This window comes from Rhinolophus hipposideros, assembly GCF_964194185.1.
Source record: "Rhinolophus hipposideros genome assembly, chromosome: 6".
NCBI lineage: Eukaryota > Metazoa > Chordata > Mammalia > Chiroptera > Rhinolophidae > Rhinolophus > Rhinolophus hipposideros.
In genome coordinates, this window is record NC_138052.1 from 85,286,625 (window position 1) to 85,564,739 (window position 278,115).

General features: G+C 52.3%; 11 protein-coding genes across 42 annotated transcripts; 9 read left to right on the forward strand and 2 right to left on the reverse strand.

Moving 5' to 3' along the window:
- The first annotated feature begins 10,528 nt into the window (after positions 1–10,528).
- On the forward strand, positions 10,529–18,183 carry DES (desmin). The gene is made up of 9 exons (XM_081051804.1): positions 10,529–11,596; positions 12,578–12,638; positions 12,757–12,852; positions 13,004–13,165; positions 13,315–13,440; positions 13,849–14,069; positions 15,626–15,669; positions 17,101–17,183; positions 17,377–18,183. Exons 1-9 carry the CDS (start codon positions 10,887–10,889, stop codon positions 17,416–17,418), a joined length of 1,545 nt encoding a protein of 514 aa, XP_080907930.1. The 5' UTR covers positions 10,529–10,886; the 3' UTR covers positions 17,419–18,183.
- A 5,982-nt stretch (positions 18,184–24,165) lies between these two features.
- SPEG (striated muscle enriched protein kinase) lies at positions 24,166–81,040 on the forward strand (the record flags this gene model as incomplete). Of its 8 annotated transcripts, none has more annotated exons than XM_081052600.1 (43): positions 24,305–24,683; positions 31,993–32,035; positions 32,956–32,990; positions 33,571–33,660; positions 33,743–34,079; positions 36,810–38,113; positions 39,914–40,057; positions 40,472–40,654; positions 51,544–51,719; positions 51,967–52,055; positions 52,946–53,121; positions 55,586–55,846; positions 56,950–57,108; positions 57,214–57,403; positions 57,510–57,733; positions 60,040–60,159; positions 60,389–60,493; positions 61,082–61,288; positions 61,684–61,807; positions 61,895–62,070; positions 64,415–64,527; positions 64,950–65,118; positions 65,340–65,436; positions 65,555–65,755; positions 66,855–66,912; positions 67,509–67,586; positions 67,692–67,870; positions 68,372–68,398; positions 69,062–69,214; positions 69,404–69,446; positions 70,218–70,286; positions 70,553–72,524; positions 72,857–72,988; positions 75,588–75,704; positions 75,830–75,997; positions 76,110–76,232; positions 76,413–76,580; positions 76,712–77,321; positions 77,800–78,039; positions 78,130–78,353; positions 79,210–79,285; positions 79,483–79,632; positions 79,984–81,040. In XM_081052600.1, the coding sequence occupies 43 exons, from the start codon at positions 24,305–24,307 to the stop codon at positions 80,174–80,176; spliced, it is 9,882 nt and encodes a 3,293-aa protein (XP_080908726.1). In that variant the 3' UTR covers positions 80,177–81,040. The 8 variants fall into 8 exon arrangements, with proteins under 8 accessions (XP_080908719.1, XP_080908725.1, XP_080908726.1 ...); XM_081052595.1 differs by lacking the exon at positions 24,305–24,683 and adding an exon at positions 30,892–30,981 and having other exon boundaries at positions 32,961–32,990; XM_081052593.1 differs by lacking the exons at positions 31,993–32,035; positions 32,956–32,990 and having other exon boundaries at positions 24,166–24,683.
- Positions 81,041–82,866: 1,826 nt separating this feature from the next.
- Positions 82,867–85,369, forward strand: SPEGNB (SPEG neighbor). The gene is made up of 5 exons (XM_081052601.1): positions 82,867–83,324; positions 83,454–83,581; positions 83,921–84,228; positions 84,809–84,950; positions 85,130–85,369. The coding sequence occupies exons 2-5, from the start codon at positions 83,454–83,456 to the stop codon at positions 85,266–85,268; spliced, it is 717 nt and encodes a 238-aa protein (XP_080908727.1). The 5' UTR covers positions 82,867–83,324; the 3' UTR covers positions 85,269–85,369.
- A 563-nt stretch (positions 85,370–85,932) lies between these two features.
- On the forward strand, positions 85,933–92,900 carry GMPPA (GDP-mannose pyrophosphorylase A). 10 transcript variants are annotated; one of them, XM_081051862.1, is made up of 13 exons: positions 85,933–86,126; positions 86,859–86,918; positions 87,023–87,120; positions 88,040–88,143; positions 88,415–88,601; positions 88,949–89,008; positions 90,072–90,202; positions 91,191–91,325; positions 91,438–91,535; positions 91,704–91,750; positions 91,960–92,052; positions 92,180–92,348; positions 92,629–92,900. In XM_081051862.1, the coding sequence occupies exons 2-13, from the start codon at positions 86,879–86,881 to the stop codon at positions 92,727–92,729; spliced, it is 1,263 nt and encodes a 420-aa protein (XP_080907988.1). In that variant the 5' UTR covers positions 85,933–86,126; positions 86,859–86,878; the 3' UTR covers positions 92,730–92,900. The 10 variants fall into 10 exon arrangements, with proteins under 10 accessions (XP_080907988.1, XP_080907989.1, XP_080907986.1 ...); XM_081051863.1 differs by having other exon boundaries at positions 85,933–85,999; positions 92,629–92,899; XM_081051860.1 differs by having other exon boundaries at positions 85,934–85,999; positions 91,173–91,325; positions 92,629–92,899.
- Positions 92,901–100,317: 7,417 nt separating this feature from the next.
- Positions 100,318–122,464, forward strand: ASIC4 (acid sensing ion channel subunit family member 4). Of its 2 annotated transcripts, none has more exons than XM_081051853.1 (10): positions 100,318–101,127; positions 116,350–116,494; positions 116,592–116,719; positions 116,907–117,069; positions 117,538–117,594; positions 119,589–119,742; positions 120,827–120,918; positions 120,994–121,073; positions 121,345–121,449; positions 121,633–122,464. In XM_081051853.1, the coding sequence occupies exons 1-10, from the start codon at positions 100,546–100,548 to the stop codon at positions 121,744–121,746; spliced, it is 1,620 nt and encodes a 539-aa protein (XP_080907979.1). In that variant the 5' UTR covers positions 100,318–100,545; the 3' UTR covers positions 121,747–122,464. The 2 variants fall into 2 exon arrangements, with proteins under 2 accessions (XP_080907979.1, XP_080907980.1); XM_081051854.1 differs by having other exon boundaries at positions 100,406–101,127; positions 116,925–117,069.
- A 169-nt stretch (positions 122,465–122,633) lies between these two features.
- Positions 122,634–127,636, reverse strand: CHPF (chondroitin polymerizing factor). Its single transcript, XM_081051852.1, has 4 exons — positions 126,957–127,636; positions 125,337–125,910; positions 124,653–124,832; positions 122,634–124,335 (listed from the first exon to the last, which is right to left on the reverse strand). The coding sequence occupies exons 1-4, from the start codon at positions 127,268–127,270 to the stop codon at positions 123,076–123,078; spliced, it is 2,328 nt and encodes a 775-aa protein (XP_080907978.1). The 5' UTR covers positions 127,271–127,636; the 3' UTR covers positions 122,634–123,075.
- Positions 127,637–127,761: 125 nt separating this feature from the next.
- On the forward strand, positions 127,762–134,230 carry TMEM198 (transmembrane protein 198). 2 transcript variants are annotated; one of them, XM_081051867.1, is made up of 5 exons: positions 127,762–128,101; positions 128,418–128,622; positions 131,162–131,737; positions 132,755–132,957; positions 133,322–134,230. In XM_081051867.1, the coding sequence occupies exons 2-5, from the start codon at positions 128,457–128,459 to the stop codon at positions 133,457–133,459; spliced, it is 1,083 nt and encodes a 360-aa protein (XP_080907993.1). In that variant the 5' UTR covers positions 127,762–128,101; positions 128,418–128,456; the 3' UTR covers positions 133,460–134,230. The 2 variants fall into 2 exon arrangements, with proteins under 2 accessions (XP_080907993.1, XP_080907992.1); XM_081051866.1 differs by having other exon boundaries at positions 127,762–128,622.
- An 11-nt stretch (positions 134,231–134,241) lies between these two features.
- OBSL1 (obscurin like cytoskeletal adaptor 1) lies at positions 134,242–153,779 on the reverse strand (the record flags this gene model as incomplete). 5 transcript variants are annotated; one of them, XM_081051847.1, is made up of 21 exons in its annotated part: positions 152,481–153,629; positions 150,719–150,988; positions 150,389–150,640; positions 149,921–150,223; positions 149,456–149,752; positions 148,056–148,328; positions 146,594–146,866; positions 145,676–145,948; positions 142,653–142,925; positions 141,606–141,881; positions 141,244–141,531; positions 140,813–141,088; positions 139,944–140,213; positions 139,511–139,783; positions 138,233–138,499; positions 137,200–137,312; positions 136,488–136,644; positions 136,167–136,328; positions 135,767–135,871; positions 135,208–135,477; positions 134,242–134,492 (listed from the first exon to the last, which is right to left on the reverse strand). In XM_081051847.1, exons 1-21 carry the CDS (start codon positions 153,490–153,492, stop codon positions 134,242–134,244), a joined length of 5,934 nt encoding a protein of 1,977 aa, XP_080907973.1. In that variant the 5' UTR covers positions 153,493–153,629. The 5 variants fall into 5 exon arrangements, with proteins under 5 accessions (XP_080907973.1, XP_080907974.1, XP_080907975.1 ...); XM_081051848.1 differs by having other exon boundaries at positions 134,356–134,496; XM_081051849.1 differs by lacking the exon at positions 140,813–141,088 and having other exon boundaries at positions 134,356–134,496.
- A 109-nt stretch (positions 153,780–153,888) lies between these two features.
- Positions 153,889–157,544, forward strand: INHA (inhibin subunit alpha). The gene is made up of 2 exons (XM_081051865.1): positions 153,889–154,837; positions 156,175–157,544. The coding sequence occupies exons 1-2, from the start codon at positions 154,570–154,572 to the stop codon at positions 157,005–157,007; spliced, it is 1,101 nt and encodes a 366-aa protein (XP_080907991.1). The 5' UTR covers positions 153,889–154,569; the 3' UTR covers positions 157,008–157,544.
- Positions 157,545–173,204: 15,660 nt separating this feature from the next.
- STK11IP (serine/threonine kinase 11 interacting protein) lies at positions 173,205–188,845 on the forward strand. 6 transcript variants are annotated; one of them, XM_081051086.1, is made up of 25 exons: positions 173,205–173,263; positions 173,417–173,502; positions 175,794–175,999; positions 176,202–176,276; positions 176,501–176,596; positions 176,970–177,077; positions 177,191–177,262; positions 178,324–178,450; positions 178,705–178,808; positions 178,938–179,033; positions 179,285–179,326; positions 179,534–179,668; positions 179,843–179,927; positions 181,394–181,702; positions 181,862–182,067; positions 182,722–182,838; positions 182,936–183,113; positions 184,717–184,953; positions 185,052–185,155; positions 186,022–186,119; positions 186,219–186,397; positions 186,615–186,696; positions 186,918–186,988; positions 187,517–187,764; positions 188,456–188,845. In XM_081051086.1, the coding sequence occupies exons 2-25, from the start codon at positions 173,442–173,444 to the stop codon at positions 188,603–188,605; spliced, it is 3,186 nt and encodes a 1,061-aa protein (XP_080907212.1). In that variant the 5' UTR covers positions 173,205–173,263; positions 173,417–173,441; the 3' UTR covers positions 188,606–188,845. The 6 variants fall into 6 exon arrangements, with proteins under 6 accessions (XP_080907212.1, XP_080907211.1, XP_080907209.1 ...); XM_081051085.1 differs by having other exon boundaries at positions 173,206–173,263; positions 176,459–176,596; XM_081051083.1 differs by lacking the exons at positions 173,205–173,263; positions 173,417–173,502 and having other exon boundaries at positions 175,562–175,999; positions 176,459–176,596.
- A 9,365-nt stretch (positions 188,846–198,210) lies between these two features.
- SLC4A3 (solute carrier family 4 member 3) lies at positions 198,211–212,402 on the forward strand. Of its 5 annotated transcripts, XM_081052676.1 has the most exons (23): positions 198,211–198,415; positions 198,577–198,720; positions 199,023–199,188; positions 199,782–200,065; positions 200,213–200,328; positions 200,745–200,944; positions 202,531–202,679; positions 202,815–202,995; positions 203,461–203,596; positions 203,882–204,065; positions 204,526–204,625; positions 205,086–205,270; positions 205,893–206,118; positions 206,306–206,524; positions 206,901–207,049; positions 207,238–207,432; positions 207,943–208,161; positions 208,491–208,580; positions 209,113–209,279; positions 209,743–209,996; positions 210,341–210,510; positions 210,677–210,850; positions 212,078–212,402. In XM_081052676.1, the coding sequence occupies exons 2-23, from the start codon at positions 198,670–198,672 to the stop codon at positions 212,153–212,155; spliced, it is 3,693 nt and encodes a 1,230-aa protein (XP_080908802.1). In that variant the 5' UTR covers positions 198,211–198,415; positions 198,577–198,669; the 3' UTR covers positions 212,156–212,402. The 5 variants fall into 5 exon arrangements, with proteins under 5 accessions (XP_080908802.1, XP_080908803.1, XP_080908805.1 ...); XM_081052677.1 differs by lacking the exon at positions 200,745–200,944 and having other exon boundaries at positions 198,225–198,415; positions 199,023–199,100; XM_081052679.1 differs by lacking the exons at positions 199,023–199,188; positions 200,745–200,944 and having other exon boundaries at positions 198,225–198,415.
- Positions 212,403–278,115: the final 65,713 nt, after the last annotated feature.

The following is a 278,115-nucleotide window of genomic DNA, read 5'->3' on the forward strand; positions in this document are numbered from 1 at the left end:
CGCTCCATGTCTGTAAAAGGAGCTTGGGGCAGGAGGGGGTTGGAGCCGGGCTGTGGGGCCTCCCTGGAAAAGGCGCTAGGTCAGGGCTGTGGGGGTGATAAGGACCAGGAGTAGGGCTTTATGAGAACTGGGGTGGGGGTGCCAGTGAAGGAAGGGGCCTAGCAAAGTGTCTGGGGTCAGGTGGAAAAAGTTGGGAGAGGGAGGCCTGAATGTCTTCAATTAACGAGATGTGAGGCTGGCAGATGAGAGGAGATGGATTGCTGGCTGAGCCCCCAGGGAAGGAGGGAGGGGTGCAGTGCAGCATGGAGAGATGAGTTTCATGGAGAATCCTGACACTGCCTTCAGGCTGGGCCCCCCAACTCAACCTCCCCCGTGGTGATATCAGGAAGAAACAATTGCCTCTGGACATTCCTTCCCTTTTACAGTCACTCCTGCTCCTCAGCAGCCTGTGGAGGTTAAGCAGCCTTACAGCTGAGGGAAGGTGGATGGAGGGGGGCGAGGCTCTGGGAGCACTCAGGCAGGGAGGCATCAGGGAGCAAGGGCATAGCTGGGGACCACTCACTGTCCCCCCTGGGCCCAGAGACTCAGGATGTCAGCAGTTGAGGGGACCTCAGAGATGACCTAGCCTGATCCCCTTTCACACTTGGGCATGACAGAATCAGAGAGGAAACCGGACTTGCCCAGGGGGCACAGATGGTTAGTTGGTGAACCCCCAGGATAAACACCATGTCTTAGTCTCTGGCCGACCCACCCATCCCCACATCCACAGGCTTGGGCCTCCCATCTCCCCACCAAGTGCTAAAGCTGAGACAAGGACCAGGCTGCCCGAGTTCATACCTGCCACACTGTCCCCAAGACTCTCATGGCCCAATCAAGCTTGGGATGGAATCATGAGGTCCTCTGCTAGGAAACAGAAAGAGGAGGAGGAGAAGGAAAAGGAGAAGTTCTGGAGAAAGGGGCAAAGGACAACCCTGGAGGTCGGTGTCAGTTGGTGGATGGAAGCTTCAGTGCTATTTCACACCAAGGATACTGGCGTGGATCTAGAGTAGGTGAGGTGCTCCGAGACAGGGCAAGGGGGAAGAGTGCTTCAGATTGTCTCCTTTTGGACCTCTTTCCGTTTTTCTCAGTCCAAAAGCTCTGTGCTGGCCAGGTTAGTGCCCTCACCCCAGCCATCTGCCCACGCCAGCCACCTTCCCACTATCCATGCCATCCACGGGATCTGGGAGATCCCATGGGTTGGAAGGACCTTTGTCTTCCAAGGAGCCCTCTGTGGGGTTCAGCTATCTGGCCACACATCCGTAAACCCTCTAGATACTGAGTGTAAGGGAAGGCAGGGAACAGCAAGTGCAAAGGCCTGGAGGCTGGAAAGAACTTGGCAGTGTCACAGAAAAGAGGACAGTGTGGCTGAAGTGAGATGAGCCCAAAGGAGAGGTGAGTGAGCTGAGATGGGCAAGGTAGACAGGGTCAGTCCTGTGGGGTCTTCGGGGCCACCATGAGTTTGGGTTTTCTGCTTCAGTACTTCAGGGAAAGGAGAGAAAATGGCAATGGTGAGACAGGCAAAATTTCCAAAATGTATGAGCACTCCCCCAAAATAAGTGAGAAGCAGCTCTGTGAAGGGCGGGGGGAGATTCTTGCTCTATTTGGCTCCCAGGTTAGAATAAATGGCACAGCAGAGACACATCACCTGAGTTTAAATATAAGGAAACATTTTCTAGCAGAACTGTCCGCTGTCCCATGATGGGGATGTGTTAGGTACCCAATGACTATGGAATGGAATGGGCATTCTGGAGATGCCGAGTTCCCAGGCAGTGGAGGGATTTAAGTTGGAACAGTACTTGCTGGAGTCACAGTACAGAAGATTTAAGCCTTAACGGAGGAGTGGGGGTGCGGGACTGGTCAACCTCATGACTTATGAAGTTACCTCCAACCTTAAGTTTCTACAACTCTCCAAGATCAAAGTAATCTGAGAAGATCTCAGGCAAACTTCAGGATGGACTTTCTTTTTCAACTGATTCAATAAAATGTATAGATAACACCCACTGTACAAGGTACCATATCACATACACAAATTTATAAATTGTCCTCTTTTTCTGACAAATGCTGAATGAAATGGTCTGCCTTAGTGGACCTTCCCATTTTCAATATCAATTAGCTCAAGTAAGAGGTTGTGACCATAAAATAATATGACTGCTAAATTTATATATTCAAACGTGTGTCCTGAGAATGTTTGTAGCAGCATTGTTTATAACAGCAAAAGGTCGGAAACAATATAATTGTCTATCAATAAAAAATTGGCCAAATAAGCTGGTCAAATCCATACAGTGAAATGCAAATGAGGATATTAAGAAGAATGACTCAAAACCTCCCATCAAAGATGAGAGCTGGACCAGATGGCTTCACTGGTGAATCTTACCAAACATTTCAGAATTAATACTAATCCTTCTTAAACTTCCAATAATTTGAAGAGGAGGGAATTCTTCCTAACTTATTCTGTGAGGCCAGCATTATCCTGATAATAAAGCCAGACAAACATACACAAGCAAATGAAACTACAGACCTACATACCTTGTGAATATTGATGTAAAAATTCTCAACAAAATGCTAGCAAACCAAATTCAGAAGCATATTAAAAGGATTATATACCATGACCAAGTGGGATTTATTCCTGGAATGCAAGGATGTTTCAAGATGTGAAAAATCAATCAGTATAATACACCACAATAACAGAATGCAGGGGAAACCCTAGATGATCAATTTAACTTACAATAGCATCAAAAAGGATTTCCGGTCAAGGTAGTGGAGTAAGTAAACACTGTACTTTCCTCCTTTTATGACCACATCAAAATTACAACTAAACTACAGAACAACCATCATTGAGAATCACCTGAAGTTTAGGTAAGCCAAAGTCCTACCTCTAAGGACATATAAAAGAATCCACCATAAGACTGGTAGGAGGGGCAGAGACACAAAATGGGCTGGTCTCACACACTTGCATGTGACCCGTAAAAATTAGAAAAGGTATTTCAGCTCCCCCCCCACCAGAGGAGTGAGTGGTCCCAACCCCACACCAGGCATTCCAGCCCAGGTTCCAGTGTGGGGGAGAGGAGTCCCCATAACTTCTGGCTGTGAAAACCAGCAGAGATTGTGGCTGAGTAAGGTGGAGGGTGGCTAGAGTCCCAGGCACTCCTCCTAAAGGGCCCACACACAGACTTACTGATGACAGACTCACTCACTCTGAGCTCCAGCACAGGAGCAGCATCTTGAAATGCCCCAGGGGCATATAGAGAGGAACTGAATTGTCTGGCTTCAGAGCAAGGACTGGAGGGGTGAGCTTTCTGGCAACCAGTGTGCAGATGGAGGTGGGCAGCATATCTGAGTCTCCATCAACCCAGCTAACATTATTCATTCGCCCCACTCTGGTGATTCCCTGAGACCTCGCCCCACCCAACTTTTGGGCACACCCAAGTCATTTCCAGTGGCTTTTCCATATAACCAGCCTGTCTTGGCTCATGCTGCAGACTTTCCTAAATCTATCAAAGATTCACAAAACCCAAACAAGCAACATCGGACTTCAGCATGTCCCATACCTCTTGTGGAGCAGCCCGAAGCCCAGCACTAACAACAGCCAGCCTCAGTTCACGGCTTCGCCTCTCGAGCCACCTCCAAGCCCAGTGTGGGTGGCAGCTATCTACGGATTGTTTTGTGGCTCATGCCAAGTGGCCCCAGGCAGAGCACAGGCTGCTACTGAACTTGGCCTGCCGTGGGTCCCTTCCCAGGAGGTCCCAGGGCTGACACGCTTTTTGGCCAGCTTCAGACAGAGCTGCCTCCAAGGATGATGCACCCAAAGGATGGACTGGGCAAACACTAGAACTCTGCTAAAGCAAATCCATAGGGTCAGCTGCTGCACAACAGCTCCTCCACTGTAGTCATGGCCAGTCCTCACAACCAATCAGCCTGAGGGTCAATCTCTCCTACTGACATGCAAACAACAACCAAGGCTCAGCTACAACAGGAAAGCACACACAACTCACACAGGGACACACCTGGAGCACCTGGCTCAGGTGACAAGGGCCCCACAGGACACCTACTATATAAAGCCACTCTACTAAGAGTGGGAGACATAGCAGCCCTGCCTAATACATAGAAACAAACACCGGGAGACAGCCAAAATGGGGAGTTAAAGAAACATATCCCAAATGAAAGAACAGAACAAAGCTCTACAGAAAGAACTAAACAAAATGGAGACAAGCAATCTACCAGATGCAAAGTTCAAAACACTGGTTATAAGGATGCTCAGTGATCTCAGGGAGAACTTCAACAAAGAGATAAACAACATAAAAATGGAGATAGAAAACATAAAAAAGGGGGTAGCCAGGTAGCTCAGCTGGTTAGAGCACGGTGCTGATAACACCAAGGTTGCCAGTTGGATCCCTGTATGGGCCACTGTGAGCTGTGCCCTCCTTAAAAAAAAAAAAAAAAAAAAAAATGAAAAAAAATTAAAATTAAAAAGAGCCAGTCAGAAATGAGTACAATAACTGAAATGAAGAATACATTAGAGGAAATCAACAGTAGATTAGATGAAACAGAGGATCAAGTCAGAAATTTAGAAGATAAGATATCAGAAAACACCCAATCAGAACAGCAAAAGGAATCCAAAAAAAAAAAAAAAATGAGGATACTTTAAGGGCCTCTGAGACAACATCAAGTGTACCAACATTCACATCACAGAGGTACCAGAGGAGAAGAGAGACAGCAAGGAATTAAAAACCTATTTAATGAAATAATGATGGAAAACTTCCCTAATCTGGCAAAAGAAATAGACATACAAACCCAGGGCAGAGTCCCAAAGAAGATGAGCCCAAAAACCCACAGTAAGACACATAATTAAATATGCTAATGGTTAAAGCCAAAAAAAAAAAAGAATCTTAAAAGCAGCAAGAGAAAAGCAGTTAGTTGCCTATAAGGGCGCTCCCACAAGACTGTCAGTTGATTGCTCAACAGAAACTTTGCAGGCTAGAGGGATTTGCACAAAATATTCAAAGTAATGAAAATCAAGGACCTACAGCCAAGATTACTCTACCCAGCAAACCTATCATTTGGAATCAAAGGACAGCTAAAGAGCTTCCCAGACAAGAAAGAGCTAAAGGAGTTCATCACCATCAAACTAGTATTACAAGGAATCTTAGAGGGACTTCTTTAAAATGAAAAAAAAGAAGCAAAAATATGAATCATAAAATGGCAATAACTATATACCAACAATTACTTTAAATGTAAATGGATTAAATGCTCCAATGACAAGAGAGGTGGCTGAATGGAGAAGAAAACAAGTCTCTTACATACCCTGCCTATAAGAGACTCACTTCAGATTGAAAGACACACACAGACTGAAACTAAAGGGATGGAAAAAACATTTCATGAAAATGGAAATGAAAAAGAAACAAAGCTTGGGTAGCAATACTTATACCAGACAAAATAGACTTTAATAAAACTAGAGGCTGTAACAAGAGACAAAGAAGGACCCAATAATCCTACTTATGGGTATTTATCTAAAGAAACCCAAAATGCTACCTCAAGGGGATGTGTGCATCTATATATTCATTGCAACATTGTTTACAATGGCCAAGACATGGAGGCAGCCTGGGTGTCCCTCAATGGATGAATGGATAAAGAGGAGGTGGTGCATATTCAACACAATGGAATATTGCTCGGCCATGGAAGGGAATGGGTTCTTGCCATCTGTGGTGGCATGGATGGACCTGGAGGACATTGTGCTGAATGGAGTATGACAGATAGAGAAAGACAGATGCAATGTGATTTCACTTATTTATGGAATCTAAAGAACAAAATAAACAAACAAAACAGAAACAGACTCATAGATACGGAGAACATTTTGATGTTTGCCACATGGGAGGGGGGTGAAAAAGGGGAAGGGATTAAGTACAAATTGGCTGTTTACAAAGTAGTCATGGAGATGTAGGGTATAACATAAGGAATAGAGTCAATAATATTGTAATAACTATGTATGGTGTCAGATGGGTACTAGATTTATCGGGGTGATAGATGGGAGGGAGGTTGAAGGACAGAGTGAAACAGTGAAGGCTTAATAATCACAAATTAGTAGTTATGAAATAGTCATGGGGATATAAAGTAAAGCATAGGGAATATAGTCAATAATATGGTTATAACTATGTATAGTACCAGGTGAATACTAGACTAGTCAGGGGGATCACTTCTTAAATTATATTAATGTCTAAATACTATGCTGTATACCTGAAATCAATATAAAATAATATTGAATGTCACTGTAATTGAAAAGTAAAAAAAGCAGGGGGAGGGGGCAATAAGAGGTTCAAATTTCCAGGTGTAAAACAAAGAAGTCCCGGGGATGTCATGCACAGCGTGGGGAATATAGTCAATAACATTGTGAGAGCAGGGTATGGTGTTAGATGGTGGCTGGACTTATCACAGTGATCACTACTTAAGGTGTATAAATGTTGAATAACTATGGTGTACTCCTGAAACTAATATAATAAAGCTGTATTTTAGCTGTTATGTTAGCTGTATTTTAAGAAAAATCTTTGACAAAATAAAATACTTTGAAATAAACATAACCAAGGAGGCATTAAGACTTGTACACTGGGGCCGGCCCAACCCCATGGTAGCAAATCCTCAAGGGTGAAACTGAATTTTGGAAACAGCTCCGGAGCTCCAACTCCACGGAGCAGTTGGAGCTCTGTGCTCCTAACTCCGAAGGCTGCCAGTTCGATTCCCACATGGGCCAGTGGGCTCTCAACCACAAGGTTGCCGGTTCAACTCTTTGAGTCCCGCAAGAGATGGTGGGCTGCACCCCCTGCAACTAGCAACGGCAACTGGACCTGGAGCTGAGCTGCGCCCTCCACAACTAAGACTGAAAGGACAACAACTTGAAGCTGAACAGCATCCTCCACAACTAAGATTGAAAAGACAACAACTTGACTTGGAAAAAAGTCCTGGAAGTACACATCTGTTCCCCAATAAAGTCCTGTTCCCCTTCCCCAATAAAATCTTAAAAAAAAAAAAAAGACTTGTACATTGAAAACTACAAAATATCGCTGAAATAAATTAGACAGAAATAAATGGAAAGATATCCCGTGTTCATTGATGGGGAGATTTAATTTTGTTAAGCTGTCAATACTACCCAAAGTGATCTATAGATTCAATACAACCCCTGTTAAAATCCCACCCATTTTTTTGTTTGTTTGTTTGTTTTAAGGAGGGCACAGCTCACAGTGGCCCATGAGGGGATCCAACCGGCAACCTTGGTGTTATCAGCACCACGCTGTAAGCAGCTGAGCTAACCGGCCACCCCCCCACACCAGTGTTTTTGAAGAAACAGAAAATTCCATCCAAAAATTCATATGAAATTTCAAGTGACCCTGAATAGCCAAAACATCTTGAAAAAGAAAAAGTTGGAGAATTCATTCAACTTCTTGATTTCAAAACTCATTAGAAAGCAACAGTAATCAAAACAGTGTGGTACAGGCATAAGGACAGACAGATATAGGCCAATGGTATTAGAATAGAGAGCCCCGAAATAAATCCTCATGCACATGGCTTAATTGTTTTCCACAGGGGTGCCAAGACATTCAACAGGGAAAGGACAGTCTTCAACAAATGGTGCTGGGAAAATTGAATGTTCACATGCAAAAGAATGAAGTTGGATACTTACCTTTACACCACATACAAAAATTAACTCAAAATGGATCAAAGACATAAAACTGTAAACCTCTTGGAAGAAAACAAAAGGGTAAAGTTCATGACATTGGATTTTGCAATGGTTTCTTGGATATGACAACAAAAGCACAGGCAATAAAAGACAAAATAGATAAATTGGACTTCATCAAAATTAAAAACTTTTCTTCATCAAAGGCTACTACCAACAGCATGAAAAGGCAACCGACCGAATGGGAATTCTTGAATTTTGTGCTGAATACGTTACCCATCCAGGTACATTATTATTATTTTTAGTGTGTCCAGTTCTAACTGGCCCCCTGAGAACGCTAAACACTTACTCCAGCGGTGCTGCTGCTGAAACAGAACATGTCTTGGAGTGCCCTTCTTTCACCTGCCTTCCAAGCCTCAGAGTGTTGTTTTGCTGCCCTCCATGGTAGCAAATCCTCAGGGGTGAAACTGAATTTTGGAAACAGCCCCAAGTGGTTCAGAGCCAAGTCTGGTAGTTGTTGATTTTGACTAGAGAATAGATGGCTTTATTTATTTATTTATTTATTTATTTATTTATTTATTTATTTATTTATTTTCTGCCTCATTTCACCAAGAAACTGAGGTCTCGGGCTGGTCCAAAGGACAATTTCCTTATGTGGTCTGGAGGCTGTTTACAGAGAGGAGTCCCCAAAATGTTCTGTCCTCTCCAGCATCGTGGAAATGGGTGCATAGTCTCCGACAGTAGATTATTCAAAACATTGTTTTCACTGCAAGTGACAGAGTCAACACCAAGTGCCTTAAGTGAAAAAAAGGAAAGATTTTTCAGCCCCAAAGCCAGGAAGGACATGGACGGAGCGCACAAAATTGAGGAAAGAGCACAGAACCAGGGCCCCAAGGGCTGGGATTTAGGTTGCCCGCCTGGCATTCTCCTCCTCTCCAAGTGTCTCTGTCTCTCCTTGCTTGTGGACCTCTCTTTCCTCCTATTCCAGAAAGACCTCCCCAGAGGGCAAGAAACATGGTTGCCACAGCCTCCAGTTTAGTAATCCCAGTTCCATCTATAAATTCCAGGGAAGTTCTCTAATTGGCCTTGCTCAGGTCCAGGCCCACCCTTTGAGCCAATCACTGCAGTGAGAGGAATGCAGTTCTAAGACTGGCTGGGAACTAAGTCACCTGTCTAATACTCCTGGTGTGTGTCTGTGTCTGTGTCTGTGTCTGTGTAACATTTGTTACCAAAATAAGGGGAAGGGAAAGAAAGCTTTCAGGCTACTTTGAACCTACAACAAGGACAGTGCCACCTGGGGTGTGCTAAGAATCCACATGGTCTCCAGAATTCTTCAGGAAACTAGAATCTAGTTTGGGAGACAAGACACAAAAATAACCAGAATGCAACAGCTTGCAGTGACTCAAAGACTGGCTAAGAATATCTGGAACTCCCTACCCACCTCATACGCTTGTCTTTTGGGTGAAAATTAGACAATGTGAAAAGGCTTTGAAAACACAGCAGCAACAAAGTCCTTTACAGGTCACCTGGCACATTCACACCCACCCTGGGGGCAAAGCATGGGCTCTGGTGTCAGACTGCCTCAGCTTCCTGAGCTACAAAATGGGAATGGTACTAGTTCTCACCTCATAGCGTTGTTGGAGAATTAGGGATCATGGGTGTGGAGTACTCAGCAGAGTGGTATACAGTAGGTGTTCAATGCATGTAAGGTAGGATTTTTGCATATTGTTACCTGCGCCTCTTTAAACACCTATAGGATAGACATGGCAAGGCTAACATTCCCAGTTGATAAGGAGGACACAGAAATAAAGGACTTGTCTGCTAGTTATTAGTCCTGCTAGTGAGGGCAGAGCTAGGGGAAGACCAGTACTGTGCTCCCAAGGTTCGCATTCCAAAAGGGTCAGGCCTAAGAGAGGCCTGTAGAGTGCCAGGTGGAGGTGTAGAGAGATAGCCAGTGTTCAGGGAGAAGCAGGGATGTCCTTTGGGGTCAGCCAGTACCTTGTACGAAGCAGGGTAGGCTGTGGAGAGCTGTGCAAGCCCTCTGCCGGACTCCATTTATGCTGGGGGCTTGGAGCATTATGGGGGTAGGAAGTGTGTGGGGCTTATCACCCCAAGCCTTCCTCAGCCGTCTGACACCCGTGCCTCCTCAGGTACCCGGTCCCCAACCCCCAGAGCTCCTTTCCCGTGCGCATGTTTCCCGGACCCATGCATTCTCCTCTATAAATACCAGCTCTGGTATTTTGGGTTGGCAGCTGTTGCTGCCAGAGAGATGGCTGGGTTGACATGCGGCTCCTGACAAAACACAAACTCCTGGTGTGTGTGGTTGCGGGTGGTGGTGTGAGTGGGGGGATGAATCAGAGACGGGTGGGCGGGTACAAGGGGGCAGAAGCCAGGAGAAGTTGGTGGTGCGGGGGTGAGTGGACATGGTGATTGGAAATTGAAAGTGGAACAGACCCTTTCTGGAAATCACCCTGTTGCTTATAAACTTGAGGCCCCATCTTCACCAGTAGGGGTGGGGGTGGGGGTGAAGAAAAGGGCCTATATGAGTCCAGAGGGGAACTGAAGCTCAGAGCTAGAACCCAGGTTCCAGTGGACATACCTGAGCAGGCCAGCTCTGGCCAGGATTGCTCTCTGCCCCCAGGGCCCCCTCCCAGCCTTGGGCCTGCCTAGAGACTCCCCACCTCTAGGCCTGACTGATGGTCTCCTGGTCTTCACCTGAGCCCTCCCAAACTTCTGCCACTTCTAGAGAATCTTTAGAAGAAAGGTGACTTGGAGACTTTCTTGGGAACAGGCCTTGTCTCTTCAGTAAATGACACAAAGTCTCATGTTGGAGTAAAAAGGAGACCCTCAAACTAAGTGGGAGCTTCTCCCGGACTATCTCCCCTGACCAACCCCAGGAGGAGGCAGGCACCCAAGGGCTGAAAGGGGCCTGCCTGGGTCTTCCAAACATGCTCGCAGCCCGGGTGAAGCCGCAGCCCTGGTAAAGCCGTTGACAGGCCGGCCTGTTCTCTGCCCAACTAGGTCCACCAGCCACTCCTACACCCCTCAAGGGCCCCCCACCCGCCGGCTGGGGGCACAGGCCTCCTGCGGGGTAGCTGGCCTCCCCACCCCCACGCCAGCGGCCGCCCTTTCCTGGCAGGACAGCGGGATCCTGCAGCTGTCAGGGGAGGGGCGGCGGGGGCTGATGTCAGGAGGGATACAAATAGTGCGGACGGCTGGGGGCCCCGTCTCCCCTCTCCGCATCCACTCTCCGGCCGGCCGCCCGCCCGCCGCCTCCTCCGCGCCGCCCGCCCGCCGCCTCCTCCGCGCCGCCACCATGAGCCAGGCCTACTCGTCCAGCCAGCGCGTGTCCTCCTACCGCCGCACCTTCGGCGGGGCCCCGGCCTTCCCGCTCAGCTCCCCGCTGAGCTCGCCGGTGTTCTCGCGCGCGGGCTTCGGCACCAAGGGCTCCTCGAGCTCGATGTCGTCCCGCGTGTACCAGGTGTCGCGCACGTCGGGCGGGGCAGGGGGCCTGGGGTCGCTGCGGGCCAGCCGGCTGGGGACAGCCCGCGTGCCCTCCTCCTACGGCGCGGGCGAGCTGCTGGACTTCTCGCTGGCAGACGCGGTGAACCAGGAGTTCCTGACGACGCGCACCAACGAGAAGGTGGAGCTGCAGGAGCTCAACGACCGCTTCGCCAACTACATCGAGAAGGTGCGCTTCCTGGAGCAGCAAAACGCGGTGCTCGCCGCCGAGGTGAACCGGCTCAAGGCCCGCGAGCCGACTCGGGTCGCTGAGATCTACGAGGAGGAGCTGCGCGAGCTGCGGCGCCAGGTGGAGGTGCTCACCAACCAGCGCGCCCGCGTGGACGTCGAGCGCGACAACCTGCTGGACGACCTGCAGCGGCTCAAGGCCAAGTGAGCACCCGGCGCTCCCAGAACCCCTTTTCCACGCTGGGCTCCAGGGACCCTTTCCTGCCCCTAAGAAGGTCGTCTACTTGTGTCCCCCGAGGGGAGATAGGCTCCGGGTCTCTCCCTTGTGATCCTGTTCGACGAAGCAGTTGTTTGGGGGGACATTATGGGGGTGGAAATGGGAGACCTTGTGGTCCCATGTCCCCTGTGGACCCTGTGGACAGCGCCCTGAAAAAGCATCTTAAGATGCTGGGGTGATGTTGATGGTGGTCAGGCAGGCAGAGGGGTAGAGGAAAGAGGCCCAAGTGCAGTCAGAGGGGAAAGGGGAGGTTGACAGGAGACCAGGAAATCTGGGGCCAGCTGGGGAGGGCAAGGGGCGCGGAATCCAAGCAGTAGCTCTCGGCTCATCTGTGATGAGGCTTTGGGGAGGGGGTTAGAGAAGGGAATGTGCCCCTGGGCCGGGCTGAGGCTGTTCCATTTCACAAGGGAATGGGTCAGCTAAGAGGAAATGGGAGAGTGGGTGGAGGACTGCAGCCCTCAGAAAACTTGGAGATGGGGCCTCACCAGGCTCCCAGTATGAAAGGGCAGCAAGTATAGAGCACGTATTCATGGGTCCTGCTTCTGAGAGCCCAAGTGAGCAGAGTCACCACCCTGCCGCCCAGGTCACAAACATCATCTGAGCACGTACACAGGCCCGGCTGTAGCTCTGAACCGGGAACACAGAAGTGGATAAAATAGACTCTGTTCCTAATCCCAGGGAGGTCACAGTCTGGTGGGGACATAGACTTCCAGGGTGTGGCTCTAGTGCAGAGATTGGGCCACTTCCTGTCCACTCTCTGGGTGGGCGGGGCCTCTTGTCTCCACCCAGCAGCCAGCTTTCCTTTCTGTCCGGAGCCCATCCCTGGGCAGCCCAAGGCCAGTCATCTCCAGGGCCAGTTTTAGTATCCCCACCAACTGTCTGTTTGTCCATCTGTCTGTTCCTACCAGGCTGCAAGAGGAGATTCAGCTGAAAGAAGAAGCAGAGAACAACTTGGCTGCCTTCCGAGCGGTGAGCCTCTGTGGACCCCCAGCAGCCTTACCCCTCTTTCCCCCTGTGTGGCCCGTGGTCTCCCTCTGCCCTTCCTGGGTGATAGGTGACCCTGTCCCTCTTGTTGGACCTCTCCCAGGATGTGGATGCTGCCACTCTAGCCCGCATTGACCTGGAGCGCAGGATCGAATCTCTCAACGAGGAAATTGCATTCCTTAAGAAAGTGCATGAAGAGGTATGCCCTGGGCCCTCCTCCTGAGACACTGGTGAAAGTAGGTGGTGTGGGGGTGGGGGACAGTGGTAGTGCCTGGCTCTGGGAATGGAGGTGTCAGGGTGCTGGGGGGGGGGTCCCAGGTAGGGGACTGAAGCCCAGCTGCACCGTGCAGGAGATCCGAGAGCTGCAGGCCCAGCTTCAGGAACAGCAGGTCCAGGTGGAGATGGACATGTCCAAGCCAGACCTCACCGCCGCGCTCAGGGACATCCGGGCGCAGTACGAGACCATCGCGGCTAAGAACATCTCAGAAGCTGAGGAATGGTACAAGTCAAAGGTAGGCGGCCTGGCCCCTCCCTCCCCCTCACTCCCAGCTTTGGAGTTGCTTTCTGTGGCTCCATCCACGGGGAGGAGGGTGAGCCAGGGTCTCCATGCTCCCTTGCCCACGTCTGCCTGCATCATCTCAGGGCCCCTCTCTGTCTTTAGGTGTCTGACCTGACCCAGGCAGCCAACAAGAATAATGACGCACTGCGCCAGGCCAAGCAGGAGATGATGGAGTACCGACACCAGATCCAGTCCTACACGTGTGAGATCGACGCCCTCAAGGGCACTGTGAGTCCCTGCCCACCTCACCCAGCTCAGCCTTTCCTGCCCGTAGCTCACACCCTGGTCTGACGATGGACCCATCACATACCCGCTCTGGGCCTCTGTCTCCTCATATCTGCCACAGGGGTAAAAACAGGTGGATTGCCAGTTGGGCTCTCAGGAAATCATGGGGCTCCTATGTGGGTGCAGGAAAGGCTGAACATTTATCAGTTCTATTCTCTGAGTTTCCACATAACACTTCATTTGAGTTCAGGGTTCCCTGGCTGCGATGGGTTTGACAATTCCTGGACCTGACTCTCTGGGGTTGCCTCCCAGCCCCGGATGCTTGTGTCGCCGTCCATCTTGGGACCCTAGTGTTCCCCACCCACCCACCCCCAAGAACCTGACCTTGACCTAGTCGCCCCTCCCCTGCAGAATGATTCCCTGATGAGGCAGATGCGGGAGCTGGAGGACCGCTTTGCTAGTGAGGCCAACGGTTACCAGGACAACATTGCTCGCCTAGAGGAGGAGATCCGGCACCTCAAGGATGAGATGGCCCGCCACCTGCGGGAGTATCAGGACCTGCTCAATGTCAAGATGGCCCTGGACGTAGAGATTGCCACCTACCGGAAGCTGCTGGAGGGCGAGGAGAGCCGGTGAGGGGCAAGGAGGGGGCTGGCAGTGGGATTCTGAGGGGTGCTGGGGACCCATTCCTGCCCCGGGGGACGGGGCTCAGGATCACCTCAAACAAGATCTGGAAATAATTTTATACAAGAGTCCACCACTCCACTAATTGCAGAGAATTAACCGAGGCCACCTGGGGAAAAAGTGATTTAATTAATAGCTTTTATAAAAAGAGAAATGTAAGTATTCCCTCATCTACCTTCAGAATTAGGAACCAGCAGCATAAAACCGTGTTCAGCAACTGGTAATAAAATAAAGTATTACTGCCAGTCAAGGGAGAGATGAGAGCAAAATGAGGAATGATGAGGAAAGAAAGCGAGGGGCCAGATGGAGACAGAGGGAGATAGAGGGACAGACAGAGAGGCTTGAATGCAGGCTAAGAGAGAGGGTACAGAGGCTTGTGCACTGAAGGTGCATGGGCGCGGGCATGCACACACAAGTGCACACACGCACGCACGCACACATGCTCATCGGAAAAGAACCAGTAGGACATACTCAGACTTGTCCACTCACCTCTAAACACAGAAAACAACATACAACTGAAAGGGACACGAGGGAACCTGCTGGGGGAAAGGAAAGGTTCTATATCTTGATTGAGACTCGTAGTTATATGGATTTAGACATTGTTCAAAACCCACTGGATGGCCCAGTAAAGACCTGTGTGTTTCACTGAATGTAAACGTAACCTCAGTTTAAAACAGGTCATCAGCTCAAAAAAATGATGCCCATTGATACTCATAAAAATGATAACATCTGAAGTTTCAAAAAAACAGCCGACTTATTTATTTATTTATAATTGAAGTTTATTGAGGTGACAATTGTTAGTAAGGTTACATAGATTGTACATAGGCGTACAATTCTGTATCACATCATCTATAAATCCCATTGTGTGTTCACCACCCAGAGTCAGTTCTCCTTCCGTCACCATATGTTTGATCCCTTTTACCCTCATCTACCCTGTCCCCTTACCCTCTGGTAACCACTAAACTATTGAGCAGACATTTAGATATAGACTTACACGAAGAGAGATTTCAGATTTCGAATAACACGTACATATAATGGCTTTTTGAGGTAGCTAAAGTCACATTGCATTTTCCTGGCACTAGGCCAGGAAAGCTCCTGGAACTTGGCCTCACGTGGGTGGGTCAGAAGTTCCCAGCCTGGCTGGAGGGTGGGCACACACAATGGATGTCACCCAGCCTTGCTATGGATGCACCCTGCAGTGTCAGGAGTGAGAAGGAAATCCTGGTAAACGGGAGAGGGCAGTGGGGTAGGGGGTCTGGTGTCATGTCAGCAGGTTAGAGAAGGAATAGATGGCATGAGTGATCCTTCCAGAAAGGATAGTTCCTGGCACAGCTGGAGTTGGCTTTTGACCCCATACCTTGAGCAGTGTGATAGTGGGAGTGCTGGGCTTCATGGGACCGGGACAGCTGAGGATGGTGTTTAGAGAGAGGACCCGGGCAAGCTTTAACGGGTGGAAGAGATGGAGGGTCCTAATTCTATGGGGATTTGGTCTCTCCCCTTTCAGGATCAACCTTCCTATCCAGACCTTCTCCACCCTCAACTTCCGAGGTGAGTGCTTGTTGGCAGTTGGAGGCTGGGGTGGCAAGGAGTAGGAGTCCAGCATGGGCACTGCCCAAGGCCACCCAGGAGCGGAGGACGGAACCGTGGGGACAGGTCTGGGGTCTGGAGACGAGAAACGGGGCTGCTGCGGGGGCAAGGGAGGAAGTTTAGGTAGAGGCATTTTTTTGACAGTCCTTGATTATTTCATTTCATTTTGATTTTTATGTATTTTAATCTCATGGTATTGTATAATCCCCTCCGCCTTGTGAGATTATTGAGCATCAGCAAGCAGCTTCTGTTTCTTGATGTACCCAAACTGTGAAGGAACCAGGAGTGTCCTTGGGGGATTGCAGCGGGAGCGTCTAGAACCATTCACACTGGGCTACAAGGCACCCACCACCTATTGTCTGTATGGCAAGTTGCCAAGTGCCACCCACCCCCACAGGCACCCCTCCCAACTGCTTGTTGAACACCTCCAGTTTGCTGGAGCAAGATGTTGGATACACGTTTAAAACAATGAAGCCAACCCTTAGCGAAGCCAAACAATTAGAAGAAGGAGCTCCCAGGGCATTCTGCCATTCTGCCATTAGTGATATGCAGATTGCATGGCTCTCCAACCCGGTGAGCAGAAAAACACACTATAAATGATACATTAGGAAAGGAAGTCAGAGTTCTTGGCACCTTCGCCTTTCCTAGACCAAACCATTTATATCTTCGATGTTCATTTCCATCAGGAAAAAACACATACTGTGCTCTGCCAAGTTACAATGTTCATCGCAGACAGCACGTGTGAGCCTTGCATTTAAAACTGCTTAATACGTTTTGAAATTAATAGTCCTGTGGCCGCGATAGGGCAAGTATTATTGTTACCATTTCACAATGAGGAAACTGAGGCACAGAGGGGCAAGTCACTGGCTGCCAACACAGTGAATCAGTGACTGACTCCTGTCCGTCTCTCTGTCATTAGGATATCAAGTTATTCATCCGGAATCTTAAAGGGGCCTGAGTACCATGAGGTCCTCCAAAAGCGTATCTCAAGACTGGGCTTTGGGGTGCTAACTGTCAGAGTACAAATTCATGCAGGGCTCTCCTGCAGCCCAGGGACAGAGAGGGAGCAAGGAGATGTGTGGGGGATGGGAATGCTGAGGGGCCTGAGTCTCAGGAGTCCCGCCCTCCTGAACCAGCCCACACCTGGAGCACATCTGTTGGCTTCTGATCCCATCTCAAGCCATGGGACTGGCCCTGGGGTCTGCAATGCCACTTGCTGGGTGTTGGGCTCAAAGACACGTGATCAAAGTCTTGCTGAGAAAGTACCAGGCCTATCTTGAGTGGGTGGGAGTCTTCTGTGCTCTGCCCCATGGACCAGGGATGGACTCCCAGCCCCTGCGGCTGCCTGGGCCTGGACTTGGTCAGGCTGAGCAGGGGGTGGATCTGTTACAGAAACAAGCCCTGAACAGAGGGGTTCCGAGGTCCATACCAAGAAGACAGTGATGATCAAGACGATTGAGACCCGAGATGGGGAGGTGAGCGGTCTGCCTTGGTGGGGGCCGTGGGGTACATCTGGGGGCTGTCAGCTGGGTGCTTTCCACGAGCTGTGCGTGTTCGAGCCCCTGTCTGGGGGGAGTAGGGGGCCTGCCATGCTTGCGTGGGGGCGGGCGGCTGTGGCTCTGTAATCCGGCCAGCACTGGATTGGACTGCGTTTCCCTTTTTTCCCAGGTCGTGAGTGAGGCCACACAGCAGCAACATGAGGTGCTCTAAAGCCAGAGCCCCCTTTGCCACCAGAGACCGCCCTTGCCCCTGTCCTCACTGCCTCCTGAAGCCGGCCTCCTTCCATCCCAGGGCACCACACCCAGCCACAGTGCTCCCTCACAGCCTCTGACCCCTGATCACCAACCTCCCCTTACAGTCCCCACAGGGGACATGGCCAATCCCTGCCAAGCACAGGCAGCCCCCAGCAGTGTAAGGAATTGAGTGAGCCTGGGTCTTAGCCACCCTTGGGGTGTGCTGGGTAGGGCCGAGGTGGAGCCAAGGCAGAGTAGTGACCCTGCCATTCCCACCTCTGTAACCTCAGGCTCTAGCCTCTGGTTTGGAAAGGGCCCACCCCCATTCATGTAGGGTGTTGGGACCCACGTGATCAGGATGGAGCCCTATGGACCTCCCTACTCCCCAGCCTGGGTCAGAGAGACAAAGGGCTTCCTCCACAGTAAGCTGGGCAGGTAACTGGGGGACTAGCCCCTGTGGAGACTGCTTGGGGGCACTAAACTGACCCCATGGTCTCTTACGTCCCCAGGGTGGGCTTAGCAAGCAGGGGCTATAAGAAGGAACCCCCGAAGGTGCCAGATGTGGGAGCAGGAGATTCAGAAGGAGAGAGGGTAGGTGAGATGCTGAGAGGAAAGGAGAGGAGAGAGGCAGAGAGCGGTCTCAGGCAGGTGGCAGGGATGCCCACCTCCCCGTGCCTGCCCCTCCCCCACTGCAGGGGCTCTGGACAGAAACAATAAAAAGATAAGCACAAGTCTAGCGTGTTTCCTGCTGTCTTGACTGCTCAGTCTTCTCTACGGACACCCAGGGCCCTATCGAACTGCCCTCCTGCCCAGCCAGAATATCCCCCAAGGCCTGTCACCCCTTCTGTTCCCAGAGCCTCCCAGCCTTGTTGTATGTGTGTAGCATATGGGGAAGGAGACCAGACGGGGCTTTTGTAGGGGAACTACAAACACCTATTAGGTCCCAAGTCTGGGACTCTCCCCCTTGACCTCCTACTCCCCTTTGGGTCATCAGGGCCTGGGATACCACCTGCTGCTCTTTCTGACGGTCACCCCTGCTCTCTGTAGACTGGCTCTGAAGTAGGGCTCCCCCAGTTCCTTCCCCAAAGAAGCTTACAGCCTCTTTCCATTAAACCTGCTTGAGCACCTTTCATACAGGAGAGCCAATTCAGGAAAAATAACAATGTTAAGGAAAGTGGAAAGCTCTTATCTTGCTCTTGGAGAAGACCCAATCCTCTAAAGATGTCCATTCATCCTCCATTAAGCTACAATTTCAATGCAAGGCTATCTCAATTAAAATACCAAAGGGAAAATTTGGGAGAATTGGAAAGATGGGAGGAGAACATAGGACATATGAAAAGAAAATTAGGAAATTGTGGAACAAAACATTCACACGTATGTTAAAGGTTTCTGTGGGGAAACCTTAATTACTCAACATAGGGCTTGGAGGCAATTGGGTAGCCATGGGGTGGGGGCAGGAGGGAAGGCTGTCTGTCTCTCTTTTTACTCCTTCCAAAAAATAAATTCCAGGTAGATGAATGATTTCGGAAGCTTGATGGATCCCTGCAGGTCTCAGGCTTCCTGTCACTCCTCACAGATTTAAAGGTTCTCCTGTAGAGACAGGAAGAGACAAACACGATAAATTCACCGTCTGTAGGTGAAATAAACCTTATGGGGTTTTAGTCTTCAGGTCTCTAGTCTGATGTTCCCAACTGGTTTTCTTCCAGAAACTTTCTCTCCTCCTTGGACACGGCCCTGCTCACAAGTTGCCCCTTCCCTTCTGGGCTGTGTAGTCCCTCCAAGAAGGCCCCCTTCTCTGTGGTTTTCTTTGCCCTAAAAGTGGCTGGGGCTACACCCCAGGTCCTCTCCCCAGGCCACTGGTGACTCACAATCACTGCTTCTCCCAGGTGCTCCTGTGGGGGGAACCCTTCAGGCCCCAGAACTCCCCGCAATCAACCTGTAGTGGAGCTCCAAGTGAAATCAGAAATGGCATTTCCAGTGTCTTCACTCTGGGATGGAGGAAGAGGGAAGGGTGAGGGGCTCGTCCTTGAGCCTGCTAAAGGCCCTGGATTAGTCTCTCTGTGAGAGAAATACCTGCCGGAGGTTAGGCCCAGGTGGATAAGAGGTGGTGTGTACACCTGTAATTTCTGGAGCCTCGCGGCTCATTCTCACTCCTGAGTGAGTTATGTGCACCCCACAAAAGACAAAGAGACACATATATCAGGGAAGGTCTGAGAGGCAGCCCCACCATCCAAAGAAAAGCTTCAGTGCAGACTAGTCCCCGAAGTGGAGGGAGTGTAGGAATCTTAGACACAGCCAGACCTCGAAGGCAATGACCCCCACCATGCAGCAATTCCTTCACCAGCCTTCATGAGCAGTCATCAAGCTGTGCTTGAATGTTTCCAGTGTCAGAGAACTCACCCCCTCCATGGTGGCCCCCTTCTAGCTGGGGACAGCTCTGAAAGTCAGAAAGCCCATCCTTCTCAGCACACATCTGTGTCCTGTGTCGACTACCCACCTGTCCTCAGAGAAGAGAGGAGGCCCAAACTCACCTTGTGTCCCCAGTGGGGAAGCATTCTCTGAGCACAGCCTTCTTGGGACTAGAAATTCTGGTCCTAAGTCCTCGACTTTGTCTCTTTCCTTGGGAAGTGGACTGTGACCCAGAGAAGCTAGTTTAGGGAGATGGAGGTGGTGCTCCCAGAGAATGGATGAAAATAAACCAAAAAAGATCTGGGTCTTATGTGTCATACACACATTCCCCATCACCTCCACGGCAAAACCTCTCCGTTTCTGGGGATACTTGGTATCTTCTCCTTCAACACTCTGTACATTAAGAAATAAGAGCGCTCACAGAAGACTGACGGGTTTCCTGCTAGACTCATGGGACCAATTCCTGACCAACTCAGACCCCACCTGAGGGGGTGGAGTAGGAAGGACTTGTGGAGGCGAATATGTCCCTAAGCCAGGAACTGAGGACTCAGCGGGCACTTTCCTAGCCTGTCTGTCCACTCTGGCTGCCCCTTGGGACAGTGCATTCTGCCCATTCGCCACTTCCTCGTCCTCTTCTTACCACAAGCTTGCTCAAGACACATGAAAATACATCAACGACCTTTGATTCAACACCTAGAATGTCAGCTAACCAAGGGCAAGTTTTTTTTATTGGTTTTATTCCCTATCGTGTCCCTGGTGCCCAGAAGAGTGCTTGGTTCATAGGAGGTGTTCATTAAAAATTTCCTTGTTGAATGAATACTCACTGGGCACTTTTATTTGCTTTTCTCTAAATTATTTGTCAGAAAGGCTGATGGCCCCCACTTCATTCACTGTTTCAACCAATATTCACTGAGCTTTTACCATGTGCCAGGCACATGGTCCATCATGACTCGGAGGAAGCTCCCCACGGCCCAGAGAGGTGGGGTGAACTGCCAAGGTCACACAGCATATCTGTGGCAGAGGAGACCAGGCCCCAGGCTCCTTGGCTTCCAGAGCCCAGATCTCTTTCCATGACACCATAGACTTGTGATTGCTAGGCAGGACAGACTGGCAGCACACACCTAGCCCAGCGCCAGGCCGCGGGGCACTGTGGGACCCATTCTGAGGGACAGATGAGCGCCTTGCAGACAGCTGCCCTGGGTGACGGGCCTGGCCAGAGCCTGATGGCTTCCTGCTGTCACAGCTAGTGCGGGCTCCTCCAGGAGAGGGCGCCAGCGACTCCACCGGGCCTCTGCCCTCCCTACCCAGGCCCACGTATCCCTTTGCGCACATCAACGAATGCCCCTATTGCAAATACTCGGACAGGAGACACAAGCCCTGTTCCAGGCTCTGTGCCAGGCCCTTTTAAATAGTTAATATTCATTTTAATATTTTATATAATAATTTAAAGCCATCACAACAACCTAAATCAGATCATGTAATTCCTCAGCTTAAAATCCTCTGAGATGACTTCCCAGTTCACCAGGAATAAAAATGCCATGGACTACAAGATATAGGCTATCTGGCCCCTGCTACCTGTCTGACCTCATGTCCCTCCACTGTCCCCCTTCACTCCTTCCAGCCTGGCCCTTTCCTGAGCCCACCTCTGCCTGGAGCAGTCCTACTCAGATATCTGCACCATTTGCTTCCTCATTTACCGTGTTTCCCCGAAAATAAGACCGGGTCTTATGTTAATTTTTGCTCTAAAAGATGCATTAGGGCTTATGTTCAGGGGATATCATCCTGAAAAATCATGCTGGGGCTTATTTTCCAGTTAGGTCTTATTTTCGGGGAAACATGGTAGCAAGGCTCTACCCTATTTGAAAATGCAAGCCCCCAGCACATTCCCATCTCCATTACCCTGCTCCATTTTTTCCACAGTGCTTATCTCCTCACGATCTTTATTATTTCTTATTTCTTTATATTTGTTTGTCTTCTTCCTAGAATATAAGCAACACAGGGACAGGAATCCTTGTCTGTTTTATCTGTTAATCCTTGTCTGTTAATCCTTTATCAGTTAATCCTTATCTGTTTTATCCACTGCTATATCGTTCTAGTGCCTAGAACAGTGTCAGGTATATAGTAGGAACTCAAAAATATTTGTTGAATGAATGACTAAGCCCTGAGTTGGGTTACTCCCATTTTACAGATGAGGAAACTGAGGTTTAGAGATGTTAAATAACTTGCTCAACATCACACAGTTTATTTAATTCAACCAACCAATCAACCAACCAGCCAAAATTTACAGACCACCTGCTGCATTCCCTGCAAATTGTTGAGGCACAGTGCTAGGTGGTTTTGGACAGTCTCTAGTCCTTCGTACTTGATGTTCCATCTACTTGCAATATGTTGCCGCTACATTTTTACCTTTTAGATTTCAATTTATGTTTAAGAATCAATTAATCATCCATCAGTGGTTGCCAGGGGCTGGGAGAGGGGGTGTGGTTGACTACAAAGGGGATGACCAAGCAAATATTTAGGGTGATCAGACTGTTCTGTATGGTCCTGGAGTAGCGAATTCATGATTCTTTGCATTTGTCAAAACCCGGAGAACTGCACAGTACGAAGAGTAAGCTTTAATGTGTGCAAACAACAAAATAATTGCATTCCTCAAGGCTCTCAGTCCCTATGGGCATAATTCAGTGTTTAAATTGTTTCTTCTCTACCCCGTCCATGGACACACACACAAGCACACTTTGGCTTCTGTCTCCCAGAATGAAGGTGGGGGATAAGGAGGAAACAGCAATAGTAGCTTTTCCCATCTCGGAATGACTCAGGATTCCTCTTGCGGCTGCTCTCGGCCTTCCCAGGCTTCATCCCTCAGGGCTCAAGGTCAGGCGTGTGCCTCTCACCTAGACTGTTTTTAAAAAGCTTTTATTTTGAAATAATTGTAGATTCACATGTGGTTATAAGAAACAATGCAGAGAGGGATGTCCTGTATACCTGGTTTCCCCTGGGGTAACATCTTAACATGCATAACTATGATCCAATATCACAACCAGGAAATTGCCATTGACATAGTTCATCCACCTTCTTCAGATTTTACCAGTTTTATATGCACTCATTTGTGAGTGTGCGCGCGCGCGTGCACACATGAATGCATTTATTTCTATGCAATTCTATCACATGTGTAGATTCATGTGACCACCACCGCAGTCAAGTTACAGAACTATACCATCACAAAAGCTTCACCTGGACTTTTAGAAGTGGTTATGTCCTGTCTTGATGTTTTCCAAAGTGCAACCTTTAGATACATCAGAGTTACCTGGGCCACTTGTTAAATGTGGATTCCTGGACCCTCCCAGCACCCCCTACTGAACCTGTGTCTCTGAGGGTGGGGCCTGGGTACCTGTACTTTTAACGGGCACCTACTTTGCGAATCATAGCTCTCACTGACCCCCAACTCTCCCATGTCCAATCCACTCTCCACACTGTGGCTGCCAGAGGGATTCTTCTAACACACAGCTCTCACCATGTTATCCTGCCGCTTTAACACCCTGCAGTGGCACCCAACTGCCATCAGGATACAGACTTAGCAAGCAAAGCTCCCTGAGTCAGGCCCCTCTCCCACCTCCACTCACCCCTCCCCACTGCAGTCCAATCCTTCCAAACTCTTCTGATTCTCAGAACACATCGTGTACTGTCATCATGCTCTGAATTGGCCATGCTGTTTCCTCTGCCTGGAATGTCCTCCCCATTCTTCTCCTCCTATTGCAACCCTACTCAACGACCCATTTTTACAGTTTAGGATTTGCAGGTTGAGAGAGACTTGATGTCATCCAGCAGGTAAAGGCAAGACCAGCTGAGAACCCGAATCCATGACTCCCTGCTCCTGGTCTTACTGTTCACCAGGCTGTCATGGAGGCTGCCGGAGCCACGGGTCCCTGCTCTCTGGCTGTCTACTCACTTCCATTGGGCCTTCTTCCTATCTGCCTCTCAGACAAATCACCCAAGACCTCCTGTCCCTCTTTTTAGTCCAGTGGGCCTGGGACCCAGGGACCTGAGAATAGGGAAGAAGGGAAATGGGACTGAGCCCAGAGGTAACCTGACTCTGGGAGTGGGCTTGGGTGCAGACCCACCATGGGGGAAAGGGTTAGGACCTGTTTAAACTTGAGGGGACAATGGGGGCCCCTGGAGGGGAAGGAAGGAGCCGAGTGGAGTCCAAGTCCCCTCCTCTGCTACCCCCTCCCTCCACAGCTCCCTCGAAACCCGAGCCGGGGGGCCTAAAAATAGCCCCCGAGGCGCAATTGCCGGCTGGCCGCCCTGGTGACCTTCTGGGTAGCACAGGCCGAAGGCGGGCGGGCAGCAGGAAGGCAGGGCGCCGGCCCCCCAGGACTCGTCTTCCAGGGCACCATCCTCCTGGTGCCCCTGTGACCATCAGCTCCAGCGTCCCCACAGCCCAGCTCTAAGAAGTCATGCAGAAAGCCCGGGGCACGCGAGGCGAGGAGGCGGGCACGAGGGCACCCCCGAGCCCCGGGGTGCCCCCGAAGAGGGCCAAGGTGGGGGCCGGCGGAGGTGCCGTGATGGGGGCACCAGTGTTCTTGCGGCCCCTGAAGGACGCGGCTGTGTTTGTGGGCAGTGACTTGCGGCTGCGGGTGGTGGTGAGCGGGACGCCCCAGCCCAGCCTCAGCTGGTTCCGTGATGGGCAACTCCTGCCCCCACCAGCCCCTGAGCCCAGCTGCCTGCGGCTGCGGAGCTGCAGGGCGCAGGACGCCGGCGTTTACAGCTGCAGGGCCCAGAACGAGCGGGGCCAGGCCTGCTGTGAGGCTGTTGTCACAGTGCTTGAGGTCCCAGGTAATGGGGAGGTGGCGGCTGGGTGGGTGATCAGAGATAGAGAAGAGCTTCCCCAGGCCACGTGGGTTCATCCAGACTTCTTCTCAGGTGTTCTGGCTTCTCAGCTGCGCTGACCCAGAAGTGCCCACCAAGAGGAAAGTGCAGGGAAAGGGGTGTCGAGGTAGAGAAGCTCCCCACAGGAAGGTCAGAGGTCAAGGGTCAGCACTGGGTAAGCAAAGCCTGAGCCCCACTCAGGCCTCTCTGGGAATTTCATAGTGGACACCCTCCTAGTTTCCCTGTAGCAAAAGGCCACCTGTGGAAAATCGTCTTCATCAGCTCCAGTAACTTAGACTGAAGAATCCTGATCAGCCCAACAGGTCTAAGGGACGGAGCCAGCCCTTCTGATCCCCCTGAAATATTGAGAGGATGGGTCAGAGCTCCTGGCAGTCTGTTGCTGGGGCAGGTTGCTGTGCTCGGCAACAGGCTGGTTGGAAGAGGCCAGTGGGTGGAAAAGGATGAATAAATAGGGTTCAGGGCATCAGGAGGTAGAGCTAGGGCTAAGGGCTCCCAAGCGTGTGTGGAGGTGGATGCCTGAGAATCCACATGTCTGCATGTGCATGTGCTTGTGGGGCTGTGGAGGGGTCTGGTGGTATAAGCAGGGGAGGGATGGGGTTTGTGGAGTTGGTGTGGAAAGCCTACGGGCCGTATATAGCTGAAGTTTGGAGGGCATGGAAGGGGTGCTCAGGCAGGTCCCTGGGACCCTGCCCCTGTGGGCAGAGAGTGCCAGGCTCCTGTGTGAAGGGACTGACGGTAGTCCAAGGCAGGAGTAGAGGGGATTGAGGCTGGACCTGGTGTTCAGGGTCCTGCTGGGGCTGGTGTGGGTGCCTGGCCAAGGCCAATTCTCCTTGGGTCCATGTTTGCTCTTCCTTTTTGACCTCCTCAGCCCCTAAGCCAGCCAATTTTTCTCTAGGCTGAAGGCAGAGCCTCAGGCTGACTGAACCTTGAGAAACAGAATTCTGAGGAAATAGAGTGCTGTTAGGGGAGAAGGCAAAGAGTTTGGGGGTCACTGAGTATGTCCTGGGCAATTTTCAAGAGGGAATTCTCAATCCAGCTGGGTGGTATTGTGTAGGGTACATCCTTGGGGACCGAGGAGGAGGCATAGGGATGAAGCTGGAGGGGAAAGAAGACTCTAAGGTGCAGCCAAGTCAGGAGATGGAGCAGGGGCTCAGACTCCCTCACCAGCATCTCCTCTCTCCCTAGCCCCACCATGACCCCCGCCCCAACAATCTTCAACGACTGGTCCAAGGCTGGCTTCTCTTGGTTGACTTTGTAATTGGCCAGATAAAGGCTTTCCTGGCTGGTGTTGGAGGATGAGGCCCATTCTGGCAGACCTCTTAGCTGGGGAAGGATCGGACTTCTTAGGAATCTTAGCTCTGGTCCCGTAAGGGGGCTGAAAACAGAACATAAATCGAAGGGCATGATAGACAGATTGATGAGAATACAGTGCAGTGGAGTGAGATATTAGAGAAGGAAAAGGAAGTGCTGAGGAAGGAGCGTGGCGGTCACAAGGTTTGTTTAGAGTTAGAAAGGACCACAGAGAACTGCAGTTCTAGACGCTTCCTTTTACAGGTGAGTTCACTGAGGTCCAGAGCACAGGGAGATCTGCCCAAAGGCACACAGCTAGTTATGGCCGCCCCAGAATTAAGAACACAGTCCTCCTGGCTTTGACTCTGGAAGCTCTTTACTACTCAAGGAATTCTGGAGGAAGGAGAGAGAAAGAGAAGGTGAGCTGTCCATTGTGTGGAACATATCCCAGGACTGGCCTATCTGAACACAAGAGCCTCCTAGCCTGCCCAGGTTCCCCAATGGCATGGAGTGACAGTACTGTCTCCTCAGCCCCTCTGTAACCTGGGAGGTATGGCAGGCAGAGCTGAGGCCTGGCTGGGCATACCTAGATGGAGGCCAAGGGGCCAGTCTCCAGGCTGCTCTGGTGGAACAGCATGTGGGAAAGGAAAAGACCTTGGGTGCTGGGGTACTGGACTTGGGGACTTTTGACAGTCATGTTAAAACACGAAGAGGGTTGGGCTTCAGCAAGTCATGTTTAAGAACTTTTTCCTACCGGTTAAATCTTTACCCCAAGAGCAGCCTTATTATTATCAATTGGTAGTAATTTATAATAGTGTGAATAGCTAGTATGCTACTGTGTGGCAATATGCTATCATATCCTTGGACATATCATTTAGGTCCCACAGCAACCCTGGGGAAACTGAGGTACAAAGGAATGAAATGATATGTCCTGCTGTATAGATAGAAGGTGGCAGAGCAGGGATGGAAGCCTCAGTCTGTCCCACTGCAAAGAACCATGCGCTTAACTATTACACCCCCCCACATGATTTGGGAGAGAGAGGAGCTTTGCTTTGGTGATGTTGGGGGACTGACCAGGTGAGTCTGGCTTCCTCCTCCTATTGCCTTCCCCCAACCAGTCCCTGCCCAACGATAGGTACTGGTCAGGGACAGCTGGGCAAGCAGCTCAGCATTGCTCAGACTCACTCATGGAAAACTTTCTTGGTTGCGATCAACAGTGGGAGGACTTCAGGGTTCTCGAGGAAGCTCAGCCAGGACCTGGCTGCAGAAGGAAGGAGGCAATTTCCTGGCTGGGACTGCTGTCTGGCTCGGCAAGGGGTGATGCTAAGGTTCCTGGCACTCCTGAAGCCTGAGATGTTAGTTCAAGGATGCAGGGAGACCGGCATGGCTGGGGGAGGCTGGGACCCTGAGAAGACAAGTGGACTGCAGGCTGGAGAGTTTGAAAGATGGGCAACAGGAAGGTGGGTTTAGGGTGTAGAAATGAGGAAAGAATAGGAACAGTGAAGATAGCAGAAATACAGGATACTTGTAGTATATCATTTCATTATTTAATCGCCTAACCCCAAGGTTACATATAAGAAAGCTGAGGTTCAAAATGGGAGTTTACCCAACATCACATGGCTAGTGAGGTGGCAGAGCCAGATATGACAGCCTCTGGGTCTAGGTCCACATTGCCTGTCCTCAGAAAGAGAAGTGTATGAAAACTAAGGCTCTGTAATCATAACCATCCTTCTGCCGATATCCCCAAAGCCATCTTCTGGCCCCGTCTCCAAGACAGGCAGGCTTTCTTCTCTTTCTGAACACCAGGCTCACACCGGCATGGGCTGAGGAGCCCTGTGCAAATCAAGTGACCAGAGTAAATGCCACCCTCAAAGCTTGGGGCATGTGGCTGTAGGGGAAGGCCGGCACTAAAGGACAGAAGGGTAAGGACAGGCACAGGCCAGACGGTGCAAGCTGACGATACTCACCATGTTAGTTTGAAGTTTCATAGCCAGGGTCTGGAAGACTCTGGTGTCAATCAGAAGGATCAAAGGTCAACAGATGGTTGTGAACCATGGAGATACTTGAAATCATGGAGAGGTTAGGGATAGGGGGAGAGGGCCAGTTTAGGCAAGGGAAAGGTGGGGAATATACCAGAACCTGTGCTGAGGTATATTCTTCGGTTATTATCTTTTCCACCTGGAATTTGGGAGTTTGGATGAAAAGCCAGGAGGGAACTAGTGTGGAACTGGGGATAGGTATGGAGAGTGTCACCATTCATTCATGCGAGAGTCCTATTCAGGAGAGGAGGAGGGGCCAGAGTGGAGGTAGTGAGGCGATCTGGGAGGAAAGAAAGAGAAGAGCAGAGAGGCCCCAAAGCAGCCAAAGCCCATGTGGGAGAACTTTCCTAAAGCAAGGCAGGTCCCCCCAGGAAGATCCTAAGTAGAATGCAAGTTGGTCACTTCTCCAGCTGTTTCTTGGAAAAGGTCTGGGTCAAGACAGAGAAGAGAGAAAGGCTAGATGAATGAGCTGCTCCGGGAAGATTTACTATCTCCATCCCCACCACCCCTCTTCCTCTCCACCCCCAGCTCTGCCATCCCCTCCCATGTTTATTGAGTGCCTACTGAGTGCCAGTCACTGTTTCAGTGCCTGGGGTAGGGGGTAAAGACCAAAATTCCTGTCCTCCTAAAGATTACATTCTAGTGAGGAAACACAGAAACATGCAATAAACATAAGCAAAAAATAAACAGTATGTCAGAAATACAGAGCTGGGTAAGCAAGAAGAAGGAAGGGAGAAAATGAACCTGGGCAGGAAAGAGAGGGGGCAAAGAGGAGGGGAGCAGGTGTACCTGGCTCAGAGGAGGGTCTGCATGAGAGATCAGATATGCCATGATGACCTGGGTTGTCTCTAGAAGGGGAAATGCTGGCAGTGCAGAAATTATAAGTCTGGGATTGGGGAAATGGCAGGGGGACACAGTAGCACAGCCAAAGAGGACAAATGGAGCAATCTGGGGCCCACCCTGAGAGCATGCCCCAGAGTGGAGTTGTGGGGGTGAGCAGAGCAGGCCCAGAGCAGGAACACAGAATCCCACAGGCCTCTCCTCGGCCCAGCTGTCCCATCACTCACGCCCATTGCCCATTGGTTATTTTTGCTATGGAATGTGCCAGCCCCTCAGATTCTCCTGGGGAACAGGGGCTCAAGTTACCCCTTCTCCTCACTCAGCTCCCCCATCTGTGAATGGGTGTGTTTGGGGGTGGGCAGGGAAAGTGCCTGTGGGCGTCTAGGGTCTCTAGCTAGAACTGATATGGACACACATGTGTACCCTCTCAGTGCACGTCCACATGCATGTGTCTGTACATGAAACATTTGTCTCTGGGGGTCTGGGACACAGGACTGCCTGCATGTACCCAGAATGTATAAGACATGACCATAAACTTTAAAATAAAGGGAACACAAACTCAAATAACTTCAGGAGCCAAGTAGAAATTGATAATAAGCAAGGTGCTGTTGTCAGTGGCTGTACTTGAGCATGCCTGCCTCACCTAAAATATTGTGCAGGCTGAATAAAACTCATGAGTTTGGCTCTGTATTTATTTTGGACCCATGCTTTCAAGAAATAGTTGGGAACCCACAGACCAATCCGCATGTGAGGCTTTATGATATAGTGGTCACTGAACTCAGTCACAGTGCGTGGCTTAGAATCCTGGATCTCCTAGTTATTGGTTGTGTGACCTTGGGCAAGTAATCTCTCTCTGTGCCTCAGTCTCCCCCCTTGTGAGGATTTAATGAGTTTATTCATATAAAGTGTTTAACATGATGGTCAGTACGCACTAAGCATGCAATAAGTGTTAGTGATAATTAATGAGTAGTCACATCTCAGAAACCAGCAGTAGCACTACTTGTGTGTGCTGGGATGGGAATTTGGATCTGGAGGACACGTGGAGACACACAACCTGTGTGGCTTTGGCTAAGTGACAGGACTTCTCTGAGTTTCAAGCTCACAGGGTTGTTGTGAATGAGGTAACATGTATAAAGCGCCTGGTACTAGCACACGCTTAAGAAACGCATAATGATTGTTTGGGTTAGGGGTAGAGTTTTGTACGGGCAAAGTGTACATGGTGTTAAATGGGAGGAGGATGAAGGAAGTTGGTGTGAGCAAGAAGGTGGGTCCTATTTGTGAATAATAAGAGTACCTCTGGGCACTTGAGCGTGAGTGCGCATGCGCGCGAGCTAGGCTACAGGGACGGCATACCTACCATCAAGGAATTCCAGTGCCCTCTCTAGCTTTCCTGAGAAACTAGAGGGTATTTCCTGAGAAACCTGGGGATTTTCATAGTCTGAGGCCGTGTTAGCCCGTAGCCCCCATCGACGAGGACCCTTGCCCCGTGTACCACCTAGGCGCCCCTACCCGGCCCTATGGCCTGTAGAGTGTTCCGGCCACGGCAAGTTGGGTACCTACCGCCTGGCACAGGGTCCATGTGCGCATGTTTGTGGAGTGAGCAAGTCGAGATGCGGTTGACCTTCCAGAGTGGCCCCGCGGGAGGCGGGAGGGGTGGCGTGGCGGTCGCGTTGGGCTGACAATGAGAGACTGGCTCGATTTCTCATGGGGCCACTGTACCGCTTTCTGTGCCTCAGTTTCCCCATGTGCCCAGGGTCCGGGAGGCAGATGCGAGGTGGAGGTGTAGGGAGGCAGGTGATAGCTGCCCCAGGGAAGCAGGGCAGGGAAAGGGGCGCCAGGTGGGGTGCCATCTGGCGGGGGAGGGGCAGGCTCTGGGCACCGCCGCCTTCCCCCCGCCCGGGCTCCAGCGGCCCGGAGGCTCCTTCCGCCACCAGCGCCGGCTCCCGCCCGCCCCCGGATCGCCCCCGGCCCCGCCTCCGACTCCGCCCCGCCCCCGCCCGTCCCCTCCTCGCCCGGACGCTCGCCCGGCCCCCTCCCCCGCCATGAAGAAGCTGTGGGTGAAGAAGCGTTTCCAGGTGAGGGCTCCGGGGGCGGGAGGCGCCGGGAGGGGGCAGGAAGGGCTGGGAGCCCTGGAGGGAGGGCGGGTCACCACGGCTGGGCCCAGGGGAGGGGGCTCTGGAGCCGCGCCGCCCCACCCCGGCCGCGGTGGCCGCTAGCCGGGCGCGCCGCGGAGGGCTCCCTATCTGCGATCTGAGCGCACAGTTTCCCCCCACCCCTCCCTGCGCAGAAGGGCAGACCCTCCCTATCGTCCGCAGTTCCCGCGACCACCCGGGGAGGTCCCTGCGCAGCCTTCGGCGTGGAGTGTACACTGGCTTCTTGGCCACTTGGCTTCATTTTCTCTCGCCTCTGTCCAACCCGGGCCCTGGCCCCCGCCTGGCTTTCCTCAGCTCCCCACCCTGGAGCCTTCCATCTTCCGGAGCTCCTGAAAGCCAGGCACCAGGGATCCTCGCTGAGCTCAATAAATTCCCCAAGCCCTGCTCTGTCCTCTGCCTACCCGGGCCTCCTTCTTGAATTCTTGCGGTTCTGGCCCTTTGGGGGACCTTGCCCTCTGCCCCCATCACCCTCCCCTCCCGCTTGACACCTATTTCAGGTGTCTGTCTTCCTCTCAGCAGGAATCTGTGTTCTCATCCCTCCATCTCCAGTCATCCAAGCAACCCCCCCATCTCTTCCGTCAGCCCCCTATCTTGTCTCCTCGCCTCTGTCTCTGGGGGTGTCACACAGGTCCCCAGTCCTTGGAGTCTCTGTTCCAGCGTTTGACCTGCAGCCTTGCTGTCCTCTCTTTCCTTCCTCCTCTGCTCCTCCCTAGAGCCACTCTGAGCTCTAGCTGGGAGGGCTGACAGGCAAGGAAGAGTGGAGACATTCCCTACAGGGAAGCTAGTCACACTGGATCTCTGTCCACTCCCCACCCCCTACCCCCTGGCCCCTGGAATGAGTTTCTGTTTGACATAGATGTTTGGACAGGATGTATAGGGGACATCACCAGTGAGCCTTCCCCTCAACAACTCATTCTGGCCTTTCTTTTTCAGAAAACCGGCCACTCCCGCCGGGCCTTTGGCGGCCTCACCCATGGTGCGTGGACCGTGGGCTTCTCGCTCTAGCCCATGCCTCCTTCTTTTCGTCCATGTCCCTTCATGAGGCACCCAGGCCCTGAAGACAGCCCATGAGATGTGGGCCCCCCCCCCACACACCTATACTCACCCACCCACCCAAGAAGGCCCCCATGTGCCCTGCAGCTGAGAGAGGACCTAGCAAAGGGAGATGGGGGGCTCACTACACACCCCACCATAGGCTGTTCTCCATCCACTGGGCCAAGTGAAGATGAGCTCACTGCCGTGCTTTGGCCACCAGTACATGGCTCCTTCTTGTCATGACACTCATAGAGAAACTGAGGCACAGAACCTGATAGAATCTGGGAAAATTAAAAATAAGCCCAGGAAACTTTGCTCCTAACCTAACCACTGGGCATTTTTGAGGACCATTCAGCAGTAAAAGAGAGGTATGGGGAGAAGGGTTCCTGTCACATTCTGATGCAGAATAGGTGGGGGGTGATTTATAAGGAGGGGTCAAAGCACAATGCAAATATTGTAATAGTGGATGGGCCTGGCCCTTCCCCCATGGGGCCCTGGGTCTGTGGCAGGGCTGAGCACCAGCAGGTGTGTGTGTGTGTGTGTGTGTGTACACATACGTACGTGTGTGGTCAGTGAGTACACCAGTAAAAGTGCCAAGAGTACAGAATAACGGGTAGTTGGAATAACCAGCCAGAGCATGTGGGCTCCCCAGATCTGGGCACATTGGGAGCCTGCAAGTAGTCAAGAATGAGAGATGCTTTCCCCATCTCAGGTGTCTCCCTCCCCCACCCTGTCCCCACAGGGCATCTCTGGGCACTGGGAACCCTCATACCCCCTCTGTTCTCCTGCCCACCATGCCCTACCCCACAAACGCTCTGATAACAGTCTGTCCATGTCTCTCTCCTGCTGCTCCTATGGAAGCGAAGTTTTCCGCTCCTGCAGAAAGCAAAGTTACGGTAGGAAACTGGCTCCTGCCCGAGCCCTCCACTCCCCCCTCTTCCCTGCCCAACCCAGCCTCTCCTCACCCTGCCTTAGCTGCACCCTGATGTGTTCCGGATGGTTTGGGGTTAGAGGACAGGCTGGCCCCGCGGTTGGTCGAGTGTCCTGACTGTACAACTCTGAGGTGACTCCCCTTTGTTCCTGGGGTACTGGAACCCAGAATTTAGAGCCTTGGAACCTAGGACCTTGTTATTTGGGGGGCTGCACAGGAACTTAAGCAACCACTGACAGGGGAGGAAGGACTGGGGCTGAGTCCTTAGCAATCCATAAAGTGTCTGGCAGGAGGATGGTAGGCAGTGGAGGGCACTACCAAGGAGGGAAGGGTGAGTAGCCAGGGCCCCAGAGATGGAGCGAGAGAGGGGTAAGCAGCCCAGATTGGGCAGGGGGATGTGGGGAGCCAGAGAGGAGGGAAGATCGGTGTCAGAAGGCCTATAGTGTGGTAAGACAGACTGCTGCCGGGGAGGCACGAGGTGACATGGGGAAGAGTTGGAGTCGGAGAGAGGAGGACCCTGCCCACACAGGCCCCTATTTCTCCAGACTCAGAGACTGGTGAGGACGACATCAGCGATGTGCAGGGGACTCAACATCTGGAGCTTCGGGATGATGGGGCCTTCAGCACCCCCACGGGTGAGCTCTCTGGAACGCTCAAAGAGCAGGTGGCAGGCCTCCGACAAGGGGCACCTGGGCTTCATTGTGCTCCTTTTTCTAGGGGGCTCCGACACCCTGGTGGGCACCTCCCTGGACACACCTCCGACCTCCGTGACAGGCACCTCAGAGGAGCAAGTGAGCTGGTGGGGCAGCGGGCAGACGGTCCTGGAGCAGGAAGCGGGCAGCAGGGGTGGCACCCGCCGCCTCCCGGGCAGCCCAAGGCAAGCACAGGCAGCCGGGGCCTGGCCACGGCACCTGGGGGTGGAGCCGCTGGTACGGGCGTCTCGAGCTAATCTGGTGGGCGCAAGCTGGGGGTCAGAGGATAGCCTTTCGGTGGCCAGTGACCTGTATGACAGCGCATTCAGTCTGTACAGAGGACGGGCGCTCTCGATCCACGTGTAAGTAATGGCCTCCCGTGGGCCTGCACTGTCCCACCTCACCATGTTGTCCTGCACTGCCCTTCACCGCTCCATCAGCCTCCACCCCCATCTACAGGGCACCATCCACCCCACTGCACTTCTCCACCCCCCATTGCTTCCACTTCTGGCCCCAGCTACTCACTCTATCTTCCCACACTGCACCATCCTCCTGTGCCATCACCACCCACAACCTCCCACTCCCCCTGTCCTGGTCACTGTGCCATCTCTATGGTCTTGTGGACCCCTCTGTGCTTTCCTCCTTTCCTCCAAGGTCTCCACTTTCCCAGGGGCCCTCTCCCACCTCGACTATTCAGGCTCCAGTTGTCCCCAGGATTCCCCCCCTCTGGGGCCCCCTCCGTGCCTGCTGTCTCAGCAGCTGCTGCCTTTTCATCTCTCTGCACATTCCTGTTCCCATGTGGGCCTTTTTCTGGGAGGAACGGAACCACAGCAGCTCCCGGGAGAGCAGGCGCGAGCAAGGGAGCAAGAGCGCAACCAGGAGAGAGAAGAGAGCGAGGTGGTCAGGGGCAGATGGGGCCAGGGGCCTGGGAAAGCAAGAGGATGTGGGGTGTGGGGGAGGCAAGGGCACGGAGTAGGGAGGGATGGAGACAGGGAGCTGGGGTGGAGGCAGAGGGCTTGGAATGATGGAGGCTGGAGCCTGAGATGATCTTGTGGGCAATGCCTGAGGATGGGGTTGAAGGTTGTCCTGGTAGGGGGGTGGTGAGGAGAGACGTTGGAATGAGGCATTGGAGCCATTTTTGTAGATTTAGGAACTGGCAGATACAGGGGGGAGTGCTGTGGTGGAAGGGAATGGCTGATATAGAGGTATTGGGGGGTATTTGTGGAGCTGAGAGGGGGCCTGATTTGTGTGGGGGTGTGGGGGAGGTACCATCATGGATGGGAGGGAAGGAGTCTGGTGCAGGGAGGCTGCTTTGAGGGTGGTTGGAGTGGCTTAGTGGTGGGCAGGGTAGAAGTCTGGGCAGGGGCAGGAGAGGCTCCCTTGCTTTATCTGGTTGGCATTAACCAGGTGCTCCTATGCCCTAGACTTGCCTTTTTCTTCCCTGTCTGTCTTTGCCAGGCCCCAGCGGGAGCCTGGAGTTGCTATGGCAACTTCGGAGGAACCCATTTCCTTAGTGATGTCTGTGGTACAGAGGCTGGCCTGGAGCTCAAAACTGCCTGCAAGAGGCCTCCTCTGCTCTGATTTATTTCTCTCCATGCCTCACCCAGTTCCCTGAGTCCATTCCTCAGGGACTCTGCTATCCCTCCCCCAAAGTAGACTCTGCCTCCCTGCAGGTGGCTGGCTATGGTTCCACTCTCTCAGGGTATATGGGTGGCTGTGTCCCGGCCCCTGCCCCCAATGTCAAAGGTGGGGTATGCAGTGGGGGTGGCTGACCCACGTAGTCTAAAACATCCTTATACTCAGGCCCCCCAGGACTTTTCCTTGTGACCAGTACCCTGTTTCTCTTCCCTTCTGTGCCCCCAGAATCAGAGACAGTTTGGAGAGAACAAGGGCTCAGGAGTCAGACTTCCTGAGTTTCAGACCTAGCACCAACCATTTCCTAGCTGTCTCTCCTTGGTATGGCACTTTACCTCTTTCAGCCTCAGTTTCTTCATCTGTAAATGGACCTAATAACAGTTCCTACCTCGAAGCATTGTTCGAATTAAATGCTCAGTGCATTTAAAGCATTTAGTACATGCCTGACATGCAATAAGTACTCAGTGAGCCATTCCACAACTTTTTATTAAGCTCTCTCTAATGTATCAGGTGTGATGCTGACATCTCAGATTCCTTTTCTTGCTAATCTTGACGTCTGATGTGCCCTGGAAGGGTCAAGATGGGGGAAACTGAGGCCCAGGTCTTGGGCCTCAAAGCTCTGTAGGTGAGAGGGGTACGCTGGGCTGACCAGCTCTTCCCACCTCCTCTCCCACTCTCCCAATTCCGGCCCACGCAGTAGTTATTTCTGAGCTGAGTTATTTCTGAGCTACCCCTTTGGGGAGCTTCTGTGCTTCTCAGTGGACTTACAAAGACTCAGGTAACTTTCCCAGGGACGGGACAAAGTCAAAGGCTTAGACTGGGGGCAGATTGATCAATGAGAATGGGAACATAGGTGTCCTGATCTCCCACCCCAAGGACCCCAGCTCCCGCCTGCTGGGTCCTGTCCGCACTGGTGAGGGACTCAGGTCTGGGTTGGTGCTAGGTAACCCCAGGGATGGGTCACTGCTTCCAGAAAGAAGGCTCTGAAGGCTGGAGCTTGTTCTTCTGGGGCTGCTGTGAAGGGGGTATGTCCTGTTGAGGATGGGCAGGGCTGTGGGGGCCAGCTGGGGGCAGGAATGAGTGGGAGGCTACATTCCTGAGAGGGCCCCTCCCCATTCAACCCTTCCACCTTCCTTCACCATTCATCCTTTGCATCCTAAGCCTCATTCTTTTCTCTCCCACCGCTGCTACGTTCTGTTTCTGCCGTTTCCCAGCTTCCATGGCTGGGGGGAGGGGGCTGGCCCGAGCCCCTGGGGCTGTCTGTACCTGGACCGAGCCACCGCCTCTCCCCAGCACCTGCTCTGGCTGTGCCTTCCTCTTTGCGGGGAGGGGGCGGAGGTCTGGCCCAGGTCACCTCCAAGCCTTCCCAGCATGCCCCACTGCCCAACTCCTGTCTCCTGAAGGTCTAGCAGGAGAGGCCCCCTGAATCTTGTTCCCTTTTCGTCTCGGTTCCTCAGCAGCGTCCCTCAGAGCGGATTGCACAGGGAGGAGCCCGACCTTCAGCCTCAGCCGGCCAGCGAAGCCCCACGTCGCCCGACCCTACCTCCTCCCTCCAAATCCGCGCTGCTGCCACCACCGTCCCCTCGGGTGGGTAAGCGGCCCCCGCCGGGGCCCAGCGCTCAGCCCCCTGCCACCCCTACATCGCCCCACCGGCGTACCCAGGAGCTGGTGCTGCCCGAAGGCACCACCGCCGAAGAGAAGCGAGGGAAGAAGGCCAAGTCGTCGGGGCCTTCTCTAGCGGGCACGGCCGAGTCCCGGCCCCAGACGCCACTGAGCGAGGCCTCGGGCCGCCTGTCGGCGCAGGGCCGCTCGCCGCGGCTGGTGCGCGCCAGCTCCCGCATCCTGGACAAGCTACAGTTCTTTGAGGAGCGACGGCGCAGCCTGGAGCGCAGCGACTCGCCGCCGGCACCCCTGCGGCCCTGGGTGCCCCTGCGCAAGGCCCGCTCTCTGGAGCAGCCCAAGTCCCAGGGCGACGCGCCATGGGGCTCGCCCGGGGCCTCGCAGGAGGAGCTGCGGGCGCCGGCGGGCAGCGTGGCCGAGCGGCGCCGCCTGTTCCAGCAGAAGGCAGCCTCGCTGGATGAGCGCACGCGGCAGCGCAGCGCGGCCTCCGACCTCGAGCTGCGCTTCGCCCAGGAGCTGGGCCGCATCCGCCGCTCCACGTCGCGGGAGGAGCTGGTGCGCTCACACGAGTCCCTGCGCGCCACGCTGCAGCGCGCCCCGTCTCCGCGAGAGCCTGGCGAACCCCCGCTCTTCTCCCAGCCCTCCACCCCCAAGACCTCGCGGGCCGTGAGCCCTGCCGCCGCCCAGCCGCCGCCTCCGATCGTCGCGGGGAGGCCCGGGGACGAGCCGGGGAGGCCCCGGAGCCGCGGACCAGCGGGCAGGACAGAGCTGGGGGAAGGCCCGCAGCAGGAGGTTAGGCGCCGGGACCAATTCCCGCTGACCCGGGGCAGAGCCATCCAGGAGAGCCGGAGTCCGGTGCCGGCCGCCGCCCCAGCCGATACCCCCGAAGGCAGGACGAAAGCTCCCCAGGGTCGGAAGCGGGAGCCCCCGGCTCAGGCCGTGCGCTTCCTACCATGGGCCACGCCGGGCCAGGAGGGCGCTGCTGTGCCCCAGACCTTGGAGAAGAACAGGGCGGGGCCTGAGGCCGAGAAGAGGCTGCGCCGAGGGCCTGAGGAGGACGGTCCCTGGGGGCCCTGGGACCGCCGAGGGGCCCGCAGCCAGGGGAGAGGTCGCAGGGCCCGGCCCACCTCGCCTGAACTTGGTAAGGCCTGAGGAGCTGCTGGGACATGGGTGAGAGGGCCTTCGGGGTGAGGGAGGCTGGCAGGCAGTTGCGAGGGCATGGTTTCCCAGGGAGGGCGTGGACCCCAGCTCAAGTTTGAGTGAAGGGTTGTGAAGGTCCCTGTGCTAAAAGTTGCCTGCTGATGAGGCAGAATGTGTTTTGATGGAGGCTGTGTGGAGCCAAGATGTGAGCAAAGACCCCAAGCCCAGATCCCTGCCATAGGCCTCCTGAGTCCAGTGGCCCTCTAGTCTATAGAGTCAAGGACCTAACTGATGGAGGACACTGGTGGAGATCTAAAGAGCTCCTCCACAGCCCACTCCTCTGTGGGGGAAGAAATGGAAGCCTGTCTTAATAAATAATTTGTCAGGTCCCTGTTACAGGCAAGCTTTGGACCAGCCAACTCTCATCTCTGCCCTCCCCATCCTGGCACCATTCCCTGACCCATCCCTCCCACTAAGATCTGACCCAGCCTCCCCTTCTATGGTCCTCATTCCCATCCTTGAGTCTCTGCATCCCTGAGGTGACTGTGGTCACATGCCAGCCTCTGTTGTCTCCCCATCTTCCTGTGGGTGATGGCCAACAGCCAGAATGCCTCTTCCCCTAACTCTGCTCATCCTGAACATCAACTTGGGGCCCACTCCTGGAGCAAGGCAGAGGAAGCCATCCTTCACTTGCTGCCACCCCCTGCTGCTTCCCCAGGCCAGATGCCCCACCAGCTGCTTCTAGGAGACCCTGTCAGTGTCTCTTTCATTGCACTTACCATCCTGTATTTTCCTTCAGCAGAATTACTTTATTTTTCATGTAAGTATTGCCACCTCAAAACCTTTAGAGATGATTAGACTCCTGTTCATCATCCTACTGGCCACCATGATTGCAGCCATGTCCCAGGCATTGTGTTAACTGGGCCCTTAGGGGTGTTAATTTAATCTGTAGGCCAGCTCTGCAAGATGTTGGGTGTTATCAGCTCCATCTTACAGATAACAAAACTGAGGTGCAGAGAGGTTATCTAATTTGCCCAAGGTTATGTAGCTAGAAGACAGCATAATTGGGACTCTCACTACTCTTTTGGCACTCCGCTTTGTCTAACTTACAGAACATCAGCGTTGGAAAATACCCAGAGAGATCTCTGTGTGTACAAGCGTCCTGTAAGCAGGGACCACATCTTATTTTGTGTTATATTCCGGGTACCAAACAGTGCTTTGTATGTAGTCAGTGCAGTGCAGTGATACTGTTTGGTGAATGGACAGAATCCAAGCTGATCTTTAGGGGGCCTCTCAGATGGCTACAGTACCCACCAGCCTCTCCCTTTTTTGAATCCAGCGGCATAACTAATTTGACAGTACACTATATGTTGCCCTGTGACACCATTATTATTGCTTAAGTCTCAGGTTGCCATTAGCTTGCCCTCTCTGTGTGGAAGCTTGTAAAATCCTGTGCCCCTCAGGGCCTGATCTGTCCCTGATGACCGATTTGGGTAAAGACACAGCGTGAGTCCCTGCCTTCCTTCAGAACCAACACTTTAATTGAGGTTGCAGTTGAGGAGTAGCCATACTAATACAGAGTTCTGGCTGCCCTGTCTCGCTTGAGAACCCCCCCTTTTGCTTTCCTTTCTTCTCTGTCTCAGGATATGCAGGAGAGAGACCTTTGCTCCTCACCCCCCCCCCCCGCCTTCTAGAAGCCCCTCCATCTGGGTTTCGCTTTTCAGGATTCATCGCACCCTCTACCCTTGCGTCATTCTCACAGGGACCAGGTCCATTTACCCTGTCATCCTTTCTTCGGCAGAGTCTTCAGACGACTCCTATGTGTCTGCCGGAGAAGAGCCCCTGGAGGCCCCCGTGTTTGAGATCCCCCTGCAGAATGCAGTGGTGGCCCCAGGGGCAGACGTGCTACTCAAGTGTATTATCACCGCCAACCCTCCACCGCAAGGTGAGCTCTGGGGTTGGGGCCCAGCTCAGGTTGAGACTCGGAGGGGGAGTTCTTCAAATCCTTGGAGGGAGGGATGGAGGAAGAGGAGAGATCATCTGCTCCATGGCCGGAGGCCCCCTGCGTCCAGTGGACTTCTAGAAGCTGGACAGGGGCCAGTGGTCCCGGAGAGCAGCAGGAATGGGCAGAATGGCCTGACGTGTGTGTGTGTGTGTGTGTGTGTGTGTGTATGTGTGTGTGTGTTAGAGCTTTCCCAGAATTCCCTGAGCGGGGGGAGGGCAGGCCTGGGCTTCCGTGAGTTAGGGGAGTCCTCCAAATTCCCTAGGCTGGGGAGAGGATGTGTGGGGTAGGAGGAGTTTGGTCCCAGTGGGCCCTTGTGGGCCATGGCAGTTCGGTCACCCTGATGCTTCCCCGCAGTGTCCTGGCAGAAGGATGGGTCTGTGCTGTGCAGTGATGGTCACCTTCTCATCCGGGCTGAGGGCGAGCGGCACACCCTGCTGCTCCGCGAGGCCCAGGCGGCTGACGCTGGGAACTATACAGCCACTGCCACCAATGAGCTGGGCCAGGCCAGCTGTGCTGCCACGCTGGCCGTGAGACCTGGTAGGAGCCTTTGGGCCCTGGGGCTGGGTGGGCTGAACAGTGACTGTTCCCTGTGGGCCTAGGCTCCTTTACCATTCCCAGCCTAGAGCTTGGCTCTCAACCAGTGTGCAGTGTGTTCTCTTGTGTTGGCTGCTCTGGTGGAAGTATTTTAAATGGCCTTGTCCTTAGGTCAGAGGCCAAATTCCCAAGGCACACACCAAGCTGGTCAATTCATAAAGTCACTGCAATTTGTCTTCAGACATTGTCTAAATGCCAGCCTTTCGTGGCATTTCCCTGAACAGGGTCCTGTGGGGAAAGCAAATTATCCTTGAGTCTCCGAGAGAAAGACTCTTCCAGCTCAACGGGCTTAAAAGCCATCAGGAACTTTCTGAGGTCATTTCCTCTCTAGAACAGCACCTCCCCACCCCAGTAAAAAGACGTGCTTTTAAGTGCGTTCCTTGCTCTTTCTGTTGAATCCAAAGCCCTAAAGAGGATACAGCTGAGAGCACCCCTTGGGAGGTGGTAGTGGCTGAAGCTGCCTTGTTTTCTATTTTTATGAAAGTCCTCACTTGGTGTCGGACTATTTCCTTTGGGTTTAAGCCCAGTTTCTTTCAGGTTCAGGGTAGGGCTGGACTGGTGTCCGTGTGTGTGGCCAAATCAACTCCTTCAGGTTGCTGAGCCTGACAGTGTGCTGACCCTGGGCAGTGGGGGCTGGGGGGAGATGAAGCTGGGAAAGGGGATTTCAGAAAGAAAAGATGCAAACTTAGCCCTCAAGGATATTACCACTGGGTGATGAACCTCGATTAGAGGACCTATGTCGGAAGACAGTGCAGGGCAGATGTACCATGTACCTAGCACAGTGACACAGTCGGCTGGTGTGGTGGGATGCTGGCTTGAGAGACGTCAGAGTCCTGAAAGGGGCTGGGATTTAGACAGTCAGCAGGAGGGGCTGGCATGCCAGGAGGGGGAACAGCACACACTGTTCTGTCCCTTTCTTTCCCTCAGCCCTGGAGGAGACAAGATTTCAGAGCCTGTCTTGCTGTGTTCCCAGGGCCTCAACACCTTCATAATTAGGGAGTTCTTGGTGATATCTGACCTGAGTGCCAGTCCTGCAGGAGATCCTTTGGGTTACACCTGTCTGGCATTATGGAAGGGCAAACAGACCCCCTAGCTTACAGACCCCTTCCAGGAGCCCAGGTTTTAGGCTCTTTCCTTCTCACCCCTCGCACCTCACTGAAATATACCCCTCCCTCCATAGAGTGCTTCTGTCCTTCCATTACCTCTGGAGTCTGGCTTCTGACTCAACTCCCAGCTCCCCTTAAGGGGCCCAGGCCTGGCTCCAGGACTCTGGTCGATACCTGGATTGGACTGAGATTTTGGCGAAGGGTGGGGGTGGGGAGGTGCCCCAATGCTGGCTCAGGGCCATTTGGGAGCCTTTTAAGGTTGGGAAGGAGGCTTGGGGCAAGGCAGCTGTCAGCGCTTGACTGGGATTTCTGTCTTTGCCCAAGGAACCTCCTCCCTGCATTATAGTTTCCTCATTTGTAAACCAGAGATAATTGTGCTGTTCTCATGAAAGAAAGCAAATGTGTGAACAAGCTTTATGACCTGTAAAGCTACAGACAAATGTTAGTTACTAGTGTTATTAGGGGGTGCTGTAGCGCACAGTGAGGCTCTGAAGCTTTGGGAAGCTGCCTTTTCCTTTTCTGCCCTTTCTTTAGACTGTGCCTTGGGGTCTCCTCCCCACCCTTGCCATGCCCACAGCCCCTGGGTCCTCAGCCTCTCACAGCATCTCTGTGTCTCCTCCATCTTGGGGAGCCATGAAGGCTGCCTCGCATCAGTCAATTACACCAGGATTTGCAGCCGGAGAACAGCGCCCGAAAGTCAGGCTGGCTCCAGGCCCCAGGCTTGAGGGGCAGGCACGTGGATCCAGATTCAGCTCTCCTGGAGGAAGCAGACTTTCTTACCCTACAAGGCACTGTTTGGTCCAGAGAAGCTGGACAGGGGCCATTGGTCCCAGAGAGCAGCAGGAGTGGGCGGAACCAGTGGGTGGCATGGACATTTGGCAAGGGCCAGGGTCCCAGGCCTTTGTTTCTAAGGAGTGAGGGACTGGGGCTAGGGAAGGGTGTGCGGCAGTGTGGCTGTAGGTGGGGTAGGAGTGTGTAGTGTCTTGTGGGGAGAGGCCTTGTGGAACCACCTCCTTTTCTTGCTCCTCACCCCCCACCTTTGGTAACCAGGGTGGCTGCCCGGTGCCTTCTTAGGCTGTCCACTCCAACAGGGCTTGCTTTTGAGGGCCTGCGGATCTTAATTTCTGGTTGGGAACCACAGAAACAGGGAATTGGTAACTGGAGAATGTAGTTAGTGAGGTGCTGCGGTTTGGGTGGGCAGGGTCTGTCCTCTCTAGGTCTGGCAGCCCCAGGCAACCCTGGGTCCCTCCCACCTGGCCCCACCCCACTGAATAACTGCTGACACCACTGTCAAGTTCCCAAAGGGTGTGTGTGGATTGGGGTAGGGACGGGGGAATGGTGTGTGCGAAGTGTGCGGCGCTAAGCATTTCGCAGCTGCCTGCATCCATCACACAGGCGTTTATTGAGCACCAACTGGATGCCAAGGGCTACGTCTCTCTAAACAGTCTCATGTGTTTGGGGAGTGCCATGTACTTTTTCCCAAACCCTTTAACATCACTTCCCTTACTTGAGCTACGTCACTCACACCATATGTAATTGAGCCTTGAACTAAGTTAGGGGCACCTACTGTTCTTGCATATAACTTAGCGGGTCCTCCGCGGAGGCAGATTTCCAGCTGCCAGTTGACCCTTGAACAACATGGGTTTGAACTGCGCAGATAAATTAGGGGATAAAAATCCGTGTATTATAAGTGGATTCTCACAGTGCAAACCTGTGCTGTTCAGGGTCAACTGTGTATCCTTTGAAGGGACATGACAGGTGGTGATATTCCCAGTTTGCAGATGGGAAGATGAAAACGTGGCGAGTAAAGTGACATTGAGATAGCACAAGGCTAGCACCTTCACTGAGCATCTGTAATCTGCCTAGGAATGCTATAAGTAACAGGTGATTTAGGGAGTTGGAGATACTCACCTGTGAAGCAAGAAACCTAGTGTGGATAGCAGATGAAAATAACATGGCTAGTTAGCGTTTCCTGAGCACTTCGTATGTACCAGGCCCTGTGTTGATTGGGTTCTCACATTTACTCCACCTTGTGGAATAGGTTCTATGATTATGCCCATGTAACAGATGAGAAAACTGAGACTTGGAAAGCTTCAGTAAATTGCTCTAGAGTAGTGCTAATCAATAGAATTTTCTATGATGATAGAAATGTTCTACATATCACGGTCTCATATGGTAACCACTAGTCACATGTGGCTACTGAGCACTTGAACTGTGGCTGGTGTGACTGAAGAGTGAATTTTTCATTTCCTTTTGTTTTATGTTTAAACAGTCTCCGTGGCCAGTTGTCATGCAGGGTGTCAGGCGGGGTCTCTGGTCCCGTTCCCCACCATAAGAACACAGGATATGGTGAGGCCGAAAAGGAACACCTAGGGAGCCATAGATGGGGGAGTCACACCACTATATTCTCGCTGGTGGCTGGGTTGGAGACATAGGAAGCAGGAGCCACACTATCTGCAACCTGCTGTTCGCTTCTCTGCCAACCAACCAACCCCACTTGCTAGCTGCAATCCGTGCTTGCCAGCTCAGCCACCATCTTCTTGCTAGCCCCCAATTTTTTGCTAACGTAGCCACAGCAGTTATATTAGTGTCCAATGGCTCACTGGTTACAGCTGACGGCCAACTAGCCACAGCTGATGGCCATCCAATCACAGTTGATGGCCATTTACTACCTGAGCCAGCACCTTTTCACGTGAGGCCGAGAGCCTGGAAACTGCTTTCTGGGGTTCTGTCCCCACACTTCACCTCTACAGGGTCTCGCCTCACAATCTACGCGACAAGCGTCTTCCACAAGGGGCCCTGTGCGAGGAGCCTGGAGGTGAATGCAATATCCTGGACACAGCCAAGCTCTCTGGGCACAGCCAGGGTTTCTCAGCGCACCACCAATCCTTCTGGGCACAGCCAGACTTCCTGGGCTTCTTAGGGTACAACCAGTCTCCCCGGGCACAGCCAGGGTTCTCAGGGCACTGCCACTCTCTCTGGACACAGCCAGACTTCCTGGGCTCAGCCAGGCCTCTCACGGCACTGCCACTCTCTCTGGGCACAGCCAGACTTCCTGGACACAGCCAGGGCCTCTCACGGCACTGCCACTCTCTCTCTGGGCCTCTCAGGGTACCATGCTGGAACAACAGTGGCTCACATCAAGGTGCTTACATATTCTCGATGGCGGCCGGTCAAGACACAAAAGCAAACATCCGCCAGTCCCACTACATGGTGGTATGTTTCCAAACAGTCAAGCTGTCCATTAAATTAGGGATGGAGGCAATTCCCCATAGTCCATAGTCATTCGCCAGGGCTGTCCTGGGGGTGAGGGACGACCTTGACCTCATCTCCCAAGGAAGACTCAGCAAGCATTTCCTCCTGGGACTACAAGTCCTGCATCCGGGCTGCCTCAGCAAGAACTTCCCAGCCCACAGGGCCACAACGACCTTCGCTTTCTCTGGCCTATGCTGGTTGGGGAACCATCCACGTCTTTCCACCCCTCCACGGGGGTCCAGCTCTCTGGCAGCCGCTCCTCCTGGTCTTCCTGAGACCGAGTGTTCATACGCACAAACTGCTCCACCGCCGTTCGGAGCTTTGGCCGGCACCATGCCCTGCTCGCTGCACCATGTGTCGTGCAGGCGGCCTGCGAGAAACCCTGCTCGCTATGCCATGTGTCATGCAGGGTGTCAGGCGGGGTCTCTGGTCCCACTCCCCACATAAGAACGCAGGACATGGTGAGGACAAAAAGGAACACCCACGGAGCCATAGATGGGGGAGTCACACCACTATATTCTCGCTGGTGGCTGGGTTGGAGACATAGGAAGCAGGAGCCACACTATCTGCAACCTTTCATCCACTTCTCTGCCAACCAACCAACCCCACTTGCTAGCTGCAATCCGTGCTTGCCAGCTCAGCCACCATCTTCTTGCTAACCCCCATTTGCTGCTAGCATAGCCACAGCAGTTATATTAGTGGCCAGTGGCTCACTCGTTACAGCTGACGGCCAACTAGCCACAGCTGATGGCCATCCAATCACAGTTGATCGCCATTTACTACCCGAGCTAGCACCTTTCCTCGTGAGGCCGAAAGCCTGGAAACTGCTCTTTGGGGCTCTGTCCCCACACTAGTGGTTCCCCTTTTGGGGTGCTCAGCTCTAGGAGCAGGGGTCATTGGGAGGCTGGATTGTGATTTGAAACCCTATCTCTGGGTCTCCCAAGTCTACACTCCTAACCACTGCACCGTACTGTCCGTTTTCCTCTACTTGGAAGAGATTCAGTGTTCAGGTCGAATTGTGCTCATGAGCTCACGGGGTGTAGAGGGCAAGGCTGCCGATGCTCTCTGTGAGTGGGTCAGACTGGGATTTATTTCACCTTCCTCTCTTGATTCCCCCGCACCGAGGCTGTGGCCCTGCTGTGTTTCTCTGCACCCTTGGCTCTCCCACAAGGGTTCTGGTCAGGAGGAAGGGGACCGCGAGACGCTCCGTGCACCTGGGCCCCCATCCTGCCGCCTGCAGTCTGCCCCTCAAGCACAGGTCTCACATATTGGAGCCCAAGGTTCGAGCATTTTCCACCTGAGACCTTGGCCTCTTCATTTTACCTTAGCTGGCCACCATGTTTTTTTTCTGTACAGCTAGGATCATTATAACTCCTGGGTTGCTTCCTTGGTAAGATTTGTGAAGCTTTGTGAGGCTGAAGATTTAGATAAGGACGTGTTGGCCAGAGGATGTGGCTTAGCAAAGCTCCATCACCACAGAAAAGAGGCAGTTTTAGGGGTTCATGAATATAAAACGAAAGGAAAGAAATTATAGTACCACTGTCTGCCCCCCTCTTCTCCTGGCTTTGGCCCTGGTACAGCAAGTTCTCCCTTGTGAAGGGAATGGCTGCCTATGGAGGGGATCTTGGAATGCCACATGGCCCCACTCTCCATCCTTGGTAGAGCCGTGTGGCATTCCAAGATCCCCTCCATAGGGGTGGGGTTTGGACAACATCTAAAAACAGCATGGTCCCTTGGCCAGACTCTGTCCCTCCTCTCCACTTCTGTTTACCGGAAGCAGGTCTGTCCCTAACAGGTGTCCTCCCAGGGCTGCTACCTCAGAATGGGGGTCATTGCATGCAGCCAATCAGAAGAATGGAGACCTAATTTACTGTGGGCCCCAATGGTTCATCTAACATAGAGCAGCCCTGAATAATCATGTGTAAGAACATAACCTTCCATAGCTAGGTCAGGCTGACCGCGTGAAATGCTTTCTGCCTCCTTGTGCGTTTTTAAACCAAAACATTCTCAGCACAATTCTTCTCCTTTTCCAAGGGGAGATACTAATGACCACACCCATGGAAATTCCCACCTATAGGTGGGCCTGTGTCCTCCTTTTCCCTCACTTCCGTGGTGGGATTACCACAGCAGACGTTTAAAGAAATCGCGTCTGGAGGAACTTACTGAGACAGTCCATGTGGAGAGCAGACTGTGAATGGCCCAGCCACACGCAAGCCTCTTAACCTAATGCATGCTACTCCCTTCTCCACATGCCTCAAGGAGCTCCCTTTGCCTTCAGAGTGAAGGCCACAGTCCTGAGGCTGGCCTCCACCATTGGGACCTGAAGATGGTCTGAGGGTGGCTGCAGGCAGCTGAGGCATCGGGAGGGACCTGCTCTAACATCGTCAGGTCCCATTGCTTTCTTCTTGACCCGGTTCCCTACCCAGAGAGTTGAACTACAGTTCTCTGCACATATTCTCTGCCTCTGAACATTTCCTCATGTGGTTTTCTCTGCCAGGAGTGCTTTTTCCTGTTTAAACCAAACTCTTAATTCTAGGACCATCCCTTCCCTCAGTTCCCCCTTCTTCCCTGAGCCAAAAGTAATGTCCTGCTCTCTGCACTCCTGTGGCCCTTACATGCCCCAGTTGCCATCTGACTCCTGCTTTCTGTTATAGTCATGTGTGTCTCTGGCTTGTCATTCCTAACAGCCAGAAGGCTCCTGAGTGTATGACCATGCTTTGGCTACTCTTAGCCCTTGCAGCCACACCTGGAGGCCCTCCTGGACAGTTGGGGGACTGCAGGGACTAAGTGTGAGGTGGCAGTGGGGGTAGAGACCCTCGTGACTTTCCATGCCCCTGGAACAACCTGGTAACACACAGAAGCTGGGCGAGACACATCTGCAAAGGGTGATGAGCAGCTGCCTAAGAGCGGAGTTTGGGAGACAGAGGAGATCACAGAGCTGTGGTCCTCAAAGTGTGGTCCCCAGACCAGGTGCATTGCATCACCTTGGGGACGTGTTAGAGATGCATATTCCTGGCCCCATCCCAGACCTATAGAATCAGAAGCTTGGGGTGGAGCCCAGCGATCTGTGGTTTAAGGAGCCTTCTGGGTGATTCTGGGCGCGGTGAACTTTGAGAACCACTGCTGCAGTTAGGGACCTGGTGCCAGGTGGGAGGCCAGGCGGTACAGGGGGAAGCATGTGGGCTGTGCAGTCAGATCCCCGAGCTTGAGCCCTGCCCGGAAGTTTGGTGGCTGAGTGAGGTGGGACGTGGTGATACTACCTCTTTGGGTTATCCTCCTTCCATGAGGATCACAGGGGTCCCTACACTCTCATGTGCATAAGAATCGCCTGGGTGCTTTTTTAAAATGCAGTTTCCTGACTTCTCTTTCAGGAAATCTAAGTTCTCAGTTTAGAGTAAGGCCCAGGAGTTTATAGTCTAAACAGGCTCCCAGGTAGTCCTGATGTAGGTGGTTCAAGCACCATTCTGAGAATCCCTGATGTACAGGGCCTTGCGTGACGCCTTTCGTGTAAAGTGGCTGTGACAGTATCCATTGTGAGAACGCCTCAGGGAATGTTGGGACGTGTATTGAACTGGATGCACTGGTCTGGGGAGGGAGGACGCCCCCACTTATGGAATCCCCAATGCCAGTGTTTTCATCAAGTGAGTCTGACCTGGGAGCACTGTTGAAAGGCCAGACACGTGCACACTGTCAGCATGTTTTGGGGTGGTGGGGTGTGTAGGGGCAGCACCTACATGGTGCAGATAAGTGCATCTTAGGTTTGGGGGACTCCCTTGCTGGTTTGACAGTGTTTCCAACAGTGAGAACTGGGCTTGTGGGTGGAGCAAGGCTGGAATGTAGGGATGCTTACAAAGATGGTTTTGGTGGTGGGGCCAATGAAAAGTGGGATGATACTGAAGTCTGGTGGAACCCCGCAGGCTCTGGGACCCAGAGACAGAGATCCTGATCAGCCTCCTTATCCACACAGTTCTGGGGGAAATAGGGGTGGGGGCATGGCCTTGCTTCGAAGAGGCCTAGTTCTGCCTTCTCTGTAGCCTGAGCCTCTTGCCTAGGCTGCTCTTACAGGCCCCTCTCTGAGGGCCTTGAGAACGCTGGGTTCCCTGGTCCCTGGATGCCCTCAGGGTGCTGTTCCCCCAGCCACCACCAGGAGTCTCTGAGGCTCCCTGCAAACTTGGCCCATCTGCTTTAATCTCTGCTCTCCCTCCCTGGGCTATGAGTGGCCTTAGAGCTGTCCAACCTGGAGGTGACCCTGAAGTTCACCAGGTTCCATAGAGGGGAGGGGGTGCCCGCCTCCGTGGGTCATGCTTGTGATCTCAGCACCAGTTAGTGGCCCAGCCCCGAGCAGATGTTCACCAAGTACCATTCTGATTGACTTCCTTTCCCACCCCCACCTCCTAACAGCCAGCCTGAATGATGGGCCCCCCTCCTCTGCTGGTCCCCCCCCTTCTTCGCTGGCAATGCTGGGAAACATAGGTCATAGCTTGGGAATGTGGCCCTGGGCAGGGGTGATAGGAGGAGCGAGAAGGACACGTAACCTCTCAGCAGCTCCCCTACTCTCCTGCTCTGTCTCCAAGCCCCTTCCCCAACCCAAATACAGATGGGTGCTAATTGTGACGGGTTACTGGGGGAAGCAGCCTGAATCCTGATTGTTGGTCCTGGTGGGGCTGACTGGGTGAGGGACACTTGCCAACTGGCAGTGCCTGTAGGAAGGGTGTTGGGTGAAGGCCCAGTGCCCCGGGGTGGCTGCTGGGTCAAACCTGCCATGGCAGGATGGAGAGGCAGAGGTGGGATTCTGGACCCCCTCAGGCTGAGGGGGGCTTCTCTGGGAAGAAGGCCGAAGTTCCTGACAGTTCTCTGATTCTCAGCACCAGAGGAAACAGGGTGTGGCCTGGTTCTGTAGTATTTGAGCTTGTTGGGAATCTTGGTGGTTTGGTCAGAACAGGGGGCATCACGGGGGCCATTTGCCATCAATACCTCTTCTGGTGGACACATGGAAACGAATGGGTCAGGGTAAGTGTCTTAGATTCTTCAGTGCAGGCTACCCCCCCTCTTCTCTTGGGGACCAAGGCCCCAGCACTCTGAATGGAGGAACCACTGAGGGGGCTTTGTGCTTGTCAGGGTCCAGAAGCTGTAAGGAGAGAAAAGGCAGATCCTGCTGCTTGGGAATGAGCAGGGTGGCTAAATACAGCCGAGCTGCGCTCTGCCCCTCCCTTCTCCTCCCCCTCCACTCCAGGCCCAGGCTGCTTGTGGTCTCAGCCTCCCAGCCAGCTGCCTGCCTGCCACCCAGCCTGTCCCCACCAGGCCAGCCCCCACCTCCTCCTTCCCCTCCTCAGGCTCCTTCCCCTCCCCCAGGTCCCCATGCAGAGCCTCAGCAGGGTCAGCCAGTGAGTGGGGCTGAGAAAGCTGGGCTCCTGCTTCCTGGGAAGCCTGGTGGGGTGGGTAGTGGGCAGGTAGCAGGAGGGCCTGGTGCCAGGGCAGAGCTTCAGGACAGGCACAGGCTGGGGTCCGTGTGCAGAGTCTCGAGGTGAGTTGGGGTGCAGCTCTGCGGGGGGCCAGGCCACAGGAGTTTGGGGTGGGAAACTGGGAGGAGGGGCCAGGGGGCTGTGGAGGATTCATGTCTGTATTTGGCAGTCGGCTAGGAGCCAGCTCAGTGAGGCTGGGCCCCTGGCCAGTTGCAGAGGAGGGCGTCAGGGCCCTGGGGACACCCCTCCCCCAAAGCCGTATTGGTGCCCCCTTTTCTTACCCAGGCTGAGCTACTTTTCTATGTGGGTGACTCAAACTCTGCCTTCCCATCCCCTGAGAGTTTTAGGGTCCATGCTCCAGGGCTGGGGCCAACAGGTGCCCCTGGGGTATCTGGGGCAGGAAGCTGAGAAGGGAGAGGGGGAAGGGCAGGCTGGACATTGCCACTTCATTGGCCCTGGCTTTGAGGTCAGGATGGGGCTTGTCTGAGGTGTGTGTTCCTCTGCGCCAAGTCCAGCTCACCCAAGAAATGGGTGTGTTGACTGTGCCACTCTGGGGTCCAGAGATGTGAACCACCTGCATTAGGAGCATGTGATTCTGTGCCAGAAATGCAGGTTTCCCACTCCAGTGGAATTCCAAGTCTCCCACAAGGCCCAGCAGGGGCGCCTCTGCTGTCAGAATCCTTGGTCCCAGGCTATTCCCAATGGTTTCCCCACACAGGAGGATCAGCAGGGTCAGTGTTGGGAGATTTCTATGGCAGAGCAGGATTCAGGGGCTCAGGGACAGGAAACACCCGGCAAGGTTACTCAGCAAGCAAGCGGGAGCCCCAGGAAGTGAAGTTAGGGCAGGGCCGACTGCAGGAGCTGCCTCAGCTCCTGGGCTCTGCGAGTTTCAGATCTTATCAGGTCTCTGACCCCGGAATGATCCATCTAGTTCTCTCATCCTCTCTGCCGCCCTTCCTCCCTTGGCATCTCACTCTGTGCCACTGTCTCTCTTCTTCCTGTCCTCCAGGTGGGTCCACATCCCCTTTCAGCAGCCCCATCACCTCTGACGAAGAGTACCTGAGCCCCCCAGAGGAGTTCCCAGAGCCCGGGGAGATCTGGCCCCAAACCCCCACCATGAAGCCCGGTCCCAGCCAGAATCGCCGCTCCTCTGACACTGGCTCCAAGGCACCCCCCACCTTTAAGGTCAGACCCCTGAGGCTAGCCCCAGCCCCTGCCCCCTGGGAACCCCTATTTCTTCATGTAGCCCCTTGCTCTTGGGGCCACACCAGGTTTCAGCACAGCCTGGAGCTTTGCCCCATTAACCCTTTTTACCCAGAGCCAGCCTCAGTCAGACTGGGGTGGAAGAGGCTTCTGTCCCAGATTCTCCAGCCTCCAGGAGTCAAAGCTGGGCCCTGACTGTCTCCCCTGACACATTGGGGTCCCCCTTCAGGTCTCACTTATGGACCAGTCAGTAAGAGAAGGCCAAGATGTCACCATGAGCATCCGAGTGCAGGGGGAGCCCAAGCCGGTGGTCTCCTGGTGAGTAGCAGTCACTGACCCCCACCTGCCAGCTCCCTCTGCTCCAGGCTTGGCTCTGTGAGGCCTGGCTCTGGGTGGAAGGGAATGGGCCCTTTGTGGACTTGTCCGTGATCTACAGGAGGCCACAGCCCAGGTATAGTGGTGCCATTCCCCCCTCAACCTGCCCCTGCTCCCGCCTGGAGTCAGGGCTCATTCAGGGCTTCCCTCTCAGGGGAGGGGTTGGGGTAACAAATGGTCTCAATCTGGAGCCATCTCACTCCTGGAGAAGGCTACCCACCCCCATCCCTGTTTGTTGACAACAGGGTGATTTTTGAGGCCTGCTTTGTGCCCAGCCCTCTGCTGGACCCAAATGGAACCATTTGTTTCTGAGCTTCCAGAGCCCAGAGTTAAATGTGGGCCTCATCTGTGGTGCTGTGTCCCAGGTGCCTGGAGCTTTGATTAGTTCACTTAGGTTTTTATTGGTTTGGGTTCTAGTTTTCATTTTTAATTGATTGTCTCATCCCCAATGTGATTTCTTAACATTGTAAGTTACTTTATATCCCTTTTGGGAAGTGAGAAAGCTATCTGTTCATTATAAATAAGTAAAAATAAGACATGAGGAAATTTAAGAGCTATTAAGAGCTGAATAGCATAGCACTGCTCTAAGTTCAGTTAGGTTCCTAGAAAGGAGATAACCAGGTGGTCTGGAAGCTCCTGGCAGAGGTGGGATGGCAGAGTCAGGGGTAAATCCTCACCCTAACCACGGGGTGCCCCTGGTCGGTGAGACAGATCTGGGGAGGGCCCCAATGATATGGGTGTAGCTGAGGCCTGCTTGGCTCTGTACCCCCATTTCCCTGCCTGTGCTGGTGAGGACCCTGGGCTTGGGGACTGAGCTCTTGCCTCTCCGACAGGCTGAGGAACCGCCAGCCCGTGCGCCCAGACCAGCGGCGCTTCGCGGAGGAGGCAGAAGGTGGGCTGTGCCGGTTGCGGATCCTGGCCGCTGAACGGGGTGACGCTGGCTTCTATACTTGCAAAGCGGTTAACGAGTATGGCGCTCGTCAGTGTGAAGCCCGCCTGGAGGTCCGAGGTGAGTACCTCACGTTCTCCATGAACCCCGTCCCCCCTCCCCGTCCCCCCTGGCCCTGGCCGCGTTCCTGTCCAATTGCCAACTTTCACACAATATCATTTATGGGATGCCAGAAAGGGCCTTCACAGTCCCCAAGTTTAGCTGCTTATATTGTAGTTGAGTAAACTGAGACCTAGAGAATGGAAGTGACTTGCTCAAGGCCACACAGCAAATTGCTCAGTGCTCAGCTTACTACACAGTATTGCCTTCCCCCATGGTCAATCACGACTGCCCCTGATGGCCAGCCAGAGACCTTGCTTCCTGGCTCCGGCCATCCTCTCCCGACACTGTTCTAAGCCTTTGTCACTTTGCCCTTCCCAGGCCCCTCCCTCACACCCACTTCCCTCTCTTTCTCTTACCTTTTGGCCCTCCACGCACCCCATTGCTGTGCAGAAGCTGTTGTGGTTGTGGAGTGGCGATGGGGAGAGTCTGATAGTTGGACCCGTTCGGAGGGGCCCTTGGGGTGATTTGGGCATGGAGCATCACAGGGACCCCAGGGGTGCTAGGGCAAGCAGAGCTGTGAAATGTCAAGATAGCTGGGTCCCGGAGTCGGGGCATAAAAGCAGGGGGCCTTTCAGGCAGTGCAGAGGGCAGCCCTAGCCAGGCTGCCCTCAGGAGCTGGTGCTTTTCCTCCCAAGGGCTGGCCATTTTCCTCTCCTTCCACCTCCCTTTCCCTGTGGGCATTTCAGGGCTGGAAACTCCTCCTCAGCTCCACACTCAGCCATCATCCCTCCTTTCCTGGCAGAGGCCAGCTCTGAGAGCTTCTAAGATTCCCCCAGGCCCCTGCTGGAGCCTGGACCCTAACAGTCACGGTCACCTCTGCTGGGCCCTACCTGCCTCAGTTACCCGGCCCTGTGCCTCCTGTTCCTGGGGTTTCCACCTCCTCAGTCTCTGAATTCTTTGGTCCACCCACACCCCCCTGCAACATAATCCTGGCCTGCTCCTCCTCTAGGGTCTGGCTCTGCCTTGCTTCTCTGTGTTAACCCACGTCTTGGTGCTTCTCTCTCTTTGGGGTTCCTCCCAACATCCCCCAGTTTGGGGTGCTCCTGATGCCTGTGAATGCCTCTGCCCTGGTTGCCCAGGGCCTCTACCTGCCCAGGAACCCCAGAAACCCGGCCTCTGGATGGCTGCCCACCCCCACCCCAGGGCTGCTCTTGGGGGAGCTGGATGTGGCAGTGCCACCCTGACAGATTTAGATGTAGCTGTCCGTGCAGGGGGGTCCTAGCCAGGTCTGCGTGCGTGCGTGCGTGCGTGCGTGTGCGTGTGCTGCACTAACCTGCCGCTTGCTGACTGAGGTTTTTGTCTGTACACAGGCGAGTGAGCTCAGGGGGCCGCCTGCGCTCCCCCCGCTACCCTCCGAGCCGCGCCCCTGTCTCAGGCACCTCTCGGACCTCGCTGTGTTTCACTGCCTCCTGCCCACAGACCCTGCCGGCCTGGACCCTGTTCCAGCCTCCTCTCCCCTCCCTTCCCTGTGCAGCATCCTGGGATAGCCATGGGCCCCTATGGGCCCTCTCTTCCCAAGTGGACATTTGGCTGGGCAGGCCAGGAGCCCCCACATGGACTGAGTGCCAGGAAGGGGCGGCCATCAGGGATATCAAGACCCCCTCCCCAGGCTTTCCCTGCAGGGGAACACCCAGTGAGCGCATGTGCTAGCTACCGTTGCTGTAGGCCCTGTCTGTCTATCCGTTTGTCTGTCTGTGTGTCTGTGACAGTCAGGGAAGGATGCCTCCAAGCTGGCGTGGGGTGAGGCAGAGGGGGAGAGACAGGGCATGTCATCCCCAGGATGGAAGGACCCAGAGGGACAGGCTGTTGTTGACAAGGAGCTCATGATGGGGGGCAGGGCACTGACCACTCCAGAAACAGGTTTGAAGTGGCACAACACTATTTCAAAAGAGACCAAAAGCCAGACGCGCCCGGACCCTGCCCTGATGAGGAGGTCTGGCGGAATCCTGGCTGTGGCAGGTTTAGGGTCCATTTGGGGTTCCCTCGTTTGCTGTCAGGGCCGGGAGGCTCTGTCTGGGCATGCGGGAGTCAGGCAGACTTGGCAGAGCAGTAGGTCCTCTGTCGTGGGCGTGGAGATGTTCGGAAATACCTGTTTCTTAGCTCAAATAAAGTCCAGTTTATATCCAGCTGGTGTGCTGTGTTTTCTTCTTTTCCGCCGCCGTCTCTGCCCTACCTGGCCCTCAGGTTCCCTGTCCACATCCCCTAACCGCCCCCTCCCTGGCCCAGCTGGGGTTGCCATCCTGAAGCCAGGCCTGGGGCCTGGCTTCCTGGCCAGCCAGGCGGGCGGGTTTTCCCTGTCTGCAAAGGAACAAAATGCATCTCTTTCTCTGTGTCTGTCTGTCTCTCTGTGTGTGCGTGTGTGTGTTTCCCTTGCCCTATATGTCTCTGCTCCATGCGTGCCCCCCATGCCCGCCTCCCCCAGCACACCCTGAGAGCCGGTCCCTGGCCGTGCTGGCCCCCCTGCAGGACGTGGACGTGGGGGCCGGGGAGATGGCGCTGTTTGAGTGCCTGGTGGCAGGCCCTGCCGACGTGGAGGTAGACTGGATGTGCCGCGGCCGCCTACTGCAGCCTGCGCTGCTCAGATGCAAGATGCATTTCGATGGCCGGAAATGCAAGCTGCTGCTCACCTCTGTGCATGAGGACGACAGTGGCGTCTACACCTGCAAGCTCAGCACGGCCAAAGGTAACTGCCCTCTCGGGCCCTAGGGCTGCCTTGGGTACCCAAGAGAGGGAGGGAGGGGACGGGAGGTGAAGGAGCTGGATGCCGAATAAGATAGGCTCCATCGCTTTGGGGAAGAGCGGTGGGTGGAAGATGGCGTAGTCTACCTGCCTCAGTAAAACCAGCACTTGGAGCAGCATCTGGCACCAAGGACTCGCTGTGTCAGTGTTAGCTGTCGCTCCTGTTAGGATCCTGTCTGCTCAAGTGTGGCAGACCAGCCTGGATGTGGGTTCCCATTTTTGCCCTGCCGCATACCCACCACGTGACTTTGGACAAGTTACTTCATCTCTCTGAGCTTTAGACTATTCATCTGTAAAAAGGGATCATGATAATGCCTCACTCGTAGGGGATCGGTAGGATTAATGAGATAATGAATGTAAAGAACAAAGCACAGCGCCTGGCGAAGGGTGCCACCTAATAAATGTCAGCCATTATTATTATTAATGACATCTCTGACCTGGTCCCCGTCCTCGTTTGAAGAGTGGAAACAATGCCTCACCAGGTTATGGTGATGAGCACCTAAGGTGACACTGGAGGGGCTTTGTAAGCGGGAAAGGACCAGGTCAGCATAAGGGGCTGTTATTTCTCCCAGAAGATTCTGTGTGGGGCGATAGACTGGGACAAAGGGGCTCTGGGTCTGGGGTGGTTGGGAGGGAGTGGGGGCACAACCCAGGTGCAGAGAATTCCAAAGGCAGGGGAAAGGGATGTGGGGGAGGGAAGGAGCTTGGCTTCTGGGCCCTTCTCTTAGCGCTGAGCTGAGGAGCGTCCTGGGTGGGCAGGTGAGGTGAGAAGGGGAGAACCAGGCCGGGGCCCTGGACACTTGTCATATCCCCAGCCACCATGGCATCCTGCTGCCACCCTTGCTGACCTCTACCCTCCTGAGAAGGCCCGGTCTTTGGATGTTGCCCATTGCCGCGCTTTAGTGCCCAGGGACCTTGCTAGGCTCTACCCAAGCCCCAGCTCCTGGCCCAGCCCTCTGCCCTGCCCAGCATGAGGTCAGGGCCTGCGGGTTGGGGTGCCTGGGATTCCACGGCCTTTCTTGCCCCAGTGGTGACCTTTCCCCCTAGATGAGCTGACCTGCAGTGCCCGGCTGATTGTGCGGCCCTCGCTGGCACCCCTGTTCACCCGGCAGCTAGAGGATGTGGAAGTGCTGGAAGGCCGTGCAGCCCGCTTTGACTGCAAGATCAGTGGCACCCCGCCTCCCTCCGTGACCTGGACTCATTTTGGTATAGCCCTCCACCCTGCAGATGTTGGGGGACCCCCAAGGGCCAGAGAGTAGGGCCCCTTGCTGAGCCTGCTCTGCATCCCGCCTTCCCCCTCATCCCCCCCAGGCCGCCCTGTGGAAGAGAGCGAGAACTTGCGGCTTCGGCAGGACGGGGGTCTGCACTCACTGCACATTGCCCACGTGGGCAGTGAGGACGAGGGGCTCTACGCGGTTAGTGCCACCAACACCCATGGCCAGGCCCACTGCTCAGCCCAGCTCTACGTGGAGGAGCCTCGGACGGCCGCCACTGGCCCCAGGTACCACCTGGGGCCCCCGGTGCTCCTGGGGCTGCCTCTGTGGGACCCTAGCCCTGTGGTGGGAGGTGCAGCTCTGGGACTCTGGGCAGCCATGTGGTTTTTACAGCTCAAAGCTGGAGAAGATGCCATCTATCCCTGAGGAGCCAGAGCATGGCGAGTTGGAAAGGTTGTCCATGCCTGACTTCCTGCGGCCACTGCAGGACCTGGAGGTGGGACTGGCCAAGGAGGCCATGTTGGAATGCCAGGTGACTGGCCTGCCCTACCCCACCATCAGCTGGTTCCACAATGGCCACCGGATCCAGAGCAGTGATGACCGGCGCATGACACAGTGTATGTGTTTGGGGGGGGACCCTGGGGAGTGTCCCTTCCAGCACCCTCTTTGCTTGCAGTGCCCTCCCGTCTCCACATCCTCCGGCCTTTCTTTTCTAACCTGGTCAGGAATGTGGCATCTGGGGGAGGGGAGCCCAGAGGGGCTATGAGCTCTTTGCCTCCTTCCTCGATCCGACACAGTAACCCATCTGCTGAGTCACCATTCTGGGCGTTGGTGGCTTCGTTAGCACTTTATGGACAGGCAGTACAGCCCGCTGCTGACTGGACAAGTTACAGAACCCCTCTGTGCCTCAGTTTCCTCATCTGTAATGGGCGTGTTAAGATAATTAAATCAGTGAATACGTGTAAAGCGCTTAGAGCAGGGCCTGGCAAATAGCAAGTGGTCAGTACGTGTTAAGTCTTCTGATTATTGCTGTTGTTGTTGCCGCCATTGTCACCCTTGTTGGTAAAGCGGTGCCTGTCAGGCCTTCAGTGAAAAGGCCGGTGTGGGCAGTGTCTGGCCTCGAAAGGAGGCTTGGCCAGCGTTGTTCACAAACAGCAAATAAAGAAGGAGCGGGAAGAAAATACAAAGGAACATATTTGGGACTGAGTCCTTTCCTCCTGGGGTATTTCTCATGGGAGTATCTCAGTTCCAGCCTTGAAGGAATCGGAGTCTCCGTGTGACAAAACTCACCAGGCTCTGAGTGCTGAAGGCCTGACGTGTATGACCTCACCTTCCATACTATGTGCCTGTGAGGCAGGGACTTTTATTCCTGTTTACAGATGGGTAAACTGAGGCTTACAGAGACAGGGACTGTCTGGCTCCGGCTTCCACTTCCTAACCGGACTGTCTCCTGTCACCCATGCCCTACCTCCAGTGCCACCACCGTGGCTCTGACCCTTCCCCTCAGCCCCCTCCCTCAGTGGCTGTCTTTGCTTAGCCCACGGTCTTTCTATCTCTTGATAGAAGTTCTGCTTGAGGTCCTGGGTGGGTGTCTGTCTCAGAACCTCAGCTGGCGTCTCTTCTGTATGAACTGGGGTCAGTGGCAGCCCTTGGCTTCTCTTCTTTTATAAATAGTGTCAGCAGAGATAAATGAGTGGGTGATTGTTCCGTGCAGAGATAACCACGAAGGGAAGGGAGGGGTGTTTAGGGACAGCCCTGACATGAAGGAGGATAGTGCAGGCCTCTTCCCCTTCACCTCCCCTCTGGAGATGTCTCCCTTATCACCATTCAGGGAGCACAGTGTAGGGAAAGAGCTTCGAATTCAGAGGGAATCAAGTTCAAGCCATAGCTCCATCATTTATTAGCTGTGTGACCTTGGACAAGTCTGTTAATGTCTCTAACCTCATTGGTAAAATGAGGATAATTTTGCAGGGTCGTTGAAGGGATTATGAGGGGAAAATGCATGTCAAGTAGCTGGCATAGGCTAGCTGCAAACAACTCTTAACTCTTATTGTAATTTATAATATATTTGGCACTTCCTGCATGCAAGGCATTGAGATCTGCTGGAGGTCCTAGGGGAAACAGGGATGGGGGTGAAAAGGGCCCCTCCCAGACATGGCAGACAAGGCTTCCCAGGTTGGTGCTCACCTGAACCGTGTCTTAAAGGAGAAGGAGACCTTAGTAAGAGAAGAATATTCCAGAAGGGAGGAATTTAGTGAACAAAGGACCTGGAGATGGAACTTCCGTGGCTTGTTCAGGGACCTATATTGGCTTGTCTGGGTCAGATGGTGGAAGACTAGCCAGAGACGGGCCAGATGGGCATGTAGGCTGAGGGCTTTGTCTGCTTCCCATACGTAGTAGGTGCCCTTAAAATTTCCAGGTCGAGAGGCAACATGCAGTGCCATTGGTGAGTGTGGACTGCATTAGTGCAGGGCTTTCGTGGGGTCTGTGCTGGCAATGGGACTGCAGTGGCCATGGGGATCGGGAAGAGGGGACTGAGGGAGGGGCCTTAGGCACAAAGCCTTCTCAGAACTTGGACACAGAGGTGTGCACGCCCACCCCAGAGGTGCGGAGAAGAAGGGAAATCAATAGGCTGCAGAGGTTGGTTGAACCGGTGTGGGAGGAAGGCGAGAAGTCGCTGGGCACGAAGTACAGAAGGGACAGGCAGGAGGAGCTCGGGCTGCAGGTGTAAACTTGGCAGCCTGGACGTAGGGTTTGCCACACAATGGACACACTTCTTGCTTGTCTGCCAATCCATTCCCCCTCGCCTCCTCCCTGAGTGGAGGAGTGGGAGGGGTTGAAGGGCTAGGCCTGGTGTGGCATGGGCTCACCCCTCGACGTATCCCCCTAGCTCAGGCCCAGTATCACTGTCCCCCCCCCCCAGACAGGGATGTGCATCGCTTGGTGTTCCCGGCGGTGGGACCTCAGCATGCTGGTGTCTACAAGAGCGTCATCGCCAACAAGCTGGGCAAAGCTGCCTGTTATGCCCACCTCTATGTCACAGGTGAGGCACCTTCCTGGCCAGTTGCACAGCCTACCTAAGGGGCTACCTAAGGGGCTGGGTGAAGGAGGGGCCCTTGCACCAGCGCCCTTCCTTCAGTCCCCTGGGAAGCCATCTGGCCTTGCCCCCGCCCCTGTGGCGGTGCCACCCGGTCCCCAGCCCAAAGCGTGGTGATCCTGCAGAGCCATTGGGCCCTGAAGGACCCAGCAGATGTTTGACTTGTGGCTTTCAGATGTGGTTCCCGGCCCTCCAGATGGTGCCCCGCAGGTGGTGGCTGTGACTGGGAGGATGGTCACACTCACATGGAACCCCCCCAGGAGTCTGGACATGGCCATTGGTGGGTCAGGGCCACCCAGGCTGGGGGTGGGGGTGGGGGCGTGGACAGGGCAAGCTCGGGCAGGGGTGGGTGCCAAGGGAGCCAAGAGGGGAGGGCAGGTCCCAGGGAAGCATATTGGATGATGGGAGTGGACGGTACTGGGAGCACGGCCAGAGCAGCCTTGCCTGTCTCCTCTCCGTGGTGGCTGAAGGCCTGGCTCGGGGTCAGGAGAGGAGACAAAGGGGGCCACCACATTCCTTTCTCTTTCCCAGAGGGGTTGGGTGCTTGGGTTGTGATCCTGGGAATAAGCTCTCCTTCCCTGTTCACAATCTCTTCCTGCTCTGTGCCTCAGTTTCCCCACCTCCGATAGTAGCAGGGAATTCGATACAAGTCAAGCTCCCTCCATGCCTGTGTACCCCATGCCTGGCACCTCGTTGGCTCTGAGCCAGTGGTTGGGCAAGAGCAGATGAGGGGCAAGCAGAAGCCACAAGAGAAACTGAGGCAGGTCCTCAGAGCAGACTAATGATGAGCTTTCGGGTTCTGAGCCAGCTGAATGGGGGTGGGGGACGCCTCAGCAATGCCCACCTCTAGCAGCTGCCTCCCCACCAGACCCAGATGCCCTGACCTACACTGTGCAGCACCAGGAGCTGGGCTCGGACCAGTGGACAGCTCTGGCCACGGGCCTGCGGGAGCCTGGGTGGTCGGCCACAGGGCTGCGCAAGGGGGCCCAGCATGTCTTCCGGGTCCTCAGTGCCACCATCAAGAGCAGCAGCAAACCTTCACCCCCCTCTGAGCCTGTGCAGCTCCTGGAGCACGGTGAGCCTGGGTGGTCTTACGAGGCGGGGGTGGGAGCTGCTGGGCCAGGAGACTGGGTCCCCATGGTGGAGGCTCAAGAGCTGGTCAGGGTATGAGAGCTATGACAGGAACAGCATGGCTGGGCGCTACCTTGATGGTCAGGGTGCTTTCTTCTCAGTCCTGAAAGCAGCACTCCTAGTGGGCAAGGCTGAGGCTGTGGAGTCAGACACGCTGGGGGTGCAGTCCCAGTTCTGCTGCCTCCTAGCTGTGTTCCCTAGACAAAGTGCTCAACCTTTCCCCCAGCACCCTCTTCTGTAGAAATGGAGCTCACAGGGCAATTGGAGGGTTAAAGGAGCAGTGGGTACTAAGGATCTGGAGTCCAGCCCAGGATGGAGCCTGCACTTTCCTCCTCTTAGGCCCGCCCCGGGAGGAGGCACCTGCTGTTCTGGACAAGCCAGACGTCGTGTATGTGGTGGAGGGACAGCCTGCCAGTGTCACCGTCACCTTTAACCACGTGGAGGCCCAGATCGTCTGGAGGAGGTGGGGCTCCGCCTTGCATGCCCCACTTCCCACAAGTGGCAGTCCAGCTCCAGTCATCCTGGGTGACCTCCCTGTCATGTCCCTTAGCTGCCGAGGGGCCCTCCTAGAGGCACGGGCAGGTGTGTATGAGTTGAGCCAGCCAGATGATGACCAGTACTGTCTTCGGATCTGCCGGGTTAGCCGCCGGGACATGGGGCCTCTCACCTGCACTGCCCGAAACCGCCACGGCACACAGGCCTGCTCGGTCACACTGGAGCTGGCAGGTGGGTGATAGTAGGCTTCCTTCCCTCTCCTCCCTCTGAGGCCCACAGCCCTCTCCTCACACCCCCAGGTGCACCTGCCAGTCTCAGGTCTTCCCTCTCAGGCCTATCCATCCAATAACTATAATAATACCAGTACTACTAAGTAATAACAGCAATAGTACTAGTAAGATATTTATTGAGCACCTAGTATGCACCAGGCTTAGTGCTAAGTATCTTACATGTATTATTTCATTTAATATTTACCAATGCTGTGAGATGAGGGTTGGTTATTATCCCCATTTTACAGATGGGGGAACTGAGGTTCAGAGTGTGCTAAGTAACAGGCCCAAGGTCACACAACTTAATAAGTACAGGAGCTGGGATTCAAGCCCAGATGCCCAACTCCAAAGCCAGAGGGTGCTTTTTGCTCCTGTGTTAAATACAACGTGAAATACTACCTCAACTGTAACAAGTGTAGGGAGACCAAGTCGATTTAAAAAAGAAAAAAGCCCAAGAGAGCACATCTTATCACGAGACTCCCAGTTCTGGGGATCCTGGCTGCCCGTTGCATGGCCTGTTGGTCAGAGCCTCTCAATCTTTGCAGTGAGGACCCTTTTTATAGTTTCTCCTTCAGAGATGTAGTCTGCAACCCCTAGCATGCATTAAGTGGTAATTGTCTTGTTTTCCGGTTTGTTAATTAATTCTAGACATATGTAACTGCCACTCAGAACTTCGGACCAGCGCCAGCTAAACAGTGTTACCTGCTGAGTAGATACAATTCCAACCAAATGCAAAGAAAGTGACATTTTAGTTAGCACAGGCAAGCTTATCATGGGTACATTTTCTGTTGCTTTGAAAAAACTGTTCAAGTTGACTTGAAATTTTCCAGTTTTGACCTTCATAGAGCTCACCCCCCCAACCCCCACTTTCCCCACCCAGACTAGAAACCAGATTCCTAGAGGGGAGATAAAACTTCTTTAAAGTGGAAGAGAAGTGGCAGGAAAGTATATGAGGAAGAGATGGGGGAGCCCTGCTGGGCGCACTGTGGATGGTGGATGGCGGGGGAGGGGCACAGATCGTCTGGGCCCCTGGTCTCCCTTTTACGTGTCTTTCCCTTGCCCAGCTTCCCCTCATCCCATCCCCTGGCACTTCCTATTCAATCACCACATTGCTCCTTGATATCACCACTTTGCTCCTTGATAGTACCATCTGCAGGACTCATCTTTCTTTTTAGATATAGGAAGAGGCCCAGGCCACCGAGAGCTCCTGCTCCCTGGCCTGCCACAGACAGTGACTGAGGGAGACTGTGTCCCAGCCGGCCAGGACTAGACAGGCCTGGGGCTTGGCTCTACCCCGTCTCCCACTGTGCCCCATCCTCAGGCAGGGCAAGTGGAATGGTCCCTTTCATCCACTGCCGCCCCACTATAGCATCTTCCTCACTGCCAGGATGCCCTCTCCTTTTATCTGTATAAAACCAAGCTGTGTGCCTGTGATGGGTGGTGGTCCATGCCCAGCACCCCTGCTCTTCCCTCAAGGACTGATCATTCCCATTCCCCTTAAAGCCGAGATCCTCAAAAGTGCTCAAGAGGGAAGCACCAGGAAGTCACAGGCTCCTCTGCAAAGCAATTTGGAATACATCTGTTATTCCATCATGAGAATTAGGAGCAACTTTATAAGGAAATGACACCATCGCATGATATGTGCAGAGAATAAAATCACAGTCACAGTAGGAGAACTAAGCTGAGAACTGGTACCCCACCTTCATGCTTCCAGGTGGTAGAAGGCCCTTTAAATAGTTAAACAAGATTCAGGGAGAAAACATAAAAACAGAGGCAATGCCATGGTGCACTTCATTCAGGGTCACAGGCTGAGCGGCCTGCAGGGCCCAGGACCCTGCAGTCCAAGAAGCCCGCAGTGGGACTGTGCAGAAGGACAGTTACCCACAGGGGGCAGCGTGGAGCCACTCTGCACCAGCCAGTTAATACAGGAAGAGGCTCAGGATGGCCAGTGCTGACTTTTCAAGAGAGGCAGGAAATCCAGATTTCTTTTGTATGTGAGAATCTCCTAATTTCAAAGCTGGCAGATGAACACGGGGGGTCAAACAAAGCAAGCCTGAACGCTCTGACTTAGGTTTTCTGAGATTTGGAGACCATTACCTGTGCATTTCCAGGGAGAGTGCTTGTTCCAGGCAAAGACCTCTGGTGTTCCAGGGGCGAATTTGAGAGCCCCAGTGGTTGAGGTGCTGTGGCTCTGGGAGGTGTGAGGGGGCATCTGGTGAACCGATTGCTGAGGGAGAGAGGCTGAGGAGGCAGGCCCTTGTGACTCCAACCTTGTCTACTTCCCCACTCCACCCCATGTGTTTCAGAGGCCCCTCGGTTTGAGTCCATCATGGAGGATGTGGAGGTAGAGGCTGGGGAAACCGCTCGCTTCGCTGTGGTGGTTGAGGGGAAACCACTGCCGGACGTCATGTGGTACAAGGTCAGAGAGTGATGAAGCCCTGGGGGAGTCCCAAGTCTGGGCTGGCCAGGAGCCAGGGAGGACGGAGGAGGGGTTTCCTGGGAGTGGGGGAGGGGTCCAGTGTCCTTAGGAGGAGGGCAGCCTAGACAGAGAAGAGCAAATGTGTTGCCAGAGGCGCAGTTAGGAGAAGGAAGTGCGACCCAGGGGTGCTCAGTGACGCTGGTGGGGATTGGAGGAACCAGGGGACTAATTGGGGGTGCAGGGTTATTAATGGAAGATAAGGGTGGAGCCAATTCCAGGTCCTGGGGTGAGCAAGGCCTCGGGGAGGAGGGGTTCCTGGTCCTGAGGTAGGGCTGAGATTGAGTCTCTGGCACGGAGGTAAAGCTGGGTCCCAGGTGGAGGTGAAGCCAGGCCCAGGCTGGAGGTGACGGCCAACTCTGTAGGATGAGGTGCTGCTGACCGAGAGTAGCCACGTGAGCTTCGTGTATGAGGAGGCCGAGTGCTCGCTGGTGGTGCTCAGCACGGGGGTCCAGGATGGAGGCGTCTATACCTGCACCGCCCGGAACCTGGCGGGAGAGGTCTCCTGCAAAGCAGAGCTGGCTGTGCGTTCAGGTGAGCCGGGGAGAATGGCAGCGTGCTCACCCGCAGGAATCTGATGTGGGTCCCTGGCGAGGAGTCACTCACCAGGCCCTCCCCCTCCTCCCCCCCAAGTCCTCAGCCCTAGCACCCCTCCTCGGGCCCCTGATGCTCTTGCTCCTCTTTTGTCTTCTCCATCTACCCTGCCTGTCCCAGTCTCTGCCCTCCACATCTAACACCAGGAATCTCTTCCCCAGCTCAGACAGCTATGGAGGTGGAGGGGGCCAGGGAAGATGAGGAGCAACGAGGAAGGAGATTCAGTGACTTTTATGACATCCACCAGGAGATCGGCAGGTGTGGGACAAAGAGGGGTTCGGGGGCCAAGAGAGCCTGGGTCAAGGGCTGGGAGGGTGTGGACAGCCAGGGCTGCAGCAATGCCTGAATCCCATCCTCTCCCTGTGTCATCACCCAGGGGTGCCTTCTCCTACCTGCGGCGTGTGGTGGAACGTAGCTCTGGCCTGGAGTTTTCGGCCAAGTTCATCCCCAGCCAGGCCAAGCCAAAGGCATCGGCGTGGCGGGAGGCCCGGCTGCTGGCCCGGCTCCAGCATGACTGCGTCCTCTACTTCCACGAGGCCTTTGAGAGGCGTAGGGGACTGGTCATTGTCACCGAGCTGTATCCTGGGACTGGCTGGGTGTCTGGGGGCCATGTGGCCTGAATGACTGGTCCTTCTAACAGCCAATTAGCAACATGTTTCACACTTTACAAAGTGGTCCCATTGACAGTTGGCAGAGGCTGACTACCTGTACAAAATGTGTCCATTTACACTTGGGAGGTCTGAAGGCATCTTATAAATACTTCACTGAGTGGAGTCTGGAGACTCCAACATTTTTTGTTTTGTTTTGTTTTTTAGTTTAAACTTCCATAGCATTTACGGTGTGCCTGGCAGTGTTCTAAGAGGTTTACGAATATTAACCTATTTAATCCTCATGTACACCTATCTCATGGAATTTTATTATCCCCATTTTATAGATAATGAAACTGAGGTACAGAATGGTTAAATAACCCACCTGAAGTCATGAACCTAACAAAAGGCAGGTGATTTTTATCACGAAATACAGTACATTATATCTAAACATTTGAAGTGGCCCCATTTCAGGTGAGCATTAATACTTCGCTTTATTTGGAGGCTGTTTCCATAAAGAATAGATTTTGGCCTTGCACGAGAGCTGTGGTTAAACAAAGGCACACTGTGGTAAGGATCCTGGGTGGTTAGCTTGTCACTCCCACTAGCAAGGTGACAATGTCCTTCAAATCATCTTCCTAGTCTGCATTATTAGAACCCAAACCTCAGCAAAATGACCAATGACTTATGTGTCATGGGCCTTCTAGGTCATTCTCAAATAGAGTCAAGAAGTTCCGTCTACAGTCAACAAAATTCTGCTCTAACTTGATCCTTATAAATACCTCACAGGTTGGGCGAGAAGGGAGATTATCCCCATTTTACACCTGAGGGAACCTAAACTCAGAGAGGTTTGGTGACTTGCCTGGGATCCCACAGCAAATGAGAGTTCAAGCAGGGTTGTCCCATCTGTGCACCCAGAGAACAGGGAAGGTGAAGACACAATCCATAACTGGTATCAGATGTGCTGTAAGGGGAAGGAGAACACTGTGCTGAGTTGGGATCTGACGTGAGCTCTGGGGGTGGAGGGCACTGCCCAAGGAGGGCCAGGCAGTTGGCACTGGTCACCGTTCTCCTTGATCCAGGACATAGCTGCACAGAGGAGCTGCTAGAGCGAATGGCCAGGAAACCCACCGTGTGTGAGTCTGAGGTGAGGGCAGTGGGTGGCAGGGGTCGGGTTGGGCACTAGCGTTCACCGACCTGAGCTCTGAGAACTGAGGGGTGGGTCCGGGGCATGCCATCTATGCCCATGAATAGACCATGGGTGGTGGAGGAGAGCACTGTTAGGCAGGCAGCAGAGCCCCCTTCCCCCATCAGACCAGACCCCTACCCGGGGACTTGCACTGTCCTCTGTAAATCTCAGTAGATGCACCCTGGCTCCTAACTATTGTTTCCCAATATTTTTCATGTAAACATTCCTCAGATATTTCTCCCAGAAGGAGACCTACTTAGACTCTTCGGTCTCACCAGTGTCCTGCCATGTAGAACTGTACAAGTTGTGCACTGCACAATCCTACTTATTATAATGTAAATGGCTCCCTTCTATAATTGTGCTGTGCCCGATCTGTGTAGCTGTACATGGAGGCCCTGGATCTCAGCAACCCTAACCTGTGTTTCAACCCCGTCCACCAGCCATCTGAAGGCCACTTCCTTAGCGTGGCCTGACCTCTTGCCACAGCCCTGGTGGTGATCAAACATAACATCCCACCCTTCCCCCCATGGACTCTGGGCCACCTGTTTCCACAGATCCGGGCCTACGTGCAGCAGGTACTAGAGGGAATATGCTACCTGCACCAGAACCTTGTGTTGCACCTGGATGTCAAGGTGAGGTGCCGGTGGGGGTGGGGAGCAGCAGCCCCTGTGGGAGCCAGGCAGTGGAGCGTCCTCTCCTCCTCACTCAGCTCCTACACCTTGCCTTGTGTCCTGCAGCCTGAGAACCTGCTGGTATGGGATGGTGCAGAGGGCGAAGAGCAGGTGAGGATCTGTGATTTTGGGAATGCCCAGGAGCTGACTCCGGGAGAGCCCCAGTACTGCCAATATGGCACACCTGAGTTCGTGGCACCTGAGATTGTCAACCAGACCCCTGTGTCTGGCGTCACTGACATCTGGTAATGTTGGCATACTGAGCTGCGGGGGTGGGCCAGGGCAGCTACCCTTGGTGCCATGCTGGGGAGAGGAGCTTTATGAAGCCCAGATTCCTTCTCTGACAGTTACCTGGGTCACTGCCCATGTTACTACCCCTCATCAAACAGGGATGACCTACCACTCAAGGCCTCGGGCCTGGCAGTCCTTGGTTCCGAGTTTCCCCTGGGTTGTGGCCTTCCCCTCTGCAGCCACCTTGCCTCCCCGTGGTGAGGCAGGCATGGTCCGTTGGTTCCCAGACTCCTAATGGTTCCCGGGCCTGGCCCTGCCATGACCTTTGACTCCTCCAGGGATGCCTGGACCTTTGGGTTCAGAGTCCGCCCTAAAGGAGGCCTCCCTATGTCCATTTGTCCACAGCAGTGTTCACAGAGAGGACACTTCTCATTAGATTCATGGTAGCTGAGAATTGCTCACTTCCGGTGGGAGGTGGGCTGTCCTCTGACCAAGCCACTCTCCTTTCCCCACAGGCCCGTGGGCGTCGTTGCCTTCCTCTGGTAAGGACCTCTCTGCACTCAGGGCCCTGGTCTCCAATGGTCTCTCAGCAGGCCCACTCCTGACATTTGCAGGGCCTGGGGCTAGAGACCAGTTGGGGGCCTGCAGCCCACCTCTTCTCTTCTACCCCCCCTGCTCCTTCCTGCATGGCAAGGGGCCCCATGCGCATGCATGTGGACACCCCAGCCTGTGTGTCTAAGTCTGCCCACCACCAAGCCCCTCATAAGGGTGGGCACACTGGCCAGCTGGAGGGAGGCCGGTGCAGACTCAGTGCCATTTAGGCAGGAACTCAAGGTCTTGATTGTCCAGCAGGGACTAGAAGGGGCAGGCTCAGGTTCAGGGGGCGTGTTCCCTGGGCACAGACACCTCACCTCAAGGACAGGCCATGGTAGACGAGGGACAGATTGGGTCCTCTAAAGTGTGGGCCTAGGGCAGGGACCTGGTTGCCCAGGTCTCAAGGCAGTACTGCCTCCCCACCTGTCCTGGGGAGGAGGGAAGGGGAGAGGACAGACAAGAGGCTGAGAGACTACCCTCTGCCCAGACTCACCCAGCCTCTGCCTGCCCCACAGCCCAGGGCCCCCCAGCCGTCCTCACTGCCTCCCGTCATCTCTGCCTGAGCCCCAGGGCCCTGCCCACCTCTCATTCAGCCCTCTCCACCCCTGCAGTCTGACGGGAATCTCCCCATTCGTTGGGGAAAATGATCGGACAACATTGATGAACATCCGAAACTACAACGTGGCCTTCGAGGAGACCACGTTCCTGAGCCTGAGCAGGGAGGCCCGGGGCTTCCTCATCAAAGTGCTGGTGCAGGATCGGCTGTGAGTGCTCGGGCCAGGGAGCCCCCGCCTGGAGTCCCCTCAGGCCACCCCTGCTCTGCCCAAGCCTCTGCCCTTACACATTCAAGCTCCCAAGTCCTTCGAGGCCCTGTTGTACCAAATATTTATTGACTGACTGACTGAATTAATATATGATAAATCCCTTCTTAATCCTCGTTCCTTTCTTTACAGGAGGCCTACCGCAGAGGAGACTCTGGAGCATCCTTGGTTCAAAGTGAGTCTAGTTCTGCAAAGTCCGGGTAAGAGGTGGAAGGAGGAGAGAGAACGTGATTAACAGCTCCATTTATTGCGTACCTACTGTGTGCAGTTACCATGATAGGCATTTTATATACTTATGATCCATGAGCCTCCCAATAGCTGTGCAAAGGAAGGTATTACTCCCAATTTGTTAAGGAAACAGGCTCGGGGTTGGGATATCATGGCCTCCAAGGCACAGGTCTGGACCGCCCCTACATCCTGGGGTTCTTCATCAGGGTTCTCCCTGGCTCTCAAGACAAGCCCTGGTCCTCCTCATTCCTGTGTGCCCACCTCTGTCCTGCACTGGGCCCTGACTTTCCTGACTGAGGGAGGCATCTGTCTTGGTCTGGCCCACCAGGCTGCAGATGTCTGGGGTGCTGGCTCCACATGGAGACAGATGGTGAGCTGGGCAGTGGGGCCCAGGTCCGGGGCTCAAGCACAGGCCTCCCAGGGCAGCCGGTGTACCAGGACAGGGCCTTGGGCCCTGGGGTGTGCTCCATAACCCACCCCACAGGAGCCATCGAATTTCAGCCCCTCCACTTAGGGTAGGAGGATTGGTCCACATGTGGGCACCTTGGTTGTGGGATTTGTTGTGACAGATCTAAGGGGAAGAGGACCCACAGGAGTCTGGACTCGATACTGCCCAGCCCACTGTCCCCTCCTGGGGACTTTGTCCCTCCATTGCTAAACATCGAGGATCTAGTTGACAGAGGATTGAACCTAAGTCCCTCTTTCCTGGGGTTTGCAGACACAGGCAAAGGGCGCGGAGGTGAGCACGGATCACCTAAAGCTATTCCTCTCCCGGCGGAGGTGGCAGGTAAGTTTGGCTGGGCCCTGCTTCTGTGCCTTCCACCTTCTCATTCTGCAGCCTCCTCTAATCCTGCCATTTTTCTGTCATGTGCCCTCACATCCTGTTCATCTATCTTCATACGCTTTTTATTCTCTCACCTCCCAGCTTCTCCCATGTCCCCTGACCCTCTGCCTGCCTTAGGCCTTGCCCCTCCCCCCAGAAATGAGGTGGGCCTGAGTGGGTCAATCCAGCCCCAGGCTCCCTCTGGTCTGACTCTAGTACTCTGTCTCCAGCGCTCCCAGATCAGCTACAAGTGCCACTTGGTGCTGCGCCCCATCCCTGAGCTGCTGCGGGCACCCCCGGAGCGGGTGTGGGTGGCCGTGCCCAGAAGACCACCCACCAGTGGGGGGCTCTCATCCTCCTCTGACTCAGAAGAGGAGGAGTTGGAGGAGCTGCCCTCAGTTCCCCGACCACTGCAGCCCGAGTTCTCGGGCTCCCGCATGTCCCTTACTGACATTCCCACTGAGGATGAGGCCCTGGGGACCCCAGAGGCTGGGACTGCCACCTCTATGGAGTGGCAAGAGCAGGGAAGGGCTCCCTCTCAGGACCAGGAGACCCCCAGCCCTCAGGCTGCCCCCTCCCCAGGCCAGGAGCCCCCTGCTGGGCCCAGCCCCCTGCGGGGAGAGCTCCGAAGGGGCAGCTCCGCTGAGAGTGCCCTGCCCCAGGCCGGGCCAAGGGAACCGGGCCGGGGCCTACAGAAGGCAGCATCTGTGGAGCTACCACAGCGCCGTAGCCCCAGCCCGGGGGCCACCCGCCTGACCCGGGGAGGCCTGGGAGAGGGTGAGTATGCCCAGAGGCTGCAGGCCCTGCGCCAGCGGCTGCTGCGGGGAGGCCCTGAGGATGGCAAGGTCAGTGGCCTCAGGGGTCCCCTGCTAGAGAGCCTGGGGAGCCGTGCCCGGGACCCTCGGCTGGCACGGGCTGCCTCCAGCGAGGCAGCACCCCAACACCAGCCCCCACCTGAGACTCGGGGCCTGCAGAAGAGCAGCAGCTTCTCACAGGGTGAGGCAGAGCCGCGGGGCCGGCACCGCCGTGCTGGGGCACCCCTTGAGATCCCTGTGGCCCGGCTTGGGGCGCGCAGACTACAGGAGTCTTCCTCCTTATCTGCCCTCAGCGAGACCCAGCCACCCAGCTCTGCGCGACCCAGTGCCCCCAAACCCAGTGCCCCTAAGTCTTCAGAACTGCCTGCCACCCCACCCAGTGATGCTCCCCGGCCCTTGGTTCCCCAGTCTGCTCAAAAGAAGGCTGCAGAGTCCAAGGCAGACCCAGTCCCAGCGCCCAAGCCTATACAGCCCCCTGTGGCTCTGCAGACCCCAGCACCCCCCCTCACACCCTATGCCCAGATCATGCAGTCCCTGCAGCTAGCGGGCTCTGCGCAAAGCGTACCCCAGGGCCCTGTGGCACCTGCAACAGAGCTCAAGTCCCACCCGGCCGTGTTCGCCAGGGTGGCCTCCCCACCTCTGGGAGCCTCGGACAAGCGCGTGCCTTCAGCCCCGGGTCCCTCAGTGCCGGCCGAGAAAGCCCGGGTCCCCACGGTGCCCCGCAGGCCAGGTAGCAGTCTCAGTAGCAGCATCGAGAACCTGGAATCAGAGGCCGTGTTTGAAGCCAAATTTAAGCGCAGCCGTGAGTCGCCCCTGTCGCGGGGGCTGCGAATGCTGAGCCGCTCGCGCTCCGAGGAGCGCGGCCCGTTTCGCGGGCCGGAGGAGGACGGCATGTACCGGCCCAGCCCGGCGGGAACGCCGCTGGAGATGGTGCGACGGCCCGAGCGCTCCCGCTCCGTCCAGGACCTCAGGGCGGTCGGGGAGCCGGGCCTCGTGCGCCGTCTGTCGCTGTCGCTGTCCCAGCGGCTGCGGCGGACCCCGCCCGCGCAGCGCCACCCGGCCTCGGAGGCCCGCGGCGGGGACGGGGAGAGCTCGGAGGGCGGCAGCTCGGCGCGGGGCTCCCCGGTGCTGGCGGTGCGCCGGCGGCTCAGCTCCACGCTGGAGCGCCTGTCCGGCCGGTTGCAGCGCAGCGGCAGCAGTGAGGAGTCGGGCGGCGCGTCGGGCCGCAGCACCCCGCTCTTCGGACGGCTGCGCCGGGCCACGTCCGAGGGCGAGAGTCTGCGGCGCCTCGGCGTCCCACACAACCAGCTGGCCGCCCAGGCTGGCGCCACCACGCCTTCCGCGGAGTCCCTGGGCTCCGAGGCCAGTGGCACGTCGGGCGGCTCAGGTGAATGTGTGAACACGAGTGGGTGGGCAGGGGCCTGTACGGAGCTGGGGTGACAGGTGCAGAGTGCCGAAGGGGGGGGGTGCGCTAGAGGAAGGTTCTGGGAGGAGGAGAGGGCCAGGGACACCCACCGGGAAGAGGCTGAGGAGGTGCTGGAGGCCCTGAGAATGGAATTGGCCGGGCTGGAGCTGCCAGAGGCCTCGAGACAGAGGTCGGCTTGGGAGCGGGCCTGGCCAAGGCTGGATGTTCGCTGCTGCTCTGGGCTGAAGGCTGCAGGGAGATGGGAGCTGTCTGGTACTGGCTGGGCAGCTGCTCAGGCCCCTGGGTCTCCACAGCTTCTGGGGAAAGCCGGAGCAGACTTCGATGGGGCCTCTCTCGCCTGCGGAAGAACAAGGGGTCATCGCAGCCAAACCTCTCTGCCAGCGTCCAGGAGGATTTGGGTGACCAGTACGTGCGCAGCGAGTCAGGTAAGAGAGGCCTGCCGGGTGAGTAGGCCCTCCCTTCCCTAGGGGAAAGTCCTAGCTAGGTGAGAGATGGACCACCTTGAGGAGCCCGGGCACTGGTGGAAGGGCCCTGGAGTCAGCAAAACAACAATCATAGCAGCAGCTGCCAGTAATTAGCAATGCCAAGTATCTTTCTTAAGAAGTAAGAGCTTATTACAAGAGCTGCCTCACTCAACCCTCCCACATTGTTGAGAAACTATTTGTACCATGTACGTGTTTTACAGGTGAGGAAACAGGCTCAGCCATGCTAAGTAGCTTGTCGAAGGCACAGAGCTGGTAGTAAGTGCAGCAGCCAGAGAGTCGGACTGTATGACCCTGTGCAGCCAGACACCAGAAGCAGCTTTGGGACCCCATACTCATGCCTTTCTTGGTCTAGCCTTCTTCCTGGTGGGAGAACCCAGACAGTCTCTGTAAGGGGGGGTGGGGGGGAGTTCTGAAAGATCTCAGGGTAGGGCTCCCCTCTCCCCACAGCCCCCATGCTGATGTGTGTAGGCTTAGATGTACAAGCAAAGACAGACTTTCTCTCCCAGCCTAGAGGTCCGCAATCTGGACTGTCTCCCCAGTTCTCCATTTCTCTACAGTTCTGAACACTCAATTGCCCCTCGTGGCCCCCCTGCCCCTGCAGAAGGCACTTCTTCATGGACAAACAGCTTCCAGGGCTCTTTGCTAGGGGGAGGGGAACACAGGATATTCCCTGGGCTGCAGGGAGGCAGGTATTCCCCACCTGGGGTCACCTTGGTCCCTCACCTGAAAAAAGGGTGCTAAAGGAAAAGGCTTCAGGAGGCCAGGTTTCCCAGGCCTTCGTGCAGAAAGGAGCAGACCCACCAAGCCGGGCCGTGTGCAGGGTCTTAATCAGTCACCGGTTCTTTTTCATTTTCTGATAAAACTCTGAACCCTTCCAGCCATTCCTCAGCTTGGCTTGGCCAGGGAGCTGGGGCGACTTTCTTGAGGCAGTGAGCAGTGGGGGCTGTAGTGAGGGAAGAAGAGGGAGGGAGGCCAGTGGGTGGGGGCAGGGGAGGAAAAGGAGAGGGAATAAGACAGAGAGAGTGGAGCCCACACAGAGGCCTGGGGACAGCTGATTCCTTCCCACCTAGGGCCTCCTTCCCAAGTCTGTTTTGCTTGTGCAGTTGATTTCCTGCTGAGGCAGTGTCCCCTTACCTCATCCTCTCCTCACTTCCTGCAGAAGAAGGCTGTCCCGTGTCCACTTAACCAGCTAGGGCTAGCCCCTGGGGGATGGAGATAGGACTGGCAGAGCTGGGCCAGGGTCACCTTTCACCTTTCATCCTGGCCTCCCTCTTTCTACCCCCTACCCTACACCCTCACTCGGCCTGGAGGAGGCCATTGACAAAACTGTATTCACTTAATGTTGGAGCCTGTGTGGGGCCCATCCTCAGGGAACCTGGGTACTGCTGTTCTGACATCCCCTCCTGCTGAGCATTCCTCTCCTGCCCAGCTCACCCCCACCCCCACTCCCTCCTGGGCTTTCAGAAAGGCAGCAGCTAGGGCTCCTAGGGGTATCTACCCCTCAGCTTTCTCTGCCCACATGAAAAAAGCCCATCTACCCACCCACACCCAACCCCAGTGGCCAGGATCAGATTGAGATATTTCTAAAGAGATATGCCAGGGAGCAGGAATGCAAGTCCTCATGGCACTAAAGAGCCACAGGCCGGGTGCCCTGGCCAGAGACCTTGGCCCTTTTGCAGCCTGGCCTTGGCCCATTCACCAGCCAACTGTGAAGCCAGCTTTGTTGAAATAACCTCTTTCTCTGGTGGTCTGTGCCTGGCTTTCTACTGGTATTTGAAGAAGCTAATCATAACAACAGGAGCTAGCATTTATGAGCACTCATTACGTCTTAGACACATGCTAAGCACTTTATATGCTTCTTACAATTCTCACAACAACCCTATGAGCTTGGTGTTGTTCTTTTCCTCAATTTACAGACAAGACATGGTTCAAGGTCATGCAGATACTGTCTCTTGGCCCTTCAAAAGCTCTCACCTCCTACCTGAGCTGAAGGAGTATTAGAAGGTGTAGATGAAGGGTGAGGGAGGCTGACCCAGTTCCAGGCTCTGCCTCCGTGTGGCCTTGACTTCAGATCTTTGGAGACTGCACATTTTGACTGAACATTACGTTCAACCCCAGGAGTCTCAGCTCAGGTCTCCAGCTCCTCTCCCTTGCCTTGTGGTACCTCAGAGGGAGGGAGTATTGTCGGATCTTAACCACTGCAGACTTTCAATATTTATTTGTTTTATTTTATTTAACAAATGGTATAGGGCACTTCAATGTAGTGCCAGGTCTTGCTCTAAGCAATTCACCAACATAGGAGGTTGCTAATAAGCACCTGCAATAGTCAGTGAAAGGAAAAGATAGTTCTACACACAGCCAGTGCCTGGGGAGAGTGATGCTCACCCCAAAGAAGAGAAAATGTCTCGACGGTGTGGCCTGGGGTTCTACTTTCCATGTCTTTTACCTGCTCCCCAGCTCTCCCTCGAATCCCCCCTCCCTTATCAGTAAGTGGCTGGGGTCCCCACAGACCATCCACGGCTGTCTGCTCTCCCTCCAGACTTTCCTCCAGTCTTCCACATCAAACTCAAGGACCAGGTGCTGCTGGAGGGAGAGGCCGCCACCCTGCTCTGCCTGCCGGCGGCCTGCCCTGCACCTCACATCTCCTGGATGAAAGGTAAGGAGGTTACTTCTCCCCAGAGAGGAGCGTCGGCACGTGGCCTCAAGGCCCGGGGATGCTTGGGAGCTGGAGGCGCGCACACGCTGCCTCACTCCGCCCCCCCTGCTCCTCCCTGCACCCAGACAAGCAGTCCCTGCGGTCAGAACCCTCGGTGGTCATCGTGTCCTGCAAAGACGGGCGGCAGCTGCTGAGTATTCCCCGGGCGGGCAAGCGCCATGCTGGGCTCTACGAGTGCTCAGCCACCAATGTCCTAGGCAGCGTCACCAGCTCCTGTACTGTGGCTGTAGCCCGTGAGCCTGGGGCGGGGACCAAGGGGGGCAGTGTTGGGAGATGTTGGGGCAGGGCTGGATGGGCCCTAAGCTGGAGCCTCGGGGCTCACTGGGACTCCCCTGCTCTTGCCAGGTGTCCCAGGAAAGCTAGCTCCTCCCGAGGTGCCCCAGACCTACCAGGACACGGCACTGGTGCTCTGGAAGCCAGGAGACAGCCGGGCACCCTGCACATACACGCTGGAGCGGCGGGTGGATGGTGAGGGACTGCACAGGCGGAGGGGGGGGGGGGCAAGGGACAGCAGGGGGAAGGTGGAGAAGCCAGGCAGACAAGCGCCCTCCGCGGGCAGACGTCCTCTCCCTGGGCTCCTTACCGATAGCACTGGGAGTTTGGGCCACCGCTTCCGTGACCTCAGCTCCTCCCCCATGCTGCCTACAGGGGAGTCTTCCTGGCACCCTGTGAGCTCAGGCATCCCCGACTGTTACTACAATGTGACCCACCTACCAATCGGCATGACCGTGAGGTTCCGTGTGGCCTGTGCCAACCGTGCCGGACAAGGGCCTTTCAGCAACCCTTCTGAGAAGGTCCTCGTCAGGGGCACGCAAGGTCAGTGAGATGGGAGTGGAGGGTGGCCAGAGAAGGAAGGGGACCCAGAGCCCAGGGTCCACCCACTCTTTGGAGTACCATGGGTTTGCCTCAGGGGGCGCCATGGTGATGATTTCTTTTTCCCCACTTAGATTCCTCTTCTCGGCCACCCGCTGCTCACCAAGATGCCCCTGTTACCTCAGGGCCAGCCAGGGCCCCACCTCTGGACTCTCCTACCTCACTGGCTCCATCCCCGACCCCCACTGCAGCTCCTACTCCCCCAGGTCCCCCCAAGGCAGCCGCTGTCAGCCCCTCATCACCTCCTAGCCAGGCCTTGTCCTCACTCAAGGCTGTGGGTCCACCGCCCCAAACCCCCCCACGAAAGCACAGGGGCCTGCAGGCTGCCCGGCAAGCAGAGCCCAGCCCACCCAGTGCCCTGGTCCCCCCAAGTGAGCCCAAGTCTTCTGTCCCTGGCACTGGGACTCCGACCCCAGCCTCCCCCCATCAAGGGGTTAAACCAGTGTCTTCCTCTACTCCCTTGTATATGGTGACCTCCTTTGTGTCTGCACCTCCAGCCCCCGAGCCCCCAGCCCCTGAGCCCCCTCCTGAGCCCACCAAGGTAACTGTGCGGACCCTCAGTCCAGCCAAGGAGACGGTCAGCTCCCCTGGGGGTGGTCCTCCCAGCTCTCTGGGGCCGGAGGGCACCACTCTTCGACAGGGCCCCCCTCAGAAACCCTACACCTTCCTGGAGGAGAAGGCCAGGCAAGCAGGGCCAGGGAAGGGAAGGGGGACAGGGGGGGAGTGGGTAGAACATAAGGGACACAGGGATTCAGAGAGAAGACCAGACTGCCCTGCCGGGGTGGGGGAGATGCGCAGACTGGGTCCTCAGCACTACTGAGTTCAGATTTTCTCTGGGCGAGGCATTGTGTTAAGCTCTGCAGCCATATGATCTCATTTAATCTTCACAGCTCGGAGAGGGAGCCACTGCGTTATTAGTATCACTCATGTCACAGATGGGAAAACTGAGGTTAAGAGGAGAGGTTATGGGATTTGCCTAAGGTGCAGAGCTACTGAGTGGCAGAACTGAGATTTGAACCCAAAAGCCTAGATTGAACTCCAGAACCCACATTTGCAGTCACTGCATTCTTGCCCCCAGGGGTCCATGCTCGCCCCCCCTAGCCCTCACCATGGAGGTTTCCCCATCTCTCCTCTGAGCCTGTGGTGTCCCCCCAACACATAGGGGCCGGTTTGGTGTAGTACGAGCGTGTCGGGAGAATGCCACCGGGCGAACATTCGTGGCCAAGATTGTGCCCTACGCAGCTGAAGGCAAGCGGCGGGTCCTGCAGGAGTATGAAGTGCTGCGAACGCTGCAGCACGAGCGCCTCATGGCCCTGCACGAGGCCTACATCACCCCACGTTACCTGGTACTCATCGCCGAGAGCTGTGGCAACCGGGAGCTCCTCTGTGGGCTCAGTGACAGGTAGCTGGGCATTCTGAGGGAGCAGGGGGCAAGAGTGGGGAGAGCTGGGCTGGGATCTGGGATATCACGTGCCTCCCCTGGGCCCCCCAGGTTCCGATATTCAGAGGATGACGTGGCCACGTATGTGGTGCAGCTGCTCCAAGGCCTGGACTACCTCCACGGCCGCCATATCCTGCACCTGGACATCAAGCCAGACAACCTGCTGCTGGCCCCTGACAACGCCCTCAAGATCGTGGACTTCGGCAGTGCCCAGCCCTACAACCCCCAGGCCCTGCAGCCCCTTGGCCACCGCACGGGCACGCTGGAGTTCATGGGTGAGAGCACCATGCCAGCCAGGATGGGGGTCAGGGTACTGCCAAAGAGGCAGCCGCCAGAGCTCACCTCACTTTACCCACATGTGTGCCTTTATTGAGTGCTTGCTGTATGCAAGCAATGATCGAATCCACGTCCTTTCCGTGGGTTTTTTTTCAGTTTATCTTTACAATAGCCCTGGAGATTGGCATAACATTACCCCCATTTTACAGTCGCGGAAACAGGCATAGTGAGGTTATTTGTCCAATATCAGACAGTTTTAAATGGTCAAGCCAGGATTTGATAAAGCTGGAAAGACAGGAGGATCAATTACTAATTTATATAAATAAGGAAAACCAGCTACCATTTAGCTGTCCACTAAATACTTAACGTTCATTATCTCTGTTCCTTAGAGTTATTCTGCAAACCACACGTCACAAATGAGGAAATGGAGAGCCAGATAGGTTTAGTGCAGTGCCCCTGTCCTACAGCTAGAAGGGGCAGGCCTGGAATTAGAGCCAGCCAGGCCGATTTCAAAGGCTCTTAATCTTTGTGCTGGCCCTACTCTTTGTGAATGGGCACCCTCCCTTGGAGCTGATCCGAGGGAGCCAGTGACCCTGTTTCTCAGCAACTCTGTAGTTCTGGGAATCCCCACCATTGAGTGCTGGGGCTGATTCCTCAGGTTCCCGAATGTCCCCTGGGGGCCACCCCCACTCCCATCCTGCCTGCTGTCATCCAGGGCCAGCTGCTCTGGTTGGACCCATGGTCTGGTGACCTGGGCATTGTCCTGCTCCTCAAGCCCCCGGGGACTCCCCTGCCTCTCTCCCTGCTTCCCTGCCACCAGGAAACTGGTTCAGCTTGGCCTCTGTCTCCTGTCAGCTCCTGAGATGGTGAGGGGAGAACCCATCGGCTCTGCCACAGACATCTGGGGCGCCGGTGTGCTCACTTACATCATGTGAGTGCCCCCAGGACCCATGTTCTGCCTGCACCCTTTGCCCTCTCCCCACCTCCCCAGCACACGTGAATGTACACATGTGCGCAAACACGCGTGTGTGTGCCCAGGTATAGGTAGCCTTGTCCCTCAGTGCTGTGCCCCCGACCTGTGAGTTGATCCTCAGTTCCCATGTATCAACTGAATTCTCTCTACCACAGGCTCAGTGGACGCTCCCCATTCTATGAACCAGATCCCCAGGAAACAGAGGCTCGTATTGTGGGGGGCCGCTTTGATGCCTTCCAGCTGTACCCCAACACCTCCCAGAGCGCCACCCTCTTTTTGCGAAAGGTCCTCTCAGTACATGCCTGGTAAGTGGGCCCCACACCTACCAACCCCCCAGCATTCCCTGCCCCTGGCCTTGGACTGCCCCGACCCAGCCCATGCCTAAAATCCCCCAACTCCTTCCCTGCCCCTTATTAATAATGCACTGTTAACTACTACTAAATGGTTGTATACCCATCATTTAAAGCTTACAACAGCCCTATGACACAAGCAGAATCACTGTCCCCATTCCAGAGATTGGGAAACTAAGCCCGAGTGGTGCAAAGTCATTCACTAGGGGTCAATCCAAGATTGGGACTCCGACCTATGGGAGGACAGAGCCCCGCCCTGCTCCAGGCCATCCCTCCAAGCTCACTGTCCCTGGTCCTGCCTGGCAGGAGCCGGCCCTCTCTGCAGGACTGCCTGGCCCACCCTTGGCTTCAGGATGCCTACCTGATGAAACTGCGCCGCCAGACACTCACCTTCACCACCACCCGGCTCAAGGAGTTCCTGGGTGAGCAGCGGCGCCGCAGGGCAGAGGCCGCCACCCGTCACAAGGTGCTGCTCCGTTCCTACCCAGGCAGCTCCTAGGGGCTCGGACCAGGACCACAGCCTGGCCCCGGGCTTCCACTTGGGGCTCCCGCTGATGCCTCGGGACATTCCAGGGCCCCCGCTGAGCCTGGTGGGCCCAGGGCTTCGGACACCACCAGCAGCAACATCCGGTCGGGCTATTACCTCATGGACCCGCAGGGACAGAGGTCCCGGGCTTTGGCCATTGCCACCAGGCCAGAGCCAATGGCCACCAGGCTAGAGCCAGAGTGGGAGACTTGTTGGCCAGGCTGGGTGGAGTCAGGAGCAGAAATAGGGGTAAGAACGGAATGGGGAAGTGAGAGAAAAGGATGGGAGACGCTAGGAAGGTTCTAGGGTGGAGGACAGTGCATCTGGGGGGAAACCAACCGAGGAGGGTGTGAGTGGCTGGAGAGGTGGAAAAGGAAGGAGCCCAGGGTGCCAAGGCCATGGACAGGGAGTGAGTGTCAGTGAAGCAGGGACAGGACATGGAGACAGTGTTAGAGTGCCAGAGACAGCATGTAAGAGAGGGCAGCGAGGTGGGGGAGGGAGAGGAGAAAGGACTCAAGTGCGGATGGGGTGGGCCAGCTGCCAGCATCCCGGAAGAAGAAGTGTGGAGAGTTGGAGGCAGGAGGCAGTGGCCACTCAGGCCAGCCCTGTCCTCCTGCCCCAGCGGATGCAGCTCTGGACCCTCTGTGCTGGCCCAAGGATGTCCCCACTGCCCTTCTGTGGCCTTCGCCCTTCTTCTCGTTCATATTTATTTATTTATTGACTTTTATGAAGTTTCCCTTTCATCCAATCCCTATTGCTCATGTCGTCCCCCCAGCCATCCAGCTGTCTGTGCAGCTGTCTGTCTGTCACAAGGAAAATAAAAACAGCAAGCAGCAAGACCTATGTGTGGTCTATGGGGAGAGATGGTTAGGGGTGCAGGGTGTTGGGACAGGAGCATTCCAGTCTTCTTTGGGCCAGTGAGAGCCCAGGTATACCAGCTAGCACCTTTGGACCTGTTTGCCCCCTCCCCTAAGCCTTCTGGCCCCTTACCGCTCCCTTATTCCCAGAGGGAGGAGAAACTTCAGTCTGCTTCTCTATCTCGGAAGGTTCTGGAATCCTGGCAGGACCACTGAATCCCCACCACCACCCTCTAACCAGACTCTGGTGGCTCCCACCTCTTCTCACATGTTCTGTCATCACATCGTGGAGGATGCTGGGCTCTGGAATGGACTGGCCCACACCCCAATCCCGGCTCAGCCTTTCACTCTGCTCAGGAGATGGGCTAGCTCTAGTCCTGACCCCTGGAGCAGAGGGGGTTTTAGGATGATGATTGGTGAGAGCAGGTGGTGTGAAGAGGTGCAGAAGAGACCAGGAGAGCCCCACGCCCCACACTCTGTGTTAGAGCACGGATCAGGGCACCAGCTGCACAGGGCAGCTGTGAGTGCTCCGGTCAACATGTCTGCTGTGATGGGGCCACAGCACTTTCCTAGGTCCCAGGGACACTCAGCCTGGACCTTCTGGTCTCCACGGCAAGCTAAGGGGTCTGCTGGGTGTGAAGGCACCTTGCCTCTAGCTGCGCTCCTGCAGTGCCACAGAATGGTCACTGGGTCCTAGAACTGAGCTGCCCTGCCTTGAGGTGGGGCGAGTGGGAAGCCAGTTCTCGTCAGCTCCAGAGGGACTGTCCTCCCCCTTCACCTCTTGAAAACTCTGTTCTTGACAGTGACAGAAATAAAGCCTCCACCATGAGCAGAGAGAACTGGTGCTGGTGTGTTACTGATTGAGGTTGAGGGCTCCCTAGCTGGAGCCCTAACAACCCTCTGCCCAGCCCAGCCCAGCCTCTCTGGCTTCTCAAGACCCCAGGGAAGAGGCAATCCCCATCATCATAAAACAACAGGATGTTAAAGCAGCTGGGAGGGACCAGAGAGACCCTTGCTCACCTGTCATTTTAGCAATGAAGATATACAGTTTGCCTGTGAGAATCTCTAATCCCCTAGTCACTGCAAGTGTTTCCATATAAAAATGAGGTGCCTGAACTCATATCTTGATAAATGGTAAAATTCTTCTCCCATGCCCTTGTGGTCTTGAGCTCCCTTCCAATCTCCATTGGAAATGGCATGTGAACTGCTTGTTCCAAACCTGGAGGAGCAAAGGTAATTTATATTAGCAGAACTGTGTCAAAATTGCTGTGAATAAAAGTGACAGTGCTCCACAGCCTGGCTGGCAGTTACAGTGAATGGAAGAAATGCTCTTACCTGGTGGCCTGGCTTGGGCTCCAGGCATGTCTCCAGGCTAACCTAACTCCTTCACCCCAGGTGGTCTGATGCCCCTATGCACCAGCTTTGCCCCCAAATGGGCTTGGACCAACCTAAAGTTGCTGAGTCAATCTCCAGGGACAGTGCAACCCAGCCAGACCCTGCCATGTCACATGGAGGACGAGGGGAGATGGGGGTGGCAGGAGGGGATGCTGGTCTCAAAAATCTTTAAGGTCCCCTCTAGATTATCTCAGTTTACCACCAGAGGGCACAGTGCAGAAATAACAACCCTAGACTCTTGGGGCAGGGGAGGGGGAGTAAGGCACTTATAGATTGGTCCTGACAGCCACGTGGCCCTCTCATAATTGGCTGGATGGACATTGAAGTCCTCCGCTACTCTGGCTTCATTTAGGGACACTCCCACAAACACTCGTATGCCTTAACCTATGGTGTTCCCCGGAAGGGCACATCGCATTGTCCAAGGACTGACCTGAGTGTAAAGTTGCCCCGGCAGGCAGCTGCATCTCCTGTCTGCCTGGAACCTTGTCTGGTCCTCCTGGGAGTGGGATGGATGCCCCCTGCCCTGGGAGGGGATGGGGCTGCGTCCAGCTGCCCAGCTGTCAGGGCACTGACGTGCGGTGCACCCCAGAGCAGCTCGAGTTTCCCTCCAGGGCCTGTCCCAGCGGCTGAGCCAGCATCCCAGGCGTCCTCGGGCTAAATAAGGAGACTACTTGGGTCAGGGGGCGGGGGCTGGGGTCCCGGGGGGCTTGGGGCTACCACTCCAAACAAGGCAAGGAGGGGAGCGATGTATAAAACCAGGACCCAGGGCTGAGTACCTGCCCGTGCCCTTACGGTGAAGAACTCCGTGCCGCCTGCTACCCAGCTAGTTGTCTCAAGTCCTGAAGTCAACCCCCACCCCTCACTCCACGGTGAGTCCAGATCCTCAGACCAGCGCTAGATACTCACATCCCGGGGATGTTCTGAAACCGAAGGGGAAAGGCTGAAGGTCTCAGTCTCTGTGTCAGCTTAGACCCCTGCGTTTGTTTTCCGCTTCCCAGATGTCCAAAGCAGCTCCCGCCAAAAAACCGGCAGCTGCGGCCCCGCCTCCGGGATGTACCCTGGATATCAATGACCCCCAGGTCCAGAAAGCGGCCATTCGCATCCAGGCTTCTTACCGGGGCCACAGGTGAGGGAGAGCCCTGGAGCCCTCGGAAAGACGGGAGCTGGAGCTGCAGAAAGCCCATTCCTGCATTGGGGGTGGGGGATACTGAACAGTGCCATGGACCGCTAAGGTCATTAGACTGAGGGGAGAACAGTTACTGAGGTTGAAAGGATGGCAGACAAGAGTAGATCATTATATTAGGGTAACGATTCAGGAGCGGCCCCCTTCCTATTTCCCCACCCCCATGTTTAAGGGTCTAGTGGGCCGAGGGGGCAGGCAGGGTAGGGGGTGCGGGCGACAGGGTTGCGGGCGGGTGGGGACAGTGTCGTGGGAGCTCTGGGCCCTGACCCTGCCTGCGGGTAGGTCCCGGAAGGAGCTGAGGGAGAACGGGCCGCCTCGAGTGCTGGAGCCGCTGAAGGACGTGATGCTGATCGAGGGCAGCGCGGCCAAGCTGACTTGCCGCATTTCGGCTTTCCCGGACCCATTCATCCGCTGGAGCAAGGACGGCAAGGAGTTGCGCGACGGGCCCAAGTATCGCTACATCTTTGAGGACCCTGATGTAGTCGCATTGGTGGTGCGCGACGGCGAGCTGTCAGACTTGGGCCAGTACAGCATCAACGTCACCAACCCCTTCGGCCAGTGCTCCGACTCGGCGCGCATCCTCGTGGAAGGTACGAGCGCCCCAGGTGCCCGCGCAGAGCAGCACCACCCCGCGGGCGCCCGCAGCCAGGTCCAGCCGCTCGTGTATCGCTGGGCCTAGCCGAGTTCGGGCGGGGATGTGGCCAGCCTCGCCCCCGGCACGGCCTGAGGTACAGAGCAGGGCGCCGCGCCGCGTGGGCTGGGAGTCCTTCCCGACCTCGGGATCCTGTCCCGCCCAGGCTAAGAAGTCCACTATGGGTTTCAATCACTCGACTTCCGGGCCCCAAGGTTGCAGCGCGCAGAGGCAGAGCCAAGGGTAGAGCCCTGGTCTTCTGGCTCCCCCCTCCCCGGGGGGGGGCGCAATTTCCACTACCCGGAGCTGTCTCCAAGGCACCGCGGGATGTGTGAACGTTTCTGGGCTTTCACGCGTAGTGTCCCTTTTGGTCCTCCACGCAGCCCTACGAGGTAGGAGGACGAGCAGGGACTGGAGTTGGTAAAGCGAGTTTAGATCCATCTCGTATTTGGGGCTGATATTAGCTGGGAAGGTGTCGTCCCCGCCCCGCCTCACCTCCAGGTCACTCACTGGATCGCATTCCCTTTCCCTTCCTCTAGTGCCGGCGAAAATTCAAAAGGGACCGGGTAACACTAAGGCGCGCAAGGGCACCACCGTGACGCTGAGTGCGGAGATCATGGGCGAGCCTGCGCCCGACGTGGGCTGGACCAAGGACGGGAAGGACATCGAGGAGGATGACAGGCGAGGGCGGGGACCTGCCTCAAGGGCAGGGCCTGGAACTGGAGCCCGGGCCCCAGAAAACCGGCGGAGTGGGACGGGGGTGGGGAAACTGGGAGCGGAGAACAGAGCTGGCTAATTAGCCCGGCCCAGGGCGCACGTAAACTGACCCGCTGCCCCTCCCCTCTCCCCCCCCCCCGCAGGGTGTTTTTTGAGATCGGCAGCACCACCACGACGCTGACCATCCGCCGGTCCACACCCCAGGACAGTGGCAAGTACGAAGTGTACGTGGAGAACAGCCTGGGTATGGACCAGAGCTTCGCTCGCGTGGACGTGGCCTGAAAAGGACCCTCGGACCTTCCGCCCTGGCTCCGAGCCCGGGAGTGGGTAGCACCAACAAGCCCCCTGCATCTTGCTTAATAAAACTGCTCTCTTTGACCCTCCGCGTCGATTCTCTTCTTTTGAGTTGCCATCTCCTCTCCCCGCCACCCGTACCCACACTCTTCCAGACCCACACATCAAGGTCACAGGGAAGTTTGGAGAGTGCCTGGTCCAGTACCTCATTTTACAGACAGTAAGTCTGAGACAGGCTTTTCTCACGGCAGAAAGCTCCTTCACTTCCCAGGATGGGCAGAGGCGTCAATGACGCCGCCTTCTTTTCTTTTGTATACCTCAAGCCTCTCCCACTCGTGGAGGGTTTGCACGCTGGCCATGCCCGGTTCAAGGCTGACCTCACGCCCTCTCATCTCTAGTCCCGCTTTTCCCGCGTGACTTAGTTCTCTACTTTGGCTGCTACCCCTGGGCCCATTCCCAGACAGTTTTTGGTCCTAATCTGAGTTCCGGCTTGTTTCTCAAGCCCCACCCCTTTTCATTTAGCCCCGCCCCTTGGATGCCTTGGCCACGCCCCCGTGTTCGCCCGTAAGTCCCCCCTTTCTCCTCTCAGAAGAGGGAAAGGAGCTTAAGAACTACAATCCCCGGCAGACTTTGCGAAGTTCTCGCGAGTTGCGAGAAGACACGTGCACGGAAGGAGCGAGCAGTAGCGGGCGGCAGAGCTGGAATAAAGGGGGCTAGTGGTAAAAGGACCTGATGGAGGGGTAGCGCAAGGGGTAGAGGGCAGCGGACGGCCCCTGGACGGAGGGCGGCTTGGCGGTCCCGGCTGGCTCTCCGCAGCTGTGCCGGTTCCACAACTGGATACGCGAGGTTAGGGTTTATCAGACAGAATCAGCTGTGAGATTTAGAGTCAGCAGTCAGCCCTCTGAATTCAGAGATTCGGCACTTGTCGTTAGTATTGGGACTCAGGGGGTTGGTAGATTCAGTATTTGGGATGCCAAGGGAACCTGTCTTGATTTAGGATTCATCACCTACGGGTTAGTTTTAGGATTCAGGTTCGGCAGCATATAGAGAGTTTTTGCTAGGGTTTGGAGTTGTCAAATGGAGATTAGTGTTTAATACTCGAAATTCACTCTTAGGATTGTAGTTAAATATTTGGGGCTCATTCAGGATTTGAGGTTTAGTATTCAGGGTTCACTATTGGGATTCAAGGATTAACATCTAGAGTGAGGATAAGCAATTTGGGCATTGGTGGCTTTGGGGGTTTGGGTGTTTTGAGGTTTGGGGTGTGAAAAGGTCTGTTGCTGAGTTTCTGCGTTTGTGGCCAGAGGGAAGTCTGTTAGGGATCAAACTGCAGGGTGTAGATTTCAGAATTTGGGAGGAATCACTGTCGGGTTTGAAGGCCAACTGGAATCTGGGTTGGGATTTGAGATGTGTAGGATTTATGAGGTGGTGTGCCCAGGGAGGGACTATACTGAACCTTGGATTTACATCCTGGGAGAGACGGCTCAGTGTTGCTATTTGGGGTTTGGTTGAGGTAGGAGTGGGGTTTCTGGGTTGGGATATGAGATCTGAGCCTGACTTCTCTTTTGGGATTTGAAGTTTAGGAAGCATTCGTCATCATGCTTAAAGCTGTGATCCTGATTGGAGGCCCTCAAAAGGGTGAGGAGCCAGGGCAATGAATGGAGGAGGTTGGGCTGGAGTGGTTGGTGGGTGGGGACACAGGGAGGCGGAAAGCTGAAACGTGCTTCTCTGTCCTCTCCCAGGGACTCGCTTCAGGCCTTTGTCTTTTGAGGTGCCCAAACCCCTGTTTCCGGTGGCAGGGGTCCCCATGATCCAGCACCACATTGAGGCCTGTGCCCAGGTAACTCCATAGGCTCCCCTCTCCCACCTCACTTCCTGCTCATCTCATGTCATATGTCCTCCTTTTCCAACCATGACCTCTTCCCACCAGGCAGAACTCCAGGGACCACCATTTACAAATGATAGTGTGAATGGCACCCCTGGGAGTTGGCAGGGCAGCTGTGCTGCTGTCTTCCCTTAATCTAATCTCATCTGGCCTCTTCTTGGTCAGAATTCACAACTGTTTTTAAAAGCATGGAATGTGAGATTAGGCAGGAATCTTAGAGACAATTTAAAACTGTAACATGGGAAACCTTAATGAAGAACGAAATCTTACTACCCTTGCTCATTATGGAGTTAATTCCTTTATTGTTTTTGGTATTGGGATAGGCAAGGTTTTGATTTAAGTCCAGTCTTTGCGTGCTATAAGGCACTGAGCAAATTTCTCACCCTTTCTCAACCTTAATTTCCTTAATTGTAAAGTGGGGGTGATTAGTCCCACTTTGTGGAGGTGGCAAAGCTTAGAGATATTTGTAAAGTACCTAGTAGGATGTAGACACTTATAAATAGTATCCTTACCTCACACTGATCTCAAGCTCAGATTGACAGATAATAAGTTTTGGGGGAAATGAATGGATTATCCTTTAATGCAACTTGGTAGGCAAAACCTTTCCTAGGGTGAGCCCTACTTCAGATGTGGAGGTGCGGGGGGAATAATAGAATAATAAAAAATTGAAAGATTAGGGACTGAGACTTCCTCTGACTCTCTCATTGTCCACAGGAGATATCAGGCCGGCGTAGTGAAGTGAGTGTCCAGGACACCACAGCTGAGACTGAAACTGTGGGTCTGGACTTTGGGCCAGTACCAGGCATCTCTCCCTGCTGTCATTCTCTCCTGTCAGATGTGTTTTTTTTCTCCTAACTTCTTCCCTTGTCCTCAGGTCCCTGGGATGCAGGAGATTCTGCTCATTGGCTTCTACCAACCTGATGAGCCTCTTACCCGGTTCCTAGAAGCTGCCCAGCAAGAGTTTAACCTTCCAGTCAGGTCAGGTGTTTGCCACATGTGCTGCATGGGTGTAGAGGAGTGGTGCCAGGCGTCTTGAGTTCTCGGGAATGGGTTGAGTCGGCATTTGCCCAGAGGTCACCCTCACACACTAGGAGGATTTTTATTTGGGCATCCCCGAAACCGGGAATATATTGTTTCTTTGTGGGTCTTGGGCAGATGTATTCTGGGAAAAGGAGAGGTCAGGTACTCAGGCTCATGGTAGCCTTCTCCTCTCATCTCACTGAGCTGGCTCTGGGTTCCCTGGGGACAGGTACCTGCAGGAATTTGCCCCTCTGGGCACAGGAGGTGGTCTCTACCACTTCAGGGACCAGATCCTGGCTGGGGGCCCTGAAGCCTTCTTCGTGCTCAATGCTGACGTCTGCTCTGACTTCCCCTTGAGTGCCATGTTGGCTGCCCACAGACACCAACCTCACCCCTTCTTGCTCCTGGGCACCACAGTAAGGGGCCCTGGAAGGCTGGAGGGTGTCGAGGGGGTGATCCAGAGAGGTTCCTGGAATGCAGGGTGTTGGGGAAGCAGGGCCAGCCCAGGGAGTTGGAGTGGAATCGGGCGTTAGGAGGGAGAGGTGCCAGAAATCCCGGAAGTAATGGAGGTGGTGGTGGAGACCCTGATCCCTTTGACTACTCAGAAGTAGGGAGGGGGAGGGCAGCTGTCAGTTCTCACCCCAGCTGAAGGCTTGTCAGTGAGGGAGCTGCGTGCCAGGTGCCATAGGGGAGGGAAAGCAAGAAAAAGAAAACAGGCCTTGCTGCCCTGGAGCAGGCGGGTCACGATGTGTCTGTCTTTCAGGCTAACAGGACACAATCCCTCAACTACGGCTGCATCGTAGAGAATCCACAGACACATGAGGTGAGAGCAGAGAGGGGGCTGGCTGGGTGCCTAATCTGTCCATCATCATTCTCTTATCCATCAGCCTCTAGAGAATGCTGGAATGCTATAGGGTGGGCCCCAGGCTTGTCAAACAGGTGGGGCACATCCTCCGTTGGTCCTCTTCTGTGCCTTTAAGAAAGATCAGTGAAGAGGTAACAGTTAATTTCCATGGGTGTAGTGCTCCAATAGACATATGCACAGGGTGCTATGGCAACACAAAAGGGGCCCAACCCAGCCTACCTGGATGAGGGTGGGGAGGGTTCCCTGGAGGAGGTGAGGTCTGAGCTGAATTAAGTATGTCAAGATGAAGGAGACAGGAAGGCACTGCAGATAAAGGGAACGATATGTGCAAAGGTATGGAGGCAGGAAATAGCATCGTACCTCCAGAATTATGAAGGTGGGAACATAATGGCAAGGCAGATGATCTCTGCCCCTGTCTCTGAAACTCCCTGCCCCGGAGCCCAACTGACTTTCACACACCCTTTCATTTGTTCAAGCTTTAGTATTAAAAATATGAATACACACTCGCGCGCACGCACAGTTTTGTGTTAGGCACTAGCTAGGTGTAAGGAACAGAGCCAGAAAGACACAATCCCTGCCTCTCAGGAGCCCTCAGTCTAGTGGGAGACAGTCAAAAATCAACCACTTCAAGTGACAGGTACCACGGGTGAGGTGTGGCCAGAAGACAGGGAATGCCCAGAACTGAGCTAACTCTGGGGCGGACAACAGTGGACGTAGAGAGGGAGCAATCATGTCAGCTGGGGTTTGAAAGCTGAGTTTTCCGGAGGAAGGGCATTCCAGGCATCGGCATGCAGCAGCATGGAGCTGTATTCCGGGAGCACTGGGGGAGGTGGGGAAGATTGGGAAGAAGGCAGGTAGTTCAAACTTATCTTGAAGGTGAAGTTGAAGGGCAGTGGCAAGGTGCACTGTGCGTTTTAGGAAGACCCTGCAGTGGCAGTAGGGAGAACCTGGAGATCGGAGGTTCTTAGGGGATGGTGGCTGTGGCCCCTCCTCTGTTGACCCCTTCACGCTCTGTCCTCAGGTCCTGCACTATGTGGAGAAACCCAGCACTTTCGTTAGTGACATCATCAACTGCGGCATCTACCTCTTTTCCCCAGAAGCCCTGAAGCCCCTTCGGGATGTCTTCCAGCGTAATCAGCAGGATGGACAACTGTGAGGCAGGCCCCGTGGCCCTGTAACCCCCAAGTACCCCCAGTTACAGCCCCCCACCCCCAGTCTCTGCTGTCTCCACCTCAACTTGCTCACCTTCCCCCTTCCACTTTGTCATCTCCGGCCGAGCCTCCCCATCCCTCCCCTTCTAACCTCATTCTGTCCCTCTTCCTTATCCAGCCCAGTTCTTCCCATCACTGCCTGCCCACTTCCCTTCTGGTCCATTTCTCTTTAAGCCCTGAGTGTCCCAGAGATGTCTTTCAGAACAGACGGCAACACACACACTTGGGCGCACACATGCTTGGATGCACACACACACGCACACATACACTGAGGGGGCTCCCCTTGGAGCATAGCATCCCAGAGCCCTGCTCGCAACAAGTCACAATCCCAGGGTGGTCCTCCTAGGCCTAGGAACTGTTCCCTTCTATGGCTCCCCTGTCTTCATTCCCTCTCACGCCTCATTCACTCATAGCCATCTTCTTACTCCCACCCATATCTCTGCTTCTCTCTCCGTCTCTCCTGGCCTCTGTTTCTGCTGAGCTGGCATCTCTACCATCTCCCTCTCCCTCTCTTTCTGTGACTGTCTCTGCCCTCACCAGCTGCCTTCCTCTGGGGTGAGTCTGTCTGTGTTTCATTCCATCCAGTGAGAGGGAGGGGGACTGGAGGTGGGGTTCAGAGGTGTGGATGGGGAGGAGGATGGGAAAATTGGGGGAAGCCAGGTCTTGTCACTCTTTCTGGACAGGGGGCAGGATAGGCAGCAGGTGTATGCTGAGGTCTTCCCTGGGATAGCGCCCCAGCTAGGACCACGAGGGGGTGATGTGTGTGAGCAGTGGGAGAGGTTCCTGGGATGTGAGCATCCCTTTGGAGAGAATTGAGCAGACCTTGCGACGTGGTAGGGTTCCCTCTGATTCCCACTCCGGAGAGACTGTGTTGGCGCCACAGTTGGGCTCAGCTGGGGTACTGATGTCAGCATCCCTTCCTCTGCCAGGGAGGACTCTTCAGGCCTGTGGCGGGGGGCAGGCACCATCCGCCTGGAGCAGGATGTGTTCTCAGCCCTGGCTGGGCAGGGCCAGATCTACGTGCATCTCACAGATGGTATCTGGAGCCAGATCAAGTCTGCAGGGTATGGCAGGGGCCTCTGGTGGGGGGCTGGGTCTCCTAGGGGTTGAGACTGCAGAGCAGTGGGCACAGGCCCTGCTGGTCCCTGAGTTCCTGCTCCACTCTGTGGCCCCCAGCTCAGCTCTCTATGCCTCCCGCCTCTATCTGGGCCAGTACCAGCTCACTCACCCAGAACGCCTGGCCAAGCACTACCTGGGGGGGCCACGGATCCGAGGTACCCACCCTGCCCCAATTCCTCACCTCTGTCCCCCACCCCAGCCCCCTCTGCCCTCAGAGCCATGGCTCCTGACTTCACATGCAGAAGTAAAATCGCAATCCCTCCCCTCCCTGAACGAGATATGGTTTGGGGTATTTGTCCCCAGGTCCTCTCTTCTGCTTCTAGGAAACGTATACATCCACCCAACAGCTAAGGTGGCCCCTTCAGCTGTGGTAAGTGGCAGACCAGCTCAGGGAGATTCGGAAGGTGGCTGTCAGGATGGCTGGGGCGGTGTGGGTACCTTGGAGTGCTGGTCTCTGCTTCGTAACAGCCTGTCATGCGGCCTCCTGCAGTTCCCTTCCCTGTATCTGTTCTATGAGGGGACTGGGTTTGGGGTCCTTCAAGACCCTCCAGGACTTATGGTATGTGCTCTGCTCCACAGCTGGGCCCCAATGTCTCCATTGGGGAGGGGGTGACTGTGGGCGAAGGTGTGCGGCTCCGAGAGAGCATTGTTCTCCATGGAGCCACGCTTCAGGTAAGTACCTGGGCACATGCAACAGGGTCTGGCGCCCCACGAGGCTGAGGGGAGGGGTGGACCCCATGGGCTCTGCGTCTGGTCCCTTCTCACCGCACCCCCCAACACACAATGTCCTGTTTGGCAGGAGCACACGTGTGTTCTGCACAGCATCGTGGGCTGGGGGAGCACTGTGGGGCGCTGGGCCCGTGTGGAGGGTACCCCCAATGACCCCAACCCCAACGACCCCCGAGCCCACATGGACAGTGAGAGCCTCTTCAAGGATGGGAAGCTGCTGCCTGCCATCACCATCCTGGGTATGGCTTCCAGGGGATGCAGGGCTGAGACACCTCCACAGGTGCCGGGTGGGCTCTGTGGGGAGCACTTGAGCATGCACGAGTGTGTGTGTGTGTGTTTTCCTCCAGCAAACATTTACCAAGTGCCTGCTCTGTGCCAGGCCCTGTGTGAGTCACTGGGGGCACGGGGCCAGAGCACAGATGGGCAGGGAGGGTGCCTCCCCATGGCAGTGGCCCCAAGCTCCTTACCCCTCCCATCGCCTCCCATGGCCCCCCCCTGGTGCTCTTGTCCACGCTGCAGGCTGCCGCGTCCGGATTCCTGCTGAGGTGCTCATCCTGAACTCGATTGTTCTGCCACACAAGGAGCTGAGCCGGAGCTTTACCAACCAGATCATCCTCTGAGGGGGCTGTCAGAAGGCCCACCCCAACTCCGACCCCTCCAGCCTCTGTGTAGAATGGACCTGAGAAGCCAGGCAGGGTCTTCACAGACCCGGAGCAATGTGGGTCGGCAGAGGACTCCGGGGCTCCGTCTCCACTCACTCCCTAATAAACCCCATGAACCTTGGAGCCTGCACGGACTCGGTTTGTGCCTGGGCTGGGGTGGGGGTGGGGGTGGAAGGGGGGCAGCTGAGTCAGGCCCCCCCACATTAGCATTTAAATTGGAGTCCTCGCTGCGGGCTCATGAATAATGAATCTGGAGCCCTGGTAAATCTCCCCCTCCCACTGCCTCAGCCTCGCACTGCTCCAGAGGAAGGCCCTCAAGGCTCCCAGCCTGCCGGCCCCGCCTTCACCCCCCCCTCCCCCGCCACGCTGCCTGCCTGCCTGTTCCTCTTCACTGGGCCTGAGTCAGGCCCGGGAGCGGAATGCTTCCGAAGGGAAGGGTGAAGGATTTCAGTTGGGCAGTGAGGTGCCGGGCGCAGGCCCGAGGTTTGATCACCCAACACCTGCTGTCCTTGGTTCTCGCGGAGCCTCAGCCCCGCCCATTTTATGCTTTGGCAGCTACCTCCACTCCTAGCCCTGCTTTCGGCAAGTTGGGGGCGTTTCTCCCTCGCCCTCCCGAGGCCTGGTGTCCGCTACTCTCCTGGCAGGCAGGGTGGGTCTGTAATCAGCAGGCAGCGTTGTTCTGGGCGGGGAGGATACCTGGCCACCTCCCACCACCGCGGCTTTGCCCTTCAGGAGGTCTCGGTCCTCCTCTCTGCATTCCGGAAGCCCCTGAGAAACGCAGCATCTCTCTTGCTCTCCCATGACCCCCACATGCCCCTCTTGGTGCCCCCCTTTCCCCAGCTGTGGGTGCGGAGCTTAGTTGCCAGATGAGCTGGTAATGATCGTAATCTGCTAATTGAGAGGAATCTAATTACCCGAAGAGAATGGGGGGGCAGGGTGTGGGTGGGAGGGAGGAGGGGGTCCTGGCAGCAGGCAGGGGTGCAGGCGGCAGGGTGCCGGGTCTCGTTATCAGCATGAGGGTCTGGGACAGAGCCCAGGGTTTCATAGCTTCGTTAGCTGGGCAGTTGGGAGATGCTCTTGCCCAGGAGCTGGGCTGAGGGTGACGTGGGGATGGGACTTGATGTGATTTCCCTGCCGGCGGTGTGAGAGCGCCGGAAATACCGGGTGTTAGCAGGCCTGACCTCTAACCTGCTTGACTCAGCCCCTCCCATTTCCTCAGCTTCTTGCCTCCGGCCCGGACCTTCCATCACCTCCGCGTGGGGTTGGGAGGACGCAGCAGAGACCTACTCTGGGCCTGGGGTCAACGCCCTGAGGAAGGGGCTGGGAGAGGCGTGGGCCTCGGGTGGGGGTGGGTCCTTTCCCTCTTCCCAGGCCTGACCCTTCTGTCCCAGTGCTTGGCAGAGCCCACGGCAGCTCCATCATAAATATGATAATTTAATTATTTTCTCAGCAAAACACCGTGAAATCCAATAAGTCTGTGTCAGGCCCTGGCCCCCGAGACCCCCCTCCTAGGCCAGTGGAGGGTGGGGACATGGTGGGGAGACGCACTGGAAGGGGAAAGGTCAGTGTTTGAAGCGAGGGGGCTAGTGAAGCTGAGGTCTTTGTAACGTACCCCCCAGGCTGATGGAGTCACTGTCGTGTGTGAATATGTACTCAGGCGGAGGGGGTGGGGTATGTTAGAAGTTGGAATGCCCCCCACTCCTCTATAGCCTTGTCTGCTGTGGGAGGGGCCTCAAGCCCCATCCATCTGAGGGCACAGCTCAGGGCCCAGGATGTGGGAGCCCCCTGCCTCTGGAGGGGAGAGAGCAGGGAGCCCCCTTTTCTATCACCTCTGGGACCTCATTTTCCCTGTAGGGATAGGAGGGTGCTGGCCCCTTGGAGGGGTAGAGAAGGGAGAACTGAGGGAACTGGGCTGGGAAGTGGGGGATGACGGGGGCGGAATGCGGGGGAGGGGTGCGCTCCTGCCATTAGTGCTTTTTTCGGTTTCCATAAAAAGATTATTCTGTAAAATCAGCTAGGGGAAGCGAGCTGGGGGCCGGGTCCCTGGCACCAAGCATGATGGGGCGACTGGGGAGGGGAGCTGGGTATGGGGACGGAGTGTGGAAAGATATTGGGATGGGCTTCTGGAGCCAGCGAGGGGGAGAAGCCGAGCCAAGAACATGTTGGGAGGAGGCTGGCCAGGACATGATGGGGTGGGGGGCAGGGCCCTAATCTTCTTCCTGCCCCTTTGGTGGGGCTGCCCTGGACCCAGTCCCACCCCCATCTCCACCTCCTCCCTGCAGCACTTAGCAGCCATTATGGGGGGGAGCAGATTGCAGCCCCCTCCCTCTCTCTGGGAAGCAAGCACAGCTGGGGCCCCACCACATCTGCCGCATCAGCACGGAGCACAGCTGGGTGTGCCCAGAGCCATGATCCCCAAAACACAAAGGGGGCGGGGGCCAAGGAGAGCCCAGACCCCTGAGACAAGCACACTGACACCTCTGCCAACAGACACATACTCCTTGAGGCAAACGAAGCTACACCCACCACCACACACGCTCCCTCATGTGCAGAGACAGGAGAACTGACAAACATGCAATTACTCTGCCCCGCCCGCCACCCCCGCTCCACTCTCCCCACCGCCTCTCCTCCTCCCCTCCCGGCTCCCTTCTGCCACCTCTGAACCGCCCAGGGCTCTCATCTGGAGGGTGCAGGGCCTCAGCCTCCCCAAGCACACCCTTCTGGGAAGCTGGGAGAACAGGAGGGCTGGGGGTGGTAAGGGGCTTCGGGTCTGAGGCGGGAGCCTGGAGAAGCCACCTGCCATGCCCATACCCCTCCCCACAAAAAAAAAACAAAAACCCTTTGAAATGCTGGTCCTTGCCACCCTGGCATGATGAGGTCTCCATCCCAGGGCAGACTGACAGGTCACCGTAGACTGTCGGTCCCAGTGACACTGGGTTTCATTGCCCACTTCGAGGTGCTTTGTGCCCTAAGCGTCTTGCCAGGATCTCAGCGGCTCCCAAGGTGGGCCCCTGCCCCTTTCCTCCACCCAACCCTCAGCAATACACCTGTCTGCTTAGCTCTGCCATCTCTGACGTGTATAGGGTGTGGGGAATCACCAATGGTGAGACACACCCCCTCCCCAGAAGAGATAAGCAGGGGTCCCTTCTTTCCTCCGTCTTTCCTCGGCAATGACCACGTCTTGGCCTCTGATTAAATCCTGACCCTTTGACAGACCTCGTTTCTCCCATCTCCTTGGCCTGGATGTCTTGACCTCAACCCTCTCTTCCCGGCCTCCCGGACCCGCGCCCCCCCCCCCCTGTGTCCCACGCCTCGCCCCCGCCCCTGCCCCTCAGAGCTTTAATCCCTCCTGCTGCTTTGCCTCCTTATCTGTTCCCAGCAGCTTTCACTGCTGCAAAGCCCTCTCCCCCTCCTTCCCTGGCTCTTCTCCCCCCCTCCTTCCCTGGCTCTCTCTTCCCTGACCAGCACCCCACCCCCCAGCCTGTCTTTGCCTCTCAGGCCCCTTGATGGCTCCTGGATGACACCAGATCTGCACCCCAGTGCCCTTTGCCCTCTCTCCAGCCTCAGGTCAAGAGTTGCCAGCTGCCCACCCACTCCTACACTGGCTTCCTCCCCCCGCCCCCGAAGGCCCTACAGATGTGGTCAGTTTCTGTCCAGCCAAGACTTTTCATCTTCTTTCACTGCTCTCCCCTTCCTGGCCCCCTCGCCTGTCCCCCCAGCGGCTTCTCCATCTTGGATCTGGTCTCCTCAGTCCCAGTGACCCACTGATGTGGCTTGGGCATCCCTAAACGGGATGGGGTTTTGGTAGAAGCCACAGGGCAGGGGTCAGGGCTGAGCTAAGCTGGCCCTAGGACAGGTTGGGGGTGCAGAGTGCTGGTGGACAGTGGGGGCAGGGCCAGGCAGTGGGACCCTAACCCTCCTAAGTCGCCTCAGATCACGTCCGGACCTCCCCACCCCCCTTCTCTGGGACTCTCATTAACCGCTTCTCCTGCCTCGTCCGCAGCATAAATAACCCAGATAAATCAGCCGCCGTCCGCCCCCCGCCCCTCGGCCCCCACACAGCCCGTTTGTCACTGCTGCTCGCTCACCAGCCAGGCCTGCCCAGTCCTGGCCTCCCCCCACCTTGTCCCTTCCCGTGCCTGTCTGTCCCACACTGGCTCATCCCTTGGTCCAGGACAGGTGTCGGGGACGGTGAGGGTGGTAAGGGGGTGTCCTGTGGGAAGGGGGGGGAGGCTGGAGACTCTAGGAGAATGCTGTCTGGGAGTTTGGGGGTCTTGTCATTTACGAATGGGGCTACCCAGGCAAGGAGTCTGGGGCCCACACGTGGTGGGAAGGGGCAAACGCAGCTCAGCTTGGGGGTCCTTGCGCCGGGAGAAGAGGCAGAGCCCCAGAAGCCCCAATGCAGGAAGGGGTTAGAGGCGCCCTGAGAGCCCTCCACCTGGATCCTGGGAGGTCTCCGAGTCTGCCTTTGGGCATTTTGTCTGAATCAGACCTCTTACCCTCCCTAGTGCTCCGAGTCAGAACCGGCCCGCCCTCCCTCTCATCTCCCTTACCCTCCGGCCCCCATTCCCATCCCCTGCCTTGTCAGGACGCACAGGTGCCACTCCAACCTCACCTCTCAGTCCCCCCACCATTCTCTTTTGTGGTCAGGAAGCCTAGGGGGCTCCACCCTGGGGGGTGGAGAATTGGAGAACAATTCTGGGGAATGGGGACAACTGCAGGACAGAGGACACCTGCTAAGGCTTCGCGGCCTGACCCTGCAGCCACCTCTACCCCTGGGTCCCCGAGGGCCCAGCACCCACACTCCCAATTAGAGTCCCTCCCCTTTTGCTCACACCCAGCTCGGGTCCTGGCCAGCCAAACTTGGCTCAGATGCTCACTGCAGGGGGCAGCTGGTCCCCAGGGAGTGAGTGGAGGAAGCAGGGAGGGGACAGGGTAGCTGGGCGCTGGGCTGGGGGTGGGGGTGGGGAAGAAGCTGGGCTGGGCCCCAGGGACCAGCTGGGCAATGAGCCGGGGAAGCAGCCGGGAGGCTAAATGAGGGAGATTATCACCCAACTGCAGCCGGGCAGAGAGGGAGGCAGGCAGGGAAGCGGGGAGAGGGAGGGGAGAAAGGACGGGGGCCAGAGGGAAAGGGGGTGTAGAGGGAAGGGGGAACAGAAGAGGCTGGGGGAGTGGGGGTGGAGACCAAGGGATGGGCTGAAAAGATGTATGTGTGGGACTCCCACTGAGTATAACCAGATTCCTGGGGGTCTGGGAGAATGGATGATGGGGACTTGGGGACAATTGGAGACAGCTGGCTGTGGGGCATTGGTGGGGGTGCGTGCAGTTAACTGCTGTTCCACTTCCCAGTGTCCTGGATCCTCCCCTCCTCCGACCACACTGGGTTACCACCCAACTTCATTCCTTCTAGAGGTAGAAGGCTTTCTGCCCCACCCTCAGGAAGAAAGAGGGTGTGCTCTCAGCTCACGAAGGAGACCAGTGCGTTGGGGGGGAGTATGACCCCACGATCTCAGTGGATGGCAGGGCAATTTAGGGACATGCACTGAGCCCAGGGCAGCAACGAGTACTGGGGAAAGCTTGGGGGGCAGCTCCCCGCTTTCTTGGCAGAGCCCCAGACTGAAGTAACCTTAAAAAAGCAATTAAATCACCTTTAAAAAAAACAGTAAAGAAAAATCAATACTAGGAGAAAGGGGAAGAGAAAGGCTGGGGGAGGACAAGAAGGTGAGGGAGAAACACTGGAAGGGTCTAGACTGGAAGTCCCGCGGTGGGGGGGGAGCATAGGGGGGCCTGGACAGGGGGCAGAGAGGGCTTTCCGGTGACTCTGCGTGCTAACTCACAGCTGCTCCCAGGGCCAACCCTTTCCCCATTTGGGATGCCGCCAGAGGCAGCCCCTAACCCCCAGAGTCTATCTTTCCAGCTTGTGGGGAAGCCCAGCCACAGGGCCCCTGAGGAAGCTACTTTGAGGAGAGGCTGGGGACGACCCAAGCAGGGTGTCATGCATGGCCAGGGGCCTGGAGGTATGTGGGCTACATACTGGGGTGACCCACGAGGACGGCGCTGGCCCAGTCTTGTAGCCAAAGGGGAGCAGAGTGGCTCCTTGTCCCTCAGGGCAACCATCGCTGGGCCCCTCTCCCAGGGCCAGGCAGGGGCTGCATGGGGGGGGGCAGGTCTGACGCAGGGGAGGGGTGGCCACTGGGCAGCGGGTGGACCTCGGGCTCTAATCCCCAGCAGCTGCCGTTTCCCTCAGATCGATTCCCTTCTCACTTTTTTTTCAGCTGCTGGTTCCGCGGCTCAGATCGATGGAGCCGCCTCCCCCGCCCCTCTGAGCTTCCTCTCCCTGCTGCTCATTAGCACCCCGATTAATCAGCCCCCCCTCCTCTAGGGGACAAGTGCTTCCTCTCCCATGAGGGCTCATGCTCTCACAGGGCCCCCAGAGCACATGTTACTCACTGTGACCACCCCCACTCGGGGGCACCGAGGCATCTCCTGCTGGCCTGCCAACAGGGGCCGTCCCTGCCTGTGATAACAGCCCGGATGCTTGCCTCCCCTTGGCAGGACAGCAGCCACCCCAGGGCTCCCCTACCCCACTCTGCCAGGCACCCCCTGCATCTGTTTCTTCAGGATCGCACTTCCTGCCATCCAAGCCCGGCACATTTCTACTCCCGCCAGTACCATTTGGCCTCTCTGCTCCCTGGCCTGTTCACTCAACAGCCCCTCCCCACCCCCAACCGGTTGTGGCTAGAAATTTGGGAAACATCTGGGGAAGCAAAGTGGCCACAGATATGCAAGGATGCCTTCTTCCCAGACACTCCAGTGACTGAATTTCGGGGTGGGGCAAAGTAATAGAGGGGTGACCAGCGTCCCAAAGGGGGCAGGGTATGGTAGGTGTGAACATCAGGAGTAAACCTCTAGGGAAGCCGAGAACGTTGGTGGCCTCACCGTTGTCCCCTTGTCTATCTTGCTCTTCTCTGCCCCCCCCCATTCAAACAAGTGGCTCTGCTAAGTAGTTTCTGGAAGCCGCTGTGGATGGGGTAGTGGGGTCGGGTGGTGGCTGGGTGCTGGAGGCAGGAGTCAGGGAGGCCAGGAGCCAGGAGATGGAGTTGGCTGACCCTTCCTGGGGCGTGGTCCAGAAAAGTGGCAGAATGAGCTGAAGACTCCGGGTGCAGCACTCCTCCCTGGGTGGCCTGGGAGTGGGACCATCTGAGGACCCCACGAGTGGCTAGGGTATAGCAAGAGTTTAGGGCTCAGCCCTACCAGGGCTCAGGCAAGGACCAAGGATCCCTGTCCTGGGCTGGGGGCTGCCCCCTCCCCTGGCCTGGCTCCTGCTGCCCGTGCTGCCGGTGAAACGCTGTTGACATGTCCTGAATTATTAAGCACGGGGTGGGCTCCGGAGCACATGCTGAGCGGAGCGGCTGGGGCTGCGCGTGGCGGAGCAGCGCTGCTCCCTCGCTCACTCGCTCGCTCGCAGGGACACACGCAGGGGCTGACAGCTGTGCTGGTGCTGATAAGGGAAGCCACAAGGAGACGATCGAGGAGAGAGACAAGCGGCGGCAGAGGCGGCAGCGGCAGAGGCGGCACCAGGGCTGCGGAGCTGCTGGGAGTGGGAGTGACTCCCCCACCTCGGGCCCCCACCCTGTCCCTGTCCTCCTCCTGCTTGCCCTGAGTTTAGAAGAGCAGCCGCTGCCACCACCACCACTCCGGAGGGCACCGGGGGCTGCTGGCCAGGGAGGGACAGGGGCAGGAGGCTCCGGCCAGTCCCAGCAGCTGGGGACAGATGCCGATCGAGATTGTGTGCAAAATCAAATTTGCAGAGGAGGATGCGAAACCCAAGGAGAAGGAGGCAGGGGATGAGCAGAGCCTCCTGGGGGCTGCGCAGGGGGCAGCAGCACCCCGGGACCTAGCCACCTTTGCCAGCACGAGCACTCTGCATGGGCTGGGCCGGGCCTGTGGCCCAGGCCCCCATGGACTTCGCAGAACCCTGTGGGCACTGGCCCTACTCACCTCGCTGGCTGCCTTCCTGTATCAGGCGGCAGGCCTGGCCCGGGGCTACCTGGCCTGGCCTCACCTGGTGGCACGGGACCCCGCTGCCCCAGCCCCAGCGGCGGGCTTCCCAGCTGTCACCCTCTGCAACATCAACCGCTTCCGGCATTCAGCACTCAGCGATGCTGACATCTTCCACCTGGCCAATCTGACAGGGCTGCCCCCCAAAGACCGGGACGGGCACCGTGCCGCCGGCCTGCGCTACCCAGAGCCCGACATGGTAGACATCCTCAACCGCACTGGCCACCAGCTTGCCGACATGCTCAAGAGCTGCAACTTCAGTGGGCATCACTGCTCCGCCAGCAACTTCTCTGTGGTGAGTCCTGCCAGCTGGCCCGCCTGGCCTGGGGTGGCTAGAAGCTGGCGGGGATGGGGGTGGGGTGGGGGTGGGGTGGTGTGTGGGTAATCCTCAACAGGGCTTCCCTTCCTTCCGCCACCAGAGGCTGGCCTCACGTCTCACCCAAGCCTGGTGTTTCCCTTGGGCTCCCTAGCCATGAGGCAGGGGACACTCAGGGGCTTACCCTGGCGCTGCTGCTCCTCTTCTTGGCTTTGCTGCTGCTGCAGTGCCCAGGTCTGGGGCGGGGGTTCCTGGAGTGGGACCAGGGGCCCCAAAGCTGGTTAGCTTGCATGGAAGGAATGCCAAGGCTGGACTAACTGACCCCACTTTTCTCTTGCTCCCTTTTTCTTCTATGGCTACTGGATGCTTCTCCCTGCCAAATAAGGGTGATGGGGAGAGGGTGTTTGGGGGGCCTCCAGCAAGGGAGGCACTCAGACTGCCTCCTGGGGAGGTGGCCAGACTGGCCGGCTGGATAGAGACGATCTTCGTGTACACTGGGTGCCAGTGTCTCTTCTCTGTCTCTGTGTGTCTCTCACACACACCCCCTTTCACAGACTCCCTCACACATCCCTCTTTCATGCTGCCCCTCTGGCTTCTCCAGCTTTCCAGGCCCTCCCTCCGTTTCCTGGTTCCTGCTGCTCCCTTGCCGGGCTCTGGCTCTGACACTGAGAATCACTCATTCACTCTTCTTATGTGCACGGCTCACCCTCACTGCTGCCCAGCACACACACATGCGTACTGCTCAGGGACAGTTTCCTGCACACTCTGTCACACACTCGGTGTCCATGCCACTACTCTCATGTGCACACCTACACCCCCACACAGCCAGGGAGCTACTCGTCTCCGTGTCCACATCCCAGCTCTTAGCTGCCAAGGACAGGGTCACACTGTGGACGCCATCCCCTCTTGTGACAACCCCTCCATCTACCTCAACGCCTGCTCCCCACGGGGGCTGCGGGCGCCATCTCTCCCATGTGTGAATACAGACACACATCCTGTCACCGGGAGTCAGTATGTCGGCTTGGGCTGCCCTCCCAGGCACACCTCCCCAAATGGGTGTGTGAGTGTGGGGGTGTGTTTTACATGCTGTCTGTCAGTGCGCCATTCACCCAGCCACGGGGTATCTATTATTCCTGGTGCTTGAGATGCCTGTCCCCAGTCTAGTTTACTCCCAGCATTGTGTACGTGTGTGTTTTCATGCATGTACCACTGCCCAGTGCATATGTAAATAGGTGTTGTTAACATGCTACCCACTCCAGGCCAGTCTCCAGTGCCAGCCCCAGAGATGGGGGACTTTCCCTCCTCATGGCCCAGCTGCTCTCTGCCCAGGTTCTCGCTCAGTCACTGCCTCAGTATCACCAGGATACATGTTCCCACTAGATGCCTGGCTTCCACCATTCCTGTAGCCTCTGGGTCCTCCTGCCATTGGGTGAGGGGCGTTGGGTAGCAATGCAGGAAGGGACAGAAGGGAGAGGATTGTGCTGGGAGAAGAGTCAAAGGGCGCTGACCCATCTTTTAGGAAAAAAAAATCACCCCTCCCAAAGCCAGGGTTGTGAGAGTCCCCCAGAAAGAGGTGGGGTACGGACTGTGAATGTGGCCTTTTGGATCCATGGGGCTCCTCTGTTTGACATCCTTCACCCCTCCGAGTTGGGGGGACAGAGCCCAGTCTTAGCAGGTGCTGTTGGGGCAGAAATCAATGGGGGCTTTGTGTCCCTGAGCAGGAGTTTTATCCCAGGCCCTGGCTGGTGGTGGAAAAGAAAGGGGAAGAGTAATGAAACCTCAGTGGAGAGAAGGGGAGGAAGAGATGGAGGGGTGAGGGAGGTGAGGGAGGCAGGGGTTTCTTGCCTAGCCTCCGGGAATGAAGGACGTGCTGGAGGATAGGGAAGAGGGAGTCCCCTGATCCAGGCTGGCGAGTGCCTCTGAGTCCTGCGGATGCCCAGCCAGGGATAAAGGAGGATCTCCCACAGGCCTTTGCTTACGCTGGAGCTGGAGAGAGGAGGACAGTACAAGTTTGTGGGTCTCAGCTCTGGGGCTGAGGCAGGACAGTGAGGGGGGAGAAGCAAAACAAGCATTGAGGGACAGGAAATTCTCTTTGGATCCTACCCCCTGTCCCCCGCCCAGCCTAGACCCCATGCCTTTCTACCTGTATCCCACCTCCCCATCTGCTGAGTGTAACTGTCCATTGCACCTGGCATTCTAGGGCTGAAACTGCTGCAAATTCACAGGGTCTGGGACTATGGGTTGGGATGGGTGCCCGTGATCCATGGCAATGGGGAAGATGGGGTGTATTGTGGGGGGAAGATGGGGTGTATTGTGGGGGCAAGATGGGAGAAGGGGTATGGAGATGAAGACATGGGGTCTCTGATGAGGACATGAGGTCCATTATAGACTCCGTGGTGAGAACATGGAGACAGGATAGGGATTTGGGACCTATGGTGGAGACATGGATACAAAGACCAGTTGGTGGAGAATCTGCCAGGGTGTGGGAGGGGAGGTGGTCAGAGACAGGCTTTGGGTAAGGGGCTGTTGTGTTTTCTGTTGCTTTCCCTGTTTCCTCCTTTCCACTTCCCACTCTGCTGTGACCTTTCCTCTGGAATCCAAGTTAATAAATGTCACATTTTCCAGCCTATTTTTACTCTGGGTAATGCACCCTCCCCCAGTCCCCTAAGCTGCTGCTCTTGATTCTGTTACCACTGCAATTGCTCTCCCCCTACACTCCCTGAAATCCCCTCGCTGACTCCCAGTCAGTCAGTCACTCAATCAACATGGTGTTCTGGGCGCCTACCATGTGCCAGGCTCCCTGCCAGGTGCTGCGGGGGAGAACAAAGAAGGGAAGCCCCAGTCCCCAGGCCCTGTCCTCAAGCAGCCTACAGTCTTGCGGTGGAGCACAGACAGGGACACTCAAAAGCTTAACCAACCATGAAAGAGTTAACCAGCCATGCAAGCCAAGTGGTGTCCTAAGATGCCCGGATTAATTGCCAAACTAGGTACATGGATAGTAATAGCCTGAGTTCAGAGAGAGAGACCACCCTGAGCCAAAGAGAGCTGGGAAGGCTTAGGGGATGAGCCAGGCTGGCCTGGGTGAGGTTTGGAGAGTCTCCTGGGTGGTGAGGAGGCTCTCGCCTTTCTACCCATGCTCCCCTCCACCTAGCCCACCCAGCATTTCTCTCTTCTCTTGCTCTTCCCCCTCCCCACTCAGTCTCCTACCAACTCACTCCCACCTCCTACTTTCACCAAGACCTGTATGTTCTCCCCTTCCTCCCCATTTCCTCCCACCGTCTTCTCCCCCACCCCAGTGCTCCAAGCCCCATCTAGACTTTCCCCACTGCTGCTTGCTCTCAGTCTGCCCACTTCCTAGAAGGCAGAAATGACTTTCTCCCGAGGCTTCATCTCTGGAGCTGTAAACTGCAAGGGTGGCTCTAAGATTCAGTATCTCCTCTCAGATGGGGACTGTATGGTGGGGCGGCCAAGTGCATGGGTTCTCGAGCCAGACCGTGTGGATTCGAACCTCGGCTCTACCCTTTAAGCTATGTGCCCTTGGAGGAGTCAAAAAAATCTTCTGTAAGCACCAGTTTCCATAGTCATTAACTAGAATATTAGAACCTAAAAAAAAAAACACCTGGGTGATTGTGAGGATTAAAGAGATGGCTTAGCACTCTGCCTGGATGTAAATAGTGTGCACTCTGGAAGTGTCAGCTGTTGTAATGCCACCACCCCAGGTCCTGTCTTTCTTTGACCTGTTCCTGGCACCACCTGCCGTTTTCTGAACCATACGCTGGCATCTTCGCTACTCTCCATCACCTAGCCTTCCCCTTTCCAGACCCTCAGGCTTCCCCTGGCCCCGTACTGCATTCCCGTGCTATCCGACCCTCCCCAATACTCATGCACACATGCATAGGTGTAGGAGTGTGCACACGCCCGAGAGATCAGTGCTATCCCACAGGACGTTCTGTGATGATGGAAATGTTCTGTGTGGGCATTGCCCCACATGGCAGTCTCTAGCCACACTGGCTACTGAGCATCTTAAATGTGGTCAGCGTGACAGAGAAAACGAAGGTTCAGTGCAAATAGCCGCATGTGGGTAGTGGCTGCCGTATTGGACAGTGCAGCTTTGGTCCTAGGAAAGAGGTTCCGTCCGCCAGATTGGGTGGGGCTAGGAACTCCAGCTGGTATCAAAGGGAAGAAGGTGACAGCTGCGGGCTGTGATTGGAAGCCTGGCATCTGATCTCTGGGCTGAGGTCCCATGTTGATCTGAGTGGGGACACTGAGGTGTCTGGAAATACCACAAGAGCAGTACACCTTTCTTTACAGGTACAGGACATGACCTTGGTCTTTTCTCTTCCATTCTATTGTCTGAAAAATTGAGGTACAAGGGAGATGAAGAATCCTTGAGTAGGCAGGCGTAGCCCTCCGTCTCTCTGTGGGGTCCTCAGGGGTCCAAGCAGCCCTTGAAGGGCAGGGTGACCAGGGACCTGTGGGTGCCTCACTGTATCCATTCCCTCTAGGCTCTGACTTCCCTCCCCCTCCCAAACCTCCTTCCACACATGCTGGTGACTGCCGCGACTATTAATCACTCGCCCTGTTCTCTTCCTCTCTACTAATCAGGCACAATTAGACAAGGCCTCTTCCAGCTGGGCAGTCCCCCTCCCCGCCCTCCTCCCTCCTCTCTCAGCCCCACCCCACTGCCACCCAGGACAGCTCTGAGGCAAGCAAAGCAGCATGCAAGCCCTTACCACTCTCTGGCTCCCCTGGCCCTCAATTTGGCCCCCAATTCAAGGCCCCTTAGCAATCCCCTGCCTTCCATCCAAGCTTCCTCCTGAGCCTGTTCCCTTCTCTGGCATGGCCAGGCCAATATTGATGGTCTTTGCTCACCCTCCTTGGTCATGGGAGGGGTTACTGCATGCATATCCCAGCTCCATACGTTTGCCACTGGGGACTGGGGGCTGCCCCTTGCCTCCTTGATTGTGGAAGGGAAGGGCTTCCCACTGAGGTTGGTTCAGGGCTCTTACTACCAGATGAGCTTACCTCTGACCCCCACCCCCTGTCCAGCCCTCTGTCCCCTCTGGTCCCATCTTTTCCTGAGGCATGAAACTTGAGAACATCTAATTGAACCCGTAATTCAAGCTTGGTCCTGACTTCAGGAGCCCTGCAGGTCAAGCCAGGGAGGGCATAATAGGGAAAGGTGGGGTCTGAGGAGAACTGAAGATGGCTTATCCTTAAAGGGAGACATCCTAGCCTAACTGTTGCCCTGTGGTCAGAGATGCCCAGTGTTGGCGGGGTTGTGGTGGGGAGGGCGGTATCCTCCAATTTGTCCAGAGAAGCCCCAAGCCTTAATTTAATAAAATTTTTCCTGATTAAAAAAACAATACTCTGAGAACTACCTACAACTCACAGACGGCAGAAACCCAGTGTGCTTGCCCTCACCTGCCCTGCCACTGGCTGCTGCCTCTCAGCCCCTCCTGGAGGAGGCACTCTCAGTTCCCATTGGCCAGTGGAGTTGGCAGAGGGGTATTTGAGTGGTGTTGGCCCAGCAGCCAAGGGCAGGGGCTGTTACTGTTACAAAGGACCGGTCTGCAAGGACAGCAGGAAATGCCATGAGGGACGTGCCCCACCCGGCCCCACTCAGCAGCCCTGTGGCCTCTTCATTAATCAGGAATCAGCCCTGAGCTGGGCTCATTATCAGCTCAGCTTCTCACGGCAGCCGGAAGATGCTGATTAGCATTTGAAGAAATAGCCCCCATGTCCCCCTCCAGCCCTCCCTCTTTCTCCCCTACCCTTGCTTCTTCCTGGATCCTCACCCCTGCCCTTCTGCTTCCCAGAGGAATCTGCTCCCTCTCGTGGCTTGGCAGCAGGGCTGCCTCTGCCAGGCCCAGGCTGGGGTTCAGCAAGGATCAGGTGGGGGGGGCAGGAAGGAGGGAGCACCCCAGGGAGCACTTAAAGTGATAAGCCTCAGGGCAGCTCACGTTGAGGCCCCTGGGTGGAGGGGAGGGAATGAATGCCAGGTGCAGACTGAGGGTGGTCAAGGAGAGACAGACAGCTACCCTGGAGGAGGGGAGAAGAGGGCAGCCTCAGGCTGGTGAGTTCTCAGTATTTCCCTGCCCTTCCAGGCTCTCCAGGCAATGACACCTCCTTAAAGCAGCTGGGCAGAGGGGTTGGGGACAGCCAGAACCGTGGACAGGAGGCTTGAGGGTGGTTTTTTGGGGTTATTTTATTTTCTTTTTTGCAAATCACGGTGCAGGCTTAGGGTCTTGGAACCATCCCAGATGAATGGAGGTGGGAAGGCAGGAGGAGGGCAGAGACCCCAAGGGTGGAGATAGGTTCAGAGTGCGGTGTGTTTTCCAAAAGGCGGAGAAGGTGTGTACACTTTTCTTGCCTTGGCCCCCAGGTCGGGCGCTGGCAGTGCTGGAAATCCAACCCACCTCCCCAAATGTTCACCATGCCCTTGGGACCCCCGTTTTGGGTTGGAGGGAGAGCCGTTGCAGAGAGACAGACATTGGCTTGCAGCAGCCGAGGCAGCAGCGAGAGTTCAGAGAGGAGCCACGGGATGATTAAGGGGAAATAGAGGATTGATTTAGGAGGAAAGATTAAAGGAGCTAAATCCGTGGCGCTTGGCTCAGCGGTGACTAAGCGTGGACAGGATAATAGCTTACAAATGTGTGAAAGGTGTAAATACCAAACGGGGTGGGGGGGAGGGGAGGCAGCTCGGCGGGTCACGGGAGCGGGGACGCGGGCTGGGCAGCCCTCGAGAGGGCTGGGTACCGCTGGGCGACCACCCCGCACGGCTGGTCCCTCTCCAGTGGTGGGGCGGAGGGAAACGGGGTGTCGGGGAGCCCCAGTTTCCAAGCAGGGGTTCTGTTTCTGGGGGGCAGCTTCGCTGTCCTGGTTCTGCCCTCCAAGTGCGACTCCCGCCCCGCTGGGGACCTGAGGTCGTGCGTTCAAATCCCACCCGAGTCCCTCTCCGCCCCTTCGCCACCAAGCCTTTCTCGCTGTTCCAGGGCCCGCCAGTCGGCCCGGGTTCTGCAGCTCTCACTGGACCCCCGCCCTGCCGTCCAGGCTCGCGCCCCCTCGCCCCTCCCTGGCCGGGCGGGCGGCGGTGGCTCCCTGCGCGGTGGAAGCCTCTGGCGCCGCTGTGTGCGGAGGTCACTTTGTCGAGGAGAGGGGAGCCGGGGGAATGCAAATGAGGCAAACCCAGGGAGAAGAGCGGAGGAGCCCGGAGGAGACGGGAGGGAGGGCGCTCGGGCACGGTGATGGATGCCTGCCCCGCGGGAGGAAGGAGGGGGTGGCGGGGAGCCGGGTGCCGGTGGGCCGGGCCTGGACGTGCGCGGGGCCGGGGGGGGAGGGGCGATGGGGCCGGGGGGGGGGGGCGATGGGGCCGGGAGCGGCGTACAACCGCCCACCCACCCACCGCCACCTTCTAATTCTTGGCTCCTGAATTCTCGCCCGGCAGTGGGTGTGTGTGCTCCACTGTGTAAGCAAAACTCTTAACGCACAACTTTGCATCGCGCGGTGGGAATGTCAGGAAAGGACTTCGTTACATATTAAAAGTATTACCGCCTGGAAAATTGACTTTCTAGGGTTTAAGGCCTACGCGGTAGTTACCTCGGAATAGGTTTGGCGGTTTACTTGCGTTTTGGAGGCCCTGCACTCTCCTCTCCGGTGGAAACGCGGCGCTGGCTTGAAATCACTGCGTTCTTCCGCGGCCCCAAGCTCTCCCTGGCTCCCAGCTCCAGCTGGGCCTCAGCCCAGAGCCGCGCGGCCTGGACCCAACGCGGTCCTGCTTCTCTTCCACCACCCCTCACATATTTACAGTTGAACAAACCCTGTGTCTTTTCCTCCTAGACCCACAGCACTTCTACTTCGGGGGAGGAAGTCTCCCTGAAAAGCACTTGGGTGGCTGTGGGGGTGGGGGTTGGGAGGCGCTGTTGACCACGTGGTAGGGAAGGGGGCCAGGCCTGCTTGGGGAGTGGGTATTCTACCTCTGTCTGACTGTGGCATGGTCTGATGCCCTTCCTGCGGGGTGATTAGGCTTGCTCTGGGAAGCTTTACCCCCCTACCCAATTGAACCCCTGCTCCACTGCCAGAGGACTTGCACTGGTCTCCTCATCATAGCACCAATCACAACTGGTTATGATCTGCCTATACCTGTGACTGCTGGTTTTGTGCAACACTGCTGTGTACCGGCTCAGAGTGTAGGTGCTCAACAATCACTTTTTGAATGAATGTCTGCAGCTAGACACAAACTGCTTCAGGGCAGAGACCGTCTATTTTGTTTTCTGAATCATCCTTAGCACCAAGCACAGTACCCGACACACGGTACCGGCTCCAGGGATAGTGTTGGCCAAATAAGTGCTGTTTGAACACCCGCCATTTCTTGAGCACCTACTGTTTGTCAATGCGGTACCAGATGTGTCTGTCTGATCACACACTGGCTGTGAGCACAGACTTCAAGGCCAGACTGCCTGGTCTTATGGGACTGCTCTGCTGTCTTACGGCAGGCTCCTTGCCTTCTCTGGGTCACCTATCTTGTGTGTAAAATGGAGATGATAAGAAACCGCCAGTTTAGGGTTTTTGTGAGGATTAAGGAATTAATTTATGTAAAGCGCTTAGGACTGTGCTTGGCACAGAGTAAGCACTAAAATGGTAGCTATAGCTCTTATTTACGTACATTGCCTCTTTTCTCATAACACCTTTGAAGGGTGCCTATTATTATTATTTTTTAAATAAATTTTATTGGGGAATATTGGGGGACAGTGTGTTTCTCTAGGGCCCGTCAGCTCCAAGTCGTTGTCCTTCAATCTAGTTGTGGAGGGCGCAGCTCAGCTCCAAGTCCAGTCGCCATTTTCAATCTTAGTTGTAGGGGGCGCAGCCCACCATCCCATGCGGGAATTGAACCAGCACCCTATTGTTCAGAGCTCCTGCTCTAACTAACTGAGCCATCCAGCTGCCTAAAGGTGCCTATTATTATTCTCATTTCACAGATGAGAAATGGGGGATCCGAAAGGTTAAATGACAGAGTCCAAATCCCACAGACAGTAAGGGCAGGGCGCAGACGTGAACCACATTGAGCTTCTGGCCTGTGCCCTCCATGCTGCTTCTCATCTGGTGGGAGAGCCCTATCTGAGAGCCTGGGGGTTTCAATGTGGCATAGCTCCAACCTTTCTGAAGTGCTGTCACTGTTTCTCCCAAGTGCAAGAGGCCCTGTGACAATGGGCCCAGTTGGGAATCCAAGATCAAAACCGCTGCCTAATCTTGGCAGGAAGCTCTATTCCCCAAAAGGGCTCCCCACTTTCTTGAGTACCTACTAGGCATCACTCTGAACGGAGCTCTAATCCTCATGACTAACCTTAGGAGGAGGAATCCCCCTTCCCCTAGGCTCAGAGAAGTTAAATCATGTACCCAGGGTTGTTAGTCCACCGTTGGTGCAGAGACAGGATTTGAACTCTATTCTGTCAGGCTCCAATATATGTGCCCCTTCCCCATGTTAGGAAGCTTACGTGGATCTATTTCCGGCATCGCAGCCACTGGTTGAGCTCTGCCCGGCTTGGTTCTTATTGGTCTCTACAGCACTCTTATTACTAATATTAAGGCCTCATGTATATGATTCCACTTTGCAAATGTCTTCCATATACTTTGTCCCCTTTGAGACTTACAACCACCCTGTGAAATAAGTCAGGCAGGAATTTCTGTCCCCACTTGACAGAGGAGGAAACTGAGGTCCAGAGAAGTCAATAAATCACCTCACTAAGCAAAGTTACACAGGCTATCAGTGGTGCAGCTGGATTGGGACCAGGGTCTCTCGACTTGGGGGTGGGGAGGGTAACTAAGGGTAGTGGAAAATGCTGGGGCTGTTGGAGGGGGCTGGGTTCTCATTCTGAATTTGCCCCCTTTTACTGTATGCCTTTGGATATGCACTTGTCATTTCCAGGCTTGTGTTTGGCCTTTGTACAGTGAGGGTTCAGACTGAGTGACTTCCAGGTTTCTACAGCACAGACACCCCAGGCTTTTTGGGTTGGTGCCATCTTCCTTCCTCTGACCCTGGTGAGGATAGAAAAGGAGGAGGCTTTGAATTTAGACATTTGACCCAGCCCTGAGTAAAGCTGGGCCGGGAGCTGTGTGACCCCGGGCTGCTAGTCATAGTCCAGGGTATATGAAGATGTACTTCCTTCCACTGGCCCACTGTGGACTCCATAGCACTGCAGGGGTAAGGGGAATTGATCCCAGGGACCTAAGTGAGAGGCGTGGGACTGGACCGCAGCAGCAGGGAGGGCTGATGGAATTTGAGGGGATGAAGTCGCCATGGAAAAGTGGGGGGGAGGTGCCAGGGCCTTGGCAGAGGCAGGGTGCCCAGAAGGCAGTGGAGATAAAGCCCAGGCTGCAGATTAGCCCTGGGATTAGCCCAGCCTTCGCTGCTTCTGGTTGCTCCTTATCTCCTGGAGGCCAGGCCCTCTCCCTCGAAGCTCTGAGCCCTGGACCTGCTAATTGCCTGTTAACCCTGTGGGCTCCATGACTGCAGGGAGGATGAGGGGCTGGGGAAGGGTGGGGTCCAATGCAAGCAAGCCAGCCAAATGGGAGCTGTGAATAGATGGAACTCAAGGGACTGAGAAAAGCCACCATTCAGATCTTTCTCAACCCCTGATCCTTATCTGGGGCAGACCTGGAGGGGGTGGAGGGAGAAGGTGGGTAGGGCACCAGGGGAGGAGTTCCTGGCTGGCGGGGGTTGGCCTCAGGCCCAGGGAAAATTCTAGGAGGAAGACAAAAGACAGACACTGGACAGCTAGACTAAGGGATAGACAGAGAGAAAAGCAAACAGGATGGAGATGCAGATAGCAAAGGAACGGAGAAGCTGGGAGGGCAGCCAGGCCAATGGGAGGGAAAGGCATAGGCCCGGGGGATGGACAAGGAGACGGAGGGCAAGGGACAGAGAAATAGGCCAAGTGGATAATTGATCAGATGCCCAGGACAGACAGGCCTGGAGGATAGAGAGGGACTTGAGAGATAGTCTGAGATCAGAGGACAGAGGCTAGGAAGACACACGAACCCAGGGCAGGTGCAGGCTAACATTAACGGGGGACAGGCAGAGGCTGGCCAGAAGGACAGTGGTGGAGGGGTTCAAGGGTCTGCATGCAGTGCAGACAGATTCTCATCAAGAAGCTGTCTACCCTAGGTCCAGAAGGACTCTGGGAGGCCATGGGCTCAGCCTAAGGCCAGGGTCGTGGACCTGGGAGCTCAGGCAGAGAGCAAGGGAGGGCTTAGAGGAGGGAGGGCCAGACTAAAGGAGGAGGTGGGGTCTGAGATGGGGACAGGGTCCTGAGGCTGAGGGCGGGTCGTGGGTGATCTGGAGAGTGCAAAAATGCAACCCATTGGGGTAAATCCCGATCTGGAACCTGTCCCTTTCTGTAGCTGAGCCCTGGACTGTCAACTCCCGTACACACACCTTCCTTCCAGACCAGTCCAGCGGGAGAGAGCAGTGGACAGCCAGTGGGACCTGGTGGCTGAGAAGCCGTGCCGTCTCCATGGAAGAGGCTGTGGGCTGTGCTGCCACACGAGTTCTGCCACTTAGGAGCTGGCGGCTCCACCCACCACTGCCTGCCTGACCCAGGGATCATCTCCATCTCCTGAGCAACGCTCTGCTCTCCCCAGCAGTTGGGCCTGACTGGGGCTGTGCAGGTGGCCTGGTCCTGCCAGCCTGGCCTGTCCATTCTCTGCAGAGTATATCCATCAGACCCAGAGTCCTTCTACTCATCTCCTTTTGTCATCCCCAACTCTGCATAGCCATCTCAAGGCGGGGGTGCCAGATAACCACTGTCCTCCAAAGCCATGGGAGCCAAAGCCTTCCCCATTGACTTTGCCTTGCACAGGGCTGGGCTCAGTGTCATGCAGCATGTGTCTGTGTGTCCATGGGGGAGGTATCAGGTAGGGAGGTTGTCCCAATCCCACTCAGGGTCAGGAATCTGCACTAGTCATTTATTCACTGCATGCCCACCAGGTGTTTTATAAGCACCCACTATGTTTTGACATCAGGCTCAGTTCTGCTTGAACCTCAGCTGTCATTTACTTGCTGTGTGTCCTTAGCCAAGTCACTTTCCCTCTCTGAGCTTCCTCATCATTGAATGGGGGCAACAATACTTACTTCACATGGTTGTCTTAGAGGCTCAAAGGAGAAAATAGATTGAAGACACCTAGCATAGGACCTGCTACAAATGGGGATGTTTTATAGTGTTCACCTTTGTACTCTTTCCTTCCACCTCATGCCTCCTTCTGCAAATTGCACTGGGGCCTGGGGATGCCAAGATGGTAGAACAGGGCTCCTGGCCTCAGGATGAGGCTGAGCAGTAGATAGACTGTGAGTTGCTGGCAGTCAGGGCTCTGCTGAGTGGTGCTGCATGCTGGGGGACATGAGTGAGCAGTTCACTACTTGGGTCCCCCACGCAGCCCATGTGTTGTTTAGCCTCTCAACTGGAGCGTAAGCTCAGAACTGGCTGCATCAGCAAAAGCTGATTCCAACATCTTCTTGGCCCGAAACAGGAAGGGGGTGGGTGCTTTGAGATTTGGGGCACATACTTACATATTCCTTCCATCTGCCTTTCCCACACCAGTGGGGACCCAGGAATCTTGCATCCAGCCCCCTTCAGGGTTTCTCTCCTTCCGGCGACATGTTGGGAGAGCGCAGGTCTAGACTCAGGCTGTCTGTCTTGCTGGATTCTTCCCCCTTCATCAAGGGCCTTTCTACTCAAAGTGCAGTCTGAGGACCAGCAGGTGGTTTGAAATGTGGAATCTCAGTCCTGCCCCCACCCCAACACGTTTATACAATCGGAGGTTGCATTTTATTAAGATTCCCCTGGTGCTTTGTGTGCATATTGAAGTTTGAGAAGCACTGATCTTGGAGACATTGGCAGAGAAGCCCACCCATCTGAGCCTCAGTTTCCTTATCTGTAGGATTTAGGGTGGTTGTGAGGATGCCATTGGAAAGAGCATGGTGAGCATTTAGCCTAGTGCCTGGGACAGAGGGAGTGCTCTGTGACTGTCAGTGTCGCCCACTCTTGACCCACAGATGGACACACAGCAGGGAGTTGGCCAGGGGTGATACAGACAGGATCAGGACTCAAATCCAGAAGGTGGTTAGGGTGCAGAAGGAGGAGGGGAGGCGCAGGTGAGGAATTGAAAGGCAGCAAATATGGAGTGAGGAAGATATCGATAGGAGTGGAGGGGAAAGAAAGGAGGGAGAGCAGACAAGGTGATGGGTGTCTGATCACACTCCTGTTTCATTTCAGCTGAATGGGGCTGAAACAGGAGCTGGGGCTTGGGGTGGGGGGAAGGGGTCAGGCACCTACTAGGAATAGGTTGTGTATTGCCTCTACATGAGTTCCACCTCTCCCATTGATTAGCTGTGTGATCTTGAGCAAGTCATAACACCTCTCTGAGCTCTGGTTTTCCTGTCTGCAATCATCTGGCTAATTCAACCTACCTGATACCAGGGTGGCTGAGTGGATGAAATGAGATAGCAGTGGATGTTGCCATGTTTTATAAACGGCATGGTGCTTGTTTTTGTTTTAGGGATCTGCACAACAGATCTGAGAGTATTTGGGTTAAAGAGGAACTGTAAGAGAGGGGAGGACCCACAGGGCAATTAACCTACGGAGGATGGGCGATTTAACCTTGCCCCACAAGGGCGCCCCCAGCCCCCCAGTTCTTAGAACTTCTCATTCCCACTGCCCTCAACCCAGCCCCTCTCTCTTCTACACCCTCTCTCTGAATCGAGGCATTTAGAATATCTTTTCCCCAACATTCCTCATGCCTTTTCTCCCAGCTTTTACCCGTGTGAAAATGTTCCCAAGAAGAGGGAAGGGGGAGTTGAGAGAGAGTGATTGAGTGCGCCGACCCCTTGCCCCCAGGGAAGGTGCTGCTGTGATGGGTTTGACCCCGGGGCTGGTCTCTGTGGGGTGAACCTGGCTGAGGGGAAACTTGCCTCCGCCTCTCCCTCAGCCTCCTCCCCACCCCAGCTGCTGCAAATCCCCACCGCAGCTGTCCCCTCCCGGGTGCAGTCCCGACTTCCATTCCCGGGGCGCCAGCGCCATCTGGTGTCCATGCCGGAGAACTCTCCGCAGAGGAGAAAGGAGATGGGCTTCGTTCAGTGCTGCAGTAACTGCTTATTAAAGCGTTCTTTGCGCTCGCCGGGCACTCGGCCAGGTGCTGGCGACACCAGACAGGCTCCTTGCTCCTGTGCAGCATAAACTCTATCGAGGGAGAGAGGTGAACATTGAACAAGCAGACAAATAGATAAACAAGATCACCTCAGGTGTTGATAAGTACTTTGAGCAAACCAACACGTTGATGGGTTGGTTCTATCAACACGTGTGGTGTGTGAGTGTGATTCTGAATAAGGGACACTTAACCCGAGGCTTAAAAGATGAACAGCTGGCCGTGCCACGATTGGGGGTGGGCATTCCAGGAGAGGGAACTGCATGAACAAAAGTCTGAGGAAGGAAGGTATGCCATGTGTTTAAATTTGTCAGACATCTGAGGGTGGAGTGGCAGGAGAGCGAGGCAAGGGCCACATCATGTGGAGACTTGCAGGCTAGGGAAGGGGTGTGGCTTTCTTCCGCAGGAAATGGAAGGCCATTGTGGGGCTTAAAACCTGCAGGTGACTTGATTGGATCTGTATATTTTAGAAGGAGCACTCTGGCTTCTGTATGAATGGCCTGGAGGGAGAGGCAAGAATGGACTGAAGGGAGACCAGTTAGGAGCCCACTGCCAAGGCCAAAGTGGGACGAGAAAAGGGGGGACACGACATGGAAGGAGAGTGGATGGATTCTACATAGATTTTCAGTAGAATTGCCCGGGACAGCTGCTGGATTGGATGTGGGGGATGAGGAAGAAGGACTTCAGGAATTCTGACTTGAGAAACTTGGTAGATAGTGGGGCCCTTTACTCAGAGGAGGAAAATGGTGGGGGACAGGATTTGGGAAGATGTCAAGAGTTCTGCTATTGATTTGTTAAGCTGGAGATGCCTTTTAATCATCTAAGGGAGATGTCAGCCTAAAAGATGGAGTTCAGGTGAGAGCTCTGGGCTGTATACTGATTGCTGGGATATGGGACAGGGCTGCCCAGGCAGATCTAGCCAGGGAGGACCGGGAACCCTAAGCCCGAGGAGTTGTCTTAGCCCCTCCTTTCATGGCCCCTCCTCTTCTCTCTCACCCCCAGGTCTATACTCGCTATGGGAAGTGTTATACCTTCAACGCAGATCCGCAGAGCTCCCTCCCCAGCCGGGCAGGGGGCATGGGCAGCGGCCTGGAGATCATGCTGGACATCCAGCAGGAGGAGTACCTGCCCATCTGGCGAGAGACGAGTATGCAAGCAGGAAAGGGGCCGGGCTGCCTTGGGGACTCCAGCCGGGGCCATCTGCCTGGAATGGCTTTCCAAGGGTCTCCATCCCCACTGTGCAGATGAGACGTCGTTCGAGGCTGGTATTCGGGTGCAGATCCACAGCCAAGAGGAGCCCCCCTACATCCATCAGCTGGGCTTCGGCGTGTCCCCAGGCTTCCAGACCTTCGTGTCCTGCCAGGAACAGCGGGTGAACACCTTCAGCTGGGCGCTGGGTTGGGCATGGGGATGGGCCTTTGGGCTCAGAGGGGATGCTGACCAGACCGGCCTCTGAAGCTCACAGCCTGCCTGTCCACCCGTGGAGTTTCCTGGGGCTGTGGGCACTGGAGGAATGGGTGGCACTCCTGGGCATGACACCATCATGCCCACCTCTGCAGCTGACCTATCTGCCCCAGCCCTGGGGTAACTGCCGGGCGGAGAGCGGCCTCAGGGAGCCTGAACTTCAGGGCTACTCGGCCTACAGTGTGTCTGCCTGCCGGCTGCGCTGTGAAAAGGAGGCCGTGCTTCAGCGCTGCCACTGTCGGATGGTGCACATGCCAGGTGGGCGCCCCACCCCCACCAACCCTCCATGCTGCCCTGCCAGGCTCCAGAACTTCCAGGGTCATAGCACTGCTCATATGCACGGAAGGTGCATGTATACAACACCTGTGCCTATACCAATTGAATGTACATGTGTTTGTGTGGGACTTATGCCTGTTTTCACATGTGCACATGGAACGCACACATGCATGCTAAATTGCATCTATGCATACACGTGCTCACGTACTCTGTACCTGTGGACTTGTGGGGGTTGTGTGCCTGTGCTTGAACACATGCATACAAGTATGTGTGCCTACGTGCGTGCCTGCAGGTGTGCATGAGCATATATACAACTCAGGGCTGCACAGGTGTACAAACATGCACATTTTGGGCATGTGTGTGCATGTACATGGGTGCCCACATTTGGGGATGTGGTGAGGTGGAGGGGATGGAACCATAGACTCCAGGAATATTCTTCTCTCCTTTCAGGCAACGAGACCATCTGCCCACCAAATATCTACATTGAATGTGCGGACCACACACTGGGTGCGTGCTGCCTTCTCCCTTCCCTGCCTCTCCATCACCCTCTTCTTCATCTCCCTGTCTACCTTTCTCCTCACTTCCTCGGTTCTTCTCCTCCCCGTCTCTCCCTGGGGGAGGGGTTCTTCCTGGGGGTTGAACCTTACCCCATACCTCCAGGGGTCTGAGGACCTTTGCAGGTGTGGACACTTGGGTAAGTGGAGGAAGCAGGGTGGGGGTGTTGCAGAGAACCCAGGCTTCTTGTCTTGGTTCTGCAAATGAGCTTGTCTCTGCTGGGAAGTGAAATGACTCCTTTCTTGCTGTGAGGAAAAACACATTGCTGGCTATCAGTGTGGGTAAGGCAAACCCCAATCTGCCCATCGGTCTCGCCTGACCTGCACTTCATTCATTCATTCATTCATTCATTCATTCATTCATTCATTCTACAGATGATTACAGCCTGCCCTGGTGCTGGAGGTGAGCTGGGTACAAGAGCCCTGCTCTCGCAGAGCTCACTGCGTGGCAGGGCTGTGGACAGGCACTATGAGGCACTGTGTTAGTCCTTGGGTAGAGAACCTCAGGGATCCTACAAGGCCCCAGGGAGGGGTGTGCAGCCCTATCTGGGAAGGCAGGGAGGATTCCTAGAGGATGTGACAGATTAGCTGAGACTCGAAGGGTGCGTAAGAGTCACCCAGGTGAAAAGGGGGACATGTTCTAGGTAGTGGGAACAGCACATGCTAAAAACCTTGTGGCCAGAAAGAGCGGGTGTGTGGGGCACTGAATGATCGATCAGTTGTGGCTGGAAGTCAGAGAACAGAGAAGGGGGAGGGGAAGAGTAGAAGAGGCTCTGGGAAGCCAACAAAGGCTTAAGGCCAGGTAAGAATGCTGTCTGGTTTTAGGAAGATGACTCTGATTAGATGTGGAGAATAGATAGGTAGGGATGGACAATAGAACCAGGGTGACTGGTCAGAAGAACATTGTAGTGACCCAGACATGAGGCCGTGGAGGGGAGAGAAGTGATGGGTTTGAGATGCTGAGATAGTAGCTCCCATCAAGACCTTCCCTGCCCCACGTACCCACCGCGTCAATCAAAGGGTGATTGAAGAGTGTTTCGTGAAGGAACAGAAGTGTGAGCAGGGATAAGTGAACCATAAGAGATGGTGAGACTCCACAGAACCAGCCACACCAGGGAGCCTCTCCTTCCCCAGGCCTGGAGGATAAAAGAAGGGAGCGCTACTGGAACCCAGAGAGAGAGCTGTGGCTGTCCGAGAAGGCTGACGGAGAGGAGCTGTGGGCACAAGAGGAGGAATGCAGCCTTTGCCAACTATAGCCTGGCAGTGAGGAAGCCAGGGAAAGAAATACCCTAGTATCTCTCCCCTCCATGCCTCTGACCCTGCTGGGGCCTTCCATTGGCCAAACCCAACCCAAAGCCAGACAGCAAAGGAGTCTAGGTGATACACTTGGCAGGGCTCAGCCTCTAGGGCTCAGAGGAAGGCTGAGGAGAATGGAGAGTGGATCTGAAGGGGCGAACAGAGAAAACCCAGCATACTGAGCACACACATCCTGTTCATCCATTTATTCTTCTGTTTGTCCGTCTGTCCATCCAACCATCCATCCATCCATCCATCCATGCACCCACCCACCCACCCATTCATCCCAGTATCCTCTCCAAGTCCCTTGTGTGTCTGAGGCCTCATGTGGTTGATTAGCTTGGTGGATGGGCTGTGCCCTCCCTCTGAGCCATGAAGACCTCCCTGCCCCAGGGGCTGGGGGACAGAGGGACAAGCCTGTGGGAGGGTGGTGGGGGGTGGTTCTGCCTTCACCTGCTTTCTTGGGTAAATTGAAGCTGATCCAGGAAGAGACCCCCAGCCAGCCTCCTCTAGGCAGTGCCAGGGCTGGTCAGTAAAAGCTCTACGTGTGGATGTGGCTACCTCAGGACAGCTCCTCTGCCTCCTCATTGCAGCTGGTGGGCCTCTGGGCCACCCCCCCCCCCCACTGCAGTTGGTGCCTCTGTGTTGCAGACTCCTTGGGTGGGGGCTCTGAGGGCCCGTGTTTCTGCCCTAACCCCTGCAACCTGACCCGCTACGGGAAAGAAATCTCCATGGTCAGGATCCCCAACAGAGGCTCAGCCCGGTACCTGGCCAGGAAGTACAACCGCAATGAGACCTACATACGGTATGTGTGTGCGTGTGTGTGTGCGTGTGCGTGTGTGCGCGCGCGGTGAAGGCCACCCTCCACAGGCCTGGTGCATGGCGGAGATGGGGAGCATTTTTGTTAATCATGAGTCTTCTGCCAGGAATGCCTTTCATAAACCTTTTCTAACCCATCTTCCAAGTTACATCCTGTGTCTCCACCTCCAGGGAAGCCCTGGTTGGTCCAAATGCCTTTCATCTGAGCCCCCATGGCTCCCTGTACATATCTCCGTCAGTGCATGTACCCATTGTTTTAGAACTCTCTGTCTACATGTCTTTCTCCCCGAGCAACCTGGGAGCTGTTAAATGCATGTGGTGTGAAAGCTGTGCTGAGGGAGAGGAACTGGAAGGGCTTGGAGAGAAATAAGGCGGCCTGCAGCCAATCTACAAATGCTGAGCGTCCTCTGGGCGCCAGGCCCAGGGCTGGGTCCTGTGGGGACAGGAATGATTATGACCCAAAGCCTACAATGTGTGGATGAACCCACGTGTGATGTGTGGCACTGCTTCTCAGGCCCCAGGAGAGATGAATGCGCATGGGGTAGGGGAAGCAGGGTAGGTGTGAGCTGGGCCTCTGAGGATCCCAGATTTGGGTCTGTGAGAGGAGGAGAGAGGAGGAGAACCCCAGTCAGAGAACTGTGCAATGATGTGGAGACCAGCCTGTGTAGCAGGGGGACGAGAAGCAGATAAGAAGGCCCCGTGCAACATATCATGGGCAGTCTTGGAAGTCAGGAAGAGGAATTTTGGAGAGGACTTCGGGCAATAGGGATCCACTGAAAGTTCTAGAGAGGCATGGGGTGAGGCAACATGAACTCTATTTGCTGCGTTAGAGAAGGCAGGGGGGAATCCTGCAGGCCCAGGCAGTTTTGCTCTCCAGGGCCCTTGGCTAAACCTAGAGTGTGAAACTAGCATGCATCTGTGGCTGCCTTCCCTCACAGGCTTTGGGATTCTGAGGGTAGTTACCAGCTTCCTGGCACTGGGGGTCTCAGAGTAGGATCTGCTGGACCTGGGATGTCCCTGCAAACCGCCTCCGTCGGTCCCCATAGACGCCCTGCTCTCTGTCTCCACAGGGAGAACTTCCTGGTCCTAGACGTCTTTTTCGAAGCCCTGACCTCTGAGGCCATGCAGCAGCGAGCAGCCTACGGCCTGTCAGCTCTGCTGGGTGAGATCTGGCCCAGATTCCATGGGGTGGGTCAGTGCAGCCTGCTCCCTCTGACTCTGCTCTTCTGCTCTGTAGGGGACCTCGGGGGACAAATGGGCCTATTCATTGGGGCCAGTATCCTCACACTGCTGGAAATCCTTGACTACATCTATGAGGCAAGGAATGGGGGCCTGGCGGGGGCCACCCAGACAGCGAGTGGGCGATGGGAGGAGGGGCTCTGGGAAGAGCAGAGGGGCAGCGCAGGCTTCCTGGTGAGGCTGGTCAGGCTGGGAAGTCAAGCTCTGCATTCTTTGCCAGGGTCCCCTGACTGGCTAAAGGAGTCAGGAGAAGGGGATGGGTGGAGGATCAGGGAGTCTAGTGCGAATGTGTTGGGCAGCAAGTTCTCTACCAAGTTTCCTGAGCTTGCTGCTATCCCTGGACCCCTAGGTGTCCTGGGACCGACTGAAGCGGGTGTGGCGTCGTCCCAAGACCCCTCTGCGGACCTCCACAGGGGGCATCTCCACTTTGGGGCTGCAGGAGCTAAAGGACCAGGTAAGGACGAGCCCTACACAATACGCATCCAGCACCTTCTCCCAGGCCTGAATACCTGCCATGATTTCTGTACCAGCCTATGGGAGGGGTTCCAGGGCTCCCTTGGAGCCTCTGCACCAGGGAATAAGGCTGGTTGTATGAGGCTTGGGGGCATGGCTTGAACTCTCCCTCTTTACCTTTCAGAGTCCCTGCCGAAGCCGAGGCCGGGCTGAAGGTGGGGGAGCCAGCAGCCTGCTCCCCAACCACCACCACCCGCATGGCCCCCCAGGAGGCCTCTTTGAGGACTTTGCTTGCTAAGATGATGCTGCCTCTGAAAGGACCCAGGAGTCTGGGACCCCTCCTTGAATCCCCAACGTAGTATCCTCCTGCTTCTGGGACAGAATGCTGGGGAAGGGGCAGCCCAAGGCTAAGGGCCAGGGTGGTGGTGCTCACCGGATGTACTCAGTTCCTGTTCTCACCAACGCTGGCACCAGCTGCTTTCTTTCCATGGTTCTTCTTGTTCACGCCCCCCACCTCAAGGCTGGTGCCCAGCGAGGGCTGGAGAGCAGGCCATGGGCCCTGGTGGAGGGGACAAGAGGGGAGATGAGAGGGAGGTGGAGGAAGTGGCCCACCCCGGTAGGGGTGAAACCCTCTGTACATTTGTATATACTTAGGGAGGACAGCGTGGGGGTGGGGCTATGGGGGGGCGGGTGATTCAGGGGCAGCCAGGGTCCCAGCTCTAGAGTGTCAATAGGAGAGGGTGGGCCCCCGGGAGTCAGGACTACTGGTCTGCTCCCATTTCCTACTCCTCTCCAGGCCCAGCTCCCCTTTTGGCAGGGGGAGCAGGTGGCCCAGCAGGCCTGGCCCAGCTCCCAATTCCCCCTGCCCCACCCCGACCTCAAGTCCCCCCCGCAGGGAGCAGGCAGACCTTTCAGACCCTGGTTGAGCTTGGGGGTGAGGAAGGAAGCCTTCTCAGGCCTCTTTGCCTCTGGTTTGGTTTTAAAAAGTGCTGATGAAATTAGGAATAAAGCGGCATAAATAATTATGTGTGTCTGTGTGACCGAGCTAGGAGATGGAGCAGGGCTAGGCACACGCACAGCGTGGTCGCCGGGAGAAGGGAATCCAGGCCCCGCCAGGGCAGGGAGCCTCCATCCTCACCACCAGCCCTCCCAGCCCCCATGCCTGCCTTCCAAAAACTCAGAATCACCAGTCCACACTCAGCCAGTTTATTAAAGGCAGGGATCCTCACCAGGGGTCTAGAAGGGAGAAGTTGGGAGACACCCCATCCTCCTCTCTTAGCTCCCCTCTTCCCCCACAACTCATCTACAGCCCAGCCCCCAGGACTCGGACCCCTGAGGCAGGGCTGGCGTCAGGCAGAGTGTACTGCATAAATACTGAGGCCATAGCTTGAATCAGCAGCGTCAGGGGGCAAGGAGACTGGGTTTGGGGCAGAAAGAGGTGGCTCCGAGGGCCCCTTCCCCAGGGCTTGTCCTAAGCCTGAGGACCCACAAAGCCAGAGAGAGGGGGCCAGTGGGCTGCCCTGGGGTCTGAGGCTGTGGCCAGCCCTGTCCAGAGAGGCTGGCAGGTGGCTCTAGGTGGTTGGGGGAGAAGTGCCACTAGGCCAGGGTTCAGGGCTGCCTGGTGGGGTTAGGTGCTGTTGCCTTGCTCCTGCTCAAAGAGCAGCATGGCGAGCTGGGTGCGGGAGCCCAGGCCCTCGAGCGTGCTCTGGCGACAGCGATGGTACAAGTCCTCGCTGAGCCGCGCGCTGCACGTCTGGGCCCGGTAGCGCTGCAGCAGCGCTGGCTCCACTGCCCGCAGCACATGCAGGCCAGAGAAGCGCAGGAAGAGCTCATACACATCCATGCTCTCCAGGAGCTCCTCCTCCTGCTCCAAGGCAGCTGCCAGCCGCCCACGGGCTGCCACATAGTCGGAGTTGTAGAAGCAGGCCTCACTGGCTGCCTGGCGATCAAAGCGGCCCGTGTCTCGGCCCAGCTCCGGGGGCCCTGGGCCCTGTGGTGGGGCCACGGCCGGGTGGAAAGCCTGGAAGTGCATGGGAAAGAAGGCCTGCCAGCCAGAGATGGCATGCATGCGGCAGCGGTTCAGGAAGTCCGGCGTGAGCACTGTGTCTGGCCCAGCCAGCAGGAACAGTGTGTCCAGCGGGTGCTTCTTGGAGAGCAGATCCATGAGGCGCAGTGGGGAGGGGGCAGCTGTCTGCACACTGAGCCAGGGCACCCGGGCACCAGGGAAACGCTGCTCCAGCTCTGCCACGTGGGCCTTGACAGGTGCAAAGACATCTGCGTGGGCTGCCCGCTGGGCCTGTCGTGGCTCATACAGTAGCAGCAGGGTCAGGGCTACTGCAGTATCACCAGGCTCCAGCGCTGCGGAGGCGAAGGCCTCCAGGAAGCCAGGGGCCAGGTCACGCTCAGTCGCAGCCAGAGGAAGTAACACGGTGAGACGCGAGGCCTCGGTGACATAGGGCACAGGCAAGATCTCCACGCGGCTCAGTGGCCGTAGCAGCTGCACCCGGCGGGTGAGGGGCCAGCGGCCGCCCTGGGGGGTCAGTGCCTCCAGCTGCAGGTCCAGCGTGTACTCCATACCCCGGGCAGGATCAAAGCGTCGGTAGCCATTAACCAGCTGCTGCTTCTGGAGCCGCAGGGCCGGGTGGTAGCGGCGGTTGAGCTCTTCCAAGGCTGCCCCCAGAATGTCAGCGACGTCAGCCCGGTCAGCCCCACGCAGCGGGCAGCGGGGAGAGCCATCAGCACAGGAGAAAGCATGCTGCTCAGTGAAATAGTCCCAGCGTAGCACCTCAAAGCGGGAAGCCGGACGAGATGGTGCTGGAATGCCTATGGGCCAGGAGGCTGCACGCTCCCCATCCGCGGCCAGGCGGCTAGTGTTCTGGATCTCCCACTGCGGTGGAGAAACAGACTATGAGCCGCATAGACCCCAGAGGCCAGCACTCAGCTGGAGGACTGGGCAGGCAGCAGGTGCCACTCACGTGGGTCCCCAGTCCCCTGCCAACCTCTGCCCTCCTAGGGCCTCCCACCTAGCATTCCCACAGATGGAGGGAGCCTGAGAGTTAAAATAGGGGTTTCGGGGGAGGGGCTCCTCAGAAAAGAGAGAAACAAACAAGGACTGGTGTGTTCTGATTCTAGTGCTCATTTGTTATCTCCCTGGGCTAAGACCTCTCAGGACCTGCCCCCCCCCTCCCATTCCCTGGCTCATACCTGCAACTCCTGGATCTCCTGGTATGTGCGTTCCAGCTCAGCTCGGGCAAAAGCCTTGTGCAACTGGTACATATGCACAGGGTCACGCACAGGGTGGGCTGTCAGGGCACTGCGGAAACGAGGGTCCCTCTCCTGCACGGGCTCCCCAGGGCTCAGCTCCAGATAGCTGTAGTGTACTGCCTGCAGTGAGAAAGAGAAGGGGTCCACACGGGGAGAATGATGGGACAGCCTCCCCACCTCGCCTCACAGTGTATGTCTCATCTCCCCATCTTACGACCTGCTGTGGACTTGGAGTCAGAATGATGTGGGTTTAGGTACCTTGACTAGCTGCGAGCTTGTGTGACCTTTGGGCAAGCCTCTGCTAGCTCATCTATGAAATGGGCATGCATCCTATCTCAGAGCTGTCTGGATGCTCAAATAAAATAATGGCAAACACCTACTATGTGCAAGGTTCCCTTATATTTTCTAATCCTTATAACAACCGTTAGCAATAATTATTCCCATTGGTATGGATGAAGATACGGAAGCTCAGGAAATTACTCAGTAATTTACCCAAGGTCACAGGGATAGAAAAGGACAGAACTGTCGTGGAAACCCAGGCCTATATCGCCAACCACCCCTTTGCCTCTCAGGGGAAGTGCACAAGCTCAGTAGGCGGCACCCGTGGGCAGCTTATTTTCCCACCTCGTGGTCGCCTGTGCAGCCCACCCCGGTGGCATCCAGGATGCAGCGTCCCAGCCACTCATCCGGACGCGCACTGACGATGTCATTGCGGCAGCCTTCCAGGTGGGGGCGCAGCTGCTGCAGCAGTGTGCGCGACAGGAGCACCCCAAAGCCTCCGTGGCAGTAGCGGCCTGGGGCGGGCTCTCCACCGATGAAGTCCTGGGGCCGGCCCAGATAGAGGTGGGCAGCGGCTGCCAGGCTGAGGCGGCCAGCTAGGCGCGCCAGTCCGTGAGCCTCGGTGTAGGTGGTATCAGGCACTAGAAAGAACCAGTCAAAGTCGTCGCCGTGCTGCTCCAGCAGGTGGCGTAGTGCCAGGTGCAGGTGCCCAATGGGTCGCTCCTCGCCCAGTGTCACCACAGCCATGCCTGATGGAGCCCGGCGGCCCCGCGAGCCTGTCAGGAACACCACGCGCTCTAGCCGGTGCCCCAGCGTGCGATTTACGGCCACGCCCAGAGTGGGCAATGTGGCCTGTGAGGTCAGCACTGCCACGAGCAGCCTCTGCCTGATGCCCAGCTCCGTGCTGATGTAGCGAGTCCTGGGGGAGGAGACGGCACAAAATTATCAAAAAGACAACTGGGCGGGTAGGAGGCAGCATACATAGGCTCCTGCAGGTCATGTCCTCTCTGGGTCTGTCTCCTCACCTATGAATAGGATAAGAATAACAATTCTCTCAGGGGTCATAAGGATTTCAGTGAAATAGCCTTACCTACATAGTGCTTTTGGGAGATGGCAATATCCATGCAGATACTAAAAATACCGTGTGTCTGATTCAGTTTCACTTCTAAGTTAGTTGTGTACTTGAGCAAGTTATGTAACTTGTTGGAGCCTCAGTAGCCAAATCTGAAAAATGGGGTTGATTTTATTTAAAGCATTTTGGGAAATGTTTGGCTCATAGGTACTCTACACATCATGTACATAGTACTTATTTCTATATAAATATGCCATTATACCACAAACACATCACATAAATGATGTAATGGAATATATGGCATAAAGGTGTATTGAGTGTGTTTGGGGGAGGGGCAAACTGGGGCTCAGAGGTTCCAGTCACTTACCTTCCATAACACAGAAGGTTACGTTACAGAACTGGAATTTGAACTCGGTGTTACTTAGGAAAATTTATTTCAAATCATCGACAGAGGCATTAATGGGATGGCTACATCACTCCTCTCCCACTAATCTCACCAGGAGGTGTCCCACGCAGGAACAAAAGATACAGGTAAATCCTTGTTCTTCCTTTTCTCTTTCCCTGTCTCTGTAAGCCCACTCTACATCCCAATAATTTCTCTAAACCCAACATCCCAGCCAGGGAGAGAAGACGACCTTTGGGGGACCGTGGGGTCGGGCCGATTTGGCCCAGAGGCGGGCAAGTGCAGCCCTGGCCGGGACTGGGCCCAGAGACGGTTTCAGGTGGGCTCCCCAGCTCCGGGGAAGCAGGGCTGTCGGAAGTCATCGGGGCCCAAAGACTTCCTGGCCGGCCGGCCCCTTCCTTCCGGAGCCTGAGCCGGCCGCCGGCGTCCTCCCCGGCACGCCCGCGTCGGCCGGTGCCCAGGGGCCGGGGCCGGCGGGGCTTATCCCTACCTGACGGCCTTTTTGGCGGCTTGGCCAGGCTGTGCAGGGTGGTAGGGCAAGACACGCGGCTCCCAGTTCTCGCCGGCGCCTGTGCCGGCCCCGGGCTTCTCGCCCTCGGCTCCGGGCTGCACTGAGTTGGGCCGGCGCGCCGCGTTGGTGTTGCCGCGAAGCGGTAGCTCAGCATCTCCGGGTTGGGGCGGCCCTGGGCCGCACGGCTCCTCCACCCAGGTGACGCTGAGCAGGCTCAGCGTGAAGCCCAGGGAGATGCCCACGGCCACGGGCCCTGCGGGCCGCAGCACCGACAGTAGTAGCGATGCCCGCATGGCGCCCGGACCGTGGGCCCCGGGCCCCAGAGCAGCTCCGGAGCAGCCAGAGGAAGCTCCGAGGGGGCGGGACCGGGGAGGGGGCGGATCCGGAGGGCCTGGGCCGAGCTGGCGGGCCCGCTCCCTCCCCACCGAGCAGAGCCCGCAGCGCGAGTCGAATCCCCTCCGCCGCGCTCCTGTCCCCCTCCAGCCGCCGCTCTGTACCGCCTGGGGTCCCTGCTTTCCGCGCGGGAGCCTCCGCCGCGGTCCTACGTGTCACTGCGAGAGCCCCGCCCCTGGGGTGGGGTCTCGGGCTCCAGCTACCGGAGAGGGAGGAGAAGGGGGAGGTTAAAGGCGAAGGACCCCCGGAAGTGCCCCCTCCTCAGTGCCGGAGAGGGAGACGCCGGGGGCGGAGTCCCCCAGCTCCCCCCGGCGTGGTTGGTGCGTCCCGGGTGACGTCAGAAGCAGCCCGCCCCTGCCTGGATGGTGCGCCCTGAGTGACGTCAGGGGCCGAGGCCGGAGCTGTCCATCAGCACCAAAGGCCGCGGGCGGGATCAGGGCATGGGGCCGCTGCTCTGGGGGAGCCCGAGCCCCTGTTCCCGCTCCTTTCACTTCCCCAGGTCCAGTCCGAGAACCCGGACGCCGCAGGACTGGAGTGCCAGCCGGTGCGGGAGGCAGAGCGGCGCCGCCGCCGCGCAGAGAGCGGTTCCTCCGGCCCAGCCGCCCCCTTCCCCACACGACGGACTTTTCTCAGACCCCAGGCAGCTGGGGCCTCGGGCGCCCCGCAACCCCGGGCCCGCCGGCCCCTGCACAGCCTCTTTGGCCCAGAAGCTCAGGTCGCCTCCAGCCCAGGTAGATTTTGGACAATCCTAGATTTAGCCGCCCACAGACGAGTCTCCTGGCTGCCTCCTTCTCACCGGCAGCACACTGCCCTCATCTGCCCCCACCCTGTTCCCCTTTCAACTTCTTCATTCTGAGCCCCTCCAGCCAGGCACTTGTGTTCCCTTTGTCTTTTGCCCCCCGCCTCCCACGCACACTTTAGGGATGCTTCCAGGGCTGCCTGATGTGGGCACCACTCCTTTGTCCTGGCCTCGTTCTCCCACTCCTATTCTCCCCCCGTCCTGGTGGAGACCCAGGCCTTCTCCTTGATTCGAGCTTCCTCTGTCAGGCTGACCTGGGAGGGTGACTCCCTCCTGTTCCCAGCATTATGCCGGGGACTGTGGCGACACTGCGGTTTCAGCTGCTGCCCCCTGAGCCAGATGATGCCTTCTGGGGCGCACCCTGTGAACAGCCTCTGGAGCGCAGGTACCAGGCACTGCCGGCCCTCGTCTGCATCATGTGCTGTCTGTTTGGAGTCGTCTACTGCTTCTTCGGTGAGACCCCCATCTCATCCATCATCTGGGCTCCCCTTTGTTTCCCTGTTATTTTTCTGAGGCACCCCAGATCTTCTCCAGAACTTCACCACCCCCGCCACCGCCACCGCCACAAATAACTATCTTTTCTTTCTTTCATTCCACATGTTTGTAGATCATCTAGACTCTAGATCCTAGAGGACACGGGTTTTTGAATTAGGCATGCTTCAATTTGAACCTGGCTCCGTACCTTGCTACTTGTGATGCCTTGGGCACATTAACCTGCCTGAGCCTCAGTTTTCTCATCTGAACAGTGGGAACAATGATATTGACCTCACATAGGGTTGTTGTGAGAATTAGTAGGGACTCAATAAATAATAGCTATTGTGGTGAAGATGTGTTTGGGTCACTGTGCTAAGCAGGCACTAAAACTATTTAGCAGTGTGATTAAACATGGTTCCTTACCACAGGGCATAGATGGGGTAGAGGTTTCTGGAACGTTCACACCTGTGATACATATTACAGTTGACACTTGAACAACATAGGGGCATGGGGTGTAGTCGAAAATCCATGTATAACTTAAGTTGGCCCTCAGCATCCACAGATTCCCTACCATGGATCCAAAATACTGTTTTCAATCTGCAGTCAGTTGAATCCGTGGATGCGAAACCTGGGGATATGGAGGGATGACTGTATATTTACTGAAAAAAACACACACCCATATAAGTGAACTCTCAGAGTTCAAACTTGTGTTGTTCAAGGGTCAGCTGTAAGGTAGGCTAGATGGTAGTCACACACGGAGATCTCCTACAAGGCAGACTCCAATAATCAGGGCTGCTGTGAACAGGTGTGTAGAATGGGTACTATACAAGGGAGATCAGTTGAATAGGCAAGTGGGGCCTGAAATCAAACCCATATTCCACTTGCCAAACTCTAGGCCTTGGCACAAGGCTGTTTTGCCTAGAAGAAGGCACACCTTTTTCTAATTTGCACAGTGCTACCAGATGGAGTAAGTGCCCAGTGACTTTACAGCAAGAGTTGTAGAACTTCAGAGAGGAGAGTGACCTCTATGGGCTGGGGAACCCAAGGAAAGCCTCCAGGAAGAGCATTATAAGTGACTGGAAGAAGTGCAAAGGAAGCTTGGAGGTCTGGATTTCAGGCTGGGCAGAGGTGGGGCGAGACTTGTGCTCTGATACCTCTCTACCTCCCCCCCTAGAATGGCTGGGTAGTAGTCAGGAATGAGAGCCAGATGGTCCCTTTTCGTCCACCCCCAAACTCTTGGCTGAACAACTGCAGAGTGGGCAGGAGGAGCTGCCCCTCTAAGGGTTCGGGACACATTCTGGGCCTCCAAGGAGTCTGCGTCACGTCACCCCCTCCCCTGTCCAGATCTACTTCCTCTGCAGTGGCTCAGTGCATCCTGATATTCCCTTTCCTGGGCTTCCCTGGTACCCTACCCGTCAGATGCCCTCACTCCCTGGCCCTTGGACTCTGAGCCCTTATATATACCCTACTCCTCTTTCTGAGCCCCAAACCTCCTAGACTTTGATGTTTGCTCTCATTCCTAGAATTGAATATCCTCTTTGACCTTTCTCTTTGCCTCTCCCTGACCCTTTGACCCCCATCTTCCCAACTGTTCAGGATCTACAAGTCCCTCACTCTTCCAGGTACTTAATGGGTCCAATGGCCCTGTAACCTCCATTTTCCTGAAACTCAACAACCACTATTTCATCCTATAATCCTCTTTGACTCCCTATGAGCCCTTATAAGTGCTAGGGACACCAAGTCACCCTTTATCTCATCACCTTTCATTCCTCCGACTCCATTTCTCCTAACTCTCTGATCCTTAGGATCACATTGCCTGATTGCCCCTCTCCCAACCATGATCTCAATAGTCCCATTTCTCTGGCCTCAGTATTACCCCCTCTCTGAAACCCTTTAACACTCTCAATGATTCCTCGTCTGTCAATCCCCCTGACCTGCAAAGACCTCACCTCCCGGAACCACTCCCTAAAAACCCTGCCTCCCTGTTCTCTTTGTAACCTTTTAATGTTGTCATGTCTCTGAAGCCCTGTGACCCGTCCAAGACCTCATCTTTCTGAACCTGTGTGACCCTCATCTCTCAAATTCTTTCTAACTTCCATAAACCTCATCTCTCTGAACAATCCCTCCCCACAGACCCCAATGACTCTATTGCTGATCCCCCTGTGACCCCATGACCTACTCTCTGACCCCTATCATCCCAAAGACCCTAATGACTCTATCGCTGATTCACTCTTGACTCCAATGACCTATCTCCGACTCCTCTGACCCTCAAAGACGCAGCACTCATCTCGATGACTGTCAGTTTTCCATGTGACTCCCAATGACCTTTTCCTCTGACCGCCCTTGACCTCAGTGGCCCCATCACTGGTTCCCTCAGAACCCCCGTGACCCCCAATCCTTTGATCTTAGTGTCCTGCCTCTGCTTCCCCTGTGATTCCATGTCCCTGAGCCCTCTGACCTCTTGCCTCCGGTCCAGTGACCTCACGTTGGCCCCTCACTAGCCCCTGTTCCCCTCCAGGTTACCGCTGCTTCAAGGCAGTGCTCTTCCTCACTGGGTTGCTGTTTGGCTCGGTGGTCATCTTCCTGCTGTGCTACCGAGAGCGGGTGCTGGAGACGCAGCTGAGCGCCGGGGCGAGTGCGGGCATCGCACTGGGCATCGGGCTGCTGTGCGGGCTGGTGGCCATGCTGGTGCGCAGTGTGGGTCTCTTCCTGGTGGGGCTGCTGCTCGGTCTGCTGCTCGCCGCTGCTGCCCTTCTGGGCTCCGCGCCCTACTACCAGCCGGGCTCCGTGTGGGGCCCACTGGGGCTGCTGCTGGGCGGCGGCCTGCTCTGCGCCCTCCTCACGCTGCGCTGGCCCCGCCCGCTCACCACCCTAGCCACCGCTGTGACCGGCGCTGCGCTCATCGCCACTGCCGCAGACTATTTTGCTGAGCTGCTGCTGCTGGGGCGCTACGCTGTGGAGCGGCTGCGAGCTGCCCCTGTACCCCCACTCTGCTGGCGGAGCTGGGCCCTGCTGGCACTTTGGCCCCTGCTCAGCCTGATGGGCGTTCTGGTGCAGTGGCGGGTGACGGCTGAGGGGGACTCCCACACGGAAGGTGAGCGGGCATGGGCCAGGGTGGGCATGAGACAAGTGGTGGGGGCAGGGCTGAGCAATTGCAGAGTGGGGGAAGAAGCTGTACACGCCCATAGTGGAAGACCTCAACAGGCTTAGAGAAGTTACTCGCTCAGCGTTTGGGAAGATGGGGTCTCAGTGGCACCATTCATTCCACAACAATGTATGGGGCAGTGGGCTCCATGCTCAGCCCATTCCAGATACTGGGGATACATCAGAGACAAAACAGAGAAGGTCCCTCCCTATCCCTAGGGGGTTACATTTGGTTGGGGGAGGCAGATAATAGATGTGCAAACAAACAAGATAACTCCAGTTGTGTGGAGTGATATGAAAGAGGTGTGTCGGGTAATACAAAAGAGTGACCTACAGAGGTCATTGTGGACAGGGGCTCAAGGAAGACCACTTGGAAGAGGTGAAATTTAAGTGGAGTCCTGAAAGATAAGGGGCCAGCCAAGCGAAGAACTAGAGCAGAGGGAACAGCAAGGGCAGTGCCCAAGGAGGAATGGGCTGGGCTTGTTGAGGAGGCGGGGCTGGAGTGTGGTGACTGAGGGATGCTGATTGTGTGGGCTCTCTGGGGACTCTGGAATTTATTAGAAGGGCAGTGAGATACTGTTGGAGACTTAAAGTGGGGAGGATATGACCTAATTTAGTATTTGGGATACTCATTCTGGATACTGAGTGGAGAAAACACCAGGGAAGGCAAGTGTAGAAGGGGAACCAGTGAGGAGGCAGTTGTGGTTGTCCAGTAGAGAGATGATGATGGCTGGTCCTGGCAAGTCACCTAGGGTTAGGGAGGGGGATGACGGCTGGGGAGGGGGTACCTAGAAGTCTAAGAATCTTCCATAAAGACCTTTGGAGGTAAAGAACAATGGAAGTCCCATCTGGAAGGTGGAAGACCAGAAAAGGAAAGGGGAATCTGGAAACCTGGAGCCCCCAGGTAGGAAAGGTGGAGATGAGACCCGTGGGCCTATGAGACCCTTCTCTGCCCATCCCTTTACAGTGGTCATCAGCCGGCAGCGACGACGTGTGCAGCTGATGCGGATTCGGCAGCAGGAAGAGCACAAGGAGAAGCGGCGCAAGAAGAGGCCCCTTCGGACTCCCGCGAGAGGTCCCCGGGCTCCTCCAAGGCCTGGACTCCCTGACCCTGCTTATCGGCGCAGGCCAGTGCCCATCAAACGCTTCAATGGAGACGTCCTCTCCCCGGTGAGCACCCTGAGCTCCTCGAGTCCGAATGGGGAGAAAAGAGTGTTGTAAACTCTGTCCGAGCAGGACTGGGCCTTCCCCAGAGAGCTGGTCACTATCATTTGTCCACCCTTTGTAATCCCTGCACCGGCAGCCTGAGGGGCCAGCTCTGGGGTGGGGGAAAGGTGTCTGAGCGTGAATTTTAATGAGGGATGGTATGAGGCAGAGTCAGGCTGAGGACTACGGGCATGGTGAGGTTCTGGGCCTACAGAAGTCTGGGGTGAATCTCAGGTTTGTGAGGGTACAGGGAGAGGATGTCTGCTTGAGGTGGCTCTCAGGGCAGGGGTCTGTGGCTGTACTCACACCTGTGTTTACTCTCCCACAGAGCTATATCCAGAGCTTCCGGGATCGGCAGACAGGGAGCTCACTGAGCTCCTTCATGGCCTCGCCCACAGACACGGACTATGAATATGGGTCCCGGGGACCACTGACAGCCTGCTCAGGGCCTCCTGTGCGAGTATAGCAGTATAGCTACTCCTGTTCACCAGGACTCTGTGGTCACCAGCTCTGTCAGCTTGGGGAGGCCTGCTGGGCCACCACCCAGACTGCCTGGCCCCGTGGCCTATGGCGGTTCCTCTCTCCACCTGGAGAAGACTGGCCTGGCTGCTAGCAGGGAGGACCTGTCTCAGGCTAGGCCTGGCCTGAGGGAAAGCTCCCTCCCAAGCTCCCAAGGGGCTCCTAAGGGATGTGGGGTGTGAGCCCCATTGGGGTGTGCTCAGGGTTATGAGTGTGTCACCTGTGTGTGTATGTGTGTGTGTGTGTGTGTGCGTGGAGAGGTGGGCTTGGAGAGGACACTGGGACCCTTGCCTTAGATTTCTGATCAGTAGGGCTTCTGCAAGGTTGGCCCCACCTCCTCCCCACTGCTGAGGTCCCATGGGCCACTCTCCTGCATGTCTAAGGGGAGGAGGTCTGCCTTCTTCCCTCATCGCTCTGCCTCTCAACCGGACTCATCTAAGGCTTCTTGTCCTGATCCATGGGGCAAACTGCAGCACCCCTCATCCTGGTCCCCTGTCCTCTACAAAGCCACCAGTCTGAGGGCAATAGCAGGATATAGGAGTGGGGGTGCTACTCTGGGCTGGATTGGGGAGGGGAGCTGAGGGGAGGGGGCTTAAATGCACGGTGCATGCATGGTGTCTGTCATGCCACCCCGGACACCTCATGCTTCTGTCTCCCCCCTACCCCATCCTGTTTTACATCTTTTATAAATGTGCCAAACTGTGTGGCTTCTGCCAGGAGTGGTGGTCTTCAGTGGATGGCACTTCCATGGGCCAAGTTAGAAGTGCTGTAGCTCTTGGTCCCTGAGTCACTAACTACACAGGGGCTCCAGGCAAGATCTGCCCTCCCATATTCACACAGAGAGCCAGGGAAAGGGGCTGCACCACTTTTATTGTCTCCCAACACCTCTGTTCCCCTACCACCCACTCCTGCCCGGGGTAAGGGCATGCGCCTTCCAAGCTGTCCGAGGGCACCCGCCTGGCTTGGTTCCGTCCTCCTAGCTACCTGCAGAGGAATGACTCCACGTGGGGCTGGGGAGAGTGGGTACCACCTTCCTCCCCTGGCAGAACCTGGGCACCCACAGAGGAAGAGCAAGACCCTTATCCTCTGCCCCACCCTTTCTGGGCCTCTGTCAGGACTATCTGTAGGGGCAGGAAAGTAGGGGTCGGTTAGGGGTTGGGCAAGACATTTGAAGGGAATGCAGGAATTTGGGTGGAGGGTGGGGTATCTCCTATGTGGAAGAGGAAAGAAATGGGACTAGCTCAGGAGCTGTCTGCCCAGGCTAATATTGAACTCACTGAGACGGGCAGAAGCCAGCTGGGCAGAGAGCAGGAGGGATAGGTGGGGGCCATAGACCAGGAGCCAGTAGTTAGGAAGGAGGAACTCGGGTACCAATGGGGTTTTCAGGAGAGACAAACGTGGTGCAGAGGCAGGAGGGAGTGAGGAGAAGCTGGGACAGGAAGGGGTGTAGAAAGGTGCAAACAGCTGGCCCGAAGCAACTGGTTCCTGCTGAGAACGCAGCTCCCTCCTTTCCTCAGCCTGGGTGAAATCTCCCGCCTCCCCACTCCCTACCTTCAACACATCCCAGAACCAACTCGCCATCCCCAGTCCTGGAAAACCTTCAGTAGGTGTGTCTCAACCCACCAGTTCCTAGGCGACTCCTGCCTGGCCAGACCGCCTGACCCTCTGACCTCTGCCCAGTCCAGCTTCACTTACCCTCTACCAGCAGCCGCGTGTGGGCGCTGTCCTCTCCGGCCTGGCAGCGATAGGTGCCCTGGTCCTCAGGCCGCACGTCACGGATGACCAAGCTGTGGGTGGGGCCGTGGCTGCGCATCTCGTACTTGTCTCCGGGGCACAGCTCGACCCCCTCCCGCAACCAGCACACTTGGCCTCCGGAGCGGGACACAGTCACCTCCAGCACTGCACGGCGGCCGACCAGAACCGTCTTCTCGCGAGGAGGGCGGCGGCACATCTGGAGAGGCAGTGCTGGGGGTGGAGGAGGAGGGCTTAAGTTAATAGGAACACAGAGGAGAAACGCATCTTCCCTTCCCCTGAGGCCTCCGCTCCTGGTCTCATATCTCTATGCCACCGGCTTGTTCCTCTGTACCCCCAACTCAAAGTCTCCTCCCCATCTCCTCCTCAGGAAACGCACTGCCCCCTGTGACCTGCCCCAGGAAGGGAGGTGGGGGAGGCAGCGTTCCTTGGACCAGCTGCCAGCCTGCCAGCCCCAGGGAAGGGGATGCCCACTCCTGGCCGCCGCCAAAGAGCCGCTTACCCTCCACCTCTAGCTGAGCCACGGACTGGGCTGGTCCCGCCTGGAAGAGGACCTCACCGGCGTCCTCCGTGCGCAGCTCGCTCAGCACCAGAATATGTTTCTTCCCTGAGGGTGAGGGGCGCGCTAGCAAGGCCGGAGCCGGCTCTGGGGAGAGTTCGTAGGGCCGGAGTACGTCCCCATGTGCCCTGGGGTGGGCGGAACTAACATGCCGAGGGGCAAGAGGAGCCAGCCAGCACTGAGACCTCAGAGCCGGGGGCCACGGAAAAACACGGAGACCACTCTTTGGGCCGTGGGGCGGGGCCCATTCAAGCTGGAGGCGGGGCTTATCCAAGTGGGGCGGGGTCTGTGTGAGCCGGGGGCGGGGCAGCGAGGGCTGGAGAGGGTAGAAAGTCTGCCCCACCTTCCTGCCGGATGCGGACGCGGCCTCCGGGTCTCAGTGGGCGGCCTCCGAGCTTCCAGCTCCCGGTAGTCTCGACCTCGGATACGGTGCACTCGAACGTGGCGCCGTCGCCTTCGCGGGCGCGCACAGACTGGAGCTCTGAGAGCACCGACACGACGCGCTCTGGGGCGGAGTCGGGGAGTGAGGCGGGGCGGGACGGAGGCACCGGACCTGCCCACGCCACGCCCCTCTCCCGAGAAGCACCAGTCAGTCCGGGGAGAAGGCGGGTCTGCAACCCCCGAGCCCCCATCAGTACCGGCCGCGACAGGGCCTCACACCCACCGCGCACGGCCAAGCGGACGGGCCCGGCGCGAGCCGTCCCCACCGCGCAGCTGTAGGTCCCGGCGTCCAAGGGGCGGCAGCGCCGCAGCTGGAGAAGGCGCCGCGTGCCGAGGGCCTGGAGCCTGAGCCGAGGGCTGGGGGTGAGCGGGCGCCCGTCCTAGGGGCGGGAGTGGCAGAGGGTCCGGGTGAATTTGACTGGGCACCGGCGGCCGCGGCCCCTGGGAGGCAGCGGCGCCCTCTGTTGATGCCAAGCGGTTTTGAGGTGCGTTTATGCTTGTCTGTGTCCTCCCCACTGGGGTCGGGCCGTTCTGCGCCTGCGGGCTGTGCCGGGAGCCTCACTGGGAAGATGTCACCCTCTGGGGACATTAGGGCTGAAAAAGGGCGCCACGAGGGCGGGAGTCCCAGAGTCGTGTACCCATCACACCAGCCATGAGCGTGGATTTTGAAATTAGGCAAACTTAGATTCAAATATGTGTTCTACCCCTTTTGTCTGCCCCTGGGCAATACTTCACCCCACCCAGCCTCAGTCTCCTTATAGATAACATGGCGATAACAAGACCTACCTCAAAGGGTTGTTGTAAACATTGAAGGATTACATGTAAAGTACATCTGAGCACAGTGCCAGGCACAGTGCTCAGTGAGTATTAGTTGTTTGTTTAGGGCATTATTATTGCTGTTTTGATGCCAAGGTGGGCTGGGGCTGGGCTCTGACCTTCTCCCAGGTGACATCAGCAAAGGCTTGGGAAAGCTCGCACTCGAACGTAGCTGTGTCGCCCTCGGTCACCTCTAGGTCTTGTGGCTCCCGCACGATGGTCACTGGGGCCTCTGGGAGTGGGAAAAGGAGGACAGTACATAGGGAGCAGGGGTAAGGGCAGGATGGGGACCCAGCTCGCAGGGCCAGAAAGGACTCACGTGGGCACAAGGGGTCAGTGGTGGACACATTTAGATAGGTGATGAGTAGAGGCCACTAGTGAGTGGGGGATGTGTGGGGACAAGTGGTCTATCGGGAATGCTGGTCAGTGCAGGACAGAGTGGGATTATACGGGTCAAGGGGCAGGCGTGGCCAGCTGGCGGTCACACTTTAAGGTGGTCAGTGGGGGACATGCTGGTGCTAGAGGGGGATGGGGGGACTGGAGTAGAGATGCCAGTGGAGTCACCCGTAGAGAGGCATGGTCAGTGGGGGCCACACTTGGCAGGAATGAACAGGAGACAATGGACAGTGAGAGACACAATGGATTCAGAGGAGCAATGGGAGATAGGGACCCTAAGCAGGTGTGGTCAGTGGGGAATACACTGGGCTAGAAGCAAACATGGGGGACACCGAAGCAGAGTTGCTGGTGGTCACCTTAGGCACAGTGGGTCACTGGGACTTGAGTGGTCAGAAGGGCACACTCAGGCAGGTAGAGGTGGTCACAGCAGGCAGCATGGTCAGTGGGGCCATGGTCAGGCAGGCAGGCAATAGGGACCACACTGGCACAGGCATGTTCACAGTGGCACAGTCAGTGGGTCACAGGGACTGCGGGGTCAGTGGAGCCGTGTTGGATCATACTGGTCAGAGGAGCCCCCCTCAGTCAGAGCAGTCACTGCCACCACACGAGGCAAAGGGTCAGGGGAATCACTCTGGCAGAGAGGTCAGTGAGGGGCACACTGGAACAGGCATGGTCAGTGGGGGCCACACAGGTAGTAGGATCAGTGGAGTCACACCCAGGGCAGTCAGCAGGCAGGCGGCAGTCCTAGAGGCGCACCTCTCACGGTGAGTCTAGCTGCACAGCGCAGGGAGTCCGCAGTGAAGGAGATGCAGCCCGAGTCAGCCAGCCCCAAGCCACTGAGTACCAGGAGGTGAGTGTGGCCCTCTGCGTGAACGTGGCACTGAGGCCCCGGATGCAGCCGGACTCCACCCCGGGCCCATTCCCCAGTCACACCCTCCTGGGACAGCTCCAGCTGGAAGGTGGCGCTGCCCCCCTCAACGATGGTCACATCTTCCAGAGACCGCAGCACCCTTAGTTGCCTTGCTGGTGGGGGGAGATGGGGAGAGAGGGAGGATGAGGATTCCAGCTCTGGGCCTGGATTTCAGGGGGCTCACACACCCCTTGGCCCTACCTGCACCACCCCTAATACAACCTAGTAAGGGCCTATCGAATGAAGCTTAGAGCCACGGTGCAGGAAGAAGGGAGCACCGCCCACCAGATTTAGGGGGTGAGAGGAGCTTACTGGAATTAGGAGAGGGGACACAAAAAGAGGTGCGGTTAGAGGGTTGAGGAGTCTGGGTGAGGGGTTTTGTGACACTGGAAGGAGTACAAGATTTGAAATCAGACACACCAGGATTTAACCATAGCTCTGTCATATAGTTTGGCTTCTGTGTGACCTTTTGCAAACTGCTTGACCTCTCTGGGCCGTAGTTTCCGCAGTTGTACAAGGTGAATAGCATTGAGACATGGGTTTATTGTGATTAAATGAATGAAATAAATTAGAAGAGAATATGTATCATTAACAAGAACCATTTACCAAGCTCTACATGGCCATTTTTTGTGTTATCTCAGTTAATGTTTCCAAAAACCTCTGAAGTAGGGATCAGCCCCATTTTTAAGAAGACTTGGCTCAGAGAGGTTAAGCAATTTGCATGAAGTCACACAGTTAATAGAGGGCTCCAGCTTGGGGTATAGGGGGTGCTATTTGCCAGCCATCCCTGCTTCTGAAATGGGCCCATGTAACCTGGAGCATGTGACTAAAGGATAAACACTGCACGTCTTTCTGGAGTATATTTATGTTTATAGCAAAGCCAACTTGGACATATCAAATGGAATGCAAAATCCACATGGACTTTTAAGGTAAATAGACAACATTAGAGAAAGCAAAGTTTTGCTTTGGGCAGGTTGTTTCAGATCACACTCCTGGAGGTCAGCCAGGGCTGACTTGCCTCAGCGGCAAGGGGCACTTTGGTGGCGGTCTGAGGGGCCCTGGGCCAGTCAACAAAGGCTGTGCCATGGGGCGGGTGAGGTGTTCAGAGAGGACAGGGCACTCACGCCTTACGCAGAGCCTGGCCAGGGATCGATCGTGGTGGCTCTCACAGCTGTAGGTGCCCTGGTCAGCCAGTACGACACCATGGATGAAGAGGCGGTAGACGTGGCCATCCTGGGTCACGGACAGGCGAGAGTCACGGGGGAGGGGCTCCCCACCTCGCACCCAGCGCACGGCCCCTGCTGCACCCACTCGACCTGTCTCCACTTCAAGGCACACATCCTGGCCTTCTTCCACCCGCACATCCTGCAGCCTCCGGATGAACAGCAACTCTGTTTCTGGGGAGGAAGGGGGATGAACGCCATGGAGCCTGGTGGAGGCTGACCCCCTGCTTCATCTCCCAGGTCTGTTCCTGGGCACAAGGTCAAGGCTGCTAGGGCTGGGGCTGGGAGAACACATACAGAAAACAAGACAATTTCATCCCCATCAGGACCAAACCTCGAACGTGGAGTCGGGCACTTGTGGCTGTGCCCCCCGCTTGGGCAGTCATGGTTCCTGCGTCTTCGAGCTGGCACCCTCGCACAGTCAGTGTGCGGCTTGACCCATTCTGGGCTATCTCTAGGTGGGGCCCTGGAGTAACAACAGCCCCATTGCACAGCCAGGTGACATCGGCATCTGGAGGGGAGACTTCACACCGGAATGTGGCATCATCACCCTCATGGACGGTGAGTGGTGTCAGCTCCGAGATCAGTTTCACCTGCGGTGGTTCTGGTGGGAGGTGGTCAGGCAGTGAGGTGGGCTGGGTCTTTCCCCCTCCCTCCTTTTTATCCCCTTTAGAGGTTACAGGCCCTCATCCCCAGTTATTTAACAGACATTTCCTGAGGCCTACTGTGTGTCATCCATGGGAGTGTCCCAAAGGGCTAGATGCCAACTCCTCTCAATCCTGGCCTGGCACCCCACTTCTCTGACTCCCTAATAATAATAAATTATTTACCATGGACCTATTTCTCTCATTTAACTGTCACAATAGCCCTGTAAGGCAAGTACTGTCCCCACACTTCAGTGCTGGGGCTCAGAGAGCTTAAGCAACCTGCCAGTGTCATACAACTACTGCGAAGCAGAATCTAGATTGGAACCTGGGTGGGTCACTCCAGAGCCTCTGCTTTTAACCACCGGGCTCTGCCTCTTCCTATTTGAGGGTTTCTGGACAAGGGAACCCTGAGTCCCCATTCAAGGGACAGTTATGCATGAATTGGTTGGAGCCAGAGGCAGAGAGGTGGGGTGGGGGATAAGGGGATCCGAAAGTGGTGCGGGGGTGTGGACCTTAGGGGGCCAGGGCTCAAAGGGCGTGAGGGGTGCACTGTTACCTTCCACGCTGACGAGGAAGATACGGCTGTCCGGGGGTGCGTCGCACAGGTACTCCCCAGCGTCCCTGCTCCGGGCCCCCCGTACCCGCAGCACCTGCCTTGCCCCGGCCTGCTCCAGCTGTACCCGCCCCTGGCTCGCCAGTCGCTCCCCGTCCTTGTACCAGCGCACAGTGCCCCCCGGCCCAGAGAGGTGCACCACCAGCTCTAGTTCCCCGCCTGGGGTGCTGTGAACCCTCGTCTGGGCCGCCTCAGGGGCCACCACCCGCACGGGCGGCTCTGTGGGGGCAGAGCTGGGGGTCACTATAAAGAGGGAGGCAATCTGGGGAAAGGTACTGAAGTGGGACAAGGAGTGGACAAGGCATGCTAGAGAAGCAGGGAAACCCGCGGGTTTGGGGTGCACGGCTGACGCTTCCTGCTCAGGCTGTACTCACCAGCCACTTGCACAGTGAAGCTGAGGCTCGGGGCTCCTGGGGCCACCCCGGCCTGGCAGGTGTACAGGCCTGTGTGGGCCGGCTCTGCAGCCCGGATGCAGAGGGCGCGGCGCGGGCCCTCGGCATGTAGCTCTAAGCCCTCACCCTCCTGCACTGGTCTCCCGTTGTGGCTCCAGAAGACAAGGGCACTAGCCCGGGACAGTTCACAGCTGAGCACCACTGGCTCCCCGGGGGCCACACAGAGTGGGCCAGGGGCTGCCTCTGGGGCAAGGAACTGGACGGAGGGCTCTGGATAGAGAGAGAACGGGATCAGCTCAGGCTTGCTCCCACCTCCCCCACCCGGGCCAGCCAAGAGCACCCACCAGCCAGGCTGACATTGAAGGTGACAGCGTCATCATGGGTCTCACACACATACTCCCCGGCATCCTCGGGCAGGGCATGGGGCAGGGTCAGAGTGCGAGAAGGCCCCTCAGCACCTAGCAGCAGGGTGTCTGATGCTTCCACCTCCAGCCCATCCTTGTACCAGCGCACCTGGGACCCAGCAGGGGCCACCTCGCAGTGCAGCTCCACACGCCCTGGAGCCCCGAACTGCAGGTCCAGAGAGCGGGCTGCCGGATGCACAATCCTCTCTGGTGGGGCTGGTGGGTGGACAGAGAGAGGGGCCCGTGGGCTCAGCCTCACCTGCTAGCTTCTCAGCCTTCTCCCTTTGCAGCGTAGCTCTTGAGAATGGTACCAGCTACAACCCAAAGGCACTTACTGTGTGCCAGGCACTGTGCTAAGCACATTGCAGCTCCTTTCTCTCTACTCCTAACACTCCCTAGAGGGGTACTGCGGCTGGCTTCACTTTACAGACGAGGATCTGAGGCCTCTTTAGAGGGAAGTGACTTGTCCAAGGACACATGGACAGAAAGAGGTAGCCCAGATCTGGCTGACCTCAGGGCCCACCCCTTCTACCCCACTCCCCTTCCTATCCCCTTTCCCTGCTTTGCCTTTGATGTACTTACACCACCTGAAAAACCATCTATTTTACTTATTTGTTATCTGTCCACTCTCATTCAAATGCAAGCTCTGTGAAGACAGGAGGTTTTCTCTTATTGTTTCACTACTGTACCCATCAGCATCTAGAACGGTACTTAGCACCTCGTAGTTGCTCAATAAGTATTTGTTGAATAAATGAATGAATGAGTACTCCTAATTGCTGGAGTCTCTCCACTAGGCCCCTGGTCACTGTCCTGACCCGATTTGGGCCAGCCAGGGCTCTCTGATGGCTGAGAATAAGGAGGCTGGAGAAGGAGAAGGCTGTGTGGGGCAGAAGGGGGCCCCTAAGATGCAGGAATTGGGAGGTATGGGTTTCTGTCCCTCACCTTCCTGCCTCTCTAACTCTGCAGGGTGCTCTGGCGACTGCTCACCTGTGACGGTCACAGTGAAGAAGGCTGAGTCATCTCCAGCGTCATACACGAACTCGCCGCTGTCCTCGGGCTGCGCCGCAGGCAGCACCAAGCGGCGGTGGGGCCCGTCGCTCTGCAGCAGCAACGCCTCGCTCTCCTCCACCTCCAGCCCATCCTTGTACCAGCGACCTGGGGCATCCTCCCTCGAAAGCTCGCACGTCAGCACGACACATTCCAAGCTCACCGCGACCAAGGTCACCTCATCCCGGGGGTGTATGATGCGCACGGGGGGCTCTGCAGAGTGGGGGCAATCACGTGCCGTCACAAACTCACCATCAGCCTCCCTGGAGCCATCTGGCAGCCTGAAGTCCCTGTCACCCACAATAGTAAGAGTAATGAGGATAGTAACAAGGAATCATCGCTCTACAATCTGTTCTCCGAAATCCCTGGGGCCAGAGGTGTGCCAGAATGCAGAATGCCTCGGATTCCAGAAATGGTGCATTCATCATGTCACATACCCACCCCCTTCGCCCTCACTGGGGCAACTCCCCGAATCAATCCCATTAACATGCCTTCAGTGTAACACAGAGATGTAGTCACTCTCAGCAGGATAATTAAAGAGTACAGATAGCTTAGGGTTTCCTTAAAAGATTTTGAATAATACCACACTTCCCAAAAGCCTTTTGATTTTCAGAGATTTTTGGATTTCAGAATTGTGGATAAGCGAGAGCGGATCTGTAATAGCAAATACGTCTATAACCAAGGTTCCAGGAACAGCCCTAAGCACTTTACACATTTAACCCTCTCAGTGATCCTAGGATGTAGGTCGTGTTTTATCTCCTTTTTCCAGATGAGGAAACTGAGGCACAGAGTGATTAAGCAACTTCCTTAAGGTCATAGCTGGCTACACCTACTCTAGGGCAGGAGGAAGAGCTACCATTTATTAAAGGGAGGCTCAGACTGCAAGTAGTGGTAGGGATTCCGAGCCAAGGCTTGCGGGAACTTAGTAACCAACCCGTCTGCGAGTTCCCCAGGGACACTAAACGCGGATTCTGGGAGTACATCTCCAACTGCTCGAAAGTGGTTACTCCTTCATAGAGCAAAAACTACGTCAATACTGTAGGTGAGGGTGCACTGAGCCCGGACCACACACCCTGGGGGCTCTCTCAGAATCTTGTCTCCAGGACACGTTAGTGCTCCTTTAGTACTCGGCCCCCCTGTGGCCGGGCTGGGGAACTGCTAGTTTCCCGGACTCGCTTTTTGCAGGGGCGCCGAGGATGGGCAGCCAAGCCCACCAGCACACGCTCTGCCTCTGTAATCCACCTCCCTACCTGGGCTTGCTCTGAGAGTCTAGAGGTTGCAGGCTGGTCTATTGCAGAGTGCAGCCGCCTGAGGGGCGAAGGAGGGTATGGGGGTAGTAGGATGTGGACAAGATGGAGATGGGGCAGGGGTGCCTGCACAGCCCTGGGACCTCAGCCTACCGTCAGATTTGATTTCCCCTGGTCTACAGCGCAGGCGGTGGTGTGTGAAGTTCCCTGTGAAGATGCTGGTGTTTTGTGGGGAGGTCAAATGCGGGCTGGCCTGTGTCGGCTGTGGCCATTATTTCTGGCCAGGGCTTGGGGTGGGAGAGCTTGAAGGGACTCACTACGGGACAGAGCATGTGCAGAAAGGCCTCGTTGGCTTTGTGGGCTTGTGTGTGCCAGGCTTCACTGTTTGAGGTATAGGGAGTGAGCCTAAGCCGCTCAGCCTAGGCCAGGGCCTTTTTCCTAGGGCAGGGCAGGGACGGGCGACATGACTGTGCCAGCAGCAGGACGCTGGTTCCATTGCAGCCAGCAGGGTTCTTCTGTGCCACCCTGAGTTGCCTAGGCCCTTCGACCCCCCAACACCTCCACACCCCCACACCTCCACATTGGGATTGGCACTGTGGGCTGCAGCCCCAAAGCTTCCGGCCCTGAATGATCATCACTTCCATAATGTCCTGTGCTTTTCCCACTTTGAACATTCTCCCCCCGACTTCAGCCCAAACCCCAAACCCACACTTTGCTAACTCAGCCCCTGCTCCAAGCATCCGTTTTGAAGGCACTTCCTGTCTGCCGACCAGGTTAGCGGCCCCGAGCCCTAGGCTCCCACTGCATCCTATCAAGACACTTGACACCCCACCCTCTAAGACCCTCTATAGTGTCTGGCTTTCCTGCCTGGCTGTGAGCTCCTGGAGGGAAGCAGGCGTCTGTCAGCAAGCTGCTGAGCAGGCGGAGCCCAGCCCAAGGCAGGATGGCAACGTTCTCCCAGGCCCTCCCTGACTCTCCTGCTCTGCTTTCTTGAGCCCTCTGTCCTTGTCCCTCACAGCACTTGTCACGAGGTGTCACTGTACATTTATTTGCGTGTTTATTGATTTAACACAGGGGTCGCAAACGCATGCCCACAGGGGCCAGGTAAGTAAGGTCAGTGGCTGAAGCGGTCTGAGGAGAAGTCAAAAAGGAAGGGTGGGAGGGTGGGACAGGAATGTGGGCCCCGTGTGTGACAGGGGCAGCTGCTACTCAGTGCCAGCTGTTCGTCGCCATGAGGGGAAGCGGGACCAGAGCCGCCGGGTCTTCGGCTTTTTCAAGAGGACGCATAACTCCGGATTGTTATTTGAACTTTCCTGACTTTGGTAAGATTCTGCAGGCCAAACAAAACAAATCTGTGGGCTGCATGGGGCCCTAGGGACTGCCCATTTGCGACCCCTGGTTAACAGCTGCTGCCCCAGCTAGACTGGCAGCTGACCACAGGGGCCAGATCTGCATTACGCACCAGTTACCCGTAGCACCTGGCCCTGCCTGGCGCAAAGAAAAGGTGCTCAGTAAATAAGCCGGTGGGGCATACCTATTCTTGACCTTGGGCGCAGGGGACGAGCCTGCTCACTCGAATAGGGGGCCCTGGGCAGAGCCCTGGTACATGCACCCACAGCCCCACCTCCTCAGCGTGCTAGCTAGGGGCTATGTGGCCAGTTCCAAGGGCTCAAGACTGTCCTTTGGGGACCCTGGGCAGCTGGGGTGGGCCCACACCTGTGACAGTGACGGTGAAGGAGGCTGACTCGCCATCGATTCCACACAAGTACTCGCCGGAGTCCTCGAGCTGCACCGCAGGCAGCACCAGACGGCGGATGGTATCCTCCTTCTGCAGAAGCAGCGCCGGACTCTCCACCACTTCTTCACCATCCTTGGTCCAGCGCACCTCGGCCCAGGGCCGGCACAGCTCGCAGGTCAGCACCACGCGCTCCAGGCGCACGGCGGCCACGTACACCTTGCCACTGGGGTACACAATCCACGAGGAGACGTCTGGAGGGCAGGTACAGCGTGGCCGAACGTCAGGGGCTGGGGCCTATGGGCCCTGCTGCCCTGCAGCATCCACACCTGTTCCCTACTCCTGGAAAATAGGCCACGTATTGAACAAGAGGGCCCTCCCTCGGATAGTCTCACAGCTACTCAGTCACTCACAGCTGGAGACCAAACCAGTCACCAAAGCACATCAGGGGCACGTTGTCAGCCTCAGCTGTAGAGTATTCCACATTCTCTAGGTTGGGACAGTGACAGTACGAAGGATGGGACCAGGGAGAGGAGGGTTGGGTGCCCAGAGGGAGCTGGGGTCTCCCACAGGCCTCAGATCTTCTGACCCCGCTGGTGCCCCTGTCCTACACCCCGCCCTCCAGCAGCACTGTCTTCCCTCAAGTTCTCCTTGGCAGGAGGATGAAAAAGGCAGGGCTTCCCCGTGACTTCTGTACTCGTAGCTAAGACCAGCGTGTTTGTGACAATGCATTTCCTGCAGTGACTGAAAATCAGACCATGGTGGGGGGGGTGCATGTTACCAGCTGGGGGAGGGAGGCCGGGTCTAGAAATAGTGGCGCAGGAGTGAAAATGTGACAGCTGCCCAGGCAGGCGCAGGGAGCACCTTCTTCTGTTCCATACGCCTGCCTGGGCCCCCACCTGTGATGGTGACGGTGAAGTAGGCACGCTCGTCTCCTGCGACACACTGAAACTCGCCCCCATCGGGGGGCTGGGCGGCGGGCAGCACCAGGCGGTGATGGGGTCCTTCGTCCTCCAGCAGCACGAAGTTGCTCTCCTCCACCTCCTGGCCATCCTTGTACCAGTGTACAGGGGCGTCCTCTCGGTCTAGCTCACAGGTCAGCATGACGCACTCAGACGTTATGGCGTGCACAAACACATGCTCCTGGGGGTCCAGGATGTGCACTGGGGGGTCTGGGGGGGAACAGAGATAGGGTCACACAGAAAACCCCCCCACAGGAGACGTGAGTCCACACTGGCTGCTTGACCGGGACACGGTCTCTTCTCGGGAGGACACTGGGAGGGATGAGTCCATGCTGTCTGGGGTAATGACGTGGGATACTGCGAGTGTGGTAGCTGAGGCGTCACAGGAGGTCACATGGTACCAGTGCTCTGTGAGTCCCCAGAGGATCAGAGGTCACGGGGTGGGGACACGGAGGGGGCCAGGCACAGAGAGCCTTTGTCTAGGCTGAGAGGAGGTCGCTATCACGGGCGACCAGGTTTGCTGGGTCAGGGCCAGGTTTGCTGCTTTTACAAAGAAGCCCCTGGTGCACTGGTTGTAGGTGGGGCAGAAAGGGGTGCCACAGTGGGACAGCTGCTCCATCTAGGTAGTTTCTTGTCACTGGGTGCCTTCGGGTAGGCACTACAGGACCTTCTGGCAATGGAGCTGAAACAGGATTTCCACTTAAAATGAGATGAGCTGGATCAGTGGTTCCCAAGCTGCCCTCCCAGAGTGGAAACTCAGCTCTGTCCTGTGGATTCTGACTCTGGCAGTCTGGGGGGCCTGGGCAGGCACACTTATAACTAGTTCCCAGGGTGGTTCTGAAGCAGCCAGAACGTGGCCTGGCTCTGAGAACCACTGGACCACTGCACTTCACGCTTCCCTTTGACTCTGGCCACCTGGGGCAGTAGGTAAGCACAGTCCTGGGCGTGAACCCAGCTGGGGTGTTTGCTGGCTCTGTGATAATGCTCAAGTCACATCACCTCTCTGAGCCTCAGTTTCTTCATCTGCGAACTGGAGATATATTGCCCTTCATCTACGTAGTTGTGAAGATTAAATGAAAGTATATACCTGAAGTATGTAGCAGAGTATTTGACTAGTAGATGTCCAATAAATGTTAGCTCCCACCTTCCTTCCCTTAGTTGAATTTAGTTCCCCCCACTCTACCCCAGCAGACGGTTTGCAACAGGCGAGTGTGTTGGAGGGCGCTGGTGCATGGGAGGATTAAGAAGCAAGTGCAGTGATGTGAAAACACGTCCCCGGCCCACAGGACCTCACGGGCAGGGACCCCCTCCCCCCCAAGCAGGCAGACCAGAAGGCAGCGCTTGCACGGCTCCAGAGTCAGCCTCAGGTGGAGGAGCCCAGGCTGCAATGGTTCCTGACCTTGGACAGTGACGCTGAAGAAGGCCGAGACCCCTTCTGTTCTGCACTCAAACTCGCCGCTGTCCTGGACTTTAGCTGCGGGCAGGATCAGGCGGTGTCTGCGCCCATCTGTCTTCACCACCAGTGACTCGCTCTCCTCCACCTTCTGTCCATCCTTGTACCAGCTCGCTGGGAAGTCCACCCGGGAGAGCTCACATGTCAATACCACCCGCTCTGAGGTCGTGAAGGTCAAGGACACCTTGTCCTGGGGGCTCAGGATGTGCACCGGGCTCTCTGCATGTGGAGAAGCGTGGTCACACACAGGCCCTCGTCATGCACTGCCTGGGACAAACACCCTCCCCACCGCGCCCGTGCACGTGCTCAGTGTAGAGGGGGGAGACATCAAGCCAGACAACTGCTGTCCACACATTTGTTGGAATTTTAAAAAATAGGTTTGGGCTTACATATCAACTCTTAGGAGCAGTGGTTTCAGTAGGCAGAAGAATTCCTAGGGAGCCTGCTAAAAAGGTAGATTCTTAGACACCTCCTCTCCAGTCACAAGGGCCAGGGAATATGCATTATAACCCAGGTGATTCTGATGTTGGTGACCCTGGGTTGCATTTTGGTAATGCTGCTCTGGCTGCTGGTTACTTTTTACTTTGTCCTCTGCCCAGGGTACTAGTAGCTGACTGCTTTGAAGGCCCTGTGCTTAGGCGCCGAGGAATTCCTTGATTGGCCTTACCATTTCCAGCAATGGTGAGACGGCAAATGCCAGCATGTTCCCTGAACTTTATGACGCTCACTAAGAGCTGTCCTCCTCAGGGAACCTCATTCCTTCTCCTTCCCTGTCTCCACAGGTGGCAGAGTGTGATTCTGGAGCCAGACTGCCTAGGTTCATACTCTAATCCCACCACTCATTAGCTCAATGGCTTTCTTTGAGCCAGTCACTTAACCTCTCTGGGCCTCAGTTTCCCAATCCGTAAAATGGGATGACAAAAGAATATGTCTCGTAGGGCTATTGAGAGCATTGTGTTAATTAATATATGTAAAGTGGTTAGGACTGTGGCTAGCACACAGTAAGTAGCTTTGACAGTGTTAGTGATTATATGATAGGGCAGGAAGCTAGGGGCCTAGGCGCCAGGGACTGTGTCTCTGAAATGACAAATGTGACAGAATTCTGTAAACCAAAAAGCACAATGGAGGGTTTGGATATGATGCTAACGAATTAACAAGAGGTCCCCTGTATGATGCATGTGGGTTGAAAATTGGCATTCTGGACAGGGTCCTCTCTCTGAGCCCGCCACAGACGTTCCTTACTCTCCTGGCCCAGATGTGAGAAATGGGAGCAGCATCTGCTTCATTTTGCCAATAGGACCCATGTCTTGGCCCTATCTGCCCATCCTGGTCCCACTAGCACCAACCTTGGATGGTGAGGGCGGCAGAGTCCTGCACTCCTGGGCAGCTGAAGCCGACCAGGGCCCCGCTGTCCTGGTGCTTGACGGCTTGCAGGATGAGTCTGTGCTGCAGGCCCTTGTGCTCCACACGGTACCGCAGGGCCCCAGGCTCTACCTGGCCCTCCGGCTCAGTACTCTTGAGCTCTTCCCCATTAAGGAACCAGGTACCCTGGATGATGGTGGAGAGGTCGAGGGAGAAGATAGCATCTTCCCCGTCATATACTTGCACATCCTCCAGACCTGCTACCAGGCGAGCTGTGGGCACTGAGATGGGGACAGAGTACAGCCATCAGAAACACAGTGGTGGCCGCGGGCAGAGGTTTGCCAGTGGAAGGTATTTAAGAGGACAGGGACCAAGGGCTGCAGAAGAGAAGAGAGGGTGCGACTTGGGACAGAGACACTGACAGGCCGGGTCTGGCAGGACGGACTCACCAAGGTGAGCTGACCCATGGAACACAACATGGGGACTGCGGCCATGTTCGCTGACCGTGCAGACACGGAATCGGTAGTCGCCTTCGGAGGGCACACAGTCTCCCGGTACCTCCACGGCTCCGGCTTTCTCAATGCTAAAGCACTGGATCCAGTCTTCTGAGCCCACCTCCTGCCGTTCCAGCCGGTAGATGAAGGGGGTCTCAGGAGCTGGCTCCGGAGGCTTCCAGGTCAGCAGGACCGTGTTCTTGTGGCCCTTGAACATCTCTGCCAACACTGGAGGTCCCGGGGGATTGTGCTTGACGCCTGACACAAAGGCAGAGTTTGTATTCGAGCCCTGCTCCAGCCTCCCACCGCCCTCCCATCTAAAGTCCATTTTGCCAACCTTGACTCTGGCATATGGTCACCCTCCCGCCCTGGCCACCCTGTCTAGCCCTTGAGGAGTCTGCCTAAGGGTTTTCAGGCCCTCACATTTGACTCTGAGAAGAGTGGTGGTACGGGAGTTGCCCAGGCTAAAGGTGACCTCGCCAGCATCTTCTCGGGTGACCCCCGGAAGGACCAGGGCATGCATGTGGCCAGAGCTGCTCTGGCAGGTGGTTGGCAAATCCTCCCCGTCGCGGCTCCAGCGCCCCTCCACCCCAGCATCTCGTGTCTCCACCAATAGCACCGCGTTCTCGCCCTCTAGGACGTCCAGCTTCCGGGGCAGCCGTTTCAGGATGGGCCCTGAGATGTGGATGGGAGTCCATTAGCCTGGGGTCAGGTCACCTGCCTGCCTCAGCCTCCTCCCGCTGGCACGCCGACCTTTGACTGTTACGTTGGCCACAGTGCGCACCCGGCCACGCATTTCGCACAGATAGACGCCGTCATCATCCGCCTTTAGCCTGTGGATAATAAGGCGCCTGACAGTGCCCTCCTCGATCTGCTCGTACTTGCGACAGGGCAGCAACCGTTGGTCCTCACGGAACCAGGCAGTGGGAATGCGGGAGTTGGGTACTTTGCACTCTAGCACGGCAATCCCTTGCTCCCGGCCCTCCACATCCTGCAGAGGCCTCGAGAAGCGGAGGCGGGGCTCTGTGGAGAGGAGAGAGACCAGAGAAGGCTCTGGAGAGGGCCAGACTAGGAAGACTCCTCCTAGCATCAACTGCCTACACCCACATTAGGTCATGCCGTTTGCTTTTCTCCTGGAGCACGAAGACATTATGGAATCATAGAAAAACAAAAACCACCAGAAAGGGACATCAGATGGTCTAAATTCTCATCTGACCCTGACACTCACTAGCCACATCACCTCCAGCAAGGCCATTTTAGTGATCTTGGGCCTCAGTTTCCATACCTGTAAAATGGGGAAAGGGGTAGAAAGGCTTGGACCACATCAGTGATTTTCAAACTGCTCCCTGGGGCCCCTCAGAGGCACTGCACAAATTCTGCAAGGTTTTGAGTTGCATTTCCTTTTTAAAGTACTTTAAGCATTTCTTTTTTGCAAAAAAAAAAAAAAAAAGCATGATGCTGGAAATGACCAGTAGGTTCACCTGGGCTGCTGAGAAGTGTGTTTGTTGTGCAGCTCTGGGAAGGTCTGCCTTCCCACTGGGCTTTTTTCCCCTCTTGATGGAGTTAGAGGTCAGCCTGCCTGGCCAGTGCATGCACGTCACCATACCCATGAGGCCACCACCATGGCACAGGTGCCACATGCTTGAATGCATGCCAGGCAAGGCTCAGGAGATCTGCCAACTTTTTTTCCTCTGAGGGAAAACACTGGGCAATAACTACGAAAGATATAATCCTGCAGGTTGTGATGAATTCCTATTATGGAGAGTTTTATCTTCCATGGTGAGTTTGGGGTGCTCTCCCCTGTTTTCTGTTTATGAGCATTTATTAGATATTGTTGAGGTGACTCAACTTTGAAATATAAATTTCATCTCCTTCACCTTCTTGCAAAACTGGGGAGAGCAGCTTAATGAAAGAATAGTCAAAAATCACAGAGCAGTTTTTATCCCTCAAATTTAACTTTACTATGAATCAAGAGTTTCTCAACGTGACTGCTTGCAGCCAGGCCTTCCCACAGACCAGGTGATGAACGCAGCCTTCACTTAAAATGTGTGTATTCAATAAAACAGCCACCTTGTTCTCACTGATTGGCTTTCTAAGTACACGTTATAAATCTAGACTTAGAAATGTACTGCCATAAAATGATCCTTTTCTCTTCCTTATATATTGGGCGTACAGATGGGATTTCTATTGGGGGAGGGGAAGTAAAATAACAAAGGTTGAAAACCACTGAACTAGAAGAGTTCTAGGCTCTTCTTGGTTTGTCCATCCATCACTTCTTAAAGCCTTTAATCAAAGGGAGGTTTTCCACCATCTGCTTCAGAATCACTTGGGGAGTCGGCTAAGAAGCTCCTGGGTACCTTGGAGACTTACTAAATCCGAATCCCTGGGGGCGGGAGGCGGGCAGGAAATGGGATTTTGGTACTCCGCCTCCCCTCCCCGAAAACGTCTTCTCGGGCAGCACCGGGCACCGCAGGGGGCCGGAGTCGGGAGGGCCTGGGAGGAGGTGCCGCCGTACCTTTGACGTGCAGCTGCACCGCGCTGAGCGTCTGGCCCGCCGAGTTGCGCGCGGCGCACACGTAGAGCCCGCGGTCCTTGGCCTGGCAGTAGAGCACCTTAAGCACGAAGCCGCCGTCGCGGTCGCGGTACATCAGACGGCGGCGGTCGGGGAGCAGAGGGCGGCCCTCCCAGTGCCATTCGATCTCAGGCTCGGGCTTGCCCATCACGTAGCAGCGGAACTTGGCGTGCTTGCCCTCGTTCACCCAAAAGGTCTTGGGCGCGCACTTGGCCGGCTCCACCACGTGCTCGGGGGCCTCCTCGGGGTCCTGGGGCGGGCTCTCGGGAGGCTGCTGCACCTGGAGCAGCGCGCCCGCCTGCGCGTGGCCGTGGGCGTTGCGGGCGTGGCACACGTAGACGCCGGAGTCGGGCAGCCGCGCCGCCAGGATGCGCAGCGCCAGGCTCGCGCCCCGGCCGCCCTCGGCGCGGCCCGGCTCCAGCGCGAAGTGGCTGCTGTCCCACACTTCGTCCAGAGCCATCCCATCCTTCTCCCAGTGCAGCGTGGGCACGGGGAGGCCCCCCACCTGGCACGTCAGCGTCACCTCGGCTCCCCGCGACACCCACTGCGACCGGGGCCCCGTCAGGAACAGCGGGGCGCCCTCCCCAGTGCCGGGCGGCGGCCGCGGGCGCTCGGCGGGCTGCGGCTCGCGCTCGGGGGCCGGCGGCTCCAGCACGGTGACGGCGGCCGCGGCGTAGGCCTCGCCGGCCGCGTTGCGGGCGCGGCACACGTAGACCCCCGCGTCGGTGGGCCGCGCGCCGCTCAGCCGCAGGCAGTGCTCGGCGCCGTCGGCCGGGAAGCTGAGGCGCTCGGAGGCCGCCAGCTGCCGCCCGCCCTTCTCCCACAGCACGGCGGGCGGGGGTTCCCCCAGGACCACGCACTGGAGCTCGGCTTCCGCGCCACTTACCACCCGCACGGGCCGCGGGAAGCGCAGGAAGCACGGGGGGCTCCCCGGATCGCCCGATCCCGCCTTCATCGCGGCGGCCGCCGGCGACCCGCAGCTGCGCGGGGGAAGGGCGGGCGCGGACGCGCGGAGGCCTGGAGGCCGGGGGCGGGGCGCGGCCGGGGACCCGGCCTGGGGATCCGAGCTCTCCCGCGGGCCGCCCGCTCCCGGCTCGCCTCCTTACCGTCGGCCCGGAGGGGCAGCTGTGCGGCGGCGGCGATTCCTGGGCCCGGAGCCCGGAGCTCGGGGGGCAGTGCTTCCCGTTGGCCTTCACAGCGAGGGGCCCCGCGGCCGCCTCTGCCCGCGGCCTGGCTTCCTGCTCCGGAAAGCCGCGCTTCCCAGCCCCCTCCCACAGCCTGGGCCTCTTTCCCCTCGTCCCGCCCACCTCCGGCCGCCAGGTCCCCAACCTCCCGCCAGGCGAGGGCCTGAGTGGCAGAGGCGCCTGCAGCTGCCAATCCCCAAAATATTCTCTGATGACACAGCTGGAAGACAAGAGCCCAGACTGGCTCCTCCGGGCTAAGTTTAGAGCAGGCGGGACCACCACCTGCCCCCCGCACTAACCCCAGTTCTAGCTCCAGCCTCAGCCCTTCCCCCCATGACTGGCCCAGCAGCTGTTTGTCTGAAAGGGGCCCCAGAAGGTCGGAGGGGCTGGTGTGTTCTGTCACCTTAACAAATAACACTTTTAAGAGCTGGCAGGCCACAGCTCCCAGCCTCCTGTTGCACCTGATGTCACTTCTGTGCTGGGTGCTGGGATGTGACGTGTGTGTGTGTGTGTGTGTGTGTGTGTGTGTGTGTAGGGGAAAGGGTTGTATGTGAGAGGTCACTTGGGGTGAGAAACCCTCACCAGCCCCCTCCCCCACATTCCTGGCGGGAGTGGGAGATAAGGCTCAGGGTCACAGACATCTGCGTCAGAGATAGGAGGCCTCAATGCCATGGCAGGGGCAACTTGGACTGCAGCGTGTGGGAAGGCTTGGGGAAGACTGGGATGAGAAGGGTAGAAGAGGGCAGGTGGTGGGATGGGGAAGGGCGAGTGGGGGAGGTCCTGGGCAGACCCTGACAGAGGGGCACAGGGCAGGTTGTGGGCTCGCCATTGTCAGGGACAGGTGAGCTATGTTGCCCCGGCTGCCACTGCTACTCCTCTTGCTGGTGGCCCCACAGCGGGGGCATAGCTGCCATGGGCCGGAGGTGGACCGGGAACTTGTCTTGGCAAAAGTGAGGGCCCTGTTCCTGGATGCCTTGGGGTCCCCAGCAGTGATTCGTGAAAGTAGAGATCTTGGAGTCAGGCGTTTGCCCCGAAGACATGCTGTGGGGGGCTCCATGCGCAGCGGCTCTGAGCCCGAGGAGGAGGTCTCCCAGGCCATCCTTTTCCCGACCACAGGTAATGAGGATGGGGAACTGGTGACTTCGAGAAGCAGCGTGGGACAGCATGGGCTTGGAAGGCAGGCATATCTGGGTTTGAATCCCAGACCTGCTATTCAACTGGCTTTGCAACAATGGGCCAATGACTAAACCTCCCTGAGCCGCTGTGTCCTCATCTATAAAATGGGCAATAATGTCTACGGCTCAGGATTTGGGGAGATGCTGCACTTAGAGTGCATGGCTCATACGAGGTAGCTGGGAGATATTCTCCTGGAAGGCTAAGGGTCTCTAGAGTCAGCGATATCTGGTCGTGGCCTCTTCCTGCCACTTTCCTCCTATTTCTGCCCCTGCTCCCTGTTCTGAAGCTTTCTTTAGCCCCACGTAGCTGAGACTTGAGAAATAACAGAGATGCAGGAGAAAGATTTGTTAGGAAACTTTTCTGGGAAACTAGTCTACCTTCTCTTGAGTTCCTTTCTCACCTCCCCACGTTCCACTGACTCAATGAGTAAAGGCCTCCTCTGGCTGGACTTTCTTGTAACCTGGCCCACCTTTCTCTTAGAGAGGACCCCTGCCTCCCTGTGCGTCAGTCCCCCTGCTGCACAGTAAGTAAGTGTGGCTTTGGAATCAGGTGAAATCCTGGTATGGCCACTTACTAGTTCAATGTCACTCTACCTTTCTAACCCTCAGTTTCCTTATCTACAAAATGGGTCAGTCGTTGCGAAGTTATCCATGAGATAATCCATGTAGCAGTATAGCCCCAATTGCCAGACCTTCACCTGGTGCTGGTCCATGATTGTTTAGTGTAGTTTGTGTACCTGTCAGGGTAAGGATGCCAACGGCACTTTCTTAGAAAGGACTGTCCTTTATTCTCAGCTATGTCTTTTCTCCTCCTCTTCCTCCTCCTCCTTCTTGTTGGTGTTAACCTATCTTATTAAAGTGGAGTTATTTAAAAATTTTGTTATATACTATTACTGACACGTAAAAAGATATGAAGAGCAATCCTATAAATGCCTGCCTACACGCCATTCAAGGTGCCCTTTCACACTTTAAGATGAACAAAAAATTTAAGTATGACTAACGACTCCAAGTGTTGGTGAAGGTAGAGTGTCAGGGCTTCTTACACATTGCTGATGGGTATATTAATTGGTAAAACCACTTGAGAGAAGTTGGCAACGTCTTGTATTTTTTAAGTCCTTTTGTGATGAAATAACAAAAGAGGAGCCTCTGTCAGTTCTCCCAAGACTGGGGGGCGTCCTGAGTCTGGCAGAGCACTTACTGGAGTTTGGGGAGGCTCATGAATGGCAGCTGCGTCCCTCCAGTCAGGGCTGCCCTCTCCCTTCCCTCTGTCTCCTGCAGGTGCCAGCTGTGAGGACCAGCCAGTGGCGGCAGAGCTGGCCCAGGAGGCTGAGGAGGGCCTCTTCACATACATGTTCCGGCCATCCCATCACACACGCAGCCGCCAGGTGACTTCCGCCCAGCTGTGGTTTCACGTGGGACTGGACAGGCAGGGCACAGTAGCCTCCAATAGCTCTGGGCCCCTGCTAGACCTGCTGGCTCTGTCATCTGGGGGTCCCATAGCGGTGCCTGTGTCATTGGGCCAGGCACCTCCTCGTTGGGCTGTGCTAAACCTGGCTGCCTCTGCCCTCCCTCTGCTGACCCAACCTGTGCTGGTGCTACTGCTGCGCTGTCCTCTCTGTTCCTGCTCAGCCAAGCCCGAGGCCACACCCTTCCTGGTGGCCCACACGCGGGCCAAGCTGCCTAGCGGAGGGGAAAGAGCCCGACGCTCGACTCCCCCGCTGCCCTGGCCTTGGTCTCCCGCGGCACTGCGCCTGCTGCAGAGGCCTCCAGAGGAGCCCGCTGCCCATACCCACTGCCACAGGGCAGCCCTCAACATCTCCTTCCAGGAGCTGGGCTGGGAACAGTGGATCGTGCACCCTCCCAGTTTCATCTTCCACTATTGTCACGGTGGCTGTGGGCCACCCACCCAACCAGACGGGCCTCTCCCATTCCCTGGGGTTCCCCCTACCCCTGTCCAGCTCCTTTCTCTGGTGCCAGGGACCCAGCCCTGCTGTGCTGCTCTCCCGGGAACCATGAGGCCCCTCCATGTCCGCACCACGTCGGATGGAGGCTACTCTTTCAAGTATGAGACGGTGCCCAACCTTCTCACGCAGCACTGTGCTTGCATCTAAGGGAATCCTGCTGGTGGCCGAGCCGCCACCATCACATGCTGGGAGGAAAAACAGAATTTGGAAAATAGATCTTTCCCATTTCCCCCCTTCTTCCACTTGTCTGTCTGAGGGCTCCCCTCCCCCTCTCACCCCTGTCCCGTGAGCAATGTGACAATAAACAACCCAGTGCATATGACTTGGCATGCATTCTCGGCCTCTCTGATATGGCAGTGGTGGGTGGTGGAGGGGAGGACTGGGCCCCAGGAGCATGGGACTGCGGGGTCTTAGGTCACTCAGCCTCACTTGACCTCAGAGATCTGGGGTTTGAGATATAGCTGGAGGGGGCAGCCGGAGGGCTCAGTTGGTTAGAGTGCGAGCTCTGAACAGCAGGGTTGCTGGTTCGATTCCCACATGGGCCGGGGGGGCTGCGCCCTCCACAACTAGATCGAAGGACAATGACTGGGAGCTGGCGGGCGCTGGAGAAACACGCTGTTCCCCAATATTTCCCAATAAAATTAAAAGCAAAACAAGACAAAAACAAACTGGACTCACTATTTTAAAAAAATAAAAATAATAAAAGAGCTGGAATTGGCTGCATATCTGGTGGGAAGCTATAATGCTTGGTGACGCAAAGGTGCTGCTAGCTCCTGACAGCCACTCCGGAGACAACTAGACCTCATGCCAGCTGGACCTGATGTGTCAATCAGGATGCCTGCCCTGCCACACCTAAAGGCAACTGCTGTGCTTATCGTGCCTACCCAGAAGCCCCTCCCCTGCCGTTCTATGCCTTGGCTGATGGACACCTAGCGCAAGGTCAGGTGATTCTTTGACCGGCCAGAGATCATGGCTTAGGGTCCCACTGAGACAGATGTTCAGAGTTGGTCAGATCTTGGGTGTCTCAGAAACTTGGGTGGCATGTAAAGGACAGATGGTGTGAGTTGGTAGCATTTGAAAGTTGACAAGGGCAGAGAGGAGACAGAAGAATGAAGACCTGAGGATTTTAATTTGCTGAGGGCCTGGGACTCCCTCAAACCTATCACATAGCCTGGTTGTGCTAGAATCTGGGTTCTTGAAGTTTTTGGCTCCCTTGATGTGCCCTGTGTTTCTTTAGATAAAACCCCTTAACTCAGTCCTTAACGTTGGAAGCATGGAAAGGCAGAGCCTACTGCAGAAAAAAGTATGCTCTTGGGTGAATCTGTGTCCACACTTTGTGTACACGCCGAGTCCACAGCTGGGTGCAAGGAACCTTTTCCTTTTCCCTTGGGTTCTCCCATCAGTCCATTCTGCCTGCCTTGATTGGCCATCGGGAGGCCCGCTTCCTGAGCCTTCCTTCCTTCTTTTTTCACTCTCCTCTTTCTCCCTCAGTCGTGTGATCCTGCTGTCCTGCCCCAGGTCCTCACTCTCAGCCAGCTGGTTCCATCCAGTCTCCCTTTAAGGGAGGTAGGTGTGACGCGGAAGGTTGGGGATGTTTAGGTCCCTCAGACGGAAATTCAAGAGCTTTTTCCCATACTGACTGCACCACTGCAGTGTGTATTTCTGCTAACAGAGTGACTCATCAAAGACTCCCTCCTACTAACCCAGCTCATGGGGTGGGCAGGTAAGCCCCTCCAAGGAAGGAGATGTGGAGGGGAGAGAATCCCATCTGGAGGTCCTACAGGCTCACACCTTTTCTTGCCTGAGCTGAGCTGAGTTAGCTAGTGTTCCCTGCAGCACAAGAGCCCACGGCCATATCCCTGCCATAGCCCCAGTCTCTGTTGATGCTGAATCCCCAAGGTGTCTTCTGTGGCTCTGGAGGGGGACTTGCCTCTCACAGTTCCAAGTCTCTGCCAGCACCTTCATTAGACCCAGTGTGGCAGCCCCTCAGATGGTAGTCTGGGGAGAGGGCTGCGGGGGTTGGCCAGTGCTGGGAATGGGATGTTTCCCTCAAGTCTGGCCGAATGCCACTCTCTCCTGCGGCTTCCTTCCCTTGTCACGTCCTCCCTGCCCGAGTGGGGCCTTTCCCTGGGATCTTTAATCCTCCTACCAGGCTTAGGATTCTCCTTCTTCCTGCTGGGGCCACCTAGGACCTGTGTTGTGCAGACTTCCCTGTCCCACAGATGTGGATGAGAGCTGAGGGCTGGGGACCCTGCTGAAGGGCACGGCTTCTGTACTCGTCCGCTAAGCAGATGGCTGTTGCTGGTAAAAAGTTTTCATGTATCTGAGACACAGTGAGAGAAGTGAGTACAATGTAGTATCTTTTAACAAAACCAAAAGGGTTCATTTTAAAGGGCTATCTTTTATTCTAAAGTTATCATTTTTTTTGTGTGTGAGTGTATGGCAACGTGTTGTTTCTTTTATGATATGATGATGATGGTAGAAGGTAGTAGTTTTTTGTTTGCTTTAAAGTTTTTTAATTAACAAAATTAAAATTTGGCAATTCTAATTTGGACCCTAAGATTTTTCTTTGTAATTTTGCTGATGAAATCTAGGACATTCCCAAATCGGTGGAATCGGTGAAGTCCTAAAATCTGGGAGTCACTGGTATGGCCCACCCGTTCCAGGGTCTTACGGCCTTAGATTCTGCTACGTTAGCAAATCAGGAAGACATGGCTGCCCCTAAGAGGGGCCGGCAGTGGCTCAGGACATCTCTTGTCCTCACTCCTTGCTCTGAGACTAAGAGCAGTGGACTCCATACATTCTCCCCGTTCCCAGTGCTAATTATTAGGGACACTTTGAGTACTCTTCATTTGGAGTCAGTCTGAACAGAAAACCCAACCCAACCTGGCTTAGACCAAAAATAAAAAACAAATCACTGGCTCATACCAAGTGCATGAGCACAGCTGGCTAAGGTAGGCTTTGTTCTGGGCTCTGAAGATGCTCCAAGGATCCAGTTCTAGGCTCTGCATCCCCTGGGGCAGCTCCATCCCAGGTCCCTGGAGGCCTGGGCAGCGCCAGGCTCTCATCATCACACTACTTAGTCTAGCAGGAGGGAGTTTGCTTGCAAAAGTCCCTAAGGAGTCTTGGTGGCCTGATTGTCCTGATTAGGGTCATGTGCTCTTCCAAGAAGGTTGCCTGAGGAAACAGAGTGAGTTAATGACGTAGGTCTTGTGTCCTACCCTGCAGCCCAGAGCCTAAAGCACAAAGACTAAAGGTGAAAAAGGTGATACCCCAAAACAGGGTATAGTTACCCCCAAAGGTAGTTACCCCAAAAAAGTTACCCCCAAAAGGTAGGTGCTGAGAAAAAAGTACTGTTGGTCCCTCCTCCTAATTATCTCTCACACGAAGCCCTTTCTCTCTCCCTACACGCATGCTATTTTATCATTTAGGGGCAATTCTTGATCGGGCAATTCAGCAGCCTCCTTCGCGGGTCTCTAAGAGTCACTCCCTCCCTATCCCCCCAGGGCATGTTCCACCTGCCAGCTAGAGGATTCTTCTTTTGTGATCATGTCCCTTAGGTGGCTTAAACACTCGTCTACAGAAAGTTCAACCTGCTTTGTGTGGTACTTGTGCCCTTTACAACTGACCCTAAACCCATCCTCCCTCCTCTCTCCGCCCAACCACACATACCCAAACTCTGTTGGTACAAAGTCTCATCATTCCTCAGATACCTCATTTTATTCTCAAGCTGCCCAGTCAACCTGTCTCCTTTCCTCAGGCGATGCCTCCTTTAAGATCCAATTCTGACATCATCTCTTCTGTGACTTTCTGGGATGGTAGTCAGCCACTCCCTCCTCACTGCTTCCTGGGCACTGTGTGTGTGTTTTTTAATGTTGATTTTTTAAAAAATGTTACCTGTTTTTGATTTCATAAGTAGCACATAGATATATTCTCACCGTAAAAATTCAAATATTTAAAATAATGCTGAGGTTCCCTTGATTGTTTTTTCCCAATTCCCGTCCCCTCCACAGAGGTAAGTGTCCTGCCAGACCTATTTCTATGAATTTACGTACATACGTCTACTTTGTAGAAAGAGTCTCCCTGTCATGGTATACCTTATGGATGTGCTGCAACGTTTTCACTTTATTTCTGAGAGCTATCTTTGGCTTTATTTTCCAGTCCTGCTATTACCTTCTTTTTTTCTTACCAGTCACATTTTTGCCCCCCCCTCAAGAAAAAGCTTCTTTTGTTAATTTTATTATTTATATAACAAACATGTACCCAGCACTTACTATGTGCCAGGCATGTTACAACTAAAATCTCATGCAATTCTCATAACAACCCTAGGAGGTTATTAGATCTGTGGGCATAGAGCCCCAGAGAGCAGTTTCCAGGCTCTCGGCCTCACGTGGAGAGGTGCTGGCTTGTGTAGTAGATGGCCATCAGCTATAATCAGACGGCCATCCGCTCTGGCATGGTAGCCATCAGCTGTAACCAGCTATAGCCATTAGCCACTAATAGAACTGCTGTGGCTACGCTGGCAAGGGGGTTGGTTGGCAGAGAAGCAGACGGCCGATTGCGGATCATGTGGCTCCTGCTTCTTGTGTCTCCAACCCAGCAACCAGCGAGAATATAGTGGTGTGACTCCCCTATCTGTGGCTCCGTGGGTGTTCCTTTTTGGCCTCACCATATCCTGCGTTCTTGTGCAGGGAGCAGGACCAGAGACCCTGCATGACAACACCCATTGCACAAGTGAAGAAACTGAGGCACAGAGAGATTACGTAATTTATCCAGTCACATCCCTTGTAGGTGGTGGAGTGAGGCTTTGAACCTCAGAAGTCTGTTTCCAGAGTTTGTACACCACCCCTCTAGTACATTACCACACCATCTCTCCTCTGTTCTTCAAATTTGTCTGCCGAGGAGACGAAACTATTTGTGTATGTTGATAATGAGGGCATCCTAGCTCCAGGACACGTGTGCAGATAGCAATCACTTTTTTTTTGCAGTTTTAATCTCTGAAATTTCTTATCTTTTTTTTCAGTGAAAACATTCTTCATTGGTAAGCAGACACTTCACACTTTTTGCTTACATACATCATGCAAAGAGACTGACCTCATACATGGTTATCTAACTCCTCATTGTTCCATAATCTTTTATGAGATGATTATAAATTTTAAAAGTGGTAGTGACTGTGGCAATAAAAAGAATTCAGGGGCCGGCCCGGTGGCTCAGGCGGTTGGAGCTCCGTGCTCCTAACTCCGAAGGCTGCCGGTTCGATTCCCACATGGGCCAGTGGGCTCTCAACCACAGGTTGCTGGTTCAACTCCTCGACTCCCACAAGGGATGGTGGGCTGTGCCCTCTGCAACTAGAAATGGCAACTGGACCTGGAGCTGAGCTGCACCCTCCACAACTAAGACTGAAAGGACAACAACTTGACTTGGAAAAGAGTCCTGGAAGTACACACTGTTCCCCAATAAAGTCCTGTTCCCCTTCCTCAATAATAAAAAAAATAAATAAATAAATAAAAGAATTCAGGAAAACAACTCTAAATTAAGCAAAACATTATGTAGCATATGTGGGAATATTGTTCATCCCTTTTGGATGTTTCATTTCTCTCCTAATATAAACTTCTATATTTTGGAAGACTATTATAGACCAAAATGGCAGTTATTTTTATATGTACACATATAGGCATTCTACCTAACTGATAAATAGAAACTGCAAGAATAAAATTTGAAATAATTTTAGAGGATTTGGTTAATTTGTTCCCCGTTTTGTTAATCCAAAACATGACAATGCCCTTTCATTTAAAATGTTCTGTTTTCCCCCAATGAATTATTCCTTTGGGAAGATGATTTTGTTTATGTAAAAGTGCAGTTTATCCCTGGTAAGCTTTTTGAACTGGGACTGACTGGTATTTATGTGTTATCCAAGTTGTTTTCAATAAGTGAAAAGGAGCAAGTCTTCCTATTCTGAGGGGAAGACTTAGGAATAATCTTCTAACTATATTATGACACTGAGAAAAGGGTTTCTCTGTGGTGGTGGAATCAGCACATTTATCCTGTAGAAGTTCTACTAGCACTCCTAGTATTAAAACCCATATCCCAAAATAGAGATGGTATTAATATTATCTAGGAAAGATCTGTGGCAGAGCTTACTATCTCCCATGACATACATAGGAGACCCACATGTTTCTTGAGAATGTTATGTCAGCAGAAACACTGCCATCTTAAACTGAAAGAGATAGAGAATGAAAAGAAAGAAAGCAGTTGGACACCCACTACCAAATTCTACAGGCAAGAAATAAGCTGATAAAACCACTCAGCTACACACATGTGCCACCTTTCATGAAAGACGACTCTGAGAAGGAGTCACAAACCCAAAGAATGGAGCTGTAAACCACTGAAGATTGTTTTCCCATCCTTGAAACCTAATGGGGTGTGCCTAGCTGGATTTCTCAATTTCTTGGGACTGGTAGCTCCTTTTATCATTCAATTTTCTGCGTTTTGAATGGGAATGTCTGTAACTGTTTTTCTATGCTTGTTCTACTAATATATTTGGGAGCAGATGACTTGTTTTGTAGGTTCACAGGTGCACAGATGAAGATGAATTGTGCCCCAGGAATCACACCAAAATTTTCGTCATACTTGAGTTAGGTAATTTACAGAATGAGATGTGGGACATTTAAAAACATTCTTTTTTAATTTTTATTAATTAAATTAATAAATTTATAAAATTTATAAATTAATTAAAATTTAATTTTATTAAAAATTAATTTTATTGGGGAATGTTGAGGAACGGTGTGTTTCTCCAGGGCCCATCAGCTCCAAGTCATTGTCCTTCAATCTAGTTGTGAAGGGCGCAGCTCAGCTCCAAGTCCAGTTGCCGTTTTCAATCTTTAGTTGCAGGAGGCATAGCCCACCTTCCCACGCGGGAATTGAACCGGCAACCTTGTTGAGAGCTCGCACTCTAACCAACTGAGCCATCTGGGCGCCCCTCCAGCACGTCAGCTGCAGCTTGTTGTCTTCAATCTAGTTGTGGAGGGCGCAGATCACTGCCCCTTGTGAGAATCGAACTGGCAACCCTGTTGTTCAGAGCTCACGCTCTATCCAACTGAGCCATCTGGCTGCCAGAGATGTGGGACTTTTAAGCTGGTGAGATTTGGGTAAGATTTTGTATGTTGAGTTGATGCTGTAATGGATTGTGACTTTTGAGCACCTTTGGAGGGGGTGGATTTATTTGAGATGGATGTGACTCTTTGGGGCAAAGGGGGACCGTGGCATGCAGAATAATGGCCTCAAGAAACTCGAATGCGTTGGGGCAGCCGGATGGCTCAGTTGGTTAGAGCACCAGCTCTGAACAACAGGGTTGCGGGGTCGATTCCCACATAGGCCAGTGAGCTGTGCCCTCCACAACTAGATTGAAGACAATGAGCTGCTGCTGAGCTGCCGCTGAGCCTCCACTGAGCCTCTGGAAGGGCAGCCGGATGGCTCAGTTGGTTAGAGCACGAGCTCTCGACAAGGTTGCTGGTTTAATTCTCACATGGGATGGTGGGCTGTGCCCCCTGCAAATAAGATTGAAAACAGCAACTGGACCTGGAGCTGAGCTGCGCCCTTCACAACTAGATTGAAGGACAACTTGCAGCAGATGGGCCCTGGAGAAACACACTGTTCCCCAATAAAAAATTAAAAAAAAAAAAAGGAAAAAGAAACTTTAATACAAATTTTATCAAAAAGGGTTTTTGTTCATTTTTTTTCCCTGCAAACAAATGTTGTTACATTAACACGGAGCATGTATCAAATTGGTTTGCCTGGACGTTTAAAAACTACCAACATTAGCCAGCCCTGCAACTAAAAAGTCAACACATTTATCTCAAGATCTAGCCCTAATACAAATTTATCTATGCTGAGGCTGCAGATAGAATAAAAACACACCCAAAATGTCTCTGTAAAAGTAATAAAAATAACTTGTGTTTATGCTGGAAGTGTTTTCCTTATTAATATGACACTATTTTCTTACCTGCTACTGCATGGATACGAGTATGTTAAAAATATCTGCTGCGTGTGTCAGGCTTTCATCAATTAGCTCTCTGTTTGCAAATGAAGTCACAATAAAGTGAAATGTTGCAAATTCATGGTGGGACTGGACAATAAAATCCAGGACACCCAAAATCCTGTGGTACTGTTGCTTCTTTGTATCAAACGGCTCTCATCTGCTAACCTGATTTGAATGTTTGTCCTTGGCCTAAATCATCGTTAGGAAAAACTGCCCTAAGAATTGACTTCTCCTCCTCTTCTGGGGAGGAAGGAGGCCTATTTCAGATGTAAGAGTTTATTTTCTCCACTAAAAGTCTTGAAACTTTTTCTAGGTTTTATGTCTTCTTGACTTGATGGTCTTCCATAGCCAAATTGGCCAACATGAACCAGTTGCAGAAGTTCCTGAGGGAACCTCTTTGACATCTTCTGCCAGCAATAATGCCAGTTTAAAAGATTTGTAATACGTGTAAGTTGCTGAATTTCAGGCATGCTTGCAATAAGAATCACCTTTCCCTTAACAGACTCCAGAAATGAAGCATGTGTTGGGTCATTGTAAGGTCTCACTTCTCCACCATCTAAACTGAAATTGTTGCCCCACAGTTTATGCAAAGTCTGTAGCTGATTTCTCCATTAGATGTATTCAGACCACTTACAAAAGGAATACCGGATCTGTATTCTCTAAGTGTAGATGACTCAGATTTGTCATCCCCCAAAGGTCTTGAGGCTTTGTTCAGAGGGACAGTCCCATATTCCTTTGTCTCTTTGAAAAAATTCATTCACAATTTTTCCAGTAAAAGGCCAAATTATCTGTAGTCCACTATTCACGTTCACTTGAACGGAAAGAACCTTGCAGTGGCGTGACGTGCTGGTCAGCACCTTATATTAATCAAGTGAACACATCTTCAATAGCAGGAAAACCTTTGCGGTGGTGTTCCTGCAGTTTTTAAGACTAACTTTAGTTCTGTCAGATTTGGAAGATTTTCATTTCATTTCATCTTCATATAATTCTGCCAAGGCCAATGTATTTCTTGATACATTATCACTTTGGTTGTTTTCAGGGTTTTTTTTTGCAAGGTCTTCACGTTCTGATTAAATTCTGCAAATCCTGTGGTTTTGGGGTCCACAGCCCCTAAGACCTCTCTTGCTTTGTGGGCTAGGTGCTGCCCTCACCATCTTTCACCACCAGCTCCCGGGGCTCTCATCTTTTCAATTTCTCTCTTTTTTTTTTTTTTTGCCTATTGTCCTACTCTTGAGTTTGAACAAATTTACTGAAGTCTTTGTTTTTACCATTGTTTCTGCCTCTCACCTCTTCTTGAACTCATGTTTCTTAGTACTGATTTATCCTCTTTTATTACTTATTTTCGAGTAAGTCTGTAGGTGATACACTTTCTGAACCCCGCCCCCAACTGAAAAAGTCTTTTTATTTTCACCCTTGAGCGATGGTCGGGCTGTTTATATAATTCTAGATTCAAAGATGTTTTTCCTCTGAATTTTGAAATACCCTCTCTCTTTTCTTCTTGCGTCCTGTTTTTCAGTGAAAGACTTAAGGTCAATATGATTCTTATATCTTTGTAGTTCATCTTTTTTCTTTCTCATTGGAAGTTTTCAGGATTTCCTCCTCATCACGACATCTGAAATTGCATCACATGAGACCTGCATGTTAGTTTTGAAACTAACCTTTGATGCCAAAAAGATCCTGACTGGCACTCGGTGGCCCTTTTGATTTGAAAATTCATGGTTTTCTTCAATTCTGGGACATTTTCTTCTTTAATTTATTCGAATATAACTTTCTCTCACATTCTTTCTATTTTCTACCGCAGAACTTTTATTAGATGATATGGAAAGTTTTAGATCATTCCTCTGAATATTTTAGCTTTTTCTTTTTTTTTTTTAAAGATTTTATTGGGGAAGGGGAACAGGACTTTATTGGGGAACAGTGTGTACTTCCAGGACTTTTTTCCAAGTCAAGTTGTTGTCCTTTCAATCTTAGATGTGGAGGGTGCCGTTCAGCTTCAAGTTGTTGTCCTTTCAGTCTTAGTTGTGGAGGGCGCAGCTCAGCTCCAGGTCCAGTTGCCATTGCTAGTTGCAGCCGGCACAGCCCACCATCCCTTGGGATGGAGTCGAACTGACAACCTTGTGGTTGAGAGCCCACTGGCCCATGTGGGAATCGAACCGGCAGCCTTCGGAGTTACAAGCACGGAGCTCTAACCGCCTGAGCCACCAGGCCGGCCCTTAGCTTTTTCTTTTAATAAATGCTTTTCATATTTTATCTTGTACTGTGTGATAGAAAAACATATTTGCTCATTCCTCTGGGTCACACAAATACCCTTTAGCTGTGCTCAGTCTGATTGTTCTTCTGAGGTAATTTTTGGTGTTTCATAACCATGTTCAATTTTTCAGTTGCTTTTTAAAAAAGTGAATGTGATATCCTTTTGCATCCAGGAATGTTATAATTATTCTAAAGTCCTGTTCTTGCTCTATGAGCGATTTCACTGGGTGAAAGTTCTGTATGTGTTGGATTTAATATGTCTTCCAAGATGTTGACTTTCTTAAAATGTTTGATTATTGGTTGGAAGTTCATCCTTTATCCGAGATTCCCTGTTAGACTGCTTGTCCTCTCTGATTGTATACTCCTGAGCAAAAGGGATGTAAGATGATGTCATGGAGTACATCACAATGTATTGTCAGTAAGTGTCTGGCAGGGGGATATACTGCTGGGTGGGGTATTTTGGCAGCTCATCTGCAAGTGGGGGCTTCCTTTTCCTCCTACTGGTACCAGTCACCAGGAACACTGTCCTTTGTCCCCACCTAATGATGTCATATCCACCGCTCCTGCCTGGAGGCAGATAATTCTGCTGGAGTCTCTTGGCCCCAGGAGACAAGAAGAGGGAGTGTGTGGGGAGTAGCTGACATGCTTGTTGGTGCCTGCTGTGCTACCCTGAATAATCAGTGCCCTGTCAGGAGTTCCCAGCAACCACTCTCTTTGGGCATACAGTGCTCTTTGTATGGTTTCACCTCCTGTGACAGTCTGCTGCGACACGCACATTTGGGGCTGTGGTTTTCTTCTCTGACAAGTTCCCACCTGTCATCCATCTTTCAGAGATTCCTCATGGTTTCTGGTCCACCAAGGGCTCTCGTTGTCCTGGGCGATTATGAATGTATTTACTTAGTTTTATAACTTTTCCGTTATTTCTAACCATTTGGGATGGGAGGGAGAGGCTGAAGCATGTATTCAGTTTGCAATCTTGGACTGGAACCGTCTCCCATAGCACTATCTCTACCATAACATGCATCACGTAGACAGAATAACAGCCCCCTCCTCCAAAGATGACTACATCCTAATCCCCAGAAACTATGAAAATGTTATGTCACAGGGTAAAGGAGAATTAAGATTGCAGTTGGAATTAAGTCTCCTCATCCACTGACCTTAAAATAGGGAGATTATCATGGATTATCCAGGTGGGCCCAATGCAATCACAAGGGTCCTCAAAGGTGGAAGAGGAAGACAGAAGAGTTAGTGTCAGAGAACTGTGATATGAGAAAGACTCAACTGGCCATTGTTGGCTGTGAAGATGGGATGGGGCCACAAAGCGGGGAAATGGGCAGCCTCCCAAAGTTGGGAAAAACAAGAAAACAGATTTCTCTCCTAGAAAGGAACATAGCTCTGCTTAATTTTAACCTAATGAGATCCATTTTGGACTTCTGACCTTCAGAATTATGAGACAATAAACGTGTTGTTTTAAGCAGCTAAGTTTGATATCCATTATTGCAGCAGCAATAGGAAGCAAACACAATGTTGACACTTGATTGCTGGCCTCTGTCTCTTCCACCACACTGCCTGCTTCTGGAGAACAAGAGCAATACTGTTGTCTCCTTTATTTACCCAGAATCCAGCACAGGATCTGGCACATAACCAGGGCTCAGTAAATACGTGAAGGAATGAAAGAATGAAAGACTGCCCTAACTTTGAGGTCCTACAGCGGCTCTGAGATTCCAAAGCAGCCTTTGCCTTTCACTTCACTAAGCCCTGGAGACCTTAAGCCCTTAGCCCTCACTCTTCCCGTTTCCTTTCCCCACTGACCCATGTTTCTCATTGCAGGTTTTACTGCTATATAGCTGCACCTTCCTCCCTTAGTGTAGACCATCTCCCTCCTTTCTCCAGGCCTGTGTGCAGGGAGAATTGAGATGGAAGACATATGTCACATATGTACCTGACTTTGCCAGCAGGCCTTCTGCAGATTATATCTGTAACAGTGACTTCCTCTCTGCCTGCTTTCCTCTCTCTCCATAGATACCTCCACTCACATTTCCTATCAGGCTTCTGCTCTTTTCCTACCAGCTGGAAAGGGGAATGTAGTGTTCATCTCATCTTCTCCTTTCTGGGTTCTGAATTAAGCACAAGGTCCCCATCTTTCTTATAGCACTGTGTAACCCCTTCTCAGATGACTCCATGGGTTTCCAGGATAGATTAACAAAAAGAATTAAAGGCACTGTCAGGTGACTGCAGGTTTACCAGAAAGCCACTCAGTGAATCCCTTAGTGGATTTTGTGCAGAACTTCAAAGTCTCCTCAGGCTGGGTGACAAGAGCTGCTGCTGGGTCACTGGAATATTGTTATTTTGTTGCTTCCTTTTTAGTCAGCCATTCTCAGGCCCTGGCTTCTCTGATTTTGCATTGAGCTTGGCTTCTGCCTCTCCAGTTTTCCCTCTGTGTATCTCATGTTTAGTCTCTCCTGGAAGCAGGCTCTAGTGGGCTTGCTTGGTCACTGTTCAATGCAGAGTTCTCATGCTAGACTTCTTCCATTGTTGCTGGTTTGTCCCATACGTTTGATTTTCATGACTGGGCCAATTCCTGGGATTCTTTTGTGGCTAGGTCTAGTAGCAGAGCCAAGAGACACAATGTGTGGTCACTTATGTAGAAAAAAACTGCTTCTGACTACTCAATGCTGGGACCAGTGGCACCAGCCACCCAGACACTATTTTTGGAGGTAATCATCACCCCTCTTCATTCTCTTCCATTTGCCCCCCCTTTCCCACTCCATGAAGATATCTAGTTGACGAAACAACTAGATCACCCAATTTTACCCTCCCAACCACAAACACAATTTCAAGTGTGAAATTTTCATTTTGAAGGAATCCTTACGTCTCTCATCCGATCTGCTGTAGGACGCTGTCGCATCAGAGTAGTAAGGTCTAGGTCCAGGACAATGGCTCATGTCTTAAAGATGAACTATTACTTCTGTTCCCCTGTGCGCAACAGCATAGGAGATTGCATGCTCCAAGGTAGCAGAACAAGCTGGCTTTGGACAAGGACTCTGAAGTCTGTATTCCCTGGTAGCTGACTTCGTCAGTTTTTTTTTTTTTTTAAGGAGGGCATAGCTCACAGCGGCCTATGTGGAGATTGAACCGGCAACCTTGGTGTTATTAGCATCACTCTCCAAACAACTGAGCTAACCGGTCACCCCCAATGACTTAGTTCTTCTTGTATGAAGATATCTTCTCCTTTCTTTCCACCCCTGCTGCCTAAACTAGTAATGAGTACACCTTTCCTTGCCCCTTTGATTGCATGCATTTTGCAGAGGCTACCCCAGGGAACTTAGGGGCTTAGGGGTGGCAGGGAAGCTACCAGTGGCAGCTGCTTACAACTCGTCTCTCTCCTTACACATTATGGATGTGGGGTGCGAAGCCTGAGGTGGATGAGTCGTGCATGCCTCTCTAGTATGAGATCCACTGCTGTGCTGGGAGGTCTAGGTCATGTGCTTGGAAGGTCCAGCTGCGGATTTAGGTGGAATATTATTCTTGGGGAATAAAATTCAGAGGAGTGTTTGTATGTTAAGAGTGTGCTATCATAGCATTTCTCTGAGAAACACAATTGCATGCATGGAAATATGAAATTATGCAGTAGCAGGCTATATATATTACAATACTTTCCAAGGATAATTTTTGTTTTTAAATAACATTGCATACCTTTTTAAATAAGATCATTCTGTAAGAAATGGATTTGAACCTCAAACTTTGAAGAGACCTTTAGATTTAATTTTTAAAACAGTGTTTAGCTTTTCGATCCTTCTGGAATTCAATGTGCATGGTATGAAGGAAGGAACTTGAGTTTTTGTCTACTAGATGGATAGCTAGTTGTCTCAAAACTACTGAAGAACTCATTATTTATATTATTTAAATAACTTTTATTGTGTATAGTAAAAGAATTTTCATGTAGTCATGGTTATTTCTGTATTTCTATCAATATTTGTCTATCTCTGTGTCAGTATCATGCTGCTTTGGTTACTGTGCCTTCATAGGACATTTTGCTATCTGGTAGGGCAAGGCCCCTATTAGTGCCTCTTGTTCTTTTTTTTCTTCAACATTCCTTGGCAGTGATCATGTGTTTAGTCTTCCAGAGAAATTTTAGAATCAACTTGTTAAGTTCCAAAATCTTCCCATTGGAATTTTGAAGGAAATTGCATTAAATTGACATCATTATAATATTGAATTATATTGAATAATCTTCTCATTAAGAACATGTTACATTTTCAGTTACTTAGGTCATTTCTAATGTCCTTATAGATCTGGCATATTTCTCAAAATGTTCTAGGTATATACTCTCTCTTTTTTTTTCTTCCTGTTATGGTGAATGGAATAATTTTTTTCCTTTTTTAGACTTTAAGTTTTTGAAAAGGTTTTGTCTTAGTCAAGGTTCTTATGGTAGCAATTTACACAAATACACTGAAACTTAGGCCAAAAAAAAAATTCTTTGGAGGGTGGCCAAAGCCTCCCCTGCAGGCAAAAGGGCAAAAAGGGGAGTGGGCCTCAAAAGGGGGCTAGAAAAAGAACTGCTGTCTCCTGTTGCTGTTTCTCTCAGTAGATCTGCTTTTCTCTCCCTCTGGAGCTCAGCTTTCTTTGCTGCTCTCTGTCCCACTTTCACATTTCTGGGAAGCAAGGGGTTGTGGAACAAATTTGGCGACGGTGGGTCACCCGTGTGAATAGAGCAATTCTTAGAAAATCTCTGTAGGCTGGGAGGCACCCCTGAAATAGGTTTCAAAATACTGCAACTTCAAGAGAGTCTGTCTCTTCTTGCCTAAGAGGGTTAGAGTTGGGAGTGACAACAGTCCGGGAAAACCCTCCCTCCCTAGTTCCAGGTGATTCGATAAACAGGGACTGACAATCACACGGTTACAGGATTAATCCTTCAACAAAAATATACCAAGCCCCTGCTTTTAACTTTATATTTGCATGCTGCTTTGTTGTTCACAGTGTGCTTCCATGTATTCCATTTAACTGCCCTTTTAGGCTTTTGGCTCAGATCACATGTAGTATACCATGTTAAATTGTACTTGTTTAGGGGCATAAATTGCCATTTCAAACCTTTTGTCTTTAGAAAATACAACCCTTCAAATTTTGCAACTTGGGACAAAGATGATTATGAACCTAGTCCTACTCTCAACTAGATGCATTTTGAAGTGAATCAGAAAAGGGGCATTTCATTAAAAAAAAATCCAAAAAACCAAAAAACACACAAAAACCCTCCCTGAAAACCCGAAATTCTGTTAAGAGACTTTTCATTAAAAGAAGCTTAAATCTAGTTAGTATTGGACCGGGAGCCAGGTGAGAGCTCCAAGGGGAACTTGGAGCAAAACGTTGGCAGTCTTGGCGCCATCAATTACTGACCGAATGACCTTCACAAGTAACCTGGCCCCGGGGAACCGGCTTTCTGTTTTCAAACCTGGATAATTACTTTTAGACGCCGGCGTGATGAGACGAAGCACAGTAAAAACAAAGGACTAGGTATACCTGGAGTGTTACCCATCACCAATGTGAATACCTGGCACTGCGGAAGGAAAGAAAAAAAAATGAGCTTGGAGATTAAGGGAAAAGCGCCAAGGGAACCTCGTAAGTGGCACCTCCGCCAGCTTCAGGTCTTTCACACCCATCGAAAACCTCCTCGCTACGGCGGACACACGCTCTCTTTTAGCTGGAAAATGAGTGTTTGCTTTGGACACGTCTTTTCCTAACAGCAAATTCAATTTCTCCCAACTTTGCTTCCCCGCCCAGTCTGCAAAAAACGAGGCAGGTTTCCCTCCCCGGCCCGGGGAGGTGCCCTGGCGGACCCAGCGGGCGCCCCAGGCGGAGGGCCCCACTGAGGGGTGGGGATGGCGGGGGCCCAGCTCGGGGAACAAGTCCCGGCCCCAGCTGCGGGCGCCGAAGGACCGCCTCCGCCCGAGCCAGCGGGCAGCGCCCCCATCCGACACGTTTGCACGACTTAGGGCGTGGTTTCCGGCAGCGGAGGTGTGCTTTCCGGTAGTAGCTCCCTCTACTTCCGGGGTGGGACTTCCTGTTTGTCATTGACAGGCGCCGGGCTGCAGATCTGGTTGGAGGACCGCACAGGAGGGTGAGTTTGGCTGACCAGGCCTTATGATCCTCGAAAGGGCATCATGGAAGACGCTCTTCCTCACTCTCTTTCTTGCGTTTGTTCTCCCCGCGAGGCCTTGGTTTGCGCGGAGTCCTGGCCTACCTGAGGCTCTTCCGCTTCCTCTTTCCTCAGGCTCCGCCCCCAGCGTCCTGTGGCCATGACGACCGTCCCGCGGGACTCCCTGTTGTGGAAGCTCGCGGGGCTGCTGCGGGAGTCCGGTGAGTGGACTTCCGCTTGAGCCGGTGCTGGAGCGAAGTGGGGGTGTTTTCTGCTTTTCGGAGACACGCCCTTCAAGAGTCATGGAGTTGCAGCTGCTTAGGGTCACGAGGGTTTGGGTGTCAATTCATTTCTTTGCTCCTCCGGGATTTGTTGGCTCTGGAGCCGCTACCTACAGTGTCCTTTTTCGTTGACAGCTAAGCCTCAGCCTTCCTTGGAGGCCCAGTGCTGGTGCCACTCCCTCCGTGCGTTCTCTGATCCTCCCCCAGGAAGGTGGTCCTCACTGGGCTCTCAGCCCTTGGAGAGCAGGGACTGGCCATGATCGTCGTTGCGTGGCAAAGCACCGCGCCGTTAAAGGCGCAGTTAGAAGTCACACCCACCCGAGTTGGAATCCCTGCTGTCTTCCCTACTCCACCAAAGCGTTTTGAGTTTTCTGAGTCTGTTTTTCTCACCAGCAACATGGCATAATGAGTGTATTTAACTCAAAGTTTGTTGTGGGAGCTAATTCTCATGCACGTAAAACATTTAGTACCGCGTTTGCATGTGTAGTCAGTGCTCAAAATGAGTGTAGCTACGGTGACAGTTTCTTCCCCCAGTGTCTGGGCACGGTGGAATCCGGGAGTTCAATACGTGGCTGGCATTACTTGTAGAAAAGCCTTGACTTTGAGATCAGACAGAAGTAGCAGCTTCCTACCGGCGATGTGATCTCGCTCAAGGTGCTTAACGTCTCTGAGCTGCCGTTTCTGCGTTTGTCAGAGGCGGTGAACAGTGCTCTGGAGGAGATTCTCAGGAAGTTTAAATGAAGTAACCGACTTGTCTGGCACAGTTACCTAATGAATGTTAGCTGCCTTCCATCACTCTGCACTCCCATTGATAGTATCTGGGAAACCTGGCTGTATGGCAGTTAAAACTGGCTTATGTTATTAACTATGCACATGTCTTACCTTCCTTTCTAGACTGGGAGGCTCTTTGAGGGGGGGAGGAGTCCTTGAACCATGTCTGTGTCTATCCTCAGGGTCTGCTGCATAGAAAACCCTTCATGCAAGGTTATAGGATTTGTTAATTTATTCAGCAAAACTCTCACTTGGCTCCAGGGGTTAGGGATGATGGTGCGTGTGCGTGAGTGGCTATAAAGAGGTAGCAGGAGGGAAATCTTTGTGGGGATGGAAGAGTTAGATATTTTGATTGTGGTGTTGGTTACAGGAATCTACACATAGGACAAAATGGCATACGACTACATATGTACAGGGGGTGCCAAAAAAATGTATGCACAGTTTAAGAAAGGAAAAAAGTGTATTAAAATTGTAATACTCAATATATACCGATAACAAAAGATGAACACAAGTCACGTGTGACTTCTGCAATGACAAGATGTGCTCAAAGTGGTTACCATCAGCGTCATTTTAGTACAGTTTTTTTCCTTTCTTAAAATGTGTATACATTTTTTTGGCACCCTCTGTATATACATTGTACCAATGCCAATTTTCTGGTTTTGATATTATATGTAAAATACAACCATTGGGCGAAACTGGATGAAAGGTATAGGGGGACCCTTTGGTACTATTGCTGCAACATCCTTTGACTCTATCCTTATTTTTTCAAAAAACTTAAAAAAATTATTCTCCATACCTACCTTGTAGTTGTACTTTTTTAGGTGCAGTGATGAATACCCAAGATGACCTAAAGGATGACAGTCTCATTGGAGAGAGCAGTTTTAACACAGAGGGCAATAATAATACCTATCATGAGTGGTTATTCTTTCTATGACATGCATTTTAGTATTGTTTGAAAGTTTCTATATGTGTGCATATTACTTTTGCAACACCCCCCTGCCCTCCAGAAAGTAAAACATCCAGTAAACTTTTATGTGAAATGAATAATTACAGTGAAAATTTGTGTATTGAGAAAGCTGCCCAAAGGAAGTAGGTGTCGGGCTGGGCAGAGTAGAAGGGGATGTGTTGGAAAATGAGGGAGCCGTGAACGAAGTTGACTCTGTTTCCAGCACTGTGAGTAGACCAGCCTTGGCTTTGAGATCAAAAGGGCAAAGAAAATTTAGAAAAGTTGGAGGCATGTTGTGAAGCAATCTCCTATATCAGGCTGAAGAATCAGGACTTTTTTTTGAAGATAGTGCTGTTGAAAACTTTTAAGTGCGGTGAAGATACAAAGTTTGATCCTGCAATGGAGAATCTACAATACAGATTGGAGTGGGTGCAAGCTGGGGTCACAAAGTCTCAGAATAAAGGGAAAAACCGTTTCCTTACGTCCTCCTTCCTATCTGCCCCTCTCCCTGCAGGGGATGTGGTCCTGTCTGGCTGTAGCACACTGAGCCTGCTGACTGCCACACTGCAGCAGCTGAATCACGTGTTTGAGCTGTACCTGGGGCCGTGGGGCCCTGGCCAGACAGGCTTTGTGGCTCTGCCCTCCCACCCCACCGACTCCCCCGTCATCCTTCAGCTTCAGTTCCTCTTCGATGTGCTGCAGAAAACACTTTCACTCAAGGTTCTGGGATGGGAATGGGGTAGGATGTACAAAAAAGCCCAGGACAATAGTGGAGGCGGGGCTGGGGGTGTAGCATGGGTGCAAGAAGTCTTCAGGGCTCAGATCCAGAAGATGTAACAAGTATGGGTGGCTGTGCTAAGGAAGAGATGCCAAGGAAAGGGACATGCGCCAGGCTTCACTGACCTGAATGTTTTTCTTTCAGCTCATCCATGTCCCTGGTACTGGCCCCCCAGGGCCCGTCAAGATTTTTCCCTTCAAGTCCCTTCGGCAGCTGGAGGTACGGGGTGCTGGGGGATGTTGGTGCACAAAACCAGCTTGAGGGAGCCTTTTGGGGGATGGGGAAAGAGAGACGGCCTCTTTTGGTGGGGGTGTGGGGGACACCAGGCCTGAGAGTACCCACTGCTCTGCAGTAATGTGGCGTCCACTCTCTTTTCCCCATACTGCTTCCCTGAACCATAGCTGGCTTTGTCATCTTTGCCCTGTTCCCTGCCTTTGCCCCAGCTCCGAGGTGTCCCTGTTCACTGCCTCCGCGGCCTCCGTGGGATCTATTCCCAGCTGGAGACCCTGATTTGCAGCAGAAGCATCCAGGCATTGGAGGTAAGGAGGATGGGCGCTGAGCCAGGGGCCTTTCCTGAGGAACACGGAGGACCAAGCTCTGATGGTCCCCCTTCTCTGCAGCCTTCCACCTCCCTCGGGACTGTGCACTTGCTCCCTCCGCTGTGCTCCCACGGCACGTGGGGCCTGACCATATGTGCACAGTCACGCCGACCATATTGTAGTCAATATTCTCCTGTCTGCCTCCTACCTCCCCCCACAGTGAACTCCTTGGGGACAGGGCCCTGGGCTTTCTCTAGGTCTGCATCTTCAGACTGAGCTCAGTGTATAAAGAATAAATGATTAGCGGGCCACAGAGAGAGGCCTTGGCGTGGGGAGGAGGGGAGAGTGGAGGTGACCGAGCATCTTGTCTCAGGAGCTCCTGTCAGCCTGTGGTGGCGACCTCTGCTCTGCGCTGCCCTGGCTGGCTCTGCTTTCTGCCGACTTCAGCTACAATGCACTGACTGCCTTAGACAACTCACTGGTGAGTGCCTCGGAGGAAAGGGATTTGGGGGATGAAAGGGATAGGCCCTTCGGGGGACCAGCTGGCTGCCTGGGGGTATCCGATCCTCTGTTTCCTCTTCCCACCCACCGCAGCGTCTCCTGTCAGCTCTGCGCTTTTTAAACCTGAGCCACAATCAACTGCAGGACTGCAGGGGCTTCCTGGTGGTGAGTCTAAGCGGCCTGGCTGGGGGCGGCGCCCCTTGGGCCTGTCATCGTTCTGGTCTGAGCCTCTCTCCTGGGCCGGGTTACGCTCCCACCTGCTTCTGCCGCCCGTGGAGCCATGTCCTGGGAGGCGGTGCTGTTTGGGGGCTCAGGCTCAGCGTAAGACAAGCCAGTGTTCCAATCTCAGCTCCGAGTCCCTGTGTGACTTGGGACACAGGGGAACCTCTTGGTTTCTTCATCGGTAAAGTGGAAATCCTAGGAGTACCTGCTTTTATAGCATACAATGATTGTGAAGAGTATCTGATGCTCCTTAGCCCCTTGGCCCAGAGCTCTTGTGATGGTGATGACGAGCCCTTCTCCCATGTCTCCCTGTCAGATAAAGAAGCCGGACACTAGTTAAAGTGGTAAGAACAGATCCTAATAATAAGGACGTATCGCCATAGTTTATTCAATAATAAACTACTGTGGTATTTAATCAGTTGTAAAACTATTTTAATCAGTAATAAATCATGCAGCATGAACTGAACTCAAGTTCAACTTCTGCAGAGATAACTGGACACATGAGAGTGACGGAGTGGGAAGGGGACCAGCGGGGGCTTAAGCCGATTTCTCCTTGACCAAACTGTATAGTCAGGTTCCTCTGAAATCAGGGAAGTGGAAATTTACAAAAAGCGGGAGGGAGATGTTGGTCCATGTGAAGCCACTCCATCTAGGTTTGTTAACTGGTACTTACCAAAATTAGGCCCCTCCCCTCCCCCAGAGGCTGAGAGACGGGCCCTATCTTCAGGTGTTGCCTGGAACAAACTCAGTTCTTCTGGCAACCTTGAGTTTTCCTAGACAGGAATGTAAGGGAGCTGGAGTTGTCATCCTAGGGATGTGGGCTTGAGCTGTTGGAAACTATGCTAGTATTTATTCACGTTTTTTAATGTGGGAGAGTGGATGGGTAGATGAGAGTCTGCAGTCTTCGTAGGCCAAGGTTGAGGCGTAGTGGAGAAGAGGGCTCAGAGGCGCCTGGCTGGAGTTTGGTCAAGGAGAGACTCTTTGTCCCCCTCACCCCCTCCCAGGACTTGTCTGAGCTCTGCCATCTGGACATCTCGTACAATCACCTGCATTTGGTGCCGAGAATGGGACCCTCAGGGCCTACTCTGGGGACCCTGATATTGCGAGGCAATGAGCTCCGGAGCCTGCATGGTGAGTGGAGGAGAGTGTGTGTGTGGGGGGAGAGGGCAAACATGGAGGGGATGGGGCGGTGTGTGACTCAGGGTGCAGTGTGCCCCAGGAACCATGTGCCGCTAGAGCCTCATGCGGGCTTCTGGCAGGTCTGAGGTACCCAGGATCGGCTTGTTACTGCACCCTCCCCCAGCACCCCTCCCCCTTGACCCTATCCCACTCCCCCTACTCTCTCTCACTCACATGCCCATCCTCCCTTTTCGCCTCCACCCCAGGCCTGGAGCAGCTGAGGAACCTGCGGCACCTGGATGTGGCGTACAACCTGCTGGAAGAACACAGACAGCTGTCGCCACTGTGGCCGCTGGCTGAGCTCCGAAAGGTGAGACTGGGATGATTCAAAGACCTGGGAGCCAGCCTTGCGCCTGCCCCCTCCCATGCTGCTGTGCTCAGTGCCCTTCAGCCCACAGGGCGGCCCAAGGCCCACCTCTGTCTCCTCCTTGCCCTGCAGCTCTACCTGGAGGGGAACCCTTTGTGGTTTCACCCTGCGCACCGAGCGGCCACCGCCCAGTACCTGTCACCCCGAGTCAGGGATGCTGTTCCTGGGGTGAGTGATCCTCTCGTGTCCGCTCTGCTTTCCCTGTCCTGGCCAGTCCCACCCCCGCCCCTGCACCTCTTGCCTTTTCCCACCCCCTCCTTAGTGACGGGGCCCAGTCTGGACCCCCTGCTTATGATGCTGTCACCGTCTGCTGAGCCTAACTGTTCTTACAGGCCTAGGAGGGCTCCCGCCCCGGCTTGGAGCTCCCCCAGGCCGTGCGCTTCACCAACACGGCCCCCTCCCCCTTTATCTTTGCTCAGTTCCTTCTTGATGGAAAAGTCTTGTCACTGACTGATTTTCAGGTTAGTGTGGTGGGGAGTGACGGGAGTGGGACCGCAAGGACTGGTTTGGGAGGACGTGAAGGGAGGGTGCGAGCTGAGGGAAACGGGTTTCCAGAGTAAGGGTCTTCCTGGTCAGCGGGAGAGTGGAGCCTCTCTCTGCCAGCTTGGGTAGGGCAGAGGTGCTCTTCTGGCTCCGACCTCTTGCTCCTGCCTGTTGTTACACACCAGACCTCCACGTCCTCAGAGGCCCCACCTCTGCCCTGCCCAGTGGGGAGTACCACCGAAACCTCAGGTGGCGCTGACTTGAGTGACAGCCTGTCCTCAGGGGGCATCATAGCCCAGCCTCCGCTTCGTAAGGTTAAGGTAAATGGTGTCCAAGTTGCCCTGTGCCTGGGGTTGGGTCCCTTTCCTGGGGCTCTGGGTTGTCTCTGAGAATAGGAAGGCCTTACCCTTGCTGTGGGTGGGGTGGTTTTTGTGCGGTTGGGTGGGCGGCCAGGCCTTGCTTTCATAGAATGTCATCCTTCTACCCAAACTCAGAGTCGAGTCCGTGTGAGGCGGGCAAGTATCTCAGAACCCAGTGATACAGACCCAGAGCCCCGGGCTCTGGACCCCTCCCCGGCTGGTAAGTGGGCTCCCCACCCCCAAGCCTCCCTCTCCCTGGCCAGTGCTCCTTAATCTTCTGGTTAGGGAGAACTTTATTTTTGGTGGAGTGGAGCATTGTAGAATGCCTTCTGGTCTTTTCCTTTTTCCTTTTAGTTTGGGGGAAGGAGAAGAGACTGCCTCTGTGCAGCATTTTCCAAAGTGTGTTGGAAGGAACATTAATTTTGTGGGATGTCAAAAAGGATTCCGTGGCCAGATGTTTGGGAGATGCTATGTTAGACAAAGCGGTGTCTCTCCTGCACGACATCACAGGCCCTTCCATGTGCTAGCGTATACGAGGTGTGATCAAGCAATACGGTGAATGTTTAAGTAAAACAACACTTTAGTGCAGTAAAAGACACACTGCCATTCATCCCCCTCAAAATACTCCCCCTCTCTTCAAACACACGTATCCCATCATTCTGGCCACTTTCTGAAGCAGTTCTGGAAGTCCTCTTTTGTGAGTGTCTTTAGCTGCACTGCCGTGGCTGCCTCGCTGTCCTGAATCAATTCAAAATGTTTACCTTTCGTGGTCATTTTGACTTTGGGGAAAAGCCAGAAGTCGCACAGTGTCAGATCTGGTGAATAAAGTGGATGAGGACACACCGTAAAGTTTTTATTTGACAAAAATTGCCATATACCAGAAGTGATGTGTGACACGGGGCCTTTTTGTTGTGATCACAAAATATGGTGAATGCTGCTGCCGAGTGCCATCCAATGGAAAACCAGGGATCTTCAATATGGGAAGCAGCGTGTTGAACCTTAGTAACAGTTAACTTGTTCGGTGCTGTCAGTTGGGTGCGAACTATGCTTGAGAGAATGTGTGTTTTAAAGTGTGCTGTCAATCATCCTCCATCAGGGCAACACTCCATGTCACACATCACTTCTGGTGTAGGGCAATTTCTGTCAAATAAAAACATTAGGGTGTTTCCTCATGCGCCTTACTTACCGGATCTGGCACCGTGTGACTTCTGGCTCTTCCCCAAAGTCAAAATGATTCAGGACAGCGAGGCAGGCACGACAGTGCTACTAAAGACACTCATGAAAGAGGACTTCCAGAACTGCTTCAGAAAGTGGCAAGAACGAGGGGATAAGTGTGTTTGAAGCGAGGGGGAGTATTTTGAGGGGGATTAATGGCAGTGTGTCCTTTGCTGTAATAAAGTTTTTTTGTTTGAACATTCCCATATTGTTTGATCACACCTCGTATTGCAAATTTCCAAAAGCAGCATATGATATGCAGTTGTGAATTGCATGTGACCATCGTGCTCCGTAGAACACACTTAGGGCCATGCTGCTGAGGGGAAGACTTTAGCCTCTCTCTGACCCCCACCCTATTACACACACTTACTTCGCCCTGGGGAGCACTCACAGGAGACGCTGTGGTTTTCTGGGGCGGGGGTGGTAGTGGTGGTGGTGCGGGCTGGCTAAGCTGTATGCCCCCCTTTCCAGGACGCTTTGTGCAGCAGCACCGGGAACTTGAACTCATGAACAGCTTCCGGGAGCAGTTTGGCTGTGATTGGCTGCAGTATAGGAATCACCTGGAGACCTCAGGGACCCCCGCTCTGGCTGCCTCCAAGACCCCTGCCCTCAGCACACTGCCCCCAGGCGCCCTGAGTGCGGAGACTATGCCTTGCCCCCCAGCTGTCCCTGTGCCCTCAGAGAACACGTCACCACAGGAAATGGCAGAGGAGGTCAGGGTGGGGCTGCAGCCACAGGAGGAATACGAGGAGCAGGAGCAGGAGCAGAATGAAGTGGAAGGTGAGCGCGCAGGGGCCCAGCGGGCAGTGTTTTGGGGAGAGTCAGGAAAACCCAGGAGTGGCGTGGCTGACCCCTTGTGGATAGAGGCCCTCTCTGTGGGAGGGCAGAGTCTTGGTACCTTTCCCTCCTTATAGGGTCCCTCTCTTGGTCTCTCCTCAGCGGAGCTCTGTCGCCCCATATTGGTGTGTCCCCTAGAGGGGCCCCAACGCGTGCGGGGCAGGCAGTGCTTCCTCCGGGTCACTTCCAGCCACCTGTTTGAGGTGGAACTCCAAGCAGCTCGAACCCTGGAACGGCTTGAGCTCCAGAGTCTGGAGGCAGCTGAGATAGAGTCCGAGACCCAAGCCCAGAGGGAATCAGTACCCGAGGTGCGTGTGGGCGTGGGGGTTCTGGAAGAGGTGCTGGGCTGTTTCCAGGAGTCAGCTCTGGGTGCTGGTATGAGGACAGAGCCAGGAGTGCAGTTTCCAGGCTCTCGGCCTCACGTGGAAAGGTGCTCACTCGGGTAGTAAATGGCCATCAACTGTGATTGGATGGCCATCAGCTGTAACCAGTGAGCCACTGGCCACTAATATAACTGCCGTGGCTACGCTAGCAGTGAATGGGGGCTAGCAAGAAGATGGTGGCTCAGCTAGCAAGAGAGGATTGCAGAGAGGCGGATGCCGCCAGAGAGAATATAGTGGTGTGACTCCCCTACCTATGGCTCCGTGGGTGTTCCCCTTTGGCCTCACCATGTCCTGCGTTCTTATGTGGGGAGCAGGACTACAGGCCCCGCAGGCCACCCTGCATGACAGCCAGGTACCAGGCTGCATGTCCCCACAGTCTCTCATTGGCACTGAGGATGGAGCTGGAGGGCAATGTCAGCCCCAGGTGGCTTAGAAGGCTGGCCCAGGAATAGAGCTTCTGGGCCAGAGCGCAGATGTGGGCAAAAGCTTTAGGACGGAGTGCAGGGCTATTGTTTCCCTCTGTGCTCTCAGTATCCCCTGATCCCTGTGCTCTTGTTTCCTGGCCCCCTCTTCCCGCAGGGCTCAGAGCTGCCCTCTGGGGCCCCCATCCTCACTCTGCGCTTCTCTTACATTTGCCCGGACCGGCACTTACGTCGCTATGTGGTGCTGGAGCCTGATGCCCAAGCCGCTGTCCAGGTGAGGGGCCCAGGAGGCTGGTGGGCGATTGGAAGGCTGGGGGCCGGCGTCCACCTGCTCACAGCTGCGTCTGGCCCATCCCCCCCCCACGTCTCAGGAGCTACTTGCTGTGTTGACCCCAGCAATCACCGCATCTCAGCGTCAGCTTGGGGAAGCGAGGGACCTGCTGGGGGACAGACTCCAGTGTCTACGTTGTGGCCATGAGTTCAAGCCAGTGGAGACCCGGTTGGGACTGGACAGTGCGGAAGGCTGGAGGCCTCTGTTCCAGAACACAGGTACAAGCCCCGCCCCGCCCTCCTTGCCCACGCGCCTCCTGCGATACAGGGAAAATGGCTTTGAGGGAGGGAATGTGGAGGCGGGCCCCCAGGGAAGAAAGGAGACCATCTTTCTTCCTGGAGGAAAAATAAAACCGTCTGCCTTCTACATTTGCAAGAAAGAGAGAAAGAAAGAAAGAAATTATATCCCTTTTTTCTCCCCTTCTGAAAGTCAGGAAATACAATCTCTGTCACTGTTTAAACGTACTCATTATTTTTTCATAAGGCGAAGGCTTTTCCCCCTTTTGGCTAGTGTTTCCAAAACAACCTCAAACCTACCGAGCCCTCAGTGCGTTACCGGACTGTCCTGCTGCCCCCTGAGCGCGATGCTTTGGGCGTCGCTTAGATGGGCCTTCCTGACTGACCTTGGAGGCTGCTTCAGCCCCACCCGTGCCTCGTGGCTTCCCTTCATTTTCTGTTCTTTGAGAGATTGTTTCCATTGTACACCAGTCAGAAAGCTACGTCTTTGCAGTCATTGAAGAAGAAAGAAATGTTCTTGACAACACCTGTGTTGAAACGTATGCTTTTTATTAGTCCCTTTCCTCTTGGCTGCAGCTGGAGCAGGGCTTTACAGGTTATTCACAAAATGGACCCGTCTCTGTCCCCCACCCTGACCCTGCCCAGGCAGCAGCAGGGCATTGTGTGCATTGTGTGCAGGGGAAATAGCCCCCCTTCCTCCTGGACTCTGTACTCCATGGGTCATGTGGCCCCTGGGTGTCCCTTCAGTGGTGGCATCGTTAATGACATTCCTGCTTTTGTTTGAGCCTTGGCTACCTCATCAGAACAAAGACGAGAATGAGTTTGCTCTGTGGTGCTATTAGATTTAAACGTGCCAGAAAGGCCCCAGGCATAGGGCACGAAACAGAGTCACTGCTGCTGCCACCCCCAGCTCTGGTCTGGGGAGGGTGCACCAGTTGTTTGATCTTTGCTTTCCTTCCTTGTAAAATGCGACAGGGGGAGTTTTGATACTACTGTTAGAGTCTAGCACGGGCCCAGCATGTTGTAGCTGCCCGAACAGTGGTTCTTCTCTCGTTGCTGATTTGTCCTGGCTTCTTTACCTGCTGCGGACATTCTTCCTGGCAATCCTAGGGAATAGACACTGCCACGGCCCCCATTTTACAGACGGGGAGCCCTGCTGAAGTGACTTGTCATTATGGCTTAGATGACAGTCTTTAAGTGATGGAGCTGGAATTGGACCCAATCTGTTGATTTGGGGCTTTCAGATGTTGCTGGTCGAGCCTGGAAGCCGTGCTCAGCCCCAGGCTGTGGGTGGGGACCAGAGCAGGGCCTGGTTGAGTTTGGCTCTTTCTGAGAAAATCCGAAATGAGGTGGGGTGCATTTTGAGGTGGTTGTGGGCCATGGGTCCCTGTTTGCTCGGCCCTCCCTGGGGTGGGAACTAATTGTTTAGCAGCTGGGCCTGCAGAGGGAGGTGGGTGGGTAGTGCCCGAAGCCAGAGGTGGGGGCCCAGGTGAGTCTGAGAGTGGCTGGGGAGCGTTATGAGTGTGACGGTGGTCGTGGTGCTGTGTGGGGGGTTCATGCAGACTGTGCCCACCCCTCTCTCCAGAATTTCCTGCTGTGTGTCCAGACTGTGGTAGTGACCACGTGGTCCTCCTGGCTCTGTCTGCGGGAGCCCCCAGTGTGGAGCAGACACAGGAAGAGCAGGCGCCAGCTCCCTCGCCGTCCCCTGGCGCTGTCCTTGACCCTCCCGGCCACAGTGACCCCAGCGACTGCAGCAGCAGGGCCGACAGCGCCCCATCTCAGGCCCTGATCGCAGACCAACACAGGTGGAGCCTCAGCCCCCGTGAGTACAGGTGTTTGGGGAGGGAAGGGGCACTCGGGGGGAGGTGAGACGGAGCTGTGGCAGCCGGGGCAGGCTGACGGCCCATTGCTTGTCCCCAGCCGCTGAGCGCTCTGGCCTTCGCTCGGTGGACCACCGACTCCGGCTGTTCCTGGACGTCGAGGTGTTCACCGAGGCCCAGGAGGAGTTCCAGTGCTGCGTCAAGGTCTGCGCCAGCCCAGCACTGCCCCGCGCCTCTGAGCACAGACCTGGGTCTTTGAGGCTCAGTTGTTCCTTCGCCATGGGCGTGGACTACCCACCACACAGAGCATGGCGTCCCAGAGAGCGCATGTCTCTAAGCCGCCTAGCACAGCACCCAGCACTCGATAAATGATGCTCCTGTCACTGTTATAAATACACGCTGTTGTTGGGCCTCCTGTGCAGAGCACCTAGCTCAGGCTAGACACGAAGGATCCGCCCTTGGTCTTGCGTTCTGGTGTGAGCAGCACACAACGGCTGTGTGATGTGAAGGGCGGAGTCACGAAGGCTCTAGAGGGGCATCTGATCCAGCCTGCGTGGGGAGTGATGGCGAAGCCCAGTCCTGAAGGAGGAGGGAGGAGAGGGAGTTGCAGGAAAAGGAAGCAGCACGTGCACGGAGGCCTGAGAGGAGCCAGTGGCGAGGCCTGCCTGTGACGGGGCAGCTGGAATGGGGGTGGCGGGTAGGGCGAGCATCCCGAGAGGAGTCTGAACAGCAGGCAGGGGCCAGTTCAGGAGCAACCTCTGTGTCTGCTGAGGAGTTTGGACTTGATCCCAAGGGCCGCGGGAGCCACTGGAGGGTTGGGAGCAGGGGAGTGACGGCCAGTTTTGTGTTTTAGAGCAGAGTCTGGCAGTGTGGAGGGTGGGGTGGAGGGGACAGGATGACAGGCACGGAGACCTGCTGAGAGCCTGCTGCAATCGGAGGCAGGCGGGGGCGATGGAGAGGCTGGGGTGCGTGAGCTGTGGGGACGAGCAGGCTGGAGGTGCAGTCAGCGCTCAGTCTGGCAGCTGCCTCCCTGCTCCTCTCGTTTCTCATCAACTTCCCTTTCCCCTTAGGTGCCACTGGTGTTGGCAGGCCAGCCTGGGGAGTGTCTGTGTCTCGTGGTTGTGTCTGACCACAGGCTTTATGTGTTGAAGGTGACGGGGGAGATCTGGTGAGTGAGCAGGGCTGCGGCTGGCGCTCCCCTGTGGGTCTCACTCCCTTCTCACTCCCCTCTCACTCTGTTCTGCCACTCTGCCCCTCCTCTCCACAGCGGGCCTCCAGCTAGCTGGCTCCAGCCAGCCCTGGCTGTCCCCCTACAGGATCTGAGTTGCATAGAGCTGGGCTTGGCCGGACAGAGCCTGCGGCTGGAGTGGGCGGCTGGGGCAGGCAGCTGTGTCCTGCTGCCCCGAGATGCCAAGCATTGTCGGGCCTTCCTAGAGGAGCTCACTGGTGAGAGAGGGAAGGGAGAGGCAGGGAGGGCGGGCCAGGGCGGTCACAGCTCCCGTGGCTGGCACCCGCAGTAGATAAAGACAGGTAATGGAACTCAGCCCTCGGAGAAGTTTCTGAAATCTAGAAACACAGAGAATGGGAAGGCATTGAGAGGTGGAAAGGTTGGGAAAGAAGAGGTGGTCATGAGGGTTCCCTGTCTCTGGCTGGCTCTGTCCAGATGTCTTGCAGTCTCTGCCCCCAACATGGAGAAGCAGTGTCAGCACCACAGAGGAGGAGGTTACCCCGAAGCACCGACTCTGGTGAGTCAGGAGGAGGCTGAGGCCAGGGTTGGTGTCCACATGGCCGCCCTGGGAGCACAGGCCCTCCGTCCACAAGCCCCGGCCACGGTCGGGCCCTGAGCACTTGGGCTGGTCGCCTGTCCTCAGGCCCACAGGCCTGGTCCTTCCTCCCGCTCTCCCGCAGCAGAGTCCTTCCCACCCCTAGCTGACCACTCCTTCCCGGGGTTGCTGCCTACCCCCAGGCCACTGCTGGAAAGAGACTCTTCCTCGGACCCTCCCCGGTTCTTCTACCTTCGGGTGTTCCTGGTTGAAGGTGAGGGCGCTATACCCCTCTTGTCCCGGTTCACTGGCTGGGCCACCAGTGCCCCTGGGTGCCCTTGTAGCATTTCTCAGTTCCTGGAGTCTAGACTTCCTGTCACTCATGGGTGTACCCAAGAGACCCCCTCAGTGTTCCTGGCCTCTGTGGGTGGGGCTGGGAGGTGCCCTGGGCCTCAGGTGCCCAGAGACTTTTGCTTTTGGGCCCAGGCTTTCTGTGAAGTGGGGCCAATTGGCTGGGTCTGCTCCACCTCATCCTGTTGGAGAAGGTGAGAGCGGATCCTCCTTTCTGAGAGCACTGGGTGGCGGGGCAGGCTTCCTTTGTCTTGCGCCTCAGGTTTTGGAGGCTGGAGATCCCTGGAGTTTGCAAAAGGAAGGGCCTTGGCCCCTAGAGGCACAGGCGGCTTTTGTGGCCACCTCAGTGGTTCGCTTCTCTTCTCGCAAGCAGCACTCAGACGCTGCTCCAGTGGTCTGGGCTCCTGCGTGGCCTTCCTCTCTGGGCCTCACGCTGCGTCTTTTCCTCCAGGCCCTGCTACCCGCCCTGTGTCCCTGTTGCTGACTCCGTCCACCCTGTACCTGTTAGATGAGGACCTTGTAGGGTCTCAGGCAGAAGCCCCTCTTTCAGCAGCATCTGGCGAGACCTCTGAGAAGGCCCCGCCCCTCGGGCCAGGCCCTTCCTTGTGTGTCAGGGAGCAGCAGCCACTCAGCAGTCTGAGCTCTGTGCTGCTGTATCGCACGGCCCCGGAGGATCTGCGGCTGGTCTTCTACGATGAGGTGTGTGTGTGTGTGTGTGTGTGTGTGTGTGTGTGTGTGTGAGTGTGTGTGAGAGAGAGAGAGAGAGAGAGACAGAGACAGAGAGAAAAACAGAAATCATGTGTGGGTATGGTGTGTCATGTGAAAAGTGCGGGTAGGAAGGCTAGGAATTGTGGCAGTGTGGAACTTGCCTTGGACAGTCAGGTGGGGAGTACACAGAAGTAGGGTGTAGAGAACTGGGAGGTTCAGTGCGTTTGGACAGCAGTAAGTAGAGGGGAGGCTGCTTTGGCCGTGGAAACACCTGGACTTGGAGCCAAGCCTTGTGTTAGCTGCGTGGCCTTGACTGAAGCCCCAGCTCTTGCTGCTTCGGGTTCGTGTTTGATTGGGCCCTTGTGCGAGCCCTTTCACCTTTACAGCTTGCACTGTTATCAGTCCTACTATAGATGAGCAGACTGAGGTTTGGGGCTGGTAAACAACTTGCCCAGGTCACAAGTGGTAGAGCCAGCAACGACCCCAAGCGACTCCTTGGGATGGACTCCAGAAAGTCAGGCTCTTTGGTGGGGAGTGACACAGGCTTGGGTAGGGGAGGAGGCCATGAGCCAGGAGGGAGGGGCAGTGGGTCCTCCCTGAGCACTCCGCCCCCCAGGCCTCCCCTCCCTTCTGCTCTTGTGGCCCTCTGTGAGTCTCACCTCACCACTGCTTGGTCTGCCAGGTGTCCCGGCTGGAGAGTTTTTGGGCGCTCCGTGTTGTGTGTCTGGAGCAGCTGACGGCCCTGCTGGCCTGGATCCGGGAGCCCTGGGAACGGTTGTTTTCCATCCGACTCCGCACTGTGACCCAAGATGCTCTAGAACTTGACCGCTGAGGCCTCCACACCACCCCTGCCCCTGGCCGCAGGAGCCATCGTTGCAGATGTTCTCTCGCCAGACTCTTTAGCCTTTGGGCGCTGGCCAGTGAGGCCCCAAATGACCCATGGCCCAAGGGAAGGGTGAGAGGCACTGTCGGGCCTCTGGAGGATCTGGCCTGAGCGGACAGGCTCAGTGGTCCGTAGGAATGTTTCTCCAGCGCTGTTTTCTCAGGTATCAATAAAGCTGTTTCCATTTTAGATGTTATGGGTGTCCTTCGATGTAGCAGCTGTGAGGCCTGTGGTCTTGTACCTCTTCTACCAGGTACTGCCCCACCTATAGCTCTTCCCCAGTGGGCAGCCCAGGCAGCCTTGTTTGCACCAGGAGAGCGTATCTCCAGCCCTACTCTGCCCCCACGGAGGGGATCACGTAGGACTCCTGACCTGTGGTGGGCACCAGCCCTCAGCTGGCAGCACCTGCCATGGGGCCCAGTGTGGACATCACTGCCTACAAATAGCTGGGCCACTTAGCGTCTCACTCTAGAATTTCAACTGGGAGCTAATGAGGGCCTGAGGCTGTTGGCAGTGGGGCCGATAGGAGAGGGTGACTGGGAAGAGGGTATGTGGAGTGGGGTCGGCCTGCCTCCTCTCAGCACGGCCTCACTCAGCCCGGGGGTCTGCCTGAGTTGACCCCACTCCTTTACCTCTGTCTCCATGGCCAGGGTGATTGGTTCTGGAGTGCTCATGGAGCCCATTTGGCCTACAAAGGGCCAGTCCCGGCCTTCTGCTGGAGCAACTGAGAAAGGCAGGTTTCCCCGCTGAGGGTTGCTGACCCCCAGGGGAGAGCTTTCCTGGAACTGGCAGCATGGAAGACAGAGCTGAGAGGTGGGGCAAGCAGGGACAGGTGCTGCTGGCATCCTTGGAGTCTCTGGTCCAATTGTGCCCGGAGGAAGATACCCCTGGAATTCTAGGTCATGTGAGCTAACGGGGACCCCCTCCTTTTTAATTGTTGGCTTCAGCTAATTTGAGCCGAATATAAATAAGCCTGCACTTGTCCAGGACAGGCAGGCAGAGCTGCCCTATATCTGGTTTTTCTTTGCTCCAGAGTGTGGTGGGATGTTATAATAGCTGATGTATTAATTCACAGGTCATCCTCACCCCTCCCAGCTAAACTGGAGAGAACAAAGATGCTGGGTCTTTAGGTTTCAAGTGAAAGGGATGAGCTGTAAGAAGGGTTTGGAAAGGGACCATGAATAGATAAGAACTCCAAGTGTGGAGAGGGGAGGCTTTCTAGAGAAGAGCATTAGCTGCTGGGTTCTCAGGGTGGAGCCCTGTGCCTTGTTCCCTGTTTGGAATTAGGGAGGACAGAGACCTATCACATGTTCCCCATGCCCCCGGGGCAGATGGGAATGGCAGTTTGGAAGGAACTGGCAGGATATGGCTGGTGACAGTTGCCCACATTTCTCATGCCCGGAGAGTGGAGGTGGGCCAGAGGATTCTGTGGGCTCCGGGAGTGAGCTGAGAATGAGCTGGAGAGAGCTGTGCTCCCCGCGGGAGAATGGTTAGGCCCAGCCCCCAAATGGGGATGTGACCCAGTTAGCCTTGAACTGATTGAGTTTAAATCACTGTGATTGGGCTGAGTTTAATTGATTGTTTGAGGTTAACTTTTCTGTTGGTTACAAATGGGGGCTCATTACAAGGATAAAGTTGAGTTAGAGAAAAGGGATTTTTCTATACCTGAATTTGGGGGATGGCTACATTTCTGGAATTCCCACCTGTTCCCATTGGAAAGGTCAACGTTGAAGGGTTTGGATGATGGGGACCTAGAGGGCAAGGCAGGTGGTTCTTTTACAGTGGTCTGGGGGTTACTCTTCCTGCCCCCCAAAAGGCCTTTGACTTAGGGTTCCTGGGGGAGGAATGTGTTCTGATAACTTAGGCCTCGCTGTAAAGCTTCATTTTGGGGAAGTCCAAGGTGGGGCCTTCCGGAGTGGGGGTTGGGTGGGGATATTGGGGCTGGTAGTAGTAGGCTGGAGAAGGCTTAATTCCCCCGGGGGGCGCAGTACCACCCTGGTCCCAGCCAGTCCTCTGCAAAGCCCTGGGGCCCAGGCGGGTAGAAGTATGTGGGAAAGAATCAGTGCCCCTGGAGGACAGTCGCTCAGCCTCAGGCCCTACTCTTGAAGGACTGGTAGCAGGACCCCCGGATTCTGGTGGGGAAGGGACTGGTGGCCCCGGTGGGAGAAGGCTGCAGGGGTGTCTCGGGCAGCTCTTACTGCTCTGCCTTTCCTGACCCCCATGGTCAGCAACGTCCCTGTGCTGAAATGTGTGCGCTACACGCGCGCTCACAAAGTCCCTGAATGGGTGAATGTATTTATACCTTCACGGGACAGAGCTCAGGAGGACACACGTCCTATCGCTGAGCCCATTGGAGCCGATATCGGTAAGGGAGGGGTTTCCCAGGGGCTCATGACAGCAACTACTTCCTCTGGGCCACAACTGTGGGGAGGAGGTGGTGGAGCTGGTATTGAACGCTCCCTTGAAGATTTACTAAGGAACACCTCTAAATAATGGTGAAGGTAATAACCTAAAAGGAGGGCTTAGTGAGCCCTTACTATGTTCTGTGCATTGTTTAAAGCAGCTAATCTTCCCCAGTGTTTCTCATACTCCCTTGATCACAAGATACAGAGCCAGTTAGCTCAAGAAAAGAGCCCTCAGTGTATAGAAGTGACCCAGACCCGGAAGGCTGGTACTGAGGCCCCAGACGCGGGGTTTCTCCTGTCTCTTGGAGCACGATGGTTTCTCTCTTTCCTTTCCCCAGCAGGGCCTGGTCTGGTCTGGCCGGAGTGAGGAGGAAATGGTGTGACTCTTGGAAATGGTGTGACAGTTGGGAAATGCTGGCTGGGGTGGAGGCCCCTTGGTGACAGGGTGGCAGAAGGGTGGAGGGGCCCAGAAAGGACTGTGCAGAGATTCGGAAAAGAAGTTCACCTACTTCTGTTTTGCTCAGAGCTGGCCTGAATTTTTAATTGAAGCAAATTAAAACGTCCCAAAAATACTAGTCCACTTTCCTGGCAGTATATACACCCCCTTCCCCGTCCGTGATTTTGCACCTTCTGCAAACAAGAGCCTGAGCTGGTCGTGAGGAAGAACTTCCTCAGCCTCTGGCCCAGAACTGCCTTTCATGGAGGCCGCCCGGTCCCAAGCACTTTCCCAGGAGCCCCTTCAGGTCATGGTCCAGATGGGCAGAATAATGTCCAGTCATTTTCAGGTGATTTACAAAGCCCTGTGAGGCTGGTGCTTCTTCCATTTCTTTGTGCCTAAGACCTCTGTGAACGCTTTATCTTCTTTAACAAGTCAATGACATCCTCTAAACCCTTTGTCCTGAGGTGCTCTTTCTCTGGCGACTCAGAAGACAGGTGCTGCTGTTGCCTGCCGAGGAAGTGTCAGGGTGAGGCTGTTACCACGCCTGGAATTGTGTGACCTTTAGCTCTGGGCCTCACCAAGAGAAGGTGCCAGGGTGCACTCTGGGCAGACGGGCCTGCTTTGTCACTGACACTTGTGCGCAGACGTCAGTCAGCAGGACTTGCCTTCCACCCCCTGGATTGTCTCCGGAGATTGATGTGTCTGTTCGGGCTGGCCTCTCCCCTCCAACAAGTGCTTATTGATGGCCCGCCTGTGGCCTTGGGCTTGCTGGCCGCGGTGGTGGAGAGAAAGGACTCGCTCTCTGAAACTGTCCATAACGTGGTGCTGTCTTTTCTGGGGAAAAGAGGAGGGGATAAAACACATGCTCGTGTTTGATTCTATTTGTACCCATAAATTCTAGAGGGATAAACAGAAATGGTTAGTGAGGGATGAAGATGAGGGCAGGCACAAAGAAGGGCAGGGGTGCTAGTGAATTGTTTTTACTTTTTTTCTAAACTTTAAGCTCTCAATGTACTATGATTCCAAATTATATTTAAAAATTTATGTGAGACCATAGGGGGACAGTGGACCAACTGAGTGGTATAAATACTGATTCTTAAGACTTTGGAAGGAGGAGAGTGGGTGAACTTGAAGGACCCATCTTTCTGGAGAGGGTCCATATTTCCTGATCAGTAATTTCATGTGGAGTGAGGGGTGACGTCCTTCTTCCTTTAGAGGCTGCAGTAGCTTCTGAGAAGACCCTGCCCAGATCCGTCAGCTGTGGTGGAAATTCAGCCATGGTTCTGTGTGTGATGCTTTGCCCGTCTCTGGGCACGCGCAGTAATTTGCATCTTCCTACTCACGAGTCAGTGTGGCGTGGTGGTCATGTAGGAGAAGGCACAGGGCAGTTACATTCGAAAGATCCAGGATTGTGCCTTATTTTTGCGGCTCACTAACCACGAGCAAGTAACTTGCTCTTCCTGATCCATGGTGCTTTCATTGATAGTGAAGGCTTGAGGCTAATCAATAACTTACCCAGTTCACAAAATTGTTGGGTGCAGGAATGTACGTGGCAGTGCCATGTGAACCACAAAGCAAGTGCTGGTTAAAAAGCTGCCGGTTAGTTATTACAACCTGCTTTGTTGCCTAGAAATGCCCTTTGCCATCCATCGGGAGAGGGAAAGCCTGTGTCTTACTGCCCGTGTGTGTGTAGGAGTGGATATTTCTCCAGTGTGCTTCAAACACTGCTGGGCCTGTGAGCTAGCCATGGCATGTTTGTTCTTGGCTCATCCTTTGTCATTTGAATATCTTGGGTTCAGTGACTTCTTTGTCCTCCACAAAAACATTCCTGTTTATTAGGTACTATAATCGTGCATGCACCTCCAATTCCACAGATGTTTATGGAGCTGGTAAAGTGTGCCAGGCTCTGTGTGAGAGGAATGAAGGGTGGAATATAAGGATGAATCAGACATGCTCCTGCTTTCAAGGAGCTTACAGTCCAGCGAGGGAGTGGAAAAAGGCACTTGGGAGCTGGGTCATGAAAGAGGAGGAAGATTACAGCAGGAGAATGTCATAATAATGGCCATTTTGGGGCACTTGCTTTGTACCCGTCTGTGTACTAATCATTTTATTGACATTCAGTACAACCCTGAAAGAAATGTGTGATCTCTATTTCATAGGTGAGGAAACTAAGCTCAGGTTCAGAAAGGTGATTCTCACCAAGGGGATCTCAAACTCCGGCCCCCTCTCTCTCTTTGCCAGAAACTAGATCTATTAGAATGCCCACCGGGGTTCTGTCCCCTTGTGGCACCAGGTTCCAGGGATACCACAACCTACCAGAAAAACCATCCAGATCCTCAGCACCCAAATATCGGTGCAGTGCCTGTTCTTTTCTGTCATGGGGCCTCCCCCAACCCTTCCTTCTGCCCAGAATGCCCTCCCTTCCCCTGTTCACCCTGCATTGCATGGCTGATTCTTTCTTCCTTCAGGCCGTTACTTAATTCTCTCTTGCTTACAGAGCATGGCCTTACCTATGCCGACTGAATGTTCTCCGTGACAGCGCTTTCCCTCCATGGCTCTGACCACATTTTATAATTATAAATGTATGTGTTTGCTTGTTCGTTGTCTGAAAGCTGCCCAAGGCAGGGGCCATGTCAGGGTTTTTCACTGATGTCTACCCAATGCCCGGTGTAGAGTGAACGTGTGGGTCTCAGGTGACACTCTTGGGTATGCATGAAATATTACTTTACAGCATTTTCAAAATAACCTTTTATTTCAAGCACCATCCCACGGGGTTGGCAGGACTCACTGACCTCACTCATTCCCTGCCTTCCTCCCACCTCCCCCATCTTGGGGAAACCTCCTGCTTTACTGATGGGGAGGGCAAAGCCTCCTTCCTCCCCCTCCCCAGCTTCTGGCCACCTACTCTCGCTCTTTTCATTTTCCTCCTCTGCAAACCTCCCTAGGCTTGCTGAGACTTTGGCTCAGGATGAACAAAAGGCAGAAAGGCTTGCAGGCTTTCTGTCCTTCCCATCCCCCAAAACAAAATTTAAAGAAGGCTGCCTGCTCTAGTGGGGTTGGGGGAGGAGAAAGGACGGACAAACAGCTTCCTATGTCAAAATGTCACCCTAGCCACAGATGAATCTGTACCTCTGGAGCTGAAAGGTGGGCCCTGTGGGGGTGAGAGAACCTTTAGGGACAGGCAGTGCTGTCCAGGGATTGGCTTTGTTTCAAAGCTGAGTCCAGGTTTACTGAGGGACACAAGAATTACGAAGAGATGAACCAGCGCAGAGTAACAACAATAGTAAATAGTAAGAATGACATTTATTGAGCACTTATTCTGTGCCAAGCATTGAACTGGTATTTTATATATAGTATCTCTAACTCCAGAGTCTGGGCTCTTTCCCAATGACAGGTTATCTCTCTTGTAAAAATAAGGTCTTACTCACTCCGAGGCCTGTCAAGCAGCAAATGGCACGGGGTGCTCTGCTCTGTGGAGCAGGGAGATATTATTTATTGTATTTTATTTTTTTTTAGGCTTTTAAAATAACATTTATTTTTTAACAAGAGGGAATTCCAGGTCAGTCTGACAACTAGGCGCTACCTGAACCCACATCCTACCGTCTTCCAGAAACTCTTTAGCCTGCTAAGTTAGGATTACAAATGCAAAGATTGGTCCATTGGCCAAGGAGTGTCAGAATCTACCCTGGTGGAGGCAAAAGTGATTCTGATCTTTCTGTCTTCTTTTATTTCAACCATGAATTTGCATGGTTGGTATGTTGGATTTGGCTGAAGACTTATTGCCCTTGTAAGTGTAAGCCCACTTCCACTTCTTTCATGTGTGTCTTTTCATCATTTTCATATTGCAAGCTACCTGAGGGCTTTCCAGTACTTGTGTGTCTTTGATTTGTAGTGAAACTAGCTAACATTTATTGAGTGCTTACTATGTACCAGGCACCGTTGTAAGTGCTTTATATGGTTCAACTCATTTCATTCTCTCCACAACCCCATTATCATCACTGCCATGCAGATGGGGAATCTGAGGCCCAAAGAAGGGGACTAACTTGCTCAAGGACACGCAACTGTCAAATGGCAGAGCTGGGCTATGACCTTAGGCTACATGGCTCCATGCTTAACCACTCCCCTCTGAGGCTTCTAGGAGCAAAGATGCAGTCTCCTTAAAAAATTTATCTGGGGAGTTCAAGGTGAGGACACTGAAATCAGACTGGGCTGTGGAGGAGAGTGTTAAGGGGGTACTCTGAGCTTCTGCCCTTGTTGTCACCCTTCCTGTCACCATTTGAGCATCTACAAGCTCTGAGTTGGGAGCAGACAGGGTGACCACACATACATTTTCTCTCTCTGTCTCTCTCTCTCTGTCTCTCTCTCTCTGTCTCTCTCTCTCTCTCTCTCTCTCTCTCTCTCTCTCTCTCACACACACACACACACACACACACACACACACACATCATCCTTTGTGCACACAAGGAGCACTCTTGTTCCAGGAATGAAGACCCCCATTGGGAACATTCTAGGGACTGACAATCATAGGTGCACTGGAGGTAGGAGGGCACAATGAAGAAGCCCCCACCCAGGATGCCAGGAGATCTGAGTGGGAATAATGAAAGCATACGCTGACACCTGATAGGATGAGCTGGTACGGAGCAACTGCTGGTTGTCAGCATCTCTGCTACCTCCCCCCTGGCAGAGGACAAGCAGAGTGGTTCCCGTAAGGCGTCAGTGCGCAGGGCCCAACACGAGGTCCCAGGTTGGCAGGACCCGCCTAAGGCAGTGTTGGAATTAAAGTAGCTGCTGTCTGACTTGATGGGGTAGGAGAATGGTACTGGGGCCATGAGCAGCACCCAGATGTGGGAGGCAGACTGAAGATCAGAGAGCCCTCCACAGTGTTCCCGCTGGGAAAGGCCCCAAGGCTCTTGCTTGTCTCTGAGGAAATGAAGGTCCTGCCCCAACAACACTCAAGGTAGACTTGGAACCGAATTGCCTGGCTTAGAGTGGCAAAGGATTGGGATGGCATATTAGTGTGTGGGGCTGCCATAACAAAATTCCACAAACGGAGTGGCTTAAACAACAGAAATGTATTATTTCACGGTTCTGGAGGCTGGAAGCCTGAGATCAAGCTGTGGGCAGGGCCGTGTTCCCTCTGAAGGCGCTCGGGGTGATTCTGTTCCAGACCTCTCTCCTAGGTTCTGGTAGTTTCTTGGCTTGGGACAACATAACTCCAGTCTTCACATGGTGTTCTCCCTGAGTGTTTCTGCGTCCAAATTCTCCTTTTCATAAAGATACCGGTGATCTTGGAAAAGGAGCCACCCTACCCCAGTATGACCTCATCTTAACATCTGTAACTGTGCTATTTCCAAATAAGGCCACATTCAGAGGTACTGGAGATTAGGACTTCAACATATGAATTTTGGGGGGACACACTTCAACCCATAACAGATGGGTCTCACGTTCTGAGGTTTGGGGCACAGTTCACATGCTCTGCTTACACACAGCTGACTCCCACACTGGTGTCTTGTTTTACCCTCTCAATACCCTGTTGAGACAAGAGCACATCCTTTAGTGAAAGAGGCCTGCAGTGGTTAAATGGCTGTGACTCAGACAGTCACCTTCCATGTACCAGTGATGCTGTGTTGGCGGCCTACTCTCCACTGTGACCATGGCAGGTCAAGCCAACCTGAATCTCGGTTGTGGGAAGGCTGAGATGGGTCTGGAGAGGGCCTAGCACATAGTTGCTGGCATAAAGCAAAGTGAGGATTCAACAGTCACTCGTTGCCCTGCCCCTCTCCCCATTGTGCGGCTCTGAATCTAGAAAATCTTTTGGGTTGAGCCGAGACCCAGGTGAGGGCAGGGATTGGAGAGGGTAATTACACGTCCAAGGTCGCAGGGTTAAACCTTTTCCCCACACCATCATGGCCAGCACCCTTCTCTTCCCCTGTAGGAGTTTTTTCCCCTCTCCTGGGCCTGGACAGTTCAATCATCCCCTGCCCATCAGCTCCCTCCCCAGTTCTCCCTGCACATCCTCTTAAGTTTTCCTGAGGATTCTGGGAAGAGGCCTCAATGCATATTACCCAGGGCCAGGGGCCGTTATGCACATGGCCTTGCTCTAGGTGCCCAGTTTCAGCGAGACCCTGGAGAGTCAAATTGGGACCCAGTAGTTCCTTCCAAAGACCTTTGCTCTTGGAAAAGGAGATGTGACCTCAGGGAGTCGGGGCAGAGGAGAGATGTGGATGGAAACTGAGCCACAGAATCTGACAGCCGGTTGGAACTTTGGAATACTCCTATTCCAGGCCCGCTAGCTACAGGTGGAGAAACGGAGGCCCGGGGGAAGGGAAGGTAATGTACCAAGGTCAAATGTTGGGTGGTGCATGGTAGCAGAAGCCCGACATCTGGGGCTATACCGGGGGAGGTGGTGGGTGCTTCCCGGTGCTGTGAGCTCAGTTCCCGACGTTGGAGGGGCTTATCTTTGGAGGGGTCCCTCAAGGGCTCTTGAGGGGAGGGAAGGCTAAAAACAAGTTGGGGGAGGGAATCTGGGGATTGTGGGACTGGAAGGCCGTGCCCCCGCCCCCAGCGATGCGTGGGGCACCCAGAGAAGGGGCTGGCGGGCAGGTGGGGTGCTGCGGGGGCCCACGCGCGGGGGCCGAACCGGCTGGGGCGGGGTGAGTCACGGCCCGCCCGCTCCCATTGTGTGGCCCAGCGGCGGCGGCGGCGGCGGCGGAGCTGCGGAGCCGAGCGCGAGGAGGTGGAGTCGCGGGCTGCGGGCTCCGGCGCCCACGTTCGCCAGACCCGCCCGGCTCGCCGCCGCCGCCGCGGGCGCCCCGCGGCCGTCCTGCCCTGTGCGGCGACAGGCCCGGGAGCGAGGGCGGGAAGGAGATGGGGCGCGGCAGCCGGCCGGGGCCCCGCACGCTCCGGAGCCCCGAGGTACCGCAGGGCGGGGCGGGGCGCGGCGGGCCCGGGCCGGGCCCCAGGGTGTCCCGGGCGTGGCGGGGCCTCGGATGGGCGCTCCCGCAGGCGGGGGATCGGGCTCGGGGAGGGGGAGCGGGCGGCCGCGCCGGGATCCTGACCCCGCCCTCCTCCCCCAGGGCTTCCCACTAGGCCCCCGCAGCGCCCCCTTCTTCTCAGCGGGGTCACGGATCCCTCAGTGAGCGAGAGCCTCGCAAGCTGCCTCTCCGGCCATGGCCAACGGAGTGATCCCGCCGCCCGGGGGCGCCTCCCCCCTACCCCAGGTGACTGACGCGCAGGAGTGGGGGAGGGACCCCAAGCAGGAGAGGGATGGCCTCTGGCTGACCCTGGGACCCTCAGATCCAGGCATGGAGCTGGGCTGGGGGATATGGAGAAAGAGAGGGTATTTTGCTATTTTTCCAGGTCTGTTGCCCCCTCACCTCCCAAGCCCTGGGACCTGGGGAGAAGGGGCTGAAGAAGATGGAGGTTGCTGGTCTCCCCGCCCCCACCCGGGGCTTGGAGTTGGGGTGGGTGTGCGGGTGTTCACGGGTCAAGGTTCCTTAGGAGAGGCTGTCTGAGCCTGCAGGTGCGGGTGCCCTTGGAGGAGCCCCCTCTGAGTCCAGACATGGAGGAGGAGGAGGATGACTTGGGCAAGACCTTGGCTGTGAGCAGGTTTGGGGATCTCATCAGCAAGCCCCCAGCCTGGGACCCTGAGAAGCCCAGCCGCAGCTACAGCGAGCGAGACTTTGAGTGTGGGTAGCCTGGGGACCCCTAGTGTGGCCGCCCTCACCACCATCACCTTCATTGCCACCATCACCGTGCTCTCCACTGGCTTGGTCACCCCAGTGCCATCTTGTGCTGGACGCTGTGCTGGACGCTGTGCTGGGCCACCATGCCATGTTAAGTCATCCTGCCTCACCCATTGCCTGTCCACCTGCCAGGGGATCCGGGCCCCAGTCACAGGGGAGATGTAGGGAGATGGCCCCGAGGCCTCCCTCAGTGACCTTCATCTTCCCCCAGGGTCTGTCATACCCCTGGCCCTGCTGCCTCTGCCTTCTCATCTTCCCTCCTTAGCTCTTCTGACTCTTCTTTTCTTTGCTGTATCGTGCCCTCTCATTCCCCCACCCCTCTTTCATGACCACCCCTCTCCATTACCATTCCCTCACTCTACCAGGCCTTACCAATGGCAGGACATGGACACAGGTGTTGGGGGGCGCCTGGCTCTGGAGGAAGGACTAGGGTGCCCTTGTTTGAGGCCTTGAGCTAGAATAAGGTGTGTCCCCCCAGGGTGATGTGGGGTCCCTTTCTGCTGTGGGGGCCCCAACCGGCTCTCCTGCACCCCCAGTTCACCGGCACACATCCCACCACACCCACCACCCGCTCTCGGTGCGCCTGCCTCCACCCCACAAGCTGCGGCGACTGCCCCCCGCCTCTGCCCGGCAAACCAGGAGGAAGAGGAAGAAGGAGAAAACCTCTGCTGCCCCCTCTGTGGGGACCCCTCCTATTCAGGAGGAGGGGGGAGCCGGGATGGAGGAGGAGGAAGAGGAGGAGGAGGAAGAGGAGGAGGAAGGGGAATCTGAGGCTGAGCCTGTGGGGCCCCCATCCTCAGGGTCCCCACAGAAAGCAAAGGTAGGGGTGTGTCCCTGAAGGAGGGCTGGCTGCTGGGAGGGGTGCAGAGAGGAGGGGAGGATGCGACACGGGGCCTCGGCCAGGCTGAGTGGTGGGTTGGGGGCTGAGTTGGGGCAGGGGCCCAGGGCATGTCTGCTTTGTCCACAGTTCTCCATTGGAAGTGACGAGGATGACAGCCCCGGCCTCTCGGGGAGGGCTGCTTTCACCAAGCCCCTGCCCTCCAGGGGCTCTTGCTTTGACAAGAGCCCCCAGCACTCTGTCAGGTACTGACCTCTAACCCAACCCAGAAGTGGTCCCAGGCTCCTTCCTGACCCTGGAGAGTGTGTCCAGCTCTGACCCCAGAGAAAAAACAAGGAAGAGAGGGGGCAGAGGAGGCAGGGTACACATGATTGGCAAGGAGGAGAGAACCAGAGGACCAAGAGGGAAAGGAGTCCTTCAGGAGAGAGGGTGTCAGAGTGAAGAGAAGGATGGGAATTGAGAAGAAGGGGGACCAGCATGATGGGGACAGGAAGTTGGAGGTGAGCTTCCTTCTCTGCCCAGGAAAGCCTATGTTTAATGCCCAGAGGGCCACTGTAGGCCCTGCCCCAGGCTGGAGGCAAAGGAGCCCCCTAACCTGGCCCATCTCCATTGTGGTTCCCTGTCAAGTCCAAGTCCCTGTCAAGTCATATTGCCTCCTCAGCTCTCCCAGCCCCCGGGCCCGGGCCTCCAGAGTCAATGGGGAGAAGAGCCGTCCCTGGAGCCCATCAGCCAGCTATGATCTGCGGGAGCGACTATGCCCAGGCAGTGCCCTGGGCAGCCTAGGTGGCCCAGAGCAGCAGGTGCCCACTGATGAGGCAGAGGCCCAGATGCTGGGCTCTGCAGACCTGGACGACATGAAGAGTGAGTGACACCCAGTGGCAGCCCCCGTGGCCCACTCCCATGCACACTGAGCCTGGGAGGGCGTTGGAGGGGCTCTGTGCTCTCCCCACCCAGGGCTGAAGCCCCTCTGCGGTATCCCTGTCTTCTGGAATGGCCACTGATGAGGAGCTCAGTTCCTCACCAAGCCACCTTTCTGGTTGCCGGAGCTGAGATTTCCCTTCGGGACACCTCTGACCTTCCGTCCTGATTCTGTCCTCCGAGTCACCCCCGGAATAAGGCAGCCCCCCTTCCACATGATGTTTGGAGATATCATTATATCCTCCCTCCCCCAAGACTCCTCTTCTCAGGGCCGACTCTTTACCCCTTCAATCCAGCCTCCCGAGTTTGAGCCACTCTGCCAGGCCCTGCTTCTCCCTACGTTGGGCCCCCTCCCATCGCACCACCCTTGGCCAGACCTGGCTGTGATCTCGGCACATTCCTTCCATCTTATCAGCGCCATGGTTTTTGTGCCACCTGTCATCACCCATGGGGCTCTGTGCCCAGGCCAGGGACATCGCTGACCCATCCTCCTCCCTCCTGGAACCACAGTTGTGGGCAGGGGTGGGGAGGAGGGCTTTGAGCTCAGTACGTCATGGAAAGTTGCCAGGGCCCGAGGACAGGGACAGGAACAATCCGATGGCAGCAACAGTGGTAGTGGCAGGATGGGGGGAGGGGTCAAAGAGAGGACGTGTTTACAGATCCAGGGTATTGGGTTGGAAGCAGCTGGGAGCAGGCCTGGGGACGTGGGTAGTCGGGGGCGAAGGCCCAGCCATTTCCAGCTCTGGTTGGACACAGACCACTGCTGTCCAAGCTCCTACCTCTTCTGATAGCTGGGGCTCTGGGAGGGAGCAGGTGCTGAGGCCTTGGCTGTCGGGGGAATGCTGAGTCTGCTGGAGGAGGTCACAGGGCCCAATGGGACACTGAGCCCTGAGCCCCGGGATGCTGAGGGCCAGGGCGCTGGGAGGGCTCCCTCTCCCAGCCCTCGAGACTTGCTGGCCTCAGAGGACTTAGAGATGTTCATGCTGGACCTTGAGGACGGTGACCTGTGGGAGTCCACCCGGGGCCCTTTGAGCCCCATGGCAGGGGGACCAGCTTGTGAGTAACTGGGCTGCTGGCCTTTTCCCCACCTGCTTGCTTGGAAGGCGTAGGCAGGGAGGAAGGGAGAGAGGCTCTGCCTGATTCTGCCCGGATTTGTACCTATGCGGTTAGACGTGGGTGCCAAGAGAGGGCTCAGGGAAAGTGCTGGGGTGGAGGGGGTTGGGGCCTGACAACTTGATGTGGATCGTGGCACTCCAAAGTGAGAGCCAGTGGCTGTGGCAGGGACTGCCTTTTCACTGTGGCTTGGCTAGTGGTGCCCTCTGTGACTTTGAGCTAGTTCTTCCTCCTGTCTGGGCCCCGGTCTCTGAAAATAGCTACATTAAACAAGGTGGTCCTGTTGGCAAGGCCCCTGGGTGACTGTGGCACCCAGCAAGTAGACTGGCTGGGCAGAGCAGGGGTCTGGAGAAGCTGGCCATGACCCCGAGGCCCCAAGCGGGACCCCTGGGACCGCCACGCCCGCCTCTCCGCAGGTCACCGGCTGGAGGACAACCCTGGCATGCGGCGGCACCTAGTGAAGAAGCCATCTCGGACACAGGGCGGGAGGGGCAGTCCTGGCGGCACGGCTCCCATCCTGCGCAGGAAGAAGAAGAAGAAGAAGCTGGACCGGAGGCCTCACGAGGTACAGGCCCCGAGGGGTGGGCCTGCACCGAGCCTCCCTTTCCCTTCCTCCCCACCTTGCCCTGCTGCCATGTTCCCGAGACAGCTGGTCCTACCTGCTTGGCCCCCAGACTCTCACCCCTGGCACCCACCCCAGGTGTTCGTGGAGCTGAACGAGCTGATGCTGGACCGCAGCCAGGAGCCCCACTGGCGGGAGACGGCCCGTTGGATCAAGTTTGAAGAGGATGTGGAGGAAGAGACAGAGCGCTGGGGGAAGCCCCACGTGGCCTCCCTGTCCTTCCGCAGCCTCCTGGAACTCCGGAGGACCATCGCCCATGGTAGGGACCCCCAGACGGCCCTGGGGCTGCATGCCCTCTTCCTAGACCACAAGGCCCGGGCCAGGCTGCCCGGCTCCCGGGGACCACTTCTCGGAGTCCTGGGGCCTGCGGAGGTCTGGTTGCCACTTTGGGGATGTGGGGTCCAACTGCCTGCACAGTCGTAGGCTCTGAGGGGCAGGGCTGTGCGCCTGGTACCTGGCTTTATACCTGGGGCATAGTAGGCATCAGTCGACATGGAGTAAAGCAACAATTGACTCCCCTCCCTGGGTGAGGAGCGGCCGTGCCCTCATTCCTCTGGCTGGGCTAGGCCACAGGAAACCGTATCTCCCTGGGTGTGTCGGGCGCTTGGCCCACCCAGTCCATTCGCCTGCCCTGGGGGAGCAAGGCAGCTGGATGGAGGGGCAGTGTTTTCCTATCTGATGGGACCATGTCCCTCTCCCCCCCCCCCCACGACTGTGCCCCCAGGAGCTGCGCTCCTGGACCTGGAACAGACCACTCTGCCAGGCATCGCACATCTTGTGGTGGAGACCATGATTGTGTCCGACCAGATCCGGCCAGAGGACAGGGCCAGTGTCCTGCGTACCCTGCTATTGAAGCACAGGTGCCAGGGTGGGGTGCCCGGGAGGGGGCCTCCTGATTCAGCTGCCCTTCCAGGAGCAAAGACTCTCCTGCATGACTCTCCAGCTTCTGCTTCGATACCCCCAAGCGACGGCCAGCTCATTCCTGATTCATCTTTGGACAGCACCGGCTATTAGAAAGTTCTTTCTTACACCGAGGCAGAGGGATAGAGGCCCTGACCCTTCATGTCTCACTTCCTGATGACCTCAGTCCACCAAGGGCTGGCCTCTCCTCTTAACGGGCCTTGCCCCCTCTGCCCTCTCCCCAGCCATCCCAACGATGACAAGGACAGTGGCTTCTTTCCCCGAAACACGTCCAGCTCCAGCGTGAACTCAGTCCTGGGCAATCACCACCCCACCCCGAGCCACGGCCCTGATGGAGCAGTTCCTACCATGGCTGATGACCTGGGGGAGCCAGCCCCACTCTGGCCTCATGACCCGGATGCTAAGGAGGTCAGTCGCCTTGTGCTTTGACCTGGGCTGCGGGGACTGAGAGGGCTTCCGGTTTCAGCGGAAACCACTGATGGCGTCAATGAGTGGGTTAGGAAGGTGGGACGCCTGGCACTATACTAGGCACGTGGGGGGACCTACAGGGGACATGCACAAGGGACGCCTACTCTGGAGAAATAGAAGGTTTCAATGGGGTGTTGTGGCTGATGCAGGGGAGCCATTTAAACAACAAGATAAGGCTGAGGTGGTTGTGGGGGGCTTGGGGAAAGGGTCCTGATTCTACGCTGGTCCCCTCCTGATGGGGGGCACATCACCAACAGCCCCTATCCTGGCTGGGGTGGGGGAAAGCAGGGTCCACATCCAGGGGTTGGAGGACAGAGTCCAGGGCCAGAGCAAGAGAAGGGAGAGGCCTGCCACGGCCTCCCGTCTGGGTCCCAGCCCTATTCCAGTTCTGCGTCCTCAGAAGCCCCTGCACATGCCTGGGGGAGATGGTCACCGGGGGAAAAGCCTGAAGCTGCTGGAGAAGATCCCTGAAGACGCTGAGGCCACTGTGGTGCTCGTGGGTAAGGAGGGCTCCTGGGCTGGGGCAGGGGCTCCAGTGGGGTGCCTGCACTGTGCTCTGCTTGTCTTGAGCTCTGGCCTGCAGGCTGCCTCTTCCATCCTTACCCAGGCCCCCAGCTGCCTGTCTTCTTCCTCACAACCAGGCTTGCCCCCAGCCCTTTCTTCCCCAGTCCTCTGCCTGCCTCCCTTCCACTTTTCTGCTATCTTGGACGACTGCTAGTCCGTATCGCTCCTTTGTGAGAATTAGAAAAACGTACCCCTTCCTTAAGACCCTGAATTTCCATCGGTTGGTCCGTTGTGACAAATATACAAACATACAAAGGAATAAGTCTCCTTTAGACTGGGCTTTCTTTATGCAGTGCACCACCTACTCCACTGTACGTGGTGGCCTGAGAAGTCCCCCCAGGGCCTGCCTTGACCTCTGCCCTGTGCCCAGCGCCCTGTATCTCGCTTTCTCCCCAGGCTGTGTGCCTTTCCTAGAGCAGCCAGCAGCAGCTTTTGTGCGACTGAGTGAGGCTGTGCTGTTGGAGTCTGTGCTTGAGGTGCCCGTGCCGGTTCGCTTCCTCTTCGTGATGCTGGGTCCCCGCCACACCAGCACGGACTACCATGAGCTTGGGCGCTCCATTGCCACCCTCATGTCTGACAAGGTTGGTCCTGCAGCCCGTGGGCTGCACACTCTAGGCCTGTTTCCCTGGGCCCTCCCTCCTTGTTCCCTGTCCCTCTCACTGCCCCCAGGGTGCCCCAAGGCCCTGCTGGGTGGAGGCAGTGCTTTGGAGTGGAGGAGAAGGCTGTTGGCTGAGGGGAGAAAAGGGAGCGCTTCACAACTGGGTCTGGGAGGGGCAGGTGGACGCAGCGGGAGAAGCAGCCCAGACCCCCAAGTTTTGGATACGACGTGAGATTTGAATGGGAGGGCTGGATGTGTTGGTCTTTGCTATGGCTTCTCCTGGGCTTGGGTTAGGAGGATTTGCTAACCAGGGGTGATGGTCGAAATCCTTACCAACCTACAGCGCCTGGGCGCTCTGGTATGCCAGGCATTACCCCTTTAGTCGCTGCCTTGTGGAAAAGGCTAGAGGCTCCCAGGGGAACAGAGGGCGCTCAGAGGGGCAGTGTTCGGGACTGTGGCTGCTGGCTGGCCAGCAGGGCCGTGAGTCACAATTTTGACAACTGGCCTGGACCTGGGTATGTAGCTGAATGTCCCAACACCCCCTTCCTGAAGCCCCCTTCCAGGGGTTCCCTGGGCCCCCTCAGCCCCTGCCTTCCTGTCCCCAGCTGTTTCATGAGGCTGCCTACCAAGCAGACGACCGGCAGGACCTCCTGAGTGCCATCAGCGAGTTCCTGGACGGCAGCATTGTGATCCCCCCGTCGGAGGTGGAGGGCCGGGACCTGCTACGCTCCGTGGCTGCCTTTCAGCGAGAGCTGCTGAGGAAGCGACGGGAACGCGAACAGATCAAAGTTGACATGACCACCCGGGGAGGCTATGTGGCCCCTGGGAAAGGTCAGACCCTTTGGACCCCAGACCCCCCTCACACTCCTCCACAGCTCCTAAGACTGTGACCCCAGCCCTGTCCTGACTCCCAGAGGCCTGTGTGCGGCTTCCAATTCCCTCTGCTCAGGCTGGGAAGGATTGAGCACGTCCAAGCAGGCGGGGTGGTCTGGGTTCCAGCAGCCCCTTGTTTCCCCAGAGCTGTCAGTGGAGTTGGGGGGCTCCGAGGCAACCCCTGAAGATGACCCCCTGCTGCGGACTGGCTCAGTATTTGGGGGGCTTATCCGGGATGTGAAGCGCCGGTATCCGTACTACCCGAGTGACCTGCGCGACGCCCTGCACACCCAGTGCGTGGCAGCTGTGCTCTTCATCTACTTTGCTGCCCTCAGCCCTGCCATCACCTTTGGGGGGCTGCTAGGTGAGAGGGCAGGGAGGAGAGCTGAGGGGGCTCAGTGGCACCTGCATAGTTTCTGGGTGGAATGTCCCAGTGCTCATCATCAGGCCTGATGGGTGACGGTATAACCATCTTGAGCTGCTGGGTCATGGAATTCTAGTGATCATTTTTGGGGTCACTTTTTGGGATCACTTATAAAGTGAGAAGGGGTGGGGGATCCTGTGATCACCTTGAGGGGCTGGTGATGAGGGGGCAGAAGGGATAGCATTAATGGGGGGCCCTATCGCTCTGGGCAGCTGCTCCATTCTTTTGGGGTCCTGAGGTTAGGGAAACCAGATAAGGAAGAGGGGCGAGGTGCGAGCCAGGCCAGGGCTATCCCACTGACCCTTGCGCGCCCTAGGCGAGAAGACGGAGGGGTTGATGGGTGTGTCCGAGCTGATCGTGTCCACGGCTGTCCTTGGAGTCCTCTTCTCTCTGCTGGGGGCCCAGCCACTGCTTGTGGTTGGCTTCTCAGGGCCTCTGCTGGTCTTCGAAGAAGCCTTCTTCAAGGTGACAGCCCGGCCCTTCCCCTCCCCAGGGATCACCTGCCCCCGCCCCCAGCCCCTCAGCCAGGTGACAGGTCCCTGCTTTCTTTCCCTTCTTCCCCCTTGGAGATCCCCCCACCCCAGCCCATCCTGTGGGGAACTGACGTCCAGGGCAGACCCACGCGGTAACCACCCCTCCCTCCTGGCCACCAGTTCTGCCAAGCCCAGGACCTGGAATACCTCACCGGCCGCGTGTGGGTCGGCCTCTGGCTGGTGGTCTTTGTCCTTGCCCTGGTGGCCGCGGAGGGCAGCTTCCTGGTCCGCTACATCTCGCCTTTCACCCAGGAGATCTTTGCCTTCCTGATCTCTTTCATTTTCATCTATGAGACCTTCCATAAGCTGTACAAGGTGGAGGTCCAGAGAGGTCTGGGGGTGGGGGGGTGCAGATGGGGGCTGGGCAGTGCCCGGGGAGGGCATGGGAGGGAGCGGCATGGAGGATTGGGGCAGAGGGGACAAAGAGGGCCTCTGTTGGGTGTGGGCACGGGGGATTGGGGACACCCTGCATTAGGTCTGAGCTGAAGGGGAGCGAACCAAACCTGTAGAGTATCGGTCAGAACTGCAGGACTCACCTGCACAGGTATGTGAAAGAGTGGGCATTGTTAGCACTATGGGGCTGGGTGTCCTTGGGTCATCTTTTGGAGAGGGTGTGTGTGTGTGTGTGTGTGTGTGTGTGTGTGTGTGTGTGGTGTGTGTGTGTGTGAGAGAGAGAGAGAGAGAGCAAGAGCTGGATGTCCTGTGTTACTACTGCCTGGTCAGGTATGTGAGGGGCTAGCTCTTTCCCTTGCAGGTGTATTGATGGTGATGCAATCAGGGTCACCTGGCCAGGTGAGTGCTAGGGCAACCTTATAACCCACACAGGTGTTCATGGAGCACCCACTGCTGCCATTCTACCCCCCTGAGGGGGCACTGGAGGCTGGGCTGGACCTGAATGGGAGCACCTTGTCCCCCACTGAGGGGCTGCCAGGCCCGAGGAACCAGCCCAACACGGCTCTGCTGTCCCTCATCCTCATGCTCGGGACCTTTCTCATTGCCTTCTTCCTCCGCAAGTTCAGGAACAGCCGCTTCCTGGGCGGCAAGGTGTGTGGCTGCCGGGAGCAGGGCCTGTAGAGTCCCAGTGAGACTCACTGATTCCTGCTGTCACTGCCAGGCTGCACTCCAGAGAAGGGGTGCCCCCTTCTTCTAGTCACCCCATGGACCTAAACCAAGTCTGTGTAGTCTTACCCCGTCAGAAGGCTCAGAGAAGTCTAATCAGGAAAGGAGTGCCTGTCTGGGCTAGGCCGGCACCATGGGTTTAATGGGACAGGTTGGGGAGTTTCTGGCACCAGCTCAGACCCCAGAGTGGTCAGGGGTCAGAAGCCCCATGTTAGTCTCCTGACCCTCACCTCCACCTCTGCTCCCTTCTCAAGGCTCGCCGTATCATCGGCGATTTCGGCATCCCCATCTCCATTCTGGTGATGGTCCTGGTGGATTACTCCATTACAGACACCTACACACAGGTGAGTGAGCCCCGACTCTATCTGGCAGCCGGTTCTCACCCCAGGGCTTCGAGGCGAGCTCTGCCATATCTTCCTTGCCCTAGCAGCCAAGATCAGGGCTGGAACCCAGCCTTCCTAGTGGAGGGCAGTGACCTGCGGGGCCACGCAGGTGGGTGGGCAGGGAATTGCAGAAGCAGCCACATGGTCCAGCTGAGGAGGCCACTAGGGGGTCTGAGGCCATGTGTGACCCTTAGTCAAGAATCTTAGAGGAGCAAGTATGGAGCTGGGGGTAGAATGACAGGTGTCCCCACAGTAGGTTTTCTGGCAGCTCTGTGGATCGGGGAGAAGGTATGCCATGTCTGTTTTATACTGGACCCTTGTGGGGACAGCAATTTTGGAGGATGCAAAACTAATTTCCCCCAAGCATGTTCACACCCAAATTCTCTGGAGTCCTAGTGCTGGGGACATACAGCTTGGTGGGAGCAGCTGCTGCATGGGTTCCTAGCATGGGGTGGCAGTGTCCCTGAACCCTGTCTTCCTTGTGGCCATGCAGAAGCTGACCGTACCCACGGGGCTCTCGGTGACCTCCCCCCATAAGCGTACATGGTTCATCCCGCCTCTGGGCAGTGCCCGTCCTTTTCCGCCCTGGATGATGGTGGCAGCCTCTGTCCCCGCCCTCCTCGTCCTCATCCTGATCTTCATGGAGACACAAATCACTGCGTGAGAGGGCTGAGGGGGACCCTGGGCAGAGGAGTGGGGAGTGGCGGGATTGGCAGCAAGGGTGGGTACATGCCCCTGGGACACAGTTTCCCTTTGGTGCTTTAACATGATGTCTGTTGCCACCACCATTTGCAGCGTGGCACTTGATAGTCCTCAGAACAGCCGAAGTATGTTCTTTCACCCAGTGATGCTCACATGTATCTCATTTTGGTTAAAACACAGTAAGTGGTGAGATCTGGCATCTGACTCTTGTGGTGTTTTAAATATCCGCAGCATAGGAACTTGGCTCAAATTTGCTTAAATGTGAGAACTTCAATTTAGGAACTTGAAAGAGGAAGCTGGCAGGTCCTGGGGAGAGCTCTTTGGAGAGCTCTGCACGTGCTTCCCCTACTATCTGGTCCCTGCTGTGTGTGCCTGGCCTGCCCGCCCAGCTACTCAGCCCCCTTCCGTCCTCTCCCTGCAGGCTCATTGTCAGCCAGAAGGCGCGGAGGCTGCTCAAAGGCTCAGGCTTCCACCTGGACCTGCTGCTGATTGGCTCCCTGGGCGGGCTCTGCGGGCTGTTTGGGTTGCCCTGGCTCACAGCTGCCACTGTCCGCTCAGTCACCCATGTCAACGCCCTGACTGTTATGCGCACTGCCATTGCGCCTGGCGACAAGCCCCAGATCCAGGAGGTGCGGGAGCAACGGGTCACTGGAGTGCTCATTGCCAGCCTCGTGGGTGAGAACGTCCACCTTCCAAGGCCCTGGCCATCACCCCACAGACTTGCCTTCTTGGACCCCAAGGCTTTAAATCAAGTCTCTACTCCAGGCTTGGCCCAGGTCTCTTCTGAATCTCCAAATTCAGCCTGTCTGGCCCCTGCCCTGCCCCCCAAACCTGCTTCTTGACCTTCCACGAACCCTTTTCCGGTTCTCTGTCCTGCTCCATCTTCTCCATCTCCACTCTTCTCGTGGTGATGAGGCCCAGCTCATCTGTTAGATGGTCCAGGTCCCTTTCCCCAGGAGGCCTGCCCATGCTTACAGGGCTGTTCGAGGGGTCAGGTAGGTCTGTGTCACCTCCTCCAGGCCTGTCCATTGTCATGGGGTCTGTGCTGCGCCGGATCCCATTGGCCGTGCTCTTTGGGATTTTCCTGTACATGGGGGTCACGTCACTGTCCGGTATCCAGCTGTCCCAGCGTCTGTTGCTCATCTTCATGCCAGCAAAACACCATCCTGAGCAGCCCTACGTGACCAAGGTAGGTCCAGGAAGCATGGGGGTGGGGAGAAGGGGTGCAGGGGAGGGCTGTGAGGGGTTCCTGGGCCGGAGATGGACAGGATGACCGTGCAGGTAAGTTGGGGCCTGGAGAGCTGAGTCTCCGAGCTGTGGGTAGGAGTGTGTGAGACCCGACGCCCGTTCCCCAGGTGAAGACGTGGCGAATGCACCTGTTCACCTGCATCCAGCTGGGCTGCATCGCACTGCTCTGGGTGGTGAAGTCCACCGCCGCCTCGCTCGCCTTTCCCTTCCTGCTGCTGCTCACAGTGCCTCTGAGGCGTTGCCTTCTGCCCCGGCTCTTCCAGGACAGGGAGCTGCAGGCGGTAAGGGATAGTGCTTGGGGCCGTAGCAAGGTGGACGGGCTTGGAATCAGGGAGACCTGGGTGCCAATGTCTGCTGCACCAGCTGTGTGGTTGTGTGACAAGTTGCCTAACTTTCTGAACTCTTGTTTTCATCTGTATGATGGGGCTAATTAATAACAGAGTCTATCTTACGGGATTGTTGTGAGGATTAAACAGTAATTCAGGTAAAGCACTGAGTAGATGGTTTGGTGTGAAGCAAGCACAGGGCTGCTGTAGACAGTTGGGCAGGTCGTGTGTTGAACGACAGCACTTAGCTGAGGGATGAGTGGGGGTGGGGCGGTGCTGAACTCCATCTTGAGCCCTATTTTTGTCATCTGGAGGAAGGGATATCTTTTTGCAAATCGTTCACCCAAACAAGATCTCGAGAGATGCCACAGGAACTAGGAGTGGCCCCAGGAAAGTATTGTGGCTGCTCGCTCACGGGTAGAAATACGGAAAAAAGCTTTATTAAAGTAAGAGGAGGGTCGGCTGGGAAGAGTCTGCTGGAGGCTGCTGCCCGAGTCTTTGTTTCCTCTGAAGTTTTATGTTTTCTAACCAGGATGTAAATTGCTTTGGCCTGTAATGAAATCTTCTATTAAGTTCGGCTGTGTCCGTTGGTTGTGGTCGGGGAAGATGTGGTGGTTAAATACATTTGTGATGTAGATTTAAGTTGCAGCCAGGAGCAGATCCCATACAGGTGGAGAAAACCTCTCCCAAGTCTCAGGGTCAGGCGTGCAAGGCCAAAGTAAATAGAAACATTAAAACTGGGATGCATAGTAAATGGATAGTAAACGGACTCATTAGGTGTGATGGTGGTGGTGGGGGGAAAGGCAAAGAAAAGAAAGAAAGGAAAGGTTTCAAAAAGTCCCCAGCTAAATTACACTTGTTAAATCGAGTTTTACCAGAGGTCCAAATCTCGAAATAGAAAGTTTAGTGCCACCATCACAGCCCTCTTCCCGTCTTATCAGAAAGTATTTCATAGTGGTAGCTGCAATCATCATTATTATTACTGGGAGGTCTCACTGGGGGTGGAGTGACCAGAAGGTTTTGGCCTGAGGGACGTGCTTAATCTGGGGTCCTGGTCCCTGCAGACAGTGAGGCCGGCAAGGGTCCAGGAGCAGTGAGGGCTGCTGGCCAGGGGAGGAGCTGGAGAACCGGAGGGTGCAAGTCCACTTCCCTGCCTCTCCCGACCTTCTGCTCCTTCTGCAGCTGGACTCGGAAGATGCTGAACCAAACTTCGACGAGGATGGCCAGGATGAGTACAATGAGCTCCACATGCCTGTGTGATCCTCAACGTGGTGCCCCTCAGAGACCCTGACACCGTAGTGACCGACACCTGGGCCCCTGTCAGAGCCCAGCTCCAGGGCCAGCGGGCTCCTCAGGACCCAGAGACATGCCTGGAACCACTACTGATGCCACGGCCAGAGGGGCCCCCTGACTCTGCCTGGGGCTCTGACCTTGTCTCACCCAGGCCCTTTCACATACCAGACTGGCACAGGCTTTGAACTCATTATAACCACACTCCTTGTCTTGTGTCTGCCTCACTTTCTTGGTTCCATGTCTTGGTGTCTCAGGTCATACTTATCCATCTAGAATTGGAAGAACTGGAAGAATTAATTCTATTTTCAGGGCCATCAAAACAGGAGAGGTTTGAGGCAAGGACAGAATTCTTGGGGGAAAGGGGAAGAATCAAGACCACAGAAGGTCAGAGCTGGGCCTTATCATCACCCTTTTGAGCCCCCTCAAGTGCAGCTGAGGAGCAGGGGAGGCTCAAGGTTGGGCTCAAGGTCACATGCCTTTAATCCTGCCCCAGTTTGGAAGGGAGAGGGTGGGGGAGGAGAGAAGAAGAGGGTTGCTCTGCTTCAGCACTAGGGAAATCAGAGCTTGCCCAATGGCTGAGGAGCTACAGAGCAGAATAGAACCTTTATGCTCTTTTCCTGATCTGTGGCATTCCAAGGAGCAGGGACAGTAGCCCAATCCCCTAGACGCCAGGGTGGTGCTGGATTTGAGGTCCCTGGACCATTTTAGTCTCCGGGCTTAAAGAGAGGCAGCTCTGGGATTCCTGAGGCCACTCCTTGTGCAACAGTCTGTTATGCCAGAAATAACCTGGAGGCCTTAAGGGTGCAAACTGGGAGCCCTTTGCGTCACAGTTGCTAGGCAACCGCCAGCGTGGTGGAGCTGCTCCTGTCTGCGTTGCCTTCTGGTGGCCGCTCTCTTACATCTTACACTGCCGGTCTCTGCCCCAACTGGGCAGGGGTAACACTGCCACCTGGTGGACCCGCTGTGCTTAACGATCCCATTCAAGCACATTCAGTTCCTCGTTGGGACAGACACTAGGAGGGCACGGGAGGTTGGTGGAGTTCCACAGCCCTACGCGGCTGTGAGCATCCAGAGCGGGGATCCTTCAGCCCCAAGTCAGCCATATCCTCTGCAGTCGGCCCTACTTCTTCCTTATCCTTTTCCCAGTTTCCTCCCAGGTATTCAGACCCATAGCTAGAGCCCTGTAGCTGGTCAGGAGAGAAGGGGCCGACCACTGTGAAGCTGTTTTTGGTCGTGTTTATAAAGAAGACATGCGCCCTTCCAGCTGTCCCAGGTTATCGTCACCCGGGTTTAAGCATTTCATTCCAGTCGCCCTGGCTCCCTAGGTCTCTGGCATCATGATGGCCTCTAACAGTATCTGGCCTCTGACAGATTCCCTTGTCTTAAGTGAGGACAAAAATCCCTTTTCCCTGAGATTGCCAAGGCCAGGTGGAATTTCAGAGGAACTTTGCCAAGGAGTAAAGCAAAGGCCAAAGGTCAAATGCAAAAACCAACAGCACAGATGTGTGCAGAGCAGATTCCAAATGCAGAAGACTGCAGGGGCCACCCAGATGGGCTTGGTTGAGAAGCTTGCAGGACTTTGTTCCTTTCTCGAGCCCTCTATTAAGTTGCCTTGTTCCCCTCTGGGCCTCAGTGTGGGCAGGTTCCCCTGTTTGAAAGGAACCACATCTTCCCGAACCCTTGAGAGGAAGAGGCGACCTGAACCAGAGAGGCTCTGTTCTTCATTGGACATGCCTTGTGTCAGTCATCTCTGCTTGGCAAGTAGTTGAGAATTGTCCTCAGCTGGAAAATGAGAAATAAGAAGGTGGGGGTTTTGAAACAGGAAATGAGACCTGGTCCTGGCTGGTGTGTCAGAGCTGCCTCTAGTATAACTAGGTCCTGAAGCCTCAGAACAATAGGTGAAAAAATTTCAGTGAAAGGTAGAACCAGACATGACCTCTGGCTAGTGAACATGTCACTCAATGTGAAGGCCCTTAGGCCATAAGTAAGACCTAAGAGCCTGGAGCCTTGAAGACCACCACCATTCCCACCCGCCTTTACCCTCCACCCCATCCCCTCAACCCCAAGGGAAGGTGGCTGCAGTTTAGTTTAGTACCGGAGGCCAGAGTTGGCCAAAACATGCTGCGCTGGACCTGGTTAGGGGAGATTCTCACCCAGGGTGGGGGGTGGGGGCCTATGGAGGCTCAGAGGACCAAAGGGGCTGCAGCAACACAAAACCTTGCCAGGGATGGGTACTTTGAGGGGTGGGAGAGGAAAGGAGTGTCAGCAGGGACCAGGTTGGGCATGGAAGGGAGAAAGACAAGGGATGATGGGACAGTGGCAAACTCATAGATAGGCAACTGCCCTGGCATTGGGCCTGGGCAATCACAGATCGTTTCATTTGGAGATACTCGGAGTTTGTCCCAAAGTCATTGTAGCCCCTGTGTTTCCTCTGACTTCACTGATGCTCCAACCTTATCCTTCTGGGGGGCTGAACAGCTTGATGGATGTCTTCTTCCAGGTGTAGAGAGGAATGAATGGAGAGGAGCCTCATCTGGCCCTGGTGGCACAAATCTGGCAGACGATGGGAAGGTTAGAGGCCATGGTATTTTTGAGTGACAGTCTCTACGGCTATCTGCTTTAGACTGGAAGCAACTTGACAAATGTGCAAGGTGGCACAGCATTCTTCCAACACGGAGGCTAAAAGGTCCCTTGCCATCTTACCCCTCCCATTACGGTTTTCTGAGTGGGGTTATGGCCACATCTTGGCCAGCTGCCCAGAGCTTTCATTATCCTTGGACAAGTTCAAGCCCACTTCAGGCCCAGAGAAGTGCTAACTCATTCTTCTACTTTGAGCATAAAAAGTGGCTGGCATTTCCTTGTTCCACACTGAGGATTCAGCTCACTTGTGACATCCGATGCCCTCGTGAAAGCTTCTGGCTGTCAGAGCTCACAGACCATCTGCCCAGATTGCCCTGGGCCCCTCCTTCAGGGCACAGAACCTGGCAATAATGTGTTCTGTTTGGCAGCCTGTGTGACAGCTCTTCTTGTATTATATCAGGTGACTCAAATAATGATCATGCCTGTTGACACTTACGGCTCACCAAGGGAATTCTGAGCAGCAATTAAAGGGCAAAACAACTCAAGGGCACACACGCCAAACACTGCCCATACAGCTAGTGTGTAAGCTATGGCTGAAAACTACAGTAAAACAGGTTCTGGACAAGCACCGAACAGTGGATTGATCCGATATGGCAAATAGGAAGCCCAAAGTGAGGGATTTGGTTTCCAGATATATAATTGTCTGAGAGAGAACCTGATTGGCTCTCACCACTTGTACAAAGTGCAAACTCCAATATTTGTAGGGTTTATGTTCCAGAATGAAGATTTAATATTTGAGAACTCTGCTGGGTTTTTTTTTTTTTACTTTAGTTGGAAATATTTCTTTTTATTAAACAACTTTTTATCAAGTGCTGACTAAGTAGAAAGCTGTTGGGATGTTCTCTGCGTGATAGGTGAGTCCCATTTGGATCTGGAGACCTGGAGGAGAAGCAAGGGGCTCCCAGGATAGGGCTGCCAGGTCTGTGGGAGATGAGGGACAGAATGGGGGGGGCACAGCTGGAGATGGAACGGGTTGGGAGCTGCTGGGCTGATGTGGCGGAGAAAAGGGGGCACTGAGCAGCGTGCAAGACGAGACTTTGATTTGAGGCTCTCTCAGCATGCCCGCCATGGCACCTCTCCCACCGCACTCCTGTGTCTTGTACTTGTTTGTCTTCTAGGCACAAAAAAACACCAGTGCTTGGTCACAGGGGTGCGTGGAGGGCATAGGAGTGAGCAGGTGGCAGAGAAAGAAGGGCCATGAGGTCAAGATGCTGCCACATTTAGGATCCAGTGAAAGCCAAGGGTGAAACCAGGAGAACTTTTAAAGAATTCTGGAAATGTTTTGATGTTCATGTTTGAATGACAGCCGTCACTTTTTCTGTGTTTGTTTGCAATCATATCCTCAAAACCCAAAGACCATTGTGGGTTTCCTTCCGAGCCAGCTGGAGGGAGAGTTGGTGGCGATTCTGCATTCTAGGCTGATGAGTAGACAGTGGCAGGTGGGAAAGAGAAAGTGCCACCAGAGGCCCCCGGAGCCGTCGGAGACAAGATGAGGATGTATGGTGAGCCTGAGAGATGGTGCTGGGACTCGAGCCAGCCGGAGGGCGCATGTTCCATCTTAGCTGTCTGTTCCTGTTTCTTCAGTGGTTCTTCAAAATGCTAATGATGGAGGGCCAGAACAGCTTTTTCATTCTGGCTTTTGGAGGGCCCATCGTGTACAGGGCTTTTTTGTAAGAACTTTCCCCAATGATGGGACCCGTGGAGGCCTCCATTCTGCCCCGTTTTCTCTCCTCCAGCCTCTGCTCTCTGGGGCACAGACCTACCCCCCATTCCCACTGTAGCTGAAAGTCATTTCTTATTATCACTACCCCTTAGTATGGAAATACAAATACATGGTATGTATATTTATTTTGGAAAGGGCAGGAATTATGCCTATTTCTATTCTGTTTACCAAGCAACCAAAGGGCTGTACATAGCACACCCTAAGTTTGGGCTGGTTGGTTGGGGCTGTGATCCATGAACTCTTTCCTGGATCTTCTGACTTGACTCTCGTTAAGGGCATTGAAGTTGAGTGGCCAGAACAGGCTGGGAATTGGGACTCCTGGGTTCTAGCACTAGCTGGCGACTTTGGTTATGTCCCCTCATCCTTTGGGGAGATTAGGGGTTTGGCTCCAGGGCCTCTTATGTGAACCTTGTTCTTCCAACAGACCTCGACCACTGAAGTGCCTGCTCCTAGAAGGGTGGGAAGCCGGAGGCTTTAGTGCCATGATAGCTTCCAAACAACCCCTGGGTGAAATTACTAAGCTTTAGAATTTTTTCCTTAGCCTCCCAGGTGGAAGGGAGCATAGATCTTGGAGGAGCTCGCTTTTCCTTTCTCAGGGGAATTAGAAAGTCAAGGACCACAGGGGGTGAGGTAGGGTGTGGTGGTAGGGCTGAGCAATGACCTTGGAGAATGACTTTGGGAGTCATGACTGAATAATCAGACAAAACTCCGAGAGATAATCAAAATTCAATTAGATAAAATTTTAATATCCATAAAAACTGCAGTTTCAAGGGATACGAAGCATATGAAAAGAATGCAGGATTCTTTAGAGTTAGATGGAGAAATATATAGTTACATGCCTTAAATGTCAAATAAATGCAAAATAAGGAGTGGGCCCTGGAGGTACTGTGGTTTGAAAACTAGTAATCAATCCCTTGTATCTAAGGGAGTGGTCTCCTCAGCCACCTCCATCTTTAAGTTAGAATATTAGAGACAGGAGCTAGGGCCTGATTGGTCCACAGAGTCACCAATGAGGATCCAGTCAGCACTCACACAAAATCTCTCATTGATTAACAGCCTCAGTTAGAGAGAAGGAAATTATCTCCCTATGGGTAGACATTTTAGTAGCCCAGGAAAAATTAAAGTTCAGCACACAAATGTTTAAAGGCATCAAAACTGTAGTTTTAATACAGATGGTCCTTGACTCACAATGGTTCAACTTACAAGTTTTTGTCTTTCGAATGGTGCAAAGATGATACACATTTAGTAGCAACCAAATTTTGAATTTTGATCTCTTCTGGGCTAGCAATTAGCAGTTTCAATACTCTCTCATGATGCTGGGAAGCAGCAGTGAGCCACAGCTCCCCTTCAAGCACGCGCTCGTGAGGATAATTGATACTCTACAGTGTGGTATTAAATGCATTTTGACTTAAAGATATTTTCAACTTGCAATGGGTTTATAGGGATTTCAACCTACTGTAAGTCAAAGAGCATCTGTATTTACAAGTTAAAAAAATTTGTGCATATGTTACTGTTTTTGCCTGTTCAGGCTGGCATAACAAAATACCATAGACTGGGTGGTTTATAAATAACAGAAATTTGTTTCTCATAGCTCTTGAGGCTAGAAAGTCCAAGCACAAGGTGTTGCAGATTTGGTGCCTGTTGAGAGCCTGCTTCTTAGTTTATAAACTGCCATCTGTCTTCTGTCTATGTCCTCATGGTGGAAGGGACAAAGGAGCTGTCTGGAGTCTCTTTTATAAGGGCACTAATCCTATTCATGGGGGCTCCACCCTCATGACCGAATCACCTCCCTAAAGCTCCTCCTCCTAAATACCATCACGTTGGTGGGGTTCAGATTTCAACATATGAGTTTTGGGGCAGGCACAAGCATTCAGCCCATGCCAGTGATCCATTATATACATGCAGTTTTAATGAGAATTTGTCTATTAGAATGATGGGCCACTCCTAACATTCTACTTTTTATGTTTGCACTTGAATAATTGATTGAGATGTGTGATTTTAAATCTTTCTAAGTTTACATAGAGATTGGAAAGTTAAGAGAATTTAAGCGTCACTGTTTTTTGTGTGCTTCATTTTTAAAATCTTTAAGAGTCATTTTAGTACTTGGGAAGGTTTCTTAGTCAGATGAAGTACTTAAAAAGAAATTGAATATATTAAATTTATAAATGCTGCTGAAAATGTTAAAGAGGTTTAATTAACTGAGTGTATAAATCGGACTGAACATTAATCAAAAGCCCTCTCAAAGTGATTGTTAATATTTGCTAGACTTATACATAGGATAATAAGATTCCTAAGCTGATTTTAAAAGCTTAAGGAAGAGCCATAAATTTCTGAAATGATACATTTAATAAATCAAATACTAATTTTCAAGACCCAAGGAAAGCTATGGGTAGTCTTTTCTGTGCACAAAAGCCACCTTGAGGACATAAAAACCTTTCCTTTAACCAGTGAGTGGGTCTTCAGTGGTGCAGGAGGCAGGAGGATGAAGGGGGACTGGAGAAGGGAAAATAAGACTTTAGTGTCCCAGGTGTTGTCTCATTCCCAAGGTCAGGCTAGTTAGTGTGGTCCAATGCCAAACAGCTCATCTCATAGGGAGAGACTATAATTAAACCTATGCTCACCATGTGGGGAATCAGAATAGCTGATGAGGGTGTTTGGCAACTAAGATAGCATGTTAAGTTGTGATGGCTTTGGGCTCCTAAAGCCCCTCTCAGCAAGCCCTTCTAGGTGGAGTTCCACTGTTCTGTTTGCTGTAAGTTATTTCTCAAATCATTTCCCCTGAGCAAGAATAAGGATGTTCCATGGTAGAGCCTGAGGTTTTTGTCTTCCAGAGTGGTTTGAGAGCCAATGGAATATGCACCTGTCAGAATTCTTATTTATATCCAACAGAAGCCAGCTGTAGCCAGTTTCAGCAGAAATAAAGCTGTTGAAAAGCTACTCAGAAAACCACTGGTAAAGTCCAGCTCAGAAGCAGTATTAGCCAGAATTACTGTCAAAGATACAGAGTAGAAAAAGCTTGGAGAGAAAAAGCTGCCGCCACTGAGCATGAGATACCAGTTTGAGCCCCTGGTGGTAGATGCCAACATGGGTATTGCTGCCATGTTGTTCCTGGAATGGCTACCAGGAGGATTTGCTACTATCCTGCCTCTCTGCATTACCAGCACTTAGTCCAAGGTCTCAGGTGGATGTGTCTGGGCAACTTATATCATGCACCTGTGTCCAAGCTGCAGGGAAGGCTGGGAAAGAGTATGCGATTTTTAAGATTCTGTGGTGGGCAGTGGGCTATGACTCCCTGAGGCTCATAGCAGTGTTGTGTTGGAGCCATCTTACGAGAGCCCATTGTTAAAATTTCAGGGACTTGAACCAATTATTAGACATTATTAAAATGTAAGTTATAGTAGGTGTAGTTCTTCCTATTCCTCTTGAAAAGTATAACTAAAATCCTTGGGCATTATATATAAGAGAAACATAAAAAGACTCTGAAAAGTGGAGAGAAGGAGGCAGACCAGCTAGGGAATGTAGGACCTGAGGAATAATACATCAGTGAGTTTCTTGGGATTTTTTTTTTTTTGCCTCATATTTCCCAGACTTGGAGCTGAAGAAGCTGGCAACAAGAAATGTCAATGGGTGCAGACAAAAAAAGCTCCAACAAACTGCTTCCTTAGGCAAAGGACCAGGAAAGGGGCAACATAGCAAGACAGAAAACTTGCAGACAATAAGTGCCAAAACCCACAGAAGACTGTGCCCCACCCCCACCCGTGCTAACAAAGGCTAAATTGGGAGCTTAGACTTCTAGTCTTGAGAGATGGTGATAAGGCACCTCAACATTCCTGCTGGGATGGTGTCATAGGAGACCAAAGAGGAGACCTGGTTTTCTGTATCCATGCAGCAGTAATGAGGTTCCCTTCCCCCTCCCATTTGGGTGGTCTCAGAGGAGGCCCAGTGGAGAGTCAGAACTTTCACACTGCCCAGCAATTAGAGACAGAAAGGAATATTATATAATGATAAATGAGTCCATCCACAAAGAAGATTTAGCAATCCTAAATGTGTGTGCACCAAACAACAGAGCTATTAAATATGCAAAGGAAAACCTAAACAGAAAGGAGAAACAGACAAATCACAATTATAGCTGGAGACTTCAAATCGATAGAACAATTGATAGAAAATCAGCAATGATACAGAACTCAAAAACACCATCAATAGGATCAAATTGACATTTAGAAGGACAGTAACCCAACATTCTTTTCAAGTACTCATGGAACATATACCAAGATAGACCATATCTTGGGCAATAAAACAAACTGAAACAAATTAAAAAATTAAAATATATCTTGGGCAATAAAACAAACTGAAACAAATTAAAAAATTAAAATCATCCAGTTTATTCTCTGACCACAATGAAATCAAGCTGGAATATCAATTACAGGAAAATCTCCAAACACATGGAAACTGAATAACACACTTTTAATAATTTACGAGTCAAAAAGAAAGTCTCAAGGGAAATAAAAGTTATTGAACTCAATGAAATTAAAATGCAATATGTCAAAATTTGAGGGACATCTAAGTGCAGAGAGGAAAATTTATAGCAGTAAATGCATACACTAGAAAAGAAGAAAAGTCTCAAATCAATAAGCTAAGCTCCTACCTCAAGAATGTAGAATTAAGATAAGCAAACTCAACCCAAAGCAAAAGGAAGGATGGAAATAATAAAGATAAGGACAGAAATCAGTAAAACCAAAAAGCAGAAAAACAATAAAGAAAATCAATGAAACGAAGAGATGGTCCTTTGAAAAGGTCAGTATAATTGACAAACCTCTAGCAAGACTGACAAAGAAAAAAAGAGAGAGAAGACACAAATTACCATCATTATGAATGAAACTAATGGTTTCCCTACCTACCCTGAAGACATCAAATGACTAATAAGAGAATACTATGAACAAGACTGTACATATAAACTGACAACTTAGAAGAAATGAACCATTTCTCAAAAAACACAAACTACCACAATTCAGTCAATATAAAAGAAATAATTTGAATAGCTCTACAACAATTAAGGAAATAGAATTCTTAAGTTAAAAATTCCCATAAATGAAATATCAAAACCCAGACGGTTTCACTGGAGAATTCTACTAAATATTTAAAAAAGAATAACACCATTTCTACACAATTTCTTCCAGAAAATAGAAGAGGAGGGAACACATCTTAATTAATTTTATGAAGCTAGGGTTACCCTGATACCAAGAACAGGCAAAGATAATACAAAAAAGGAAATCTAAAGACCAGTATCTCTCATGAATATCGATGTAAGAAATCTTTTTAACAATTAGCAAATATAATTCAGCAATACATAAAAAGAATTATATATCATGACCAAGTGGGGGGCTTATTCTAGAGATGCAAAGTTATTTCAATTAAAAACATTAATCAATGAAATCACCATATTAATACATCATATCAACTGATATAGAAAAAAGTCTTTGACAAAATTCAACATCCGTTCATGACCAAAACTCTCAGAAAAATAGAAATAGAGGAGGAATTTTTTCAATGTGATAAAGGGCATCTACAAAAGAAATTATAGCTAACATTATACTTAATGGTGGGAAATTGAATGTGATACCACTAAGATCAGGAAGAAAGTAAGGATGTCCTCTCTCACCACGCTTATTCAACACAGTGTTTGAAGTCCTAGCCAGTACAATTAGCATGAAAAAAAAAAAAGCCATACAGAGCAGAAGGATGAAATAAAATTGTCCTCATTTGCAGATGACATGATTGTCTACATAGAAAACCCTAAAAAATCTGTAGAAGAAAATAAATAAAACTCCTAGAACTAATAAATGAGTTTGACAAGGCCACAGTATACAAGATAAACATACAGAAATTAATTGCGTTCTATATACTAGCAAACACATGGACCCCAAAATTAAAAATACAATACCATTTACAGCTATTAAAAAGAAGAAATACTTAAATATAAATCTAACAAAAATGCAGAGGGTCTATATGCTGAAAACTACACAAGGTTGATGAAAGAAATCAAAGATCTATATAAATGGAGATACATACTGTATTCATGGGTTGGAAGACTCAACATCATATCAATTCTACCAAAAATGATATATAATTTTAATGCAATTTTTATTAAAATCTAAGCAAGGGTTTTGGTAAAGACAAAATTATTCTAAAATGTATATGGAAAGGCATAGGAACTGATAGCTGAAACAGTTTTGAAAAAGAAGAATAAAGTGGGATGAATTAGTTTTTCTGATTTCAAGACTAATTAGACAGCTACAGTAATCAAGACTGTGGGTATGGATGGAGGAATAGACACAGGATTAATGGAACAGAATAGAGACCTCAGATAGAGAACCACACAAATATGCCCAAATGATTTGTGACAAAAAGTGCAAAAGTAATTCAATGGAGGAAAGACAGACTTTTCAACAAATGGTGCTGGAGCAATTGGATATTCATAGGAAAAAGATGAACACTAACTTAAGTCCTACACCTTATATACAAATGAACTCAAAATAGTCCACAGATTTACATGTAAAACTTAAAACTATAAAACTTTTGGAATAAAATAGGAGAAAATCTTTTGTACCTGAGAAAATCTTTTGTATCTAAGTCTAGGCCGAGTTCTTACTTAGACTTGACAACAGAAGCATGATCCATAATAGGAGAAATTGATAAATTGGACTTCATCAAAAGTTTAAAATTTTGCTCTGCAAAAGACCCTGTTAAGAGGATGAAAAGATAAATTACCAAGTAGGAGAAAACATTTGCAAACCACGTATCTGACAAAGGACTAGTATCTAGACTATATAAAGAATTTCCAAAACTTAATAGCGAAAAAACAATCTAATTAAAAAATAAGCAAAACACATGAAAAACATTTCACTGAAGAGAATATGCAGAAGGCAAATAAGCATGTGAAAAAAGTATTCAACTTTATTAGCCATTAGGGAAATGCAAGTTAAAACTGCAACAAGATATGACTACACTCTTATCAGAATGGCTGTACAAAACATAGGGACAACATCAAAAGCTAGTGAGGCTGTGGAGAAACTGGGTCACTCATACATTTCTGATGGAAAGGTGAAATGGAACAACTACTCTGAAAGAGTTTGGCAGTTTCTTTTCCTTCCTTCCTTCCTTCCTTCCTTCCTTCCTTCCTTCCTTCCTTCCTTCCTTCCTTCCTTCCTTCTTTCCTTCCCTCCCTCCCTCCCTCCCTCCCTCCCTCCCTCCCTCCCTCCCTCCTTCCTTTCTTTCTTTCTGAGACATGTGTACTTTTATTTTATTTTTAAAAGATTTTTATTAAAAATATAGCCAACGTACAATATTTTATTAGTTTCAGGGGTACACTATAGTTTTTCAACATTTACATACCTAAAGAGTGATCACCATGGTAAGTCCAGCAACCATCGGACACCATACTATGCTATCACAATATTATTGACTATATTCCCTTTGCTGTATATTACATTCCCATGACTTATTTGTTTTATACCTGGAAATTTGGACCTCTTATTTCCCTTCACCTTTCTCCCCATTTTTAATTTTTTAATTACAATTGACATTCAATATTAGTTTATATTAATTTCAGGTGTAGAGCATAGTGGTTAGACATTTATATAATTTAAGAAATGACCCCCCTGACTAGTCTAGTACCCACCTGGACCTATACATAGTTATTACCATATTATTGACTATGTTCCCTATGCTTTACTTTACATCCCATGACTATTTTGTAACTACCAGTTTGTATTTCTTATTCCCTTCACCTTTTTCACTCTGCCTATCTATCACCCCCAAAAATCTAGTACCCCTTTGACACCATACATAGTGATTACAATATTATTGACTATATTCCTTATGCTATACCCTGCATCCTCATAACTATTTTGTAACAACCAATTTGCACGTCTTAAAACCTTCCTCTTTTCGCCCACACCCCACTCCCCTTCCACCTAGCAACCATCATAATGTTTTCTGTATCTATGAGTTTGTTTCTGATCTTTTTTTTTTGTTTATTTTGTTATTTAGATTCCATATATAAGCAAAATCACATTGCATCTGTCTTTCTCTGTCTGACACTCCACTCAGCGCAACATCCTCCAGGTCCATCCTTGCTGCCACAGAAAGCAAGAACCCATTCCCTTCCATGACCGAGCAATATTCCATTGTATGAGTATATATGCACTGCATTTTCTTTATCCATTTTTCCATCGATAGACACCCAGGCTGCCTCCACATCTCGGCCATTGTGAACAAGGCTGCAATGAACAGATGGATGCATTCGTCCTTTGAAGTAGTGTTTTGTGTTTCTTCGGATAAATACCCTGAGTGGGATTACCGGGTCCTTGTCTCTTGTTATAGCCTTTGTTTTAACATCTATTTTGTCTGGTATAAGGATTGCTACCCCAACTTAAAAAATTTTTTTTGGTTTCCATTTTTATGAAATAACTCTTTCCATACCTTTACTTTCTCTGTGTGTGTCTTTCAATCTGAAATGAGTCTCTTGTAGGCAGCATATGTAAGGGTTTTGTTTTCTTATCCATTCAGCTCTCCTGTGTCTTTTAATTGGAGAATTGAATCCATTTACATTGAAAGTAATTATTGATACGTATATAGTTATTTCCATTTTATTATTCATAATTTTGATCTTGTATTCTTTATTTTTTCTGTATTAAAGAAGTCCCTCCAGCATCCTTTGTAATACTGCTTTGGGGATGATGAACTCATTTAGCCTTTTTTTGTCTGGGAAGCTCTTTATCTGTCCTTTGATTTAACAGTAAAAAAAAATTTTTTTAAATTGGGGAATATTGGGGGACAGTGTGTTTCTCCAGGGCCCATCAGCTCCAAGTTGTTGTCCTTCAATCTAGTTGTGGAGGGCGCAGCTCAACTCCAAGTCCAATTGCTGTTTTCAATCTTTAGTTGCAGGGGGCGCAGCCCTGATTCCATGTGGGAATTGAACCAGCAACCTTGTTGTTCAGAGCTCCTGCTCTAACTAACTGAGCCATCAAACTGCATCTCCACCACCTCAGCAGAAGCTCGTTGTCTTCAATTTAGTTGTGGAGGGTGCAGCTCACTGGTCCATGTGGGAACTGAATGGGCAATCCTGTTGTTCAGAGCTCACGCTCTAACTAACTGAGCCATCTGGCTGCCCCTGTCCTTTTATTTTAAATGATAACCTTGCTGTGTAAAGTACCCTTGGTGGTAGGTCCTTACTTTTTACCACATTGACTATTTTGTGCCAATCCCTTCTGGCCTGCAAAGTCTCTGTTGAGAAATTAGCTGACAACCTTATCGGGGCTCCCTTAAAATTACTAGTTCCCTTTCTCTTGCTGCTTTTAGGATTCTCTCTTTGTCTTTAACTTTTGCCATTTTAATTATGGTGGGTCTTGGTGTGGGCCTGTCTGTGTTCATCTTGTTTGGGACTTTCTGCACTTCCTGGGCTTGTCTGTCTATTTTTTTCCCCCACCAGGTTAGGAAAGTTTTCCATCATTATTTCTTCAAATAGATTCTCAATCCCTTGCTTTCTCTCTTCTCCTGGTACCCCTGTGATGCGAATGTTGTTACATACACTTGATATTGTCCCAGAGGCCTTTTAAATTATCCTCATTTTTTTGGATTCTTTTTTCTTTTTGCTGTTCCAATTGGGTGTTTTCTGCTACCCTGTCTTCCGAATCGCTGCTTCATCTAGTCTGCTGGTGATTCCTTCTAGTTCGTTCTTCATTTCAGATATTGTATTCTTCACTTCTGTTTTTTTAAAAAATGATTTTCTATATCCTAGTTTATGCTTGCTATCTCTCTGTTGAAGTTCTCACTAAGTTCCTTGACCATCCTTTTAACCATTGTTTTGAACTCTGACTCTAGTAGATTGCTTGCCTCCATTTCGTTTTGTTCTTTTTTCTGGAGTTTTAACCTATTCTTTCATTTGGGATGTATTTCTTTTTCCCCTCATTTTGACTGTCTGTCTGTCTGTTTCTATATATTAGGTGGATCTGCTATGTCTCCCAGTCTTGGCTGGGTGGCCTGAGGTAGTATGTGCCCTGGCACAGTCTCCCTGGTCACCTGCTCAGGGTTCTCCAGGAGTGTCCCTTGTGTGGGTTGTGTGTGCCCTCCTGTTATAGTTGAGACTTGATTGCTATTGGCATGTCAGTAGTTGTGATTCGCCCTCAGGCTTATTGGCTGTGGGGTTTGGCCAAAGTTAGGGGCTTACCCCACGGAGTGGAATTCACCCCAGTGGGCTCTGGTACCTCTTAGGACCACCCTTTGTGTGGGCTGCTTATAGGGCTAATTGGGCAGTGCTCTGCTGTGGTCTGAAGCCCACCTCCAAGTATGTTGGTTCTGGGGCATCTTGGCAGGGGCTCTGGTACAGGCCTAGGTCACCCACTGCCTGTGACCAGCTGGGGACTACCTGGTAGAAGCTATAAAGCTATCCGTAGTTGTTCACTGCCTGTGCTAAAGTCAGAGGCATGTAGGAGAAGTCACACTGCAAACTAAGGACAGCTCCCACCAGTACCAGGCCTGGGGTAGCTCTGCAAAACACCAGGACACCCGAGGCCTGCTGCCACCTGCCAGCTCCTTTAAGGTTCAGCCACTGACAAAGCCTGTGCGGTATGCGAGTTGGGTGAGGCAGAGTCTCAGGGAGTCACTAGAGTGGGAAGAGCCGTGGTCACCAGGTTAATGTAGACTCTGGTTTGGTGCCAGTGCTGAGACTGGAGCTACTCAGTAAAAGTATCAGAGCACCCCGAGGCCAGTCGCAGCCCACCTGGGGTCCAATAGTTTTCCGAGAAAGAATGCAATGTAGGCGGGGCTGGCTCCTCATGAGAAAGTGCCTCTGGCATTGTGGGAGTTGGGTAGGGCTGGTTCCCACTGTGTCAGCATAATGGAGCAGCAGAGCTCACCAGACCAATCAGATTCAGATTTGGCCTGTGAGGGAGGGCTCAACGCAGGAAAGATGATGCCCACCTGTTGACTGTATGGGAGGAAGACCCCACACAGGGAAAATTGTGGTTGTCCTCCAGCCCTGTCCGAAAACCACACACCTCAGTCTGCCCCCCGTTTGCCTCTGAAGCCTCCCGAGTCATCGTCCCTCCTTTGGAGCCCAGGGTGAGTGCCTGAGGGTGAGAGAGTCAGTGTGTGGGCCGTTTAAGAGGAGGTCTGAGTTTAACGCAGCCTTCCATCTCACCCCGATGGTCATGAATCCCCCGATTTTCACAGCCAGATGTTGTGAGGGCTCTTCTTCCTGACACCAGTACTCTGGGCTGGTGTGGGGCTGGGGTCTCTCGCTCCTCTGGGGGGAACTTCCAAGGCCAAAATATCCCTCCTGGTTCTCAACCACCACACAGAGGTTTGGAGTCAGCCTGTTTCATGTCTCCTCACCTCCTACCAGTCTCTATGTGGCTTCTTCTTTATATCCTTATTTATAAAACTTCCATTCACCCAGACTTCAGATGCTTCTCCAGGTTGATTGTTCTATAACTGTAATTTTAATGTGTTCATGGAAGGAAGCAGGCATAGTGTTTATTTGCTCAGCTATCTTTGAGTCTGGCAGTTTCTTAAAAAGCTGAACATGCTAGTACAATATGACCCAGCAATTGCACTCCTGAGTATTTATTCCAGAGAAATAGATTTATGTTCACACAGATACTTGTACACAAATGTTTATAGCAGCTTTATTCACAATAGCTCCAAACTGGACACAACCCAGATGTTCTTTAATGGGTAAATGGCTAAACAAACTGGAATACTAGTGAGCAATGAAAAACAATGAATTTTTGATACACATAGTGACCGGTGTGTATCTCCAGAGAATAATGCGGAGTGAAAAAAGTCAATCCCAAAGGGTACACACTATATGATTCCATTTATATAATATTCTTAAAGTGACAAAATTGTAGAAATAGAGAATAGGTGAGTGGTTTCCAGGGGTTAAGAAGGGGCTGTGGGTAGGAGGAAAGTGGGTGGCTATAAAAGGGCAGCATGAGGGGGTCATTATTGTGATGGCAATGTCCTGTGTCTTGGCTGGGTCAAGGTCAGTATTCTTGTGATTTGATCTCAGAATGAAAAGCTTAATTTTAAAAAGTAAATTATAGAAATTTAATTGAATACATTATATTAAAACCAAAGGTATTTAATACTCAAACTTGTCACTTCTTATTATTTTATTACTTTTACTATTATCTATGCCCTTGAAGTTATTCATGCCTGTTGTACCTGTATGGTGGAGATATTCTAAAATAATGTGCTACTGTGACTCTCTTCCCAGTAATGCATTCAGTGACATCACGTTGATAGCTGGATATTAGCCACAGTGAGAGTATCTACACCACAGAAATGAGCAAACATTGCAAATTAGGCATCCCTCTCTTCATAGCAGGCTGTTAAACTTTTACCAGGACATCACTGCTTATGATTATCCCTACTCCCAACCAAATAACAAATATCCATCAAAAAATGGGTAATGATTCAGCTCAGTTATGAGAAGAGGAAAAAGCTGGGTTCTTCTTAAGGCTATTTTCTCTCTACTTTATTGCTGCTCTCATTTTACACATGGCATTTGTGGAGTGTGGGTAAAGTGGATGGTGGGAAAAGGAATCCTGGCTGTCAATCTTGTTTTTTGAATATTCAGCAGATAAATGGCAGAATTGGAAAAAAATAGAGCCTTATGAGTGCTAGATATCTGTATATGGTTCCCTAGGCAATATCCTCTCTACTTTCTCTTCATCCAACTCTGATCCTTTTTTTAGCACCCTGATGTAGGGACCGTTGGTTATGCTCTTCCAGCAAACTTTTCCTCCCATGCTTCTCTTTTTGGCCACAGGTGGGATGGGAATGGGGAGAGGTGGGCCTGTGGATAGGTATCTGGTTAACCATCCTATCTCATACTGTAGCTGTAGTGACTGGTCCATTGGTATGCACAGATGAGGGGATACTTGGACATTGGATGTAAGGAGTACTCTTCATCCACTAGGGTTGCTAAATCGGCACTGGCAGCATCCTGCCACAAAGAAAGGACCTCCCTGCAGCCAGAATGTGGTCAACACAAAGCTGGACAGATAAGAGAAGGACAGACAGACAGATAATAGTCTTATTTAGGCTGAGTCCTTGGGAGTCCCTGAGGCGCTGTTCCCTGCATCACATGCTTCCTAGCTAAATTCCATTTTTGGCTTAAGCAAATTCTGTTTGAATTTTTTTTGGCACATGCAGCCAAAAGTATTCCAGATAAACACACATTCCTTATAAAGTCTCCCTTGGTCTCTATGGCTTCTCTTCCCTCCTCTGGGTCTCAATCCCTTGCCCCTCCATTTGGAATTTACATATGTGATCTGAAACTTCCAGCCACAACCTGACACCATAGGAAACTGCTTTCCACCTACAGATCTGGTTAACTTACACATAATCTTCAGAGGTCCTCTGAGCGGGCTGCTTCTCTCCTCTGAGCATCTTTGGATGCTGCAGCAAGCCATGGCATTGAGTCAGAGGCAGAACAGAATGATTCTGCTATTTTATAGCCTGAAAGGAACAGTTGGGCAGGGATACACTTTTTTTTTTTTCAATATAGAAGAAACCTCTGAAAAATCAAGCCAAATGTTTTGAGAATCATTTTATGGTGGAAACTGATTGGGTGCCAAGACACCTCTGTCTTCGGCTGCCATGTTCTCTAATTTATTTTTGTACCAGAACGTCTGTAGTGCTACCGTCTAGCCACATGTTAACTTTTTGTCTACGTAAGGGTGTAAACTGCATATGGTTTATTTCAATTAGCTTAATTGTTTTTGGTATTTAATAGCTAATTGTCTTAATTAGCTTCTGAAGCACAACAATGCCAACACGGTAATGACTACATCTTATCCATATGGTTACAGAAGACGGATGACTCAATTTCCCGTCCTCAGGCGGTGTGGGTCTCAGAAGGAGGACCGGGCAGATGTGAGAGGAGGAAGATGGAAGTCCTCTAGAGAGCTGACCTGGCCTTGAATGCGAAACCTGAATATTAAGAATAAATGAGGGTAGTGATGGACAGGGGAATAAAACAGGAGAATGAAGGATTTATGTAGGACTTGGGTCATCTATTTTCTTAATGTACATACCGTGGAGTGATGCTGGATGACTAATAATAACAACACATTTCACGGTGTCAGCAGCCTATATTGGCTCTGATCTAAGAGGCAATGTTTGAAGACCAAATTGTGGGACACTGAAAGTGAGAAATGTCCCGTAGTGCTATCTGTCTTAGGGAAAGCTGGTACCAGTCAAAGCCTGGGTGACATTTTTTGGGGGCAAATCTGGCTTAGATGAAGTTCATAGCTAGTGCTTTGCATATATTAGGAGTGTAATATATGTTTTAATCAGCACCTGTCTGGAAATCCTTTGGGCTCCATTTTCAAAATATATTTAGACCCTGACACTTAGCACCTTCTTTACTGTCACTGTCCTGCTCTGATCTGCCATCATCTTTGAACTGCCTGCCTCCAGCAGCCTCCCCACTTGTCTCCCTGTAGTTTATTCTTAACACAGCAGCCAGAGGAATCTTTTTAGACATAAATCATATAATATCACTGCTCTTCTCAGAACCCTCTGGCTCCCATCTCACTTGGAATAAAAGCTGGAGTCCTTGTGAGGACCAGCAAGGTCCTTGTAATCCAGTCTAACCTTTCTGAGTTCACCAGCTTCTACTTGCCTCTATTCCCTCATCTGCACTCCACATGTTCGTGCTTATTTTTTATTTTCTTCAGATTTTTATTTAAATATAGCTAACATACAATATTATATTAGTTTCAGGTATATAACATACTATTAGTTATTCAACTTTTATGGACCTAAACAAGTAATCACTATATTAAGTCCAGCAAACATCTGACACTGTACCACACTATCACAATATTATTGAATATATTCCCTAGGCCATATATTTAGTACATCCCTTTGACTTGTTTTATACCTGGAAATGTGGACCTCTTATTCCCCTTCACCATTTTTCCTCCTTTTAAAAAAATTTCAATTACAGTTGATGTTCAATATTATTTTATATTAATTTCAGGGGTATAGCATAGTGGTTAGACATTTACATAATTTAAGAAGTGATCCGTCTGACTAGTCTAGTACCCACCTGGTGTTATACATAGTTATTACTATATTACTGACTATATTTCGTATGCTTTACTTTATAACCCTATAACTATTTTGTAACTATGAATTTGTATTTCTTAATCTCTTTACCTATTTCACCCTGCCCTCCCATCTATCACCCTGATAAGTCTAGTACCCCTCTGACACCATACACAGTTATTACAATATTACGACTATATTCCTTATGCTATACCCTACACCCCCATGATTACTTTGTAACAACCAGTTTGCACTTCTTGATTCCTTCCCCTTTTTCATCCACCCCGTCAGCCCCTCTCATCTGGCAACTACCAAAATGTTCTCTGTATCTGTGAGTCTATTTGTTTTGTTTGTTTTTTTATTTTGTTCTTTAGATTCCACATATAAGCAAAATCACATTGCATGTGTCTTTCTCTGCCTGACATACTCCACTCAGCACAGTTTCCTCCAGGTCCATCCATGATGCCACAGATGGCAAGAACCCATTCCCTTCCATGACTGAGCAATGTTCCATTGTACCGGGGGTGCCAAAAAAATGTATACACATGACTTGTATTCATCTTTTTTTATTGGTATATATTGAGTATTACAATTTTTTGTAATTGTAAAAAATACTCAGGTTTTTCCTTTCTTAAAATGTGTATACATTTTTTTGTAACCTCTATTTTTTTATCCATTACCACATATTTTTTATCCATTCATCCATCAACGGACACTCAGGCTGCTTCCACATCTTGGCAATAGTAAACAAGGCTGCAATAAACATAGAGATGCACACGTCCCCTCGAAGCAGCATTTTGGGTTTTTTCAGATAAATACCCAGAAGTGGGATTATTGGGTCCTTCTTTGTCTCCTGTTATAGCATTTATTTTAAAGTCTATTTCATCTGCTATAAGTACGCTACCCCAGTGTTTGTTTTCTTTTTCATTTCCAGTTTCATGAAATATCTTTTTCCATCTCTTTACTTTCAGTCTATGTGTGTCTTTCAATCTGAAATGAGTCTCTTGTAGGCAGCATATGTAGGGGTCTTGTTTTCTTACCCATTCAGCCACCCTCTCTTTTGATTGGAACATTTAATCCATTTACATTTAAAATAATTGTTGATAGATATGTAGTTATTGCCATTTTATTATTCATATATTTGATCCTTTTTGTCTTAAAGTAGTCCCTCTAAGATTCCTTGTAATACTGACATGGTGATGATGAACTCCTTTAGTTTTTTCTTGTTTGGGAAGCTCTTTATCTGTCCTTCGATTCTAAATGATAGCTTTGTTGTGTAGAGTAATTTTAGTTGTAAGTCCTTGCTTTTCATCACATTGAATATTTTGTGCCAATCCCTTCTGGCCTGCAAAGTTCCTGTTGAGAAATCGGCTGACAGTCTTATGGGAGCTCCCTTGTAGGTAACTAACTGCTTTTCTCTTGCTGCTTTTAAGAGTCTATTTTTGTCTTTAACCTTTGGCATTTTAATGATGATGTGTCTTGGTGTGGGCCTGTTTGTGTTCATCTTTGGGACTCTCTACACTTCCTGGGCTTGTATATTTCTTTCTTTCACCAGGTTAGGGAAATTCTCTGTTATTATTTCTTCAAATGGGTTTTCAATTCTTTGCTTTCTCTCTCTCTCTCTTCTCCTTGTGGTACTTGTATGATGCGAATGTTGGTACACTTGATGTTTCCCCAGAGGCCCCTTAAACTATCCTTGGTTTTTGGATTCTTTTTTCTTTTTGCTGTTCAGTTTGGGTATTTTCTGCTACTTTATCTTCTAAATTGATGTTTTGAGCCTCTGCTTCATCTAATCTACTGTTGATGCCCTCTAATGTCTTCTTCATTTCAGTTATTGTATTCTTTATTTCTGATTAATTCTTTTTATGTTTTTGATCTCTATTTTTATGTTTCCTATCTCTTAGTTGAAGTTCTTCCTGAGATCATTGAGCATTCTTATAACCAGTATTTTAAACTCTGCATTTAGTAGATTGCTTGTCTCCATTTTGTTTAGTTCTTTTTCCAGAGCTTTGTTCTGTTCTTTTAGTTGGGACATGTTTCTTTGTCTCTCCATTTTGGCTGCCTCCCTGTGTTTGTTTTTATATATTAGGTAGGTGTGCTTTGTCTCTTGGTCTTTGGGCCTGTGTCCTGTGGGGCCCAGTGGTGCAGTTTCCCCGGTCACCAGAGCCGGGTGCTTCAGGAGTGCCCCTTGTGTGGTTTGTGTAGGGATTGGCTCTCGGGCTGATTGGTTGTGAGGACTGACCGTGACTACAGTGGAGGAGCTGTGGTGTAAGGAGCTGATCCTACAGAGCAGGATTTGTTTTCATAGGGCTCTGGTGCCTCTCCGATCTGCCCTTTAGGTGTGTCATCCTTGGAGGTGGCCATGTGATGCTCGGGTTTGATCCAAAGCTGGCCTCCAGGTGTGCCGGTTCCCAAGGACTCCTGGAAGGTGCACCACTGCAGGCCAAGTTCTCCCACAGCCTGTGTCCTGCCTGGGGCCACCTGGCGTAAGCCACAAAGCAGTCCACAGATGGCTGCCACCTGTGCTGGGCTTGGAGGTGCCTCAAGAAGCCCAGCCACGAACGGAGACAGGCTGTTATTAGTGTGGGGTTTGGGGCTGCTTAGTATGATGTATGGGACATGCTGAAGCCATGAAGCTGCTTTTTTGGATTTTGTGAACATTTGAGAGATTTTAGGAAAGTCCGCAGCATGAGGTCAGATAGGCTGTTTGTACAGAAAAACGGCTGGAAGCGGTTTGGGTGTGCCCAAAAGTTGGGTGGGGCGTGGTCTCTGGGAATCACCAGGGCAGGGTGAATGAATGGTGTTATCCAGGTTGATGGAGACTTAGATAAGGCAGCCATCTGCATCTGCATGCCAGGAAGGGGGGTGGGTGGGGCGTGTTCAACAAAGAAACAATGGCTTCCACCTGCTCCTCAGTCTTGGCGAAAGCTGCCCCTCCAGCCATTGTCCTGTAGCCAGACAACTCATTTCTTCTCCATATGTCCCTGTTGCCTTTTGAGCTGCTACCCCAGAGCCAGTGAGTCCATCAACGAGTAAGTCTGTGCATGGGTCCTTTAAGAGGAGCACCTGGGACTCAAGTTGCCCTTGTCTCACTCAGCCACAATCTCTGCTGGTTTTCACAGAGAGAAGTTATGGGGACTTCTCTTCCCAGAACTGGAACCCTGGGCTGGGGAGCCTGGTGTGGGTGGAGACGCCTCACTCTTCTTGGTGGAGACCTCTGCAGCTGAGATAGCCCTCCCGATTTTTAACAGTCACAGACGGGTGTGGGACTAGCCTGTTCCGTGTCTCTGCCCCTCCTACCAGTCTCGAGGTAGCTTCTTCTGTATGTCTTTAGAATTAGGAGTTTGGTTCAGCTAGACTTCAGGTGATTTTCAATAATGCTTGTTCTGTAGTTTAGTTGTAATTTTGATGTGATCGTGAGAGGAAGAAAGCACAGCATTTACCTACTTCTCATCTTGACCGGAAAAAGCACATGTTTGTGCTTTAGGGCTGCACCACCCAGCTCCATTGCCACCAGCCACATGTGGTTAGTGACTATCACATTGGACCATGTACTTACAGAACATTTCCATTATCACAGAAAGTTCTACTGCACAGTGTTGCTTTAGGGACATGACAGTGGCTGGAAAGCTCTTTCCAAAGATACCCACATGGCAAACTACCTCAACTCCCAAGTGTTTGCTCAAATGTTACCTTCTCCAAGAGGCCCACTGTGATTTAATAATGTCAGCCTACAACCCAACGCCCCCTCCAATCATTTCTGCTCCCTTGCTCTGCTCTATTTTTCTATAGCACTTAACACCTTATAGCCTATTATATACTTATTTATTATGCCTATTGATTATTGGCAGTCTCCCTCCATGAAAATGTATGCTTTAAGAATAGGGGTTTTGGCCACGTTTGTTTATTGTTGTAGCCTCAGCATCTAGAACAATGCCTGGCACAGAGTTGGTATTCATGAAATATTGGGCAAAGGAATCAATTAATGAATCAACATATTTATTGAGTGCCTCCTGTGTTCCAGGCTCTGTGCTAGGCAGTGCGTATACATAAAAAAATAAAATGGGTATTATTCCTGCTGTCGAGGAGTTTCTATTCTAGTGGGAGAGACTGGTAAACAAACAAATACTAACACGAATTCTGAAAGTTCCATGAAAGAGCCAAATAGAGAGCAGAAATAGTGAATGTCATGTGTGTGTATATGTGTGTTGGGGTAGGACAAGCCAGTTATGTAGGGAAGGGTGGAGGGAGGGATGGGCTTGCAGGGAAGGGGTTAAGACTCTTACAGAAGAAAGAGCATGTGCAGAGGGCTGACAGAGGCAGGTATGCAAGCATGGGTGAGTGAACAGGGCTTGGGAGGTGACTATGAGTTATGAATCATCATAGATCAGCCACTGAGTGAGGGCTGCTTTTGGTGGCACGCTACTCAAAGTACAGTCTTGAACCAGCAGCGAATCATCTAGGAACTTGTTAAGAACACAAATTCATGGGCCAACTCCAGACCTGGGACTTTGTGTTTTTAGTCCTCAGGTGATCGTGATGCTCACTGTTCTATCACACTGTGCCCCTTGACAGAATCTAAGCATAGGGTGGGCACCCATTAACCATTGTTTGCATGAATGAATGAATGAATGAATAAATGAATGAATGAAGGGCTATGTGTAACAACCACCACAGTGTCTGTTTCTTTTTTTGTTCTCATTTTTTGGCAGAAGCTCAGATGATAATTAGCACTGAATGCAAAACAATGTTTTCTTTATTTACTGAGCCACAGGGCAATGATTAAGGGGAAGAATGACAGAGAAGAAAATACCTGAGTGGCAGGAATTCAGAAATTTGGATTTAGAGAGGAGGGTGAAAGGCATTCCTGCTGGGGGAAAGCAAATGTTTGAGCCTTTGTGGGGCATGGCTTGGTCATGACAGAGAGAAGGGGGTCAACAGCCAGGAAGGGCAGTTTGTGTGAGAGGAAGTGGGGATGATGCTGGAAGATAGACAAGCCTCTATGCTGGTGTAGAAAGTACACAGTGGGCAAGGGGAGCTGGTCTCAGGATGTTTTTAGGAAGGTGGTATTGCCATGTGCGAGGTGATTGGAGTGACAAAATATACAGTGGTCTTGGGCTTGCTTACAGAATACCTTAGCTATGCATTTGATGTTTAAAAGAGCAGGAAGGCACTGTCACCATCTAGCATTTTCTGTATGCCTCACTGTTCTACACATATATGGTTGTTCAATCCAGTGAGGTAGCTACTCTTATTATTTGACCAATGAGGGAACTGTGACACAGAGAAGTCAAGTAACTTGCCCAAGATCACCCAGCCAGTCAGTGGTCAAGCCTGTATTGAACCAAGGCAGGCTGATTCCACCACACTATGGTGCCTAGACTACACTTGGAGTCCAAAGGAACTTGGTAACCGGTTCTCTGCCTCGCTGCTCACCAGTCCCCTCAGAGGCCCTCTTGGTGGGGAGGGTGGGCTCTTCAGAAGCTCCTCCTTCCTGGCTCTTTTCTCCTCCCCTCTGGCTCTATCCCCTCCCTGGGTTCCACTCCTCCCTCCTCTACCCTCTGTTTTCTGTGGTCAGTATGCCAGCCAATCAGCTTCACGTCCTGTGAGGAGGAGGCAGAGGCTGTGGGCATAGTCCCAGGTCTGGGCAGGAGTGGAAGTGGATTTTATGGGGTTTGAAGTTTATACTATCTTGGGAGTATTAAGAACAAGACTACAAAAATGTTTTACTTTTGCAAATTTTACAAAACCATTGACCTTGTTTGTCCATGGCGAGCCCCTGCCTACCACTCAGGTGTCAGAGGGGGCCGCATTAGCTTCTTAGAATACCTGCTTCTGGGTGGCTGCCTGGCTTTTCTGGCCACCCCAGAGTAAAAGGTGTAAAGCTGAGCATCTTTCTTGTGCTAATATTGATCTGCTCTTAGCCCAAAGGTCACGTGCATGAATATGCTCCTGGAATCTTTTTTTTCTCACTTCCCCAAAGCCTTGGGGTGACTCTTTTATCATTCTGACTTAAGAGAGAGCAAGAAAACTCCATCCTGCCTGATGTAGGAGAATAGGGGTTTACACATGGGCAGAGGGCTCTGCAGTGTTTTTGCGTCGAGAGTTAGGACCCCAGTGGTATAAACTGGGACATGGGACTGCTGTCCGAAAAAGGAGCTGGCATTCTGGCTAGGCTCCACGCGACAGTAAATGAGCCCAAATCCTTCCCTCGGCTGGCTTCATTCTTATTTTTTTTTGGTGAGGTTTTAAATCTACTTTTTAAATTAGTTTCAGTGTACAAAACAATGCAATAGTTAGACATTTATCATTTATACCCCTCACAAAGTGATAACCCCCTCCCCCAATCTACTACCCCTCTGACATGGCACACAGCCGTTACATTTCCACCGTCTCTATTCCTAAGGCTGTACTCTGCTTCTTGTAACTATACGTATATATATATAATTATAGTCGACATTCATTATCGAGAATGTGATCGTTCAGCATCAGCTTCAGGTGTACAGTGCAGTGCAGCGATCAGCGGCCTCACTCTTATTTTAGCCTGTTCTTGCACACTGAACTGTGTAAACACAGTTCAGTCAGTGAGTGGCCGAGCTGTAGCCTCATCCAGGACCTGGCTCTTTATATAAGTGATTTAGCAGGTAGCAAAGCTAGGTATGCAGCTTCTATGAACAAGTCTTTTCCCGGGCCCCACATGGGCTGGCAGGAGGGTTATGCCAGAAATCAGTTCTGGCCTGTCCTTAAAACTGGGACAAGATCATGGTGGCTTTAGGAGCATTAATTGAGAGTTTTGGACAAGTTTCAAGCCAGGAGAGCCAGAGAGACAAGCCAGGGGGTGGGGAGGGGGGACCTGAGGGTGAGGGATGAGAGGTGAAGTGAGGAGTTGTGTGTGGGAAAGGGGGATCAAGCGTATACATTTTACACCATCATGACCCACTAGACCGTACAGAACAAATGCACCACTCCAAAGGGGGTGCCATGTGGTTTCAGCATGTGTGGGGGACGAACGTAGGCCATTGAAAGCACCCACTTGATATTCAAATATTCTCTCTTTTCATTTTTTTCTCCCCCTCTCCCTCCAGCAAATTGACTGTAAATGGCAATTTCATAGATTAGAGCTGCAGATTAGAGCTAAACCAGCAGTCCTGAGATTTACAATCATAACCTCTAGGAACTGAACTATTAACTAATCCAAATACAAGTTTATTAAGCCGCCAACCCTGGCTTTGATAGCTACCAAAGGCACCACGTCAGTCACTAATTCTGAAGTGGTTGGAATTGCTACCCCCCCCTTTTAATCAGCTTTCAAGCTCGGGAGGGGGAGTCTCCTTTCTTCTGCCTCTCTCACGTTTTCCTTGTAAGAATTGCAGGGTAGAATGTCTTTTTTGTTTTTTGCTTTTTTTCATCCCTCCAGGATTCATGTAATAAGGTTCAAAGATGAAGATGGTAAAACAGAGAATTAAAGGCTAACTGTTCACATGGCCTGAAATGTGCCCATTTCTTTCAAGAAAGACTATGTTATTTGAACAAGAAGCAGAGCAACAGGCAGAGCTCAGCTAGAAACTGAAAGGAGGAGTGAGTTGTAAAAGAAATACTGTGGAAGGTAACAAGTTAATAGGCAGACCTTGTGAGCAGGATTTGTTTTTATGAAGGTCACCATGTAGTGAATAGGAATCCTTGCTCTAAGCATGTGAACTTGGGTTGGCAGGTGGCCTTCTGATTCAGGCTGCTCTTCTTCAGTGGTTGTTAAAGGTGGGGATTTTAGGTGATGGACGCACAGCATTAAGGTACCATGAGAAAGGGATGCTGTTTAGAGTCACACTGGCTGGGCTTGGATCTTGACTTCACCATTTACTAGGTAAATGACCTGGGCAAGTTACTTCATCTCTCTGGGCTTCAATTTCCACATTTCTCAAGGGATAAGATTGATACCTGCCGTTAGGGGTTGTCATGAGAACTGTGTCTGGACATAGTGCTGCATACGAGTGCTCGTTGTTATGATGATGAATTCATTTTCAGTCCTTCTGATTAGGTGAAGGGAAGGTCTCAGTTTGGGGCCAATGCATCTTACACAGCCAGTGTTCACACTTGTTCCTCTCTGTTTGAGAGCGAGCAGGGCTAAGTTTCAGAGTCAGCGAGAATGTAATCGTACTATTTTTTATTACATTTATTTTTATGGTTAACTCATATTTTCATGGCAAGTGAAACAGGTTTTCTCTTTATAACAGTGACATAAAGATTTTTTTTAGTAACTTTATTTAAATAACATGTAAGTTGATTTAAACAAAAATATCAAGAAAATGGTAGATAGAAATGGAAAATGAAGAAGGCAAAAGTGAGAAGGGTAGGACATGATTGAGAGAAACAGAAGACTAGGCGATCTTGTTGGAAAGAATTTCAGCACAAAAATGTAGACATTGAGACACGTTTGGGCATTTTTACATTCAGGTGAGGGTGCTTCAGCAGGAAGCTTCCTCCTAGCTTCCTTTGTCCTTCTATTTGTGAATGGTCACAGAGAAGAGTCACTGGGTCAGTCGAGTGACTGCCCCATCCCAGGCCCATGCCCTCCCCATGATTCTGCCCCCTCTGGCCACTGGGATGAAGGGACCTGGGGAAACAGGCTGACACGGATCATCAGTGCTGGGCACCGATGGGTGTGTGTGTGCCACTACATTGGAAAGTGGAATTGTGAAAAACTGATTATTTAAATCAATTGTGAACAACTGATAAGATTAAGCCTGAACCCATGGTTTCTCTTTCCAGACACCAGATTTCTCACTCTTTTTTTTTTCAGTTGGGGAATATTGGGCAACAGTGTGTGTGTGTGTGTGTGTGTGTGTGTGTGTGTGTGTGTGTGTGTGTTTCCAGGACCCATCAGCTCCATGTCAAGTCGTTATTTTCAATCCAGTTGCTGAGGGCGCAGCTCACTGGCCCATGTGGGAATCAAACTGGCGACCTTGGTGTTATGAGCACTGTGCTCTAACCACAGAGCCAACGGGCTGCCCTCACTCTTCCTAATTGAGAAAGAGCAGACCTGCCAGGTCTCAGGAAAGCAAAGGAAATGGACATCAGCTTTTTCCATTGAGGGCAAAATTGGGTGAAGGCAGAAAGACTTGAAAAAACATGAGTTTTTAGATACAAATGGATTAAAATTCTGGAAATTACAGATCTGAGTTATAACAGAGAGGCAGATTTGGCGACTATTTAAGGAAATTTTGGGTAACATGAGTCATAAATTAATGGATCATATGGCTGGTTGAAATAAGGCCTTTCATGGAACCATGAGAATTTCTGTTTCTATAACTCTATACTCGGGACTTTCAGACTCCTCCCTGTGGGGCGACCTTGGGGATCCATCCTAGGGGAGTTTGTACCAGCTCTGGACTAGTCTGGTGTGAGGACAGGTAGGATACCTAGCTCCATTAGAATGTTGTGAACTTCTTTCCTCCAATCTCCTATTTGAACCTATGAGAGTCCTGTGATATAAGCCCCAAGGTTGGAAACTTTTGGGGCCCTTCTCTTTCATCTCTCCGCTCAACCAGTCATCAACTATTCAAAAGTTTTCTGTGCCCTTACAATGAGCTCAGTGTCTTTCTGTTCATTCTTCCTGTTCACACTGCCATCTCCTTCAGATGATTTATCGTTCAATAAACAGCAAGTGCTTAATGGATGCTGGAACCTGACCTGTGTCACCTTATGCCTGGATCCTTGATCATAGTGTCTGGTACATAATTGGTGCTCAGGAGGTATTTACTGAATGGACATAAGGGAGTCTCAGTCTTCTCTTTCCTGCTGGGATGTTTCTGTTGTTTTGGTGGGGAGAGAAAAGCTCTCGTGAGACCCTGGTCCAGTCTGAATCCTTAAGACTTCCCTGAAACCGACATCCTCCTAGGTGTCAGGTCTGGGGATCCATCTGAGCCCTTCTGTGTCCTCTTAAATAAGCCTAATGTAGACATGTATGATGACAGCTGGACAGCCACAGCATTTAATTCACTTGTGTCCATATGATCAAATAAATGAAGGTATGAATCTTCAGGCAGCTGACGGCCACGGAGCTTCAAGTGGATGTCACCTGAGATGTCACCTCTGCCTTAGGTCCTTGATCTTTAAGTCAAGCCATTCCCTGCTTTCATTCTGTAGTCAGTTTTCAGAAACTCCTTTTCCGTTGGGGGAATTTAAGTTAGTACTTTTATTACTAAAGGTAATTGACAAACCATATGGAAATATTTATATGCTCAATATTTATAAACTCAATCCCTGTGTGGAGAAACACCTTGTTGGTGTAAAGGGGGGTGCTTTATTATAGATAGATAAATTGTCCCTTGCTCATTGAATAAATCATCAGACTTTAAATGCTACAGGTGCACATTAGAGTTTAGAGGAAGATAGCCCTGAACTTTCCATGACACATTTTTCCATAGAATTCCCTCATGGTAAATATTTCCTATTCCAGAATAATATGCCATAGTGTTTACAGAAAGATTTCGTATTCAACAGTAAAATGGTTGTGTTATTTTGATTACATCCTTAGTCCTTGGTTATTGTCTCATTTTCCTTTTGTAAAAGGAATTCCGACACCTAACACTATCGTATCTTGATACCAGTTGAGATCATCATGAAGACTTTTGCTGAGAGAATTCAGTGAGTGGTGAATACCTTCTTTGCCCACATTTGGCTTCCTCCAGTCATCTGTGATTCAGAGATAGCACAGATGTTCCCAGCTGCTGGAAAATGAAGCTTGAAGTTCATGCTGATGAGGAGAAAAATACCTAATTCAAATTCCAAGAAATGTTTGACCTAAATCAATTCCAACTTGAGAAAATGGGGTCAACTCTCTGTCCCCCAGAAGAACTACCCTGATGATTAAAAAGTAAATCTTCAAGAATTAAATTATGTTGCTGTTCAGCTTTCATATGCACACTCAGGAGAAAAAAAAAAAAACCCAGCACATCAAAGGCTGTCAGAATAACTCAATTTAGTGATGGTGGCAAAGCATTGTGAAAAAAGGCTTTCTAGGCGGCGAGTTTTGCTCAGGGGAACTGCTACACACTTCAACTGGTATTTGAGAAAAAAAGAAGTCTTTCAAATGAATAATTTTATGACTTTCAACCACACACATACTACTTGAATATCAAATTATTTTAAATGAGGACTTCAAAAAGATCTACCTATTAAATCAGTAAAAAGCTCTAAATAGCTGCCTAACAGAACAAAGAGTTTGGGATTAAAATGCCAAACAGAGATGGATCTGGGGTAGGACAATTTGTGACAGGATTCCGAAGACTTGTACAGGGTAGAGTTTAGCCTCTGATGGAAGAGGGCATTGACTTCAGGATTTTATAATCAAATACAGCCCTCTGTATTTTACAGGTGAAAACACTGAGGCTAGAACACAGGTCTCCTGCCAGACCCCGTCCCCACCCTATTCAGTGTCTAGTCCAAACATGTCCCGTTAGCTTTCTCTGAGTGGCATGGAGAAAACCATATTTCCCCCAAAATAAGACCTAGCCAGACAATCAGCTCTACTGTGTCTTTTGGAGCAAAAATTAATATAAGACTCGGTCTTATTTTACTATAATAAAAGACCAGGTATAATGTAATATAATATAATATAATATAATATAATATAATATAATATAATATAATATAATACAATACAATATAATATAGTACCGGGTCTTATATTAATTTTTGCTCCAAAAGACACATTAGAGTCGATTGTCCGGCTAGGTCTTATTTTCAGGGAAACACAGAATTTAGTGAGTGATAAACTGTTGTAGGCTGTGGGATTAATGAAAGATTGGTTTATGTGTCAACTTTCCTAGTTGATATTTGCATTTTAAAAGAGAGCTTTAATATCTTTAACTCTTACTGCATTGCTAAGGCAGGGATTTTTTTAGGTAACTGAATCAGGATGGGGGATTCCTTATACCCATCTCCCCATCTTTTATATCAACAAGTAGATATGTATTTATGAAGTTGTCTATTGAGTGTTGTAGAAGAAAAAATAACCACTTTAGTCTGGTAGTTGGAAGATCCAAATTCTCGCCCAAAATCTGCCATCAAAGAGCCATGTGTGACCCTTGGGTAGTTGGTTTATCCAAGTTTAGCCTCAGGAAACTGAACACATGGATGTTTGCCCCTGGTTTCTTCTTTCTCAGGGAAGTAGTGAAAAAGATACAGGCTCATGAAAGTGAAAATACTCTGTGGACTGGGAGATGTGATGGGAGGGTGTATTCATCATGCGTTTTTATTCTGTATTTTTGATGCTTTGAGATCTTGGGGCCTTGCTGATTCTGGAGAGACTGCCCCTCCCAGGCCTTAGCTAATTCCTACAGATAGTAAACAACTCAACTGCAAACTCACCAATCCAGAGCCCATACCGCCAATTAGCTTCTTTATCAAATTCATCCACTCTGGGCCACTATTCATTCTCCTGCCCTAATCATGCCAGGTACCAGACAACCAGGGAGAGTCCCGATGCCCCAGGACACACTGAAATTGTTCCAATTAGCCAATGCTCAACCTGCTGACCCTGCCTCACCTGTTTCTTTATTCAGAAACCACAATGAAGGCTCCTACCCCATTTCTCCCTCACTCCCACTCACTTCCTCATGTAGCCTTCAGTGGCATGGCATGTCCCATACTTTTGGGACCACTGAGTATAATAAAGTATCTTTTTAAAATTAATTAATAATATTTTTTTATTATTTTATTAAGGCTTTTTTTTTTGAGCAGCTTAAAGTCCACAGAAAAATTGAGGGGAAGGTACAGAGATGTCCCATATCCCCCCTGCCCCTCCACAAGCACAGCTTTCCCCATAATCAACCCCCCCATCCCCAGTGGTACATTTTTTACAATAGGTGAACCTACATTGACACGTCTTAATCATTCAAAGTCCATAGTTAACATTATTCTTCATTCCTGGTGTTGTGCATTCTATGGGTTATGCGTTTGGACAAATGTGTAATGACTCGTATCCATTATTATGGTATCACACAGCGTATTTTCGCTGTCCTAAAAATCCTCTGTGCTCAATCTATTCATCCACCCCCAACTCTTGGTAACTACTGATCTTTTTTATTGTCTCAGTAGTTTTGCCTTTTCTAGAATGTCATACAGTTGAAATCACACAGTATGTAGCCTTTTCAGACTGCCTTCTTTCCCTTAGTAATACGCATTTCAGGTTTCTTCATGGCTTGTCTTTTCATGGCTTGATAGCTCAATTCTTTTTAGCACTGAATAATATTCCACTGTCTAGTTTATTTATCCATTCAACTACTGAATGACGTTTTAGCTGCTTCCAAGTTTTGGCAATTATGAATAAAGCTGCTATAAAAATTCACATGAAGGTTTTTGTGTGGACATAAATTTTCATCGCTTTTGGGTAAATAACAAGGATCATAATTGCTGGATCATATGGTAAACGTATGTTTTGTTTTTTTAAGAAACACCAAACAATCTTCTAACCTGACTGTACCATTTTGCATTCCCAACAGTGAAAAATGAGAATTTCAGTTGCTCCCCATCCTCGCCAGCATTTGGTGTCGTCAATGTTCTGGATTTTTATCATTTTAATTGGTGTGTAGTAATACCTCATTGTTGTTTTAATTTGCACTGCCCTGATGACATATGACGTGGAGTATCTTTTCATATGCTTATTTGCCATCTGTATATGTTCTTTGGTGAGGTTGCTGTTAAGGTCTTTGGCCCATATTTTAATTAGGCTGTTTGTTTTCTTATTGTCCAGTTTTAAGAGTTTTTTGTATATTTTGGGTAACAGTCTTTTATCAGATGTGTCCTTTGCAAATAGCTTCTGCCCGTCTATGGCTTGTCTTCTCATTTCCTTGATATTGTCTTTCACAGAGCAGAAGTTTTTAATTTTAATGAAGTCCAGCTTATAAATTATGTTTTCATAGATCATGCTTTTGGTGGTGTATCTAAAAAGCATTACCATACCCAAGGTCATCTAGGTTTTGCCCATATTCTCTTCTAGAAGTTTTATAGTTTTGTGTTTTACATTTAGGCCTGTGATCCATTTTGAGTTAATTTTTTGTGAAAGGTGTAAGGTCTATGTTAAAAGTCTTTTCTTTCTGTCTTTCTTCTTTTTTTTTTGTATGTGGGTGTTAAGTTGTTCCAGGACTATTTGTGGAAAAGACACAAACTATCTTCAATGGCTGTCATCTCCTGCTCTGTTGGCGTCACCATTCCTGAAGAATAATGAAATCTATATTTTGAAACAGAGAGCCTGATTTTTTTCAGCTGGAATGGGATGCCACTTCTGCTAACAGCAATGCTTCTGCTGTCCACCTTTGATAGCTTGCTCAGTTCCCAAGTCTGCCCCTAAATTTTGGGTGCCTGGATTGAAATGTGTCCCCAGAGAAGGAGTGGTGACTCAGAGACGGGTGGTGGGGATACAGGTCAGCTCCACCCCAGACCCATGGGCACCCTAGGAAAGTATCTGCAACCACACTGTCATTGGCTCAAGATTTCCAGGCTCTGCCTTCCCACCTCTGCTTCCATTTTCTCTTTTATCTGATGTTTTTGGTCTCTATTCTCTGGCACCACATGTGTGTTCTCCCACTCTGCCTTATCATTCACCCAGCTTTTAAAATTTTAGGGAAGGACCTCATTAGAATTTTAACATTTTTCTTCATATAGGTTCCGCACATTCCTTATGAGGTTTATCCTTAGCCATCTTTGTTTTGTTTTGACTTTTTTGGCTTTATGTGGTTGCTGCTTTTTAAGTGGAATTTCTTTCTCTCACGATATTTTCAAATTAGTTGCATATGTAGCAAGCTATTGATTTTCATATATAAATTTTTATAGCTAGTCACCTTATTGGATTCTCCTATTGATTTTAAGTTCTTTTTCTTTTTTTTAAAACTTGATTTTCTGGTTTTCCAGCTGTAGAGTAAAAACTAGCCATAAATAATGATCATCTTTAAAAATTTATGTTTATGAGTTTTATTCTTCCACAACAATGTTAAGTTACAGTGGTGAGCGTGGGCATTCTTCCTCTGTTTGCTTGGCTTTCCATTTGATTTTTCATGAGGATTCTGCTTCTCTGATTTCACCTATGACTCAGGATACTGAACCTGAGTTCCAATAGTGGCACCTGGGTTCTCATTGGTTTGGGGAGAGAGAGTCAGGGGTGCCAAAGGGTCAGGGGTTCTCAGGGCTTGGAACCCAAAAGGCTGATGGGCCATGTAATCTTTGTATCTACTGCATGTATCCCTGTACCCAGTCCAACTTCTTGGACCCTCTTCTAACTTGACTTGTAGTCTCAGGAGCTTAGCAAGTAACCTTAGGAGGAGGGAACAACAAATAAATAGTCACAAAACTAACACGATTTCAATGGATAGTGTAATTATGGAAACATATGATGGATGTATTTCTAAGGATATTTTGCCCTTTTAATTTTTTTTTTTAAATCACTTAAGCACTTTTCAGGTGCCAGTCACAGAAATCAAAATCAAACCAGTTTAAATTTAAAAAGGAGAATTTAACTCCTGTAATGAAGCCACAGGAAGGCTGGGTTGCTCATTCTTGCCTCCTCTGATGACTGACTTACCCCCCTCAAGCTGGTGCCATGGTATAGTAGCTCTTAGTAAGAGCCAGGCAGTATTCTAAGCACGTGACATACATTCTAATGGAACCCTCAGCACAAGCTTTTGAGGGAGGTGTGATTATCCCCATTTTACAGATGAGAAAATGGAGACTTGATGAAGAACGTGTCCAAGCTCACAAAGCCAGAAAAGTGGTGGACCTGGGAGTTGGAGTCATTTTGACTGAAGAGCTTGGGCTCTTAAGCCTTGTACACTCTCCTGTCTTTCCTTTCAAGACCAGAGAAAAGTGAGCTCTTCTCATTAACTCTAGTTAGAAATATCCCTGAGCATCTCTGATTGGCCTGACTTGGTCATTTGCCTATCCCTGGACCAATCACTGATGTCAAAGTAGTCAGTTATTAGATTTAGCCCAGCCTGGGTCACAAGCCCATCCCAGGGCTATAGAGAACCAAATGGGAAAGGAACTGTTTCCCAAAGAAAGTGGGGGTGTTGTTTGGGGCAGATGAAATAATAAAAGTCCCCCCAAATTCCCAAACCCAAACCCTCCACTCTAGGTAGGCCAGCCATCTTGATGCTCTGGAAACAGTCGTGGCACATACCCACCTCCTCATCTCTGTCTCTCTGAAATGCTCTTCTCTAGTAAGTCCTGGGTAGTCTGTCCCCTCTTTCTGTATGTAGTACCTTTCTTTAGATACCATCCATGTGGGGACAGAGTCCCAAAGAGCAGTATCCAGGCTCTTGGCCTCATGTGGAAAGGTGCTGACTCAGGTAGTAGATGGCCATCAGCTGTAACCAGTTAGCCATTGGCCACTAATATAACTGCTGTGGCTGAGCTAGCAAGCGCGGGTTGCAGTTAGCAAGTGAGGTTGGTTGGTAGAGAAGCGGACGGCAGGCTGCGGATCGTGTGGCTCCTGCTTCCTGTGTCTCCAACCCAACCACCAGCGAGACTATAGTGGTATGACTCCCTTATCCATGGGCCTGTGGGTGTTCCTTTTTGGCCTCACCACATCCCACATTCTTGTGCGGGGAGTGGGAGCTGAGCCCCTGCATGACAATCCAGTTTCCTCTCTCCCTCAGCAGGGAATAGCTCTATAGATTTCTCCAATCATTTGACTGACAAGAAGGTGGTTCCATTTTCTTGGGGTAAAGGAGAAAGCTTTTTCCACTCGCTCTTCCATGATATTGCTCACCCCTTCAAACTTTCCTGCTGATGGAACTTTGCTGGGAAACAAAGTAGTTCACGGTGCTTGTGCCAAGATGTCAGCATATACTGCCCAAGACAAAGACACCACTGGAGTGCTCCGTTTTGCCAGGTTCTGTTATATAAGTGACAGCTGAGGGTATCTTTTAAGAAACGTAGTGTTTGTGAATGATATGTTTTAATAGAAGAACAATGAGACACACCAGCCTGCAGAGTTCACTTTGTGGGAGGAGGCTTTTCGCCAGAGGGTAATTTGGAGGTTTAGGGATGTGTGGGAGGAATGGCAATCAAGGCAGGGTGTGGATTACGGTGAGGAGAGGGCTCTTTTCATTTGGGAAGCGTGGTTGGCAACTGAGACTTATCTGGGTGAAGGTTGGGGCAGGGTGAACTCACTCTTGAGAGCCAACCCTGAGGGACTTTGCGGGGGCCACCCACTGCCCCTTCTTCTCTCAGGCACGTGGAAGATCACCCCATGTCTGGTTTGCTTATGGATCTAGATATGTTCTCAAAGCTTGGTAGCAGTAATGTTGACTTGGCCAGTATTGTGGTTATAAAACATGGCTCCAAATTTTTTTCGCACTCTTCCTATCAAGGGGTGGGGTCTATGTCCCTTCCTGTTGATTCTAGGCAGGTTGTTGACCCAGGGAGTATGGCAGAAGGACTAGAAAAGGCTATGTGTCTTCTACTTGGTCCTCTCACAATGCTTGCTTTCTGGAGATGCATCTCTTGGAAAGCCCCCTCCCTCCATGTTGTGAGAAACCCAGCCCACATGGAGAGGCCATGTGTAGGTGCTCCGGCCTGTCCTTCAGCCATCACAGCCCAGGTGCCAACTTGGAAGCCTCAGACATCAAGAAGAAGAGAAGAGCCATCCCCACTGTGCCCAAATTCCTGACCCACAGTATGGGGACAGAGTCCCAGATAGCGCTTTCCAGGCTCTCGGCCTCAAGGGGAAAGGTGCTGGCTCGGGTAGTAGATGGCCGTCAGCTGTGACTAGTTGGCCATCAGCTGTAACCAGTTAGCCATTAGACACTAATATAACTGCCTTGGCTAGGCTGGTTGGTTGGTTTGTTGGCAGAGGAGCGTATGGTGGATTGCACAGCGTGTGGAATCTGCTTTCTGTGTCTCCAACCCAGCCGCCAGCGAGACTATAGTGGTATGACTCCCCCATCTATGGCTCCGTGGGTGTTCCTTTTTGGCCTCGCCATATTCTGCGTTCTTATAAGGGGAGTGAGACCAGAGACCCCGCATGACATACAGTATCTGTGAGAAAATAAATGGTGGTTGCATTATGTTATGCAGTCTTGGGTGTTTATTACAAAACAGAGATAACTGCAACAGTCAGAGTCTCTTGATATTAAATACAACGTAGGGTGCCAGAACCCTCTTTAGCAACTTAGTGCTAGAGAGGTAGTAGTTGTGTGATGTTCTGTGCAGAATGGGTTTCTCTGCAAAAACGAGGCTCCCAGGCTGTCTGGCATTATTTTCTAAGCCTCCTAGTATGTACAAAAATGACGCCCTCTTGTCCAGGAGTATTTTCTCAGCTTGGAGTCTGCTCTGGTTCCCATGACATCTGGGCACTCTGCCCTACTCTATCAGCCTTGATGGAAAATTCCATTGGCTTTTTTTCCTCCTACAGATATATTTAGTTTCTAAGAAGCCAGCTCTGGTGGCCCATCCCCAGCGTTTGCGAATTATATGGAAGATGTAATCCCATACCTTTCCTCCTCCTGTCATATTGTTTCCTCCTTGTCAGTGAAAGTGAGGTTAGATGCAGACCTTTGAAGTCAGAAGGAGTTCTATCAGCTAGTCAGTCAACAAACTGTGGTAGAATGACTACTTTTTTTAAGGGCCTGTGGAAGAAAGAATGATATCACTCACTCCATGATCTCAAGAGCTGGTAGTTTATTTGGGGGAAATAAGACACCTCCATGGAAAGTAAAATAGTCCCCAAGTTATAATATTTTCAGCATTGAAATAGCATGTTCATCCGTGAGAGTGGGTAGTAGGTGGGTACTTCTCATCTTCTTGGTGATTCTGGTGGAACCCTGACTTCTATAACACCCAGGGTTACACAAGAAACCAAACATATTGAAATATGGCTTTCCAAATACTGAAAACCGAGACCCAGACAAATTTGTAAACGTAGTCGGTAATAGTTGATCTTCTGTATTACCCACTAAATAACAAGACCTAGCGGTGGTCTTATAACCACCCTAATTTTGAAGTAGTGATGAGTATAAACTATGTCCTGGGACTGGGAGGGGACACCTGTAACAACTGTAATAGGGTACAAAATAGGGTACTGTAATTTCTATTGGTGACAAAAATCACAGGTACTGTCAATACTGCTGCAGGGGGTACCTATGTTTATGGTTGAGAGAAATGCTAAATTTTAGTTAGAGGTTAGTACAGGCAAAAAAGCTTACGTGGTCTGTACCAAATTTAAAAACAACAACAAAATTGAATGAGTCTTGCTTTTATTATTACCGCGCACCATTGATTTTAAACGTCAGTGATAAAATACATCCCTGCAGGGGCCAATGATTCCCACTGCCCCTTGCCCTCAACCCTGGCACGCCACTGAATAAAGGTATAGTTTTTCCCCACTCCAAGTTCACAAATCTCTGAATTCTATCCATGGACAACTGGACCATTTCAGACTCCTGGTTACAAATGAATCTTGTTGGTGTGTCTTGGCTTAGAGTATGGGCTTTGGACTCAGACAGGGCCAGGCTTGAGTCTGCTCTGCTATTGGTTGGTTAGGTGACTTTGAGGAAATTGCTGAAGCTCTCTGAGAATCAGTTGCCTTCTCTGGAAAATGGGATATGATAATGGCACCTTGCCCATCATGTTGGGTGGACTCACTGAGATCAGAAAGTGGGTGAAGTGGTGTCTGGTCCTTGGAGGGAACTCCATTAATAGTGGTGGAGCCAGTGGTCATTGTGATGGTTGATTTTCCCAATGGCTCTGGGAGATAGGTGCTGTTGTCCTGGTTTATGAGGTGAGAAAACTGGGTCTTTCTGTTGGTGGAGGGTGTTCTGATATAGATGTCTGTTGCTCTGCTCTCATCCACCTGCCAAGAATGGTTGGCCTTTCTGATTGGCTTTCTCTCCTCACCATCAGTGCCCTTCTGCCCATGTGGGTGGTGGGTCACAGACTCCTGGATGAGCTACCAGCCCTGGGATGGGGCGGGTTCTCCTGGACCCGCTCGTACATATTGGGTTCTGCAGTCCAGTAGGAAGGTTGCCTTGACATTGTGAAGCCAAGCTCAAGCCCCTCCTCTTGCACACAGCCTCTGACCTTGGGGATCACTCTTTGTTAGAACTTTTGAAGTCCCCCTGGTCTGGCCACTCATCTGGCACTTATATGTGGCTGCTGTTTTTGTTGTGTCAGCTGCTCCCCTTGGTTAGATCACAAATGACTGAGGTTCAGGAAACTACAAGATAATTTCTCTGGATGAAAGGAACTTTTATCTTCTTCCCTGTCCAGCTGACTGCCTTGCACATGATAAGTGCGTGTTTAGTGGATGAACAATCACTGGATCAGGGCTCTTGGGGCACTTCTCAGCAGCCGGCTTGGGTCTGGCTGCCCCAGCTCCGTCTGCTTGTGCTGTATATCCTATATATATATCCTCTATATATCCTAGAGCCCTTTACAGTTCACACAGTGTGTTTGTATTATTGGCTCCTCTGCTCATGAGGTTGGCAGGGCGAGTTGATCACGTCCTAAAGTCCAACAGCTAGTCAGATGTGGGGCCAGAACCTACCACTCCAGAGGTCTGACTCTGAGAAAGTGCCTTTCCCTGGTGCACTGGCCCCATCCCCAGACTGCCCCTGGCTGAGAACCACTGCCCAGCACTAACACGGAGGGGCCCACGCAGCACAGGGGCTTTCGTGGGTCTGAGGCCTGGCTCCTCCACCTGCTAGCTGTGGGATCCAGGGTAAGGGACTTAACTTCTTTGAGCCTCAATTACCTCATCTGTAAAATGGGGGTAATGATAATAGCCAGCCTTTTGGAAAGCCAAGAGGATTGAATGAGACCACATGTGAAATGTTCTTAGCACATTTGAAGTGCTGAGTAAATGGTAACTGTGCTCAGGAAAAGGCAGCTTGGCTGTCCCAGACCCTTTATCACAGCAGGCTCCAGAAGTTTGGAACTGTAACATGCCATTTGTTATCCAGGCAGGAGGAATGCAAAGGAAGAGACTTCTGCACTTAAAGCACTTTTACTTTATTAAGAGCCTTTCTAACGTAAAAAATGCTCACATAGTCACTTTCCAGGGCAGCTGCATTACCATTATTTTCAACACTCAGGACAAAATGAGATTAGGTGTGGGGAAGGGGTGAGGCAGGGTGAGTGTTTAAGGGCTGGATTTAAATCCAATTTTGCAGGTTGAGCCTGTGTTAATGCACCGTTATAGGATTTGGAGGCAAGGGCCTCTGTGGCTTAATCCAAGGTTTCTCCACCATCTGGAGCATTGGCAACGTCACTGCTACTTTTATTTGAACTACATCAGGGGGAGAGAGAGAAACAGAGATGGAGACCGAGACAGAGAGGGATGGAGAGAGAGAGAGAGAGAGAGAGAGAGAGACAGACAGAGAGAGACAGAGAGGGAGAGAGAGCGAGCTAATTCCTAATTCCCACAATTGCTTGCCTTCAAGGCACCAAACAGACACTCTTGCCAGGGAACCTTTCTTGATCACAGGAAACCTGAAGTAAAAATGGTTTCACCCTTTCTGATGATTAGACAAGGCACAGGAATACACACACCTGTTATATTTCCACTCCATCCATGAATTTGAAACAGGAGAGCTCAGAGATAAAGAAGGGTGCACACTTAATTACCGTACTGCAGCCACACGTCTGCTCCGCCTGCCAGGGGGCCCCAAGAGCCACAGCAAGAAGCAGCACACAGATTCACCCGAGCTGGCATTTATCAAAACGTTCTGTGCTGGGGCTATGAGTGGTAGTGATTGAGATCTCAATCTTTCCCAGAGGGATTTGAGGGTTTAGCATGTGAAAAACTGTAATAAAAGATACCACTGTGACCAAGGCTTTAAGAGAGCAAGGCTGACCTAGGTCTAGGTTTAGGTCTAGGCTGACCTAATAGCCATTGTTAACGTCTTTCTCCTATTCCTCAAGTACTCTAGAGACGGGAGGTGGGGTGGGGGTGGGGTGGGGAGGGGAGTTACTAATTTATTCTCATTTCCCACCCTCCACTGCAATTAGAAGTGGTGGGTGATTCAGTTTGGGGCATGACTGCTGGTGGGTTTCAGGCAAACTTCTGTTCTCCCGATAAAAGAGGAGAAGTTGGAAAGCAAATATGATTTGTCTGGAAAACACATGTGATGCCTGGATGTTCAGCAGCCATCCTGCAATCATGAGGTTATAAGCTTAAGACAAAGGCCACTGAAGAGAAGCTGGTCTTGATGTCGTGAGGCCTTCAAATCCACCCCAGCAGCTGCCTTCCTTGAGACTCTTAATATCAGACTCGTATCAGGCCTTGGTTAGACCACCACTGGCCTTGCTTGGGTCATTCCTGATTGATGAGGCACAGACAGGCAATCTAAGAAGGGGTCTCTCTGAGCAGGCGTCCCAATTGCGATGGCTCCACCATGTGTGACAGCCCCAAGGGGACCACAGGGAGTGACAGGTAGATAAAACTACCGCGACTGTGGTCCTCAACAAGCGGTTTGTTGTGGTGGAAGTAGACTGGGGAGTGGCAGGGCACAGATCTGCTCCTGAGCTCTTGTCTCAGGGTCACCTGATCCAAGGAACCACCTCCCCTCCTTGACTGAAATTGTGAAGAATATGAACAGAGGCAGGACTGGCCACACTGCGCAGTCAGCCTTCTTCTAGGGGATACTATAGGTTTCTCATGAGAGCAGCCACTGCTGGAAATTTCTCTCACATTTATCTTTTTTTTCTTTCTTCACCTGCCTTGCAGTTGGAGGCACAACCATTTTCTTACTGTTAAAGACCTCTCTCTGTCTCTCACTCTCATTGAAACAGCAAGTAGCAGGACGGATAGGAAAAGCAGCCAATCCCAGCCTGGTTTCATTACCTCTGGGCTGAAATGGAACCAAGTGTGCCTCAGGAAGTGTGACATCCAGCACATCTAGCATTCCACACGGTCCAGTGTGCAGGATGGAGGGCCTGTCATTCATTACTCATCTCCTGGGAGCCTTGAGGAATCCTGCCTCAGGGGCCTGGCCTCTGAAATGCCTGTAGCCCCTCCTTGGAGTAAGGCATCCATAGCAGAAACAAAACTGAGTGCTCTTTGACTGGCTGGAAACTTTTTAGGGCAGAAACTCCTCAGTGTAGGTCATTAGGCAAAGAATGGAGCTTCGTGCAGCTCAGGAGAGAAAACTAATCTGGATGCTCTAAATTTCTTTGTTTCTGTTCAGTCCCTGGAACCCCCCTACTCCCACTGTAGTCCTTTGCCATTAAACCTGTGGAGAAACCTGCTTCCTTCCTGCATTCATTCCACGACTATTAATGAGCTCTCATGATGTCCACTTTTCTTGGTTCTATTCCTTGGCCAAGCAAAGACTCCCCAGAACTTTTGGCAACAAAATGCAGCAGGCGCCCCTTATCCCTGCCTTGGAGTGACGCTTTTGAGTTTATGCCTATCTTCTTTCTTCCTGCCTTCTGAGTCCAGTCCTTTCCTTCACCCCTTATTTTTGTTCTTTTTTTCTCTCCAGGACCTGGGGTTCCATTAGCCTTTGGAAAAAGAAATCCATTGCGTATGTTTGTTTCTTTTTCTCTTTAATATAAACAAGTCTTTTACTCTCGTTGTAGCTTGCCTTCTCATTTGCCTCTTGAGTCTTGGAGAAATACTTGTATTTGGAGGCAGCAAATGTAGAGGAAAGAACAGGCAATTCTGGCATGAGAAGAATTTTCAGTTTTAAAAGCTGGCACTGTCACTCGTTTGGCAAGTTGCTAAAGCTGAGTGTTCTTCATCTGTACAATGGGTATGCTATTAATATCTACCCATAGGTCTTTTATAGGGATTAAATGAAACGATTCATGGAAAAAACATGATGAGGACGTTTCATGCTGGTGGACTGTGCAGAGGATAACTTTAGTCCTGGCTGCAGCCACGGGATATTCACCTATGTACTGGGATCTGTCCTTTCCACCCAGGTTTAAGATCTGGGAAAGTTCTTCATTTCCACTGCTTCTAATCCTTGCCTCACAGGCAGATGTGTGAAGCTGACTGAGATGTTTTGTGGATTAAATTTTCCCAAACACTCAGGGTTTTATGTTACGTAATGTCTGAACAGGCTGGAATTTTAATCTCCCTTCTGCCACTCCTACTCTTATTTTGGAAATGGACTTAAAGTTACATTTTTGAGATTCCAAGTGTGTGACCTGCGGAGCTATTTGGAGCTATGTGGGGCACCCTTGGCTCTTTTTTTTTGTTTTTGTTTTTCTTTTCATTTTCTTTTAATTTATTAGTTTCAGGTGTACAAGACAAGGTAATACTTAGACATTCATCATTTATATCCCTCACACTGTGAACACCTCTCCCCCCATCCACTACCCCTCCGACCTCACACCGAGCCATCACATTATGTATATAAAATTATAGTTGGCATTCATTAATGTTTAGCTTCTGGTGTACAATGCCATGATGATTACATCAAACTAAAAAGTTTTTTCACAGCAAAGGAAACCATCAATCAAACAAAAAGGGATCCTACTGAATGGGAAAAGATATTTGCCAATGATATATCTGATAAGGGATTAATATCACAAATCTATAAAAAACTTACTCAACTCAACTCCAAAAAAAACAAACAACCCAATTAAAAAATGGGCAGAGGACTTGAGGAGACATTTTTCTAAAAAGGACATACAGAAGGCAAGAAGACATATGAAGAAATGCTCAACCTCATTAACCATCAGAGAAATGCAAATAAAAACCACAATGAGATACCACCTCACTCCAGTCAAAATGGCTATCATCAATAAATCAACAAACAACAAGTGCTGGCGCGGATGTGGAGAAAAGGAACCGCTTGTGCACTGTTGGTGGGATTGCAGATTAGTGCAGCCACTATGGAAAACACCCTTGGCTCTTGACCTGGCTTCGCCTGCAATCCTGAAGACCCGGGGGCTCTCTCAAGCCATCTTGGTGCTCTGGCCTCTTGTTTCGTGTGCCATGGTCGCTTGGTTTCTGATTTAGATTTGGCATCTCTCAGATTCCTACTGAGTTTGTACATCCTGTGACTCTTATCCTGTCTTTTCCTTCCACAAGCCCGTCAGTCGTCACTCAGTCTTTTAGATACTCCAAGCCCTTTCTGGAACTTTCCGGTGGGGAGGCTCTCATATACCTATTCCTCCCTTAACATTAAGCAGCACTGCTCTCCTTTAATTCAAACCCATGAATTCCAACTGAATTCTTTGTGCTCCAGTGAAACTTACTTTATTTACCTGTGCACAGGATACATTCTCCATTCATTTTCTCCCAAATTATAGTGTATACGCAATATATTATTTGATTATATTTTATGGAATGTATATTATATATAATACATGCAGTATACCATATTATACGTACAAGTTTTCCCTTGAGTTTAACACATTGAACTTAGAGGGACTCTTGAAAAGCTGAAAAGAGGTAAAATAATGGGTCATGGTACCCCCTAGTGGCAGAGTGTGGCAACACACATCTCAGCAAAGGGGAAAACTTTATATCTTGTTACCGAAAACAAAAACTAAAGACCACGCAGATGAACATACAATTTGGATAATTCCTCATATGTTATAGATTTAAGAGTTATTTTCACTGCAACCCAAATTCATAGATATCAAGATACTTTTTTTTGAGTTCTGCATTTTAGTCTTCTTTTTAGGGATAATAGATTATATCACTCACTGCGTGAAAAAAAATATGTTTTTTGATTCACAATACTGTATACTATATTTATATGAACAAAATAACATTTTCTCCTATAATTTATGTTTTTTTCCCCAAAAAAGATCTCTGTAAAATTGACGTGAGTCTTATATCCTCTGGGCATTTCACACGCTGACAAGTAAGGTATTCTACTGACTCTGGTACACAAACAGCCTTTGAGAGCTCACCAAATCTGCTGTGAAGTCAGGGATTCTGAGCATCTGATGCTTTATTCCAAGCATCTCAGCTTGTTAGGAGACCTGTCTAGGAGTACAGCAGGCCACTGTGCAGTCCTGACTGGAGTCTACTGTGGTGTTTGGTCCTTTTTGCTGCTGCTCAAGGTTCCTTTGGTCCCTTTACCTTTATTCCTTGAGCATCTCTACCAGCACAGGCGTAGGACCCTGGAAATAGACATAAATGATCCTCCAGCTGTCAACCAGCAGCTCGAGGGTGGTCTGGGGCCTAGACCACACTGAAAATATTCAACACTCACAACACACTAGTGCAGGAGAGGGCAGATCTCTTCCTGCAAAGGGCCAGAAAGTACGTATTTTAGATACATGGGCCATCCAGTCTCTGTCACCACCACTCAGTTCTTCTGTCACTGTGCAAAAGTAGCCATGGGCAATACAGAAACGAATGGGTATGGTTGTGTTCCAGTAAAGCTTCCTGAATACAAAACATTCAATTTCATATAATTTCCATATATCATGAAATATTATTCCTCTTCTGATTTTTTCCAACCATCCTAAAATGTGAAAATTGTTCTCCACTTGCTGATGGTAGCAACTGGAATTGGCCCACGGGCCAGAGTTTGCTGATGTTGCATTAGAATGACCATTCCATCAATCCTTTCCAGCTGATGGCAATTTTTCTGACGACCATAAACAACTGGATTCAGGACTCTATCAAGTGTTCTAAATAAACTACAGTTCATAAGTGGTTAAACTGTTTTTCGTCAATGCCAAACAGGCACGTATTTGTTTAGGTCTTTTGAACTGCTCTGCCAAGTCGGCCTTTTATTTCCTCGAAGAATTTGTTGATCCACTGAAAATTCTCTTTGAAAAGCAACCTCCTGGGATGCTTTATGAAAGTCTAATTCAGAACCTTTGGGGCCTCACCCAGTCACCTCTGAATCCTTTTCTTTCCACGTCCACACCTCTGTCCATTTTCTCCTTCTTCCTAACTAACTAGTTGACTACATAATTAAATGTTTCCTCATTTAGTGGTTTGGAGCCCTCACCAACGCTCTTATCATCCTGTGGCCCTCCTGTGGCCTCTTCTGTTTCCTTTTGATATGAAGTGCTCAGAACTGAATGGCAGTCAAGGTCAAGCCGCCCGCATTTGTATTACATACAAGCACACCAGTACCATGGTGTTTGCTCCTCCTTAACACAGACTAATAGCTCATTCTCCTTTGTGACCTCCAGTGAGCACTGAGCAGCCATCTTCAGGACTCTCTTTGTGATAATTTCAAGATCTTTTCCTTAGGAAGTTATAACTAATTCAGAGGCCATCAGCGCTCATAAATAGTTTAAATTGCTCTTTCCAGTGTGAACGGCCTCCTATGGGCCATGTAATTTACCAGGTGTCCCCGGCTGGCTTGTCCCGTGACCAGCCTCTGTCCCCGCCCTTTTAACTTGGTTTCCATGTCTCACTTTGCTCCATTCGGGAGAGGTGGAACTTAACATTTGGGAATGAGCTGGTGGTCTGCTGTTGGCCCAGCTAGTAATGCATTTATGGTGGATATGATCCGATTTGAAGTGTTTTAAGCCCAAAGAGGTTGTCTCTGGGGGGGTTTTAAGAGGCCAGACTGGTCCTGGTGTTGTGTTCAGATTGGTTTGCTTCTGTTCAGAAAAATCCCAGGGTCTTTTCCCTGAAACTCTCCCAGTTTTCGGGTTTTACAGGGCTTTCATAATTCGCCACCCTGGAGAGAGTATAAGACACCATTCTGCCCGGTTGACTAGACTTGAGATTTTTAGCTGCCCACACTGGTAATTGTGTAAGATGCTTAAATACATGAATTACGTAGGTAAAATTTGAATATGGCTTGTAATTAGATCATATTGTATCAATGATAAGTTTCCTGAACTTGCTAATTGCCACTGTGATAATGGAAGAGAAAAATCCTTGTACTTGGAAGACACATACTGAGGGATTGGGGTGAAGGGTCATGAGGTTGGCACCTTATTTCAAATGGTTCAGAAAAAAATATATAAATGTGTATAATTGTGCATATATAAGCAAGCACAGATAAGCAAGCACAGATATGTAGAAAGATAAAGCAGACATGGCAAACTACTAATGATGAATTAGGTGAATGAAGGGTGAATCTAAGTGAAGAGTATGTGGGAGTTCATTGGTAATATTTTTGCCACTTTTATGCTGGTCTGAAGTTCTTTGCATATGAATAGTTGAATTCATTAGGAAGCTAGCTCCATGGTAAGAGTAGCACCTGAGACATTTAGAGACTATTGGCCTGGGCTTGCTGTCCCCACGGTGCCCCGTGGTGTGTTCTTGGATTTCGTCATCTGCCCTGCCTCAGTGTGTGCTCCTGCTCTTCTGGTCCCTGTCCCCGCTGGTCTGCCCCATCTCAGTCAAGAATTGTCAAACATGGGCACCGGTATGTGCAGGGACAGTAGTTGTTGTCCCCATCCTCAAGGAGCTGCAGGGAAGTCCAACAGGGAAGACAAAGTAAAAAGATCACAAAGGGCTGGAAAGGAGAAGTGAGGTTTCTGAAGGAAGTCTGTTGTAGGGTCAAATCCATTTGGGGACTTAGAGGATGAAGTGATATTTGAACCCAGAGTTATAGAATGGTGGGGATTAGCTTGGCAAAGAGAGAGTGAAGGCGTGCTGTAGACAGAGGGCCCAGAGCATGCCTGTGGTTCTTGAGGGGCACGTTGGAAGTGTTGAGAGAAGGCCAGTCTGGCTGGCGGCAAGAGCAGGCGCAGGGGCAGCGGAGGTGGGACAGGCAGGCAGGGTGTCACGTTTTTCTTTATTTTGAGAGCCACGGGAAGGATGTAGGGAGTAATGTCATGGTTAGCCTTGTATTTTTTTTGGGGAAAAAAAAAATCCCTCTAGGTGCAATATAGAAAATGAATTGGAAAAAGCAAAAGTGGTGGTAGGGAGAAAAGTTAGGAGGCTATTGCAACAGTCTTGTGAACAGTGATGCTTTCCTTGACTAGATGGTGGGTGTGCCAAAAGAGAGAAATGGGTTAAGATCAGAGATGTGAAGGACCCGGCGACTGATTGGATTATCCTATTCTGACATCCCTTTATTGAAAAATGTCTGTTTTTCATTTTGGTGTTATAGATCTGGTTGGAAAATACTGTTGTTGTTTTCTTTTTTTTTCCAGAAAGCATTTGCAAATATACCCATTTACATGGCATTGACTAATTGTCTTGCTTGTGTATGCCTGGGATGAATATTCCTGGTACAAAGATGATTGGTTTATCTCATTCAATAAGACCAGGCTAATTAGGAATTGAGCTCTACCATCTTACACCTTCTGGAAGCTTAAGATATGGGAGATAAAAATTAATGAAATTATTAAAAAAATCTATTGCACTTGTGAAATTGCACATTAGACAATAGGGTTTATATTGGAAAATATTAATTTTGACAGGGAAGAGGCTGTGCATGATGCAATCACAATTCTGACAAATAAATGCTGTTGTACTTTTCCATGCCAAGGCTGATTTACAATTATAGTAGTATGTGCTCTCTTTGATTTATGGCATCCTGTTAGCCATGGAATTACTTAGCAAAATCAGTTTGGCTTGATGTAAGATTTTTCTCCTTGCCTAGAAAAAAATTTTGGCCTGAAGAAAAGATGACATTAATTTAGGAATAGTGGAGTTATCATTGAGTTATCAAAATAAATCTGAGGACATAAATCAATTCTCCTGCATGGAGAATGCTAAATAGATAAATCCAGAAAGACTTTATTGATTCCGTGGCCATCACTCAAGCGTTTTTCATTAGATTCCTTAGCCATATGTTTAATTGGAACGATTATGTAGATAACTAGGTGAATCCATGAATCTTGACTTTGATAAGGAGTTGTTCAAGGGAATGGAAACAATTTGGCCAGGCTGGCGCTCTCCTTCAGAGGCAGGAGGGTAAATGTGGGAAGACTACATCTTCCTGTCTCCTGGAGATTCTACTCTGGGCCCATGACGCCTCAACAATTTTAAGCCACTCCTTTTAAAGTTTAATTTAAAAAAAGTATATGAACAAACTGATCACAATATAAGGGAACATTAACATTTACTCATAGTTATGGTAATACCACCCTAATATATTGGCAAGTATTAAGCTGAACTTTAATATCTATTTCTGTGACTTGTCTCTCTTACTTGAAAGATTATGAGCAATTGAGAAGAGTCTTATCTTGGTATCCCCTAGGACTTGTTTAAATGAATGAATATTTTTATATAGCTATAACCAGAACTGTATTGGTTAGCTTTAGTTGCATAACAACCCTTACATTTAGTGGCTTAAAACAATAACCATTTCATTTGCTCATGAGTCTGTGGGTCAGGTAGGCAGTTCTTCTGTTCTTAGCTGGGACTGGATAGTCTAGGATGGTTTCACGTACATGTCTGGCAGTGGATACGATGGCAACTGGCATGATGCCACCTGTCTCTCATCTAGTAGGCAGTTCACATGTTGACAGGAGGGGTCCCATCAGCAAGACTTTATCAAGCTTGTGTCACTGTTGCTTGACCAAAGCTGGTTTATATCTCAAGTCCATATCTGAGAGGTGGAGAAATGGACTCTAGCTCTTGATAGGAGCTACAAAATATTGTGGCCATTTTTCCCAATATACTGCAGAAATATAAGTAAAATTATATTTTATACTTTTCTCTCCTTAACTAGAGATGCTTCCTCTTAATACATATTTTTTAAACTAGATTTTATTATGTTTTTTTGAGGAGGGCACAGCTCACAGTGGCCCATGTGGGGATCGAACCGGCAACCTTGGTGTTATTAGCACCACGCTCTAACCAACTGAGCTAACCGGCCACCCCAATACATTTTTAAAAAAGTTGATATATTGAACATTTACTATGTGCTAATTGCTTCAGATACATAAAACATTTAATCCTCAGACAACCCTAAAAGGTGGGTAAAATTATTATCCCCATGTTACTAGTGAGGAAACGGAGGCTCAGAGACATTAAGCAACTCACCTAAGGTCACACAGCAAGTAAGTGGGGGAACAGAGATTTTAATCCAGATCTCTCTAGCTTTAAAGACTAACTCTTACTGCTTCTCTCTTGTTGGGTGCTTAGATGTTGATAATTTTTTGAAGTTGTAGGAAATATCAGCAGGAGGATTTCCCAAGCTGTGTGTTACACTAGCCCTCCACTCCCATGCCTTCCTGACCCAAGGGTGACTTGGGCCTTATGGATGAGCCATGCTACCTTCCAGGTTTGGAAGATAAACTAGATTTTATAGTTTATAAAACCCCTTCTGACTTTTGGTAATTTGATGTTTGTGTTTCTCCTAAGCCATGCTGGTAAAAGGCTAGCAAGTTTCTGTCAAAACTTAAATTAAGGGTCTGGGAATCATTCCATGTGATTGCTCACTCTCTCCTTCCCCTTCCTAGGCAGGTTGAGTATTGGCAGTGAGTTCCACCTAAGCATTCCACCATGGGGAAAGGAATCTTTATTTTATTGCCTCCTTTCCCTAGATTGAGTATTTCCCAAATGATACTATGAACTTATTCATGTGTTCCCCCTACCTTCTCCTGGCTGCCATCTTCCTGTGATTGATTAGCTGACTGGTGCTTTCTGGTAGACCCAAGCTATTGGACCATGGGCTCAGAGTGTGCATTGGAGAAGGCTGGTCCAGGCTCAGTAGCCCTACCCCTCAAACCAGTGAGATACAGGATATAATTATTCAACTAGAAAGATCATACATGAGGATTAACACTAACATTTAGGAGGAGACTTCAAAGATGTCCAGAAGCTTGGCCAGGAGCTCAGGTGGATTTCTCTGTACCTTAACCATCATTTCAAGTAATTAGGTCAAAAAATAAGGATAAAGGAAAAAACCACACTTTTCCTGTGTTTCTCCTCTACTCTCACAATACTACCATATTCACAACGCATCTGACACCAGAAGTGTGGGTTTTCCACACTTCAAGCAATTCTGCGACACGTGTTGGGCATCCTACAATTCAATTCTGACATTAACCAGAGTTCGTGTGGACCCCACAGATTAAGGGTTCAGTCTGACAAGACAATCCCCCACTTTAGATGCCAATCACAAACAGTGTCTTCCCAGGTTACCCACAACTTCTTTCCCACATGGAGGTTCCCACAGCGCCCTCCTTGGATTTGATCATTTGCTAGAACAGCTAACAGAACTCAGGGAGACACGTTTACCAGTTTATTTATAATAAGGGATACAGGCATACAGGCAGATGAGGAGGTATATAGGGTGAGGGCAGAGGGTGAGATCTGGAAGGGTCCCAAGGACAGGAGCTTCTGTCCCATGGAGTTGGAATACGATGCTCTTCTGACATGTATGTATTCATCAGCCTGGCAGGTCACCTAACACTGTATTACTGGGATTTTTATAGAAACTTTATCACATTGGAATGATCAATCATTAACTCAATCTTTAGCCCCTCTCCCCTTCCTGGAGGAGGTAAGGCTGAAAGTTCCAAGCTTCTCATCATGGCTTGGTATTTCTGGTGGTTAGGTCCCATCCAGGAACTATTCAGGAGTCCACAAAGAGCTACCTCATTAGGATAAAAAAGACTCTCCTATTACCCAGGAAATTCCATGGAGCTCTGTGTCAGGAACTGGGGGCAGAGACCAATATACATTTTCTATTATTTCTCAATAAGCAGCTTACCTAAGACCCAAAACCCATGTACAAGAATGTCTCAAATGCCCAGCCTCTCAAAAAGTCCAGCCCCTAAAGATGTGTTTTTTTGGGGACACTGCAGGGGTATACTGGAGCTGGCTCAATCCAGCTTGTTTGTCATACCAGCTGGTGATCAAATTTTTGGGAATTTTGCAAGCCAGTTGTTAAACACAGCCATTATTAAAATTTAAGTTATATAAATTTACAATTAAATACATTATATTAGAAAATAGCAAATCACTTCCTTTTTTTTCCATTTTACTATTCTCTATGATCATGAGGTTATTTATATCTATTTTATCTGTATGGTGGAAATACTATATCACAATGTGCTACTATGCATTTCTTCCCGACTGCAGCCCAGACATCATGCTGGTAGCTTGGAATCAGTCATGGAGGGAGTATTTGCACTCTGGAAATCTGCAAATGCTACAAATTGGGACTTGGTTTACTGTTTTGTTGGTTGCCTAGACTTGAGAAAGTTATGGAGAAAATGTGAATAAATCCTATTAAATGTAAAAAGTGGGGGCCGGCCCGGTGGGTCAGGCGGTTGGAGCTCCGTGCTCCTAACTCCGAAGGCTGCCGGTTCTATTCCCACATGGGCCAGTGGGCTCTCAACCACAAGGTTGCCAGTTGTATTCCTCGAGTCCCGCAAGAGATGGTACGCTCTGCCCCCTGCAACTAAGATTGAACATGGCACTCGCTGAGCTCCTGGATGGCTCGCTTGGAGAGCAGGCTCTCACCCACACCAGTTCAACTCCACAAGGGATGGTGGGCTGTGCCACCTGCAACTAGCAATGGTAACTGGACCTGGAGCTGAGCTGCGCCCTCCACAACTAAGATTGAAAGGACAACAACTTGACTTGGAAAAAAGTCCTGGAAGGACACACTGTTCCCCAATAAAGTCCTGTTCACCTTCCCCAATAAAATCTTCCAAACAAAAAAAATGTAAAAAGTGTGTCATGTCTGTACCTGTTACATTGAGAATAATACAAAAATTCGAGGAAATTCTAATATTTGAAACTATTCTGATTCAGCAAGGAAGTCACTTATGTTGTTCATGAGCAATTGAAGTTCTGATATATGTTTTCATTATTTCTTTTTACTCATTAATGTAAAGGAAAATATCAACCAAGTATTAATGCTGTAATTATACTGGTTTGTTAGTTGCAATCACAGGTTGACTATGGATACAAAAATTCAGCAAAAATCAAGAAAACGTATGAGTCCATTGGTTCTACGGAATTTATAATAAAGAGTATAGCATAATTTATTACTGATAATTGGGTGCTGTACATCTTTCATATCAGTAAAATTTATATTAAACTTATATACGTAGTATCTACATATGCACACATTTTTTTCCCCCCAGTGAGTTGTTAAACATTTACCAGCACACATTGGCATACTCCCACCACCCTCTTACTGGTCACATATAAGAATTTGGACAAGTACCATATGATCTCACTTATATGCGGAATCTAAAGAAAAGAATAAGTGAATGAACTAATCAGAAACAGTTCTGGGGACAAAGAGGAAAAACAGGGTTGTTAGATGGGTGGGGGAGTGGGGATAAGGGGAAAGGTGAGGGGATTAGAAAACAGTCGGTAACCACAAAATGGCCTCAGGGTTTTTGAAAAATAATTTGGGGAACATAATCAATAATGTTGTAAAGATTTTGTAGGGTATCTGATGGACACGTGTCCCATTTGGGAGACCACCTCAGGGAAGATGTAGATGCTTGATCAATGTGCTGTACATCTGAAGCTGAACAATAATGAATGTCAACTATAATTTTATATATATATGATGTGATGGCTCGGTGCGATGTTGGAGGGATAGTGGATGGGGCATGGGGGGAGGGGGGTCCACAGTGTGAGGGATATAAATGATGAACGTCTAAGTATTACCTTGTCTCGTGCACCTGAAACTAATAAAAAAGAAAAAAGAATTTGGAGGATTTTCCTCTTCAATCTGTAGGTGTGAAAATACCACCTTTCCTCTTATCCTTGGCTGCCTCAGTCACAAAGAGCCCTGCAAATCTTCAAATTCAGTCAGCTGAGGAAGTCCAAAGAGAGAAAAATGGCTTCCCTGCTGTCTGAGGCCTTTCGTAGGAAGAACTGTAACATGAGCAGGTAGAGGGCAGAGGTAGCAGTTTTAGGGGTTCCTGTAAGTGAACGTCTTGTTCATCACAAAGGAGCATTTTAGAATTTGTACATTTACGTTGATCAAAGTAACAATGACAAGCATTTATATGCTTTATCATTTACGAACCATGTCCACATTTATTGGCTTATTTCATACTTCTAATGAGTTTCTAGAAATTCATGTGCAGCTGGAGAGGGGAAATATTTATCACAGTTTGAGATGCTAGCTAGCTCATTCCTCTCCAGGATGTTGTTGCCTCTTGGACTTGGTGTTAAAGGCGTTTACTTGCTATTTCCTACACTCTTTATTATACCCAGTCTGCAGTGAATTCAGGGCAGGAAACAAAACTCCTTAAGGGGTTATTAACGGTTCAAGTGGAAAGAGTAATCCCACTTGCCAAAAGTTAAGTCTGATGCAGTTGTTTTTGAATGTACTTCCCTCCCTGGGGTGGTGGGTGGAGAAGGAGTCCGAAGTACTGGGGGTGTATAGAGGTAGATGTGAATAAAACCAACTCCATCTCTGTGTCCTGGATTATATTTTATTTTTAAGTTTCATGCTGTGACCTTTGACCAACCTCAGTGTCCTTAGCAAGCATATCAAAGCCTCTGGTTGATGATCATTCGTGTTCCTTAAAATGTAGCCATAAGTATTTCTGTTAGTAAGGGTTGGAAGGGTGTGACAACTGAAATATATATCAACTTGGTGATAGTATTGATTATAAACAATCATCTGTCACAAGACCATTAGGAGCCATGGCCTCTTTGTCCTGTTGTCAATTGTTAGTACCCGAGTTATAGTACAAAAAAAGTCCTGTAACAGGAGTCTGTCAGTGGAGAATAATCTGTGCAGATTGCTGGATCACCTGTCTGCTTCCACCCTACAGCCCTCTAAGTAAATTATCCTGTAATAAATTCTGTCAGAGTTTATGGATTCGTCTGCGTTGTTTTTTGTCGGCAGATACCTTCTTGTTATGGTGGGCATTACACCTTTGCTTCATCATTAGACAGGGGGTTACAGAGAGGGGAGAAAACAGTGGGCTCAAGCATTATGGAGCAAGTTCCTGTCCTTTTCCTAAATATTGCATCTGTTTTAGCTTTCCTCATACGGTGAATTAGAAAAAATACATTGATATTATGATGGAGAAAAACACCACCCAAACTAATTATTTTCTTTTGTTGTTGGGATCAGCATCACAGCATGGAAGATTTGCTCTGGGAAATTGTGCATAGAGTAAGTTATGAATTAATACAAAAGCATATGGCAACTCATTGGTAATATTCATGCCTGTTAATAATAATTAAGTGGGACCACGGCAGACAGAGGACATTAGCTATCATCCAGTTAGCACGATTGATTTTCAGAGCTATGCGGGATCTCTCCTACCCAAAAATGGACATTTGGGACTAAAAGAACGAGTTTGGTGTTCTTTGATGATCAAACTAAATCAGATTGTTATCAAACCTTAACTCCGCTTTATGCTTCGTGAGCTTGGGTTGTCTACAATAGCATCCTTGGCACGCTTGGGAATGAAGAAATTCAATTTCAAAAGTAAACAGAGTACAAAAATAGTTCAGAGGACAGCTCATACATAGAACAAAGCCCAGCTAATTAGGCCCCACAAATATAACTGAAGTTTGCAGAGCTGAAGCAGTATTTTATCCAGCTAAAGATTGCCAAATACATTTTTCGCCAAGATTTGCTTTTTTCTCTTTAGTTATTGATTACTTTTGCGAAGGAGAGAATATTGACATGTGCAGAAGACCGTAACGAGTTGAAATAGTTTTAGATAGAGTATCTTTGGCAGGCCTTCGTGTTCTGATTTAAGAGGGAACCGCTCTCGGTTCTGAAATAGCTTCTATAACCAGTTTCATCACAGACCTAATCATCCAAAACATCATTCCCTGTAATTTGACTGAAAAGCGGTGAGACAGCAAAAGCTTCAATTTTTGAAAAGGATTTCGCAGCCAGCCAGCTTATGCTTATTAGAGACGCTCTTACACCATCTCCTCCCCTCTCTCTTTACTCCAACCACAACTAAATAAATCCAGAGGCTTGAATCAAATGGAGGTGGGAGGGACAAGGGAGAAACCAGAATAGACGGTGAGGGAAAACAGTGTGGTTAAAAAAATATTAAACAAGGCTTCTATGTCCTACAGAAGTTCTAGTCTCAAAATATTGAGAACTTGAAAAATGAATTTTTTTTTTCTCAAAGGACAGACAAGGACACACCCTCAGGTCAGGCCAGATTATAGTGGAAGGAATCCAGCACTTGATGGGTGGAGACCTGGCTCCTGCAACCTCTTTACTGTGTGACCTTCTGTGAGTATGAGACTCTTAACCTCTCTGGGCCTTGGTCTCTTGTTTGAGGCTGTACTTTTGTTTGCTTTCAGTCCTTTACACTTTTATTTTTCATGATAAAGCTTTTCCACTTTTTTTTTTTTAAAGATTTTATTGGGGATGGGGAACAGGATTTTATTGGGGAACAGTGTGTACTTCCAGGACTTTTTTCCAAGTCAAGTTGTCCTTTCCATCTTAGTTGTGGAGGGTGCCGCTTCAAGTTGTCCTTTCAGTCTTAGTTGTGGAGGGCGCAGCTCAGCTCCAGGTCCAGTTGCAGTTGCTAGTTGCCAGAGGCGCAGCCCACCATCCCTTGCGGGAATCGAACCGGCAACCTTGTGGTTGAGAGGATGCGCTCCAACCAACTGAGCCATCTGGGAGCTTAGCGGCAGCTCAGCTCAAGATGCCCTGTTCAATCTTAGTTGTAGGGGGCGCTGCCCACCATCCGTTGCAGGACTGGAGGAATTGAACTGTCAACCTTGCGGTTGAGAGCACACCGGACCATGTGGGAATCAAACCGGCAGTCTTCAGAGTTAGGAGCATGGAGCTCTTAACTGCCTGAGCCGCTTTTCCACTTTTAAGATTAAGATACCTTGAAGACTTTGCTCTTATCAGGTTGTCTTAATTTTTATCCTTTGGATTTTTAGCAAACATTAATCATATTTAGAAACTATATTGGGGATATGTGAGAAGGCCAGATGGTTTTGGAACGTACAAACCAAAATGTAAGGAAAGTACCCTCTTTCAGGTAAGTCTACATTATCACAAACCAGCCCTCATTTTGATAGTGTATGTAATAGCATTAAAAAACAAAACAAAACAAAACCAACGTATACATGTTATCTAAGTGTCTGCATTCTCCCTTTGCATATATTAGATGTACATTAGAGGTCGTCTTCCTCTAATACATTACTTTTTGACCCGTGGCACTCACGTCCTTTGTGTTCACTGTCCTCTCCTCACCTTCTTGCTATCTCCTGGGACTGCCTTCATCTCTTCCTTAGCGGCTTCACTTTCTGCTGCAAATTACCCTTCTTCCTTCATTCCTCCAACACACCAGTGACAAAGCCCAGGTGGAACAGATCTGCACTCAGTGTTTGGAGATATTAGAGGTGGTTATGGTGCAGGACAGAGGACAAGTTCAATTCAGACTCTTCTTAGAAATTTATCCCCGCACCCCTATTGCACTGGGTGTGTAGTACTGGGCAAATGATGGCTAAATGGAACATTTAGCAGCTACCCCTTCCAGAGATGGGGGAGGGCATTTTAGGACATGCAAAGGGAAGGGAGGGAGCTGTAGTGAGCTGGTTATCTTATTCACGGTTTGTCTGGAGCTAGCTCTGTTAGCAATAATCTCCCAACTAGAAGAAGACCCTTACGAATTCCTTTGGCTCCAACATCTGGTTAAGCCAACTGCACTGTAATATGAAGTCTGCTTGATGAGGTTGGCCTAATCCCCACATTTTTCTTTGTTAACTCTCTGTCTGTCTTTGTAAAAGCTCTTTGGGGGTGTTTAGTCATTTAGTGACAGATGTAGAGATTTAACAATTTTAGGCCCCTTGATTTTCTTCGTGGGATAAAGAAACCCTTCTGCTGTTACTCATCTAATCCAACTTGTCCTCAGATCATGTTGACATTCCTTTTTGTCACATCCCCTAGATCATAATGAAAAGGCAGATTAGCCTGATTATCAAGGTCCATCAGCTCAATGTTCTTAGCTAACTGACACTCCCCACGAACCACAGGGCAGAGCTTTGCAGGGTGAGCTGGGTGCATTATTACAATGATTTCATTTAATAAACTTGCTGCCAACATCTTAATCCTCTGTCAGGTATAAGCATGTGAACCCTCGTTAGCCATGATTAGGCGACACTGATGGCTAACAACATTTTCTCATCCCTCAGGATTCATTTTCATTATAAGTCTAAATTGATTTAAAAAAATTTTTAACAAGAGCACCTGATTGATGGTGGCTTTACGGGCTTTCATGATGAAGGCCTCTTATGAGTAAAGTGTTTCCATTGCTCAGCTTGATTTTGAGTTTGGGTTTATGTTGGGAACTATTTCCTGTAGGGTTTCTCATCCTTCAGCCTCCTCTTCTGCCTGAACTGTACTTGGGTCCTGTCCATCAAACTGGCTAGTTGCTCTTCACATACTTGTATGTGCTATTCTACTCAAGGTGCAGAATATTCCCCAGAGGGAATGGTATCAGGAATGGTTGTCTGTCTTCTTGTTAGGGTCTGAAGTAGAGCCGTGCTGAGTTCTGGGCAGAGCCCTGGGTTCTGCTCAGACTGGTGAATTCTGACTTGACTTTAAGCTTTTTCCTCTGCCTGCCTTCACTCCCATCCTCACCCCCCACACCTAACTTAATAAGCACCAGGCACATAATAAGCACTCCATAGATGTTTGAGGGATGAAAAAATGAGGGGCTAGGGGTTCTAGGTTCCAAATATACACATGTTGTCTCTCCTTTTTATTTTTTCGTATTTATGTTTTCAATTATAATTGACGTACAATATTATATTAGTTTCAGGAGTACAATACAGTGATTAGATATTTATATGCCTTATGAAGTGCTATATAATGAGGTAAATAAAACCTCTCTTTGTAGGTATGTAATTGGCTCTCCTTTCTTGAGAACTGTGTTCATGTGGGTCCTGGGGGAAGCAGATGCGGAGACAGGATTAAACATGCAAGGATTTATCTGAGAGAAAATAGGGGAGAGCTGGACAGTCAGGGAGGGCTGTCACACTGTGATGCAAGACTGTCTTGAGTGAAGGAGTGCGGGAGGAGGGTTGGGTAGTAACATCCTAGACTGCCATGCAGGTAAAGAAAGGTTCTGCAAGGATGCTGGGGGGCCTTAGAGTCAAGCCAGCCACCAGCCTTGTTACGGACCTGCCTCGGGATACTTGCAGTGCTCAGTCATTGGCTGGAAGCAGCCCATGGGAAGTGTGGCCTTGGGAGCAAGGTGATGCTGGATTTCCAAGTATGGCAGCTGGGCCTGTGCACCTTGGAGTTGGAGGTCTGCGAGGGGCCTTCCCATGGCTGCCACGGAGCCAATGGCCAGAGCTAAGCCAAATGCCACTGTCCAATACATGTCTCTGGGTCTGCCTTCTGTTGAGCTGTGGATGCTTCCATCTCGGGAATACTCTCCTATCGGCACCTGTGATTCACTACTAGACCTTATTTCCCATGAGGCCATTCACTGCTTAAGTCCTGCCACTGTTACTGTCCCAGTCCCCCACACCTTCCTGCCATTGAAGGTGTCATGTTAATCCTGAGAAAGACATGAGTCATTCTGCCAGTGAGAAATGGGGTGGCGAGAGGGCTGTGATGTTGACACAGATTGCAGAGGGCCCTGCGTGCTGTGCTGAGGACTTCAGATGTTATCCCGAAGGCCGTGGGGAGCCATTGAAGGGTTTTTAGCATGGAGAGCAGTGTGGTCAGATTTGGGAAAAATAACTCTAGAAGGTGGGATGAATTGCCTGGGAAAGGAAATTTCAGGGAGGGAAGGAAGCAAAGAGACCAACCAGTTAGGAAGACACTGCAATCCTTTGGTTAAGATGATGGCTGGAGTGGAGCCCCTCCACTCCATTCCTAGGTAGGAAAAAATGGACCTAGAACCCCCCCATTTTTTCCTAGCTGTATGGCCTTCTCCATCTGTGACTTCCAACTACCCCATCGGGACCTGTGCTTTTCGCTTCTGCCCAGGACACCGTGCCGAGGACATCCTTTCTGGATAGCTCAGCCAAGGACTGCTCATCATCCTGATAACTGCTTTCTCCCTTCTCTTCCCCTGGCACCAGCTAAACTACTGGGTATAAGAGTTTTGTTTAATATCAACTCTGTTCAGCTGTGGACGCCCTCAGTCCCTAGGGAGGCAAGGGTATTTGGGGAAGAAAAAGATCACCCTTATGGCTCATGCTGTGGGAGCAGCGATGCTGGAGTGAAGCTGTCAGGCCCAGTCAATGTAGATGCTTGTTGGCGGTTCCTCGTTGGTGGGAAGTTGGTGCTTCACACCTTGCTTTGTCCTTCATTCTCACTGTAGTTATATTCCGTTTGCTTTACGAACTCTTTCTTAACCCCTCTTCTTCCTTTCCTTCTGGGACTTTTCTCTGTGTGTGTGGGGGTGAGTTCTCACCTTTTCTCAGTAGTTTTGAATCATTGCTTCTTGAGGTGGGGGTGTTTTAGATGGTCACGCAAATCTTCCATTTCTTGGTTCTACCCTTCCATTTTTTCCTAGCCCTTTCCCTATTTCTTTTCATTCATGTACACCTCTAGTTTATCATAAGGGGGCACTCTCTATGGAGGAACTCCCAGACCTCCCAGTTCCAACTCTTGTCTCTGGAGGTTTGTCTTCCTCTTCGGGGGCTATTTACTGCTGTCATCACCCAGTAGCCCCTGGGCTCTGTTCCCTGATTACCAAGAGAAGACACAGTTCTTTCCCTAAAGCGTGGCTGAGACCAGACTGATGATTCAGATATTAGCGCAAGTTTATTGGGGACAATGAAGGGGGTTACACACAGAGAGCTACTTACAACAGGGGGCCAGCTATGGCTGCAGCTGGAGCAGCTCTGTCTCCCTGCCTTTCTTTGTAGCCCCCAGCTGGTGGTCCTAGTCAAAGACAGTTTACCCCATTGCATAACCTAGGAGCACCCCCAGAATCTGTGCATTACTTAGAGTCCGACCTAAGAGAGCTATGTCCATAGGAGGAAAAATAGCTCTGCTTCTTATTCAAGCCTGCCTACTGAATTTTAATGTCCTGTTCCAGGACCACTGGCTTCGTGAAGGGCCTGTCCTTTAAGATGGACCCGACACTGCCACTCATAGCAGTGTGGCTTCACACTGGTCAGACAAGGGAATCCAATCAGAACACAATTGCCCCATGACCTTCCGCAAAGACATTTGCAGGAGACCTTTCAACCACAGCATTGTGATTTGTCCTGTCCTTCCTGATGCTCACACTTCAGCCTGAGCTCACCCGGTAAATACAGATTGCTAGGTTTCTGCTCCTAGAAATCCTGACTCAGTAGAGCTGAGATACTCCATGATGAGCCTAATGTGGCTTAAGCCCATCATTTGGTTTTTCTAAGTGTGTGTGTCTGGCTCTGTGCTTGTATTTATAGCAGAAGGGGCTCAATTGTGTGCAGGGTTCAGCTTCCAAAGAGAAATGTAGAGACCAAGGTTAGGAGTGAAGGACAATAGCAAATCAGACAATGAGATGGTACTGTTTGCATATCCAAATTTAGAGAGCTGGGAGCAGATCTTGTTATGTTTACAGCTACCTTTTTTTTTTAATACTTAAGACATTTATCATTTATATCCCTCACACTGTGTGGACCCCCCTCCCCCATCCACTACCCCTCTGACATCGCACAGAGCCATTACATTTCCACTGTCTCTATTCCTAATGCTGTACTCCGCTTCTTGTAAGTATATACCTACATGTATATACATATATATATATATAAAATTATAGTTGGCATTCATTATTGTTCAGCTTCAGGTGTACAATGCCATGATCAGGCATCTACATCTTCCCTGAGATGTCTCCCAAATGGGACACGTGTCCATTGTATACCTTACAAAATCTTTACATTATTGATTACGTTCCCCAAATTAATTTTCAAAACCCCGTGGCCATCTTGTGGTTACCGACGGTTTTCTAATCCCCTCACCTTCCCCCTTATCCCCACCCCCCCACCCATCTAACAACCCCTACATTTTTGAGTGTCATATTTCCCATTTGGAATCTCAGTCTTAAAGTCCACAGCCTGTCACAGAAGGTTTTAGTAGGGAGAAAGGGAAATGGAGTGACTTGGGAAATCAAAAGTGATATCTAGGTTTTTAGGGTTGCCACAAAATTTGCTATTCTCTGCACTGAAAAGAACCCCTCTTCTTGTATTAGATTGAATTTATTTGGTGCAAATAAATTTACTCGGCCTATAAATACCAGTCTATTTTTAGTTTCAAATACCCTGCATAAAAGAGCAACAATTATCAGGAACAGCAGCAAACAACCTTGTAAACTCTTTAGTGCAATTAATGAATTAGTAAATTGCTACCGATTTTAAATGAGACATGCACCCATAGTTGGTGTGAATATAAAGCTGCTGAAATAAAAATTTACTGTTTTCAAATTGGCATTTTATAATGAAAAACAAATTGCTTTATGTAAAACATTTACTTAATTATATTTGCTCTGGTGAGTTTTTATCTGAATTAGCTAGCACGTGAAGCAAAGCAACTAGGTTCTAAGTTGAGAAAAAAGAACAACGGGGAGGTTTTCTACAACAATTTTCAAGGATCGCATGGAGAAGATTTATCAATTTTACTCTACATCCACTATATAGAGAATTAAAAAAATGTACACCTTTTATGCAGCAGTATGCTCTATTGGGGGTTAAATCTGTATTTTCCCCTCTGTTCTAGCAAGAGATGGTCAGAAAGATACCTTGCTTGACTTAGGGAAATAAATCTTTGAATCACTGAAAGCATTTCTACCCCATCCCCATGAAGAGATCTGGGACTCCTGTAGACACTGAGAAAAAGGATGGGTAGTTCCATTTTCCAGAAAAGGGGATGTGACCAGACATTTTGGGACCAGAGTCTGGGAGAAGAAATGAATACTGTTCTGGAAGGAGGCTTAGGAAAGAGAAGGTGCCTGAGACTCTGGGTCCATGAGGCAGTGAAGCTGAGCCCCCCTGGTTCCTGCATTCTAAGGCTAGCTTTCAGTCCAGGAAGTGGGGTGGATGGGAGCAGCTAGGAAGTGTGATGATGGGCAACCTGTCACCTGGCACCATTTTCTTGGCTTGTCCCTCCCACCTGCGGGGCTGTGCTCCCAGGATTCTCTCACAGGTCTCTACAGGCAGTGATACCCACTGACTTAGGGAGCAGGGCTCAAGTGCTCATGCTTTGGAGAGAGGATGAAGCATGAGAGTTCCCCCTGAGAAAATGTGGGTGACTCAGAAAGACTGGTCATCTCCTTTACATAAAGCTTCATTGTGAGGCAGGGTTTTATGACAATGAGGAGTATTAGTCATTGGGATAAAGACCAAGTGGATTTTCCTAGGGGCCTTTGACATAGGAAAGTCTCATCTGTTTGGTGTGGATTTTATGTGGTCTCTCCTGGTGGGGAATGGGGGATGGGTGATTGGTGATAGGGGATGGTGGAGGAAGGGCAGTGAAGGATAACAAAACAAGTTCACTTCTCACACTGGGATTGTCTATTGACTCATCTGCTGAAATCCGGATGGGTCCCATCATTTTTGCTGCTTCTGGTTTGCTAGAACTCCCCCAGGGCAGATTAAAAAAATATGGAAATCAGGTGCATTATCCTTTATGCTTGGTTTCATAAAAATTAATTATGAGAAAAATATATGCTGTGAAGTACTCTTTTTATCCCACTGAGAGAGGAATCTGTAGCTCTTTCTCTTGTGAATAGAACTCAATAGTCCTCTTTCATGTAGTAAAATGGTATTATAGTCATGCTTGTTGGTGGTATTGCATGTAATTACAAGGCTGTGGAGTTTTGCATTTAAGCCCAGTTTGGGGGGATGTGGAGTTCAGCTTTTTTCAATCACACAGGATCAAACTTGGCATTCAAGTTTTGGTATAAAGCTAGTGTTAGCTGGTTAATGTTCATTCTGACAACCAGTGTGAAGAAAATTTAATTCCATTCTGTGTACTCAGCCAACATGCACTGGTACTGTTGGACCGATGTTTGTGGAAAAGGACGGTGTCCTTTCTGATGCAGCCAGTTATACTGGCTGTGAAAATATTTCGAATATTGCCTGCGATTCACATCTCTATCTTTTTCCACATGTAGGTTGGATTACCAAGCTGTAAGCCAAGATATCTTGTCCAGCCTTGAAAATAAGTGCTGACATGTCTAAGATTTATGAGCAACTGATGAAGTGTAATGGATTTACAAGAAGCTACCTCTGGGCTTCATCAGATGAAGCAACTGAGTACTGTTGAAATAATTGTTTTATTTACACTCCATTACACTTCTAATGGGCAGACTTCCAAAGTGGGGTTGATCATACCTGGCACCACAGGTCAGTAACATCCCTTACAGGTGACTGTTTCTCCCTGGGATCCAGTGTGATGCCCATGCTCATCTGTTCCAACCATATTCTGGCCTCTGTGACTCTGTGATGGGTCAGCTTACTAGGTCAGCTCTTGAGCTGGACACGTGCTTTGATGTAACATCATGAAAGTTGATCTCCTGGCCCCCCAGGAGTCCTTAGTGCTCAATGTTGTACTCTAAGCTCCATTTCTGAGATGTACCAACCTGCCTAGAAGGGCTGAGAATTAGAAGGAAGGTAGGCAAATAATAGCTGTCATGGAGTGGAGCAATGGCCATGTGCCAAATCCAGGGCTAGTGGTTTCACATACATTATTTCATTTAATTTTCAGAAGAACAACCCTGTAAGTAGGAACTATTTCTCAACTCATGGATAAATAACCCACGGCTCTGAGAGATTTAGTAACTTGCCTGTTTACTTAGCCTAGTTCTTCCCAGCCTCAAAGCCCACAGTCCATCTGTGGTCTCCCAAGCTAAGCTGATGCCTCCACACCCAACCCCCAGGCCCAGTCCAATGTGCTTTCTTTTCTTTTCTTTCTCCCCCCCTAAGATTTTATTAGGGAAGGGGAACAGGACTTTATTGGGGGAACAGTGTGTACTTCTAGAACTTTTTTCCCAAGTCAACTTGTTGTCCTTTCAGTCTTAATTGTGGAGGGCGCAGCTCAACCCCAGGTCCAGTTGCCGTTGTTAGTTGCAGGAGGCTCAGCCCACCATCCCTTGCGGGAGTCGAAAGGGCAACCTTGTGGTTGAGAGCCCACTGGCCCATGTGGGAATCGAACCGGCAGCCTTTGGAGTTAGGAGCACGGAGCTCCAACTGCCTGAGCCACTGGGCCTGCCCAATGTGCTTTCTAAAATGAGGTTTGCGTAAGTGTTTTATGTGCTCCAACTTTATATGCAAAGTTCGTATTTCCTTTAACATTCCCCTGCTTACTCTTTCAGTCAAGGTTATCTTGGACACAAAGTTCTTCAAATATTTAGGCCACCTGTCACCCATGGAATGTTTTGAACCTTGACAGCCTCTGAAGTGTTCCTCCCTTTGCATGAAAACAGCTCTATCTGACTTGTAATTAGAAGTGAAATGATTTTAAATGGCTTCCACACGGCTCAGCTTTCAAAGAGGTTCCAGTTACATATAACTTCACATAAACAGATAATCAGAGGCTAGAGCCAGAGAGCACAGTTCCTGCCTCCTAATTGGCATGAAGCAGGGACATCTGCTCTGCATGAAGCCTGGGTCAGGTTGTCCCTCTCATCTGCGACCTCCTGCGGTTGGAAGGGACTCACCCTGGATTACAGAAAGACTTCACAG

Bases quoted from the DNA above. Each gene is read 5' to 3' on its own strand.
- DES (XM_081051804.1), top strand. From the start codon at position 10,887: ATGTCAGGAGGGATACAAATAGTGCGGACGGCTGGGGGCCCCGTCTCC. The intron at 11,597-12,577 runs GTGAGCACCCGG...TGTTCCTACCAG, and splicing joins CTGCAGCGGCTCAAGGCCAA to GCTGCAAGAGGAGATTCAGC. The intron at 13,166-13,314 runs GTAGGCGGCCTG...CTCTGTCTTTAG, and splicing joins AGGAATGGTACAAGTCAAAG to GTGTCTGACCTGACCCAGGC.
- SPEGNB (XM_081052601.1), top strand. From the start codon at position 83,454: ATGTCCAAAGCAGCTCCCGCCAAAAAACCGGCAGCTGCGGCCCCGCCT. The intron at 84,229-84,808 runs GTACGAGCGCCC...CCCTTCCTCTAG, and splicing joins GGCGCGCATCCTCGTGGAAG to TGCCGGCGAAAATTCAAAAG. The intron at 84,951-85,129 runs GCGAGGGCGGGG...CCCCCCCCGCAG, and splicing joins GACATCGAGGAGGATGACAG to GGTGTTTTTTGAGATCGGCA.
- GMPPA (XM_081051857.1), top strand. From the start codon at position 86,879: ATGCTTAAAGCTGTGATCCTGATTGGAGGCCCTCAAAAGG. The intron at 87,121-88,039 runs GTAACTCCATAG...CCTTGTCCTCAG, and splicing joins ACATTGAGGCCTGTGCCCAG to GTCCCTGGGATGCAGGAGAT. The intron at 88,144-88,414 runs GTCAGGTGTTTG...CCCTGGGGACAG, and splicing joins GAGTTTAACCTTCCAGTCAG to GTACCTGCAGGAATTTGCCC.
- ASIC4 (XM_081051853.1), top strand. From the start codon at position 100,546: ATGCCGATCGAGATTGTGTGCAAAATCAAATTTGCAGAGGAGGATGCG. The intron at 116,720-116,906 runs GTGAACACCTTC...CCACCTCTGCAG, and splicing joins TGTCCTGCCAGGAACAGCGG to CTGACCTATCTGCCCCAGCC. The intron at 117,595-119,588 runs GTGCGTGCTGCC...TCTGTGTTGCAG, and splicing joins ATGTGCGGACCACACACTGG to ACTCCTTGGGTGGGGGCTCT.
- CHPF (XM_081051852.1), bottom strand. From the start codon at position 127,270: ATGCGGGCATCGCTACTACTGTCGGTGCTGCGGCCCGCAGGGCCCGTG. The intron at 125,911-126,956 runs GTAGGGATAAGC...CTCCTCCCCCAG, and splicing joins GCCGCCAAAAAGGCCGTCAG to GACTCGCTACATCAGCACGG. The intron at 124,833-125,336 runs GTGGGAAAATAA...TTCTCACTGCAG, and splicing joins GCTGCACAGGCGACCACGAG to GCAGTACACTACAGCTATCT.
- TMEM198 (XM_081051866.1), top strand. From the start codon at position 128,457: ATGCCGGGGACTGTGGCGACACTGCGGTTTCAGCTGCTGCCCCCTGAG. The intron at 131,738-132,754 runs GTGAGCGGGCAT...ATCCCTTTACAG, and splicing joins GGGGGACTCCCACACGGAAG to TGGTCATCAGCCGGCAGCGA. The intron at 132,958-133,321 runs GTGAGCACCCTG...ACTCTCCCACAG, and splicing joins ATGGAGACGTCCTCTCCCCG to AGCTATATCCAGAGCTTCCG.
- INHA (XM_081051865.1), top strand. From the start codon at position 154,570: ATGTTGCCCCGGCTGCCACTGCTACTCCTCTTGCTGGTGGCCCCACAG. The intron at 154,838-156,174 runs GTAATGAGGATG...TGTCTCCTGCAG, and splicing joins CATCCTTTTCCCGACCACAG to GTGCCAGCTGTGAGGACCAG.
- STK11IP (XM_081051083.1), top strand. From the start codon at position 175,679: ATGGAGAATCTACAATACAGATTGGAGTGGGTGCAAGCTGGGGTCACA. The intron at 182,068-182,721 runs GTGCGTGTGGGC...CTCTTCCCGCAG, and splicing joins AGAGGGAATCAGTACCCGAG to GGCTCAGAGCTGCCCTCTGG. The intron at 186,697-186,917 runs GTGAGTCAGGAG...GCCTACCCCCAG, and splicing joins ACCCCGAAGCACCGACTCTG to GCCACTGCTGGAAAGAGACT.
- SLC4A3 (XM_081052676.1), top strand. From the start codon at position 198,670: ATGGCCAACGGAGTGATCCCGCCGCCCGGGGGCGCCTCCCCCCTACCC. The intron at 199,189-199,781 runs GTGGGTAGCCTG...CTGCACCCCCAG, and splicing joins CAGCGAGCGAGACTTTGAGT to TTCACCGGCACACATCCCAC. The intron at 206,525-206,900 runs GTGAGAGGGCAG...TGCGCGCCCTAG, and splicing joins CACCTTTGGGGGGCTGCTAG to GCGAGAAGACGGAGGGGTTG.